The following is a 288,358-nucleotide window of genomic DNA, read 5'->3' as shown; positions in this document are numbered from 1 at the left end:
TATTTCAAGTTGCTGATCTCTGAATTAAATAGCATTTTAACAGGCTTGCATTTTCCTTCCCTCTCCCATGATTAGTGTTTCGTCATCATATTTTACATCTGTTTTGTGTGTGTATCCTTAACTACTTATTGCAAATATAGATGATTTGACTACTTTTGTCTTTTAACCTTCCCACTACCTTTGTACATCATTGATTTACCACCTTTACTATATAGATACCTTTTTTCCATTCATAATTTTCATGTTTCTAGTTTTGGCCTTTTCTATTTTGCTTAGAGAAATCCCTTTAATATTATAAAGCTGGTTTGGTGGTGATGAACTCTTTTAGCTTTTGCTTGTCTGTAAACCTTTTAATCTCTCCATCAAAACTGAATGAAAACCTTGACAGGTAGAGTGGTCTTGGTTGTAGGTTTTTCCCTTTCATCCCTTAAAATACATCATGCTACTTCCTTCTGACCTGCAGAGTTTCTGCTGAAAAGTCAGCTGGTAGACTTACGGGAGCTCCCTGTATTTAACTTGTGGGTTTTCCCTTGCTGCTTTTAATATTCTCTCTTTATCTTTAATTTTGGCCATTTTAATTGCAATGTGTCTTTTTTAGCTCCTCTTTGGGTTGATTCTGTTTGGGACTCTCTGTGATTCCTGCACCTTGATGTCTGTTTCATTTCCAAGGTTAGGGAAGTTTTCAGCTATTATGTCTTCAAATATGTTCTCAGCAGCTTTCTCTCTTTCTTCTTCTGGGACCCATATAAGCAAATGTCAGTATGCTTTATGTTGTCCCAGATGTCTCTTAAACTGCCCTCATTTCTTTTTATTCCCTTTTCTTCTGTTCAGCTTCAGTGAGTTCCACTACTATGTCTTCCAGCTTGCTGATCTGTTCCTCTGTATCATCTAATCTACAGTTGGTTCCTTCTAGTGTATTTTTTCACTTACTGTATTCTTCATCTCGTTTTAGTTCTTCTTTCTATTCTCTATCTCTTCATTAAAAACTCTAACTTATCCCTCTGTTCATCCATTCTTCCAAGTTCTTTGATCATTTCTACAATGGTTACCTTGAACTCGTCATTGGGATTACCTATCTCCACTTAGAGTAGTTTTTCTTCTGGAATTTTATCTTGTGCTTTTGTTGAGAACATGTTCCTCTGTCACCTCATTTTTCCTAATTTGCTGGTTTGATTTCTATGTATCTGGTAGGTTGTTTACATTTCCCAACCTTGGAGAAGTGACCCTTTGTACGAGACATCCTATGCAACACAACAGCACACACCTCTCTGGTCACCAAATCTAAATGCTCTAGTGGTGCCCCATATGTGGGTTGCATGGGTCCTTCTTTTGTGGCAGACCAACTGCTGTCATTGGTCTGGAAGGTGTTTATGGTCCCTGGTCCGGTTGCATGCCAGACCCTGCCTTGTGTGGAGACTGCTAGCCACTGGTTGGAGTGGCCAGGTCACAAGGTGGCTGTCTCTGGAAACCTGGGGCTTCTGGGCTATTGCTGGTTCACTGGCTTGAAGAGGTAGTTCTGCGGTAGGTGTTTCAGGCCTCAGGGTTTCCAGACCTAGTGTCATCCTGCTATGGGGCCAGTTCCTGACATGGCTGGCTGTGGTTTCTGGGATGTCCCAAAGCTGGTGCTGGTCCACTCACCATGTGAGATGTGCTTGATCCCAGCCTAGCTGGCTGAGAAGTTCAAGGTATCTTGGAGCTGGTGTTGGCCTGCTGGTGTGTTGTCTGGGTCCTGACAAGGTATGCTGTGAGTATACATTGGTCCTGGGGCTGGTGTCTGCCTGCTGTTGGGCAGGACCAGTTCCTGACACAGCTGGCTCTGGATTCTGGGGTGTCTCAAAGCTTGTATCTGCCCACGGGTGGGTGGGACTAGATCCTTAGGTGGCTGGTTGAAGGGCACAGGGTGTCTCAGAACTGGTGTTGGCATGCTGGTGTGTGAGGCAGGTACTCAGGGCTTTCTGGGGATTGTTCTGGCCTGTTGGGGGGTGGGCTGTGTCCTACCATCTCAGGCTGTGGGGCTGCACTAGTTCTGGGGCTGGTATTCCCCCACCGGTGGGAAGAATCAGTATCCAGGGGAAAACAGGTCTGGTTCCTACTAACCTGTGGATAAAGCTGGGTCCTGGGGCTAGTGCTAGCCCTCTGGTAGGTGGAGCTGGGTCCTAGGGTCTCTGGTTGCAGGGTTCTGAGTGTCCCTGGCTTGGTGTGTCAGCCCACTGCTGGGTGGGGCTGGGGCCCAGAGGGTCCTGGTACTGGTGCTTGCCCACTGGTGTGTGGGGCCAGGTCCTGGACAGGGCAATATCCTGGGGTGACTGTGAGCTCAGGGTGTCTTAAGGAAGCCTTTCTGCTGGGTGGTGGGGTTGTGTCCCCACCCCACTAGTTGCTTGACCTGAAGCATCCAAGTACTGGTCCTGACGGGCTGGCAGTTAGGCCCAGGTCCCAGTGTTAATAAGCTAAAGGGATTGCAAAATGGCCCTTGCCAGCATCAGGTCTACGTGGTAGAATAAGCTCCCCAAAGTGGCTGCCACTAATTTCTGTGTCCCAGGGTGAACTCCTGTTTCCTCTTGCCTCTCTGGGAGACTCCCCAAGTTCAGCAGGTGGGTTTACTGCAGGATGCTTTCAAATTAATGCTTCTGCCCATGGTCCCAGAGTATGTGAGATTTTGTGTGTGCCCTTCAAGAATAGAGTCTCTGTTTCCCACATCCCTCTGGGTCTCCCTAAAGTAAGCCCTGCTGGCATTCAAAGCAAATTTCTGGAAGTACTTCTTCCCAGTGCAGGATCAACAGGCTGGGGATCCTGTTGCAGGGCTCAGACCCATTGCTCCTTGGGGAAGTCTCTGCAGTTGTAATTATCCTCACATTTGTGGTTCACCAACCTGGAGGTATGGGTCTTGACTATTCCACAACTCCATTCCTCCTACCTGTCTCAACTGTGGTGCCTTCTTTACATCTTTAGTTGTAGAAGATCTTTTCAGCTAGATTAAGGTCTTTGTCATCAATAGTTGCTCTGTAAACACTTGTGATTTTAGTATGAAGGAGGTGAGCTCAGGATCTTCCTACTCCTACATCTTGACCAAGCTCCAGCTGAGAACACACTTTTTTATTAATTTAATTTTTTTTCAATTTTTTAAGGTTTGTATTATTTCTCAGAACATGGTGTATCTTGATCAATGTTCCATGTGCATCAAAAAGAAAATAGATTCTGCTATATTGGGCCTAGAGTGTTCTATGAATGCCAATTAGGTCAAGTTGGTTGATAGTTCTGTTCAAGGCATCCATATTTTTACTGAATTTCTGCCTACTTGTTCTTTCAGCTAATGCGAGAAGAGTATTGAAGTTCCAACTATTATTGTGGATTTATCAGTTTCTCTCTTCAGATCTATTAGCTTTTGCTGCACATATTTGGAAGTTTGTGTATGTGTGAAGGTTCATACACATTTAAGATTGTTATGTCTTCTTGGAGAATGGACCTCTTTTTCATTGGTAATGCTCCACTTTATCCCCGACAGTATTGTTGTTCTGAACTCTAATTTATTTGAATAAATATGATGACTTTGGCTTACTTTTGGTTACTGTTTTCATGCCGTCTCTCAAATTTATAACTTTTAACCCAAGGTTTCTCAACCTCCGTACTAATGAAATTTAGGGACAAATCATTCTTTGTTGTGGGGGATTGTCCTGTCCACTTTAGGATATTTAGCAGTGTCCCTGGCCTCTACCCACTAGATGTGAGTAGCACCTCCTCGTTTTGAAAACCAAAAATGTCTTCAAACATTGCCAACTGTAGCCTCGTGAGCAAAATTACCCCACTCTCCTGTATAACTATTGTTTTAACCTATGTCTTTTTATTTAAAGTATGTTTCTTAGAGACCTTATAGATCTTACTTCGATCTTGCTTTCTTCCCCCAAATCTATTAACAGAGATTATTTAGGCCATTCACATTTAAGTGATTATTCATATCGTTGGGTTAAAATCTGTTTCTTACTGGATGTTTTCTACTTTTTCAATTTGTCTTCTTTTTTCCCCTCTTCTCTTGCCTTTATGGATTTAATTTTGTGATTTCTCTTCACCTCCTCTATTGACTTCTTATTATTTAAACCTCTTACTTTATACTTCCCCTGTAATGTAACAATCTTATATATGTATATTCCCAATTCTTCCCTTCCACCCTTTTGCCATTGTTGTCATACATGTCACTTTTAAATATGCTATAAATTCACAATACATACAACTTTTGTTTAAGCAGTTAGCATTTAGAGTGATAAAAGTAAGGAATGAAAAGATTTCACTTATGGCTTCCCTGGTGGCTCAGTGGTTGAGATTCCGCCTGCCGATGCAGGGGATGCGGGTTTGTGCCCCGGTCCGGGAAGATCCCACGTGCTGCAGAGCGTCTGGGCCCGTGAGCCATGGCCACTGAGCCTGCGTGTCTGGAGCCTGTGCTCCACAACGGGAGAGGCCACAAGAGTGAGAGTCCCACGTACCGCAAAAAAAAAAAAAGAAAAAAGATTTCACTTTGTCTTTATTTATTCTATTTCCAACGTTTTTCATTTCTTTGTTTAGATCCAGATTTCTGACATATATTGTAGTCTTTCAGCCTGAATCACTTACTTTAAGTTTTCTTGGAGTGATGATGAATACTGTGGATGCCAATCAGTGACCAACCCTCATAGCTTCCAAGAAGGGTAGCCAGCTGGGAGGGAGGGGGAAAAGGTGAGGTGGGTGCCTGGGTCCCCTTCATATGACCCACCCCACCCAGGCAAGTTATGGAGTAGACATACCTCAGATGGCCTGCAGCCCCTCCCTCTTCCCCTCCCCAGATCCAGAAGCAAGGAAATGTTTCTGAAATCTGAGCACAGGAAGTAAATTCTTCACCCAAAGGCAGCTGCCTCCAGGAATAAGAGGAGGTGACCTGACTTGGGCCAAGTCCACATTACCAATCCTAGTGGGGACATTCCCAGAACTGTACAGACAGTAAATATGGGCACTGCCCTCCTCTCCCTGCTGGACCAGATGCCCTAGACCTGATCTCTCCCAAATGATTATTTTTCTCTTTTCATGTCACCACTGCCTACTTCCCAACACATCCTGTACTCAAGGAAGGTCGGGGTAGGAAGTTGTCTCAGTCCTCCACACTAGGGACAGACAGGTAATGGGAGGGAGGAAGCAAGGGAGGCAAAGACCATTTGCAGCCGCCCCACACTCCTGCCTGGTCCAGGTGCTGTGGTTATTAAAGCAGGACTGAACCAAGTTAACCCAAGGTTAAAGGATAAATGTAGGGGAGATAAAGAAGAGAGCAGAGTGAGCCTGGGAAAAAGGAGGGAGAAGGGCAATTTTAGAAAAGAATGGGGATGCAGGAAGGGAGAGAGAACCATCTCTACCAGGTCTGAGGGCCCAGGGCCCAGATGGATGAATGTGCCTGGAAGACCTCTGGCTTCCACTCTAACGACAGGCAGGAGTTTAAGATTCAAGGTTCCTGGGCCTGGGACTAGGCCCTGCTGGGTCTGATACTTGTGGGAATGGGGCAGGTTCTGCGGTCTGGAAAATGGAGCAGACAGTGTGCCCAGGACAACGTGCCCTGAAGGAGTGTACAAGCTCCAGAGGAAGAGGTGGGATTTGAAGAGTCTAAAACAAAACAAAACAGCAAGGGAGAATTCTGGCTTTGCTTTTAGCCCTAAGGAAGAAAATCCATCTTTCACAGGTCCCTTCAAAAACAAGAGACTCAAAGCCCCAGCTCCTGGTCCTGTGCTCCTCCCACTTCCCTTGCTTCTGTGCTTTGCCTCTGTGGTGAAAGGGGGACGCCAGTACTTCCACCCCTCTCCTCTTCAGAGTAACTGCTGGACTTGACTGTATCTACCACCTCCTCTTAAAAAAAAAGTTAAAACACTGTCCACCTGACTATGATAAAACCAAACCTCTACTCTGGCTGACCCCACAGGGATCCTGCCCTGTCAATCTGAAGCCCAAGCACCAATTTTCATCCATTACCCCAGGAAAGTTGAATGTCTCAAGTTTAAGGGTGATAAAAATTAATTCCCACAACTGTAATTAGTGGGAGTTTGTGCAGGCAGCACCAAGCATTTCTGGGCACAGATAGTGGGGATGGCTGCACCTTTAAGTCCATCCTCCCCAGCCCCCTCTGCGGCTCCTGAGCTCACCTCCAGGCCCCCATGCCATCTCTCAGTCTTGGCTCTGGCCACTTCTTTCATGTGAACAGATCCCAGATCCTGGAAGCAAGACTTGTCCCCACACCTGACCATGGTGCTGGGCCTGGGACTCTGCCAGGATCCTGCAGTCAATGCTACTGCTTTATCTCTTCTGCAAGTAAGAAAAACAGCAAGTTTGAGCTACTAAGGCTGTTATTATATTATGACTATTATTAACTTTAAACATACACCCTGCCAACTTCCAGAAGCAGCAGCCACCTCTTCAGGATACTCTTGGGGATCAATTCCTGTCTGTTGGTATTTGGTCCTTAGGGATGATGTTCAGGCACCTGCAGCATCTGGTTAGGGAAGGGAGTGTCCCTTGGGCTTACAGTGGCATCAGAGGGAAATTTGTATTTTTCACACACTGAATTCCTGTGGGGAGGAGGAATTGCTGAAGTAGCTTTTTCGTTTTCTTTTGGTTTGGTTTGGTTAAAGAGGTAAGGAGTGTTTAACAAGGGAGGAATATATATAGATCACATTAGCTACTTTCTCCTTTCCTGATTGGGCCAAGGTTGTGTCTCATCCCTCACAGACCCCCCTGGACAAGCCCAGAGACATTCTATCCTGCCATTCCCCCTCTGCCACAGGACCTCCTTCGCACTCAGACCTTTTGCTTCCAATGTGGTCCTGGGAGGGCAGAAAACCGTGTCTGGATCCCCTGCATGGCCTCCAAGGAAGAAGCAGCTGGGGAGCCTCCTTGAATTGAAGGCTTTGCAAAGGCGGGACTTCTGAGCACACCCAGAGCCCTACCCTGGACCTGGGAGAAGGCTCTGCTTCCAGGAGTGTTCTCTGGCCCGTGCACTGCTGGAGACACCTAGCTTACCCAGGAAGATGTCAGGAAGCGCACCGCAATTAGATCTTCAGAGTCCACTGTGGGAGATCAGTAAACAAACGTAATACCTCTCCTGGGTGGCCAGCATATATTCAGAGATTCTGTGTCCAGAATGGCTAGGTTTCAAGGCCAAGGGCTTCTGTGTGTTCCTGTCCTGAGCAGCGGCTGCCATGACCCTCACATTCCTCCCTTTCTAAAAAACCCTCTGTTCTCCACACAGAGGGGACAACGTCTGTAAGTGAGCTCCGAGAGGAGCTCAGCAGAGCGAGGACAAGTCCTCTGAAGTGGGGTGTGGGGGATCTCCTTTCAGACACTTCTTTTCTTCCTCTGTCAGAGGCTGGGTTCACATGTCCTCTCCTATCTTGGTATGTCTCAATGTCTGACAGGAATTTCTTGGATTTGAGGTGAATCTCCAGGGTTTGACTCCCACTTGGCACTAGGAAGGTACCCAATAAATGTTTGCATGGAATTCTATAAGGATATTAGAATTCTAGCTTTGATAACTGAGAAGTCTCACAAAAAAGGTGGAAATGTTTATAACAGCAAAGGGGGAGGTGGTAGTGGAAGTCTTGGGGACTAAGCAGTTTGCCCTACCACACTGCCGCTAGGGCAGGTAACTTGGTCAGGAGTCAATTCTATCCTCTGGAGATGGGCAAGAGGGCCTGACTTCTTTGACCGTGGGGTTCATGTCCCTGTGATGGCAGAGTTTATATGATGGACAGGAAGCTGTCTCTACCCATGCTCCCCCTCACCTCCCTCACCTGACCAGGCTTAGGCTCCAAGCCTGAGTTTCTGAGGTGCCCATGGCTTCCTTACCCTGAGTGCATACGAGGCCATCTCACTCTAGAAAATGCCAGAATTTCCCAGAGGTGTTCTAGCTGCTAGTTGAGATACCCTATACCAGCTCCTCAGGTTCTATTTGCTGGTACAGAGATGCCAGGGCTCAGATGGACCCAGAAGTCCAGCAAACAAATTGATAAGGGCACATTTTGAGCACCCTGAATTCCAAAGCCTTAGGCCATGTGGCTTCCTAGGCCTATCCAGACACTGCAGCCCCCAAAGACCCACACCCACATGCTAACACAGACACATACACACACACACCTTCAATGAGTCACCCTGTGGTGCCTACCTTATTCCATCTTGGGCTTCTTAGCTGGGTGTTAGGAGAGCTGTAAGGGACCCCCTAGGCTTTCAGATGCCTAGTATTGAGGGAGTTGAATCTGAGGGGCATGTCGTAGGGAGTGGAGGAAGGACCTCCTGGAGCAAGAACCTGGAAAACTCTGAAGCTATTTGACCAAATTCAAAAGAGACTGAGTCTCCTAGCTGCTATTGTTACTGGGACTTTGGGTTCATCTTTTGTTTCTAGCATGAAAAAGAGTGAGTATTTTAATTCCAGGAGAATTTGGAAAAACCTGGAAAATAGCGGGGGGATTGATTGGGAGGAACCCCTGCAGGGGAAAAACCACCCAGTACAGTCTTAGAGACTGACACTGGGTCCCCTACTCTGGACCCAGCAGTTTGAAGGCCCTCTCTTGTCCTCATCCAGCCGCTCCTGTTTCCACCAGGTGAGAAGTTTTCAGGGTCCAGGGTGCTTGCCACCTGGAGCTCCAGCTCCTTCCCCTGCTTAGGTCTAATACCTAGGTCCCCTGTACCGCGATTCCCTGACTTAATGGCACTTATCTCTCTTCCTGGGTCTGCAACACATTCCCAGGTTTCATCCTCCGAAAGACAGCTGAGTGAAAGAGGGAGTCATTGAGCCGAAGGGGGCGCTGTTTGCGCAGGTGGACGGTTCAGACAGCGCCTAGATGTGCAGTCTGGGAACGAGCAAACTGAAGAGGTCTCTGGTATAGGAGGGAGCAGACGTCATGCAGGCAATGGGCCGGGGTCTTCACGTGTTCCCCTGCCAATCTCGGGAGCCAGGAGCCCCCGGTCTGTATGCGTGGAGAGAAACTCTTCTCAAGACCCTTACGGCCGCGAGCTCAGAACCTAGAGAACAGGTCCTGCGACTGTGAAGGGACCAGGTGTCGTTTGCATTGGGCAGACAGCCCGAGGGCTGGAGAGGAGCCAGACCCCGGGACCAAGAAGTGTCTGAAGCACTTAGAAACGCGTTGCTCGAGCTCCCGGGAAGGTGAGGCGGGTAGAGCTAGAAGCGGCCCAGGCCTCGAGTCCCCAGGTGTCTGGGAGGGGGTTTCTCACAGGAGCTGAATGTTTTAACTCCTCCGCTTTCTTAGGCCTGGTTGTTTTCATTGCGTTGAACATGCCCCGCCTCTTCCCAGACTGGACCAGTAGGGTCTCCGGGACCTCACCTCTCAGCCTTCTAGGAGCGCACGGAAACTCCGTGGTTCAGCCCCGCAGTCTTCAGTAGCTTGTAGGAGCGCCCTAATTGTTTCCAAAGTCACTTGGAGCAGTGCGCCCCGCTATGCCACCCCAGAGGTCCTGCTCTTATGCCCTGCACACCCATTTCGGACTCCAAGTCATTTCGCTTTCTGAACTCGGATTTGGATCCTGCTGGGAATGGATCTTTCTGAAAAACCAGGGATTTAGATTTCCCAATGCAAAGAAGAATTCGTGACTTCTTTACCCTCACGTGGCTGCATTTCTTCTTTGGTTGGCGGGGATGATTGAAGGGATGTCGCTGCTTTAAAGGCAGTTCTTTTTCTTCTTAAACCCCAATTAGGGCAAAGATTCCAAACTTCTGCCAGTTTGAACTGTAAGGGTATCTCTAATCCCGAGAAGGAAGGACAGGGGAACGCGAAGAATCGAGGTACGCCTTGCCCTGCCTCTTGGGCTTTCTAAGACCCGCAGGCACGCTGAGATGCCTTGCTAACCTCACCAGCCTCAGACCCTCAGTTCAGTCCCTGGCACTACAGGCACCAGGACGCGTGCAGGCTGACAGTGAGAGGGGGCCAGTAGTGCGGAAACACCCTCTGCCTTCCTTTGCTCGTGCCCCTTCCTCCCCCATAGTGGGACCGCGGGCCGGGCAGCGGGACAGGAGGCCGAGATGGGTTAGGAAGGCTGGAGTGAAGGGCACAGAGAACTTGACCTCGTATGTGCCAGCTCACCAGCATGTGTGATGAGGCTGTGGGGGACCCCGGGTGTGTGCCGCTGCCTGCATGATCCTAAAAAGCTAATGGGACAACTGACCCTCGAATAGAGAACCAAGAATAGATTTTTAAACCTCACACGAATTTAATTTATGATATATGATAAACGTAGCAATTTGATTCAATGAATAAGGTAGTTTAATGAATAGCGCTGGTATATTTTACTTTCGATCTAGAAGAGACTCAGTCCCTTGATTCTCAGCATATACAAAAGTAGGTTCTGTATTTATTTTAGATTTTTAAAAAATCAAATCTTTAAAGAAATATTAGGGGGAAGTATTTTCTAGGCTTAAAGAAAAACAATTTTTAACTAAACAGGACATTTTCCTAAGCTACCCTTTTTGGTAAACTAATCAGGCTGTATCTCTTACAATTTTAAATGTACATAACACTTAACACAGCAGTCCAACCTTGGGACATCTAACCTACAGAAGTAAAAAGCACCTGGACCAGAGGAAACTATAGGGGGAAAATGTGATTCAATGGAAAGCCATGCACTGTTTAGGGCCCGCCTTTCCAGTTTATTTGACTTTGATTCTTTGTGCACTCTGAGGCTTTCTTGGCCTTTGAGCTAATTTATAACTCTGTAAATTGTAGATAACTGAAGGCAATGCAAAAAAATTCTTGTCTATAGATACGTAAATAAATCCCATCCCCTGAAGCGTCAATTGAAGTCCCTCCTCAACTAGGAAAGAAGGCAATTTTGCCTCCATTTACACATTCATTTCACTATTCCTCATCTATAAATATGCTTGGTCTTTGTCCTTTGAACTGGCTTTGACATCTTTATCATTGCCTTATGAGCTAAATGACTTAAATAAAATTTATATATCTATGAGAGTCATGATTTTACCTTTTTTTGAGACTTAGCCTTTAATGAAACAACTACAGTGGCATTTGTGGTGGTAAAACAAAACAAAATATCAAACTAACTCTGAATCTCGAATGATAGGAGAATGGTTAAATGGCTCATAAAATTGCCAGTTAATGGAATGAAAACAATAAAAATCTATGTGATCCAGTTGAAGGATGTTTTTATTCCTATATCCACTTAGAGTAGGATATCATTTTTATTTTTAAAAAAGGAAAAAATATTAGTGTATGTGTTACTGAGTCCAAGCTAGCTCCGCTTGCCACATAACAGGCAAATAAATCAGGAGATGAGGTGTTGAGGCAAGGAATGGCAACTTTATTTGGAAAGCAGGCAGACGAGAAGGTGACAGACTAATATCCTAGAGTAACATCTTATCAGGGTCTGGATGCAATTTTTTTTATAGAACAGAGAAGGGGAAGAGGTAAGGAAGTAAAGTAAAAGGCCATAAGTCTTGCAAAATATCTCCTGGTTTTTGGCCAACCTCAGGAAGGGCTGTGTTAATTTCTTTTCTGCAGCCATTCACGTTGTGCAGGGTCTGGGTGTTTCCTTGTGAGGTTAACAAAGGCACTTTAGATTAATATTCAGGCAGAGGGTCAGGGTTCCCCGAGGGAGGCCATTATGTATGCCTATAGCTATAGACATCAGCCTTTTAGTGATTATAGTAACAAAAAGTAATGGAGAGCAAAAGTTAAAGTAAAAGAAACAGATCCAACATGGAGTCAGATTTTGTTCTTCCCTGTTACATGTGTATGTCTGTATATTTTTCTATGAGCACAATAAATTGTGGACAGATACACACTACTAATGTTGTTTATCTCACGTTGAGGTGAATTTGCTTACCATGGGGTTTTGTGATTAAGCCAAGTTAGTATGTATAAATATATATTCATGTATAATATATATTCATCTATATAATATATATGTCTTATATGTATATAAATCTTTTGGGTTGACTGTTACAAAGACCCTATATAACTTTTGTAATTTATAAAACTCTTATTAAGATTTGTTTTATAAAAAATTACCAAGAAGTTTCCTGAAGGACATAAGAGAAGTCTGGAAAAAAAAAAAGACACACCTTGTTTTTGGATAAGAAAATTTAACATTTTAAAGATCCTTACATTTTTGGTAATTAAGACACTATGGTACTGATATCAGAATAGAGAAGCTAATTGGTGGGAAAGAATTAAGAGTCTACAACTGTCCCATATGAGACTTTAGTGTGTGGAAAAATGTTTTTACAAATCAATGTTAGACTGTTAAATAAATTATATTGGAAACACAGGCTAGCTGACTGAGGGCAAATTGGATGACTATTCTACGGCACAAAGTAAAATAAATTTAAAATGATTGAAGGCATAGTATTTTGATCCAAATAATGAGGAAAACATGGTGAAGCAGTAAAATTAAGGGGAGATTTCTCACTTGGGGTTCCTCAAGCACTAATAAGAGATGACTAGATCAATACACAAATAACTCAGAAAAGCAATGCAGAGGAGAAAAAAATGTAAATTGTCAATAAACATGAAACTATTTTTAACTTTCACTAGCAATAGATTAAATGAAAACTGAAAAAATAACCAACTAGGAGACATGACTCTCAGTCAAAAAATTGTCCAAAATGATCAATGTCGATAAGGATGTGCTGAAACTGACACTGACATTTTGGGAGGCATGCAAACCAGTGTTATCTTTCAGGAAGGCAGTCTGGCACAAGGGGATAATTACATGGAAATGGAATTGTGCATCACAGAGGTTTCAATTCCAGACTTTAAAAATATAATACATACAAAAAACTGCAAATAAAATCCCCAGAGGCTTGTTTCCTCAGAATTCTTCTATGTATGTGCCCATAAGTGAGGTAGACCTACTTATAAATAAGTAAATTATGAGTAAAATAAGTACATTATAAGCAATATGGTATATAAATGGCAAACCAACTAGGCCACAGCATGTTTCTGTTAGGAGAGCTCAGACTAAGGCACTTCACAGCAGAGTCTTTTCTGGGAATGACCTCTTATGAACCTCAAGACTCACGGTTTGCTCTTGGAAATGTTTGCCCTTAATCAAATTGTTTCTTCTCTCTCACAAACTGAAACTGAGCCCCTCTAAAATTGAGTTCCCTTTGTGAGTTTCTGATTAATCTCTCTACTCAAAACTTTATTCCCTTGTTTGCCTATTCTGACCTCAATCCTGTGCTAAATGAACACTAATCAAACAGAATCAGATGACTAAAATTGCTATTGTCTATAACATCATTAATGTACTAAAATTGCTGTTGTAGATATCATCATTAACACACAAAATCAGGTTGTTTCTCCAGAGCAGGATGAGCTCACAGATCCCCCAGGTGGCTAGAGAATTGTAAACTGGAAACATCCTGACTTCCACAACTATGATTAAGAGATGTCACAAGATGATGGTTAATCCCAACTTCTTTTTTCTTCTTCTTTAAAAACACTCCCAACTCAAAGGCCAAGTTGGAGCAGATCTGAGGCTTGTCTCCCACTCGCTTGCTTGGCACCCTGCAATAAACCCTTACTTTATTGCAAACATCAGCTGTCAGTTTGGCTTTCGGTGCTGTAGTCACAGGAGCCCTTGCTCAATAACAAAGCCACATGCAGGTGACTTAAAAGTTACGTTGAAGGTAACGCTGAAGACTGTTACAGGCTTAGCAAATCAGGTATTACTTATTTATTGTTTATAAAACACTGGAGAGCTAATATTTGATGATCAGCTTTACAAAGCCTTTTGGAAGTGGGAAAGACTGGAGCTAAGGGAACCAAGGAGGAGGATTAATTAGAAAACGTGGGGCCAGAAAAAGGAAAGTGTCTGCTGGAACAGAAAGGAGAGGAATAACTTCAAGAGCTATTTCCAGGATAGAATGAATAAAACTTAATGATGGATTTGGATGGTGGTGACGGGGAAGGGATGTATAGGTAGACTTTAAATCAAAAGCCTTATTGAAATCAGCTAGAAACAATGGGGATGAAGGTCCTCAACTGTGATCTCAATGAGTTAAGTCCCAAAAGTTCTATCCCCTTCAACCATTTCCAGCCACCAGCAGCAACCACTGCTACCCTTGATGTCACTTTTCCACCAGTCACCTCCACTGGGGCTTTTTACCTATATCTTCCAGTAGTTTCACCTCCTTAAATTCACTCAATTAATCAGCTCAGTGAGCCTTCATCATGATCTCCCATTTTAACATTCCCAGTCTCTGAGCAGTCATTCACCATATTTCTACTTCGCCCTTAGAAGGAAAGGAAACCACCCAGTTTTCTCTGTTTTGTGAGGGTCACAGGCTGGGAAATTACCTTATCAGTACTTGTTTAAATTTAGTTCCAGGACTTTGGTGGCTCAAGGCTGAGGGGAAGCATGGGTGGGGGTGGAGGGCAGGGCAGATGACCAGCAGGGGTTGGGTGCAGGGTGGGGTATCAGTCTTCAGAATGGTGGGGTTGAGCAAAGGAACCACCAGTGGAAGGCTGTGAGGGAAGGGCATGGTTGTAGGGGTGATGGAAGCAGGTCGCTGGGGGAGGTGGTGTTGGGTAGGAGTAGGGGCAAGCAGGGCACTCAGGCAAGAAACCGGAGAAGGTGGCAGGAGACAGATGGGCCAGTGGCTGGAGCAGTGACCGCTCTTGCTTCCTCTGCTTAGGTCTGTGGTTCTGGAACCAGACCTGAGGAGGAGGGAGAATAGCCACATTAGAGCCCCTCTCTCAAATAGGTGGCATTGTCATATGCGGCTACAGACTGGTACAGGGCATAAGACTCCCCCACATCCCCAGAGGAAGTAAAGCTCTTGCAGAAGGCATAGCTGAACCAGGACTAGTGACAAAGCAAGACCCACACCATTCCCCCAGTCCATATCTAAATTTGCCCTGCTACAACTTTGGGTGAGTAAGAAATGTCAACTTGTAAAAAGAAAGAGATAAGCATGACATAGTGGCATTTCACCTCCACAGAGAATGGGAAATTTCCTCTAGGGTTATCAGAGACTAAGACTATGGATGAGTTTAAGTGTTACAGACCAGGTTAGATTTAGGGTACAGTTTATTCTTAAGATTAAGTAACTCTATGGTTAGAATTGAGCAAGCATCAGGTTGAGTTTCAAGACCATGGTTAGGGACAAGGTTACATCCGTGTGTGAATAGTTAGGATTGAATTTCTGTTGGAGTTCACATCACTGTTAAGGTTGGGGTTTGACTTTGAAATTCAAGTTAGATTAGGTTAGCTCCAAGGTTAAACTCCAGTGAAATTCCTGACGTAGATGAGGTTATGCTGACTGTTGGGTAAGACTCTGTTCTGGTGAACATTTGGGTTAGGTTTATGGTGCCCTGAGAATTAATTTATGCCCCAGTATTTCCCAATCACCAAATCTGCATTTCTTCAGGGGATGGTGGGCGGGGGATCCTGGGCCATTACCTGGATTCTGGCCTCGCTGAGACCTGTGTCCTGGGCCAGGCTTTCTCCGGCCCAAAAGTCAGGGTAGCGGTTCCTCCCAAAAGCTGACTCCAGCTGTTCCAAGTGCGCTGGACTGAAGGTGGTGTGGTGGCGGCGCCGGGAATGTGGGCGACCCCTCTGTTCTCCTTGTGAGCAAAGACTTGGTCTCCCTACTCCTACACCAGAGAGGTTCCTGTAGGGCTGAGTGCTCATGTCTGAGAAGGAGGGGGGAGAGAGTGTTTGCTGCCACATGGATCCACCCATCCAACCCAGACCACATATGCTGGAACCCCCAGATTCTACTAGGACCCAGTGTATTACTCATATACTCTGCCCTGACCAGAAATTCTTCAGCTTTCAGAATTAGCTGAATCCAGCTCAGCCTTGGCCCTGATTCACTTCTGATTCCCTTAACCCATGCTGCCCTCTCCACATGAAGTCCGCCCCTCAGTCTCACTTGTCCTAGGCACTCACGCTCCCTCTGCCTCACTTCTGCACCTTGTGCCCACTCCCTATTACACTCCCCCAGATGCATCCCCATGTAAGGCATGCCCCTCCATAGCCTTTCATCTCTCTCAGCACACATACCACCTTCCTGGGTCTCACCCTGTGGATCTCCTATTCGCTCTGACAACCTAACAAACTGCCCAGGTCTCTGTCTAAGACCCCTATGACTTGCTCCCTGCTCTCATGGTTCACATGCAACTTAAACCTTTATATTGTTCCCATTGTCCTATTCCCTCCACCTGGGAAGATGAAACATTCCTCACTCTTCCGCTCAGACACACCCTCCTCACACATACATTTCATCTTCTCCCCTATCCCAGTCCTGGCCTGGCCACCAGGCTGCAGGAACCTGAGCTCGTGGGAAAGGCCTGCCTCTTCTCCCTACAGACTCACTAAGCCCCCACACTAATTAGTCTGAGAGCCAGCTGGGGAATAGAGAACAGGAGCAAAAGGAAACACCTGGGAGGCACACACTGAGAAAAGATATCTGGAGTGAGGATCCCATCCCCATGGGGACCCAGGCGGTAGTCCCTACCCCGTGCTCACTATCCACCTGAGCCCCCTGCTCTCCTCGGATCCAAAGCCCTGGCCCCTCCAACTCTCATCCTTGGAGAAAGCAGTGCAGTGAGCAAACTCGGAGGTCAGGAGTGAGGAGACAGCTTTTAGCTCAGCCTCTGCTGCCTCCTCATCCGTCAGTGTCTCAGTGTGCCACTCTGTAAAGCAAAGGAGTTGTATCGGCCCTTGTGTTCTAAGATTCCCTTGTTTTTAACATTCTAGGATTCTGGTTTTTTATTTCTCCTCTTCACTTTCCTCGTGGTGAACCATCGCCCCACGGAGCCTGAGCATGGAGCATGCACACTTGCTGTCTCCTCAGGACCACCTCAGAGATTCACTCACCCACCGTGGAGGTCAAAGTCCCAGCGGCTGCATAGCCCTCGGGCCAGAGACTGCTGCAAACTCGCCCCTTCTTTTGTTTACCCTGCTCACTCTTCCCTTCTGCATCCATGGCTCACAACAAAGACCAAAGACAGCTCAGTCTCGTGTCCCTGAGTCTCTGATTCTGGATCAGTCTTTCTCTGTTTCTGTTCCCCTCTATGCCTTGTATTTCACTGCTTTCCCCCTGTTTATACCTCTCTCTGAATCTCTCTCCCTGTGTAGATATAGATAGATAGACCTTTTTCTCTATCTCCTTTTTTCTAACTTTTCTTTCTATTTCTAATTCCCCATTCCTTTGCTTGAGTATCATCTCATTCTGCCTTGCCCTCACCCTGTTTCTCTGTTTTAGTCTCCACTTTTCTCCCCCTGCACCTTCTCTCTCTGGGATGCCGTTCTCTCCTTTTGCTCTCAGCTGCCTACTTTCCCAGCTTGCAATCCCACACTAACTCTTTCTCCCTGAGCCTTGGAGGAGTGACCTGTTCCTCACCCCTGTGAGCCCATCCAATCATTGCCTGGTCGCCAGAGCCCCCATCATCAGGGGAGGATCACAAGCCAGATGAGGGAAGGTGCTCTGTTGGAGGGTCCAGGGACTGGGGCCAAGAGCTCATATTCCCAGAGGACCAAATTCTTTTGTCCTGTTAAATCCCCTCCTGGGAGCAGGCAGGGGAAGGAAGAGAAAATGCATTCCTCCTGAGACTCCTCCTCAGAACCTCATGATGATGGGAGAGGGAGAGGGAGAGTTTGTGCAAATGGAGATGAGGAGTAGGGCCTGCCTTGTGTCTTAGTACGTGGGTGATTCCCAAAGACTTCTTTCCAGGAGACTAAAAAACTAAAAAGACAAGTACATTCTGGCCCCTCCTAAATATCCTGATTCTCAGAATACACTGGACACCCCGTCAGGACAACCTGAACCATAGGATGAGTCTCCCAGACACCATAGTTCTCAAGTACTTTCTGTTTTCTTCTCCCAAATGTCACCTCCTCATTCACTCAGAACCCCCGAGGACTCCCTGACCCTCCAAGGTCACCCAGACCATCAGAGAACACTTACCCTCAAGAGCATCTGTATTCCAGGTGCATCCTTATCTCCCTGGACCTCAGGACTCTGCAGAAGACTGAGATTCCCATGACATCCCGACATTCTGATTCTTCAAGGAAACCCTGACATACCCAGCATTGCTAGCAGTCAGGACACCCTGACACACGCAGTATTCTGATTCTTGAGATTACTTAGATCTAGGAACTACATTCTGACATCCGTAGGACATCCTGACCCTTTAAAGACAGCCCAATATCCTAGGACTCTAGAGTTCTCTAGGACACACTGAAACCTAGAGTATTCAACCTCAACTAGGAGATTATCCCTGTCCCCCGCCATGAAGTTCTGAAACGTCAGAATAGACTGAATCAATGAGGGCACCTTAATCCCCTTGGAACACACTGTACTCATAGGACTGTCTGATCCCCAATGTTATGCTAATCCTTCACACACATTCTTTAAAAGAACAACTCAAGACAGAAAAACATGGTAATCGTCCAGGATCCTGAGGCTTACAATATGATCCATGGATCAGAAGTATAAGCAGCACATGAGAGCTTGTTAGAAATGTCAGATTTGAGGCCTCACTTCAGTCCTACTGAATCAGAATTTTCACTGTAACAAGATCCCCAAGAGAACTGACTGTACACTTGTCTTCATCAGCTCTGGCTGCCATAATAAAATGCCAAAGGTAAGGTGGCTAAAACAACAGGTATCCATTTCTCACAGTTCTGGAGGCTGAGAAGTCCATGATTAACGTGCCAGCTGATTCAGTTCCTAAGAGACTTTTCCTGGGTTACAGACAGCCACCTTCTGTGTCTTCACAAGACAGAAAGAGAACTCAGTCCTGGTCTCTTTTCTCTTCTTATAAAGACACTACTCTAATCTTGTGGCCTCAACCTCACGATCTCACTTAACCCTAATCACCTCCCAAAGGCCCCACCTCCAAATATCATTGCATCACATTGGGGTTAGGACTCAACATATGAAGTGGTGAGGAGACACAAACATTCAGGTCATAACAACATAAAAGTCGAGAAACACTGATCCAAGATGCCAGCCCCTCTCCCCCTACCCCAGGGTATACTGTGACCTCCTAGAGAAACTCGAGCTGCATGACAGCTCTGCCTCCCAAGATTCATGTAGTCAACTTGGATCCACAAGCACACACTGAATTCCAATACTCTTGCTGCCTCAAAATAGCCTAACCCTATAAGGGAACTCTGACCAGCCATCCAAAGCAGCCTGATGATCCCAGGACACTCTGATATTACAAAGAAACTCTGACCTACTACCCTGCTCCCCAAGACATTGGGACACTACAGGTTTGACTTGACATCCCAGGATACCATTATTTCCTAGTAGGCTGGGGAGGAGTTTTTTTCCAGGGCATCCAAATTCCCACTCAACCTTGACCTTCAAGGGAGTCTGATACCCAGGGTTCTCTCACCCTACCAGAGGCAGGATGGTGTGGTGGGGAAGAATACAGGTTCTGGAGCCAGGCTGCCCTGGGTTCAAATACCAGCTATACCACTTACTAGCTATGTGATCCTGGGCTCATTACTTTGTATCTCCGCACCTCAGCTTTATCATCTAAGGATTATAATACAGTCAATTCTCTTTATATAGGTAGTTTTGTTCCATAAAGTCATGATAAACACTGAATTGGTGAATACTGAACCACTGTTACTAAGGGAAATAGGTTCCTGTGAGCCTCTGGCCACAATATTTTTGGTCAACCAATCAATACATAACATTGTTGTATGTGTGTCTCAGTTTAAATACACCTTACTTAATATATATTGTAAACTCATTAACATTGCACTCATGGCTAACAGCACTATAACTCATGCCTGAACAAAGATTATTTTCTCCGTTAAACACCTCATGGACCTCCTGCACTTCGGAACACTAGACAACATTGCAGCACTATGCTTGGGGGCCATTTGGAACAGTACTATTACCTTCAAAAGACAAAAATGTATAAAATGTTGGCTTAGACAAGATAGAAGTTTATTTCTATCACACACAAAATAAGTTCTGAAATAGGTATTCAAAGGCTGGTACAGTGGATCTAAGATGTCATCAGACTCCCAAGCTCAGAAATTTCTCCCCCATTATCTTACTGTAAGTTTTCCATCCTCATCTTATGGTCCAGGGTGGCAGCTGGAGGTACTGTCATCATTTCCACACCACAGGCCAGAGAAAGAAGGAAAAGTAGAAGAACGAGCATCCATGTGCCACGATGGTGGTGCACCCCAAACTCTATGGGACAGAAATTCCTGCACTCAGGACCCTTCCTGAACTTGGCCTGTCCCTATGTTCCTCTTCCTCTGGCTGGTCATTTGTGTCATTTATAGTATCCTTTAAAATGAACCAATAATAGTAAATAAACTGTTTCCTTGAGTTCTGTGAGACATTATAGCAAATTATCCAATTTGAGGATGGGGTCATGGAAACCCCGATGTGTAACGAAGTTTAACAGAGTATGAGTAACCTGGGGGCCCAATACTTCTGATTGGCATCTGAATGGGGGTATCTTTGTGGGACTGAGCCCTTAAGCTCTGGAGTCTGTCTTAGGTCAGAATAGTTAGTATCTGAATTAAATTAAATTATAGGGCACCCAATTAGATTGGAAAGGAAAAAGTAAAATTGTCTTTGTATGTGGACACAATAATCTGCCATGCAGAATTTTTGATGGAATTATAAGGAATCTATTATGGCTAATTAGTGAGTTTAGCAAAGTTTCAGGATTCAAAACCAATATAAAAAAATAATCATATAACAACAAATAATAAATAATTTGAATTATAAACTTAGTACCATTTACAGTAGCATAAAATATGAAACATTTAGTGTTAAAGTTGTCAAAAATATGAGCAATCTGTACACTGAAAACTAAAAATAATATTCATGAGTGGAATAAAAGAAAACCTTTTAAAATGAAGAAATATTCTATGCTTTTGGGTCAGGAGACTAATTATTGTTAATTCTGAAATTGATAACATTTCATGTGGTCTCAAAATTTCATCAGACTTTTTCATAGAAATTGGAAAACTGATTCTAAAATTTATATAACAATGCAAAAAACCTAGCATTGCCAAAACAGCTTTGAAAAAGATCTAAGTTGGAAGACTTACACTGTCCAAATTCAAGAATTATTATATAAAGATTGTCCTCAAGACAAATGAGTCTTGGCCATCAGTCTTGGCCATGAGTCCTGCCATCAGTATAGACTAATATATGAATGAAAAGGAAAGAATTCAGAAATAAACCCAAATAAAAAGGCAATTTAGCAGAGAACGTCTAGCTTTTTTAAACAAGTGTTGCTGGACCAGTTGGCTATATAAATCATATGGGGTGAGGGGGGATGGGACTTGGATCCATACCTCATACCATATTTTAAAATTAACCCAAAATGGACAACAGATCTGAATGTAAAATCTAAAATTATAAAACTTCCAAAACACGTAAAAAATCTTTGGAGGGCTTCCCTGGTAGTGCACTCATTGAGAGTCCACCTGCCAATGCAGGGGACAAAGGTTCATGCCCCGGTCTGGGAAGATCCCACATGCTGCAGAGTGGCTGGGCCCGTGAGCCATGGCCACTGAGCCTGCATGTCTGGAGCCTGTGCTCCACAACGGGAGAAACCACAGCATTGAGAGGCCCACGTACAGCAAAAAAAAAAAAAAAACTTTGGGAACATGGATTACATAAATATGTCTTAGTTATGACACCAAAAGACCATATATAAATGAACAAACTGGTAAATTTAACATCAAAGTAAGAACTTCTGCTCTTCAAAATACACTGATAAACGAATTAAAAGACAAGTTACATACTGGAAGAAAACATTTGCAAATCATATATGTAATAAGAATATTTATCTGTTAATTCATATATCTGATAAAGGTTAACTATGCCCAATATACAAATTCAAGAATATAAAGACAAACATTGTAATTTTTAAAAATGCAAAAAAAATGAACAGGCAATTCACCAGGAAATATATGCAATACAACAACCTTGGAAAAGAGTTTGGCATTTTCTTAAAAATGTTAATTTCTTAAAATGATCCAGCCTTTCCTCTTCTAGTTAATTAATCCAAGAGAAGAAAAAGCATAGATCCATATCAAGTCTTGTAGTTGAATGTTGCCTGTGACTTTATTTCTGAGACAACACAAGTCTTCATAGATAGGCACCTGTATGAACCGTTGTAGTATAGCCATGAAATGGAATATTACCTGCAATAAAAAGGAATAAACTACAACTACAGCATGGATGAATCTCAAAACAATTATGCTGTTAAAGAAGCCAGACAAAAGTGTACATGTTATAGGATTTCATTTCTGCAAAACCCAAGAACAAGAGTTGGCAAAGCACAGCCTATAAGCAAAATTCAGCCCTCTGCCTTTTTTTTCTTTTTTTAACAAGTTCTTTGGAACATAGCCATCATCATTTTTTTCATATTTTCTATGACTGCTCTCCTTCTACAATGGGAGAGGTGACATTGCAACATCTAGAGTACTCAGTAACTGGCCTTTTACAGTAAAAATTTGCTGACTCTTGCCTTAGTGTACATGTTGAAGTACATAGAAAACACAATGGAATCTATAGAAACATTCTTAGAATTGATAAGCTAATTTCAGAGTACAAGGTGAATACGCAAAATCAACTGTGTGTCTATATGTTAGCAATAAAAGATTAGAATTTAATCCTCCCCAATTTAATCAACAGATTCAATACAACACAATCAAAATCCTAACAGACAATTTTCAAGAAATTGACAAGCTGATTTAAAGGTTTATATTGAAAAGCAAAGGACCTAAAATAGCGGAAAACCTTGAAAATTAAGAACAAGTTCAGGTCACTTATACTATTGATTTCAATATTTAACATAAAGATTCAATAATCATGACAGTGTGAAATGAATGCAACACACAGAAACTCCAGAAATAGAATTGAATTTCAACAAAGGTGCAAGTATAATTCAATATGGAAACAGAAATCTTTTTAGCAGGTGACGTTGGAACAACTGGTTATCAGTATAGATAAAAACTAACTCTAATTTTTACCTCACATCATATTCACTCACGGAAATGAATCATAAAGTTAAATACAAAATTCTATTAAATTACTGGAAGAAAACATGGTACAAAATATTTGTTACAGTGACTTAGGCAAAGATTTCATGAATAGGACATAAAAAGCATGACTTTAAGGGGAAAGAGTGATAAGATGAACATTAAAATTATTTTTTTTCTCTTCATAAGGCATAAGAAAATTAAAAGCAAACCACAAACCGGGAGAAAATATTTGCGAAATTTACAATTGAGTCCAGAAAAAAAACCCTCAAAAAATGAGATGAAAAACAGCTCAATAAAAATAGGCAAACAACCCAATAAAAAATGGGAAAATATTTGAACATAACTTCACAAAAGGAGATATATGAATAGGCGATAAGTATAAGATGCTCAACATCACTAGTTATCAGGAAAATGCAAATTAAAACCACAATGAGATATTATTATACATCCAGTAGAATAGTTAATGTTAAAAAGACTGACAAGGGCTTCCATGGTGGCACAGTGGTTGAGACTCCGCCTGCCGATGCAGGAGACGTGGGTTTGTGCCCTGGTCTGGGAAGATCCCACGTGCTGCGTGAGCCATGGCCGCTGAGCCTGTGTGTCTGGAGCCTGTGCTCTGCAACGGGAGAGGCCACAGCAGTGAGAGGCCTGCATACCGAAAAACAAAATGACTGACAATACCCAGTGTTGATAAGGATGTGTAACAATTGGAAGTATCAAATATTGCTGATAGGAATGCAAACTGTCCAGCTAGTTTTTGCAAAAACAGTATTGCAGTATCTTATAAAGTTAAAACATTTACCATAAAACCCAGTAATCACATTCCAAGAAAAATGAAAGCATATGGCCACACACAAACTTCTACAGAAATATACATGGTAGTATTACATGCGCATTGTATACATATATAGTGATATGCATACATATTATACATAATAGTTCTAAACTGGAAACAAACCAATTTCCTCAACTGTTGAATGGTTATAAAAATTGTGGATCTCCTTACTATGGAATACTACACAGGAATGAAAAGGAACACAATGTTAATAAATGCAACAAATTTGTGATACATTGACAAAATGGATTAATCTCAAAAGCATTATGCTAAGTGAAAGAATTCAAACACAAAAGACCACATACTGTATGATTCCATTTATATTAAATTCTAGGAAACACAAAATTGTAGTGAAAGAAAGCAGATCAGTGACTACCTGGTCATGGAAGGGTGCTAACTTCAAAGGGAAACAAGAAAACTTTTTAGGGTGATATAACTGTTGTGTTTCTTGATTGTGGTGGTGGTAACATGACAACATGATTTTAAAATTCATTGAAGTGTAACGTAAATGGGTAATGTTTATTATCTATCAATTATAACTCACCCCCCCAAAATTAATTTCAAAATATGGAAAGAAAAGAGGCATAAAAATTAAACAAATGATGGCCTCCCTGGTGGTGCAGTGGTTGAGAGTCCGCCTGCCAATGCAGGGGATACGGGTTCATGCCCGGGTCCGGGAGGATCACATATGCCGCGGAGCGGCTGGGCCCGTGAGCCATGGCCGCTGAGCCTGCACGTCCGGAGCCTGTGCTCCACAACGGGAGAGGCCACAACAGTGAGAGGCCCGCATGCCGAAAAAAAAAAATTAAGCAAATGAAAAAAATAGGCAATTATTAACTTCAGGAACATTCAAAATTTGTGCCAGGATAAACAAAAGGATTAGTACACAAACAGTGTATAACAGAGTCAGAAAGTCAATAATAGATATTGACATACCTCCAAATTGTGATGTGCCTATAATAGGAGCATTTGTGGAAGAGGAAAAGGGATGGTGAAGTGGTATTAACTCATCACCTGTCAAAATGGGAAGACAACATATTGTAAGTCAATGATCAAAAATAGCATTATAAACATATTATTTAGAAATATGTAAAAGTATTTATATTGGGAAGTTGGATCATGGAGTGGAAAGACAGGTAGGGAACTACGTTTCTATTTAAACAATTGTTTAACATTTAAAGCTATGCTAATATATTTATTTGACTAAAATAATTTTAAAATAAAAATTCTTGATTAAATACTTGATTTATTCAGTTTTTATATTCCTTTATTATTAATAAGAGCATTTAAGGATATTTTCCCATAGCTTTTTATATTTTTTCTCTAATTTATGAATCATTTGGTTTAAACTTTCTTTTTGATATGGGGATTATGAAGAACACTGTTTTAAATTTTATCAAATGAACATTTCTTTTTACATTTTGATTTGTGGTTTCTAATTTTTGGCTTTGTGGTGAAGGCCATAAGAGAATATATCCTATGAAATCAATGTTTGATTTCATTGATTCAGTTTTCATTTCAAAAACTCTATTATAAAGTTTTTGTTGTAGTCAAGAAAATGCCCAACATTTGTAATTATTCCCTGGGCTTAAAATAGGAATATATATTCTCTATTTTCAAGGTGGAAATATGTGTATTTTATATGTGTATATATATATATACATATATATATTTTTTTTTTTATTTTTTTTTGCGGTACACTGGCCTCTCACTGCCGTGGCCTCTCCCGTTGCGGAGCACAGGCTCCAGACATGCAGGCTCCGCGGCCATGGCTCACGGGCCCAGCTGCTTCGCGGCATGTGGGATCATCCCGGACCAGCGCACGAACCCATGTCCCCTGCATTGGCAGGCGGACTCTCAACAACTGCGCCACCAGGGGAGCCCTATATATATATTTTTAACTGATGTATAGTTGATTTACAATGTGATAATTTCTGCTGTACAGCAAAGTGATTCAGTTATATATGCATTTTTTAAATATTCTTTTCCATTATGGTATATCACAGAATATTGAATATATTTCCCTGTGTACAAATCAAATTTCTTTGTTGTTTATACAAAATCTCTGTCATATTTTTTAATTAACTACTTGATCTTTCAAATTCTGGGAATCTTATATTAAAGTCCATCATTAAGACATGAATCAACTTCTTTAAAATTTTTTTTAAACCTTTGCCTAACCTATTCCTATTCTACATTGCTTACATTGCTATTGCAAACAGTTGCTACATTGTTTTGTTTGATTTCATAAGTGTGATTAAGTTTTATGAATTTGTCCTTTGTTATCATAAAATATTCCTCTTTTGTGATTTATGCTTTCAGTTGACTTAATTATTGCTTTATCTGTAATTAATAACACCACCAATGTTCTCTAATTTTTGCACTTGCCTAACACATCTTTGCCAAATTTCATATTTGTGTTCTTTCTTTTTTTAAAATTAGTTTTAAAACTCACCTTGCAAAAATTTTGCTATGTATATGCACACAAATAGAAACTTAAAAATACACATCCAAGTTCCAATAGCCCACAAATATTATTTAGATGACCACATATATAACCCACACCCAGTATTCCCTACCCCCGTCCACAGGCCAGCATTTCTAAGTGGTACGTCTGGTTTCCTATGTCAGGGACACAGCAACTATTACAGAGATTAACTGAGACAGAATTGAGGGTCTGTTCTTAGACCTTACTTTCTTACTATAAATTGACAAACCTTTTATTTGAAAGAAGAAAGTGTGCAGAGTCCTAAAGACTTAAGGATTATACAAAAGGGAGTCAGTGTAGAGCAAAGAATGGAGCTACCATGAATATCTGTGGGCCAAGTTCACTGGCTTCACAATTTTTCTTCAGATCCATTCTGAGCACAGAGCAAGGGACCAAGTATATTTTGTCTGTGACATGGGTGTGAGATGTACTTCAGGCAATGGGAAGCAACAAGTCTGAACACTAAACTGATTTCCTCTCAGGCTGAGATATCTGTGTCCAGAGAGGATAGGAACAAAGAACCCTTAGTATGTGTGCCTTTAATGAGGAGCTGTGGGGAATCCACCTTAGAGGCACCTGTCTGAATCTAAGTGTTCTCCTCCAGGGAGAAAATCTTTCTGACTCCCCCACTAGCTGTGACTTTCTCATGATTCAGGGTCAGGCAAGCAGCCAGTGGAGACAGGGGTCCCATGATAGCCTCTCACAGCAGCAGAGCAGCCAGGTAAGAAAATCTGGGAAAGCAGGTGAGGACACAGTTATCTCCCACAGAGACAGATTCACACAGACAAAAACACATACATGTACATTTGGAGAAACACACACTAAATGCTTCAGCATCTCACCAAGTTCAAACGGGAAACATCACCTGGTTTAACCTGTACAAGCCTTTCCTCTTTCAGGATGTACTACCCATTGCAGAATAGAGCAAGCATGTTTCCAAGGTGGAAATAGAAAATTAAGCAGTGGGAAACGAAAGAGGTAATAACTAAGGGCAGCAGTGCTAAGATCAGTGACGGCCGGCTCTTAGAAATTCTGGCCAAAAGCTCAGAGCCAAGAGCCACCCTCTTTCCTCACAAAGGAGACTCTTCTGTCAGACATTCAAGACCCTCCTATTCTGCCCTTAAGCTCCACCGTTTTATTAGTTGCTTCCTTGTGTACCTTCACTGTGGTCTATGACCACATTAGAGAAGTGTCTCAGAGGGAGGTTGCTTGGATGCCACATGGAACCCCACAGAGGGGGTCAGCTTGAGCTGCGGTCCAAGCACTAAGCATCCTCAGTTTTAAGGTCCAGGAACACAAACACTCAATGCTGCAAAACATGAGATGTCTCAGGGACAGTCACAAACTAAAGAGATTCACAAGGGACTGATGTATGAAACCAGGCCCTCTTACCATATTGACTTGGGGGTGGGGCCAACGTTGCTTGTACTCCTGGTAGGACTATCCCAGCAAACATTGACAGGAAGTGGCTAACCTTAATGCTGGCAGATCTCTCGACATAGAGTCTGGGTTATTTAGAGCCTCTACACCTGTTTTTGCCTTTGCCAGTTCCCAGACAATAGGAAAAACCCTACACCATCCTGCTATACTTCTTTCACCTTCTACTACCATTTCCATTATGGGAAATAGCTTACAATTAAGACCCTAATATCAACATCTACTCTTTGGAGCACAATGAAAACGTCTGCACAAATATTGTTTTGGTTTTTCCTTGATGCAACCCCTGTAACCCCACTTCTACATTCTACATCCTTTCCCTGAAGTACTTTCTTTCAATAGCTCTGGGTACTGCCAACTTCTGCCTTTCTACCTTTTAATTCTGTGATATAATTTATGAGAAAATGGCTTCAGATCTCAGAATTTTACATTGGTTTTACTAATTTAACTCTCAAAATGCTGGATATTTTATAGTCACCATACTATATACATCCTGCAACCACTCTCCTAAAAGTATTGCCTGTGACACCCTTTATCCCAGTCAGTCAAGACATTTAACCTGTAAATCTCCTCCCCTGAAATGCCATCTCCTCTCCTCTTTACTATTCGAATACTGTGTATTCTTACATATTCAAAATTCTCTATCTGACTCTTTCTGCCTGCATTAATTCCTTAAGGCTGGGATTATCACTTGGATATGCCCCCATAACTTGACTTTCTCTATGAATCTCCTTTTCCTCTTCAAAAATAATACCAAATACCAGTGATCCTGTTTTGGCCAGCACAGGGAGAAAAGTAGTCTCTTCACAGAATGTCGTACATAGCAAACTCACTAGCACGCTTAGCTCATCCAAGCCAACATTTGTGAGCTACTGCAATGACATTTTGATGCTATCCAGTTACAACGTTGAGGGAAAACTGCCAGGCAGATCCTTCAGTGCCTAGAATTAGTATAATCCTGAGAAAATAAGAGAGATCCAGAATGAATTTGAGTGAGTTGTATAAAGTTATTCGGGTAAAAGAACTTATGACTTTAAACAAATAGCTAAATCTCATTGCTTCATTTTGCCCTTCTGCTTAATGAAGCTTGTTATTTTTTAAATTTACATATTTTAAATCTGTAAGAAATGTATGTAAAGCAGGAAGACACTGCCTGGCACCTGGTTATAGTCTCAGTAAATGGTTGATAATTGAAACTTGGAAGTAAAACTAGGGAGGAATATAAAGAAAAGGGCATTTCAGCTGTTTCAAGACTATAAATGTTATGCTTTCTTTCAATCTAATCTGTCATCACCTAATTTCTCTGAATCCCAGGTTCTTCATCTCTGATTCTTCTTCTCAGGGTCCTCACTTATGAATGATGGATGACAGAAGTTCCTGGTGGCCTAGTGGTTAGGATTCTAGGCTTTTACTGCTGTGGCCCAGGTTCAGTACCTGGTCAGGGAACTGAGATCCCACAAGCCATGTGAGGCGGCCAAAAAAAAAAAAAATATATATATATATATATATATATATATATATGAATGATATGGATTAAAAGAAATTGTGTATGTGAAAATAACTTGTATATACCAGATATTCATTAACTGTTAGTGAAGTATGAATTAAGCTGCATGAAACCAAAGATAATTAAACACAAATTAAAATTATAGAAATTAACCAGCTATTTATTTCATTAAAACTCGCTTCATAGAATTATCTAATGTGAATTAATTCTCAATGACACAACAGTATCATAAAAAATTTGCTCAAATGATGACATTATCAATCTCATCTACTTTTATGTTTGAAGTGTTATTAATTAAGAAATACATTTTGGATCTGGTATCATTAAAAACTTGTACTCTCTAAACAATATATGGAGGCTAATTAAATAAATATTTCCTTTTACTTTTGACCACATTTTCTCCCCTGCAGACATGGGCAGAGACAACCAGACTGGAGTCACAGAATTCATTCTCCTGGGACTCTCTGGGCAGTCAGAGCAGGAGGAGGTTCTCTTTGGGCTGTTCTTGTGGATGTACCTGGTCACCCTCATTGGGAACTTTCTCATTGTCTTGGCTATCAGCTGTGACAGTCATCTCCAAACACCCATGTCCTTATTCTTGGCCAACCTCTCCTGTGTCAACATCTGCTTTTCATCAGTCACAATCCTCAAAAAGCTGGTGAATCACATACTGTGAAGCAAGTCTTTCTCTTACATGGTATGTACGACCCAGATTTACTTCATCATTTTCATCAACAGAGATGGGTTCCTCCACTGTGTGATGGCCTATGATGATTATACTGCCATCTGTTGCCCACTCCACTACACCATGATCATGAGGCCCAAACTCTGTGTCCTTCTGGTGGCTGCATCTTGGGTCAGTACAAATCTGCATGCTCTCCTACAGACTCTTCTCATGGTGCAACTCACATTTTGTTCCAACAATGCTGTGTATAACTTTTTCTGTGACCCTTATCCTATTCTAAAACTCTCTTGTTTGAATACCTTTATCAATGACCTGATGGTATTCACTGTGGGTGAACTGGTATTTATGACACCATTTGCATGTATCATCATTTTATATGATTACATCTTCTGTAATGTACTGAAGTTGCCATCTGCCCATGGAATAAGGAAAGCCCTGTCCACGTGTGGATCCCACCTCACTGTGGTCTCCCTGTTCTATGGGGCAATCCTGGGAGTCTATAAGCACCCTTCATCCTCGTACTCAGTGCAAGATGTGGTGACTATTGTCATCTTCACAGTGGTGACTCCTCTCATCAATCTCTTCATCTACAGCTTGAGAAATCATGACATGAAGGGAGCTTTAAGGAAACTAATTTCATATTCTATAATTTAAAACTTTTAGAACTGAGAGGACTCTTGGATAGCATACATTTTTTCATTTTACAAACCAAGAAACTGAGTCCCTATAGGTGTAAATTTAACCATGACTATTCCTGTAATTAATGATATGTGATCATGGTCATGCTTTTAAATATGAGGCTGATAGGTGCTCATAAGTCATAAAACCATTAGTTATGTATAAAAGGTGTGATTTTAAAACACTTATTTTACAGACAATAAAAATTCAGGAAAACACAGGATTGGGTCCAGCAACCCTATGAGACAGTGGCTACTATATGGTCTGAGAGTTTCAGAAAACTTTAGAGTTGGCTCTCCTCAGTGTCACCTGTCCTCTATGGCCTCACATTAGGAGATGTTAAATTATCCCCAATTTACTGAGTCACAGAAAAGTTACCTTTTCCAGGGCTGTACAACGAGCAATTATTGGTTACAAGTGGTGCTGTTACTTTCAGGGTCTTTGGTCATTACTGAATTAGTTAACTTTTCCTCTGTCTTAGGCTCAATTCCTACCTTCTCCTCTCACAGCTCAGAACCTAGCCCTGCACTATTCTTCTTCCCCCACAACCAATCTAACTTTTTGGTGCTTTATTGCCTGGCATGGGTGTCAGGGATGGGTATCAGAGGGTGGCGAGCCTCAGACAGTAGCTAGAATTCCTCATATAAATCTCGGTATCCCTTCAAATTTAGATGGGCTAAGAGAAGCAGAGGTTCCCTTAATGCTAAACTGTCCAGAGTTCCTATAACACCTTAGGAACATGAAAACATGAATTAATTACAGGATTTGGATTACAACCCAGAAGTTCTGACTCCAAGTCCAGAGTTTGTTCCAATCCATGGGCATAGTTTCCAGGAGTCCTTGCCTCTTTTCCTACTCTACACGTGAGGGTTCCCACCTTGTCTTCCCTGGTGTCCAGGGAGCACTCACCTAAATCTCCAGTGGTCATTCTTCAGAAGCCTTCAATTCCTCATTGGACTTCTCTCCTTTCTCAATCTTCTCTACTCTCATGAAAAATCAGTACTCATTGTCCTCACTATCACCTCCTTTCCCACTTGGTCCCAACACTGACCAGCTCTTACCATGAGCACAGCAACAGGCTTATCGTGGTTCTGACTGCCTCCTGCTTCCCCCTACACATATCTGTCCTGCACACAGGATCAGTTTAATCCTCCTAAAACATTGATGACATCCTGTCAGCCACTCCTTATAGAAATATTGAAGAGGCCAGGATAAATCCAAGTATTACCTTCAAATACAAGCCCAAGATGACTCGGCCCCGAGCCATACTTACAACTTTGTTTGTCATCAACTCACATAATTATATGTTCCATGACTTTGTCCTAATTCTCTTCCTCTTTCTTTCATTCGTCTGCTGAAAAACTCCCTTGATTTTTTTTTTTTGTGTGGTACACGGACCGCTTACAGTTGTGGCCTCTCCCATTGTGGAGCACAGGCTCTGGACGTGCAGGCTCAGCAGCCATGGCTCACGGGCCCAGCCGCTCTGCGGCATATGGGATCCTCCCGGACCCGGGCATGAAACCATATCCCCTGCATCAGCAGGTGGACTCCCAAACACTGTGCCACCAGGAAAGCCCTCCCTTGATTTTTAAAGACTCTAATAATTGTGCATTCCCCTTAACTCCTTTACTAATTACATCTCACAGACATGTACTGAGCACACAACACAGTTCTTCTTGGTTGTAGTAAATGAACTCCCAAATGTATGTTGGTGCCAGTGGGAACCTGACTACATGTGACAAAATCAATGTAGTGTTCTGAACTGTTAAGTTTTATTTTAGAAGTACTTTAGTGCAAATATTTGAGATATAATAACATGGACTAATGTTGGTGTTTAAGGTTACATGACTCATTTTTGTCTCATCATATTCTTCCTTGCATTACCCATATCTGCATACATGTCTCCTCTGGTTATTACATTACATATTCACTTTGATAAAATACCATAGATTATGCATGGGCACATCCCATACAATGCTCAGTAGAGTTTTGTTCATCCCAAATAATCATGTATTGAAAAATCACTGATGATGTGGTAGGCAAGTCTAAAGGTAACCTGGGAAGTGAACATTCCTAGACACACAAAAAATCAGAAGGGTAAAAATTTAAATCTAGGGAACTAAAGTACTGAGAAGGTTACTCCAGAACACAGAAAGATTTCACTGCATACTGGACCCAAAGAAGCAGCAGGGTTGAATGAAAAGAGCCATGTTTGGGATATAGTTTTAATGCTCATCCATCTCTCCCTAAACTGTCAGTCAAAAGTTGGCTGTGAGAAGGAGCATGAGGATAGAGAGAAATCAGTGAACTTACAATAGGGTACAAAGTCAAAGGGAAAATCACTCTCTATCTACATGGTCCCCACTCGTTCATCTGAAGGGAGAAATCATCATTCACCAGACAGAAGATCCTGTCTGAAGGGGAAAAGAAATCTCAGCAGTGTGGTGTTAGCAGAAAGAGGAAAGGCCTCTGTCTTGCTCAGACTGGCTGTGGTGTGAGGTTATATGCTGTTTAATTCTACCAGAGCCTCAACTCTTTAAACCTCCTACTTCTGAGGACCACCTTCAACTCCATCTTCACTGGCTCCTTGCATTACTTCAACCACTTAAGGGGAATGAAGGGGAAATAAGAAAAGGGGTTTACTCTAAGGTCCAGGTAGAATCAGCCTCTGTTGTGGTTTCCTGCATGTGAGAGTCACACATGACATGAAGTGGTCATAAATTAAAGCTCAGCCTCATGCAGGGCTTCGAGGGACCTCTGCCCATAGAAGCAAAGCAGTGCCAGGCTGGCACAGTCCCCCCTGGGAGCAGCCAGGAAATCAGGATTGTGTCTGGGAGTTCACCCTCCAGAGCCTGAGTTAGCAGATGCCAGGCCTCTGCCAGGAGCCTCTTCTCTGCAGCTGGGACTCCCTAAAGGCACCACCCCCACTTCCCCACAGGCAACTTCCATCTAGCACTAGTTAGCCAACAGGAACAGCTCTTTGTGAGCCAATTAAAACCATTTGGACACAAACCACCTAGAGGGGTGGGATAGGGTGGGTGGGAGGGAGGGAGATTAAGAGGGAAGAGATATGGGAACAGATGTATATGTATGACTGATTCACTTTGTTATAAAGCAGAAACTAATTTAAAAAATTAAATAAATAAATAAATAAATAAATAAATAAATAAATAAATAAAAACAACAACAAAAACAAACAAACAAAAAACATATGGAGGGAAAAGTTTGGCTTCACCTCAATGATGTTGGAAGAAAGGCTCATCCTTCTTCCTGGCACATTTCCCCAGATACTGTTCTCCCTGGAGGGAGCAAGGATTGTTCCATGTCACGGCCATTGGAGGTCTTTTCAAGTTTCATGGAATCATTTTCCTCTAACTTGTCCTTCAAGTGTCTGTTCCAAGGCCACTGTTTCCATCAGAGTCCAGCACCATCTCTCATGAGCTGAAGAAGCCCTTCCTGCTATTCCCTGGATATTGTAGCCTAGTAGATATTCTTAGTGTTCTGCCTGTAATATCTTGTCTCCTTGTGCTTGAGGGCAGAAAGCTAGGCTTTATATGAACTTTATCTATCACATTGTCGATTGGCCTTCAAGTAGATGACTTTGTTCTCGGCATTGACCTTTTGTCACTTGAATATTGAAAGCTGGCTATGTCTAACTTATGAACTATGATTCCAAATGAATCTGGTTTTCTAGATTAACTTTTCATTTGTGAGCCACACAGAGGTACCCAGTGTATTGCCAAGCCCACCGTCAAAACAGGCCAACTTTTATTCATTCTAAACTTCAGGCGTATCCTGTTGCTCATCAAAAACTACTGGTTCAGGTTCATCATGATTTCTAAATGTGAGATACAAGTGATATAAAGGCACAAACTTGCCCCTGTATTGTGGATGGATATATTTGCCAAGAAGGATGTGAGGTTATCTTTGTTGCATGAAAGTAGCTGCAGATGTCCCTTAAGAATTCAGACTTGATGATGCAGATCAAATCCCACAATACAAAGCCATGATTACAACACAAACTCCCTATAGAACCTAAAAAGACCAAAGAACTGCCTAGTGATCCAGTTGTTTCAAGAAATTTCTATCGTAAACAAATTCAGCTTATATCCTTAAAAATTGTCATAATGAAGCCAAAAGTAGTCTCAAGAAATCATATCTAATATAATATTTTGGTAAAGAAGTTATTCAAAGCCAAATAGGTAAATAAATTACTCTGACTTTACTACATGAAGTGGGGAGGAGAGGATCAGGAAGGAGGGAACAGGGACATGGTATAATACTGATGACATTTATATGGTCAGGCCACTCAGGATAGGGGTTCTCTTCCTCTCTGAACATCCCCTGCTCAACCACTGCCTGCTTCCCCTATACCCTACTCACACGACTGAACTTCCTACATGCTTGCCCCAGGCCCAGGCTACTGATTGTCCTTATCAAAGGGGTAGTATGGGTCCTGGTAACTAATGCGCCAAACTGATGTAATTCCCTCTATAACTGGCAATCTACACCCCCTACCATCCATTAAGCCACTGATGTCTCTGTTGCTGACTCCAGGCTTCTTCTTTGGTCTTAAACTGGGCAAATGTAGGCCTTATAGGCCTGCTGGGTGCAGCCCAACAGTTGGCAGAGCCAGCCAGGAGAACAAGGAAACTCCAGTGAGCACTGAGATGTTGGGAAATACAGGATGGGGAATGGAATGTTGCAGGGGTTGTCCACTAGCTTGTGGGGCCTGAAGGTTGTGGGTTTTATCCCGGGGTGGCCGGCCATTCACACGTGGGGTCCAAAAGTTGAGGGGGTAATCCTGAAAGTTGCAGGGGTAGTACTGCAGTGGATGTCTACTAGTATGTGGGACCCTGTAGTGGCTGTGCATGATGAATGGGGGCTGCCAAGAGATCTGGAGAACAATGGCCCCTCATGGCTCTGCTATTGTATCAAAGTGAGCCTTCTGTAATTGGTTAAGCTAGCTCTCTGGAAGGAATTGGTATTTCTCTTCCTGTACCTTTGAGATGTATATGATCTACCTGGGTTCTCAGGAACTTTAATCTAATCATATGTGATCTCTAAGAGTACATGAACAAAAAGGAGCAAGGTTTTTAGAAATCTTTATTGGAATAATTATGCTTTGGGAATGTCTATCTAAAATAGTCTCTCAAGATTTTTGTAACTTGAAACTAAACTAAGTTACATGAAGAGAATTCACTGACTAAGTCATTTCAAAAAAGGTAAAATAATGGAACATTAATTCCTGGGCAGGTCTAAGTTTAACTACTTTTGCCTGCTTAGGAGAATAAGACTAAAGCATTAAGCTTTCCAACCAGGAAATGCACAATTGTTTCTTGGTTTTTGCGAGAGATTAAGGTTTTTTAGGGTTAAGATTATACTCAGTCATAATTCTAGTTACTATAACCAAGATGCTTTATCGCATACATTGTGATAATATGTTTAACTGTGACTTTTTAAGTCTTTTGTCTTTTGTAGACAGTTATTGTTGTACTCTGATGCTTTTGCAAAAGTGCTTCATCTTCCAGATTCATAGGAACGACCTTTTGACAATAACAGGTCTCTGATAAATTTCAGATTACAGTTCAGAACTGGGTAAGAACTTAAATAATCCTAAAGGAAAACCTGATGGCTTCTTAAAAAGTTAATGGAAGGATTGGTTACTGAGTGAACTGGTGAATATGGTCATAATATTTATGGGTTTTGTCTGGAAAGTTTTGATCTGTGTTTTCCAGATAGAGGGAAGCCTTTCCCCTCAAGTTAGTTGTGACTTACAGCAATTGGGTAAACTACTTCTGAGGGTAGAATTGAAACATTTTTCTTTTCTCTCTGCCCAGTCCCTCCAAAAACTGGGACTCTTGGTTTCTGAGCAGCCTTATCAGGTGAATGGGAAAGACTGTCTCCTGGCATGTGCAGGAATCTTGATATTTGGGATACCTCTAGAAGACAGAAATCCACTGAGGTGGAGGCTTATGGCAGTGTTTTGTCATGGTGTTCCTGGCCTTGAGAGGCCTTTGGGGAATTCAGTCTGAGACTTCTGAGGACTTATATCTCAGCCAGTTTGAAGGAGCTGATATGATCAATTACACACAAACTAGTTTTGATTTGCTGTGTTTGGTGGAGATGAGGGTTATTTCAGAGAGAAAAAAGACTATATTTTAGGGGATGTTAAATTCTAGTTCTGTTAGGTAAGGTCTGTATTTATGACAGTTATTGTGTCTGATGTTATTGCCCTGATGTTCTGAATGGAAAGAAAATTATCTAGCGAAATTTTCACAGATTATGACTACTCATGAAATGTGACACTGCTTGCTTTAAGTCTGCTGCTAATAGCACATGTGCAATGCTTGTGTGACAATTGAGTGTAAGTGAAAAAACGTATAGCATATATAGTGTTTCCTCATTAACATATCTCTGAGCCTGTTCCTGAGATCAGCTTAGTTTTTCTCCAATGTGAATGAATAGGTGAATATAAAGGAGACCTAACAGCGAGGGACATGATCTGAACCTGAGGTAGGAGCCAGCACCCCAGCATTGAGGGATGGATATTTTGAGCATCATTGCTTTCTATCAAGATTTGCAATCAAAAGGGGAAATGATGGAAAATATGCACATATTCAGGCATGGGGGAAGTCAGAGGGCTTATGCATGTTTTAACTTAAATTTTACCAGCCATTTATGATAAAAATCCTGCAGAAAGTAGGCATAGAGGGAACTTTCCTCAACATAATAAAGGCCATATATAACAAACCCACAGCCAACATCGTCCTCAATGGTGAAAAACTGAAACCATTTCCCTAAGATTAGGAACAAGACAAGGTTGCCCACTCTCACCACTCTTATTCAACATAGTTTTGGAAGTTTTAGCCAAGCAATCAGAGAAGAAAACGAAATAAAAGGAATCCAAATCAGAAAAGAAGAAGTAAAGCTGTCACTGTTTGCAGATGATAATGTACTCTACATAGAGAATCCTAAAGATGCTACCAGAAAACTACTAGAGCTAAACAATGAATTTGGTAAAGTAGCAGGATACAAAATTAATGCACAGAAATCTCTGGCATTCCTATACACTAATGATGAAAAATCTGAAAGTGAAATTAAGAAAACACTCCCATTTACCATTGCAACAAAAAGAAAAAAATATCTAGGAATAAACTTACGTAAGGAGACAAAAGACCTGTATGCAGAAAATTATAAGACACTGATGAAAGAAATTAAAGTTGAAACAAATAGATGGAGAGATATACCCATGTTCTTGGATTGGAAGAACCAACATTGTGAAAATGACTCTTCCACCCAAAGCAATCTACAGATTCAATGCAATCCCTATCAAACTACCACTGGCATTTTTCACAGAACTAGAATAAAAAAATTCACAATTTGTATGGAAACACAAAAGACCCCGAATAGCCAAAGCAATCTTAAGAATGAAAAACGGAGCTGGAGGAATCAGGTTCCCTGACTTCAGACTATACAACAAAGCTACAGTAATCAAGACAGCATGGTACTGGAACAAAACAGAAATATAGATCAATGGAACAGGATAGAAAGACCAGAGATAAACTCACACACATATGGTCAACTTATCTTTGATAAAGGAGGCAGGAATGTACAGTGGAGAAAGGACAGCCTCTTCAATAATTGGTGCTGGGGAAACTGGATAGGTACATGTAAAAGTATGAGATTAGAACACTCCCTAACACCATACACAAAAATAAGCTCAAAATGGATTAAAGATCTAAATGTAAGGTGAGAAAATATGAAACTCTTAGAGGAAAACATAGGCAGAACACTCTATGACATAAATCACAGCAAGATCCTTTTGGACCCACCTCCTAGAGAAATGGATATAAAAACAAAAATAAACAAATGGGACCTAATGAAACTTCAAAACTTTGCACAGCAAAGGAAACCATAAATAAGGCAACTCTCAGAATGGGAGAAAATATTTGCAAATGAAGCAACTTTTTCAGTTGGATTAATCTCCAAAATTTACAAGCAGCTCATGCAGCTCAATAACCAAAAAGCAAACAACCCAATCCAAAAATGGGCAGAAGACCTGAATCGACATTTCTCCAAAGACATACAGATTGCCAACAAACACATGAAAGAATGCTCAACATCATTAATCATTAGAGATATGCAAATCAAAACTACAATGAGGTATCATCTCACTCTGGTCAGAATGGCCATCATCAAAAAGTCTAGAAACAATAAATGCTGGAGAGGGTGTGGAGAAAAGGGAACACTCTTGCACTGCTTGTGGGAATATAAATTGATACAGCCACTATGGAGAACAGTATGCAGCTTCCTTAAAAAACTACAAATAGAACTACCATATGACCCAGCAATCCCACTACTGGACATATACCCTGAGAAAACCGTAATTCAAAAAGAGTCATGTACCAAAATGTTCATTGTAGCTCTATTTACAATAGCCCGGAGATGGAAACAACCTAAGTGTCCATCATCAGATGAATAGATAAAGAAGATGTGGTACATATATACAATGGAATATTACTCAGCCATAAAAAGAAATGAAATTGACTTATTTGTAGTGAGGTGCATGGATCTAGAGTCTGTCATACAGAGTGAAGTAAGTCAGAAAGAGAAAGACAAATACCATATGCTAACACATATATATGGAATCTAAGAAAAAAATGTCATGAAGAACGTAGGGGTAAGATGGGAATAATGACACAGACCTACTAGAGAATGGACTTGAGGATATGGGGAGTGGGAAGGGTAAGCTGTGACAAAGTGAGAGAGTGGCATGGACATATATACACTACCAAATGTAAAATAGATAGTGGGAAGCAGCCTTATAGCACAAGGAAGTCAGCTCGGTGGTCTGTGACCACCTAGAGCGGTCGGATAGGGAGGGTGGGAGGGAGGGAGATGCAAGAGGGAAGAGATATGGGAACATATGTATATGTATAACTGATTCTTTTCGTTATAAAGCAGAAACTAACACACTATTGTAAAGCAATTATAATCCAATAAAGATGTAAAAAAAACAACTAAACATAGAATTATGATATGACCCAGCAATGCCACTACTGGACACATACCCTGAGAAAACCATATTCAAAAAGACACATGCACCACACCCCAGTGTTCACTGCAGCACTATTTACAATAGCCAGGTCATGGAAGCCACCTAAATGCCCATTGGCAGATGAATGGATAAAGAACATGTGGTACATATATACAATGGAATATTACTCAGCCATAAAAAGGAACGTAATTGGGTCATTTGTTGAGACATGGATGAATCTAGAGACTGTCATACAGAGTGAAGTAAGTCAGAAAGAGAAAAACAAATATCGCATATTAACACATGTATGTGGAACCTAGAAAAATGGTACAGATGGACTGGTTTGCAGGGCAGAAATTGAGACACATGTGGAGAACAGATGTATGGACACTAGGGGAGGAAAGTGGCAGTGGGCAGGGTTGAGGTGACGAATTGGGAGATTGGGATTGACATGTATACACTGATGTGTATGAAATGGATAACTAATAAGAACCTGCAGTATATAAAAAAAATAGTGAGGGAAGCTGTGTATGTGGATAAGGTAGGAGGTATATGGGAGCTCTCCGTAGCTTCTGCTCAGTTTTTCTGTGAAGCTAACACTGATCTAAAAAAGTAAAGTCTACTAAAAATGTTGGTAAAACTGGTTTGGGAGAGAAGATAAAACATCCAATTTAAAACATACTAAGTTTGAGATGCCTAAAAGAGACACTTGCTGAGAGAGTGAAAGAGATACTGTTAACTTTGTCAAATAACACTGTTTGGTGTGTTAAATACTGTCATACTATTATTTAGTAGAAAATTTCCTATAAAAATTCTATGGATACTAAAAAGTTATTTTGATCAAAAAAATCACCTAATTATTTAATAAATAAATTGGTTGTTAATGGCCCATTTTATAATATAAGTCCTGGTGACCAGGTATATACTAACCTGTCTTCTTTTCTGTATTAAAAAAGCTAACAAGCACATTATTGTACTATAGTTTTGCATGATGTTGCCACTGGGGAAATGGTAAAGTATACACAGGAGCCCTGTGTGTTATTTCTGACAACTGCATGTCAATCAGTAATGATCTCAAAATACAGTTTAATGAAAAAAAAACAATTAACCAAAGAACAAGGGGATGGGTGATAGGTAATAAGATAAGGAAATCCTTTCTCTTTCTCTGTGAAAGAATTTGACCTTGGAATAGCATTTTAGCTCTGTTCCCCTGGTAACCACCCAAGAAAGTATGTCAACTGTGTTTCTGAACAATCTTATTTATGTTTCTGACTGCCTTGGTAACATGCTCAAAAGATTCATCAGCTGCATGATGAGGCAACATTGCTTAAGATAAAAATGACTCCTGATTGGTAAAGTGTATTTACACTGGGCAAGTCCCTTGCAGGAACCTTGGAAACTCAGCTGTTCTCATAGGCTGTTACAAGATACATTAGATCTGATAGGGCCTAGGGCTTCAAAGCCATCGTGAGTCTTGCTTCCTTGTACCTGAGCTATCATTTGAAACATCTGAGGAGACAGCTGCTGAATAGTTGTATGCACCTCTGGAAAGACCACTCCCACTGAAGGGAAATATCTGACAAAGACCAGCTGGCACACTGCACTCCTTGTATCTATTCAAAACATAAATGAAACAATAAAATGGTGTGAAGCCAGCTGAAATTATGGCTGCTGGGCCAGAAGATACTTCTGGATACTTGGAGGATGTGGAGGATAATGGCCCCAAAGTTACACCTATCTAATCTTAGCTATATATTCTTGGATAGAAGGTATAAGATCTAAATTTTTCTGTATGTTAAGATGCATGGGTACGTTTATTAATCATAATTTTTTACCTTTACCTCTTGGGACAGAAAATGCTCACTTCAACTTAAAGACTATTCTCAGATTTGTCCTTCTGTGTGGGCCATTGTTACCTGGTGTCTGGAGGCCTTGAGAACACACAGAATCACATGCCTTATGAGCATAGTGCTTTAGACACAGGAGGAAATCTGTAAGGGGTATCTTGAAATCTTTACAAAATATATTCTATGCTAGCAAGAGATTAATATGCCACAATTTGCTAAGTCACATTTCTTGGGCTGATGTATTGCTGAGCCAAGAAATGAAAGAAAGTATTAATGTAATGTCATAAATAATGTGAATGAGAATAGAATAAGTGTGGATTACTTGTTAGAACTGGATCAATTTTAAATGTTTCAAAATATGTGCTCCTTAAACCTAGCCAATGATTTTAGCCCTATAGCACAAGATTAGATTTGGGTTTCAATGTTATTAATTGGTATAGGTATAATGATATGCAGTACTGATTACCATGCATGTTGTTATGTATTAGACAATTCATTAATTAAACCTCTTATAGGAAAAATTTTAAAGATGATGTAAGGATTCGAACCATGGGGATGACGTGCAGTGTGACCCATGAAGTCTACTGGTGGTAGAGCAAGCAGTGTGCTTCCAAGTGGGGTCATCTGAAGACACAAAGCTGTGCCACAGCTCTGGTACACAGCTGAGCAACGATGAAAATAGCATATAGCGAGAATGTAGAGTCTGTGCTCAGGATAAATTTTTTTTTAATTAATTTATTTTATTTTATTTATTTTTGGCTGTGCTGGGTCTTCGTTGCTGTGTTCAGGCTTTCTCTAGTTGCAGCGACTGGGGGCTACTCTTCGTGGCAGTGCGCTGGCTTCTCATTGTGGTGGTTTCTCTCGTTGTGGAGAACAGGCTCTAGGCATGCGGGCTTCAGTAGTTGTGGCTTGTGGGCTCTAGAGTGCAGGCTCAGTAGTTGTGGCGCACAGATTTAGTTGCTCCGTGGCCTGTGGGATCTTCCCGGACCAGGGCTGGAAGCCGTGTCCCTTGCATTGGCAGGCGAATTCTTAACTACTGTGTTACCAGGGAAGCCCAGGATAAAAGTTCTTAACAGCATGAAACAACTGAACTGAGTTTTATATCGTTTTTTTTTTTTTTGTGGTATGTGGGCCTCTCACTGTTGTGGCCTCTCCCATTGCGGAGCACAGGCTCCGGACGTGTAGGCTCAGCGGCCATGGCTCACGGGCCCAGTCGCTCTGCGGCATGTGGACCAGGGCACGAACCTGTGTCCCCTGCATCGGCAGGCGGACTCTCAACTACTGCGCCACCAGGGAAGCCCTTATATCAGTTTTGATATGAATTTTATCAATTTGAGTTTGATGAAATTCAGCCAGTCCTTTCAGAGGCATTCCCTACCTACAGAACCATTGTTTGACACACCTAAATTCACCAAGGAATGTTTAGGAGCAGTTACTGTGACCAAAAGGCTAAGGGATAGTTTAAAGCATCTAGAGGTTTAGTAAAATTTAATTTATGTTTGGGAGAATAAGAAAAATAGCTCTGATGGAGGACATCCCACATCACTGCAATTCCTGACTCCCTTCAGATCTGCTTGTGTCCTTTGGTACCAAGTAAATCATATTTCACAGAGACCTTGAAAACTGTGATAGTGACTTGAAAGAGACTTGAGCTGATACTTCACAAAAGAACATATACAAGTGGCCCATGAGCACCTGAAAAGGGTCTCAAAATCATTAGTCTTCAGGGAAATACGAATTGAAAGTACAATGAGATGCCGTTATGCACTCAGTAAAAGGCTAAAAGGAAAGAGATGACAGTGCCAAGTGTTGGTGAACATGTGGGAACTCTCCTGCATTGCTCCTGGGAGTGTAAAATGAGAAAACCACTTTGGAAAGCTAGTTAATAGTTTGTTATAAAGTTAAACGTCACCTACTGTTATGGACTGAATGTTTGTGTTCCTCCCAAAATGCATATGTTGAAGTCCTAATCCCCAGTAGATGGCATTTGAAAATGAGGCTTTTGGGAAGTAATCAGGGCTAGTTGAGGTCACGAGGGTGGGGCCCTCATGATGGGATTAGGGCCCTTATAAGAAGAGATACTAGGGAGCTTGCTCTCTCTCTCTTTCCTGCACTCACAAAGAGATCATGTGAGCACACAGCAAGATGGCAGCTGCCTACAAGCCAAGAGAAGAGGCCTCAGAATAAACCCTACCTTGCTGGGGCCTTAACCTTACACTTCTCAGATCAGACTTCCCAGGTCTTTTTAGCCTCAAGAACAGTGAGAAATAAATTTCTGTTGTTTAAACCACCCAGTCTGTGTATTTTCTTATGGCAGCCCAAGCAGAGTAATACACCTACCCCACAACCAGTTGTTCTAGCCTTAGGTATTTACGCAAGAGAAATAAATCGATGCCCACCAAAACACTTGTGCACCAATGTTCATGGCAGCTTTATTCATAATAACTTAGAAACAATCCAAGTGTGCATCAACAGGTGAATGCATAAATACTGTTGTACATTTGTGCAATGAAATACTACACAGTGGGACTTCCCTGGTGGTCTAGTGGTTAAGAATCCACCTTACAATGCGGGAGATGTGGGTTTGATCCCTGGATGGAGAACAAAGATTCCACATTCAGCAGGGCAACTAAGCCCGTGCAGTGCAACTACTGAGCCTGCACGCCACAACTAAGAGAGCCTGCACACAGCAACTAGAGAGGAGCCCACATACCACAATGAAGAGCCCACATGCCACAACTAAGACCCGATGAAGCAAAAAATAAAATTAATGAAATAAATATTTTTAAAAGAATGTAAATTCTATTGATTTTGGGTATTTTTTAAAAAAGAAAAAAATACTACACAGTAATGAAAAGAAGTATCGATACATAGACCATAATAAATTAATCTCATAAATAATATGTTGAGGGAGAGAAGTGAGACACAAAAAAGTACATACTATAAGTTTCCATTTATATGAAGTTTTAGAACTGGCAAAACTAATATACAGCAAAAAATATCAGAAGAGTGGTTGCTTCTGGGTGGGTAGTTTTGAGTGGGAAGTAGTTTGAGGGAACTTTCTGGGATAATGAGAATGTTCCATGTTTTATTTGGGGTCAAACAAATTTATCAAATTTGACGAAAATGTACACTTACAAATCTGCATTTAAAAAAGAGAATAAATGAAAAGACAAGAAGCTTCATTAACATGACTGTTTCAAGTTGTTGTTTTGGCCAGTTTGTGATATTGTGATTTATAATAAGAAATATATATATGATCTTCAACCAGTTTCTAGCACAGAGCTCCCAAAACCCTTGGGATTTCCTAAGTGGTAAGAGAGATAAATGTGTCTTTTGATATTCATAACAAGCTCTTGTCAACCACACCAGACCTTATGTTAATGAACTAATTTTTGGAAAACACCTAAAGATGGGGGCAGGTTGCCAGGGAACAACCCATGTTATTAGAGGGTTGAAGTAGCCCCATCCCTGCTCCCCAATATCAAGGGAGGGAAGAGGGGCTGGAGAGCTGGAGATTGAGTTCAATCATCAATGACAAATGATTTCATTAATCATGCCTATGTAATGAAGCCTCTATAGAATCTCAAAATGACTGGGGTTCAGAGCGTCCAGGTTGGTGAACTTGTGGAGGTGCTGGGAGAGAGGTGCTGAGAGAGAGCAAGAAAACTCTGCATCCTTTCCCCATACCTTGTCCTATGCCTCTCTTCCATTGGGCTGTTTCTGTATTATATCCTTTTATAGTAAACTGGTGATTTGGTAAGCAAAATGTTTTCCTGAATTCTGTGAGCAGCTGTAGAAAAGTAATCAAACTTGAGGAAGGGGGTGCATAAACCCCTGATTTATAGCCAGGTCAGAGTCACAGGTAACAACCTGAACTTGAGATTGGTGTCTGAAGTGGGGGTGGAATTTGGGGTGGTGGACAATCTTGTAGGACTGAAGCCTTAACTTGTGGCATCTGATATCATCTCCAGCTAGCCTGTGTCACAATTGAGTTAACAGCTTGGTGGTGTTAGAAAAAATACAGGTTGGACATTTAATGCGCCCTCCTGTGGATGAATATGGAGCAGAGCTGAAGACAAAGTTGACATCAGTGAGTAAGCCCAGTAAGTTTCTCTGGTTGGTATCGATTTTGAAATACTTTTCACATCATCTCTTGCAGAACGGTGCTAGCTTTAAAAAAAAAAGGTGTGTGTGTGTGTGGTGTGTGTGTGTGGCATTTTAATCATTCAATATTTTCTTTACCAGCGCCTTAATTGCATTGTTCTCACCATACACTCTTTCTTGAAAGCAGTACATTATTTGACAGTTTGTTGACTAGATGAGAAGGGACAGTGAAACTACCACGACTCTCCAATTGTAGAAGTATCTGGTCTCAGAGACTGCTAAGGGCCTATATACCCCATTTCTAACAGAAATGTGACTAACGACAGGGAAGCCCCATGTGTGGGGTCTTTCATTAATCAGAAAAGAAGTCTTCCTAGAAAAGATTTGTTTCAGTAGTCCTAGACTGTGGTACTCCAGAGAGTTTGACACCATTGGGCACTGAACCATTTTAAGAGTCCTCTGGTGAGTGGGAAGAAGGTTATTTGAAGGGAATGGAAATAGGAGAGAACCTTCCTTGCTCAAGAGAACACAAATGGAAATTGTGGCCTAGACATTCATTCCCTTACAACTATCAGTAACTATGCACTCTTGGGAAAGTCTTAATTAACCACAGGTACCTGCAAACTCTAGAAAAACTCATAAAAAGGTACATCAGCATGTACAGAGTATGTACCGCAGCATTTTTTTTCCAAGAAATTTTATTGTGGTAAAATACACATAAAATTTACCATCTTAACCATTTTCAAATGTACAGTTCAGTGGTATTAAATATATCCACAGTCTTGTGCAACCATCACCACCATCTATCTCCAGAACTCTTCATCTTGTAAATCTAAAACTCTGTACCAATTAAACAATAACTCCCCACAGCACCTCCCCCCAGCCCCAGGCAACCACCATTCTGCTTTCTGTTTCCATGATTCTGACTATTCAAATAACCTCATATAAGTAGAATAATAGAGTATTTGTCTTTCTGTGACTGGTTTATTACAGCAGCATGTTTTTTAAAGCTACTATTACTCTTACTTGAAAATGAAAAACAAACAAATAAATCTTGAGATAGTCTATCATGAGTCATTTGGTTAACGAGAGAGAAAGGATTTTGTTTAACCTTGTTTTCTGTTTCATGTTTCTTGTTCTGCTTCTCTTCTCTGGCCTTCTCGTATGTTACTTAAACATTTTTTAGACTTCCCCCTTGATTTATATAGTCTTCTTCAGTATATCATTTTGTATAATTTTTTAGTGGTTGCTCTAGGCATACACACATAACTTAGCAAAGTACAGAAAGCTTAATTCCACTGAGGTCCCTCTGTCTCCCCACTTTTTAAAATATAATTGTCTTAAGTCTTTCCTCTGTATACATTGGGCACCAATCGTGCTATCATTTTACTTCAACCATCACTTCTGTTTTAAGAAACTCATAGTTAGGAGAGTCTGTTTTAGTTATCCCTATTTTTACCCCTTCTGATGTCCTTTTTTTTCTCTCTCTACAGTTCCAAGCCTTCTTCTGTTATCATTTACTTTGTTTAGAATACTTCCTTTAGTTATTCTTTAAGGGTAGTTCTGCTAGCAATGAATACTCTTGGTTATCCTTTGTCTGAGAATGTCTTTATTTCCCTTTTACTCCTGAATTGTATTTTCACCAGATATAGAATTCATGGTTGACAGTTCCTTTTCTTTCCATTTGAGAAAAACATGCTGCTTCCTTTGGCTTCCACAGTTCAGATGAGTGGGGGGTGGTTTCCCACTGGTGTTTGGTTACAGTAAGGTGGGTATTACCAAAAAAGTTCTCTGTGTTAGGCCACCATTTTCCCCAGTTTCAACTAAGGCAAATAGGCTTTTCTTAGAGTTTTGTTTTTTTCTTGTCTGGGTCTGTTGTTGGTTCTGGCTTGTAAGCTTCTGCAACACCCTAGCTGAGACATACAGGAGGTGATAAGGAAAACAAGGGAATTTACCACATGTCCTTCCCTGGCTCTAAAGTTCTCAGTTTGCCTTCTTCCTTCCACATTTCAGTCTTCCTGTGCTTGTTTGTTGTGTTATGTCCATGGATATTTAATTGTAAAAGGGATGACATGGGAGGAATGGGGCTACTCCATTTTGGGTCAAACCCCAGGTATGGAGTTTTCCTCAACATTTTATTATGAAAATTTTCAAACACAAAGTAAAGTTGAAAGAATTTTACAGTGAACGCCCATATACCATCACCTAGATTCTACTAATAACATATTACTAAATTTGTTTTATCACGGTTCCTAAAAGATAAAACTTGGAAACAACACAAATGTCCGTTGACAGTATAATAAGTAAAGCTACCTGCAATAATGGGGATAAATCTGACAAAATGTTTGGAGAACAAAGCACACAAAAAATATGACTATATGACTCTATTTTATAAAGTTAAAAACAAGTAAAACTATTACATAAGGATGTATGAGTAGGTAGTAAAACCATAAAGAAAAGCACAAAAAGGTCTATCACAAAAGTCATGATAGTATCTGATTAGTGATTAGGAAGAAGGCACTGAGTGTTAGTAGGGGGCTACCTCTCAAGTTGGATAGATGTTTACAGGGGTGATCTCTTTATAATCATGTGTTACACTGGATTATATGTTCTAATTGGCTTTCTGTATGTATATTTCACATTTTTTAATGTATGAGAAATATGACTCTATTTTTGTTTCATACTCACAAATGTGTATATGCACATACAACAGCATATATAAATAGCATATAAACATGTAACCAATGTTTCTGATGGATTTATTTCTTTATTACATGTTTTTTCATTCCATGTACTGTGTGTAAATTTTTTTAACAATGAATGCATTATTTTCATAGACAGGATAAACAACAAAGCACTTTTCTCTTTAAAAAAATGTGCATATACAGTATTTCAAAATGATACCAAAAGTTTTAACATTTCAATAGGAAATGGGCAAAGTACATATACAGGCAATAATATATCTGCATGGTTCAATAAATATGATATTATATTTAATTTCAAATTAAATATAAAAATTTTGCTCTATTAAATAAAAAAAGAGCATTTTTTAAATCGTTAAAAAGAAAAAACCCAGAGTGGGCATGGGTGTCAGAAACTGCTTATGGAAATATAAATTGTAAAATCTTCCTGGAAGGCAACTAGGCAATGTACTTAGAATTCTACCAGTCCTTGATCCAGCAATTCAACTTCAGGGAATTTAAACTAAAAAGTAATTTTCGAGCTTCCCTGGTGGCGCAGTGGTTGAGAGTCCGCCTGCTGATGCAGGGGACACGGGTTCATGCCCCGGCCTGGGAAGATCCCACATGCCGCAGAGTGGCTAGGCCCGTGAGCCATGGCCACTGAGCCTGCGCGTCCGGAGCCTGTGCTCCGCAACGGGAGAGGCCACAATAGTGAGAGGACCGTGTACCACAAAAAAAAAAAGAAACGAATTTTCGAGCTTCCCTGGTGGAGCAGTGGTTGAGAATCTGCCTGCCAACGCAGGGGACACGGGTTCGAGCCCTGGTCTGGGAGGATCCCACATGCCACGGAGCGACGGAGACCTTGAGCCACAACTACTGAGCCTGTGCGTCTGGAGCCTGTGCTCTGCAACAAGAGAGGCCGAGATAGTGAGAGGCCCGCACACCACAATGAAGAGTGGTCCCCGCTCACCGCAAGTAGAGAAAGCCCTCGTACAGAAACAAAGAACCAACACAGCCAAAAATAAATAAATAAATAAATAAATAAATAAAAATAATTTTAAAAGATATAGCTACAAGGATATTAATGGAGCAAAAAACTAGAAAAAATATAACTAACAGTAGGGGTAAAATATTAGGTAAATACATTTAAATAAATAAGTTTAAATATGTTTAACAAAAGAATTTATTTAAATGCAATGGTTTGTACTGAAGTCACTGAAAACACTACTGACGGATAATATTTATTGGCCAGTTCAAATATTCAAGGCATATTCTTAAGTGGGGAAAAAACCCACACATAATTGTAACCAACATAGGTTACAATTGCTATCTGCAATATTCCATTTTGTTAAAAACAGATTGGTGTGACTAGCAGAGAGATTAATATGGAGTTCAAAGGGCTGCTAAAAGATGTTCACCAAAATGTTAACCATTTATTTTTGTGTGGTGGCATCAAGTGCATCTTTCTTTATTTTATTTATCAAACCTTCTAAATGGGCCATGTGTTTCTTTACCAAAATAAAAATTTGTTGGTTTCTCGGTGCCTGAAATGGCCCTCCTCTCCTGCACTGCCTCTGACTCTTCCCTCCATTCTCACTCTCTCAGTGAGGGCTGCGAGGAGCCACCCTACTCACTTTCCCAAATGAGCCCCAAATCCCCACCACACTGCTCTTCTTTCACTTTTTCCCATAACACTTATCTCCTAAAATGTTATATAATGATATTCATGGCTTATTGTCTGCTCTCTACCTCCTTCCCCCACCCCCACCTCCAAAAACTCTTCTCCAGAGCAATGATCTCTCCTTTGCCCACTGAGGTATTTCAAATCCTTTACAATGGGGCTTGGCACATAGCAGGTGATCCATACATTTTTTTTCGAATATAAATTTCTTTCTTTATTTTTGGCTGCGTTGGGTCTTCGTTGCTGCTCACAGGCTTTCTCTAGTTGTGGTGTGAGGGGGGCTACTCTTCGTTGAGGTTCGTGGGCTTCTCATTGAGGTGGCTTCTCTTTCTTGCCGAGCATGGGCTCTAGGTGCACAGGCTTCAGTAGTTGTGGCACATGGGCTCAGTAGCTCTGGCTCACCGGCTCTAAAGCACAGGCTCAGTAGTTCTGGAACACAGGTTTAGTTGCTCCAAGGCATGTGGGGTCTTCTGGGACCAGGACTCGAACCCGTGTTCCTTGCATTGGCAGGCGGATTCTCAACCACTTAGTCACCAGGGAAGTCCTCCATACACTCTTGTTGAAAGACTTACGGGGAAATAGGTTTGTTCTTGGCGGTTGTCTACTTGCCTTGCTCTCATTTACGCAGATGCAGAGCTACAAGTGACTGCCCTGTAGGAACCTCGGTTTCCTCCTGGAAGAACCGGGAACCCAGGAGCCAGCAGCCCAAGGAGCTCGACCACGAACCCAGAATGGGGTCTGGACAAGTGATAGGCTCAGCCAGGGCTCTCCTCGCAGACAAGCTCGAAGAACTCCATTTCCCAGAATCTTTTGTTCTCGCATGGACTACATTTCCCAGAGGGGCTCGCGACTGTCCCTGCCCCGACCCTCCCGGAGTTACGTGGGGCGTCGGGCGTCGGGCGTGGGCCGTTGGCTTGAGCTGATTACCCGCCAGAGGTCCGCCAGGGCGGCACCGCGTGGAGTCCCCAGCGGAAGCTTCTGTCCGGCCGTGGCAGTTCCAGAGCCTCCAGCCTGCGGCCCGCGGAACCCCCGATGCCTGGGCGAGGTGAGCGGTGGGGGGTAGGCAGGATGCGGGAGGGAGGACCGGGCTTCGGGAGGATCCGTCGCCGGGGCATGGGGCACAGGCCCAAGAGACGCGAGCCGGGTCTTTGTGGGCGCCGGCGGGCCGAGAGCCGGGCACCCCTGGCTCTGTTCGCCTGCCGCACCCAGCCATCCCACTGACGTGCCCCTGAACGAGACAGGTCGGACACATCGTCCCCATTGGCTGGACCCAGCCACCCTCCTGCTTCTTCCCAACCAGTTCCCAGCGCGCTACCTGCTCAGCGCCTGCCAGCATTTGAATTTGTTTCAGGCTGGCAGTGAACGTGAGAAAATTATTTCCTCCCCTTACCATCACCCCTGCACTCCCGAGTGACAGGCTTGTTTTACGCGAGAAGTGAGTCGCCAGCTTCTCCCAGTGGCAGAGCCAGGACTGGACCCAGGTCTTTGGTTTAATGTGCCCTTTCCTCAAGACAGCAGCCCCTCCCCGCCATAGGAGAGCTGATGTTTTCCCTTTTCAAAGCAGCTTTCTCTAGAAATCTGGCAATTGTTTCCTTGACAGGAGGGGGAGGAATTGGGTGGGAATGCTTGAGGTGGAGAAAAGTTGTCACATGCACGCAGGGAGGTTAGAGCAGGTGCTCTGGAGCCCGCGGTGCTTGGAACCCTGGTGCCACCCTCCCTGGCTGTGTGGACTGGGACAAGTTGCTCCCACTCTGCCCTCAGTTTCCTGATCTATAAAATGGGGTGCTGACAGTGCCAACTGTGCTGTGGGACTCGATGATGTATTGATAGGTAGTGCCTGGCATGCGGTGAGGCTCAGGGAGTTGCTGCTACTGCTGATAGAGTCCTAGGACTTTTCCTCTGAGCCAGGGAAAGAGCTGGGCCTGGACCAGGATGACCCAGCCCTTCTCTCTGGTCCTGTCTAGCCCTCGTTCCTTCTGACTTCCTTCTCTGGGGGCACTTGGCATCATTTTCAAGTGGTATAAAGGTTTCAGAGCTGCTGATTCTGAGGGGTGGAAAGCAGAAGGGGCTTCCTCCTGGTTCCCTTTTTCTTCTCTCAGATCTGGCTTCTGGAGACTTCTCCCATCCTAAGGTGAAACTGCCCAGAAAGAGGACATGGCTACTGAACAGAGGGAAGCAAGGTCTCAGGTGAGTTCATTGCCATCTCAGGTCTTAGAGATAGATGGTTTTTTTTTTTGTTATTTTACCCTTAAACTGAAGTTTTCTCCCCAATACAGTCTTCACCAGGATTTGGAGCCCATGTCCTTCTGCCTTGGAAGAGTTGGTCCACCCTGGTGGATGTTGGATTGCATAGGGAATGCTTGCCTCCAACCCCCCAATCCATGGCCTGTGTTTCTCTTTTTTTTTCTAATAGACATTCTTTTATTCATTAATCTCAATTCACTGTATGATTACTGAATTGATAGGTAAGATGTCACATGTCTTATACCACATGGGGTCAGAACAAACAAACATGCACACTTGGCAGAGTTCCTTTCTGGCCTGTCTCCTTTGCTCAGTCGTGTCCCCCTCCCTACCCTTGGCCAGAATGCTTTTCTTTTTCTTTCCGCCCCTGAGAAATCCTCATGATACCTTTGCCAGGCTTTTCCCAGTCCATAGTTTTTAGTTTTTCTCCATCTTAACTTTCTGGATCATGTGCCTTGCTTCTGTCACTCTCTTGAAAACTGATGTTGACCTGCCATTTTCATCTTTATGTTGTGAGAATGAGGGTGGGACCCCATCCAGGTGAGCCACTGTGTGAACAAAGGATAGCCATGCTGGTGGGGATGTAGATGGAGAGGTCTCTTGACTCCAAGAGCAGAGAGAAGACTCCTCAGGAAGCAGCAGTGAGAGTTTCATGGGATATTGGTAGTGGAGAGGCAGTGTATACAGTGATTCCTCAGTGGGGCTTTTGAGCCAGATGGCCAGGTTTGTGCCCATCTCCTCTGTTGCTGTTAATGGGTCTTGGGCAAAAAACTCCACCTCTCTGTGCCTCAGTTTCTTACCTCTCTGTGCCTCAGTTTCTTCACCTGTAAAGTGAATACAACAACTGGGCCTACCTCAGAGGGTAGATGAGAGGATCCTGGGAGTTAGTGCATGGAAAGCATTCTTATCAGGGCCGGGCACATAGTAGATGTTCAATATGTGGTGGTTGTGGTAGCTAAACGATATTATTTTAGTTCATGATGTCTATCTATCTACTGTTGGTAGATAGAAATGACTATACAGTGTCCTTCCTTTACTCATCCTCATCTAACAATAGTAGTTAACATTGCTGGGGAATATCCTGAGGGCTTCAGCTTTGTTCTCACTCTCATAGTGAAGCAGAAGTTATTACCCCCATTTTACACTTGAAACTGAGGCTCAACGAAGTCAGGTAACCTGAAATCAAACCCAGGTATGTCTGGCCTCTAAGTTCATGTTAGTTATCATCCAGCCTTTCCTCTGGTACATCTTTCAGAACACAGGGCAGGCCTGGCTCCCAAATGACCAGAGTTCTCTGCAATGTGATGTTGTGTATCTTTTGGACCCATGAAATGTGGTAGTGGTTGATCTTCTGAGACTGTGGCTAGGACCTGCCTCTGCATATTTGGGCTACTGTTTTCTAAGCCCTTCCCATTCCATTCCAACAGAGCCAGGCTGCTCTCTTACCCAGAATCTTCTCCATCCCTGCTTGTGAGTCCTATGTGACATTTCTCCCTAACCTCACCTGCTGCCGATACATCAGTACTATGTGGACTTGTGTGTAAAACTCAGTGACAGGACGTTTAAGACCAGAGAGAGAATATACCTACCAAGTGCTGGGTTAAAAGAAAACTTCAGTTATCGTCTTGTCTCTGCCATTGGTAAAGTATGTGACCTGGTGTCTTAACTGCCCTGGACCTTGTGTTTCTCATCTCTAAAATGAGGATTGAACGAGGAAATAGTATATGGTCCTGTCCAGCGACACTTTTCTTGTTCATATTGTTTCACGTGTTTTTCTTGTCTGCCAGTTGGATTGTAAATTCTTTTGAGGGCAAAGATCATTTCTTGTATTCCCTGCCATGTGCCAATAAATTATCTTATTATACATGCACTGCATGTTAATGTTAAAAATCTCAGAGAATAAAAAAGTAAAATCACTCTTACCCCAACATCTTGAGATAATCATGGTCATACCTTTGGTATGCAGCCCTCAGAATAATTGTCTGTGTACCTTTATTTATTTATTATTTATTTATGTACATGTGTACATATGTATGTATGTATTTTTTATTTTATCATGTTAGCTTTTTATTTTGATAAAATATACATAAGATGAAATTTACCACTTTATCCATTTTTGAGTATATTGGCATTAAGTGCGTTCACAGTGTTGTGCTACCATCACTACTCTTTACCTCCATTGTATGGATTATCATTTATTACTTAACCCTATGAGATAGGCGTTGAGAGGCAGTTCCTTGGATTGGAATTCTACCTCTACCACTGACCAGCTGTGATATTGTGATTTATAATATGAAATATATATTTGGTCTTTGTCCCTGTTCCTGGCACATAATTTCCAAAACCCTTGTGATTTCCTAAGTGGTTAGTAATATATGCTTTTTATCCCTGAAATTACTTCAGAGCAATGAAGGCACAATGGGTGTGTTTTGTATCCACACCAGAGTTTATGTTAATGAGGTTACTTTTGTACCCCACCGAAGGATGCGGGCTAATTGCCAGGGGAACCAACCTTGATTAAAGTGTTGGAATTTTCAGTCCTGCCCCCCAATAACCCCTCTTATCCATCTGTCACCACCCGAGGAGATGAAAGTTGCATCAGTCGCCAATGGTCAGTGATTTAATCAATCATGCCTATGTAATGAACCTCCATAGAAACCCAGAAGGGTTCAGAGTTCTTCCAGGTTGGTGAACATGTAGAGAGTCAGAGAGAATGGTGAATCCTGAGAGAGCATGGAAGCTGTGCACCCCTTCCCTGTGCCGCTCTTTCACCTGCCAGTTCCTATATCTTCTTTTATAATAAACCCGTAATCTAGTAAGTAAATGTTTTCCTGAGTTCTGTGAGCCACTCTGGCAAATTAATCAAACCTGAGGAGAGGGCTGTAGAAACCTCCAATTTATAGCCAGTCAGTCAGCAGCACAAGTAACAACCTGGACTTGTGATTGACATTGAAAGGGGGCCAGTCTTGTGGGAATCTGACACTATCTTCAGGTGTCAGAATTGAGTTTAATTGTAGGACACCCAGCTGGTGTCCCACAATTGCTTGGTGTGTGGAAAACCCCCCACATCTGGTGTCAGATGTGAAGTAGTGTTGTATTAAGAGTAGCGGAGACATGCAGGAGGAGTGAGTTTTCCCTTCATACCAGCTGTGTGACTTGGATAAATTTCTCTTTGTTTTCTCTTGTGTAAAATGGACACAATAATAGTACCTTCTTCATAGGGTTGTTGTGAAGATAAAATAAAGATATACACTAAAGGTTAATATAAAGCTCTAAGAATAGTACTTAGCCTGAAAAAAAGCATTCAATAAATTATAGCTATTTTAATTTCCATTATTACTGTCCTCAAGCTTTAGGGAGCACAGAGTGCCTTCAGTTATTTAAACTAGCTCCCTCAGTGATTATTGAGGTTGTTTCCATTTCTTTGCTGTTACTAACACCATGATAAATGTCCTTGCATGTGCATTTTTGTTCAGTGTTCATTATCAAACAAATATAATAATTGGAGAGTTAAAGAGTACGCACATTTTAAAGCTTCTATTGTATGTTATCAAATTGCCAACAGGAAGATTATTCTAATTAACACTCCCACTAATGGCCTTAATACCTCCACCCATCTCTTGTAGCAGTTAACTCGGGGCCTGGTTCATACTTCCTGCTACTCAGTATCTATTTGTCATTGGTCAGTTGTTCATTAAGCAAATGACCTGGAACCTTCAGAACCTAGAATAATATAGAAGCATTTCATGGTAGCTCGTCTACTCCCCACTGCCGCCTTTTTCACCCTGTGTGATGGGTGGTCCTGGGTGAGCTGAGATGCTTGTCTCTACAGGTGTCAGTGACGTTTGAAGATGTGGCTGTGTTCTTTACACGGGATGAGTGGAGAAAGCTGGCTCCTTCTCAGAGAAACTTGTACCAAGATGTGATGCTGGAGAACTATAGTAACCTTGTCTCATTGGGTAAGGAAATTTTCCCTGTAGATACAGAGTTCAGAAATTGGGATACCTCAGCATCTGATTTCCAGGGTAAAAGCCCTGGGTCATTAAAAACTTTAGCTGAGTTTTGCCTTAGCACTGTGCAAACTGGATCTCCATAAATAAACCTGAAAACCTTTTTCTCCCTTGTAGGTATGGAATTGCCCCATGGATGGGACAATCTACAGAGCTGCACATTAGAAATTCCCTCACTGCAGGCAACATTTTCCCACTATGACTGAACTATGATGTGTTTGCTCATCTCTTAACAGAGAGCATCCCTCAACCTTTTTCTTTGACCCAACACTGGCTTTTTTCAATTCTCTTTTACAGGGGTCAGCAAACTTTTTCTGTAAAGGGCCAGGGAGTAAATATTTTCAGCTTTGTGGGCCACATATAGTCTCTGTAACGTATTCCTTTTCTTTTTTTTTTGAACCATTCTTTGCTCAAGGGCCATGCATAAACAGACAGTGGCCTAGATTTGGCCTATGACCCATAGTTTGCTGACTGCTGCCATCTTTCAAAGGGAGTCAGATAGTGTTTTCTCATTTTAAACAAGCTACTTGGTACATAATCCTTTCCACAGATACCTGTTACAAATATTAATTTAATCTGTACATTTAACAGACATTTAACAGTATATACATATTCCCTCTTGTATAGAAAGCTATTAGCACCCTGTTAATCAAGTCTGCATGTTTATCATACTTCACTAACATACAACTAAATGTTACATTGCCCCTTGCTTTTACCCTAACACACCCCTCACATTGTGGGGGCACAACTGGAGCATCCCACAGAAGTTCTCTGTATCATCCTTTGAGTTTTCTGCTCAGATCTCAGATACCTCTTTGTGTCAAGGCAAAATCAAGTCTTTTTTTTCTTTTTCTTTTTTTCCTTCTTTTAGGTCTATGAGCAGGACTCCCATTTTCCAAACCCGAGGTGATCTCCCTGTTGCAGCAAGGAGAAGATCCCTGGAAGGTAGAGAAAGAAAGCCCTGGAGGCTCCTCTCTAGGTGAGTGGGTGGGGAATGTCTGCAGGCAGCAGTCTGGTAAATGAGTGCATGTGCAACTCGGAGATGTTGGTCAGGGAATTTTCTGCATGTTCTCAGTCCTGAAGAAGTTTTGGAGAAGGGATGCTAAGGCCCCTAGTCACAAGCTTCCTCTTCTTCTCTGATAATTACTGCACAAGTGAATCTCTCAGGATCTTTTCTCTTGTGACTTCCTGTTGTTTCAGAGGAGGGCTACATTGTCATGCATTCATTCAGCAAACTTAGTGCATTTAAGGAACTGCAGATAATTCATTCAGACTGAAGCTCAGGGTATATGGGAAAAGAAAGAGATGAGGAAGGAAATGAGATTAGAGAGCCAGGTGGGGGCCACACTATGAAGTGCTTTGGTACAGTTCTTAGGGATGGGAACTGTCCATGGATGACTGGAAATAATTCAAGAGTTTCAAGCAGAAGAGTTGTATGGTTGTTGATATTTTAGAAAAAATAGTCTGAGTCTGAGATACTTTAAACGTCCTTCAGTAAAGGCTAAAGAAGCTGAGGTGGGTCCCTACACTGGCACACAGCACCACAGTCAGAAAGCAGCAGCACTGGTGTGGGCAGAGCTCCAAGCTATGTGAAGGACTAAAGCAAGTTACGGTGCATTATTATGACATATCGCCATTTATGTGTAAAGAAAATTACGTGGGTGTTTGTCTATATGCATTATGTGCGTGTAAGTGCCAAGAGAAAGGTCGGGGGACACCTAAGCTGGTAACTAGTTACATTTTGATTGGGACTGAGAATGGGCATTGATGAAAGGGGACTTTAGTTACATGCAATGTTATTAAAATTTTCACAGAGAATATATTCATGAGTCCTTATTACACAGTTTCAATTAAATAAGAATGGTTACTTTGGAAACACTGTTGGTCCTAGATTTGAAGTGAGGAAAAACTAGAGGTGGGAACCTTCTGGAGATTATTCCATAATGTGGGCAAGACATTACCTGGAGGGAGGCATGTGCAGTGAGTTCAGGAAAGAGGAGAGGTCCCTTTATTAAGGGTATAGGACAGGTTCGGTGTGGGATGGGTTTCATTTGAAATGTTAGTGAAATATGGGTAGAGGTCACCAGTGGACAGCTGTAGAAGGTAAACAGGGTCAGAACTCAACAGGGACGTCAGGGAGCCATCAGTGCAAAGGTGGCATTTGAAGCCTTGAGCTGAGCAGATGAGGGAACGGAGGAGAGGACAGAGTCCCAGGAAACCTCAGTGTTTATGAGGTGGGTTAAGAAGGAAGAATCTGTGGCTGAGCCTGAGAAGAAGTCACCAGAGGAGAAAACTGGCAGATTCGGCTGTCATGGAAGTTGAGGACTGAGAGCTGTTGACTTGGGGAGGCCAGGGCTCTGGGGGAGCCAGGTTCTAAGCCTCGCTCACTGCTTTCCTGTCCCGTGATAAACAGCAGTGCAACCTTGGACAGAAGGATGCAGGTCCTGCCCTGGCGTAGCTCAGTGGAGGGGGAGGCTAATCGCACACAGGGCTGCGGAATGACAGCTTCCGGTGAGGACCTCGGGGGAAGAGCTGCAGGTGCTGTGAGAACGTGGAACAGGAGGGGTGCTGTGGGCAAGGCTTCCCGAGGAAGGGCCGGATCCCACATTGTGAGAAGCGTTCAGGCACAGGAAGAGCATGTCCGAGAGTCCAGACAAAGGAAGCCGGTGTGTGGAGACGGGAGCAGGGAGAGGGGGCCGGGACCTGAGAGCCAGGCACAGCCTCTGAGGAGTTGAAGTACCCTGGCCACGAGCCCAGGTTTATGTTCTGCAAGGATCAGCCTGCAACCAATGTGGAGCCACCTGGCATAGACGTAGTAGGACTTGTCTGAGGTTGCTGTCGGGTCCAGACGAGTCACTGATGACCCCTCACAATGCGGGCCCAGCAGAAGGGCTGTGGGACAGGCTGTCTCGATCCCTAAAGCACCCACACCTATAGTAGAGCTCGTTCTTCCCCGTATAATGTGAGATCTTTTGAGGTGGAAACCACACTTACCTCTCCTTATATCTTTTAACTGTCACTTGGGAGAAATATTCTAATTTTGTGGGAACTGCTAGAGACCACCACAAAGTAAACAGAGAACGCAGGCAGCAGGAAACCAGTGGAGAGTTTAGGAGGGGCATCAGGTGTGGACTGAGTATGGCGTGGAAGATCAAAGGAAGAGATGGAAGAATTGTTCCCTTTCCATTTGCCTCGGGAGCCTCTGATCCATGAGGAGTCCCCCTTCCTGAGTGAAGTGTTAGTTGGATTAAACTGAATAGAAAGTATGACTGGAGTCGAAAGCTGTCCAGAGAGACCCTGAAGACACCTAGTGGTGATGTCAAGTCCTTCTCAGGGTTGGGAAACTGTCCCTGAAGGAAAACTCTGAGTGGGTGTCTGGAGGAAGTAAGGCCATCAGAGCCAAGCAGTGTGTGCATTTCTCTTGATGGGATGAACCTCCTCTCTTTGGTCAAAGGAGACAGTCAGGTGGGGCGTCCTGGGTGTGCTGGCGTCTCCTGCACCCCTGGCAAGTCTCCCATTTGCCTGGACTAAAGTGCCCTTGGAACAGTTTCCCTTCCAAGGGGAGCTCACTTCCCTGTGAGCTTAGGTGAGGGACCTGGATGTTCTTGGAAGTACCTTGATCATTAACTCTAGACCAGAACCAAAAACCAACCCTTTGAACAGCCGGTGACAGAAAAGCTAATGCTTCCAGGGTAGGACTCCTAGAACCTCTAATTGCCTCCAAGTGTGTTTTTAAAATATAATTTTCACTTCAAAACTACTCAGAAATAGGAAAAACAAGACAAAAAGGGAAAACAAACTGTCATCCCTGGATCTGTATGTTTCATGTTGAGAGATGGGAGGAAATGGCTCAAAGGGTACACGTCTCATCTGAATCTGTTACTTAAGAAATGAGTCCAAAGTCTAATCACTATTCTGGCATATTATGTATATCAGTTATATATATATATATATATATATATATATATATATATATATAAAATAAGAATAATGTGATTCAATCAACTTGAACGTCTCATGAGTTTGATTTACACCTAACATGAAAATATTCTTTTATTAAAAAAATTTAAAATTCAGGGATGATCTAGGTAAACAGTTACCTCCAATGAAAAGGTATTTTTCTTTCTTTGTCTTTTTCTCTTCCTTTGTTATATTTATGCAAGAATTCAGGGCAGACTGAACCTGGAAGGGTGGTCAGCTAAGGGGTTGCTTGTGGACTGCATTCCACTCACCAAGACTTGCTGGGGCTTCATCTGCACAGAGAGTAGGGGTCGTTTTCTAATTAGCAGAAAGGTGCTGTAGGGGTTATAGCAGCAGCCTAATGAGATAACATGCAGTGGTTTTAAGGAGTGAATTTCTTACAAGGTGAAAGTTGAGCCCAAATGCTCTGTAGCCCTGTTTACTATGTTTGATTTAGTCTTGTTCTCATCCCCTGCGGTCCTCTCCTGCCACCAACATCTACTGTCCTTGTAACTGCCAGAATGGTCTATTTAAAAGATAGATCAGGTCATCTCACTCGCATGCACAAAACCTCTAGTGGCTTCTATCACATAGAACACAATCCAAATCCCCCAGCGTGGCCCTCAGAGGCCTTTGTGGTCTGGCCCCAGCTAACTCTTCGCCTTCACCTCCTTCCTCTCTGCCCTTCATTGGAGAACTCTAATCACCCTGGCCTCCTTGTAGTTCATCAGGAAGGCCAAGCAGGCTCCCACCTCAGGGCCTCTGCACTTGCTTTTTCCTCTCCTGGACCATTCTTCCTGATGGCCAGGAGCCCACTTGACTCACTTCCTCACACTATACAGGTTTCTGCTCAGATGGCACTTTGTCAGTTAGACACAGCTCATCCTTTGTTCTTTGTCCTCCGCAGGACACAGGTCCTTTGTCCTCCACATTCTTTATCCCCTCACCATGCTTCATTTTCTCTCAGAGTACTTATTACTGCAAAATAGTACATATTTATTTATTATCAGCTCTTCCTCTGGATTGTAAATTCCCTCATGCTGGGTTGTCTGTTTCATTTGTTCCCATGTCCCCAGTACCTAAAATAGTGTCTGGTCAGAGTCAGCTTCTAGTTAGTGAATGTATGAATGACTTGGTTAGGTAGTCGTGATGGAGACAGAAAAAAGGGAACCAGTTGCAGAGATATTTGGCAGATAAAAGCAACAGGACTTGGAGATGGTTTAGATATGGAAGATAGAGGAGATGGAGTTGTCAAGGATGCGTGCTTGGTTTGTGGTTTGTTCTGGGATGGACAGTGATATCATTCACTGAGATAGTGGTGCTAGGAGATCAGATTTGGGGGATGGTATAAATATGGTTTTGGATGACTTAAATTGTCTTTGGTTAACCTAGTTATTCAAGTGGAGATGTCAAATAGCCTGTTTGATTTGGAGTTCCACCCCTTATAATATACCCTGGGCATTAAATGTAAATTTGGGAGACCCTGTCACTAAAGATAATTGAAACAGTGGTTGAGTTTGAGTTAGTCTGTGGAGTGGATTCAGAGTACAGCAAGAGCAAGAAAGAGCCTAGGACTCAATTTTGAGGACCTCTGGCATTTCATGGCTAGGCAGAGAGAAATGAACCCATAGGGAAGACAAGGGTAAGGTGTACTATAGAAGGAAACTCGGGAGTCTAGTGTCATTGAAGTCAAGTCTCATAAAGGATGGTATCAGTAGAGGTAGGGAAAAGTAGATGAACTTGAGACATATTTAGATGGCAGAATAAACAAGTCTTGGTAATTGATTAGCGGAGGGAGAGGTGTGAAGGATGCCTTTTAAAGTTTTGATTCAGAACTGGTGCCAATTACAGAGACAAAAAGGTTGTACAGGTTGGGGGGAGGAAATAATCATAAATTCAGTTGAGCTGTCTTTGAGACACTCAAGTTGCTGTTTTGAGCTGGATTTTGTATAATTAGGTATGGAGAGTAGAGAAGTCTTGCCTAGAGTATGTTTGTAGATGAAGCTGGCCTGTGGAAAGTGCACAGAGTGAAAAGAATCAGGGTCCTAGCACTCAAACCTGTGGAACTCCAAGGATTAAAGATCAGGTAGAGGAAAATGAGCACACAAAGGAGATTGAAGCTGGTGGAACATGAGAAGAATTTGGAGGTAAGTTCAGGGTCACTGTAGCTTAGGTAGTGAGCATCTGAAGGAAAATGAGGGGTCACTATCAGATGCTGCTGAGAGGTAAGTTAGGTGGGGACTGAAGAGAGCATCTTGCCTTTGTCACATGAAGGTCATGGTTGCCTTAGGGTAATGGTAAGGACAGAAGCCAGAATGGAGCCCATGAGGGGTGAGTGAGCAGGAGGAGATGAATATGTGTGGGATACGACAAGGTGAGATGTGACAAGGAGGCAGTAGCTGGAGAGCTCTTCTATGCAAATATAAACAAATATTTCTTGTTTTTCTCTGTCCACTCAAATTATATTATACAGCACACATTATTCTGCCCCTTTCTCTTGATATATATTGAAACTCTTTCCATGTCAGTACATAAAGAGCTTCCTCATTCTAAGGAGTAGTTCTACGGCCTTCAGCTAGCTCTCTTCTTGGCTGGCAGAAGAGGTGATTTTGGTTGTATGTGGCTTTGGATAATGTTAGCCCATTGGGTCCAGTTTGGGCTAGAATTTTATAAATGCTATGGTTTCTAATTAGCAATATGGATATTGGTTTAAAGCTGTACCTTTATCGTGTACCCATATGATGTCCTGGTGTATTACAGTTAGAGTTAATCCAACTGTCCATCAAAGGAATCTGGTTGAATAAGCTGAGGGACATTCTCATGGTGGAATTCTCACTTTAAATAAGAATGAGGAAGAATTCTGTAAATTCCACTGTGGGGTGATAATATTACTAAGTAGGGGAAAGTGCAGAACAGAACAGTGAGAGTAGGACTTTTATCAAAGGAAGGAGGAGATACCAAAAAAGAAAAAGTGTATATTTGCTTATATTAAAAAAAATAGAGAAGCCAAATAAAAAAAGGATAAAAGCAGATCTATAAAAATGGTCACCTATAAGGTGAAGGAAGAAAAAGAAAAAGGATTGAGAGAACAAGGATAGAATGTAGAATTTTTTTAAGGTACCTTGTTTTTATAATGTTGACTTTGGAACCATAAAAATGTTTTATAGGGCTTCCCTGGTGGCGCAGTGGTTGAGAGTGCGCCTGCCGATGCAGGGGTTCGTGCCCCGGTCCGGGAAGATACCACATGCCACAGAGCGGCTGGGCCGTGAGCCATGGCCACTGAGCCTGCATGTCCAGAGCCTGTGCTCCACAGCGGGAGAGGCCACAACAGTGAGAGGCCCAAGTACCGCAAAAAAAAAAAAAAATTATAAATTATAAAACAAGATTAAACAAAAATGAAAAAGTGTTCCATAAATATTGAAAGCAAAATGAAACAAATGACCCTAATTGTGTTTCAGGTTGTTGGCTTAGTCACAGAGAAAAATTATCTCAAATGCTTTTAAATCACAGCAGCTTGAATAAAGATCCTTAGTGATTTATATAAATATTATGGTTTATAATAAGACATATATATTTGGTACAGAGCTCCTAAAACCCTGGGAATTCCTAGGTGATGAGAGCTACAACGGTGTCTTTGTTATGTTAATGAGGTTTCTTTTGGACCCTATCTTAGGATGGGGCCTGGTTGCCAGGACCAATCATGTGATTAGAGGTTTGAAAGTTGACCTCCAGGGAGGGGAGGGGGACTGGAGGTTGAATTAGTTGCCAGTGGCCAATGATTCAATCAATCATGCCTGTATAATGGCGCCTCCATAAAAACCCAAAAGGACAGATTCAGAAAGCTTCTGGGTTGGTGAATATGTGGAGATCTGGGGAGAGTGGTGTACTTAGAGAGGGCTTAGAAATTCCATGCCCTTTCCCCATACATTGACCTGTGCATCTCTTCCATCTGGCTGTTCCCAAGTTATATCCTCTTATAATTAACTGGTGATCTAGTAAGCAGAATGTTTCTCTGAGTTCCATGAGCCACTGTAGCAAATTAACCAAATGTAAGAAGGGGGTCGTGGGAACCTCTGATTTATAGCCAGTTGGTCAGAAGTACAGATGATAACCTGGGTTTGTGACTGGTGTCTGAGGGAGGCAGGGGGCAGTCTTGTAGGACTGAACCCTTATCCTGTGCGATATGATGCTATCTCCAGGTAGATAATGTCAGAGTTGAGCTGAATTGAGGACACCCAGTTGGCATCCAAGAATTGCTTATTATTGATGTGGAAACCACCCCCCCACACCACCACATTGGAATTGGGTGAAGAACATGTAATTAATACCTTACAGGCAAAAATAACTTCAAACAATAATGTTGATTTTGGTGGTTATAATAAAAATATGTGGTTATGTTTACAAATAGAGTTCTTATCTTTGAGAAATGTGTTCTGACGTATTATTGATGAAATGATATAATACGGAATTAGTGTACTTTAGCATATGCTAATGAAAGAGACGTAAGGGAGTTGTATTAATTTTCTCACCTGCTCCAACAAAGTGCCACAAACTGTGTGGCTTTAAACAACAGAAATTTATTGTCTCACAGTTTTGTGGGACCATGCTCCCTCTGAAACTCCAGGTAGAATCCTTCCTTGCCTCTCCCTACCTTCTGGATGTGGCCAGTGGTCCTTGTTCCTTGGCTTGCAGCTGCATCACTCCAGTCTCTGCTTCTCTTGTCACTTGGTGTTCCCCTGAGGTATCTTGACATGGTCTTTCTGTGCTTGCCTGTGTCCAAATTTCCCTTTTATAAAGACACCAGTCATATTAGAACCTACCCTAATCACCTCATCTCAACTTGATTGAATCTGCAAAGTTACTTAACCTTACCAAATAAGGTTATATTCTGAGTTATTGGAAATTAGGACTTCAACATATCTTTTTTGGGTGATGCAATTCAACCCATAATAAGGTAATAGATGAAACAGCATTAGTGATTGTTGATGCTGGCTTGGCAATTCATTGTACAATTCACTCTACTTTTGTACATGCTGAACATCTTCCATAATAAAAAGCTTTAAAAATCAGAATTACCAACAACGGAATTTCTAAAACAGCATTTCTCTTTTTCACCAACACAGGCATTCTGGAATACATTTACAGATGTGTAGTTCTGCCCCCATCGTGGTGTTGTGTGTAATTCTCAGCATATAGCTCCCTCAATTCTCTGACTCTAGAAAACCTTATGAGACTGCAAATGCATGTGACATTTTTATAGGAATAATTTTGAATCTGACCACCTGTAGGATAAGGTGGGAAGGATATAGGTCTGGAAAGTTGGCTTGGGTTCAAAGATTTTGATGCTGCCTTTAGCCCTCACACTATCCCTCCATCTAATCTATGGCTAATCCTTTAAAATCCCATTTTAGACATTTCTTCCCCCAAATTCTGGCCACCACTAGTACGCCTTCCCAGCTTGTACTTGCTACTATCTGAGGGTAGTTTGGATGTTGTTGTAAGCTCACATTTTCATCCATTTCTGTCTTGTGTTTTTGTTGTATAAATGACCACACTTCTCCTTTTTTGTCTCTAATGCCAAACTGGGAGCTCCTTAAAGAAGTTAACTGTTTCTTTTCATTACCAGATCTGGAATGTCTTGTGGATCACATGCCTAAGATAGAGCCTGACATGTTGTAGGTGCTTTTTAAGTATTTGATGAATGAAGTAAATAAGGAGCAGTCAGTGCTTTTTGAAATAATAAGAGGAGTTCTATATAGTAAGAAGGTTAAGTTCAGTGGGAAGTAATACTAGAAAGGTGAGAAACAGGTCAGAGGATCAACTTGAAGGTCAATAGCAATAGTCACTATTGAGTAAGGAGATGCTGAACTTGGATGTATTAATGATGGTTGTTAGAGACATCTTAGTGAAGAGATTCAAGGGAATTTGATGACTGACTAGACTTGGAATGCAGGGGAGAGAAGATTCTGAGATGAAACTAAGAATTCGTGGCAAAGGAGCTGAAGAAGTTATGATATAATTCAGAACTTGGAAACCCAAAAAGAGTTCGAAAGGAATGCACTGGATTCGGATTTGGACAAGCTGAATTTGAAGAAAAATACTCAAATGAAGAGTCTAGCAGGCAGCTGGAAATACCTCTGTAAAGTGTTTTGAGGCTCAGGATAGTCATTCAGATAGGAGGTGTGGGAGTGGATGAAATCATCTAGGGAGAGAAGGTTGAAGAGCGACTCACAGAGTTTCATAAGCACCAAGGGAGGAGAAACTAGACCTAATGACAGGAACTAGTCAGGGTGGTGGTCATTGGCAAAATCACCTGTTCTCTAAACTTCTGACCTAAGTCATAACCTTGTTCATGAGTTAGCTCAGGCCCAGGCTTGATTCTGGGAGAGAGCAAAAGTTGAACTGCGCTTCAGGAGACATATCTTAGACCTACAGAAAACTTTAAGCAGACCATAAAGAACAGTTAGGATGTCCATAATCCAGGACTGATGTCCCCTTCATTGGGAAACATGACTGTTTTAAGTTATTAGTCCCATTCTGGACTAAGGCATTGGCACTTGAAGTAGAGTTGAGGTGAGTTTCCCAGTATTGGTATGGACCCTTGTAGCTATAATTACTTCCATTAAAAAATAAAAACTCCCCATGTCCTGTTTCTCTATTCTCCTTTAAACAGAACTTTTCAAAAGCATTTCTATACTTGATGTCTCCATGTTCTCACCTCCCATTGTTTCTTCTGTGCACTCCACTAGGGCTTTCTTCCTTACTATTCCATGAAAAGCAGTTATTAAATCCCAAACAGTCTCCATCTTGGCACAATCAGGGTTAAGTTTTTAATTCTTAAGTTGTTTAACAAAGTTGATCATTGCCTCCTCACTGGAGTACTTTCTTCCTTTGGCCTCTGGACCACCATATTCTTCTGCTTTTCTTCCTTTTCTTGCCCTCTAGTATTACAATGCCTAAGTGACTTTTTCAGTTCTTCAGCTTTTTTTTCTTTTCTGACTGCGTTGGGTCTTCATTGCTGTGCACGGGCTTTCTCTAGTTGCAGCAAGCGTGGGTTCTTTGTTGCGGTGTGCGGACTTCTCATTGTGATGTCTTCCCTTGTTGCGGAGCACGGGCTCCAGGTGCACAGGCTCAGCAGTTGTGGATCATTACCTGGTCCATAGTAGGCAGTTAATAAATATTTGTGAATGGAAAGGATGTCTCCAGCATATGCAAAGATAACAAAATAAGAAAAAAAAATGTAGTGCTCCAGAAACTGCATGTAGTTCACCATACATGGCAAGCAACCAGGGGAGGGAGATGAGTACCAAGGCGAATGAAGGCCAGATCATGAAACACCTTGTTGACCATGTTAAGTACTCTGGACCTTACTTATATACAAATCATTGAAGATAAGTTGGAGGATCTTACAGAAGTTTGCAACATGGTAAGATGTGGATTTTAGATTACTGTGGCTACAGTGTGGAGACTGAATTGACAGCAAGATTTGAGGTGGGGAAACTTGTTAGGAGTCTATGGTGGAACAGTAAAGCATGAGAAACAGAGTACCATTTAGGTACCCGAGCCCAGTGCTCAGGGCTCTAGTAAAGTTGTTGGTTGTAAAACTGCAGTCTTTACATACAGACCTAAGGCAGGGTCTCTAACTTTGCCTTATAAACTACAATCCAAAATTTTGGAATCTTGCTATCTTCTTCCCAGCTCGTGTAGTAACCTAGAACCAATGACTGATGTTCACAGGGAAAGTACTCCATTTTTACCACTGCCTCCCACACTTGTGCCCAAATAATGTTATTGAAATTTGGATCACTTAAGCAAGACTTAGATGGACAAGGAAATTGAAAGGTGTTGAACAGAAAATAAAAAACTCCTCTTTCTGTTACAACAAATAGTAAAGATTAGAGAGCAGATAGGTTTTGTGATTGGCTAAGTGAAAAAGAGCTATTACACAAAATGCACATTATGGTCTCTTCCAGAAGATGTGGTTCCTAATTTAATGAGTGATGTATTGATACTTATCTATATATGTATTTTAAAATGAGTGTTATTCTCACTTGCTCGGCTTGGCAAATATCAGTGCCTTAAAAAATAGTAAAGATGGGTGCATATAAAATTAGAGAGGGTGTGTAGAGTGGGGGAAAAAATCCCAAACCCTAGGGAAAGCAGTTTTAAAGTGGAAATAGAAAGTTACTCATGAAGGAAACTGAGAAGTTAACAGTGGTAGAAGAAAAGAGAAAAGCAGACTATATTATGTTCACCAAGCAGAGAGAATCTGTAAACAGGCGAGAAAGTGAATGTCAGATAGGAATCTCAAAATACAGTGAGTTGCAAAGGAGCCCTTTAAATGGTTACTCTAGCCCAGGAGAAAATGCCAAAATATATGTATACCTATACCCCACCAGAATTTAATATTTAATGAATTGTGTCCTTACCCAACTTTAAAATTTATTGAATTTAATTCTGTTTTTTACCACCTTATCATGTTAGCCCTTTTTACCTTTTTATGTTTATTCCTGTCTTATTGATCTTTGACTCTTTTCTATGCTGCTTGCATAGCATCTCCTGCTTGATAAATGAGCAAGGCTGCTTTCTTATCTTGCAACTTTTGGCTTCATGCCTACCTGTTGGCACCTCTGTAGATTAATTCAGTAATTACTTCCTGTTTGAACTGGCTCTGAAACCCTCCCACTGCTTGTATAATGTACTGTCCTGGAAGGCAACTTCTCATGCAAGTCTTGAATCCTGTGTGTGTCTGTGGGTGTGTGTATGAAATTAATATATAAATAATTGAGATTATTTGACATTGTTCAAATTAGGTATATATAAGTTATTAAGGAAGGTTAACAAAACAAACATTTTGTGTATAATTCAGATGCCATTAGGAGGACCTGTAGGTGAAGAGGGCATGCTAATCTGCTTGCAGAGAACATTAGGGTAGAAAAGGTAAGTGAAAAATATTTAGCTATAGATAAATATAATTACATATATAGAATATATAGATATATATTTTTAACACTGTGGTGAGTGCCTATAATAACAGGAATGCTCTATGGAAACTCACAGTCAAGAAGGGACTCAGAGTTAACTTTTGAACTGAATCTGAAGGATACAAAGGAATTTGGCATGAGGGAAAAGGGATGAAGACTTTCCAGATTAGGAATGATTACACAAAGAAGAAAAATGTCATGAAGATAATTTAGGATTCTATCATGGGCTTTGGACTCTGATCCCAGGCTGCCTATTCAAATTCATGGCTCCCCTTTGAATCCCTCTTCTCCATTTTCCATTAGCCAATTCTTCTGATCACTCTTACACTCACCCTCTTTAAATGGGTTTCTTTAATCTTTTCTCCACCCCGTTGTTCTCAACTCCTGTTGATTGTTTCTCTGTACCGCTTAAATCTCCTAAGTTTTTCTTCTTACTGATTTTGGCCATATACCAAGACCTTATTTAAATACCATCAATATTCAGTCTATACATTTAGTCTCAGTAGCCAAATGCTGTATCACATGGAACATCTTCAGTTTTTTCTTTCCCTTCCAGGATGGAAGAACAGTTATAAAACCAAAAAGTCAACTCAAACACAAGGTTCTTCATTTCAGGAGCTGATAATGAAAAGATCCAAAAGTAGTGGACCCTGGGACTTCAAATTAGAAAACCCCTGCAAATATGAAGACAGATTAGAGAAAAAGCAGAAGAAAAAAGAAAGTGTTCAGATTGTTTCAGTCGCTCACAAAAAAAAAATCCTCACTGTAGAAAGAAAACATAAAATTACTGAATTTGGCCAAAACTTCAGCCCAAAGTCAGTCCTTGTTGGGCAACAGATGGTTCCCAGAGAAAAAACCCCACCAAAATGTGAAATACAAGGAAACAGCTTCAAACAGAATTCCAATTTATTTAATCAAAAAAAATCAACACAGCCGGGAAATGTTATAAATGTAGTATGTGTGAGAAAACCTTCATTAATATTTCATCCCTTCGAAAACATGAGAAAAATCATAGTGGAGAGAAATTATTTAAATGTAAAGACTGTTCAAAAGCCTTTAACGAAAGTTCAGCTCTTATTCGACATCAAATAACTCATACTGGATAGAAACCCTATATACGTAAAGAATGTGGGAAAGCCTTCACTCTCAGTACATCCCTTTATAAACTCATAAGAACACACACTGTGGAGAAATCCTATAGATGTAAAGAATGTGGTAAATCCTTCAGCAGAAGGTCAGGCCTTTTTATACATCAAAAAATCCATGCTGGAGAAAACCTCTATAAATATAATCCAGGTAGGAAGGCATCTAGTTTCAACACATCCCTTCCTGGATGTCAGAGAATGAATTCCAGAAAGAAGTCCTATTTATGTAATGAATGTGGCAATACCTTTAAGTCTAGTTCATCCCTTCATTATCATCAGAGGATACACACAGGAGAGAAACCTTTTAAATGTAGTGAATGTGGAAGAGCCTTCAGTCAGAGTGCATCTCTTATTCAACATGAAAGAATTCACACTGGAGAAAAGCCTTATAGATGTAAGGAATGTGGAAAAGGTTTCACTTCTATTTCACGACTTAACAGACACCGAATAATTCATACTGGTGAGAAGTTTTATAATTGTAATGAATGTGGTAAAGCCCTAAGTTCCCACTCAACACTTATAATTCATGAAAGGATTCATACTGGAGAGAAACCATGTAAATGTAAAGTGTGTGGGAAAGCCTTCAGACAAAGTTCAGCTCTCATTCAACATCAGAGAATGCATACTGGAGAAAGACCCTATAAATGTAATGAGTGTGGGAAAACATTCAGGTGTAACTCATCCCTTAGTAATCACCAGAGAATTCACACAGGAGAGAAACCATATCGATGTGAAGAATGTGGGATATCTTTTGGCCAAAGATCAGCTCTTATTCAACATCAAAGGATTCATACAGGAGAGAAACCCTTCAAATGTAATACATGTGGGAAAACTTTTAGACAAAGCTCATCATGTATTGCCCATCAGAGAATTCATACTGGAGAGAAACCCTATGAATGTAATACATGTGGGAAACTTTTCAATCACAGGTCATCTCTTACTAATCATCATAAAATTCATATTGAAGAGCACCCCTAGAAAGTAGGTTTGCATGTGTGACATTCTGAAACCAAAGCTTATCAGAATACATGAAAGTGATGTAATAAATGTAATGGATATGAAAAGCCATTCTATGATTTAGTCATCAAAGAATAGATTCCAAGGATAAACTTATGTAATAGATAATGAGAAAAGTGAAAATTGTTCAGTCCTATCAGACACTTTATAATAACCTAAAATGAAGAATTCCTGACTGGAGACATTGACTTTGGATATTTGTAAAATAATTGTTTTCTCTACAGCATCGCATGCTGCATATCATATGTCATTGTTGTAAACATCTGGGTGATGAGGGGAAGTGTGCATTGGATTTCCTGTTAAACTGTAAACTTAATACTTTTTAAAAAATAACTGACATTGTAATAATATATAAAAGATGTGGTCAAAGAAATTATACATTTTTAGAGAAAAGGACCAAATGAAAGTTAAAAATGAATTGTAAACTACCTCTGACTTTCTGGGGTTTGTCCTTTTCCTGACTTGATGTCATACTTTGTGCATGGATTTCATTTAAAAGTAGAAATAAAAGTCTGTTCTCTTCCTTTGTTCTTCTAGTAATTGCTGTGAATTGGAAATTTTCTAAACAATTTTTAATTCTGTTCTCAGAATTATTTTTTTCTCTGAAGTCATTTATTATGAAATTATACATGCTATATACTGTGAGCTGTCATCTTAAGTATATTAAATGGAAAAATAAGCAATTTTCAAGTTTAAAGCTATTAAATTATATTTAATATATATTATACATATATATTTAATAACATATTCTAAATTCACAGCAGAAGGGGCTGTCAAAAGTAGTTTAATGAATCTAGCATATGTGCCAAAATATTGGAAGGTACATCAATCACTTCATGAAATAAAGAGTATGTTTTTCCTACTTGGTGTTCTCTAGTGTCAAACAATTTTAAGAAAACAAAAGGAGTAATTTATAAGCAACTCAGTAGTTTGGTTGGTTGGTTGTTTGAGTCCCAGCTTTGGGACAGGTACTATGCTGCACACTGGGAATTTTAAGAAAAAAGTCACAGGCCTTCAAGAAGCCATGAATGGAGGAAAGGGGATGGAGGACTATCAGATGAGTAAAGCAAATTATTATGTCACTGTATGTAAGTGTGGTTGTTTTAACAGGCAGATAGATAGGTTGTGACAATATGTTGCAGTGCAAGAAAGTTGTAGAGATGTGGACATGATGAAGGAGAGATTGAATGTAATCAAGGAAACCTGGTGATATCAGAGAAAGCTTTCCAGAGGCAATGATGCCTGAGCCAGGTTTTGAAAGAATAATAAGAACTCTCCAGAGGATGAGATAAGCATTCCAAATAGGAGAGGTAGAGGTGAGTAATACCATGACACCTTTATGGAAACTCAAGTATAGAACTAATGAGCAGGAGAATGGAAGATGTTAAAGTCTGAGTAGAAGGCAGAGGCCAGAACACAAAGGGCCTATTTGCCACGAAAAGAAGTTTGGATTTTATCCTGAAATTGATGGAGTCTGTTAAAAATGTTAAGCAAGGAACATTGTTCTGGCAACGATGTATAGAGGGTGTGTTTAGTATGTATTAAAGCTGTATAGACTGATGCCTAGAAATCTGGGCTATGGTAATTCAAGTGATAGGTGAATGAGAGTCCAAACTCAAGCAGGGATAGCATATATGGAGAACAGGAGACAAGATAATGGATTAGAAACAAGTCATGGTGTTCACAAGCAAACAGATGAGGTTGGTGAATGAGAAGGCTAAGCTGACTTGAAGGTAGGGTTGCCAGGTATCCTGTGTATACTGGATATGTCTCGTATTGAATGATTTTGAACTGCATCCTGTATTGATTTTGTCAGGTCACCCTTATTGTAATAAGTTGTGCTTTTTCCCAGTAATGAAAATCGAGCAGTTGAAACTATTTTTCTGCTTCAGTAATTGGCACTTAAATGACAGGTGGCAATGCTAGCTGAAAATTGTATCTCCACAAAGACCAAAACAATCCCTTATAGTCTCTCTCGTATTTTTGGCTGAGGAAAGACCAAAGTTGGGGGGGCGGGGTGGTTGTAGGAGAAGGTAAATAAGAATTGAGAGTCTTCTTTTCCATATTAAAGAAAGGAAAAGACTTCTTTTTGTCAAAGTCTCAAGTTGTAAGCAAGTAATCACCATTAATTAGAGATTACTTTGGATCAGTACACATGCTCTGAAAATCAACAGTGGCCATGCTTCTGACAGTTAGCAAGTTAAAGAGACTGCAGCATCTGAAAGTCAGCCAATTTGTTACTATCCCATGCCTGTAGACAAGTCAGTCAGCAGATACCTCAGTCTAGTGACCATACTTCTGAAAGTTTGCCAGTCAATAACCGCCTTATTTCAGTGATCACACTAACATAATTGAAAGTCTGTCAATCAATAAACACCCCTGCTTCTGAAAATCCACCAATCCTTGAACAAAGCTTCCCAAAACCTTGTATGAGATCAGCTGTGGCTTTCTTTGGGAAGGTTCTTCCTTGCAAATACAGCTCTCACTTGCAGCCATACATGATGTCCACCTTTTCCGCATCACATATCAAAGTTCAATTTATTGTTAGTTTGTAACAACTTCTACAGTTCAACCCCAATTTACTATTATAACTTTAGCCTCGTGAGTGACAAACATAATCATGATGCCATGAGACTTATCAAATTCAATATTTCATTTCTGTGGTGTTTGCTATCATCTAGTATTTGAATCCCAAATGCAAATGTAAATTCATGATTAATTTTCAGAACATTGGTTATGTATTAAATGAGGGAAAAAATCCTTTTGAAACCTTTTCCACAGCATGAAACTGTTCATTCAATATGAAAAAGTGATAGAAAGTCATTTATAAACCAGTATCTGTTAACAGCTAAACCTAAGAGATATATGATTGTCTCAGCTATAAACAGATAAAATACATTTTCTAATTAAAACAAATTCGGATGAAAATAAAATAATCACAGCAGAAGTTGTAATGACCGTCCACCTTGTGTATCATCATTATCAATCTTTGCAGCACAAATGACTGATCAAACATACCAGGAGTATTTTCTGATTCTAAAATTGCAAAACACTTCTAAGTGCCAGGATAAAATGCTGCAACAATAAAAAAATGTAATAGCTCTATCTACTATTACAGAGATTATTAAAGATCTAAAATGCCTTGTCTTTTTACAACACAGCCCAAGTTGCAAGTAATCACAATACCGAAAAATAAATCCCTTTGCTTGTATGTTTTTCTTGTGAAAAAGGCTTGCTTAGAAGGCTGCTGCTCACTTATTGAGTTAATGAGAAGTGTACTGCTTTTCATAGAGATAATACAAATGCAAATTATGGTGGATGTGCAAAAGTGCAAACAGTTTATTCAAAGTTGAATCAAAGTGTAATGGATTCTATGCAGGGTGATGGCTATCTTGCCCATACTCAACATTTCTGCATAATTCTGCACAGACAACACCTGATATTCTTTCTGTTGACACTGGAGTACTTATTGTGAAGCTGTTGCATTACTTCAGCATTTAAACATTTGAGCAGTTAAAGAATTTTTGTGATTTTGTTTGCATTTCATAATCTTCAACTTTCTAGCATTCAAAAACTTGTTTGGAATTCCTGTTTCAGCTATGACATGTAAACAGCTTTCAAGTGATCGCTTGTATCCTTACAACAAGAAAAATATGGGCAGGCTGAAAATCAGTGACTTTTCTTTTATCTTCCTGAGAACTGAGGTTGGTGGGCAAATTGCAAAACTGAAATCTGGAGAGACAGGCCTATCCAGAAAGATACAGCCGAGATCTGCTTATCTGGAACAGAAATTACTGAAGCCATAAACTGGTAGAAAGATTTAAATGCTCATTTTGATAAACTGCTGAAGGTTGTGTGGACTGTCTTTAGAGTGAGAAACTCCTGGGGGGCACAGTCTTAAGAGTCCCCCACATTTCCATTGTCATTAGATCCAGAAACCCGTTTGGATTTGCATGGTGGCAACCTGAGAAATATTCCCTCAGGACTCTAGTGGAAGAAGAGTAACCATTGTGAAATACACCCAGAGTCTCCTCCACCGAAAATGCCTACTCTCCTGGGGAAAAGAGTCTCTAGAGTCTTATGCTAGCTCAGGTAAGGACATTCCTCCCACTTTAGCCCCCTCTAACCTTCCTGTCTCACTAAGGAGGAGAAAACAGTCAAAGAGATGTGGTTGGGGGGATTCAAGGAAAATGATTGGGAATGCTGCAACAAGAGGAGGGAGTATAGGGCAAGGAACTTGGGAAAAAGCTATACCACCCAATAAACATTTGCCCTAGACATAGGCCTACTAAGACTGAGATTTAATTGGAAGATTATAGAATCCTCCTCCCCCATCCCTACTCCCATCCTTACCCCACAGCTTGCCAACATACCAACAACACTGGATTACAGGAGAAAGAGAGATACAGACTCTCCTTGAGGAGGAGTGTTTAGGGAGTGTTTAGTGTTTTGTCAATAGTGGAGACAAAAACAAGGATACTAGAGGAATTTGAAGTCTCTGGCACCTATGGCTGCCTAACTCCTAGCCAAATTAACAAATCTAGCGGGATAAAGCACCATGACCATGTGGGTATTATCCCAGAAATTGAAGATGTGTAGAGCATAAGAAAAGCAATCAATATAATACATTGCATTAGTAGAATGAGAGCAAAACACACACACACACACACACAACCATCTTAATGCAGGAAAAACATTTCACTTAATGCAAAATCCAGTCATGTAAAATTACTGAACAATTCAGGAATAGAGGGGAATTTCCTTAACATGATAAAGTACAGTGATGAAAAATCCACAGCTAACATCATATTGAATAGTGAAACACTGACAGCTTTCCCCCTAAGATTAGGAGCAAGAGAAGGGTGCCTGATTTTGCCACTTCTATTCAACACTGTACTGGAAGTTGTAGTCAGAGCAGTTAGGCAAGGAAAAGAAATAAAAGGCATCCCAATTAGGAAGAATTTCTCAATTTGCAAATGACATGACTTTATATATAGAAAAGCTGAACAACTACCAAAATTCAATTAGAATTCATAAATGAGTTTAGCAGTGTTTCAGGATATAAGATCAACATGTAAAAATCAGTTTTATTTCTATATGCTAGTAATAGAAAATTTAAACGGAAATTAAAGCAATTTCATGTATAATAGCATCAAAAATGATAACATACTTAAGGAGAAATTTAACCAAGTAGGTCCAAGACTTGCACACTGAAAACTACAAAGCACTGTTGAAATATATTAAAGAAGACCTAGACCTAGACCTAAGTAAATGGAAAGATATTTGATATTCATGGATTGGAAGACATAGTTAAAATGACAATACTACCAAAATGATTTACAAATTCAATGCAAATCACTATCAAAATTCCAATAGCGTTTTTGCAGAAGTGGAAAAGCAGGTCCTAAAATTCATATGCAATTGCAAGGGATCCCACATAGTGGAAATAATTTAGAAGAAGAACACATTTGGAAGAAGAACACTTCGCAGTTTCAAAACTTACTACAAAGCTACAGTAATCAAAACAATGTGGTATTGGCATATAGAAAAACATACAGCTCAGTGGAATCAAATTGAGAGCCTACATATCTATGGTCAATTGATTTTTGACAAGACTAAAATGACCATTCAGTGGGGGAAAATATAGTCTCTTCAATGACTCGTGCTGAGACTACTGGATATCCACATGCAAAAGAATGAATCTGACCCATACCTCACAACACATACAAAAATTAACTCCAAATGAATCAAAACCTAAATGTAAGTGCTAAAACTATTTTTAAAACTATAAAATTCTTAGAAGGAAACATAGGTGAAACTCTGCATGACCTTGAATAGGGCAACATTTTCATAGATATGACACAAAACACAAGCAAACAAATTCAATAAATTGAACATCATCAAAATTAAAACAAAAAAAATTAAAATTTTGTGTACCAAAAGACACTATCAAGAATTAAAAGACAACTCACAGAATGGAAAAAGATATTTGCAAATATTTTCTAAAAGCCTCATGTCTGAAATATTTTTTTAAACTCGTAATTTGACACAATCCAAATAAAAAACACAATCCAATTAAAAAGGGGCAAAGTAATTGAATAGACATTTTCCTAAGGAAGATATACAAATAGCTAATAACCAAATGAAAATATGTCTGACATCATTAATCATAATGCAAGAAATGCAAATCAAAACCACAACGATATATCATATCACACCCATTAGGATGGCTATTTTTTTTAATAACATGTTGGTAAGGTTGTGGAGAAATTGAACCCTTCGGCATTAGTGGTGGGAATGTTAAATGGTGCAGCTGCTGTAGGAAACAGTTTGGTGGTGTTAAATACAGAATTACCATAGACCAAGAAATTCAACTCCTAGGTATATATCCAAGAGAATTGAAAACATTTGTTCACACAAAAACCTGTTCACTACTGTTCATAGAAGCACTATTCACAATAGCCAAAGGATGGAAATTACGCAGTATCCATCACTCGATGAATGGATAAACAAAAGGTAGTATATCCATACAATGAAATATTATTCAGCAAGAAAAAGGAATAAAATGCTGATACATGCCACAACATGGATGAATCTTGTAAACATTATGCTAAGTGAAGGAAGCCAGACACAAGACCACGTATGATTCCATTTATGTGAAATATCCAGAATAGGCAAATCCAAGAGACAGTAGATTAGTGGTTTCCAGTGCTGGGGAACAGATGAATGAGGAGTGATTGCTTCATTGGTACAGGGTTTTCTTTGGGGGATGATGAAAATGTTCTGGCGCCACATAGTGGTGAGGGTTGTGCAAAAGTGATTGTACTAATGTCACCAAATTGTGTGAAAACAAATAGACTGCCAGATATTTCTCCAGAAAAAAATAGGTTTATTCAGCAGAGAATTACAGTTCAGGGTCTGCAACCGTGGCAAGTCACATGCAAGTCCCCCAAATAGTGAAAGAAGTAGAACTCAGACATCATCTGCTTCAATTCTGGGAAATCTTTACTTTCAGGTCACCAGATGATGTGCAGGTCCAGTCAGGGTGGGAATTTCAGAGTCTTCAGTAAGACTGGGTTGTTATTTGGTCCAAACCAGAGCATTCTCTTGTTATCAAAAAAAAAATATTGAATTTCCAGTCTTATTTTTCCTTTTCTGAGGCCAATTGTTGAAATTCTTTGGTCCAGTTTTCCTCAGTTATCATTTGGGGAACTATCCCTTTGGACCATGACAGAGGTTTGGCTGGTTTGGGTCCCTTTAATAGCAGCATTCCTTGTGGAAATGTCAGTAAGATAAATTTCCCTTAGCTTCTAGAGAGTCAAGTTTAGAATGTCCTGAAATCTTAATGGCTAAAGTGGCAGGTCAAAGTGTTGCATCCAATAACACCTAAACATAGGGGCCATTTTAAATTTTATTTCAGCTGGAAGTAAGGAAACCATGTTGCTTCTACCACATTCCAAAAGCATGAGCTACACCAAAATCATGTCTACTATCAGTATAAGTATTGGCAGTTTTGCCCGTGGCTAAAGTACAGGCCTGGGTAAGAGCTCAAGCCTGTGTAGGCCTATTAGGCTGAATTACCCATAAGTAAAGATGCTGCTTCAACAACCTCAAAGGAAGTTGCAGTAGAATACCCAGCACGATATTTGCCACTGTCACCTTTTAAATAAGAACCATGGGTGAACCATGAGAAACCACTGTTACCCAAAGGAATTTCCTGCAAATCATCAAGTGAAGTCAAGAGGAGGTTCTTCAGGGCTTCCCTGGTGGTGCAGTAGTTAAGAGGCTGCCTGCCAATGCAGGCAACATGGGTTCGAGCCCTGGTCCAGGAAGATCCCACATGCCACAGAGCAGCGAAGCCTGTGTGCCAAAACTACTGAGCCTGTGCTTTAGAGCCAGCGAGCCACAACTACTGAGCCCATGTGCCACAACTACTGAAGCCCATGCTCCTAGAGCCCGTGCTTCACAAGAGAAGCCAGCACAATGATAAGCCCGTGCACCGCATCAAAGAATAGCCCCCGCTCGCCGCAACTAGAGAAAGCCCTTTCACAACAACGAAGACCCAATGCAGCCAAAAATAAATAAATAAATAAAATAAATTTCTAAAAAAAGAGAAAGAGGAGATCCTTCAGCGTTAAGCAGTTGTGAGGGACTACACTGGTGATGGACGGGAAAAGAGTAGTAGTGCTAAGGTTATTACAACATAAAAGAGTTATATGAGGAGCAGTTAACAAAAGGACTTCATAGGAGGTGAGGTAGCTAACTGAGAAATGTTGAGTGTGATGAGAATTCAGGAGGGTTTCTACTGCATGAGGTACAAGGATGGTTAAAGGGAATCCCACAATGATTTTCTTGGCGGCCTCAACCAAAAGGGCAGTGGCTGTAATGGCTCTAAGGTGTGCCACAGGGTCCCCCTGCTGGCTATAATACCCTATGGGTCAATGGTATCCCAAGGGCATTCCCTTCCTTTTCATATACAAAAAAGAAAAAGAGGATCTGATAATTGGGATTCCCAAGGGCAGGTGGGTTTCTCAAGCTCTCATTTAAGGCCTGAAAGTTTGTTTGGCTCTTCCCATAAAACTGGGTCAGAGTTGTTGTTCTTGAGTAAGACACACAGAGGTTTGGCTTTAAGAGAGAAATTTGACTACTAAGAACCTGCTGTATAAAATAAATAATTTAATTTAATTTAAAAAATAGAGAAATTTGGAATACACTTTCAGCAATAACTGACTAGTCTGAGAAAACCTTGCAGTCAATGCTTAGATTGGTGTTTTGGGAAACTCAGGACACCATGAAAGCTATCTGGAACTAGGTATAGCTTTTGTTCTGATATCAGATGCCCTAAATATCAAACCTGGGTTTGGGCAAATGGCAATATTTCCTTGGCAACCTTGTGTCCCTTTAAGGCTAAAAGCTTTAGGAAGTGGGTGCTGTCTTCCTGTGAAGCGGTCTGAGGAGAGCAAAGAAGCAAATCGTCCACATGTTGCAACAAAATAGAACTTCTGGGAACTTTACATTATCCAGATCAGCCTTGAGAATTTTTGAGAAATAAGAGCTCAGTAAAACCCTGAGTCATTACTGTCACGGTGAATTGTTTTTCTTCCAAGTGAAGGCAAAAACGATAGACAATAGTCCATCTTCATCAACTGGAATACTAAAGAATGTACTTCATAAATCAAATTACAATAAAAAAATTTACATCCAGTGGGAATGGATGTTAGTGAAATATGAGGATTAGGAGCAACAGGGTGTGGAGGGATGACCATGTTGTTTATTGCTCTGAAGTCCTGAACAAACCTCCACCCTCGGCCCTTGGGTTTCTTCATTAGTAAAATAAGGGTATTGCAGGAACTATTACAAGAAATAATGAGTCTTTGAGACTTGTAATGTCCTATTATGGGTTTTATGCCATGAAAGGCTTCTTTACTTATAGCCTGTTGATTAATTCTGGGAGAGGTTTTGAGGGATCTATTTGAATTGATGCACTGTGAATTTTGCCAATATCAGTTGGAGATTTTGCCTATAAGGGAGGTGGTTGTTGATTCAATAGGGACAAAGGATCAGTGTTTCCAGAATCAGCTCAGAGACAGAGCTGATAAAAGATGTCAGAGCCATTTAATTCATCTGGTTGGCTGCTTTGATAACTACTATCAAATTCCAAAATTATTTTCCCCTTTCAGGGGAGAGAAATTTTAGCATGATGCTTCTGTAAGAAGTCTCAGCCTAATATAAATGGATAGCGGCAGAGGAACTAAGGAGAAAAGAGTGTGTGTTTCTCAAAGGGCCTAAACGAAAGGGAATCAGTTCACAGGCAGGAACCTCTTGAGGTTCATTAAAGATGCCCACTGTTTGAACTGTATTAGTACTCCGAGGCAGGGGCTGCTTTATAGTAGTGGGGTTGAGCACCGAGAGGGTGGCTGCAGTGTCAGTTAGGATGAGAAGAGACCCATCCCAAATCTGAAGGAATGTTTCTCCAAGCTGATTAAGAGGGAGGATTGGGAAGAGCCCCTGTAGTTCCTTGGAGCCCCACAACTGGGAATTGGGAGGAAGTTGGAAAGCCTGGTTAGAGGGCTGATGGTGACTGAAGGGCTTGTATCTGTAACAATCTCTTTTCCAATGCCCTGGCTCTTTGCTCTAACAGCAGAAACTCGGAGGGTTTTTGTTTCATTTAGGGAACTTTATTTGCTGAAGTTTACGATTAAGAATTTTGGCAGTTTTCCTTTTAGGTGACTCATCTAGAGTGTGAGAGAGCTGGTTTGTAAGATTAACTAAATCTGGAGTGGACATCATTTCCTATTCCATCCTGTTCTTTTTTACTAGAAAGGAAAGACCCTGGTTCAGACCATTAATAAACAGAGTTAAATCTACCTGGGTGGGATCAACATCTGAAGGAAGACCAGACTTTTCTTTAAAATAATCTGAAGTTGATTGTAATAGCTATGAACAGATTCATCAGATTTGTGTGTGTAAGCCTGAATTTTATTCCAATCAATAGGCTTTGGAAAAGCCCTAGGAATTGCCCGATGAAGTCACCTAGAAATTGCCTTGGCCTGACCAAATAAGTTAGCAGGTTGCTCTCCTGCTTTTAATTCTAGAGACCTTTCAGGACTTTCCCAGTCAGCAATTTTCATCCAATGCTGGGCCTGGCCTTCACCAACAAGCATATGACCTAGCTGATGTAAGTCAGAGCACAAGATTGGTAAGATTGTTATATTAAATTCCTCAGCAAATCTGTGAGGATCTTTGGTTACTTTGGGAGACTCTTTAACTATGGCTCGCAGTTCAGTTTTAGCCCAAGGAATATTTAAAGTTAAGGGTTTAACCTCTGGATCCTCAGAAAGCTAAATTCTAAAGGGACAGGTTCTGATAGATTCAGAGGAAAATGGGGTGAGGAGATTTTCAGGGGGAAAGGGAAGTTCAGCAAGGGAGTTAGTGTGGAGGAACTGAGGGTACAGAGGAGGAATAGGCAGTATAAAGGGGAAGGAAAAAGATGGCCCTGAAGGCAGGGCCTGAGCACAAGGTCCCAGAGGAGGGGAACAAGATGGCGCTAAAGGCAGAGCCTGAGACAAAGAGGCTGCAGAAGAAGAACGTGAGGCTTCAGAAGCTATTTTTTCCTTCTTTAACCATGTGTTTGCCTCAATTAACCTTAAAATCTTATTTTGCAGAGAGGCAATTTTAGGCTCCTGCTAACAGTTGGAAGCCTCAAAATACCAATAAAAATAAGTGTTTTGTTCAGTTTTAGAAGTTTTATAGGTAAGGTTGTTCAGTTGGGTTTTAAGAAAGGTAAGTTTGGGGATTTCAAAGGTTTCCCGTAATTGCCTTTGGTTAGGTTAGTCTAATTTCAGAGTGCAGTGATCAGCAGCTGGAAGCAAGACCATGATTGAACCCTGATTGCAGCAGTGAGAGTGCCAGATCTTAAGCACTAGATCAGGAGGGCCAGTGGATAAATTCTGAGCCCCATTTCTTGTCTGCCTTGAAAAAAATTTTGACAAGGAGACAGAAGGTAGAGAGGAAAGTAGGCATATATTGGAAAAGCAGAGTACATGCCAACACAGGCAAGGTTGAGTTCAGAGAAAAGTCACGCCTCTGGGTAGTTTAAATCATTTGTAAGGGGGCAGTCTTCCAGGTCTTTGTTTTTCTCTGGCCAATCATCTTGCTTTGTCCTTTGACTCAGGGCCCACCCCTATGTGCACCCCTATGTGCACACGCATACTTTAGCCAAGATGGATTTTAGCACAAGAACCTTTGGGAAGTTAGTAAAACTTAGTATAGTCTGGTGTCCCCTCCCTTTTTGACCCCCGAGGATCCTATCTGCACATGTGCAGTCAAGATCTCCCTGATCCCAAGGATGAGAAATATGTGACCTCTTGATCTTTTGCCCAGGCAGTGCTTAGCCTATTCCTGTTGTTATTTCTATCTTGAAGTATAAACAGGAGGCTGGCTGTAAATGTCTAATCTGGAGCCCATCTATACCCTGCCTCAAGAAATATGTACAGGAGGCTAGTTGTAAATGTGTGGCCTGGGGCCCATCTATCTCCTGCCTCAGGTCCACATAGAAATGCACATGAGGAAGGACCACAGATTTTAAACATAAAATCAGCCAGGGGCCCTGTGGTTGAGGGGTGGGGGGGAATGCTCCTTCAAAATGTTTAGATAACTGGGATCCTATTTCCCAGAGGTCTTTCTCTAGAATAGAAGGATAAAGGACAAAAAAACCCTAACAGCTCAAACAGCCTGTAGGCCTAACACCAGCCAGTTCCAAGGGCACGGCCTAGCTCTGAAAGACTCAGGCCAACTGCTTAACAGCACAGATCCAACAGAAGAGCCCCTGTTCCAATGGGAATCAGGCTGAAGGCAAGGGAATTCCAGTTGGAGCAGCCTGATTGCAAAAGAGCCAGGTCAATGTGCCAAATAAACAAGGCTTTAATCAGAGAGGACAAAGCCTTAATATAGATCCTGAATAAAACCTGGAGATCCTCAAAGTAAAGAGGGCAGAAGCTCAGATCCAGGAGAAAGACTTACCCTCAAACCCCAGGGTCCCAGCAAGCATCAATGAGGTTAGTGTTGGTATCACACTTGTTTGCTTGCCCACCTTCCAGTTGTCGGGGGTCTTCTCTGGGTCCCTGTGTGGGCCAAAATTGTTGACCTAAAATAGACTGCAAGTTATTTCTCCAGCAAAAATGGGTTTATTCATGATCATCAAAGAACTGCAATTTGGCGTCTGCAACCATGGCAAGTCACATGCAAGTCTTTCACATAAGGAGAGAGGGGGAAAGGAAGTTGGGAGGGTTTTAGTAAACAAAGAGTTCCTTAGAGGAATGGAGAATTAAGAGTCTAGTGGCTTCTCATTTACTGAATTGTGACAATCGTTCATTGGCTGAGCTCTTGCCAGACAAGAGGAGGAAGTCTTCTTCTTTGGGGTTCCACTACGGTTGTAGAGTGTGAGAGCTTCCCCTTCTGGTCTCCTGGCTCTATTTTAGTTGAGGTTTCTGTTTATTAACTTTTTTTAAGATTTGTTTATTTTTGACTACGTTGGGCCTTAGTTGCGGCACGTGGGATCTTTGCTTGGGGCACGCGGGATCTTTTGACGTGGTGTATGGGCTCTTCGTTGTGGTGCGTGGGTTTCTCTCTAGTTGTGGGGTGCGGGTTTTCTCTCTGTACTTGGGTTCCAGGGAATGTGGGCTCTGTAGTTTGCGGCATGCTGGCTCTAGTTGAGGTGCACGAGCTCAGTAGTTGTGGCATGCGGGCTTAGTTGCCACGCAGCGTCTGGGATCCCAGTTCCTCAAGCAGGGATCAAACCTGCGTCCCCTGCATTGCAAGGGGGATTCTTTACCACTGGACCATTAGGGAATTCCCCTGTTTATTAATTTTTACAGGCATCATCATCCTTTGATTGAGCAGTACTGGGCCTCCTGTCCCTCCTGGCAAAGTTGCAGCAGTTGCTTCTTCCTTCACAGCTTCTTTGACCATCATAACATAGATATATGTTATTATCTCTTTGTCTCTTTCATTGCTTTCTGCACATGTCCTAGGAGATATTTGTCAAAAACAAAACACTTCTCCTCTGTGTCGATCCCACTTTCACAAGTCTTTCTCTTAAACAACTTTTACTGTCATTCACACACACACACACACACACACACATGCACACACACAAACATGTCACTTTATTTTCACTTTCCTAACAATAAAGAATATAAGGCAAAAAATATAAGAGAATTGTATCACTTGTCCAATATTGCTTTTCAGGGGGAGATTATGAGCTTTGTGAGAACTTCACTTGAATGTGTGGCCAACTATAGGGCTCCATTCACTAGTCCTGAAGGTGAAAAATCCTTCAAGGAGGTCGAGACTTTGGGCTTGTTTGGGAAATCCCAGGTGATTGCTGGGGCTCTGCCAGGTCCCTTGGGTGTGTACCAAGGACACGTTGATAGGCCACATAGGAAGGTGTAGTCACTGGCATACCAGGATGTGGTTGTAGCACTCCAACCTGGGCTCAGTGGCCCTTCCCCATGGGACTAACTCTTGGTGCTGAAGGGAGCCATTGTGCCCTGAGGAAGATTCCCAAGAGCTCCAGATCCCCCAAGGATGCCAAGACCTTCAGTGGCTCTCCTCCAGAGAGCAGACAGAAGAAGCAGACCCAGGCTCACCAAGGGCTCTGGGGGCTGCCACTGGGGTTTTCATCTATAGGCTGGGAGCTTCCTGGGACGGAATGACCCTAACCCTCATCCCCCTCTCCCTGTTCCACATCTGCCACAGGATGCTAGCAACAACCTCACACTGTTTGAGGGCATGGAAGTCTCCAGGAGCGTGGAATACCATGATGCCCTGTTGGCATGATGACCCAGAAGCCAAGGGCACCTCTTACCCCACAATCCCCCAGAAACCAGTCAGGGGAGTCAAGATGCCCTAGATTTTAGGATGTTTCTCAGGAGCACCTGACTTATGCTCATAATTTCCTCTATCTTGTACAAAGGCAATAGTATATTTATAACTGATATATAAGGCTCTTGTCTAATTTGGTCATCAGTGTCTTCTCTGGATATGCTTCTATTGATTAATTTATTCTTGTTATTGTGGAACTGAAGTATTTTATTTTTGAACTGAGAGAAATGCTGTCAAATTAAATTATTTTTTAAAAATTCATGTATAATAGCTCAGAGGAAGAAGGTTGTCATCATGAACCTTTATATACGGTGAGCCCTCAAAACAACCATTGAACTTGGGGAACTAATTTATTTGTCCATTTTTTAACAGAATTCAGGGAAAAAATAAGACATAACTATATATTTTTTTAATCCTCATTGCCCTTTGCCTCTAGGTTTCTTTCTATACATTGAACAGATCATCTTCATACCACTTCAGGACCTAGGCATCACTTGTCCTTGGAATGTTCTCCAACAAGAAACTTTTTTTTGTCAATTTGTATGTTTTTTTTAAATTTTTTATTGGCGTATAGTTGATGTAAAATGTTGTGTTACTTTCTGCTGTACAGCAAAGTGAATCAGTTACACATATATCTGCTCTTTTTTAGATTCTTTTCCCATATAGGTCATAACAGAGTACTGAGTAGAGTTCTCTGTGCTATATAGTAGGCCCTTATTAGTTATCTATTTTATATATAGTACTATGTATGTGTCAATCCCAATTTCCCAATTTGTCCCCTCCCCCATTTCCCCTGGTAACCATAAGTTTGTTTTCTACATCTGTGACTCTATTTCTGTTTTGTAAGTGAGTTCCTTTGTACCATTTTTTAGGTCCACATATAAGCACTATCATATGATATTTGTCTTTCTCTCTCTGACTTACTTCACTCAGTATGACAATCTTTAAGTCCATCCATGTTGCTGCAAAAGACATTATTTCATTCTTTTTTATGGCTGAGTAATATTCCATTGTGTGTATATATATATATATATATATATATATATATATATATACCCTATCTTCTTATGCACTCCTCTGTCGATGGACATTTAGATTGCTTCCATGTCTTGGCTATTGTAAATAGTGCTACAATGAATATTGGGGTGCATGTAGCATTTCAAATTATGGTTTTCTCCAGATATATGCCCAGGGGTGGGATTGCTGGATCATATGGTAGTTCTATATTTAGTTTTTTAAAGAACCTCCATACTGTTCTCCATAATGGTTGTACCACTTTACATTCCCACCAACAGTGTAGGAGGGTGCCCTTTTCTCCACAACCTTTCCAGCATTTGTTGTTTGTAGACTTTTTGATGATGGCCATTCTGACTGGTGTGAGAGGACACCTCATTGTAGCTTTCTTTTTCAATTGGGGTCTAGTTGTTTTACAATGTTGTGTTAGTTTCTACTGTACACAGTAGAAGTGTAGAGTTCCCTGTGCTTTACTGCAGGTTCTCATTAGTTCCTCATTGTAGTTTTGACTTGCATTTCTCTTAGAATTAGTGACGTTGAACATCTTTTCATGTGGTTTTTGGCCACCTGTATGTCTTCTTTGGAGAAATGTCTATTTACGTCTTCTGCCTATTTTGTGATTGGGTTGTTTGTTTTTTTGACATAGACCTGCATGAGCTGTTTGTGTATTTTGGAGATTAATCCCTTGACAGTCACTTCATTAGCAAATATTTTCCCCCATTCTGTGGGTTATCTTTTCATTTTGTTTATGGTTTCCTTTGCTGTGCTAAAGCTTTTAAGTTTAATTAGGTCCCATTTGTTTATTTTTGTTTTTATTTTCACTACTCTAGGAGGTGGATCAAGAAAGATATTGCTGCAATTTATGTCAGAGAGTGTTCTGCCTATGTTTTCCTCTAAGAGTTTTATAGCCTTATATTTAGGTCTCTAAACCATTTTGAGTTTATTTTTGTGTATGGTGTGAGAAAATGTTCTAATTCCATTCTTTTACATGTAGCTGTCCAGTTTCCCCAGCACCACTTATTGAAGAGGAGTCTTTTCTCCATTGTATATTCTTGACTCCTTTATCAAAGATAAGGTGACCATATGTGTGTGAGTTTATCTCTGGGCTTTCTATCCTGTTCCATTGATCTATATTTCTGTTTTTGTGCCAGTACCATACTGTCTTGATTACTGTAGCTTTGTAGTATAGTCTGAAGTCAGGGAGCCTGATTCCTCCAGCTCCGTTTTTCTTTCTCAAGATTGCTTTGGCTATTCAGGGTCTTTTGTGCTTCCATTAAAAATTGTAAAAGTTTTTGTTCTAATTCTGTAAAAAATGCCATTGATAATTTGATAGGTATTGCATTGAATCTGTAGATTGTGTTGGTTAGTATAGTCATTTTCACAATGTTGATTCTTCCGACCCAAAAACATGGTATATCTCTCCATCTGTTTGTGTCATCTTTGATTCCTTTCATCTTGTAGTTTTCTGAGTGCAGGTCTTTTGCCTCCTGAGGTAGGTTTATTCCTAGGTATTTTATTCTTCTGGATGCAATGGTAAATAGGATTGTTTCTTTAATTTCTCTTTGTGATCTTTCATTGTTAGTGCGTAAGAATGCAAGAGATTTCTGTATGTTAATTTTGTATCCTGCAACTTTACCGAATTTATTGATGAGCTCTAGTAGTTTTCTGCTGCCTTCTTTAGGATTTTCTATGTTTAGTATCATGTCATCTGCAAACAGTGACAGTTTTACTTCTTCCTTTCCACTTAGTATTCCTTTTATTTCTTTTTTTCTCTGATTGCTCTGGCTAGGACTTCCAAAAGTATGTTGAATAAAGTGGTGAGAGTGGACATCCTTGTCTTGTTCCTGACCTTAGAGGAAATGCTTTCAGTTTTTCACCCTTGAGTAGTATGTTATATAATACATAATTTTTAAGTATGGCCTTTATTATGTTGAATTATATTCCCTCTATACCCACTTTGTGGGGAGTATTTATAATACACAGATTTTGAATTTTGTCAAAAGCTATACCTGCATCTATTGAGATGATCATGAGTTCTTTATTCTTCAGCTTGTTAATGTGGTACATCACATTGATTTGTGGATGTTAAAAATCCTTGTATCCCTGGGATAAATCCCACTTGATTATGGTGTATGATCCATCTGATGTATTGTTGGATTTCGTTTGCTAATATTTTTTGAGTATTTTTACATCTATGTTTATCAGTGATACTGGCCTCTAATTTTCTTTTTTTGTGTGTGATACCTTTTTCTGTTTTGGTATCAGGGTGATGCTGGCTTCATAGAATAGGTTTGGAAGAATTCCTTTCTCTGCAGTTTTTTGGAATAGTTTGAGAAGGATGGGTGCTAACTCTTCTCTAAATTTTTCATAGAATTCACCTGTGAAGCCGTCTGGTCCTAGAATTTTGTTTGTTGGAAGTTTTTTTCTTAAAATAAATTTATTTATTTATTTATTTATTTTTAGTTGTGTTGGGTCTTCGTTGGTTCATGCGGGCTTTCTCTAGTTGTGAAGAGCAGGAGCTACTCTTCATTTCAGTACATGGGCTTCTCATTGCAGTGGCTTCTCTTGTTGCAGAGCATGGGCTCTAGGCACATGGGCTTCAGTAGTTGTGGTACGTGGGCTCAGTAGTTGTGGTTCCCAGGCTCTAGAGCATAAGCTCAGTAGTTGTGGCACACGGGTTTAGTTGCCCTGCGGCATGTGGCATCTTCCTGGACAAGGGCTTAAACCTGTGTCCCCTGCAATGGCAGGTGGATTCTTAACCACTGCACCACCAGGGAAGTCCCTGTCGGGAGTTTTTAAAATTTTTCTTTATTTTTTCAATTTCATTAATAGTAATTTGTCTGTTCACATTTTCTATTTCTTTCTGTTTCACATTGTACATTTTGGTAATTTGTCCATTTCTTCTAGGTTTTCCATTTTATTGGCATATAGTTTTTCATAGCAGTTAATTATGATCCTTCGTATTTCTGTGGTTTCAGTTTTAACTTCTTTTCTTTTTCTGATTTTATTAATTTGAATCCTCTCTCTTTTTTCTTGATGAGTCTGGCTAAAGGTTTATCAGTTTTGCTTATCTTTTTGAAGAACCAGCTCTCATTTCATTGATTTTTTGTTTTGTTTTGTTCTGGTTTTTTAGTCTCTATTTCATTTATTTCTGCTCTGATCTTTGTAATATCTTTGTCTCTGATTACAGTCTTTGTTCTAAACTCTATTTTTATTATATAAGTATTGCTACAACAGCTTTCTTTTCATTTCCATTTGCAAGGAATACTCTTTTCCATCCTCTCACTTTTAGTCTATGTGTGACTTTAGATCTGAAGTGAATGTCTTGTAGGAAGCATATTTATGGGTCTTGTTTTTTATCCATTCAAGCCACTCTATGTCTTTTGATTGGAGCAAAAATTCATTTACATTTAAAGTAATTATTGATAGGTATATACTTATTGCCATTTTAATTGTTTTGGGGTTGTTTTGTAGTCCTTTTTCATTTATTTCTTCTTTTCCTCACTTCCCTTGTGATTTGATGACTATCTTTGGTGTTATGTTTGGATTCCTTTCTCTTTTGTGTGTGTGTATCTATTATAGATTCTTGGTTTGTGGTTACCATGAGGTGTATATGTAACAACCCATATATATATATATATATATATATATATATATATATATATATATATATATATATATATATATGATTATTTTAAGCTTAAAATCTCTTAAATTCAAACACATTTAACAATGCTGAATTTTTACTCCCCTCGTCCATATGTACTGTTTTCTGCATCATATTTTACATCATTTTGTTTTGTGTATCCCTTAACTACTTATTATGGGTATAGATGATTTTACTACTTTTGTCTTTTAACCTTTCTAGTAGCTTTATAAGTGGTTGATCTACACCTTTACTGTATATTGCCTTTACCAATGAGGTTTTTCCTTTTATAATTTTAATATTTCTAGTTGTGATCTTTACTTTTCCACTTAGAGAAATCCCTTTAATAATTCTTATCAATCAGTTTTGTGGTGCTGAATTCTTTGAGCTTTTGCTCATCTGTAATATGCTTTATCTTTCCTTCAAATCTAAATGATAGCCTTGCCAAGTAGAGTATTCTTGGTTACAGTTTTTTTCCTTTCATCACCTTAACTATATCATGCCACTCCTTTCTGCCCTGCAAAGTTTCTGCTGAGAAGTCAGCTTGTGGTCTTACAGGAGTTCCCTTGTAGATATCTAGTTGCTTTTCTTGATTCTCTCTTCATCTTTAATTTTTGCCATGTTAAGTACAGTGTCTTGGTGTGGCTCTCTTTGGGTTCATCTTGTTTGCAACTCTGTGCTTCCTGGACCTGGATGTCTGTGGTCTTTCCAAGGTTAGGGAAGTTTTCAGCTATTTTGTCTTCAAATATGTTATCAGTCCCTTTCTCTCTCTCTTCTCCTTCTACGACCCCTATGATGTGAATGTTAGTATATGTGACATTGTTTCAGAGGTCTCTTAAACTATCCTTATTTCTTTTAATTCTTTTTTTTCTGTTCAGCTTGGGTGATTTCCACTATTCTGACTTCCAGTTCACTGCTTCATTCTTCTGTATCATCTAATCTATTGTTGCTTCCTTCTAGTGTATTTTTTATTGATTGTTGTATTATTCAGCTCCATTTGGTTCTTTATATTTTCTAACTCTTTGTTAAATTCTCACTGTGTTCTTCCATTCTTCTCCCAAGTTCGTTGAGCATCTTTATGATTATTTCCTTGAACTCTTTATTGGGTAGACGGCTTATCTCCACCTCACTTAGTTCTTCTTCTGCAGTTTAGTCTTGTTCCTTTGTTTACAACACATTCCTCTATCTCCTCATTTTGCCGAATTCTCTGTGTTTATTTCTGTGTTTTAGGCAGTTCAGTTATGTTTCCCAATCTTAAAGAAGTGACCTTAGGTAGGAGATGTCCTATGGGGTCCAGCAGCACCCTCCCCTCTGGACATCAGATGTATATGCTCTAGGGGTGCCCCCTATGTGGGCTGAATGGGCCCTTCTATTGTAATGGGGCTGACAACTGTGGGCATGCTGGTAGGCAGGGCTAGCCCCTGGGCTTACTTAGCTGTTAGGCCCTGCTTTGTGTGGAGGCTGCCAGCTTGCTGATGGGTGGCATCAGTTCACAGTGTGGCTGGCTGCATGGCCTGGGGGAACTGGAGTTGTGGTGACCCACTGGTGGAATGGGCTGGGTCCCAGCAGCTGGCTGTGAGCCTTGAGGGACAAGGCCCAGGACTGGTGCTGGCCCACTGGTGTGCAGGGCTGTGTCCCTCATGGCTGAATTCTGAGCCTGGGGAGTCCTGGGACTGGTGCCAACCAGTTGGTGGACAGGTAAGCTCCCAGCACTATTAGGCCTGAGGGAGGACTCCAAATGGGGTTTGCCTGCACCAGTGTCCTCATGGTAAAACGAATTTCCATAAATGGCTCTCACCTGTGTCTGTGTCCCCTGAGGGAGTCCCAGTTGCCTCTTGCCTCTCCAGGAGGCTCTCAAAGATCAACAAGTGGATTTAACCCAATCTCCTTTCAAATTACTGCCCCCACACTTAGTCTTGAAGCATGTGAGATTTTTTAAGCGCTGTATAAGAACAGAGTCTCTATTTCCTACAGCTCTCCAACTCTTCCATACACAAGCCCCACTGGCCTTCCATGTCAGGCATTCTAGGGGCTCATCATCCAGGTGTAGGACCCCTAGGCTAAAGAGCCTAATGTGGGGCTTGGACCCCTCACTCCTTTGAGAGACCCTCTGCAATTATGATTATCCTCCAGTTTGTTGGTTGTGGATCTTGACCATACCTTGTCTCCACCCCTTCTACCCATCTCATCGTGGTTCCTTCTTTATATATTTTGTTATGGAATATATTTTTTGGCTAGTCTTTAGGTCATTCTCATCAATAGATTCTCGGTAAATAGTTGTAATTTTGCCTTTCTGGCAAAATATCTGTCTGGCAGAACATCTTCTGTCCATCTGTCCAAATATCCAGTCATCTGAGGTTTGTCCTTCTGTCTGATCATCCATGTGTCAGAACAGCCATCTGTTAGTATGTCTGTCCACCGTTTGGAACATTCATCTGTCTCAACATAGGTCTCTGTGTTTGAATACAAGCATACTGTGGAGATATTGTAGGTTCAGTTCCAGGCCACCAAAATAAAGCAGACAATGCAGGAGAGTCACATGAAGTTTTTGGTTTTCCTGTGCATATAAAATTACATTCATATTGTACTGTAGTATATTAAATGTGTAATAGAATTATGTCTAAAAAATAATGTATATACCTTAATTTAAATGTACTTTCTTGCTAAAAATTGCTAACCGTCATCTGAGCCTTCAGCAAGTTAGTTGTAATCTTTGTGCTGGTGGAGGGTCTTGCCTCACTGTTGATGGCTGCTGACTGATCAGCATGGTGGTTGCTGAAGGTGACTGGGGTGGCTGTGGCAATTTCTTAAAATAAGATAATAATGAAGTTTGTGGCATCGATTTACTTCCTTTCACGAATGATTTCTCCGTAACATACAATGCTCTTTGGTAGCATTTTACCAAGAGTAGAACTTCTTTCAAAATTGTAGTCAATCCTCTAAACCCTGCCACTGCTTTATCAACTAAGTTTATGAAATATTCTTAATCCTTTGTTTTCATGTCAACAATCTTCATAGCATCTTTACTAGGAGTTGATTCTATCTCAAGAAACCACTTTTCTTGCTCATCCATATGAAACAACTCCTCCATTAAAGTTTTATCATGAGATTGCAGCAATTCAATCACATCTTCAGACTCCACTTGTAGTGCTAGTTTTCTTGCTATTTCCACCACATCCGCAGTTACTTCTTCCACTGAGGTCTTGAACCTCTCAAAAAGTCGTCCACGAGGGTTAGATTCAGCTTCCTCCAAATTCCCGTTAATGTTTATATTTTGACCTCTTCCCATGAATCATGAATGTCCTTAAATTTACTTTGCCAAGATCCATCAGAGGAATCACTACCGATGACATATATAGCCTTACAAAATGTGTTTCTTTCTTTCCCTTTTTTTTTTTTTGCTGCGCTGCATGGCTTGTGGGATTTTAGTTCCCCAAAAAGGGACTGAACCCAGGCCCTTGGCAATGAGAGCATGGAGTCCTAACCACTGACCACCAGGGAATTCCCAAAATGTATTTCTTAAATAAGAAGACTTGAAAGTCAAAATTACTCCGTGACCCAGAATGGATGCAGCCATGAAAACATTAATCTTGTTATACATCTCCATCAGAGCTCTTGCGTAATCAGGTGCATTGTCAGTGAGCAGTAATATTTTGAAAGGAGTCTTTTTTTGTGAGTGGAAGGTCTGAACAGTGGGCTTAGAATATTTAGTAAACCATTTGAAAACAGATGCGCTGTCATCCTGGCTTTGTTGTTTCATTTATAGAACACAGGCAGAGTAGATATAGCATAATTCCTAAGATCCCTAGGATTTTCAGAATGGTAAATGAGCATTGGCTTCAACTTCAAATCACCAGCTTCATTAACCCCTAACAAGAGAGTCAGCCTGTCATTTGAAGACTTAAAGCCAAGCATTGACTTCTTTCTAGCTGTGCAAGTCCTAGATGACATCATCTTCCAGTATGAGGCTATATTAAAAATCTGTTGTTTGATATAGCCACCTTCATTAATTATCTTAGCTAGATGTCCTAGATTATTTTCTGTATCTTCTACATCAGACCCTGTACTTTGATGTTATAGAGACAGCTACTTTCCGTAAACTCATGAATCTACCTATGCTAGCTTCAAACTTTTCTTCTGTAGCTTCCTCACTACTCAAAGCCCTCATAGAATTGAAGAGAGTTAGGACCTTGCTCTGGACTAGGCTTTGGCTTAAGGCAAAGTTGTGGCTGGCTTAATCTTCTATCCAGACCACTAACACTCTTTTCATATCAGCAATAAGTTTGTTTCACTTTCTTATCATTCATGTGTTCAATGGAGTAGCACTTTTACTTTGCTTCAAGAACTTTTCCTTTGCATTCACTACTTGGCTAATTATTTGGCATAAGAGGCCTAGATTTTGGCCTATTTGGGCTTTTGATATCCCTTCCTCCCTAAGTTTAATCATTTCTAGCTTTTGAGTTAAAGTGAGACACATGTGATTCTTCCTTTCACTCAAATATTTAGAGGTCATTGTAGGCCTCTAGATCGACCTAATTTAAATATTGTTGTGTCTTAAGGTAGAGAAAGGCCCAAGGAGAGGGAAAGAGATGGGGGAGCAGCCTGTCAGTGAATCAGTCAGAACACACACATTTATTAATTAAGTTCACCATCTTGTATGGGTGCCACTCTTGACACCCCAAAACAATTACAATAGTAATATCAAAGATCACTGATCACAGACCACTATAACAAATTGAATGATAATGAAAAAGTTTGAAATATTGCAAGAATTACCAAAATGTGATACAGAGACACTGAGTGAGCAACTGGTATTGGAAAAAATGGCACAGATAGACTCACTTCATGCAGGGTTGCCACAAAACATCTGTCAGCACACCTGTCTGCTGAAATGTCTGTCAGAAGAATTGTTTGTCTGAACTTCCCTCTCTGTGAATAACTGTTCATCTGCCTAACTGTCCGTTAGTGGGAATATCCATCCATCTGAATACTGGTCTGTCTGGACACCCATCTGTCCACATGCCCATCTGTCAGAGAGTCTGTCTGCCAGAAAGGTTCTCTGTCAGAATGTGTGTCCATGTGTTTGAATGTCCATCTGTAAAAATGTCTTTCTGAATATTAATCTGTCTAAATATGAATCTATCAGAATATCCATTTTTCAGAAAGTCCATCTCAGAACATCTGTGTGTCAGAACACCCATCTCTAAGAATGCCCATCTGTCTGAATGTGTATCAATCTGTTCCAATGTCCATCTGTTGGAATGTCTATCTTTCTTAACTTATGTCCACCTGTCTGAACACCCACCGTCCGAACATCAGTCTGTCTGTGCGAACATCCATCTGTCTGCATGCTTATCTGCAAAAATGGCTCTCTGTCTGAACATCTATCCATCTGTCCAACCAGCCATCTGTCTGAACATCTGTTCATTTTTCTGAATGTGAGTCTGTTCAAACGTCTGTCTGAACCCCTGTCCATGTGTCTGATAATCGTGTTTCTGAATGTCCATGTGTCCAAACACTTGTCTGTCTGAACATCTGTCAATCTGTTGAAATCAGTCTGAACATCTGTCTGTCTGTTATACCAAGCAGGACTCTTTAGGACCCTCTCAGGTATACAAGCCCACCACCCCGTGCTCCAGCTCTCTTAAGTAAAAGGCTTTGCTTCAGGCTCTCCTGAGTCTCAAAAGCTGGCTCAAGAGTTAATGATTAGGAAAATGTGAACATGTAGAAACAAAGAATAGCTGTCAGGCAGGGAAACTGGTAAAAATTTAAACAATAGATCAGCCATATAGCAGAGCCACCAGACCTTCCATTTCTCACTGAAGGACATAGATAATAATGTCTGATGCACATTCCTAAGTTGTTTTTACAGAAACCAGATTCCCACCAGATGGAAACTGCTGACCACAAGTGCACAGACTCTGAACTCATTGGGACCAGAGGTTGATGACTCAGATTCTTGAAACTTCACCCTTTTACCTCACCACCAACCAGTCAGAAGAGTGTCCATGAGCTGATCAGACACCCTGAAACCCACACCCCATGTGTTGCCTTTAAAAACACTTCCCTGAATGCCATTAGGGAGTTCTGGTCTTTTGAGCAAGAACTGTCCTTTGTCTTTGCTTGGTGCCTTGCAATAAGCACTTTCCTTTCCTTCACTACAACCAGTGTCAGTAGATTGTCTTTGCTACATGAAGGGCATGTAGATCCAAGATTGCCAGTAACATCTGAACATCTGTGTGTCTGAACACCCATCTGTTGGCACACCCACCTGCCAGAAAGTCTGTCAAGGGAGGCATGCCTCATTGGAAGGCCATCTTTGGAGAAGAGCCTCCACACACCATTATTAGCCATTCTGGAGGCAGAATTGTGTGGTCTGCCATTTATTTGGGGCTGTGGACAACTTTCCTATTCTCATACATCAGGCCGCTCCAGGTTTTCAGTTTTTGCCTTAGTTTGTAGTATGTGGCCTAATGGCCAAGAGATGGTACTCAAGGACCCTTTAGATTTAAGGTTTGTTTTACATTTCATGAATCATTACCATTCTGATTTAAGGTTCTGTTTTACTGGATTCCTTATGCCACTTACAGAGGCTGGCCACTGACAAACAGTTCTGGTTGACAAATCAGCTGAAATATGTCATTACCAGAATTCAAAGCCATGCCTAATGCTGGTCTCTGTGGGCTAAAGTACAGAGATTAGTGCATGGGGAAGCCAACTTTGCTCAGAACCAAGGGTCCAGTTAAAAGGCTCATGTGCTGTTCTCCTGAGATTTTTGCCAGCAGACACATAAGAGATTAGGAAAAACAGAAAAATATAGAAGACAACACAAGCAAAACATTCTCTGACATAAATCATAGCAATGTTTTCTTAGATCAGTCTCTCAAGACAATAAAAATAAAAGCAAAAATAAACAAAAGGAACCTGATCAAACTGAAAGCTTTTGCACAGCAAAGGAAACCATAAAACTGGGAGAAAATATTTGCCAGTGATGTGACCAACAAGGGCTTAATTTTCAAAATAGACAAACAGCTCATACAACTCAATAACAAAAAAAACAAACAACCCAATCAAAAAATGGGCCTAAATAGACCTAAATAGACATTTCTCCAAAGAAGACATCCAGATGGCCAACAGGCACACAAAAAGATGCTCAATGTTGCTAATTATTAGAGAAATGCAAATCAAAACTTCAGTGAGGTATAACCTCACACCAGTCAGAATGGCCATTATTAAAAAGTCTACAAATAATAAATACTGGAGAGGACTTCCCTGGTGGTGCAGTGGTTAAGAATCTGCCTGCAAATGCATGGGACACAGGTTCAAGCCCTGGTCTGGGAAGATCCCACATGCCACAGAGCAATTAAGCCCACATGCCACAACTACTGAGCCTGCACTCTAGAGCTTGCGAGAAACAACTACTGAGCCCACGTGCCACAACTACTGAATCCCGTGCACCTAGAACCCATGCTCTGCAACAAGAGAGGCCACTACAATGAGAAACCTGTGCACCAAAACAAAGAGTATCCCCCACTTGCCACAGCTAGAGAAAGCCCGCATGCAGCAACAAAGAACCAACGCAGCCAAAAAGTAAATAAATAAAACAATAAAATAAATTTTAAAAATAATTAATTCTTTAAATAAACAAATAAATAAACACTAGAGAAGGTGTAGAGAAAAGCGAACCCTCCAACACTGTTGTTGGGAATGTAGATTGGTACAGCCACTATGGTAAACAGTACGGATGTTCCTTTAAAAACTAAAAATAGAGTTACCATATGATCCAGCAATCCCACTCCTGGGCATATATCTGGAGAAAACTATAATTCAAAAAGATATATGCATCCCAATGTTCATAGCAGCACTATTTACAATAACCTAGACACAGAAGCAACCTAAATGTCCACCAACAGATGAATGGATAAAGAAGATGTGGTATATATATATATATATATATATATAATGTGGACTATTACTCAGCCATTAAAAAGAATGAAATATTGCCATTTGCAACAACATGGACCGACCTAGAGATTATCATACTAAGTGAAGTAAGTCAGTCAGAGAAGGACATATATCGTATGATATCACTTATATGTGGAATCCAAAATATGATACAAAATGTACATATTTACAAAACAGAAACAGAATCACAAACATAGAAAGCAAACTTGTGGTTACCAAAGGGGAAAGGGGTGGTGGGGGATAAATTAGGAGTCTGGGTTCAGCAGATACAAACTACTGTACATAAAATAGGTAAACAACAAGGTCCTACTGTATTGCACAGGGAATTATATTCAATATCTTATAATAAACCATAATGGAAAAGAATATATATATACACACACACACACACACATATAACTGAATCACTTTGCTCTACACCAGAAACTAACACAACATTATAAAGCAACTATACTTCAATTTTTCCAATTAAATTTTAAAAAAGAAAAGAAAAAGAGTAGACTGGAAATGTAAGGCATTTTTGACTCTAAATTAGAGGATGTTCAAGGATTTATTGTATTTCTTATTGGTGCATATTTGAAGAAAGTTTGTTTTGCTTTTCTCATAAACATTACTCCTATAATGACATAAAATTAGTATATATGTAAGGTTACCATCAAAACACTAAATGCTGCGGTACAGAGGCCCTTACAGTCAGCTCTTACTTTAATAGTATTTTTTTTTACTTTTATTTATTTTTTTAATTAGTTTCTGCTTTATAACAAAGTGAATCAGTCATACATATACATCTGTTCCCACATCCCTTCCCTCATGCATCTCCCTCCCTCCCAAGCTCCCCATCCCACCCCTCCAGGCGGTCACAAAGCACCGAGCTGATCTCCCTGTGCTCTGTGGCTGCTTCCCACTATCTATCTACCTTACGTTTGGTAGTGTATATATGTCCATGCCTCTCTTTCGCTTTGTCACAGCTTACCCTTCCCCCTCCCCATATCCTCAAGTCCATTCTCAAGTAGGTCTGTGTCTTTATTCCCGTTTTGCCCCTAGGTCCTTCATGACTTTTTTTTTTTTAAATTCCGTATATATGTGTTAGCATACGGTATTTGTCTTTCTCTTTCTGACTTACTTCACTCTGTATGACAGACTCTAGGTCTATCCACCTCATTACAAATAGCTCAGCTTCGTTTCTTTTTATGGCTGAGTAATATTCCATTGTATATATGTGCCACATCTTCTTTATCCATTCATCCGATGATGGACACTTAGGTTGCTTCCAGCTCCGGGCTATTGTGAATAGAGCTGCAATGAACATTTTGGTACATGTCTCTTTTGGAATTATGGTTTTCTCAGGGTATATGCCTAGTAGTGGGATTGCTGGGTCATATGGTAGTTCTATTTTTAGTTTTTTAAGGAACCTCCATACTGTTCTCCATACTGGCTGTACCAATTCACATTCCCACCAGCAGTGCAAGAGTGTTCCCTTTTTTCCACACCCTCTCCAGCATTTATTGTTTCTAGATTTCTTGATGATGGCCATTCTGACTGGTGTGAGATGATATCTCATTGTAGTTTTGATTTGCATTTCTCTAATGATTAATGATGTTGAGCATTCTTTCATGTGTTTGTTGGCAGTCTGTATATCTTCTTTGGAGAAATGCCTATTTAAGTCTTTTGCCCATTTTTGGATTGGGTTTTTTGTTTTTTTGTTATTGAGCTGCATGAGCTGTTTATAAATTTTGAAGATTAATCCTTTGTCAGTTGCTTCATTTGCAAATATTTTCTCACATTCTGAGGGTTGTCTTTTGGTCTTGTTTATGGTTTCCTTTGCTGTGCAAAAGCTTTGAAGTTTCATTAGGTCCCATTTGTTTATCTTTGTTTTTATTTCCATTTCTCTAGGAGGTGGGTCCAAAAGGATCTTGCTGTGATTTATGTCATAGAGTGTTCTACCTATGTTTTCCTCTAAGAGTTTGATAGTTTCTGGCCTTACATTTAAGTCTTTAATCCATTTTGAGCTTATTTTTGTGTATGGTGTTAGGGAATGATCTAATCTCAAACTTTTACATATCCCTGTCCAGTTTTCCCAGCACCACTTATTGAAGAGGCTGTCCTTTCTCCACTGTACATTCCTGCCTCCTTTATCAAAGATAAGTTGGCCATATGTGCGTGGGTTTATCTCTGGGTTTTCTATCCTGATCCACTGATCTATCTTTCTGTTTTTATGCCAGTACCACACTGTCTTGATTACTGTAGCTTTGTAGTATAGTCTGAAGTCAGGGAGCCTGATTCCTCCAGCTCCGTTTTTCGTTCTCAAGATTGCTTTGGCTATTCGGGGTCTTTTGTTTTTCCAAACAAATTTTGAAATTTTTTGTTCTAGTTCTGTGAAAAATGCCAGTGGTAGTTTGATAGGCATTGCATTGAATCTGTAGAGTGCTTTTGGTAGTAGAGTCATTTTCACAATATTGATTCTTCCAATCCAGGAGCATGGTATATCTCTCCATCTATTTGTATCATCTTTAATTTCTTTCATCAGTGTCTTATAATTTTCTGCATACAGGTCTTTTGTCTCCTTAGGTAGGTTTATTCCTAGATATTTTATTCTTTTTGTTGCAATGGTAAATGGGAGTGTTTTCTTGATTTCATTTTCAGATTTTTCATCATTAGTGTACAGGAATGCCAGAGATTTCTGTGCATTACTTTTGTATCCTGCTACTTTACGAAATTGATTGATTAGCTCTAGTAGTTTTCTGGTAGCATCTTTAGGATTCTCTATGTATAGTATCATGTCATCTGCAAAGAGTGACAGCTTTACTTCTTCTTTTCTGATTTGGATTCCTTTTATTTCCTTTTCTTCTCTGATTGCTGTGGCTAAAACTTCCAAAACTAGGTTGAATAAGAGCGGTGAGTGTGGGCAACCTCGTCTTGTTCTTGATCATAGTGGAAATGCTTTCAGTTTTTCACCATTGAGGACCATGTTGGCTGTGGATTTGTCATATATGCCCTTTATTATATTGAGGAAAGTTCCCTCTATGCCTACTTTCTGCAGGGTTTTTTATCATAAATAGGTGTTGAGTTTTGTCGAATGTTTTCTCTGCATCTATTGAGATGATCATATGGTTTTTCTCCTTCAATTTGTAAATATGGTTTATCATGTTGATTGACTTGCATATATTGAAGAATCCTTGCATTCCTGGAATAAACCCCAGTTGATCATGGTGTATGATCCTTTTAATGTGCTGTTGGATTCTGTTTGCTAGTATTTTGTTGAGGATTTTTGCATCTATGTTCATCAGTGATATTGGCCTATAGTTTTCTTTCTTTGTGACATCCTTGTCTGGTTTTGGTATCAGGGTGATTGTGGCCTCATAGAATGAGTTTGGGAGTGTTCCTCCCTCTTCTATATTTTGAAAGAGTTTGAGAAGGATCATTGTTAGCTCTTCTCTAAATGTTTGATAGAATTCGCCTGTGAAGCCATCTGGTCCTGGGGTTTTGTTTGTTGGAAGATTTTAATGACAGTTTGAATTTCTGTGCTTGTGATTCGTCTGTTCATATTTTCTATTTTTTCCTGATTCAGTCTTGGCAGGTTGTGCATTTCTAAGAACTTGTTATTTCTTCCAGGTTGTCCATTTCATTAGCATCGAGTTGCTTGTAGTAATCTCTCATGATCTTTTGTATTTCTGCACTGTCAGTCCTTCTCCTTTTCATTTCTAATTCTATTGATTTGAGTCCTCTCCCTTTTTTTCTTGATGAGTCTGGCTAATGCTTTATCAATTTTGTTTATCTTCTCAAAGAACCAGCTTTTAGTTTTATTGATCTTTGCTCTCATTTCCTTCATTTCTTTTTCATTTATTTCTGATCTGATTTTTATGATTTCTTTCCTTCTGCTAACTTTGGGGTTTTTTGTTCTTCTTTCTCTAATTGCTTTAGGTGCAAGTTTCGGTTGTTTATTTGAGATATTTCCTGTTTCTTAAGGTAGAATTGTGTTGCTATACACTTCCCTCTTAGAACTGCTTTTGCTGCATCCCATAGGTTTTGGCTCGTCGTGTCTCCATTGTCAGTTGTTTCTAGGTATTTTTTGATTTCCTCTTTGACTTCTTCAGTGATCACTTCGTTATTAAGTAGTGTATTGTTTAGCCTCCATGTGTTTGTATTTTTTTTATTTTTTTTATTTTTTGCGGTACGGGGGCCTCTCACTGTTGTGGCCTCTCCCATTGCGGAGCACAGGCTCCAGACGCAAAGGCTCAGCGACCATGGCTCACGGGCCCAGCCGCTCCGCGACATGTGGGATATTCCCAGACGGGGGAAGGAACCCGTATCCCCTTCATCGGCAGGTGGACTCTCAACCACTGCACCACCAGGGAAGCCCAGTGTGTGTTTGTATGTTTTACAGAGCTTTTCCTGTACTTGATATCTAGTCTTATAGCATTGTGGTCGGAAAAGATACTTGATACAATTTCAATTTTCTTAAATTTACCAAGGCTTGATTTGTGACCCAAGATATGATCTATCCTGGAGAATGTTCAATGAGCACTTGAGAAAAATGTATATTCTGTTGTTTTTGGATGGAATGTCCTATAAATATCAATTAAGTCCATCTTGTTTAATGTATCATTTAAAGCTTGTGTTTTTTTTTTATTTATTTTCATTTTGGATGATCTGTCCATTGGTGAAAGTGTGGTGTTAAAGTCCCCTACTATGAATGTGTTACTGTTCACTTCCTCTTTTATGGCTGTTAGTATTTGCCTTATGTATTGAGGTGCTTCTATGTTGGGTGCATAAATATTTACAATTCTTATATCTTCTTCTTGGATTGATCCCTTGATCATTATGTAGTGTCCTTCTTCGTCTCTTCTAATAGTCTTTATTTTAAAGTCTATTTTGTCTGATATGAGAATTGCTACTCCAGCTTTCATTTGGTTTCCATTTGCATGGAATATCTTTTTTCCATTCTCTCACTTTCAGTCTGTATGTGTCTCTGGGTCTGAAGTGGGTCTCTTGTAGACAGCATATATATGGGTCTTGTATTTGTATCCATTCAGCCAGTCTGTGTCTTTTGGTGGGAGCATTTAATCCATTTACATTTAAGGTAATTATCGATATGTATGTTCCTATTCCCATTTTCTTAATTGTTTTGGGTTTGTTATTATAGGTCTTTTCCTTCTCTTGCGTTTTTTACCTAGAGAAGATCCTTTAGCATTTGTTGTGAAGCTGGTTTCATGGTGCTGAACTCTCTGAGCTTTTGCTTGTCTGTAAAGGTTTAATTTCACCATCAAATCTGAATGAGATCCTTGCTGGGTAGAGTAATCTTGGATGCACTTTTTTCTCCTTCATCACTTTAAATATGTCCTGCCACTCCCTTCTGGCTTGCAGAGTTTCTGCTGAAAGATCAGCTGTTAACTTAATGGGGATTCCCTTGTGTGTTATTTGTTTTTCCCTTGCTGCTTTTAATATGTTTTCTTTGTATGTAATTTTTGACAGTTTGATTAATATATGTCTTGGCATGTTTCTCCTTGGATTTATGCTGTATGGGACTCTCTGTGCTTCCTGGACTTGATTAACTATTTCCTTCCCCATATTAGGGAAGTTTTCAAATATAATCTCTTCAAATATTTTCTCAGTCCCTTTCTTTTTCTCTTCTTCTTCTGGAACCCCTAAAATTCAGATGTTGGTGCCTTTAATGTTTTCCCAGAGGTCTCTGATACTGTCCTCAGTTCTTTTCCTTGTTTTTTTCTTTATTCTGCTCTGCAGTAGTTATTTCCACTATTTTATCTTCCAGCTCACTTATCCGTTCTTCTGCCTCAGTTATTCTGCTATTGATCCCATCTAGAGTATTTTTTATTTCATTTATTTTGTTGTTCATCATTGCTTGTTTCATCTTTAGTTCTTCTAGGTCCTTGTTAAATGCTTCTTACATTTTCTCTATTCTGTTACCAAGATTTGGGATCTTATATACTATCATTATTCTGAATTCTTTTTCAGGTAGACTGCCTATTTCCTCTTCGTTTGTTTGGTCTGGTGGGTTTTTATCTTGCTCCTTCATCTGCTGTGGTTTTTCTGTCTTCTCATTTTGCTTATCTTACTGTGTTTGGGGTCTCCTTTTTGCAGGCTGCAGGTTCGTATTTCCCGTTGGTTTTGGTTTCTGTCCCCAGTGGCTAAAGTTGGTTCAGCAGGTTGTGTAAGCTTCCTGGTGGAGGGCACTAGTGCCTGTGTTCTGGTGGATGAAGCTGGATCTTGTCTTTGTGGTGTTCAGGTCCAGTCTGGTGGTGTGTTTTGGGGTGTCTGTGGACTTATTATGATTTTAGGCAGCCTGTCTGCTAATTGGGGGTTTGTGCTCCTGTCTTTCTAGTTATTTGGCATAGGGTGTCCAGCACTGTAGTTTGCTGGTCGTTGAGTGAAGCTGGGTGCTGGTGTTGAGATGGAGATCTCTGCGAGATTTTCGCCATTTGATATTATGTGGAGCTGGGAGGTCTGTTGTGGACCAGTGTTGTAAAGTTGGCTCTACCACCTCAGAGGCACAGCACTGTCTCCTGGATGAGGACCAAGAGCCTTTATTCAACATTGCTCAGAAAAAAAGGGAGAAAAAGTAGAATGAAAGAAAGAAAGAAAGGAAGGAAGGATGGAAGAAAGGAAGAAAGAAAGAAAGAATAGAGGAAGGAAGAAAGAGAGAAAGATGATAAAATAAAATAAGGTAAAATAAAATAGAGTTATTAAAATAAAAATAATTATTAAAAAAAAGAAAATTTTTAAGTAAAAAAAAAGGACGGATAGAACCCTAGGACAAATGGTGAAAGCAAAGCTATACAGACAAAATCTCGCACAGAAGCATACACTTACACACTCACATAAAGAGGAAAATGGGAAAAATAATAAATCTTGCTCTCAAAGTCCACCTCCTCAATTTGGGATGATTCGTTGTCTATTCATGTATTCCACAGATGCAGGGTACATCAAGTTGATTGTGGAGCTTTAATCCACTTCTCCTGAGGCTGCTGGGAGAGATTTCCCTTTGTCTTCTTTGTTCTCACAGCTCCCAGGCCTCAGCTTTGGATTTGGCCCCGCCTCTGTGTGTAGGTAGCCAGAGGGCCTCTGTACTTCGATCAGACAGGATGGGGTTAAAGGAGCAGCTGCTTGCAGGGCTCTGGCTCACTCAGGCCGGGGGAGGGAGGGGTGTGGATGCGGAGCGATCCTGCAGTGGCAGAGGCCAGCGGGACATTGCACCAGCCTGAGGCACGCCGTGCGTTCTCCCGGGTAAGTTGTCCCTGGATCCCGGGACCCAGGCAGTGGCAGGCTGCCTAGGCTCCCAGGAGTGGAGGTGTGGATAGTGCCCTGTGCTCGCTCACAGGCTTCTTGGTGGCGGCAGCAGCAGCCTTAGCATCTCATGCCCATCTCTGTGGTCCACGCTGTTAGCTGTGACACACGCCCGTCTCTGGAGCTCCTTTAAGCATCACTTTTCATCCCATCTCCTCGTGCACCAGGAAACAAAGAGGGAAGAAAAAGTCTCTTGCCTCTTCGGCAGGTCCAGACTTTTCCCTGGACTCCCTCCCGGCTTGCCATGGTGCACTAATCCCCTGCAGGCTGTGTTCATGCCACCAACCTCAGTCCTCTCCCTGTGCTCTGACAAAAGCCAGAGCCTCAGCTCCCAGCCACGCCCACCCCGGCGGGTGAGCAGACAAGCCTCTTGGGCTGGTGAGTGCCGGTCGGCACCCATCTTCTGTGCGGGAATCTCTCCACTTTGCCCTCCGCACCCCTGTTGCTGTGCTCTCCTCCGCGGCCCCGAAGCTTCCCCCCTCCGCCACATGCAGTCTCCACCCATGAAGGGGATTCCTAGTGTGTGGAAACTTTTCCTCCTTCACAGCTCCCTCCCACTGGTGTGGGTCCCGTCCCTATTCTTTTGTCTCTGTTTATTCTTTTTTCTTTTGCCTACCCAGGTACGTGGGGGAGTTTCTTGCCTTTTGGGGGGTCTGAGGTCTTCTGCCAGCGTTCAGTAGGTGTTCGTTAGGAGTTGTTCCACGTGTAGATGTATTTCTGGTGTATCGTTAGCCCTGGGAGCAGCCTGGGGGCGCTGGGCGATCAAGTGGAAATGACTCTGGGTCTCAGGCCGGCCGAAGGGCGCCACACACGGATCTAGGTCCTCCTGACGCCTCGACACAGACACAATGCTGCCATTCACTTGGTCTTTCCTCATGGTCACAAGATGACTGCTGCAGCTCCAAGCACATGTCTTCACACAAGAATAGCCAAGGTAGAAGGGAAGAGGGCAGGAAAAAGCTATCTTCTCGAGAGGCTTTCTTTTTTATTTGAGTTAGGGAACTTTCCTTTATAGCCACCAGCCAGAACCAGGGCCAGTGATCACCATCATCCTGTCAAGGGTGATGGGGTTGCCACAGGAGACTTTGGCCAAGCTTGGTGAATCCTCTGAGTCTGGGCATGTTGCCAGTGGAACAAAATTGTAGCTTTGTGAGGAAGGGAGCTTAGGAATGGCTATTGGGGAGCAACCAACAGTGTCAGATAGGTGCCCTAGAATGTTACCCTAGAGGAGGACAGGGCGGGGGTGGAGGGAGGGGCAAGTCATCCAAACTGCTGCAGTTTTCATGACCATGCCCCCTTCACTGCTCCACACTTTGGGAACACTCTCCAGCTGCAAAATTTCTGTTTCTCTCAGGGTCCTGCTCTCCTGCCCTGCATCTAGCCATAGTAGTCAAAGGCAAGGTTGATGCATTTGGGTTTCTCTCTGGCTCAGTCCCATGCTTTGTAGTTTGTGGTCTTTAACCCTTAAGTGCATGCTGTTCTGATCCCAAAGTGACTGACTGGAGTGGCCTCCTCACTGGTGATGGCACTGTAGGGTCTTGCTTTCCAGCTCTTTCCACATCGTGGCATACACAAATACGAGGACACCTGCATATCACCCTTCAGTAAGTGGAAGAGGCTGCTCGGGCTGGAGGGAACTGGCCCAGCCACTCCGAGGTCCAAGCAGATAAGTGGACCTGAAAACGTGTGTGGTGCCCTGTACCCATAAGGTGTGCCTAGGCAGCTCTGCTCCCCCTCCTCACCACAATTCCAGCCATAGGCCCCATTGAATTTTTCAACAGCCATATCTCACTGTGGCCTCCAAATCCCCTTCCAGAGGTCATGGAAGAATCATGGTCCCCAGAGCAGGGTGTCTCTTTTACCTTCATTGAACATCATCTCATTAGATTCCACCTTTCTAGTTGCCTTTGGATCCTTCAATTTTCAAATAGCAATGTGACAGGACCCCAGCTCAGACTGGCTTAATTAAAAAGGGAATTTAACTGAAATGTCCAGGGAAATGTCTGCTCAGGCACAGCTAGAGGTGCCTTGATTTTGTGTTTCCTTGTGTTGGCTCCATATTTGTCAAGGATGCCCTCACTCTTCCCCATGAAGTGGCAGGGCAACTGTCAGCAGCTCCAGGTGCATATCCTCAGCATTAGAGTTTCTCTTTCCCAATAGTCCCACTGATTCACTCCAATGGTCAATATGGATTACCTGCACCAGTCACTGAGATGAGCCAGGCAGCATCTCTGATCTGTGTGTGTGGGGGGTTGTGTGCAACTGGGCACATCTGTGTGTACCCCACTGGAGCTGAAAGGACCAGGAGTGGAGGATGGTCCCCAAAGGACAATTTGGAGTGTTGTTATGAGGAGGGGAAGAAGACAGGGGGCTGGTAAAACCAAGTAGATGATCACCCAAGGAATAACAAGAGAGAGGCTTGGGCAACAAGCTGGAGCCACATTCTGGAGAAATTCTTCCTCAATGGCTTGAAATCCAGCTAAAGGATTTTTGATCTAATGGGCTAGGCAGTAGGTTGGTAGGTGTTTGTTCTGCAGGTGTTTATGTATATTGATAAATTTGAGTTTCTCTGTAGGATCAAAATCTGTATTTCTCTCTGAATATAATGCAATCACAAAATGTGAGCTTAACAAGTTATAGGATAACTTAAAATCTTAAAACTTTCCCACAACAGCATGATGAATTGTGGAAGGCAGAAGTTATTGTCATTGTTTTACAAGGGAGAAATGTCACTCAGAGGGAGGCCATGACCTGTTCCAGGCACACAGGCCAGGCCTGAGCTCCCTCATGTCAGCAGGAGGCCTTGGAAGGAGGAGTGATAAGGTTGTGTGTGTTCTCTTCACCATTTATATGAGTTTCCTATCCAGCCGAGGGCAGTCAGGGCCGCCTGCTGCTGGGGCCCACTTAGCTTGGCCCACTTTCTTTTCTTTTCTTTTTTAAGTCTTTATTGAATTGGTTACAATATTGCTTCTACTTTATGTTTTGGTTTTTTGGCTGTGGGGCATGTGGTATCTTAGTTCCCCCACCAGGGATAGAACCCATACCCCCTGCATTGGAAGGCGAAGTGTTAACCACTGGACCACCAGGGAAGTCCCCCTTCAGCCCATTTTCATCTCCTTCCCAGGGAGTGTTCTCCCCATAGGAGTGCACTCATGAGAAAGGAGGCTCCTCTCCAGACTGGTGGAGGAATCTGTTGGGGTGCCCTGAGTCCCAGTGACCAGGAGCAGTGAGGCCAGGAGGTTGCCCAGCTTTGCCTGGTGCTGTGTGTCATGGTGGCCTTGAGGGGTCTGAGTTTGAAGAGGAAGCACTCTGGACAAGGAATCAGAAGGCCACTGTCTTTAGTCTGTTCAAGCTGCTGTTACAAACTACCACAGACTGGGTGGCTTAAACAACAGATATTTATTTCTCACAGTTGTGGAGGCTAGGAAGTCCAAGACCAAGGCGCCATCAGATTTGGTGTCTGGTGTAGACATGCTTGCTGGTTCATAGGCGGTCTTCTCCCTGTGTCCTCTCATGACAGACAGAAGGGTTGAGGGAGCTCTCTGGGGTCTCTTTTATAAGAACACTAATCCCATTTATGAGGGCTCTACTCTCATGTCCTAATCACCTCTCAAAGCCCACATCACCTAATCCCATTACAGGGGGGCGGGGGGCTCAATGATTCAGTCTGTAGCAGCCACCACCACCTGCTGGCTGTGTGGCCCAGGCTGGTCCAGAGCCTCAGTTCTCTATGCATGAGGCAGGGCTGAGAGCACTGCTCAGCCTGTGGGGAGAGGCCATGGTGATTCAGGAAGAGAAGAGAGGGCAGGTCAGAGTAGCTTGTACAGCCCAGGGTGTGCTCTGAGCACTAGATCCTGCCGTTCTTCAGTGTCAGGGTCCCAAAGGCCTTTGGTGTAATCCTACACCTTCAGGGAACCCTCTCCTTCACCACAGATTTCTACACATTTCCCCCTTTTCCCTTAATTATTCTGACCCCTGCCCCCCACTAGGCATTTTTAGGTGTTGGAGGGAGACAGAGTTCTTTCAAACCCATTTCTCTTTGCTCACCAGCTGCCCAGCTCCCACTGCTCCTGGGCTGTGGCCACCTCCTTTTGGATGTTAGACCCAATGTTGGGAAATAGCACACCTGCTTGGCAACCCTTCCCCTTCCTCCCTTTTAAACATTTAAATAACCAAGATGTATGTCGATTTAACATGATTAATATTATTGATAATCCCACCACCCTAAAGCAAGGACATTTAACCTTTTGCATGATCCCTTCCAATTCTTATATGGATGGACAGATTTATGTGTACCTAAGTGCACACACTGTTTACACCTTACTTCTCTATATTCCAACCTTTTATCAAAAATATTTTTCCAGGTGCTGCACAGACTTTATGGTCATGTATCATGACCACATAGGATTCCATCCGTGGAATCTGCATCCCTCTATCAACATGGCATCTATGCCTCTCCACATCTTCGTTGGCACAGTACAGCTGATGGTTTTATGGGGAAAGTTTCTTACTTCTGTTATTTTTTATGATGTAGAGTACCTGCCTAAAGAGGATCATTTTTAGGGCTTTGTTTTTTATCTTGATTTTGGACCATCCAAGTTTGTCCATGACATACATGTTCATCCTCCTGTGGAATTCCAAAACTCTTGCACCACTGTGAAATCATGCTTCAAGTTTTATGATGGGAAAAGTGGATGCAATCTGTCTTTTGGTTGAACTTTCATTTCAGTTGGGTCTCTTGCTGTTTTTGAAAGCAAAAGCAAAAAGCAAAAACAAATGATAAAGAAGTCTTAAAATAAGATTTGGAAGAACTCTGAAAATTTCATCTCAGAATTAGGCTCATTTGTTGGTTTGGTGCAGAACCCTCCGTGAGTAGTGTTTTGCAGTACTGGGCACTGCACTTGGTCTGCTCTGCGACTTCTAATTCCTTGAGCAAATATAACTCTGTTCGGTAAACTTCTCTGTAGGCTACACACGACTTCCAGCTCCTCCCCAATCGATTTTCTCCATGTGTAGGGTCAGGATTAATCTTTAATTATTGACACAGACACTTAGAAAACATCCCTTCATCATGTCTGGAAACATATTTCAGCACTAAGCACCAACCACTGGGAGAAAACATAAGGTTGCAGATACAGTTTTTTAAAAAATATTATGTCTCCCCTACCAGATTTTACTTTATGTATTATTATTATTTTTTGCACTGCATGGCATGTGGGATCTTAATTTCCTGACCAGGAATTGAATCCGGGTGCTCGGCAGTGAAAGTGTTGAGTCCTAACCAATGGACCACGAGGGAATTCACTGCAGATATAGTTTTAAAGAAAGGCATGTCACTGTACTCCTGGAGACTACAGGGGAAACAGTTGAGGGCCTCCCAAGTGCCCGCCCTGGACAGAAGGTTCACGTATTCTTCCTTGTGGTGTTTCTTAACAGCCCCATCCCAACCCCTGAGAGATAGGCTTCACCCTCCCAGAAGTGACAGTGACCAGCCCCAGGTGGCAGCGTGTGCCCGAGCCTGGGTGACCTGACTCCTAGCTCTGAGTCCTTTCTGCAGCCTCACAGCAGCCCCCCATGGAAACAATACTTTAGCTTGGAGCAGTGGCAGCTTTTTCTGCCAGTGTGGATATCCTCCACAGGTGTCCGATGTGGAGGGTGATGGGGAAGTTTTCAGCATTATGTAGAACTGGGTTCACATCCCAGCTCTGTCGTTTCTCAGCTGTGAAGCTTCAGGTAAATGGCTGTTTTTCCAAACCTCAGTTTGCTCATCCGTTAAATGGGGATTATAGTACTTGTGTTATAAGGTTTCTGTGGGGATTAAACAAGTTGATATGTGCGAAGAGCTCAGTGGATCAAACACATCCTGAAAATCGTTCTTCTTGTTGAAATTCTTCTTTGACTGAATCCAGAAGGAATGTCTCTGTTTGCTAATTGGACAGGAGGTCCTGTGGTTACAAGGATGATCTTAAGATCTTTTTACCACTGGGGTTCTGCCATCCTGTTAAGGCCATACAGAAGCAAAAAAGGTATTAGCATATGTCCAGTCTCTGAGTCAATGATGGAGAAATGTGACTTGGTTGTTGAAGAAAGCCAAAGACTGCATTAGCTACATAGCCACGTTTTTTCAGTCTCTCATTTGAGCAGAATGAGATTTTCCACTTAGATAAAAAATTGCAGTTTTGACCAAAATAAAAATCTAATTATTCACAAAAATTATTATATGGGTTTTCAAACAGCCAATAAATTTGCTTTAATTAATGTTAGTCTGTTTTTGTGGTTATACAATATGGCACAAATACTCCCAAATGCTCATGATTAAGCTAATGAATCGGAGGCCTCACACACATCTGCTTCGATTCATATTGGTAAATGAGAAAACCTTTATTTTTCTGATGTAGCCACAAAACCTTGGGTGGGGCAAGTGCCTTCTAATGGGTAATATGAACTTTTAAAACAGAATGTCCTTCCAACTTTATGTTGTGAAACAAATCATAAAGTAGTTAGAAAGAATTCTGGTGTTTTCAGAAGACAATTTAAATAAAATCTACTTAACTTGGGCCTCCAAGGAGATCATCACACAAAAACCAAGGTCTGTCCATTTATTTAACTGTGCCTTTTTGTGTGATGTTTGGGCTGTTATCACCTACAGCATCTTGTTTTCAGACCCATCTTGTGGTTCAAACGAACAAAGGACAAGTTCACATGGCAATGGGATTGGAGTATGTGTGTGTGAGGGTGAACCAGTGTGAGGGCTGGGAGAGCCCAAGGGTGTGCATGTGTGAGGGTGTTTATGCATGTGAGAGCAAGTATGCACACATGTGAGCATGCTGCCTGTATGTGAGTGTGTATATACATGTGAGAGCACATATGTGTCTAAGTGTGTATATGAATATAAGTGTGTGCATGTGTGGGGGTGTGTATGAGCGTCTGCATGCAAATATACACACTTATGTGCACACAGGAGCTGGGAAGGAAGCGGGAAGGGTGAAACCAGCCTGACCTCTGTCCTCCCCACAGAAGTTGTCCCACCTTGAAGATGCCCTGACTGGGCCTGGCACAGCTCATTCTGTTGCTCCAGAGCTGGGAGACCTGAGTTTGAGCCTGGAGCTGCCTCTAAACTGGCCACCATGTCCTGGGATAAATCAGTTGGCTTTCCAAGCCTCAACTTCCTCCTCTGGAAAAAGGGGGATGGTGTCTGCTTCACTGCTTTTCTGTGAGGATGGAACAGTAAGGCCCCTTCCCAGGACTGCCCCGGAGAGTGAGGGGCCGGGAGTTCCCTCCTTAACCACTCCCCACTTGGCTAATCCTAGCTTCAAGGCTGCCGGGACTGCTAACATCAGTGCCAGGTCCTTCCTGGGGACAGTTCCTCCTCCTCCTTCCAGCTCCTGTGATGAAGCTCACACTTTAGGCGTGGCCTTCAATGAGTTGAGCTGGAAGAAGCACCATAGGATAACTCAGCCCAGCTGGTCCTGGTTCTGCTGATGATCTCTTCCTGGGCTTTTGTTCAGTTAGCACTGCCTCTCTGAGTCCAAGCCGTAGGCAGGTATGGCCACTGCGCATTCTTCTCACTCATCTCCCTAAATATTCTCAGCGGTGTCTCCCTCTCCTCACCCCGTCAACACTCAGAGCCTCTCATCACCTGTGGGCCGGTATGGTGAACACTTCTCTGTCTGCCTGGCATCAAGGCCCCAGGTCCATTCAGGCTTCTCTCACTTCAGTTCACTTGGGGATGGTGGGGAATCTGAAGGAGGCATGGGGCTGGGGTCGGGGTGTCTGAGGGTCCCCATCTGTGTCAGTGTGCTGGTGCTGCCCGAACAAAGTACCACAGTCAGGGTGGCTTAAACAACAGAAGTTTCTTTTCTCGTAATTCTAAAGGCTAGAAGTCCAAAATCTAGGTGTCAGCAGGTTGGTTCCTCCTGAGGCCTCTCTCCTCGGCTTGCAGATGGCCATCTTCTCCCGGTGTCCTCACATGGTCTTCCTTCTGTGTGTATCTGCGTATGAATCTCCTCTTTTTAAGAGGACACCAGGGGCTTCCCTGGTGGCGCGCTGGTTGAGAGTCTGCCTGCCGATGCAGGGGATGTGGGGTCGTGCCCCAGTCTAGAAGATCACACATGCCACGGAGCGGCTGGGCCCGTGAGCCATGGCCGCTGGGCCTGCGCGTCTGGAGCTTGTGCTCCACAACGGGAGAAGCCACAACAGTGAGAGGCCCACATACCGCAAAAAAAAAGAAAAGAAAAAAAGAGGACAGCAGTCATATTGGATTAGGACCCACCCTAGTGACCTCAGTTTAACTTAATTACCTCTTTAAAAACCCTATCCCAAATACAGCCACATTCTGAAGGATCAGGGGTTAGGACTACAACACATGAATTTTGGCAGGGGACACGATTCAGCCCATACCACCATCTAATCGGACTTGACACATCAGGGAAACTCCAGACATTCACTGTGGGCAGGATGAAGAGGGCAGGGTTCAGCAGGAACAGGTGGAGCCCAGTGTGGGGATTCAAGCAGGCCTGACAGGGCAGCTGGGCTGTGGCATGGACGAGGCTTGGAGGCCACACATGGGAGCAGCCTGAGGGCTCTCCTCAACATGTCAGAAGCCATGCTGGAGGGAATTCCCTGGCAGTCCAGTGGTTAGGCCTCTACACTCTCACTGCTGAGGGCCCAGGTTCAATCCCTGGTTGGGGAACTAGGATCCCACAAGGCGCTCTGTATGGCTTTAAAAAAAAAAGAAGAAGCCATGATGGAAACTGTTCATTCCCCTCCCATGGCTGTTGATGGGATTTCTTTCTGTCAGGCCAGTGTGATGAACCTTAGAAAGCGGGTTCTGATGGGAAGTCATGTGTGTGTCCTTCAAAAATAATGAATGGGAACATGAATTAACGATTACTGAAGACTTGCATTTTGCTTGCAGACGAAACTTTTGAAAACACACTTCTGTATTTTGCGACTGAACAGGGACCTTTAAGGAAATGTTTGCCGATGTGGTTTAGAAGAGAGTCACTCAGCATGCCAATGGGAGTCACTGATTATACCCACATTCCTAAGAGAAAAGTTTCTGAGCTCCTGCCAAATGCCTGGTTTGGGCTAGTTGGTCTCACTGGTTGTCTTCACCTGGCTCAGCTGTGACGTTTACCTGACACCGAGGTGGAAGCTGAGGCTCAGAGTCGTGAACTTATATTTCCTGAGCCCAGGATGCCTGCCCCACCAGCCGGCCAAGCCTGTGGGAGCCAGGACCTGGGTGCCCTAGTCCTTTGCCCTTTGTTGGATTATACTTGAAGTTCACTGAACTCCACATATTTGAAATGTGTAATTTGCTACATTTTGACATATGTGTACACCTGTGAAATCCCCACAGATGAACATGTCCATGACCCTCAAAACTTTCCTCTTCCCTCCTTGAATTCTCTCCCTTCCATTCTTTCCCACCTGCCATGCAAGTATTGCTGATTCCTACACAATTAATTAGCGTTCCTCTTTTTAAGATTTTTGAAGGAATGGAATCACACAGTATGTATTCTTTGTGGGGGGAGGGGAGCCTGGTTTCCTTCACTCAGTATAATTATTGAGAGTTTCTTTGATTCTTTTGCATACATTGTTAGTTCATTCTTTTTCATTACTATTATTATATGGCTATACCACAATTTGTTTATCCATTCACCTGTTAATGGATATTTTTGTTATTTCCAGTTTGAGGCTGTTACAAATAAACATCCATGAACATTCATGTACAAGTTTCTGTATGGAATATACTTTCATTTCTCTTGGGAATAATACTTTGGAATGGGATGGTTGAGTATCTGATAGATGTGTGATTAACTTTTTAAGAAACTGCCAAACCATTGTTCAAAAACATTGTACCATTTTACGTTCCCATCAGCAGGGTATGCGAGTTTCGTTTGTTCATATAATGTCTTTTTTCTTTGGCCGCTTTTAAGATTTTCTCTTTATCCCTGGTTTGAAGCAATTCAATTATGATATGGCTTGGTGTAGTTTTCTTCATGTTTATTTTGCTTAAGTTTCATTAAGAGTCTTGAATCTGTGAGTTTATAGTTTTCATCAAAATTTGAAAAACTTCTTGGCCATTTCTTCTTCAAATATTTTTTTCTGTTCTGCTCTTTTTCTCCTCTCCCTTGGGACTGCAATTACACACGTATTAGGCCACTTGAATCCCAAAGTTCACTGACATGCTTTCTTTTTAAAATAATAATTTCCCTCTGTGTTCATTTTGGAGAGTTTCTATTGCTGTTTACTAATCTTTTCCTCTGCAATGTTTAATCTTCCATTGATCCTTTCTACCTTATTTTCCATCTCAGACATGATAGCTTTCATCTCTAGAATTTCAGTTCAGGTCATTTAATATCTTTGATCTCTCTACTTAACCTTTTGAGCACACACTACGCAGTTATATTTCTTGTTTTAAGGTCCTCATGTGCTAATTCTAACACCTATGGCAGTTGTGGGTCATTTTCAATTAATTGATTTTTCTTCTCATTATGGGGTCTATTTTCCTGCTGGTAATTTCTGATTATATGCCAGACATTTATGAATTTTACCTCTTTGGGTGCTGGATATTTTTATATTTCTATCAATATTCATGAGCTTTGTTATGTCGTAGATGTTACTTGTAAGAGTTTGATCCTTTTGGATCTTGTTTTTAGATGCATTAGGTGGAATCATAGCTATATTTAATGTAGGGTTGATTATTCCCTACCACTGAGGCAGGACCCTTCTTGGTACCCTACTCAGTGTCTGAACAGATGCTCTTCCCATCCCTGTGTGAGAGCTGGGCACTGTTCCCTCTAATCCTTTCCCTGGCTTCAGGTTTTTTCTTCACACACATGCTGATCAACCCTCTGTGGAATACCCCGTGAGGACCCTTGAAGGTCTCCATGGTTGCCTGTGTGCAGCTCTCACCTACCAGGTCCTCTGCTCTGCAAACTCTAACTACCTTGGCATCCCTGCACTCACAGTTGCCAGTTTCCACCTGTATTTCCTCTCCCTGTGCCACATCCTGGAAACTCTCTCCAGGCAGGAAGCCAGAGTAGTCGTTTTCTGTGTCTCTGAGGATCAGTCTCTTTCCTTGCTTGATCCCTGTATCTTCAAAACCATTGCTTCATATATCTTATTTGTGGGCTTTCTATTTTTGTTTGGGTTTTTTATATTATTTGGGCAGGAGAGTAAATCTAGTCATTACTACTCCCTCTTGCCTGGAAGTAGGAAACCATAATGTGACCTTTAAAATTTGGGGTAATAATTTTAGATTTATAGAAACACATTGTACCTATGTGCCTATGTAAATCTAGTCATTGCTACTCCATCTTGCCTGAAAGTTGAAATCCATGATGTTGCCTTTTAAAGTTTTTGGAATAACATTAGTTGTATAGAAACATATTATGTACCTATGTACATAACCATAGTATGTTTGTCAAAAGTAAAAAGTTAACTGTGATACAATGCTCTGGCAGGTGGAATTCTAAGATCGCTCCCAAGATTACCACCCCTTGCTGTACACACCTTGCATAACTCCCTCCCCATGAGTGTAGGCAGAACCTGTGATTATGATGATATGATGGAGTTACTCAACCTATGATTGAGTTACGTTAAAAAGGTTATCCTTGGTGGGCCTGACTTAATTAGGTGAGTCCTTAAAAAAGACTGGACCCTTCCTTGAAGCATGAGAGGGTGTGTGGAGGGGACCACATGGCAAGGAACTGTGAATGGCCTCTGGCCAGCAGTTAGAAAGAGAATGGGAGCCTCAGACCACAGGAACCACATGGGTTTGAAAGAGGACCCAGAGCTCTAGAAACCCTCAGATGACACATTGACTTTAGCCTCATGAGAGTCTGAGCAGAGAACCAAGTTCATCTGTGTCTAGACTTCTGATCACAAATACTGTAAGATAGTAAATTTGTGTTGTTTTAAACTGCTGATTTGGTGGAAATCTGTTATGCAACAATGGAAAATGAATATAATTACTTTAACTAAAATGAACCAGGTCAAATTCATGAGTAACAATAACCCACTATTCATCTAGCAAGATTTCAATAAAGGTTAACGTGAACAAAGAAGACTAGTGTGAAGACGAGCATGAAGCCATGGACACTCCCGTCACCTCCAGTTTTCAAGATGATTTTCACACTCTCATATTGTGTGTCAGTTGGAGGTGGTTAGAATTCTGATCAAGAATGGATCTATTATATGAGAAAATATTTGCAAATCATATATCTGATGAGGATGTAGTATCCAGATATATAAAGAACTCTTAGAGCTCATCAACAAATAGACAATCCAATTTAACAATAGACAAGGGGCTTGAACAGACATTTCTTCAAACAAGATATACAGATGATCAACAAGTACATGAAAATGCCTTCAGCATCATTCGTCATTAGAGAAATGCAAGTCAAACCCATAATGAGATACAGCTTCACATGCAATAGGATCTGTTGGTGAGGATGGAGAGAAATTGGAACCCTCATCCACTGCTGGTGGGGATGTCAAATGGTTCAGCCACTGTGGAAAATTTTGGTGGGTCTTCAAAATGTTCAATATGGAATTATCATATGACCCAACAATTCCACTCCTAGGTATATACCCAAAAGAATTGAAAACAGGTATTAAAACAATGCATGCATGTCCACTTATGTTCATAGAAGCACTATTCACAATAGCCAGAAGGTGGAAACAGCGCACATGTTCATCAAGGAATATATGGATAAACAAATTGTGGTATGTACATACAATGTAGTACTATTAAGCCGTAAAAAAGAATGAAATACTGATACATGATACAAAGTGAATGAATCTCAAAAACATTTTGCTAAGTGAAGGAAACCAGACACAAAACGTCACATACTGTGTGATTCTACTTATATGAAATATCCAAAATAGGTTAATCCATAGAGACAGAAAACAGATTGGTGGCTGGGCGGAGGGAGGAAAGGGAAGCTATTGCTTGATGGGTACAGGATTTCCTCTTGGAGTAAAGGTAATGTGTTGGAACTAGATAGAGGGAACTACATAAAAGGGGTGGTTGCCCAACATTATGAATCCCCTAAAGGCCACTGAATTGTTCACTTTAAAATGGTTAATTTTATGCTATGTGAGTTTGACCTTAATTTTTTAAAAAAGAATAATCTGTTATACAAAAGAATAAAGTTATATCTTAATCAGTGGTAAATGACTTTGTAATTCTGCTATCCATTTTTTAATGTGAACTACAGACTTTATTTAGATCTTCTCACCAGTTTTTCTTCTAATGTCCTTTTCCTATTCCAGGATCCCACCCAGGAGACCACATTGTATTTAGTGGTCATGTCTCCTCCTCAGTCTTTCCTTGTGTTTTATGACTGACAATTTTAAGACATATTGGTCAGGTATTTTGTAGAATGTTGCTGAATTTGGGCTAGTCTGATGTTTCTCATGATTAGACTGGGTTACTAGTGTTTGGGAAGAATACCACTGAGGTGGATTGACACTATCATGACATCATGTCAGTGGTCTATGATGTCAACATGACCTATCACTGGTGACATTAACCTTGATCACTTGATTAAAGTGGTATCTGCTAGATTTATCCATTATAAAGTTACTGTTTTCCTTTCCCTCCTCTACATTTTGGAAGTAGGTCACTAAGTCCAGGCCATACTCAAGGAGAGGGGAATTTAGCTCCACCTCCTGGAGAGGGAAGTATCTACATATATTACTTGGAATTCTTCGGTAAGGAAGATTTGTCTCTTTTCCCTATTTATTTATTTATTTATCTAATCATTTATATCAGTATGCACTCATGGATATTTAATTTATTCTTTGGATTATAATTCAATACTACATCATTTATTTTGTTGCCTAAGTTGCTCCAGCTATGACCATTCTGAATTCTTTTGCTTTGGTTTTGTTCCTTTGATGTACCGCCCCCCTTTTTTAAAGCACTTCCTTATTTTCTGGCACTGCAAGATACTCTAGGCTTATCTTGTATTTTCCCTGCCCTGGGTCTAGAATCAGTCATTTCTCCAAGGAGTCATGGTTCTTTTTATTGGAGAATGATATTTAGAAACCAAGATCTAGGTGCTGAATGTGCTTGTTGCTACGAGGGTGTCACTGGCTGTAGGTCTTCTCTGCAGGCAGCTAGGGTTATTATTCACTCTCTATTCACATAACTAATGATTTCTTTTTTATTTTTATTTTTTTATTAGTTTCTGCTTTATAACAAAGTGAATCAGTCATACATATACATCTGTTCCCACATCCCTTCCCTCATGCATCTCCCTCCCTCCCACCCTCCCCATCCCACCCCTCCAGGCGCTCACAAAGCACCAAGCTGATCTCCCTGTGCTCTGCGGCTGCTTCCCACTAGCTATCTACCTTACGTTTGGTAGTGTATATATGTCCATTCCTCTCTTTCGCTTTGTCACAGCTTACCCTGCCCCCTCCCCATATCCTCAAGTCCATTCTCAAGTAGGTCTGTGTCTTTATTCCCTTTTTACCCTTAGGATCTTCATGATATTTTTTTTAATTCCATATATATGTGTTAGCATACAGTATTTGTCTTTCTCTTTCTGACTTACTTCACTCTGTATGACAGACTCTAGGTCTATCCACCTCATTACAAATAGCTCAGTTTCGTTTCTTTTTATGGCTGAGTAATATTCCATTGTATATATGTGCCACATCTTCTTTATCCATTCATCCGATGATGGACACTTAGGTTGTTTCCAGCTCCGGGCTATTGTGAATAGAGCTGCAATGAACATTTTGGTACATGTCTCTTTTTGAATTGTGGTTTTCTCAGGGTATATGCCTAGTAGTGGGATTGCTGGGTCATATGGTCGTTCTATTTTTAGTTTTTTAAGGAACCTCCATACTGTTCTCCATAGTGGCTGTACCAATTCACATTCCCACAAGCAGTGCAAGAGTATTCCCTCTTCTCCACACCCTCTCCAGCATTTATTGTTTCTAGATTTCTGGATTATGGCCATTCTGACTGGTGTAAGATGATATCTCATTGTAGTTTTGATTTGCATTTTTCTAATGATTAATGATGTTGAGCATTCTTTCATGTGTTTGTTGGCAGTCTGTATATCTTCTTTGGAGAAATGCCTATTTAAGTCTTCTGCCCATTTTTGGATTGGGTTGTTTGTTTTTTGTTATTGAGCTGCATGAGCTGTTTATAAATTTTGGAGATTAATCCTTTGTCAGTTGCTTCATTTGCAAATATTTTCTCCCATTCTGAGGGTTGTCTTTTGGTCTTGTTTATGGTTTCCTTTGCTGTGCAAAAGCTTTGAAGTTTCATTAGGTCCCATTTGTTTATCTTTGTTTTTATTTCCATTTCTCTAGGAGGTGGGTCCAAAAGGATCATGCTGTGATTTATGTCATAGAGTGTTCTGCCTATGTTTTCCTCTACGAGTTTGATAGTTTCTGGCCTTACATTTAGGTCTTTAAACCATTTTGAGCTTATTTTTGTGTATGGTGTTAGGGAATGATCTAATCTCATACTTTTACATGTCGCTGTCCAGTCTTCCCAGCACCACTTATTGAAGAGGCTGTCCTTTCTCCACTGTACATTCCTGCCTCCTTTATCAAAGATAACTTGACCATATGTGCGTGGGTTTTTCTCTGGGCTTTCTATCCTGTGCCATTGATCTATCTCTCTGTTTTTATGCCAGTACCACACTGTCTTGATTACTGTAGCTTTGTAGTATAGTCTGAAGTCAGGGAGCCTGATTCCTCCAGCACCATTTTTCGTTCTCAAGATTGCTTTGTCTATTCGGGGTCTTTTGTTTTTCCAAACAAATTTTGAAATTTTTTGTTCTAGTTCTGTGAAAAATGCCAGTGGTACTTTGATAGGGATTGCATTGAACCTGTAGGTTGCTTTGGGTAGTAGAGTCATTTTCACAATATTGATTCTTACAATCCAGGAGCATTGTATAGCTCTCCATCTATTTGTAACATCTTTCATTTCTTTCATCAGTGTCTTATAATTTTCTGCATACACATCTTTTGTCTCTTTAGGTATGTTTATTCCTAGATATTTTATTCTTTCTGTTGCAATGGTAAATGGGAGTGTTTTCTTGATTTCATTGTCAGATTTTTCATCAGTGGTGTACAGGATTGCAAGATATTTCCGTGTATTAATTTTGTATCCTGCTACTTTACCAAATTGATTGATTAGATCTAGTAGTTTTCTGGTAGCATCTTTAGGATTCTCTATGTATAGTATCATGTCATCTGCAAACAGTGACAGCTTTACTTCTTCTTTTCCAATTTAGATTCCTTTTATTTCCTTTTCTTCTCTGACTGCTGTGGCTAAAACTTCCAAAACTAAGTGGAATAAGAGTGGTGAGAGTGGGCAGCCTTGTCTTATTCCTGATCTTATTGGAAATGGTTTCAGTTTTTCACCATTGAGGTCAACGTTGGCTGTGGGTTTGTCATATATGGCCTTTATTATGTTGAGGAAAGTTCCCTCTATGCCTACTTTCTGCAGGGTTTTTATCATAAATGGGTGTTGAATTTTGTCGAAAGCTTTCTCTGCATCTATTGAGATGATCATATGGTTTTTCTCCTTCAACTTGTTAATATGGTGTATCACATTGATTGATTTGCGTATATTGAAGAATCCTTGCATTCCTGGAATAAACCCCACTTGATCATGGTGTATGATCCTTTTAATGTGCTGTTGGATTCTGTTTGCTAGTATTTTGTTGAGGATTTTTGCATCTCTGTTCATCAGTGATATTGGCCTGTAGTTTTCTTTCTTTGTGCCATCTTTGCCTGGTTTTGGTATCAAGGTGATGGTGGCCTCGTAGAATGAGTTTGGGAGTGTCCCTTCCTCTGATATTGTTTGGCGGAGTTTGAGAAGGATGGGTGTTAGCTCTTCTCTAAATGTTTGATAGAATTCGCCTGTGAAGCCGTCTGTTCCTTGGCTTTTGTTTGTTGGAAGATTTTTAATCACAGTTTCAATTTCAGTGCTTGTGTTTGGTCTATTCATATTTTCTATTTCTTCCTGATTCAGTCTTGGCAAGTTGTGCATTTCTAGGAATTTGTCCATTTTTTCCAGGTTGTCCATTTTATTGGCATAGAGTTGCTTGTAGTAATCTCTCATGATCCTTTGTATTTCTGCAGTGTCAGTTGTTACTTCTCCTTTTTCATTTCTAATTCTATTGATTTGAGTCTTCTCCCTTCTTTTCTTGATGAGTCTGGCTAATGGTGTGTCAATTTTGTTTATCTTCTCAAAGAACCAGCTTTTAGTTTGGTTGATCTTTGCTATCGTTTCCTTCATTTCTTTTTCATTTATTTCTGACCTGATCTTTATGATTTCTTTCCTTCTGCTCACTTTGGGGGTTTTTTGTTCTTCTTTCTCTAATTGCTTTAGGTGCAGCGTCAGGTTGTTTACTCGAGATGATTCCTGTTTCTTAAGGTGGGATTGTATTGCTATAAACTTCCCCCTTAGAACTGATTTTGCTGCGTCCCATAGGTTTTGGGTCGTCGTGTCTCCATTGTCATTTGTCTCTAGGTATTTTTTAATTTCCTCTTTGATTTCTTCAGTGATCACTTCGTTATTGAGTAGTGTATTGTTTAGCCTCCATGTGTTTGTATTTTTTAAAGATCTTTTCCTGTAATTGATGTCTAGTCTCATAGCATTGTGGTCGGAAAAGATACTTGATACAATTTCAATTTTCTTAAATTTACTAAGGCTTGATTTGTGACCCAAGATATGATCTATCCTGGAGAATGTTCCATGAGCACTTGAGAAAAATGTGTATTCTGTTGTTTTTGGATGGAATGTCCTATAAATATCAACTAAGTCCATCTTGTTTAATGTATCATATAAAGCTTGTGTTTCCTTATTTATTTTCATTTTGGATAATCTGTCCATTGGTGAAAGTGGGGTGTTAAAGTCCCCTACTATGATTTTGTTACTGTTGATTTCCCCTTTTACGGCTGTTAGTATTTGCCTTATGTATTGAGGTGCTCCTATGTTGGGTGCATAAATATTTACAATTGTTATATCTTCTTCTTGGATCGATCCCTTTATCGTTATGTAGTGTCCTTCTTTGTCTCTTCTAATAGTCTTTATTTTAAAGTCTATTTTTTCTGATATAAGAATTGCTACTCCAGCTTTCTTTTGATTTCTATTTGCATGTAATATCTTTTTCCATCCCCTTATTTTCAGTCTGTATGTGTCTCTAGGTCTGAAGTGGGTCTCTTGTAGACAGCATATATATGGGTCTTGTTTTTGTATCCATTCAGCCACTCTCTGTCTTTTGGTGGGAGCATTTAGTCCATTTACATTTAAGGTAATTATTGATAAGTATGTTCCTATTCCCATTTCTTTAATTGCTTTGGGTTCGTTCTTGTAGGTATATTCCTTCTGTTGTGTTTCTTGCCTAGAGAAGTTCCTTTAGCATTTGTTGTAAAGCTGGTTTGGTGGTGCTGAACTCTCTGAGCATTTGCTTGTTTGTAAACCTTTTAATTTCTCCATTAAATCTGAATGAAATCCTTGCTGGGTAGAGTAATCTTGGTTGCAGGTTTTTCTCCTTCATCACTTTAAATATGTCCTGCCACTCCCTTCTGGCTTGTAGAGTTTCTGCTGAGAGATCAGCTGTTAACCTGATGGGGAATCCCTTGTGTGTTATTTGTTGTTTTTGCCTTGCTGCTTTTAATATGATTTCTTTTTGTTTAATTTTCAACAGTTTGATTAATATGTGTCTTGGCGTATTTCTCCTTGGATTTATTCTGTATGGGACTCTCTGTGCCTCCTGGACTTGATTAACTATTTCCTTTCCCATATTAGGGAAGTTTTCAACTATAATCTCTTCAAATATTTTCTCAGTCCCTTTCTTTTTCTCTTCTTCTTCTGGAACCCCTGTAATTCGAATGTTGGTGCGTTTAATGTTGTCCCAGAGGTCTCTGAGACTGTCCTCTGTTCTTTTCATTCTTTTTTCTTTATTCTGCTCTGCAGTAGTTATTTCCACTATTTTATCTTCCACCTCACTTATCCGTTCTTCTGCCTCAGTTATTCTGCTATTGATCCCATCAAGAGTATTTTTCATTTCATTTATTGTATTTTTAATCGATGCTTGATTCATCTTTGGTTCTTCTAGGTCTTTGTTAACTGTTTCTTGCATTTTGTCTATTCTATTTCCAAGATTTTGGATCTTGTAAATAGAATCTTGGATCAGCTTTACTATCATTATTCTGAATTCTTTTTCAGGTAGACTGCCTATTACCTCTTCATTTGTTAGGTCTGGTAGGTTTTTATCTTGCTCCTTCACCTGCTGTGTGTTTTTCTGTCTTCTCATTTTGCTTATTTTACTGTGTTTGGGGTCTCCTTTTTGCAGGCTGCAGATTCGTAGTTCCCGTTGTTTTTGGTGTCTGTCCCCAGTGGCTAAGGTTGTTTCAGTAGTTTGTGTAGGCTTCCTGGTGGGGGGGACTAATGCCTGTGTTCTGGTGGTTGAGGCTCGATCTTTTCTTTCTGGTGCACAGGTCCACGTCTGGTGGTGTGTTTTGGGGTGCCTGTGGCCTTATTATGTTTTTAGGCAGCCTCTCTGCTAATGGGTGGGTTTGTGTTCCTGCCTTGCTAGTACCTTGGCATAGGGTGACCAGCACTGTAGCTTGCTGGTCGTTTACTGAAGCTGGGTGTTGGTGCTGAGATGGAGCTCTCTGGGAGATTTTCGCTGCTTGATATTATGTGGAGCTGGAACGTCTCTTGTGGACCCGTGTCCTGAAGTTGGCTCTCCCACTTCAGAGGCACAGCACTGACTCCTGGCTCCAGCACCAAGAGCCTTTCATCCACCCGGCTCAGAATAACAGGGAGAACAAGTAGAAAGAAAGAATTAGTAGAAGAAAGAAAGGAAGAAGCGAAGACAGGAAGGAAGGGAAGAAAGGAAGGAAGGAAGGAAGAAAGAAAGAAAGGAGTGAGGGAGGGAGGAAGGTTGGAAAGAGAGAAAGAAAGAGAGGAGGGAGGGAGGGAGGAATGAAAGCAAAATGAAGAGTGAATGGAAGAAGGGTGGGAGGGAGGGAGGGAGGGAGGAAAGAAAGAAAGAAAGACAGGAGGGAGGGAGGGAGGAAGGAAAGAAAAAGAAAGTGGAAAGAAGAAAGTTGTGAGGGAGGGAGGGAGGAAAGAAAAAGAAGGAAAGGAGGAGTGGAGGGAGGAAGGGAAGGTATGAAAAAAAAGAAAGAGCAGGTAAAGTAAAATAGAATAAAGTATGAAATATAGTAGCATTATTAAAATTAAAAAGTAATTATTGAAAAAAAAACGGATAGATCCCTGGGACATATGGTGGAAACAAAACTATACAGAGAGACTCTTGTACAGAAGATTACACATACACATTCACAAAAAGAGAGCAGGGGGAAAAATCAAAAATCTAGCTCTCCAAGTCCACCTCCTCAATTTGGGATAATTTGTTGTAAAAACAGGAAAAGGGCGAGAAGTCTGAAATCTTGCTCTCTAAGTCCACCTTCTTAATTTGGGATAATTCATTGTAAAAAGAGGAAAAGGGGGGAAAGTCTTAAATCTTGTCCTCAAAGTCCACTTCCTCAATTTGGGATGATTCGCTGTCCATTTATGCATTCCACAGACGCAGGGCACATCAAATGGGCCGTGGAGCTTTAATCCGCTGCCTCCGAGGCTGCACAGAGAGATTTCCCTGTCTCTGCTCTCACAGCTCCCAGGTCTCAGCCTTGGACCTGGCCCCGCCTCTGCATGTAGGTCGCCGGAGGGCGTCCGTTCTTCGCTCAGACAGGACGGGTTTAAAGGAGCCGCTGATTTGGGGGCTCTGGCTCACTCAGGCAGAGGGGAGGGAGGGGCGCGCAGTGTGGGGCGGGCCTGCGATGGCAGAGGCCGGCGTGACGTTGCAGCAGTCTGAGGCGCTCCGTGCGCTTTCCCGGGAAAGCCGTCCCCAGGTCCCGGGACCCCGGGAGTGGCGGGGTGCACAGGCCCCCCGGAAGGCAGGGCGGACAGTGACCCGCGCTGGCACACAGGCCCCGCGGTGGGGGCGGCAGCAGCAGCCCCAGCGACCCACACCCGTCTCCGTGGTCCGCGCCTTTAGCTGTGGCTCGCGCCTGTCTCCAGCGCTTCCCCAAGCAGCCCTCTTAATGCCCTCTCCTCGCGCACCAGGAAACAAAAGGGAAAAATGTCTCTTGCCACTTCGGCGGCTCCAGACCCTTTCCCCAGACTCCCTCCGGGCTACCCTTGGTGCACTAACCCCTTCAGGCTCTCTTCCTGCCGCCAGCCCCAGTCCTCTCCCTGCGCTCTGACTGAAAGCTGATACCCGAGCCTCAGCTCCCAGCCCCGCCCGCCCCAGCGGCCGAGCAGACAAGCCTCTCGGGCTGGTGTGTGCCTGAGGACACCTATCCTCTGTGCCCGAATCTCTCCGCTTTGCTCTCCACACCCCTGTTGCTGTGCTCTCCTCCGCTACTCTGAAGCTTTCCCCCTCCACCACCTGCAGTCTCCGCCCGCGAAGGGGCTTGTAGTGTGTGGAAACCTTTCCTCCTTCACAGCTCCCTCTCACTGGTGCAGGTCCTGTCCCTATCCTATTGTCTCTGTTTATTCTTTTTTTCTTTTGCCCTACCGAGGTATGTGGGGAGTTTCTTGCCTTTTGGGGGGTCTGAGGTCTTCTGTCAGCGTTCAGTAGGTGTTCTGTAGGAGTTGCTCCACGTGTAGATGAATTTCTGATGTATCTGTGGGGAGGAAGGTCATCTCCGTTTCTTACTCTTCCGCCATCTTCCTCTGGGTCCTGTAATTATTTCTGTATGCATCTGTCTGTGTACATAACATAAACATGACCTCATAGTAATGTCTCTGACTAATCCAGCTTCCCCATTTGCTTATTTATAACTTCTTTCTTGGACAGTGAGAAACCAGGCTCTCATTACCCATAGTTTATTTACTCACTTGTTCAACCACAATATATATGTATAGTAATTTCAAAATTGCTACCCTGTACCCCTGTGTGAAACAACTATACCTACCAGAGTACAGCATTTATGGACAGCTCCTTTGGTCTTCAGCCTTACAGTTCTCAGTTGAAACAGTATTTTGCAAAGTGACTTAGGTCAGTTACATGTTTTTCCCCATTACCTTCAGTGAGGTTATGTCGTGTAATCTTAATATAGTTATATTCATTTGTTTCAGCCTGCATTCCACCCTGGGATATTCCAGCATCCTGAATATTTTTTAAAATTTGTATCCATTAAAGTTTCCTCATTGTGATGTATGGTCCAATAGTTTTTGACAAATGCTTGGAGTATATCCATCACCCCAGTACCATGCAGAACAGTTCCATCCCCTCACAGCTCCTCCATGAGTCTCCTTGTGTTTCATTCCTCCTACTCCCTCAACCTTTGGCAACCACTGACCTAATTTCCGTCCCTACAGTTTTGTATGGCCTGGAGTTTTTTATAGCAACTCTTTTTATTAGACATTAAAATTGCTGGTAAGCAGAGGTTCTTTTACTTTGTGTTTGAAGTTAGTTGATACCAGGATTCAAGTCCAGTCCTGACACTTACATTGCCCTGAATCTCAATTTTCTCATCTGTAAATGAGTATAAAAAATATTCCTAGCCTCATGGGGGTTCTATGGAGGACTCAAGAAGATAACAGTTGTTTGCACAGTGCTGGGCACATAGTAAGTAATCAATAAACTTGATGATAATAATACTTTATATTTGCTATCCTCATCATCACCATGGTGGGATATGAAAAAAGAATATTAAAGAGGCCAGGAAATGCTGCCGTCTTGTGTTGCTGGTGGCCATAAGAATGTAGACATGGGCCCTTCCCTACAGCGGATGGAAAGAAGGCAGAGAGGATGTGACTGTAGCAGGGCAGGATGCATCCTCGGCAAGTCCTCCTCTGGTGTTTGTGGTGCCTGTGTGTATTATCCGGGTTGATCCTGGAGTTAGTTACGGCTTCCTGAGGAGACAGAATCATCTGCCTGTCATTCAAAAATTGCCCTAGGCAGGGAGATTTTAGGGCTTCATTTTGGCTTTTCTCCTCCCCAGGATTTTTTTTTTCACTGAGATGATATTACAACATGGAAAGAACTTTAAAGAAGTAAATCACTGTAATCCCTGCACACAAGTGGGTTGATGTTTTGGTAATTGCTGCCGTCCCACTCCTGCACATTTACACATATGTAAACATTATTTATTGTATCATAAGCATTTTTCCTTGTTGCTACATAGTCTTCATAATGATTTTTGATGAAGATATGACAGTTTCATGAAGGGGATTCACCATCCTTCACTAAAGTACTCCCACTGTTTTGCGGCACAACTTCATGAATATCATTTTTTTTGCTCCTGATGATTTATTTCTTTGGGATATACTCCCTAGAGTAGGAATTTTCTGTCAAAGGATAGGAATGTCTTTTTGGCTTTATTTGTAGCATTTTGCAGAAATAAAACGTTACATCCTTTTTTGTATATTAATGTATATTTCATCAAAATACAGCTGTTCAGGGATGTGATCAAATATCTAGTGAAGAGTTTGAGACTAATGCTTCAACCGATCATTGATAAATTTATCATCTGACCATGTAATGCTTGTTTGGAAACCATGATTTTCTCTGATTAGATTTCTCTCAGCTCTTGTCCCCCCAACTCCAAGTTCTCCTTCTTACTACTTCTGGAGGCAACACTCCCAGAGTCTCCTGTCATTTCTCAGAAACTCATTCTTTATTTACTTTTGGAGTCAGGACTTGTTTGCATATGTAAAACCAGGACCATATTGTTTGCAGATGCTAGGGGTGCTGCCAGATAATTGAATGTATAAAGTTGAGGCACTTGAATCATTTTTACAAACCAGGACAGAACAGAATACTTTCTTAGAATTAAAAAAAATAATAAAGGCATGGAAATAAAGATCACAGGACAGGGTTTCTAATACAGACATTTCACTTTGTGTTCTTAGTAGGGGCGTTCCAACTCCAGAGTTGGGGGTGGGGGTGGGAGTGGGGGGGGAGGATAGAGGACTAAGATAAAGCTTTGCAGATTCACTATCTAATCCAGAAAAAACAAATGCATAAAAGGAGTTAGAATAAATAATGAAACAAAAACTCAATCAGTTATTTATGATCCCATCTACTAGCATTAACAATACGTTTTTTCCTTTCTTGAATAGTTTTCTGTTTAGTTTTTGTTTGAAGATAAGAGTAGCTTCAAAGTCATTGTATTTCCTATCAGTAATTGATAAAGCCCCCTTCCCCTTAGGGGAGCGCCCAGATGTGATAGCAGTTGTTGAAAGCGAATTGTTTTTTAGCATTAAATGCTTTTGTTATTTAAAAAAAAAAGAAATTAGCGTAGCTTCTAGTGTTTCTAGAAATGATAAAAACAGCTGAGAGCTTCTCATACAAATTGACTGGCTTAAACTAGAAGGCTGGATTCTTTTTCCAAATGAATTTTGAAATCTGTAATTGTACCTGCAAGTATAATGGGGGAAAAGTGAGTTCCGAGGTCCTGCTCACACCTGCATTGCAGGCACCTACTGCAGCATTCCAGTACAGTGAGGATGGGCATGGTTTGGATGCTCCAGACTCCAGTGCACATGGCCTGGTGTTGGGTGGGGGTGGGGGTGGTATCTGCTACTGCTGTGTCTCACCCGCCTGGTAGGAACCTGTGGCAGCTGCGGGGCGTACCTGTGGAGGCTCAGGGCCAGCCCAGACTGCTTGCAGGGTGGCTCTGGGCCTGGTGGGCAGTTCTAGGGAAGAGTGCACGAGGCTTAAGCAGGAGTGAGAGGCAGGTGTGGGTCTGGACAGGAGCTGAGATTCCAGGGCCAAGAGGCCTAGCCAGGTTCTGATTTCTGGGACAAACCAAGGCCTTGGGGGGCTTTAAGAGGTATGGGGGTGATAGAAAAGTTCTGTTGTGGTACTGCTTTCACAAACACCTCCACCACAAGGTTCCAAATCGTACATCCTGCAGTTCTCTAAATCCTTGGCCTTAACTCCATCTCTTGTCAGTATCAGCCTCTGTGGCCCATCTGGAAATTGAGGGCAAGGCTGGCAGATTGGAGTGGAGGTGGAACTTGCAAGTACTTTGCAGGGGCCAGAACCTCCCCTGGTTACATTTTTTATTTCAGGCTCCTGGTCATGGGCTGTTCAGCCCATTCTTATTTATTTATTTATTTTCTTATTTATTTATTTATTCATTTATTTATTCATTCATGGCCATGCCGCACGGCTTCTGGGATCCTAGTTCCCTGCCCAGTGACTGAACCCAGGCCCTCGGTGTGGAGTCCGTTATAACCACTGGATCTCCAGGGAATCCCCTCTTCAGCCCCTTCTTATGTGAAAATTCCAGGCTTGGTGATCAAGGGCTCAAGACTGGGAGTGCCTTCTCACCTCCTCTAAAACAGTGATTTAAAAATTACATTTTTGTTTCTTGTGTTATTTTCCAGGTGTTTGTATTTGCATTTTTTCTATGTTTTTTATTGACAAAAATTACATTTTTAGGTTTGAACCTTAAGTAACCCTTTTAGTGGTAGTATGCATTTTTAACTCAAGTTAACACATTTGGGATTTGCTTTGCTTTGCTTTCAGGAAGTTTTTTTGTTTTTTGTTTTTGTTTTGTTTTTCCCTAGAGAAAGGTTAATAGTTTGTATATTCTTGTCAGGACTCAAGTCTTGGCTAGTTTGGGGATTATGGGCCAATTGCTTCTCTCCCCTAAAACTAGATTTGGGATTGTGGATTAATTTCTTATTTTTTCCAAGTTTGTATCCCCTGTCTGTGAGGCAGGGACAATAATTCATGCCCCAGAGGTTACCCGAGTGTCACATAAGGTGATGATTATGCCAGGGCTGTACTGTGAGTTGTCATAATAGCAGAGCTGTGACTTTTGACTACATTTCTGTGTTAGTTCTTTTCCCTTCACCCAAATCTAGCACAGGGCTGGGCATGTGTAGAGATTCTTGTTAAATTCTACTGATCTAAATTTTCTAGGCCAAGGATCCCCACTGGTAAGAAGAAAGGAAAATGTCATCAGCGTGGATTAGCCCTGGGACATTGGGTCTGAAGCCAGTGGGCTGAGTGGGGCTGCAGCCAAGGGGCCTCTGGGGCTTCCTGGGGTTGGATAGAGGTGGTCTCCGGAGCAGGGAAAGATGTTCAAGAGCGAGTTTTGATTGGCCCTACCTGGCCACTCTCTGCTCTGCCCTCCTATCTTCACGCCAGGGACTACCAGGTCCTTTTGTCATTCCTGTATTTGTATTTGAAAATGTTGTTAACAAAGCAGAGACCTGTCATCTTCCATTCAGGGACTCCCAAGTAATTGCTTAATGTTTATTTCTGTTTCTCCTCCTATTCTAAAACTGCCTGTAGAATTTAATGACCTTTTAAAAACTGTTCTTGAAAGCACCAACACCACCACTGTAGATCTTTCAAATATGTTGTTTTTTGCTGTTTTTCCACTTCTACCCCTCTCCGCTCCAAACTCATCCTTATTTTTTCCCCCTTTTTCTTCCTGGTTCAGAAGATGGAGGGACCAGTCAAGCTCCGGACAGTTCGAGAAGCACCGACGGACTGTATCTGTCCCCCAGGTAAGTGGATGTTCGATCGTTTCTGACTCCTGACTTCCATAGGCCTGGTCTCCTCTCTCCTGTCTACCCGAAACTGCCAAGGCCATGGTCAAGAGAATCACCATGGGTTTCAGGCTGTCTGTGGTACCTTGTGGACTGTCCTGGGGCCTTTCTTCCTACATCATCTTCCCTGGTAGGTGTGTTGTTAAAGATTCTGGCAAAATTAACTGACTTGGTTTGATGAGGCTGATGGTATTGGTGGAGGACCTATGAAACTCTTCGGGATGACTTACAATAAATTCTTAGATGTTAGGAAAGTAGCAGCCATCCCCTTTTAAAGATGGAGAAACAGATATGAACCATCCATACAGTGTTAACATTGTGACCCTAGCTCTGTTTCGAACGTGAGGGGTGGTGTGTAGAGGAATAATCTGACAAATATAGTTTTTCTTTTTTGGTTTTCATTTCTTTGGTGGAGGTAGAGGAAAGGAGCAGGAAACATGGTCTGATTTGTTCAAATAATCATGTGTCTTGGGTTTTGATGGTGTAGACCAGGACAGCTGTGACTAGAATTTAGGATTTGTTGGTTCCTAATCCATGTGGCTCAAATCCTGGTTCATACTGGTCTTCCAGTTTTCCTCATTGGAACTTTGCACATATTATGACTGAGAATTTAGGGGTGTAGTCTCAGCCCCAGTGTTTTCAGGGTTAGAATTATCCTCTCATATAACAGTATGTAATACCAGTGAATGAGTGGAAAATTGTAACAATTCCCAGATGACCCACCATGCCGGACGAGGTGAGAGAACATGGGAGCTGAACCCAGGGGCCCTGTTCCTTGCTGTCATGCCTTCCATTAGCCAGGTTGTCTGGCATTTCTGAAACCACTTCACCTGGTCCAGAAACCAAGCTTACTGATGGTTAACATCTCGAGATTGGGAGATGCCCTGAGATTTGTGCAAAGATGGGCCCATGGTGTGAAAATTCAGTCTCTGGGGACCCAGTGGAAGAGGATTTTACAGTCGAGCTTGAGTTAGCCTTTCATAGGAACTCTGAGGTTTTAATAGGAGGGAAAAGGACATGATAAGTAATGACATCATGAGCAGATCAGGAAGTCAGAAATTGCAATTCAATGTGGGAAAAATATTCAGTTTCACCAATGAAGTTTTGGCTGATCTGCAAAATGTATAAAACAATTCTTCTTGCTTCTCCCCTGTTCTTTCTTTCTCAGTATTGAATAGTTGTAAATTCATATGAGTTATGTAGATGAGTGTTTTTAAAACTGGGAGTCACTAGACATTCCCTGGCAGTCCAGTGGTTAGGACTCTACACTCTCACTGCCAAGGCCCTGGGTTCAATCCGTGGTTGGAGAACTAGGATCCCACAAGCCGAGCGGTGCGGCCAAAGAAACAAACAAACCGGGGAGTCACAACACCTTTATGAGACATGAAATCAGTTATGTGGGTTGCAGCCAGCATTCTGAAATTTTGAACTAGCAGAGAGTACAATAAAAAATATTGGAGTGAAGTTTTTGTGTCAGCCATTTATATTTGTAAATGGCAGTGTGAAACGGGTTCCTTGCTATGGGTTGCTGACTGAAAGTTTGAAAACCACCAATACAGATGATAGATGGAGAGGGAGGAGGTGGCAGTGAGGGGACATGGAGCTCCTGAATAAACCCAGACCAGGTCCAAATCTTGGTCAGGCACTTACTGTTTGTGTTAATAAATGATATCAATACTGGAGTGGGCTCTGTAGGCTTTTTGATGTCGTGGAGGAAATACAAAGCCCAGGACCTGGAGATAGTCTTGTGTGTGTCTTCCCTCGAGGTCTCTTGACCCACCAGGAGAGGTGTCAAGAAGGCCTCTGGGATGACCATGGAAGCCAAAAGCCTGGTCAGAACCCTCAGTTCCACTGAGAGGAGGGAAGGTGACCTGCCGTCCTCTCTGGGGGTGCCCATCAGTCAGTGCTGCGCTGTCATTGTCCGAGGGTCTTGTGGCTGTCATCAGGCTGTCCTGGCAGGTATGGTCAGTGTGGCCCAGGGGGTGTAGCAGCCTCTGCCAGGCCCCAGTGCACACCCATGTCCACATCTTCTCTTCCTCTCCTGTCACCTTGAGCTGGAGAACTCACTTGAGCACTTTAGACTAGAGCCCTTTATCAGTGCAAAACCACATAGGCTGGCACATTCTCCTCTGCCATAAAAAGCACAGAGGGCTTTTTCTCCAACACCAGAAGCCTTAACTCATTCCCTTTCTCCCTGGCTCTGATCTGCCCTGCAGACTTTTGGAGTCTGGACATGCAGACCACCCTCTTTTGAGATACCCCATCTCATCTGAGATACCCGCAGATCCCCCTAGCCCAGTTCCTTCCCACGGCCCAGAGGACAGTGTAATCTTTTGTCAGATCCTAGGATGCAGCAAGACAGATAAGCGAGGCCAAAGAAGGGGGCGGCTCTTCTGTATGTGTTACCCATTGTGAAGTGGGTGCGGGGAGCTCTGAGGCTGAAGGGAGGGGCAGGCTTCGGGCTGGAAGGTCAAGATTCTTCTCTTGCTGGAGTCAGTGGTGGGAGGACTGGCAGAGCTGTGCTCTGAACTAGCCCTGTGACCTCAGGCAAGTGAGAGGCCCTTGAACCTTGAACTCCTTGTCTATAAAACGGTATAGTGAGTTGAATTGTGTCCCCCAACCCCCAAAAGATATGTCCCAGTCCTAATCCCTGGTATTTGTAAATGTGGCCTTATGTGGAAATAGGGTCTTTGCAGACATTTTTTTTTTTTTTTTTGCGGTACGTGGGCCTCTCACTGTTGTGGCCTCTCCCATTGCGGAGCACAGGCTCCAGATGCGCAGGCTCAGTGGCCATGACTCACGGGTCCAGCCGCTCCATGCGCATGTTGGATCTTCCAGGACCAGCGCACGAACCTGCGTCCCCTGCATCGGAAGGCGGACTCTCAACCACTGCGCCACCAGGGAAGCCCTGCAGACATAATTAATTTAAGGATCTTGGGATGAGATCATCCAGGGTTTAGGGTAGGCCCTAAATCCAATGATGAGTGTCCTTCTAAGAGTCAGAGGTAAGAGATTTGAAAGACAGAAACACCAAGAGGAGAAGGCCATGGGAAGAAAGAGGCAGAGGCCAGAGTGATGCATCTATAAACCTAAGAACACCCAGGATTGCCGGCAGCCACCGAAGCTGAAGAGGGGCATGGAAGGGATTCTCCTTAAGAGCTTTCAGAAGGAACGAGCCCTGCCAACATCTTGGTTTTGGACTTCTGGCCTCCAGAATTGTGAGACAATAGGTTTCTGTCATGTTAAGTCACCTATGCTGTGGTCATTTGTTGTGGCAGCCTTAGGAAACTAAAATAAATGGGACCATTAATCACCCTAATTATAAGGTTGCTGTGATACTCAAAATTTGGGGGACATAGGAACTTCCTACACCACCAGGTCTGAATCACGTGTGTGGGGCTGCCACCTGGGAGCCCCCTCATGCTGCTCTTCCTCATACACCTGCCTCAAAGGAGACTTCTCTTCCTTCAGCGGAGAACTCAGGTCTGTAGATTCATGTGGCTTACCCTTGTCCCTGGGAATTCCAACGTCTTCTATTCTTATTACATATGTACTTATTGTTTTAAAATGTGTTTAAAGTTTTAAAATGTTTATTTTTGAATAGGAAATAATATGTGATGAAAGATTCAAGTTCTACAGAAGATTACATGTGAAAACTAATTCCCCTCCCCTCCTCTTCTCCGGTTCTCCTGCTCCTCTTTCCAGGGGCCCTTTACCCTTCTGCTGATGTCCTTCTGAGGAGTCCTTTCCAATAGAACTTTCTGTGATGATGGAAATATTCTATCTCTCTGCTAATCGAGCAGCCACTACTAGCCATGTGGGGCTACCGAGCCTCTGAAACATGGCTAGTGCAACTGACAAACTGAATTTAAAATTTTTGTTTAATTTAGAATGGATTAACAGCAAGGTCCTAATGTGTAGCACAGGGAACTATATTCAATATCCTGTGATAGACCATAATGGAAAAGAATATAAAAAAAGAGTGTATGCTGTATAACTGAGTCACTCTGCTCTACAGCAGAGATTGGCACAAATTAGTAAATCAACTACACTTCAATAAAAAAAATTTGTTTAATCTTAATTTAAATTGCCAAGTGTGGCTGGTGGCTATGGTGTAGGACAGTTTTTTGAGATTTTTGAGGTCATTTAATTACATTTCATTGAGAAGCTCCCTTCCTGGTTTTACACAAATGGTATATGTTGTTGTCCCGGTGTTGCTTTCTCGGTTTGCAGTTTCCCTCTGAGATGGTCTGAATCATTTCATGTATCAGAAAGCAGGTGTTACCTTGTTTTGGGTTAAAAGACAAAATCCTGTTGGGCTGTCCTGTGAGGTACCTGGCCAGTCCCCACCCCAGGGACGTTTGAATTGTTTCCCATCCTGTGTTCTTACAGACTGTCCTTCAGGGAACTGTTGGAGGGAAGGAGAACTGTTGTCTTGCCCCGTTCCCTGCCTTCCACATGCTCTGTACTGAAGCCCATCATGAAGCAGGCACTGCTGCAGGGCTTTGGGTCACTGGGCTGAAAGGATAGGAGCCCTCAGTCTGGGGCACCACACCAGAGCAACAATTCTGGAATGTTGCAGGGGGTGTCCCCGAAGTCTGCTCTGTTGGAGACTCGGGCATGACCCAGTCCCCACTGTGCTGTGAACATGTGAGCATCCCAAGGGATGGGTCGGGGCCAGCACCCTGGAGCCTGAGAGGTTTGGATTTGACTCTGCTGCTTAAACAGCTGCCGAGTGGGCACATCCTGCACATCCTGGAGATATGGGCCATTCTGGTGTAAAAGCTCCTTATGTTAACTAAGTCTTTTAATTATGTTAATAAAATAAACAAACGAAAAGGAAACTTATTAGCTTACACAACTGGAATAGAGAGGTCAGAGGTACAGCCAGTTTCAGGTATGTCTGGGCTCAGGGGTCTCTCTGCCTCTCAGCTCTTCCCTGAGTCATTTTCAGACACTGTCTCCTTGGGGTGGGAAAGTGGCCACCAACAGCCCCAGCAGTATATCAGACCTTCCCAGCAACCCCAGCAGATAGAGAACTCCCCTTTCTCAAAGGTGTCAGCATTAGGGAATGGGGAGTGTTATGGGCTGAATTGTATCCCCCCCCAAATTCATATGTTGAAGTCTTAACCCCCACCTAGTACCTCAGAATGTGACTATTTGAGACAGGGTCTTTAAAGAGGTAAATAAGGTAAAGTGAGGCCATTAGGGTGGGCCCTCATCCACTATGACTGGTGTCCTTATAAGAAGAGATTAGGACACAGACACACACAGAGGGAAGATGACATGAAGCCAGGGGGAGAGGCCTCAGAAGAAACCAACCCTGCTGACACCTTGATCTCTGACTTATAACCTCCAGAATTGTGAGAAAATAGATTTCTGTTGTTTAAGCCACCCAAACTATGGTACTTAGTTTTGGCAGGCCAAGCAGACGAATACAGAGAGTTATTGTTGCTGGGTACAGAGTTTCTGTTTGGAAAGATGGGAAAGTTCTGGAAAATGGATAGTGACGATGGTTATACAACATTGTGAAGGTACTAAATGCCATGAAATTCTGCACTTTTAAATGGTGAAAATGGTATTTAAATTTTGTCTGTATTTTACTGTGGTTGAAGAAAGAAGTCCCAGCATTGACCCTGATTTGCCTGTCTTGTGGCAGATGCTTCTCCCTGTACAAATTGCTGTTCCTGGAGGATGGGACACATTGATTGGCCAGGTGTGGGTCATGTGAATGGTCTTGGACACGGAGGGAGGCCATTGTGGGGTAGGGTTGACACTACCAGAATCATGTAGACTGAGAGTGGGGGAGGGTGGTTACCTCAAAAAAAGTAGGGTGCTATTCCCAGAAAAAGAGAAAAGGGATGCAGCTGGGCAGACATAAATAATAGATGACCACTTCAGTCCGGCTCCAGGGGCAGCTGTCCAGACATGTCCAGGTAATCCTAAGCGGGGACTACAGACAGACCCTGAGTTTGACCAGAGGCTTGCCTCCACTTCAAGCACCTAAGTCTCTTCCCTCTGTTGAGCTGGTCCAACAGACAGTGCAGCTCAGTGATTAAGCACTTGAATTTTGGATCCAGACTGCCTGATTCAAATTCTTTGTCCCAGATTTCCTTGGTGGCACAGTGGTTGGGAATCTGCTTGCCAATACAGGGGACACAGGTTCGATCCCTGGCCCAGGAAGATCCCACATGCCACGGAGCAACTAAGCCCGTGCACAACTCCTGAGCCTGTGCTCTAGAGCCCACGGGCCACAACTACTGAGCCCGTGTGCCACAGCTACTCAAGCCTGTGCGCATAGAGCCTATGCTCTGCAACAAGAGAAGCCACTTCAATGAGAAGCCTGCACACCTGAACGAAATGTAGCCCCTGCTCGCTGCAACTAGAGAAAGCCCACATGCAGCAATGAAAACCTAATGCAGCCAAAAATAAATAAAATAAATAAATTAAAAAACAAAAAACAAATTCTTTGTCCCTTACCAACTCCATGACCTCGAACTTATCCTCCCTGTGCCTCAGTTTCTCATCTGTGAAGCGGGAATTCTAATAGTTCCCACCTCATAGAATCGTGCGAGGATTGAATGAGCTTGTAGAGAGTTTGTAACAGGGCCTGGCACTGCTTCCTGAAAGTGAGTTAGTGGTTACCAGGAACCCAGATCCTTTGCCCCCAGGCCAGTCCAGACTCACTGTGTGCAGCCTCTTACCTTCCTGATTGTTGCCAGGGCTGCCAGAGAGGTAGGGACGAGGCGATTCAGAGTTGGCGGTTGGCTGGGAATATCCTGGAGGGAACGAGCAAAGGCCTGACAGACTTCCATGGCACGTTCTTCTGGGATGTGGGTGAGAAAATGCTGGTGACAGAGCCCAGAAGTGAGGGAACCGGAAAGGAAAAGAAAACGTGTGGCCTGTGAACTCTCGTCATCCACTAACAGCATCCGGAAGGCCTCATCATGCAAAGCCTGCGGCTCCGCCCTTTTGCACAGTTTGCACTGGTTTCTAACTGGGCTCAACCTGCCCTGGAGAGTATGAAGGACTTTTCAGAAAAACAGTAATACTTTTCATTTCCTTTCTGTGCCTTTTTGTGTTCTTGCATAATATCCCAGAGGCATGGCGTGTGGTTTCCAAATGATAGGGACTGTGCTTGCAGTGTAGGGTGACTTTCCAGAAATTAATAAACAGATTTATCAGAGTTAGAAGTTCGCTGCTCTGTGAAAATGTTTGGAAGTTTGAGCAGAGGAGTGAAACTCTGGAGTAGGAGGACATGAAGTACAATGTGGAAATGATACAGAACCTGATACATTTCAGTGACAGTTTATGGCAAATGTCGCAGAGTGGAACAGAAATGGTCAGTTACTCTATTCAGCCTGTTTACTGTATTTGTAGGTTTAGGAATTTGCTTAGGGCAGCAGGGTGGGGGTTGGGGTACTTTCTTACTACGTTGAAGCAAAAAATGGTTATCCTACTTTGAGTTATTTCTTATTTGTGGATTTTTTTAATGATATTTTTTTTTTTTTGTGGTATGCGGGCCTCTCACTGCTGTGGCCTCTCCCGTTGCGGAGCACAGGCTCCGGAAGTGCGGGCTCAGCGGCCATGGCTCACGGGCCAAGCCGCTCCGCGGCATGTGAGATCCTCCCGGACCAGGGCACGAACCCATGTCCCCTGCATCGGCAGGCGGACTCTCAACCACTGTGCCACCAGGGAAGCCCTGATACTTTTTTTAATGTGTTAAATGCTAGGTGACTTGCGTTCATGGTAAAACTAAGTAGCTTAATGGCAGTTTATCCCATTATGTCAGACTGTACAAAGTTGAAGAAGATAATTTGTGTGTCTGATTATTTTGACCAGAATTCTCTGGAGAATTCATTCATTCATTCATACATTCATCTCTCTCTACCCTATTTTGTGCTTCTCCTGTGGGTGACATTGACTAAGATTGTTAGAGGAATTGCGTACCCAGTTGTTAGAGCATGATGGCACACATACAGGAGCCATGATATATAGAGAATGGGAAGAATCCTAAAAAAAAAGTCCCACAGAAATTGAAAGGAGGGAGAGATCACCTCAGATCAAGGAGGCCTGGGTGGGGGAAGATGACAGTTGGGCAGGGTTTTGAAGACTGGTTGGCATCTTAGCCAGCTGGGATGGGGGACACATTCCACAAGAACTGGCATACTGAACAGAGGCAGAGGGGAGCTCTGGGAATGTCAGGGAGCTCTGTTTCGTTGGAAGGTGATAATGAGAGGTGAGGGTGGGTCTTGATTATGGAGGGATGTGAGCTTCATTCCATGGGACACAGTTGAAAGGTATGTGAGTAGAGTTCAGGTTTAAGAGGAGGACTCTAGAAACAGCATGGAGGATGGACTGGATCACAAGTTTGCTTCAGCAGAGAAGCCCACTGAGAGGGTGCTCTGCATGTGGACAATCTTGTCTTGTTCCCCGATGTGTCCCCTGAGCCTAGAACAGTGCTGGGCATGTGGAGAAGGGATGATAAATATTTGCTGAATGCCTGCCCTGGAGGAGAGGTCATGAGAACTTGAATGAGGGCCATGAGAATTGATGGCAGGGAACAGCTGTGAGAGGCACTGGGCCATGTGGTGGACAAAACTCACAAACAGGATGGATGGGCACGGGAGGGGACAGAGGTGCCCGAAGCTGGAAGCCCGGGGGAGGGTGATATCCTGAACAGAAACAGGAAATCCCCAAAGAGGGATTTAGAAGGGAAGATGATAAGCATAGTTTTGGACAGTGGCCTTATGAACCAATTTGTAGACCAACTGATGAATGGAAGAAAATAATTAGAAGTCTTCTCTTAAGGCATCATCTAGCCACTCTGAACCTATTCATTGTAAAATGTACTGTGTCCTGTAAATAAACGTCTTGGGGGCACTCAAGACGTTTTGGGTTTTTTGTTTGTTTGTTTGTTTCAATACAGAATATTTATTAAGAAGACATATTGACATGCTTAGATACACAAATTAAGCCACTTATACACATGCCATTCTCAGTGAACTTTAAGGAAAAAAACATGAAGAACAAAATTAGTTGCTTTCAGATAAGTTTTTGTGTTTTATAGCTATCATATGTCCATTTGCATATTAGGAAGTTATTAGCACTGATATATAAACTTTATTCCCAATCTTACATGTAAACTTTTGGCAAGGGGAAGTTCACAAAAATTTGCATTGAAGTCTGAATGTAAATTACATACTTACAAGAGGTTATGTATTGACTTTTCGGAATTGGAGACTTTCTTGTGACCACTAGAGGGAGCCCACTATATTCATTAAATTCATTAAATTCTGTAGAAATCTCATGGGATTTTTTAAAATGATAATTAATATTAAAATATTTATTAGAAAGTACACAAAAGATCAAACCAAGGGCAATGAAATACAAAGTTAGCCTTTCACTCTGTTGTTTTTTCTACTAACACAGATCACTGAGAATTTTCCAGATGACTCCAGAATAGAGTGGTGTGTTGTTTGTTTCAGAAGGTGGTGCTGATTATGCAAAGGGTAAAAGAGCAACTAGCAAACACATTCCCACTCACCCAAAATTTATTGAGCACATCTGGTTTAGACCCAGTAGAGACTCCCCAAAGCTGTGGGAAGATCCCATCTTGGCCAACTCTATGCCAGCCGTTGGATGACAGGTGCAACTCTTCACCCCGTGAGGTGTCACGTAACTTTGTACATTGGGATTATTAAATGTCTCGCCTATCAAGAGCTACTCACATGGTGGGACCGCCTCTTCCCAGGGGTAAGTTCAATGCCGTCATAATATTTTGTTTCTTAGCTCTCTTCTTATGCCAAAGTATATTCCACATAGATTGAAGATTTAAATGTGAAAAATAAAACAATGGAAGGCAAGACAAAAATACAACAGGTCACTTTTTAAAATTATAGGTAGAAATAGACTTTTTAAGCTTGGTACTGAAGTCAGAAACCATAACACAGCAGTTCTCAACCAGGGATGATTTTGCCTTGTGGGGACTTTGACAATGTGTGGAGACATTTTTGATTTGTCTCAACTTGAGGGGTGGGGTGCTACTGGCATCTGGTGGGTAGAGGCCAGGGATGCTGCTAAACATTCTACAATGTACTGGAGATCCCCCAAAATATAACTGTCAATGGTGCCTATGTTGAAAAGCTCTGCTATAGAATAAATGTTTTCTTAAATGATTTAAGCTTAAAAGCTTAAATTTTCTGCCTAGAAAGAAAATTCCACCTTAAAGTTTAAAGATTAATGGCAAACTGAAAACTTAGCCTATATAACAAGCACATGGTTAATATCCATGAGATATAAAGTGCTTTTGCAAAAGAATAAGGAAAAGTCAAATACTTTAGTGGAAGAACGGGCAAAGGAGATGAATAGGGAGTTCACAGAAACGAAATGCATGCTGAGGAAGGAAGCTGGGAAAGGACAGGATGCGGGGCAGTTCCAGGAATCTAGGCAGCAGGAACGGAGGGGCAGTCCCCCAGGGAGTTAGAGGTCTCTTGGATGTGTCTGCACCAACAGTTTTTCGGTGTGTCATTCTGCCTGAGGTTCAGGGTCTCAGGAGAGAGAGCCCTACTGGGCAGGTCTGACCCCTGTGCCCATTCCTCTGCCGGTGGCTTCCAGGGCAGGGCTGAGAGGGAAGAGCACCTCCCCCACAGGTGCCAGGATGCTGCACAGTGTAGGGGAGGGGAGTCTGGGTTTAATACAGGTGGACTTGGCAGTGAATGCCAACTGTGGCCGCCCACTGGCTCTGTGAGCTTGGGCAAGTGACCTGATTCTTTCAACTCTCCATCTCCTTGTGTGTAAAATGGGAAAACATTATGTACCTCGGGGGTTTGTTTTGAGGATACTCTGAGACAAGTGGAAGTGCTAGGCACACCATAGGCATCTTGTAATATCTGTTCATTTATCCCTAAGGAAAGTGGTCTGTGGTCCTCAGGAGGTGAGAGTCAGACACAGATCTTTATTATGGGGGCGGGGGGAGGGTACTTAGTAAGCAAGCCCAGCCCTTTCCTTTTGGTGCCTCCTCTGCAGAAAAGAGTGTCATTTCTGCTTAGTCTCTTGGTTCATTTAGTGCCAGGATCCCCCAGCGAACCTTCTGCTCAAAGATTGAGAAAGAGCAACTCCTGGCTCCTCCGGGAGCCCTTGAACTTGGGGTTCCCTCTGCTGCCTTGTAGATTGTCAGCAGGCAGCATGGTAAAGCCCTTTTCTCTTGGGTGGCCCTGGGGTTTCCTTCCTGATCCACCAAAGCCGTATTCTGCCCTGATCCACTGTTATTTTACATTTTTGTTTAGTCCTGCCTTGAGAAATAGGATGAATGCAGCCAAGCTGCCTTCCCTATGAGGTCATGATTTTCATGACATATTAGGCTGGAGGTGGCCTGTTGTCTGGTAATTTCCTTAGAAGTAGCCTGTGTGGCCCACTCACAGGCTAGCACAGGAAGAAATTCAAAGCACCAGAGGCTAAGGCTCTGAGGGGAAGGAGGGTCTAAGGAAAAGTCCAGAAAGCAGAGGATGGTGTGGAGGATGGGCCAGCTCCCCCATTAGAAGCACACATGCATTCGTGGTGCATTGTGAAGAATGTATTTTTAAAATGCAGAGATGATTCCCAGGAGAACATGCGAACATTTACAAGAGTAGCTGTGCAGTGTGGAAAGGACAGCCATTTAGAGTATTATTGGACACAGGCTCTGTGCTAAGCCTAATCCCTGGGGATGCTAAGTATAACTGTGCTCAGAATGTGAGCTCATGGAGTCACGGGAAAATGGAGTTTTGACCCAAGTTGATGTCACAATGGGTCCAGTGGGGCTTCCCTGGTCCATTTTTGTCAGTTGTTAGGTAACACGTGTAAGTGATATCATAGGATATACGTCTTTTGCTTTCCAACTTACCTCATATTCTGTGATTACCTCTAGCTTCATCTGTGGTACCTCAAAGAGCAGTGTTCTGTTGTTTCCCATGGCTGATATTCCTTTGTGTATGTGGACCACATCTTTTTATCCATTCATCTGTTGATGGGCATTTAGGTTGCTTCCATGTCTTGGCTATTGTGAATAAGGCTGCAGTGCAGCTTTGGCAGCGTCTGTCTTCTGGATTCTGGTCTTCTCAGGTGAGAGGCACAGCGGTGGGCCTGCTGCATCGAACGGTACCTCAATTTTTACTTTTAAACGCAGCTCCTTTCTGCTCTCATTATTGGCTGTTACCACTTTACATCTCACCAGCACCTAGAGGGTACACAGTTCTCAAAAACCACTTCAGCATTCTTTATTTGTAGGCTTTTTGTTGATGGTCAGTTGACCTGTGTGAGTTGAAACCTTGTTGCAGATTAGATTTGCCTGATTCTAATAATTCCTGAGGATGAGCTTTTACCCATTTTCCTGTATTGTTTTTTTAAAGTGAGTCAGTCAAACGTACCTCTTCATAGTATCTTCTTGAAAATTTGGCCAGATTTGAATTTTCTTGTCCATTCCCTACCTCAGCTCAATTGTTTAGGGCAGGTGTCCTTTATAGCCCTGAGTCCTTGGGAATGTTAAGAGACCATTAGCTGTGGGCTTAAAGCCACTCTTGCGGGAAACGGCCACAAGGAGGCAGCATTTCTACATTTCCAACTCTGCGTTTCTGGGCAGCAGAGCCTTCCTGGAAATCGTGTTAGTAGGCTGCAAATTAGAGTGGAAAGTGCCAGGGCACATCCCCAAGAGCTTCTATCTCCTTAATTCTTGTTTTTTTTTTCAATTTAAATTTTATTAATTATCAGAGCAAATTTGATGAAACTATTTTGTTTCTCCTAGGTGTACAGAATCTGGTTCATTATATCAATGTATCTGTCTATTTATCTTTGAATCCTTTACCGTGTAGCTTATTACAGAGTGTTGAGTAGACCTGTCTTGGTATTCCATAGGTATTTTGTGATTATATATTTCATATGTATTAGTACATGTCTATTAACCCCCATATCGTAATTCATACATTCCTTACACTTTTCCATTTGGTTAAACGTAATTTTTTTCTCTTAATCCATGCTTTTCCTTCTCTTGGAAATAAGTTCATGAGTATCAATTTTTACATAACACGTATAAGTGATGGCATAGGATACCTGTCTTTCACTTTCTTTCTTACTTCAAGTTGGGTGATTATCTCTAGGTCATTATATGATGGTGCAAACGGCACTGTTTCACTGTTTTCCATGGCTAGTATTCCATTGTTTACATGGACCACTTCCTCTTTGTGCATTTTTCTGTTGATGGACATTTTGGTTTCTTCCAAGTCTTGGCAATGTTAAATGTTCCTGCAGGGCTTCCCTGGTGGTGCAGTGGTTGAGAGCCCACCTGCCGGTGAAGGTGACACGGGTTCGTGCCCCGGTGCGGCAGGGATACCACATGCCGCAGAGCACCTAGACCCATGAGCGATGGCCATTGAGCCTTCACGTCCAGAACCAGTGCTCCACAACGGGAGAGACCACAAAAGTGAGAGGCCCATATACCGCAAAAAAAAAAAAAAATGTTCCTGCAGTACAGGATTGCCAGACTCTGTCTGCTCCATTCTGCTCTGCTCAGCTGATAGGCGCATCAAAGGACCTACCAGTTCACATAGTAGCTCAATTTTTACCCTTAAACGCACCTCCATTATGTTCTCACTACTGGCTGTTAGCAGTTTACATCCCCCAGCAGCTAGAGGGTACACAGTTCTCTGAAACCCCTTCAGCATTTATTCTTTGTAGACTTTTTGCTGAAGAGCATTCTGACGGCTGGGAGGTGAATGTTTCTGTAATTGGATTTGAAAGGCTTTATTAATTGCTGATGTTGCACATTTTTCTATTCCCTTTTATTTTAAAGAAAAAAAAGAAAAGACAAAATGTGCATAAGATATGCCTCTTGAAATGGTCTTCTTGAAATGTTGATGTCTTTTGAATGTTCTGGTCCACTTAAGACCCCAGGATGTTTTTTTTTTTTTTTAATGGCAGGTGTCATTTACAGGTCTGCCATTATTTTGAATATTAAGTGACCATTACCGCTGTTGTGTGAAACGACCAGAAGGCACTTCTCCTTACCAAATCTGCTTACTAGGGCAACAGAGCCATAATGGAATTTGCGTTGTAGGTTGTAAATTAGAACGGAATGTGCCAAGAAAAGCCCCTTAAGATTATGTCTCATTACTTCTTGTTTGCTTTTTAAATTTAATTTTTATTATTTATCACAGCAAATTAGAGTACAATGTTTGGTTGCTGTAGGCGTGCAAGATGTGGTTCTTTTACACATATGCTTATATCTATTCTTCTTCAGATCCTTTTCTCATGTAGGTTAGGACACGACGTTGTGCAGTCTTCCCTTGGTATGCCGTAGGTTTTTGGTGATTATATATTTCACATGTGTTTGTATATGTCTGAAAACCCCAATATCGTGATGTATCCAATCCTCACAGCTTTCCATTTGGTGAACCATAAGTTGGTTTAATGAATCTGTGATTGCCTTTCTCTCTGGAAATATCTTCATTGGTATCAAGTTTTAGGTAACACCCATAAGTGATATGATAGGATATGTGTCTTTTGCTTTCTCACTTACTACAAGTTGCAATGATTACCTCTACACTCCTCTATGGTCCTGCAAACGGCATTGTTTCATTTTTTGCCTTGGCTAATATTCCATCTGTACACGTACCAATTCTTCTGTGTCCACTCATCTCTTGATGGACGTTTCGGTTGCTTCCATGTGTTGGCTATTGTAATACTTCCACAGAGCAGATTTGCCTTCCTGTGTCTTTCCAATTCTGTCTTCTTAGGATTTAGCCCGGGAAGTGGGCCTGCTGGATCATATAGTAGCTCAAGGTTTACCTTTTAAAGGCACCTCCATTCTGTTCCCATTAGTGGCTCTTAGCAGGTTACGTCCCACTACCAATTGAGGGTATGCATTTCTCCAAAACCTCTTCAGCATTGATCACTTGTAGTTTTTTTTTTTTTTTTTTTTTTTTTTTGCTGATGGTTATTCTGAGTGGTGTAAGCTGGTACTTCTTTGTGGTTGGGTTTGCCTGTGTCTCATACTCCCTTGAAATTGAGCTTTCAGGCATGTCCTTTGAGTTTTCAAACTGTTATTACAGCTGACTTCTTCAAATTGTTTTCTTGAAGTATGTGCCACATTTTGCAATGTTTTGGCCTTTACCTGCATCAAGACATTTTTAAGGGCAGGTTTCATTTGCAGCCCTGCAGTACTTGTGCATATGAAGTGCCCATTAACACAGATTTCAAAGCTGCTGTTGCGGATATCGGCCAGAGGACGGCAACATTTCTACGTTCCCCACTCTGGCACCTAGGGAAACAGATCTTCCTGCCAGTGGTGCTCCTCAGTTATAAATTAGAGTGCAATGTGCCCTGATATACACCCAAAAGCTTACATCTCCTTACTTATGTTTGTTTTTTAAATTTAATTCATAGTTTTTAGTGGAGCAATATTCCATTCTCTATATAGACCACTTCTTCTATGTGCAGTCCTCTGTTGATGGACATTTTCGTTTCTTCTAAGTGTTGCCTATGGTAAATATTGCTGGAGTGCAGTGTTGCCAGCCCGTGACTTTTGATTCTCATTTTCTCAGGTGATAGACCCAACAGTGGGTGTGATTCATTGACTGGTAGCTCAATGTTTAGCTTCTCAAAGCACCTGCATTGTGTGTTCATTAGCGGTTCTTACCACATCCCTATTAACACCGAGTGTGTGCGTTTTCCCACAACCCCTTCAGCATTTTTTGTTTGCAGAATATTTGCTCATGGCCATTCTGACTGGTGTGAGCTATTAGGTTTTTGTAATTTGGATTTGCATGTCTTTAATAATTCCTAATATTCATCATTTCCCCAAACGTTTCCCTTTTATTTAGAGAAAAAAATAGTGTAAGTACAATATACCTGTTGAAACTGTCTTCTTGGAAGGTTGCCCTCTTTTGAATTTTGTGGTCGTTTTTCGACCCCAGGATTTTTTTGAGAGCAGGTGTCATTTACATGCCTGCAGTGATTGTGAATATTTAGTGACCATTAGAACTCGGTTTACAGCAGGTATCGTGGGAAATGGCCACAAGGCGGCAGCATTTCTCCATTCCCAAATCTGGTTACTAGGACAGCAGAGCCTTTCTGGAAGTCCTTTTACTAGGTTGTAAATTAGAATGGAATGTTCCAGGAAAAAGCCCCTGGAGTTTATGTCTCATTACTTCTTGTTCATTGTTTTAATTGTTTTAACAAGGGTAATGATTAGAATACTGTTTGTCCTAGGTGTACACAAACTGGTTCATTCGTACATCATATATATCTATACATGTACACATCTTTTTCCCGTGTAAAGGATTCCAGAGTGTTCTGCACACCTCCCTTGCTATGTGCTCAGGCTTTCTGATATATGTGCTTAATCTGCATTTGTATAGGTATGGTAAATCTAATCTTAATTTATCCATTGCCACCACCTTTCCTTTTAGATACGCATAGTTTGTTTTTGAAGTCTGTGTGTGTCTTTCTCTGTGGAAATATGTCCATTTTTGTCAGTTGTTAGGTAACACCTGTAAGTGATATCATAGGAGATACGTGTTTTGCTTTCCAACTTACCTCATATTCTGTGATTACCTCTAGGCTCATCTGTGGTACCTCAAAGAGCAGTGTTCCATTGTTTCCCATGGCGAATATTCCATTGTGTACGTGGACCACTTCTTCTTTATCCATTCATCTTTTGATGGGCATTTAGGTTGCTTCCATGTCTTGGCTATTGTGAATAAGGCTGCAGTGCAGCTTTGGCAGCGTCTGTCTTCTGGATTCTGGTCTTCTCAGGTGAGAGGCACAGCGGTGGGCCTGCTGCATCGAACGGTACCTCAACTTTTACATTTAAACGCAGCTCCTTTCTGCTCTCATTATTGGCTGTTACCACTTTACATCTCACCAACAGCTAGAGGGTACACAGTTCTCAAAAACCACTTCAGCATTCTTTATTTGTAGGCTTTTTGTTGATGGTCAGTTGACCTGTGTGAGTTGAAACCTTTTTGCAGATTAGATTTGCCTGAGTCTAATAATTCCTGAGGATGAGCTTTTACCCATTTTCCTGTTTTCTTTAAAAAAGAGAGTCAGTCAAACGTACCTCTTCATAGTATCTTCTTGAAAATTTGGCCAGTTTTGAATTTTCTTGTCCATTCCCTAACTCAGCTCAATTGTTTAGGGCAGGTGGCCTTTAAAGCCCTGAGTCCTTTGGAATGTTAAGAGACCTTTAGCTGTGAGCTTAAAGCCGCTCTTGCGGGAAACGGCCACAAGGCGGCAGCATTTCTACATTTCCAACTCTGCGTTTTTGGGCAGCAGAGCCTTCCTGGAAATCGTGTTAGTAGGCTGTAAATTAGAGTGGAAAGTGCCAGGGCACATCCCGAAGAGCTTCTATCTCCTTATTTCTTGTTTGTTTTTTCAATTTAATTTTTATTAATTATCAGAGCAAATTTGATAAAACTATTTTGTTTCTCCCAGGTGTACAGAGTCTGGTTCATTATATCAATGTATCTGCCTATTTATCTTTGGATCCTTTACCGTGTAGGTTATTAGAGAGCGTTGAGTAGACCTGTCTTGATATTCCATTGGTGTTTTGTGATTATATATTTCATATGTAGTAGTACATGTCTGTTAACCCCGATATCGTAATTCATACATTCCTTACACTTTTCCTTTTGGTTAAATGTAAATTTTTTCTCTTAATCCATGCTTTTCCTTCTCTTGGAAATAAGTTCATGAGTATCAATTTTTAGGTAACACCTATAAGTGATGGCATAGGATACCTGTCTTTCACTTTCTTTCTTACTTCAAGTTGGGTGATTATCTCTAGGTCCTTATATGGTGGTGCAAACGGCACTGTTTCACTGTATTCCATGTCTAGTATTCCATTGTTTACATGGACCACTTCCTCTTTGTGCATTTCTCTGTTGATGGACATTTCGGTTTCTTCCAAGTCTTGGCTATGTTAAATATTCCTGCAGGGCTTCCCTGGTGGTGCAGTGGTTAAGAGACCGCCTGCCGATGCAGGGGACACGGGTTCCGGCCCCGGTCCGGGAAGATCCCACATGCCGCCGAGCGGCTACATGCATGAGCCATGGCCATTGACCCTGCGCGTCCCGATACAGTGCTCCACAACGGGAGAGCCCACAACAGTGAGAGGCCCACTTACCTCAAAAAACAAAAAAAAAGTTCCCGCAGTGCAGGATTGCCAGCCCGTGTCTTCTCCTTTCTGCTCTGCTCAGCTGATAGGCACATCAAAGGACCTACCAGATCACATAGTAGCTCAAATTTACCCTTAAACACACCTCCATTATGTTCTCACTACTAGCTGTTAGCAGTTTACATCCCCCAGCAGCTAGAGGGTACACAGTTCTCTGAAATCCCTTCAGCATTTACTCTTTGTAGACTTTTTGCTGAAGATCATTTTGACGGCTGTGAGGTGAACGTTTCTGTAATTGGATTTGCACGGCTTAATTAATTGCTGATGTTGCACATTTTTCTATCCTCTTTTATTTTAAAGGAAAAATAAAAGAAAAGACAAAATGTGCATAAGATATGACTCTTGAAATGGTCTTCTTGAAATGTTGACGTCTTTTGAATTTTCTGGTCCATTTACCACCCCAGGATTTTTTATTTTTAATGGCAGGTGTCATTTACAGGCCTGCCATTATTTTGAATATTAAGTGACCATTACCGCTGTTGTGTGAAACGACCAGAAGGCGGCAGCACTTCTCCTTACCAAATCTGCTTACTAGGGAAACAGAGCCATAATGGAAGTTGTGTTGTAGGTTGTAAATTAGAACGGAATGTGCCAAGAAAAGCCCCTTAAGATTATGTCTCTTTACTTCTTGTTTTTTATTTGCTTTATAACAAATTTAATCAGTTCTACATATACATATGCTTCCATATCCCCTCCCTTTTGTGTCTCCCTCCCACCCTCCCTATCCCACCCCTCCAGGCGGTCACAAAGCACCGAGCTGATCTCCCTATGCTATGCGGCTGCTTCCCACTAGCTATCTACCTTACGTTTGGTAGTGTATATATGTCCATGCCACTCTTTCACTTTGTCACAGCTTACCCTTCCCCCTCCCCATATCCTCAAGTCCATTCTCTAGTAGGTCTGTGTCTTTATTCCTGTCTTACCCCTATGTTCTTCATGACATTTTTTTCCTTAAATTCCATATATATGTGTTAGCATACAGTATTTGTCTTTCTCTTTCTGACTTACTTCACTCTGTATGACAGACTCTAGGTCTATCCACCTCATTACAAATAGCTCAATTTCATTTCTTTATATGGCTGAGTGATATTCCATTGTATATATGTGCCACATCTTCTTTATCCATTCATCCGATGATGGACACTTAGGTTGTTTCCATCTCCGGGCTATTGTAAATAGGGCTGCTATGAACATTTTGGTACATGTCTCCTTTTGAATTATGGTTTTCTCTGGGTATATGCCTAGTAGTGGGATTGCTGGGTCATATGGTAGTTCTATTTGTAGTTTTTTAAGGAACCTCCATACCGTTCTCCATAGCGGCTGTACCAATTCACATTCCCACCAGCAGTGCAAGAGTGTTCCCTTTTTTCCACACCCTCTCCAGCATTTATTGTTTCTAGATTTTTTGATGATGGCCATTCTGACTGGTGTAAGATGATATCTCATTGTAGTTTCGATTTTCATTTGTCTAATGAGTAAAGATGTTGAGCATCCTTTCATGTGTTTGTTGGCAGTCTGTATATCTTCTGTGGAGAAATGTCTATTTAGGTCTTCTGCCCATTTTTGGATGGGGTTGTTTGTTTTTTTGTTATTGAGCTTCATGAGCTGTTTATAAATTTTGGAGATTAATCCTTTGTCAGTTGCTTCATTTGCAAATATTTTCTCCCATTCTGAGGGTTGTCTTTTGGTCTTGTTTATGGTTTCCTTTGCTGTGCAAAAGCTTTTAAGTTTCATTAGGTCCCATGTGTTTATTTTTGTCTTTATTTCCTTTTCTCTAGGAGGTGGGTATTAAAGGATCTTGCTGTGATTTATGTCATAGAGTGTTCTGCCTATATTTTCCTCTAAGAGTTTGATAGTGTCTGGCCTTACATTTAGGTCTTTAATCCATTTTGAGCTTATTTTTGTGTATGGTGTTAGGGAGTGATCTAATCTCATACTTTTACATGTCCCTATCCAGTTTTCCCAGCACCACTTATTGAAGAGACTGTCCTTTCTCCACTGTACATTCCTGCCTCCTTTATCAAAGATAAGGTGACCATATGTCCGTGTGTTTAACTCTGGGCTTCCTATCCTGTTCCATTGATCTATCTTTCTGTTTTTGTGCCAGTACCATACTTTCTTGATTACTGTAGCTTTGTAGTATAGTCTGAAGTCAGGGAGCCTGATTCCTCCAGCTCCATTTTTCGTTCTCAAGATTGCTTTGGCTATTCGGGGTCTTTTGTGTTTCCATACAAATTGTGAAATTTTTTGTTCTAGTTCTGTGAAAAATGCCAGTGGTAGTATGATAGGCATTGCATTGAATCTGTAGGTTTCTTTGGGTAGTAGAGTCATTTTCACAATGTTGATTCTTCCAATCCAAGAACATGGTACATCTCTCCATCTATTTGTGTCATCTTTAATTTCTTTCATCAGTGTCTTATAATTTTCTGCATACAGGTCTTTGGTCTCCTTAGGTAAGTTTATTCCTAGATAGTTTATTCTTTTTGTTGCAATGGTAAATGGGAGTGTTTCCTTGATTTCACTTTCAGATTCTTCATCATTTGTATATAGGAATGCCAGAGATTTCTGTGCATCAATTTTGTATCCTGCAACTTTACCAAATTGATTGATTAGCTCTAGTAGTTTTCTGGTAGCATCTTTAGGATTCTCTATGTATAGTATCATGTCATCTGCAAACAGTGACAGCCTTACTTCTTCTTTTCCTATTTGGATTCCTTTTATTTCCCTTTCTTCTCTGATTGCTGTGGCTAAAACTTCCAAAACTAGGTTGAATAAGAGTGGTGAGAGTGGGCAACCTTGTCTTGTTCCTGATCTTAGTGGAAATGGTTTCAGTTTTTCACCATTGAGGACGATGCTGGCTGTGGGTTTGTCATATATGGCCTTTATTATGTTGAGGAAAGTTCCCTCTAGGCCTACTTTCTGCAGGGTTTTTATCATAAATGGGTGTTGAATTTTGTCGAAAGCTTTCTCTGCATCTATTGAGATGATCATGTGGTTTTTCTCCTTCAATTTGTTAATATGGTGTATCATGTTGATTGATTTGTGTATATTGAAGAATCCTTGCATTCCTGGAATAAACCCCACTTGATCATGGTGTATGATCCTTTTAATGTGCTGTTGGATTCTGTTTGCTAGTGTTTTGTTGAGGATTTTTGCATCTATGTTCATCAGTGATATTGGCCTGTAGTTTTCTTTCTTTGTGACATCCTTGCCTGGTTTTGGTATCAAGGTGATGGTGGCCTCGTAGAATGAGTTTGTGAGTGTTCCTCCCTCTGCTATATTTAGGAAGAGTTTCAGAAGGATAGGTGTTAGCTCTTCTCTAAATGCTTGATAGAATTCGCCTGTGAAGCCATCTGGTCCTGGGCTTTTGTTTGTTGGAAGATTTTTTATCACAGTTTCAATTTCAGTGCTTGTGATTGGTCTGTTCATATTTTCTATTTCTTCCTGATTCAGTCTTGGCAGGTTGTGCTTTTCTAAGACTTTGACCATTTCTTCCAGGTTGTCCATTTTATTGGCATAGAGTTGCTTATAGTAATCTCTCATGATCTTTTGTATTTCTGCAGTGTCAGTTGTTACTTCTCCTTTTTCATTTCTAATTCTATTGATTTGAGTCTTCTCCCTTTTTTTTGATGAGTCTGCCTAATGGTTTATCAATTTTGTTTATCTTCTCAAAGAACCAGCTTTTAGTTTTACTGATCTTTGCTATCGTTTCCTTCATTTCTTTTTCATTTATTTCTGATCTGATTTTTATGATTTCTTTCCTTCTGCTAACTTTGGGATGTTTTTGTTCTTCTTTCTCTAATTGCTTTAGGTGCAAGGTTAGGTTGTTTATTCGAGATGTTTCCTGTTTCTTAAAGTGGGATTGTATTGCTATAAACTTCCCTCTTAGAACTGCTTTTGCTGCATCCCATAGGTTTTGGGTCGTCGTGTCTCCATTGTCATTTGTTTCTAGGTATTTTTCAATTTCCTCTTTGATTTCTTCAGTGATCACTTCGTTATTAAGTAGTGTATTGTTTAGCCTCCATATGTCTGTATTTTTTACAGCTCTTTTCCTGTAATTGATATCGGAAAAGATACTTGATACAATTTCAATTTTCTTCAATTTACGAAGGCTTGATTTGTGACCCAAGATATGATCTATCCTGGAGAATGTTCCATGAGCACTTGAGAAAAATGTGTATTCTGTTGTTTTTGGATGGAATGTCCTATAAATATCAATTAAGTCCATCTTGTTTAATGTATCATTTAAAGCTTGTGTTTTTTTTTATTTAGTTTCATTTTGGATGATCTGTCCATTGGTGAAAGTGGGGTGTTAAAGTCCCCTACTATGAGTGTGTTACTGTCGATTTCTCCTTTTATGGCTGTTAGTGTTTGCCTTATGTATTGAGGTGCTCCTATGTTGGGTGCATAAATATTTACAATTGTTATATCTTCTTCTTGGATGGATCCCTTGATCATTATGTAGTGTCCTTCTTTGTCTCTTCTAGTAGTCTTTATTTTAAAGTCTATTTTGTCTGATATGAGAATTGCTACTCCAGCTTTCTTTTGGTTTCCATTTGCATGGAATATCTTTTTCCATCCCCTTACTTTCAGTCTGTATGTGTCTCTAGGTCTGAAGTGGGTCTCTTGTAGACAGCATATATATGGGTCTTGTTTTTGTATCCATTCAGCCAATCTGTATCTTTTGGTGGGAGCATTTAGTCCATTTACATTTAAGGTAATTATCGATATGTATGTTCCTGTTCCCATTTTCTTAATTGTTTTGGGTTCGTTATTGTATGTCTTTTACTTCTGTTGTGTTTCTTGCCTAGAGAAGTTCCTTTAGCATTTGTTGTAAAGGTGGTTTGGTGGTGCTGAACTCTCTCAGCTTTTGCTTGTCTGTAAACGTTTTAATTTCTCCATCAAATCTGAATGAGATCCTTGCTGGGTAGAGTAATCTTGGTTGCAGGTTTTTCTCCTTCTTCACTTGAATTATGTCCTGCCACTCCCTTCTGGCATGTAGAGTTTCTGCTGAGAGATCAGCTGTTATCCTGATGGGGATTCCCTTGTGTGTTATTTGTTGTTTTTGCCTTGCTGCTTTTAATATGATTTCTTTGTGTTTAATTTTTGACAGTTAATCAATGAATTTGGTAAAGTTGCAGGATACAAAATTAATGCACAGATATCTCTGGCATTCCTATATACTAATGATGAAAAATCTGAAAGTGAAATCAAGGAAACACTCCCATTTACCATTGCAACAAAAAGAATAAAATATCTAGGAATAAGCCTACCTAAGGAGACAAAAGACCTGTATGCAGAAAATTATAAGACACTGATGAAAGAAATTAAAGATGATACAAATAGATGGAGAGATGTACCATGTTCTTGGATTGGAAGAATCAACATTGTGAAAATGACTCTACTACCCAAAGCAATCTACAGATTCAATGCAATGCCTATCAAACTACCACTGGCATTTTTCACAGAACTAGAACAAAAAAATTCACAATTTGTATGGAAATACAAAGACCCCGAATAGCCAAAGCAATCTTGAAAACGAAAAATGGAGCTGGAGGAATCAGGCTCCCTGACTTCAGACTATACTACAAAGCTACAGTAATCAAGACAGTGTGGTACTGGCACAAAAACAGAAAGATAGATTAATGGAACAAGATAGAAAGCCCAGAGTTAAACCCACGGACATATGGTCACCTTATCTTTGATAAAGGAGGCAGGAATGTACAGTGGAGAAAGGACAGTCTCTTCAATAAGTGGTGCTGGGAAAACTGGATAGGGACATGTAAAAGTATGAGATTAGATCACTCCCTAACACCATACACAAAAATAAGCTCAAAATGGATTAAAGACCTAAATGTAAGACCAGACACTATCAAACTCTTAGAGGAAAACATAGGCAGAACACTCTATGACATAAATCACAGCAAGATCCTTTAATACCCACCTCCTAGAGAAAAGGAAATAAAGACAAAAATAAACACATGGGACCTAATGAAACTTAAAAGCTTTTGCAGAGCAAAGGAAACCATAAACAAGACCAAAAGACAACCCTCAGAATGGGAGAAAATATTTGCAAATGAAGCAACTGACAAAGGATTAATCTCCAAAATTTATAAGCAGCTCATGCAGCTCAATAACAAAAAACAAACAACCCCATCCAAAAATGGGCAGAAGACCTAAATAGACATTTCTCCACAGAAGATATACAGACTGCCAACAAACACATGAAAGGATGCTCAACATCTTTACTCATTAGAGAAATGCAAATCAAAACTACAATGAGATATCGTCTCACACCAGTCAGAATGGCCATCATCAAAAAATCTAGAAACAATAAATGCTGGAGAGGGTGTGGAAAAAAGGGAACACTCTTGCACTGCTGGTGGGAATGTGAATTGGTACAGCCGCTATGGAGAACGGTATGGAGGTTCCTTAAAAAACTACAAATAGAACTACCATATGACCCAGCAATCCCACTACTGGGCATATACCCTGAGAAGACCATAATTCAAAAGGAGACATGTACCAAAATGTTCATAGCAGCCCTATTTACAATAGCCCGGAGATGGAAACAACCTAAGTGTCCATCATCGGATGAATGGATAAAGAAGATGTGGCACATATATACAATGGAATATTACTCAGCCATATAAAGAAATGAAATTGAGCTAATTGTAATGAGGTGGATAGACCTAGAGTCTGTCATACAGAGTGAAGTAAGTCAGAAAGAGAAAGACAAATACTGTATGCTAACACATGTATATGGAATTTAAGAAAAAAAAATGTCATGAAGAACATAGGGGTAAGACAGGAATAAAGACACAGACCTACTAGAGAATGGACTTGAGGATATGGGGAGGGGGAAGGGTAAGCTGTGACAAAGTGAAAGCGCGGCATGGACATATATACACTACCAAACATAAGGTATATAGCTAGTGGGAAGCAGCTGCATAGCACAGGGAGATCAGCTCGGTGCTTTGTGACCGCCTGGAGGCGTGGGATAGGGAGGGTGGGAGGGAGACACAAAAGGGAGGGGATATGGAAACATATGTATATGTATAACTGATTAAATTTGTTATTAAAAAAACTGATGAATTACTAGAAACAACCTTTTCAGAACTCTGGAAATTAACTAAAGGTATACAAGTTGAGAAACATTTATTCAAGAAAAACTACTGAGCCTCGGTAAGAACAATAGGTTCTGTGACATTTTAACTTGGAACTTGTTCCATCCTCACTTTCCCCGACTCAGCAACATGGTATTATAGGCCTTGCTGGTGCCAGAAGGGATTGATATGATTTGGAGTTCCAAGGAAAATCTCCATGTCCACAGCTCTGTTCAAAACAATAGTGCTTGGTAGCAAACAGTCAAAGGCCAACATGGAAGCTGCCTAAGGCTGTAATAACAATTGAGGCAAGCAAGAGACCAGCCAAACCTTTAAAATGGAGGGAATAAGACAGTTGAAATAAGGATATGAAAACTCTGACTTTTTCCTGCTGATTTGGAACGCTGTGCACATGGGTAGGCCCTACATTTACACACAGGAATCACCAGAGAGGACCCCAGTCTACTGTTCATATCTGACTGACATTTAGACCCTGTGCAAGCAAGAAGTGAAAGCCCAGGCAGACTTGTTAACTCCCTGAATTTTGAATGCATTTCCTAACCCATACATAGATCACCTTTGCACAGAATGGAAGCCTAACCAACTCAAAGTGATAGAGTAGGGTAATTAAATGGTTAATTTGAATATCCCACTGGAGGATTGAAGACAGAGAGAGAATTTTAAGGGAGTCTGCAAGACTGTTGTAAGCTAATGACCATGCAAGAAAAGAATCCAGTAACCTAGCAACAATCTACACTCCTTGAAGGAAGACCAGGCACATTCAAGCACCAGGCACATTCAAGCCACAAGTCCTGATAATTAAAAAGCAAGACAGTAGATATGGGTTCTGAATCTTGTTACATGAATTCAGGGAGTTAATGGTTCTTGAAGAGTAGCATTTCTGCATGTGGCCAAGGCAGGAATATAGGTGAAAGGGGAAAAAAAACTAGGTGAAAGGGGACATTATACTGAAACCTGATATGAAGTACCATATTTTAGTATATGTCACCACCCCTCTGCTAATATACATATGTTTAACTAGTACCATGACAGTCCCATTTAGACCATATAGGGCCAAAGGAGGAACTAATGATGTAAGCCTTGATAGCTACCACAAAATGAGGAAGAAGGTGGTCGTCTCCCCTCCCCACTTTTTCTTTGATTATAAAAACATAGCCTGCTTTGTTCTTGGGGCTGCTGTGCTCCCTTGCCTGCCCATTTGTCAAGCATCCTATGCTAATAAGCTCACTCTTTGCCAAACATTTTGCCTCACACTGAATTCTTTCTGCATTGAGAAAAAAGAACCTGAGCTTCAATAAGTCCTGACACCAGGTGAGCAGTTTCAATTAAAAGACAGTGGGTTTGAGTCCTCTCCTCATGGGTTCAAGTCCCTATCTGAGTTTTGGTTGAGTTCAAGTCACATTCAAGAAGGAGTGTGGTTTCAGCAGCATTCAATCTGACTGACTACTAAGCTATGCTGACCCAAGGTAATCCCTAGGAAGCCAGAAATGACAACAACCCCAGGAGGTGGTATCAGAACAATATATTATCTAAAATGTCCAGTTTTCAACAACAAAAATAAGACGTGCAGATAAACTGGAAAGTGTGGCTATACACAGGATAAAAAGGCAGTCAATAGAAACTGTCCCTAAGGAAGCCCAGATACTGGGTACAATTCATAGAGACATCAAATAAGTATTAGAAATATGTTTAAGTGAAACCATATTTAAAGAGTTAAATGAAAGCTTGACAAAAAATTCACACACACACACACGACCAAATAGAAATTCTGGAGTTGAGAAGTAAAATAACTGAAATGAAAATTTTACTAGAGGGGCTCAACAGCACAATTGAGGCTGCAGAAGAAAGGATCAGCTGAATTTGGTGTAGATCAATGTAGATTATTCAGTCTAAAGAACAGAAAGTTAAGGGATGAAAAAAAAATAATGAATGGAGTCTCAGAGACTTGTAGGATACCATTCAGCATATCAACCAACGTGTAATGAAAGTCCCAGAGGAGAAGCAAGAGAAAAAAGGGCAGAAAAAATATTTGAAGAAATAATGGTTGAAATTTCTCAATCTGATGAAAAACATTAATCTACACACCCAAGAGTCAATGAAATTCAAATAGGATATAATCAATGTTACAACACTTTGACACATCACTGTCAGACTGCCAAAGGACAAAGAGAGAATCTTGAAAGTGTGTGGAGTATCTTTTGATGTGCTTCTCAGTCATTTGTATATCTTCCTTGGAAAAAATGTCTATTCAGATCCTTCACCCATTTTTTAATTGGGTTATTTGCCTTTTTATTATTGAGTTGTAAGAGTTCTTTACATATTCTATATACAATGCCCTTATCAGATATATGATCTACCAATATCTTCTTCCATTCTGAGATTGCCTTTTCACTTTCTTGATGGTGTCCTTTGAAGCACAAATGCTTTTAGGTTTGATGAAGCCCAATTTATTTTCTTTTATTGCTTATTCTTTTGATATCATGTCTAAGGATATATTGCCAAATCTGAGATCCTGAAGATATACCCCCATGTTTTCTTTTAAGAGTGTTATAGATTTAGCTCTTAGCATTTAGGTCTTTGATACATTTTGTGTTAATTTTTGTATAAGTTATGAGGTAAAGGTCCAATTTTATTCTTTTACATGTGGTAATCTAGTTGTTCCAACATCACTTATTGAAAAAATTACTCTTTCTCTATTGAATGGCCTTGATGCCCTTGTCAAAAATCAGTTGAGTATGGACCTATGAGTTTCTGAATGCTCAGTTCTATTCTACTGTTTTAGATATCTACCTGTATGCCTTTACCCTTCCCCCATCTTCATTACCATTGCTTTGTAGTAAGTTTTATATGGAGAAATATGGATCCTCCAACTTTTTTTTCAGACTTGTTTTGGCTATTCAAGGTCCCTTGCAATTCTACATGAATTATAGGATCAGCCTGTCAGTTTCTACAAAGAAGCCAGCTGGGATTTTTATGCGGATTCCATTGCATCATTAGATTAATTTGGGGAGTACTGTCATCTTAACAATACTGTTCATCTTCTGATGAACATGGGATATTTTTCCATTTATTTAGACCCTCTAATTTCTTTCAATGATATTTTGTTATTTTCAGTATACAAGTCTTCCACAAAAACTGTGCAATTTGCACCTAAGAATTTGATTCCTTTCAATGTTATCATAAATTGAATTGTTTTCTTATTTTCATTGTTAGATTATTCATTTAACGTGCATAGAAATACAATTGATTTTTATTTATTGATCTTGTATCCTATGACCTTGCTGGACTCATTTATTAGTTTTAATAATGCTTTATTGGATTCCTTGAGATTTTCTGTACATAATTTCATGTCATCTGTGAATGGATATAGTTCTACTTCTTCTTATTCAATACAGATGCCTTTTATAACTTTTCCCTGTCTAAATTGCCCTGACTAGAACATTCAGTACAATGTTGAAGGAAAATGATGTGCACAGACATCCTTGTCTTGTTCCTGACATTAGGTAGAAATCATCCAGTCATTTACCATTCAGGATCATGTTAACCATGAATTTTCATAGGTGCTCTTTATCAGGCTGAGGATGTTTCCCTGTATTCGTAGTTTCCTTCTATTTATTTATTTATTTATTTATTTATTTATTTATTTATTTATTTATTTATTTATGGCTGCATTTGTTCTTCATTGCTGCTCATGGGCTTTCTCTAGTTGTGGCGAGTAGGGGCTACACTTCGCTGTGGTGTGCAGGCTTCTCATTGTGGTGTCTTCTCTTGTTGTGGAGCATGGGCTCTAGGCACATGACCTTCAGTAGTTGTGGCTCACGGGCTCTAGAACGCAGGCTCAATAGTTATGGTGCATGAGCTTAGTTGCTCCACAGCATGTGGGATCTTCCTGGACCAGGACTGGAACCCATATCTCCTGCATTGGCAGGCAGATTTTTAACCACTGCACCACAATGGAAGCTGTATTCATAGATTCTTGAGTGCTTTTATCACATTGAATTTTGTCAAATGCCTGTGTCTACTGAAATGATTAAGTGGTTTTTATCCTTTATTCTATTGATATGATGCATACCCTTTTCTCCTCAAATAATTTTAAAGACAACTGCATAAAACAATAATTATAGTGCTCACTTCAGCAGCACGTATCCTGAAACGATTATAAAACATTTTTGGGCTCATAATGTTAAAGATATACTTTACATGAAAATAGCACAAAGGGGGGAGTAGGAAGAGAAACATATTTGAACAGTTTCTGTGTAATATTGGAATTAAGTTAACATTAATCTGAAATTGTTTTTTAACTTAAAATGCATATTTTATTCCTCACTTGAAAATATCTGTTTAACACAAAAGAAGAAAGTAAAAGAGGACAGAGGCACAAAAAAAGATATGAGATATATCCAAAACAAATAACAGGAACACCCCACCCCCACCTCAGTCAAAGCCTCCGCCAGGCAGCACAGGTCCTGGTGACCTGCGTGCTGCCCCCGACAAAGCCTCCTTTGGCCATGCAGGCCCCAGTGGGCTGTGAGCCATCCCCCTCCAAAGCCTCCTTTGGCCATGAAGGTCCCAGTGGGTTGTGCCGTCCCCTGTGGCCATGCCCATGGGAGCCTGCACCCCAGATGGCTTACACTAGCACACATGCTCCAGGCCAGCTTCAGGAGCAGAAGCTGGTGAGAGGAACACACGCAGAGGTGGGTCCGACAAAGCAGGTCCAGAGACCTACCTAGAGGTCTTTCAGGGCCTCCTGGGGAGTCAGGGGTTGACTGTAGCTCTCTGTGGGGGCAAGGACAATAATAGCGGAGGCACCAGGGAAATTTTTACATTTTAATTTTTTTTTATCTTTTAATTTTATTTTTTAATTTTATTTAAAAAATATATTTATTTCTAATTTTTTGAACATAATCATATAACGCTTTTAATAAAGGCAAATAATATAAGACAACAGGAGCAAGATAATTCAAAGAAACATCTAGGAACAAGCTTCCCAATGTCCTTATTTGCCTGAAGACATGATTCATCATCTCTGAATGAAACTGCTGTTATTTGTGCTGATGTACATGTGCTTGTAGAAACTTGGTTTCAGGAGAGGTCAGGCAGAAGTTTCCTACAGAGTCTAGTCACCTAGTGAAGATAGGATATCTAACTGATTACCTCAAGTGAAAATTATCAATAAACAAATTAGGCATACGTTCCAATCAGGAATTCTTTTTTTTTTTTTTTACAAATTTATTACAACTTTATTGGAGTATAATTGCTTCACAATGGTGCATTAGATTCTGCTTTATAACAAAGTGAATCAGTTATACATATACATATGTTCCCATATCCCTTCCCTCTTGCATCTCCCTCCCTCCCAACCTCCCTATCCCACCCCTCCAGGTGGTCACAAGGCACGGAGCTGATCTCCCTGTGCTATGTGGCTGCTTCCCACTAGCTATCTACCTTACGTTTGGTAGTGTATATATGTCCATGCCACTCTCTTGCTTTGTCCCAGCTTACAATTCCCCCTCCCCATATCCTCAAGTCAGTTCTCAAGTAGGTCTGTGTCTTTATTCCTGTCTTACCCCTAGGTTCTTCATGACATTTTTTTCTTAAATTCCATATATATGTGTTAGCATACGGTATTTGTCTTTCTCTTTATGACTTACTTTACTCTGTATGACAGACTCTAGGTCTATCCACCTCATTACAAATAGCTCAATTTCATTTCTTTTTATGGCTGAGTAATATCCCATTGTATATATGTACCACATCTTCTTTATCCATTCATTGGATGATGGACCCTTAGGTTGTTTCCATCTCTGGGCTACTGTAAATAGAGCTGCAATGAACATTTTGGTGCATGACTCTTTTTGAATTATGGTTTTCTCAGGGTATATGCCCAGTAGTGGGATTGCTGGGTCATATGGTAGTTCTACTTGTAGTTTTTTAAGGAACCTCCATACTGTTCTCCATAGTGGCTTTACCAATTCACATTCCCACCAGCAGTGCAAGAGTGTTCCCTCTTCTCCACACCCTCTCCAGCATTTATTGTTTCTAGATGTTTTGATGATGGCCATTCTGACTGGTGTGAGATGATATCTCATTGTACTTTTGACTTGCATTTCTCTAATGATTAATGATGTAGAGCATTCTTTCATGTGTTTGTTGGCAGTCTGTATATCTTCTTTGGATAAATGTCTATTTAGGTCTTCTGCCCATTTTTGGATGGGGTTGTTTGTTTTTTTGTTATTGAGCTGCATGAGCTGCTTATAAATTTTGGTGATTAATCCTTTGTCAGTTGCTTCATTTGCAAATATTTTCTCCCATTCTGAGGGTTGTCTTTGGTCTTGTTTATGGTTTCCTTTGCTCTGCAAAAGCTTTGAAGTTCCATTAGGTCCCATTTGTTTATTTTTGTTTTTATTTCCATTTCTCTAGGAGCTGGTTCAAAAAGGATCTTGCTGTGATTTATGTCTTAGAGTGTTCTGCCTATGTTTTCCTCTACGAGTTTGATAGTTTCTGGCCTTACATTTAGAACTTTAATCCATTTTGAGCTTACTTTTGTGTATGGTGTTAGAGAGTTAAGTGTCAAGACACTTTTTAAGAGGGACCTCATAAAAATGGAAAAGGATTTATCATTTGACGTAGGTATTTTTTATGAAATTGCCATGACTATCTTTTGAAATGGATTTTATTACTTGAAAAACTTTATTTTTTTTTACCTAGAGTTTGATGAAGAGATGCTAAGTAATACTGAAGAATTTATAGATAGTATTATGCACTTCAACAAATCAAATTGGAAGGTCAATTCTCAGTTATCAATTTTATGCCAACACATGTTCACTATAGTGGGTCATAATGCTGATTATGAGAGTCTTTTTTCACTAAAGAATAGTAGTGGACAAAAGAATGAAATAAGGGACTTCCCTGGCCGTCCAGTGGTTAAGACTTCCCCTTGCTATTCAGGGGTTGCAAGTTCAATCCTTGGTCGGGGAGCTATGATCCTACATGCCTTGCAGCCAAAAAAAAAACAAAAACAGAAGCAGTATTGTATCAAATTCAATAAAGACTTTAAAAATAGTCCACATTAAAAAAACTTTAAAAAAATGAAAGTTTATGTACAATTTAAATGGAACACAGATTATAACTGCATTAAATGTCTAAGCAAATTCTACAAAACCAGGAACTGTTGAGATCCAAACCATCAGGGAAACATAATTAAAGAGATGTAATTTAGATATGTAGAGTTTGTTTCAGATAAACAATAAATTATTTTGTAGTAGAAGTATGTCCCATGTAATGTTTCTTTTATTTTAATATATGTAGTTGATTCTCGTTATTTGCAGGAATTAGGTTTTATAATGTTGCTGAAAACACTGAATTGGTGACTAGTTACTCATCACTCCTAGGAGAAATAAGGTTGGGTTTCTGTGAGCCTCTGGTTCACAATACTTTCATCAGCCAATCAGCCCATAATTTTTGAAATGTGGTTTTCTGTTGACAAATACCTCATCTAGGGCTTCCCTGGTGGCGTAGTGGTTGAGAGTCCGCCTGCCGATGCTGGGGACACGGGTTCATGCCCCGGTCCAGGAGGATCCCACATGCTGTGGAGCAGCTGGGCCCGTGAGCCGTGGCCGCTGTGTCTGCGCGTCCGGAGCCTGTGCTCTGCAACGGGAGCGGCCACAACAGTGAGAGGCCGGCGTACCGCAAACACAAACAAACAAACAAACAAACCTTATCTAATAAACCTTGTTGATTCATTAACATTCACCTCATGACCAAAAGCACTATTACTCATGTCTGAATGAAGCTTATCTAACATTCATATTTTCTCCATAAGGTGCATGATAACTTTCTTGCTTTTAGAAACACTACATAGCACTTCAGCACCACACTTAGGGGCCATTTTAAACAGGGAAGTCACCAATAAAAAGCACAAAAATGTACTATTAAATAGACTGTGAAAAAGGCACTTCTTTTCAGTATGAGAACTGGAAAAGAAGGCAGAGCATTGCCTTGCTTGACTTCAGCTGGGAATGTACACATTGAGAAATTTTTTGCTGCTTTGCTCATGCCCATGAATAAGCATGAAGGCACTATGAGTATTGATTTGGGGGGTTACAAATAAATTTTAATGAGTAGCTGAATCCATCAATAATGAGGATTGGTTATATATAAGTATTAATTGGCATGACCTATTTCCACAATACATTTAGAAGAAAAGTTACAACATGAAACTTAACTAAAACTTTAGAAGCATTCCCTTTACAAACAGGAATAAGGCAAGGATGTCCCTTATTGTTGCTTCTAAGAGAGAGAAGGTGGTGAAACAGAATAAAGAACATAGCCCTTTGGGTCCAGGAAAAAACCCTCACTGGTGGTGAACTGGGATGAGGTTCAGATGGAAGTGAAACATCAGCTTATGCAATAGCTGGAGGCACTTGAATAGTATGGGGACAATTGCAGTTGTAAGAGTTATTGAGTTGTCTGCCTTTGGTCAGTTGTTTTAAAAGCTCTGAAAATGGAAACTGAGAAGATCAGGTCAGCCAGCTGTCAACTTAAGGCACACTATTGACTCAGCTGTCTCCTGTAGCCACAGGGAAGACTGTGTTGAAAATTAGACCCAGGGCAACAAAGCTACAAAGTAAACTGAGTGCATAGCCTAAATGGTCTCCTAGGCTAAAGTTCAGAACTCTGAGAAGCACGTCTCTAGTGTATTTAATATATTGTCTTTCCAATCCACTCTCTAACATTTATTTAAATATATACGTATCCTCGAAAACATGTGGTGTAGTTGCAGTTTTTAAATATCTGCCTAAATGATATTGTTTTATAAATCACATTTTCTTCTTCATTCAGCATTAACTTTTTAGGTCTATTTATATTGCTATATGTCAATTTAGCATAAATTTAGCAAAATTGTTCATTGCTTTTAACTAATGTGTAGTATATATCCATTTTACTTATATCCATTCCCCTAGTTGAGTCCTAAGGAGATGAAAGCCAGTAAGAAATTATCTGTGATAAGAAATGATTGGGACCTTCAGAATTGTGAATTCTGATACAAAATTTCAGTTCTTTTTGTTTCTGTGCTGTACCCACCCTCTGGTATTCTCAAAATTTTAAGCCTATTCCTCATAAAAGGTACCTAGTCTTTGGAGAATCAAGGAGAAGACTGTGTCAATACTTGGTACAAAATGTTATGAAGCAAGGACAGCAACTGCAGATGAGATGGTATAAGGGAACTGAGGGATAGAGCCAGGAATGGGAATTTAGAGTGAGAGGTGACAGGAAGCCACCAGAGAAGTTAACACCTCTATAGAAATCATCAGAATACTCTGAAGGATACTGTACTTCCTACAATTACATGAAATAGGAGCTTGATATTTATACATTAAAATAAAAGGTAACCCCAGAAGATTTGGAGACAAATATATATTACATGTTTTCATATGCTTATGTAGGATTCTACAATATTCATAGGAAATTTAGAACTTAGGAATTTACTTAGGCAAATATATTTTCCCTTCAGTGGTTTCACTGGATGGCTGGTAGTTGAGACTATTGGTAGCAGGTGTTGAGAAACTAATTTATTAACCTAGTTCCAAAGCCCTTTCACTAGAGGTAGTGAAAATTGACAAGGAGATTGGAAAGATCAGCTTATCCTATTCCCAAAAGAACCTCTGAATTAAATCACTCCTGGCACCCCTCCATTCCCCACCTTTGATACACTGCAAAGTGCACTGTGTATCAGGGAATGTTTCTGGCACTGTTTGATGATTAGATCCTGCTTCATGGTGTGCTGTGTGACTCTCCTCACAACCAGTCTCAGGAAATATTGGAGAAACCTGGGATGTTATCCATCTTAGGCAGCATGGGATGCATGGGAGACCCTTTGTGACTTGCTGTTGAACAGTGAATAAGGCACCCTGGGACCTTTGATGACCTTGGTGTGCTGGAGATAAACTGAGTCATTGTTTCATCATGAGGAGCCCTTGATGATATATCACCTTGAAAAGTGCTTTTTTTAAGACGAACTCCTTTGATCTTGCTGAAAGATGAACTCAGCCTGGTTTCCCTAATGACTAAGTAAAGTAAGTTGCTTTGTACTTTGCTGTATGAGTTGAAGCAGCCAGTAGAACGGGTTAAACACAAGAGCTTTGGAGCAAGTAAGTCCTGAGATTGAATCTCGGTTCTGGTACTTGATAACTTGACTGCAAGCAAGTAACCAATGATCACTTTACAGTGTTGTTTAGATTATTAAATGAGATCATGTATACAAAGTAGTTAGCACATCATGAGTATTTAATTGATAGCTAAAAACACAAAAAATCTAATTAAATACAGATTGGTAATTATCAGTAATAGCAACTTAGAAATTATAAACCCATAAAGGTTTATACCTTTGTAAAGATTTCTCCATATAGCTGACAGTCTTTTGTTAAACGTAATTTACACAACAATTTAGACTTTTACTCTGGAACTCTGCTTTCAGAGATGACTGTTTCCTATATCTGAAGTTAAACTTGTAGAATGTCTGTGCTAGAATATATGATAAGAATATTCCTCTGGTTGCTCTTCAAAGCTAAGATTTTCTTTATATATGGTTTAACTTAAGGATTTCTTAGACATACTTGTTCTTGTGTTAAGACAAAGTTACCAGATTAGACAGTTTTTAGGGTGTTAGTAGTAGATTCTGAGAAATTAGACAGACTTTTTATTAAATCCTCTGATACAAGGTATTCATTTTCCAGGTAACTGACTTAATAGAAAGGGTTAAGGTGCCAGGTAAGATTATTAAGCCAACTGGCCCAGGGATTCTGGGAGTAAATTTCAACCTTTGATTTAATCCAACTTAACCCAACTGAGCAAAACAACCAAAAGCAGCTTCCATAAACAACCTACAAATATGTACTGGGTTGTACCACTGAGATACCAAAGAGAGTATAAATCAAGTCCTTGTCTCCAGTCAAAGCACATAAGCCACAGAGAGTAAATAGGAGCACCATACATGTCGACCTCCTCCTGATCATGACACACTTTCAAATATTAGACCTTAATATTTAAGTGGCAGACAAACTTGAATATTCAAAATGACACTAAAATAAGATAGCAGCAACTACAAAGCAGACTCCACTACTGGGTAACGTTGTTTTGTGATGTCTATAAATCCCTCTGTAGGGGGCCTTTCCACTTGGCTGTCTTTTAACTTTATATTGTTGTTTGAGCAAAACTGTGCACTGTCCTGACCACATTCTCTTTTAGCCTCACAAGACAAAGATCCTTCATGTGCCAGGATAAAATGGGAACTTTTCTTTGCTGCCAGCTTAATTTATGCCTCTATATGCCTCAAGCTGAGTCCCACTTTACCTCGCAAGATGGCCCAGTCTACTCAGATAAACATTCCAACTGATAGATGTCCCTGAAATAGTAGGTGTAATCAACTGTAGAACCAATACATTTCACACTATGGGCAAAATTGGTCATCATATTTTGGTGGTTCCAGGCACACCAGTGTGCCTTGGCCAACTGATTAAGGACCTCATCTCTAACCAGAGTAGTCAAGAGCAGGGAGATGGGTGGGAACTCATGTAGTCAGAGATAGCATCTTAGAGACAGACCTCAAAGGATGGGTAAGATTTACAATTGTAGATGCATAAATGGTGGCTATTCCAGGTGAGGAGAATAACGTCTGTTTCATTTACAGCATAAAGGATTTTCACTTCCAATTTTCCAATTATCTTTTCAACTTCACTTCTTCACTTCTTAACATGGGGTACAATCTCCATAACAATTCAATTTATCCAAAGTAGGTGGCACAAGTTTTCTACAATATTAGATCATGAAATGACAGGGCCCTCCTTTCACCTAACAAGGTACAAGGTACAAACCCACATGCTATTGGATTTATGCCTGCAAGAGTCCAACCGTGCCCTCCCAAATCTGATTTCTGACTTTCTCTTTTATCCATTGAATGTTTGTCAGAACACAAAATCCCCTTGACACTTTTCAGGACCAACCCTACCTGACTCCTTCCCAGCATTTGTCACTGTCAGCCTTTCCCTCATTTAAACCCTTCTCTCGCTTACTCTGACACCAAACTCTTGGTTCTCCTCTCCTTCTGATCATTCCTTCTCAGGCTCTTTTCCTCTGTCCCTTAAGTGCTCCCCAGGGCTCAGATTTTGGCCCTCTTCTCTCTTCTCACTCTACACGCTCACAAAGGGAAACTGTCTGGGGATCCTTAGAACTGTGAAATACCTTATTTGAGGTAAGCAAGCCCCTTAACGGGGCTCACTAGCTCTCAGACATTACTCTGCATTGGTTAAATAAAACTGACTCACAGGAATAAATAATGGGGAAAAGTTTGTTAGGGAAACTTCCAGCTACCGAATCTGCCCAGGAGGCAGGGACCACAACAGGAAAAATTTTGTAAGGAGTCTCAACTGAAACTTATTTTTTTGTTTTTATCAGGAACACAGGCCTTAAAAAGATAAGCACCTCTGAGCTTGTTTCCTAAGACATCTTATTTATCAGAATCCATTTTTAGACAGGACGTTCCAAGCGGGCTGGACTACACAATCGCGTTCACTGAGCTAACCCCAGCACCAGCCTGGGCCTAGCACCGAGCCGGTTAGGGGTTTGTCTATTGCACGGTGGCTCTGCCTGACAGTTCAGCCGTGCTGCGGCCCACTGGGGCGGGAGAGCAGGGAACGGAGCTAAGGTTGGCTCTGCTGAGAGGTGCTGCATTCAGAGTAACTCCTCGAGTAGCAGCAGACACCTGCCACAGGCTTAAGTCGTCTCCTCCTGACTTCACCCAGGTTCTCCTGCAACGAAAACAATCTAAGGAGTCGCCTCAGCCACAGCACATCTCGGGGCCGGGACTGCTCTGCCCACGCAGCAGCGCGGTGGAGGGCCGGGTGCGGCCCTGACGTCACGCTTGACCCCGCCCCTTAGGGGAGGGGCGTGAGCGCGGGAGCTCTGTTACATAGGCGCCTTCGTCCTATATAAGTGGCGCTAGAGGCCGACGGTGGGGTTTTGGGGAGATGGTTTTGCCGCCATTTTGTAGGGTGTTTGTTGCAGCGACAGGGAGAGAAGACGGCGGTTTGGTGACAGTTTACCAAAGGGCCTTTTGCTTTTGAGGAGGTAAGGTTTCGGATAGGGTGTTCTGGGCTGGGCGGTTTCCCAGTCTTTTAGGTCTCGAAAGCTAGGTGTCAGAAAAACGACGGGATTCGGGGCCTCGGCGACCGGGGTTTCTTCGGGGCACAGCTCTGCTCGTGGCATTTGAAACCTAAAGTTGCCCCGGTGTCATGGTAGATTTAAAATCCAAGGGCGGAAAGGCCTCGGCTCTGCCGTTGACTCGTCTCAGAGAGGCCAGGCCACTCATATCACGGCTCCTTAGGCCCGTGACCCGTCCCGCCGATCAGAGTGAGACCCTGCAAGAGCCTCCTGGGGCAAGTGTTGTCCTAGATCAAGCCTTACTCTGGGTCCCTGGCCTCGGCCGTTTGTAGCATTCTGGGATTTTCCGAGGTCAGACTTCTGCCTCTGAGTGTGCCAAAGGCCCTGGCCAGGTGCCCTGGTGGAGAGGCAGGGGGTGGGGACTGGGCGTCTGAGGAACTGCTAGTTTGCAAGTCCAGGTGGTGGAATTTAGCTCGTGCTTGTGAGAGGTCAATACGGAGAGGCTCATCCTTTGTGCAAACTGTTTTTTTCCTAAAGTGGAGCATAGTATTGTTGCATCAGATGTGCATTTCTGATACTTTTGGATCACCCTGTCCTTGATTACTTAAGTAACCATGAAATGCTTATACTATTCTTAGGAAACAGCGCTCCAAACTGACCACGTCAACCACCTGGTCTTATTTTATAGGTATCTTTGTATGATTGTGCTCCATACATACACCCACAGGCTTCTTGTTATCCATTACATACAGTACTCTTGGAGCCATCTAATCATAACTTTAACCTATATAGATATTTTTATATAGATAACGTCAAATTGTCGGGTAATATAGGGTGTTAAAGGGCAGTAGAGAATCAGGTTTCTAAGATGGATATAAACATCTGATGTTTATTGTATCTGATGTTTTTATTGAAGGACGTCCAATGATTCTAACATGTAGGATTCTTTGTTACTAAGAAATAGTGTGATAATTCTAGATAGTTTTTCTTTTTTTTGTATGCGAAGGAACCTAATCTGTATAACCTGGATCTGGGATTCTTCTCTTGGCCCCCTGAGAAAATATCTCTGAACAGTAGTGGTGGTGGGGGGGGGACAGCTTCCTAACAGCTGAATTAAATTTAAAGTAATGAACTTGGCTAGAGAAATAAAAACCTTTGGCTCTCCCAAGATGCTTATTTTAATACTTGCATATTGATAACTGTGGTTATTTAAGAATTCTGCCTTGGTGAGCTAGTTATGGCCTACTGATAGTAGAAGGAAAAAAACAAAACTGAAGCAGACACACGTGTTTTGCAAGAAATGCATTATAATAATCATAGTAATAAACCTCAGTCATCAGATGTTGTAATTTTGCTTGCTATGATTTAAGAATGCTTAACTAAACATTTTTAAAGAGTTCCTATGTGGTTAAAATATAATTTGGGTAATTGAAGGGTTAGAAGAATTCCACTAGAAATATAATTTTTTTGATGGCTTTTCTGATGGTCTTTTGGCTCAGGTTAATTTGTAATGTCATTTATTTCAGTTTCCCATATTCAAATGACTATGTAAATCAGAATGCTCACTTATCAATTTCCAGTGAGAACCCTGACTAGAGTTTTAGGATTTTTGTTGGACCTAAGAATCAACAAGAGAAGTGAGTTAAAAGATCTAAATATTTGGTGGCTTCGGTCCCTGATGGCATGATACCTACATTTTCTTAGGGAATACCTCCCAGGAGATGCCTCATTTTAAAGTCTTTTAATTCATTTGAAATCTTTTAAATTTTTTACTTGAATTTGTTTGCTTGTTACTGAGTCATTTGGGCTAACTGAAGGAGGTTAACTAAGTTGGTTTTGCTCCATTTTACCTGTTTTCAGCTCCTTGCTGAGTTGTGAACCTCACCCTCTTCAACAGTTTGGACATCACTGTTAAAAACTTAACTGCTTTGTGAAAGAATTAAGATTTGAAGAGGCAGAATGGGATGACATTGTTAGAACACAGATCCTGATCCTGAATGGAACCTGTGAGGATGTAGTTGGAGCCAAGGAATTGTCACAATTATCTGATTTCAGTGTGACCATATTCATCCTTATAGGTTCATTTCTTCAGTCACCCCAGATCTACAACAAATATGTTTAATTTTAAGAATGGTTGCAGGATGATCTGAAAATAAACAGTCATCTCCTATATTATATCCCTAAGTGTTTCTCTGACTTCAGTTATTTGTATCACAGTATTTCAACAAAGCTGCATGACACTTGCGATATTTGTTTTAAATTAGTTCACATTTAAAGTTAACATCAATAACTTAATAATTTGACTATATCAATAACTTAAGAGATTAGTAATAATTTACCATAGAAAGAAGGTAATGATAAAAATAAAACCAAAAAAGTTATTAATTTCTAGCTAGATATTGTTGTCTACTGAAGGCTGTAAGCCTGAATCCTGACTCTTTTTTTAAAAATGGCAGTTAGCAAGTGTTAGTTGAAGATATGCACCAAGCTGAGAATTTATCCAGAAGAATGAAAAGAAAATGCATTAAGGTCTCACAGTGTTATCATTTAGTACTAGGTGTGTATGCCACTTAGAATCATCTGACATACCAGTGGGATAGTGCCTCCATGCCTTGGGAACCATTACCTATGAAGATTTTAGAACCTGTATGACCCCATGTGCTGGTTTTTTTCTATTTAATTAATATTAATGTGAAATATTTTATTTACTAAATATAACCATCTGTAAATTCCACAACTCACTTTTCATTTCCATTAACAGATGAGGCATTCCAGAAGAACTCACTGCCCTGACTGGGATAACAGAGAAAGCTGGGGACATGAAAGCTACAGTGGAAGTCACAAACGGAAAAGGAGATCCCACAGTAGTACACAAGAGAACAGACATTGTAAACCACATCACCAGCTTAAAGAATCTTATTGGTAAATTACGCTTGAACTAGTACCATTTTAACACTAATAGTTGTAATGACTTGTCATTAGCTTATATAGCTTTCATCTGTCAGATTGTTTTATAAATCAGTCAACAAATACTCATTCAGAAAATATTTACTGAGTGCCTCTTATATGCTAGACACTGCTGTGAATAGAACAGAGTTCCTACTCTCACATATCTGTGTACATTTGGGAGCTGTAGGAAACAGTTGCTGGAGTCCCAGCTGCCAGTAATATAGTTGTGGGAAATGAGACACACGAAAGTTAAGTAAGTGATTAAAGGACCAGTGTGTGCCTTTAACTTGTATGTAGTAGGGAGAGCTGTACATTGGGGCACTTATTTAGGGTTCCACAAATGAGAGCTAATGAAGGGTCGGGAGGAGTTCATCCAGATGGAAAAATAGCATGTGGTGTGTGAGAATGTTAAAGTGTGTTGGGGATTAGTTGCTTATACTGTATTCTACAGGTTATATTTGTAGATAAGGCCAGTGGATATGTTTGGGATTTTTAGAAGCTTGGCTGTTGTAAGAAGGACCTCATTAAAAATTTCCAATGGCATGTGTCCTGTTCTGTTGTATTCTTACCAGTGTAAAATTTGGAGGTACTACGTTTATATAGAATTGAAGGAATTTTTCAAGTTCCTAAATGATTAAACAAAGCCTAGGTGAATAGAGTTTCTTTCATTCTGTCCTCCGTTAATTTCCCTTTCTCATTTGTTTTTGGTGGTTCTATGTTTTCTCCTTGTTTTGTGCAGATGTTCCACTGGGACTGTTTGCCAGATTGCTTTCTAAATTAGCCAACTGGCGTTATTTAAAAAACAGTATGCAATTTTTTTCCTTCTCCATGCCAAAACAGACTTGTTCTGTAGAACAGTGAGCTTGTTGTTAATCAGTGCAGACTAATCATTCTTCACACACTATCATATGGAGGGAAGAGGGAGAATCTATGCCAGGATTTCAATGACCTGAGCTAATTAATGTATTATACAAGAATATCTGTACCCTATATTATGATAACTACAAAATACTCTGTAAGCCTTAACATATAGTACTAACCATTCATGGATTTATTATGCATTGTATGTGTCGCAAGGAAGTGATATGAATGATGAACAGTTATTCATATTCACAATTAACCACATCAAGATGATACTGAGTCAGTGCAATAACCACTAGGCCAATAGTTTCTTCTTTGATATTGGCACCAGAGATGTCTGGTGGTAATTGCTCTCCGTAATCTGGAGTAATCTAATAGTCTTTTTCAAGATTCAAATCTTCATAAGAGTTTTTCTTTTGTAAAATTATTGGAAAAAAAATGAAAAATACAGAAGCATATAAAGAAGGTACTCTTGGTAGGATGCTAGTCCCTCATTTGGATGTAAAGTTATTTCTTCTGAAAAATATCTTTGTATACAAATCTTTGCCTCTGAATATTTCCTGAAAATAGGTTCTAAGAAGGGACAGTTTCAAGTGAAAGGGTGTGACCTCTTATAAGGCTCTTGCTACATATTCACATATTTTTCCACATATTTTTCTAGAAAGTTTGTACCAAGTTACACTCCCTACGACATGCTGTCACTAGTCTTGTGTATTTTGAAATGCCAAGAATAGTGTTTTCTTTTCATTTGAATGTTTAAATTTCTGCTGAATTTGTCCTCTGTCATGTGCTTATTGAACACTTGAATATTTTTTTAATTGAAGTCTAGTTGATTGTGAACATTATTTTTGTATTCTTAGCCTATTTTTTCTATTAAAGCATATTTTTCTTATGATTTATCAGCGCTTTTATTGTATATCAATTATCTTACCTTTTTTCCTATATATTTCAGAGTGTCTTTTCTTTCTGATTTGTAAGTAGCCTGTGAATTGCTCCCTTCCTACAAGCTTAATCAATTAATTCTACACAGGAAGACTGATGTGGCTGTGAACACTGTGAACACATTTTATATCCTTAAATGTCTTGTTGTAACATAGAGTATCAAGCCTTAAACCAGTGATTCTCAAACTTTAGTGTGAATAGAATCACTTTGAAGGTATGTTTAAAATGCATATTACCAGATTATTCAGTGAGTCTGACCTGGGGTCCAGGGATCTTCATTTTTAAAAATTCAGTATTTCGATATTGTTAATAAACAGACCACCCTTTGAGAAACACTGTTTTAAGCCCTTTAGCCTGGCATGCAAGATTTTGGATGATCTGTTCCCAGCTTATTTATTTGCCTATGTTCCCCTATGTGAAAATTGCTCTTGCTGAAATTGTCTACTTACTATTTCCTAAGTAACATGTAGACAAACTCATCTCTAAACCATTCTGGCTAAAAGTACTCTATAAATGTAAGATGGTCATATGCCATTTTTCTTTCCTGGCACCACTTCTACTTCCTACTTTATCCAAATCCTGATGTCCCTATAAGATGCAACTCTTCCCTTCTTTTTCACGAAATCTTCCCTGACCATTTTAAGCATTATGAGTTTTTTCTCCTAAGCACTCATATCCAGGCTTTCGGCATTTCCTGCATGGTTGAGTTTTGTTTTATTTTTGTGTGAGTAATCTCAAATTGAACAGTTATTTGTTGGCAGGGATTTTGCCTCATATATTTTTTATCTTCCACAGGACCTGTGTGGAAATAGAAACGAATGCCCATAGCCTCATTAGTCTTGGCTGTTTTAAAGAACTACAGTGAAATATTCACTGGACATTCAGTGACTATTTTTAGAAATTCAATCAGTCTGTTCATCCTATTCACTCTGTCCATATAGCCTTTATAATTCTGTAGACTTTGTTTATATAATCTCTAAGGCTCGGTTGTTGTAGGCTGAAGAGGTCCTCATCTTTTTAGTTTATCCTCATAGTATTACTTCACTCCATGTTTGTTATTCTATAGATTATTTATGGATTATCAGCAGCTCTAATTTCATGCACTAGTCCCGCTAAGGATTATTAGTGTTAGAGTTTTCCGATACATTTTAGACTTTTATGGGAAGGATGTCTTACAGAATTAAACAGATGCCCTTTAGAGTATGGTAATTTCTAGTTTGACGTATTGTAGGTCTCTCCCTTAACGGTTCCAAGCAACTGATCAGATCCCTGACTTAGACCCAGATTTAGACCCTAATATCCTGAGTTGTTTCTCCAATGGCTAGAACTTAAGGCTGACACTGGGGAAAGGGGGTTTCTGCATCTCCCCAGCCTGGATTTGATGCCAGCCCTGTTGAGTAGCAGTTTTAGAGATGCTTCTCCTTTATTTTTGCATAAACCAGCCTCCTGAGAAAAAAGAATGACCACATATTCTGGGAAAAAGAACGAGGTTAGTGAGGGCAGTCTAGTTAACATCTGTCACTCCATTGCTTGTCAGGATTATTTTAGCTGGTGTGTCTGACTGGGCAGGTGTCCCCTCTCTCCCTCAGTGCTCCACGTGCATCCCTCTTGAAGCTTCCCACTGTTGGAAAGGATACTCATCCCAGGTAGAGAGGGGGACAGGAAACTGGGTCAGTTGACTCTGTCTTTTTCTTTCCATCAAATCAAGGCTGCTTAACTGGAATCCATTGACTTCCTGAGGTCCATGATCTCTGAAATTCCTTGCCAAGTTTTGTTTACGCATTTGTGTGTTTCTTAGGGAAGAGGGTCCATACCTCTCAATTAGATTTTCAAAGGGATCTGTAGATTCAGCAGTTAAGCACTATGGGGCTTACCTGGTGGTGCAGTGGTTGACAGTCCGCCTGCTGATGCAGGGGACACAGGTTCGTGTCCCGGTCCGGGAGGATCCCACATGCCACGGAGCGGCTAGGCCCATGAGCCATGGATGCTGGGCCTGTGCATCCGGAGCCTGTGCTCCACAACGGGAGAGGCCACAACTGTGAGAGGCCTGCGTACCGCAAAAAAATTAAAAAAAATAAAAAAAGAAGGTAAGCACTATGGCACCAGATGATGCTGTTTTCCCTGAATTCTTGTTTATTTCACAAGCAGGAGTGACAGGAAATTCAAAATGCAAAGGGAAGTAGGGGGTTGGGAAATCCTAAGCAAGCAATGACAAGAACCTTTTCTCATTTGAGGGGCATATATTTTGGATATTTTTGGCACATGAAGCAGCCTTCAAAAACTGTGTTGCCTATTTCTCAGAAAGATACAGGAAGCTCGAAATAGAGGAGAGGAGATGGAATAGGTGGTGTGTATAATAATACTGGCACATACAATAGGATTTAGAATGTGCTCTACAACCATGGCAAATCGTTTTCCTTCTAGGGATCTCAGTGTAGTCATCTGTAAAATGAAAGGCCTGAAATATATTTAAGATTCCTTTTAGCTCTAATACACCTTTTGTGAAAGAACTCTGTGTGCCAGAGATACCTAACTTACATTAAGAAGGAAAGGAATCCTGTTTTGCCTGCCTCATGTTGTGTGTGGCTCTGCAAAAAGGAAGAGAGCTTAGTTACAGATGCATATATCATAAGATTGATGAATTTCAGAAGAGCAGTTTTGTGAATTTTTGGTCTTAACTTTCACCAGAAGGTAAAGGGACACTTAATCAAGTAAACACTGAATATGTTGAATGATTTGACCCAAGGTTTGTTCCTTCATAGCAGTATATATTAATAGAGATATATGTACCCATTTGCTTGTTGGTTAAAGTAAAATTATTTAAGTTTTGTGAGTTAAGTATAAATTCTAATACATCAATTTGTATTTTTTTCTTTTATTGAGTTAGCTGTTGAAACCAGGAATTCTTGAGAGAATGTTTTATTTTAACCACATTAAAATGTGGTTAAACGTTAAAGCATTCTAGAATGAAAAGAGTAATTTTAAATCCTTTAATGTGTTTGCAGTCATTATTTAGAAGCAAGGTTCTTGATTGAGAGATATTATCGGGACCTGAGATACATTGATGAATACAGAAGTGACTGCTGCAAAAGATACGTTCTTAACATTGATGAATACAGAAGTGACTGCTGCAAAGGATACGTTCCTAACATTGATGAATACAGAAGTGACTGCTGCAAAGGATACGTTCCTAACATTGATGAATACAGAAGTGACTGCTGCAAAGGATACGTTCCTAACATTGATGAATACAGAAGTGACTGCTGCAAAGGATACGTTCCTAACATTGATGAATACAGAAGTGACTGCTGCAAAGGATACGTTCCTAACATTGATGAATACAGAAGTGACTGCTGCAAAGGATACGTTCCTAACATTGATGAATACAGAAGTGACTGCTGCAAAGGATACGTTCCTAACATTGATGAATACAGAAGTGACTGCTGCAAAGGATACGTTCCTAACATTGATGAATACAGAAGTGACTGCTGCAAAGGATACGTTCCTAACATTGATGAATACAGAAGTGACTGCTGCAAAGGATACGTTCCTAACATTGATGAATACAGAAGTGACTGCTGCAAAGGATACGTTCCTAACATTGATGAATACAGAAGTGACTGCTGCAAAGGATACGTTCCTAACATTGATGAATACAGAAGTGACTGCTGCAAAGGATACGTTCCTAACATTGATGAATACAGAAGTGACTGCTGCAAAGGATACGTTCCTAACATTGATGAATACAGAAGTGACTGCTGCAAAGGATACGTTCCTAACATTGATGAATACAGAAGTGACTGCTGCAAAGGATACGTTCCTAACATTGATGAATACAGAAGTGACTGCTGCAAAGGATACGTTCCTAACATTGATGAATACAGAAGTGACTGCTGCAAAGGATACGTTCCTAACATTGATGAATACAGAAGTGACTGCTGCAAAGGATACGTTCCTAACATTGATGAATACAGAAGTGACTGCTGCAAAGGATACGTTCCTAACATTGATGAATACAGAAGTGACTGCTGCAAAGGATACGTTCCTAACATTGATGAATACAGAAGTGACTGCTGCAAAGGATACGTTCCTAACATTGATGAATACAGAAGTGACTGCTGCAAAGGATACGTTCCTAACATTGATGAATACAGAAGTGACTGCTGCAAAGGATACGTTCCTAACATTGATGAATACAGAAGTGACTGCTGCAAAGGATACGTTCCTAACATTGATGAATACAGAAGTGACTGCTGCAAAGGATACGTTCCTAACATTGATGAATACAGAAGTGACTGCTGCAAAGGATACGTTCCTAACATTGATGAATACAGAAGTGACTGCTGCAAAGGATACGTTCCTAACATTGATGAATACAGAAGTGACTGCTGCAAAGGATACGTTCCTAACATTGATGAATACAGAAGTGACTGCTGCAAAGGATACGTTCCTAACATTGATGAATACAGAAATGACTACTGCAAAGGATATGTTCCTAGACGTTATCACACAGATGTTGAAAGCAGTTATCGAATTCACTGCAGTAAATCTTCAGTCCGAAGCTGGAGAAGCAGTCCTAAAAGGAAGTGTAATAGACACTGTTCAAGTAATCAGTCACTTTCGGTATGATTGATTTTGTTTTTATTTTGGGTGGATACTTATTTGTGTGTAAAAGCTCTTACTGAGCCAATAAGTTTGAAAAAGTTTATAATACTATATGAATATAATTGTGTTTATATTACTTGAATCCTTAAAGGAAACTTCCAAATTCTTACAACTTATCTGCATTTATTAGTAAGTCCTCATTTGCCCACATTTACTCATTTTCTGCAGACCAGATCATGAGGTTCTTGATTTTAATGTTAAAAATATTTTTATCTTTTATAACATAATCATATGAAAAGATGAAGCACCCATCTTTTCTTTCATCTTAAACATTTTTTACTTTAAAAGAAACCCCTTTTCTAGTACTTGGAGACAAATGTAGAAAGTTGCACTGGTGGATACTTACCCTGTGTATAGCACAATCTGCAATTAGTTCCATTGGAGTTCTGAAAGTGGGTGCTGAAGGGGAAATTATTGTCCAGAAAGCCTGCCCTTTTTTTTTACACTCATGAATCTTCACTTGTTTGCAGTAAACTATGAATTATTATTTTCCTCCCCAAGTTTTCTTCACTAGAACTATCATTGATTAGATCAAACATTGACATTAGCCTTTATTTTCCCCTTTTATTTTAATAAGTATGTTTAAAAATATTGCTCAGTATCAATTTGTACTAATCTTGACATTTTAAAACATTTTCCTGCCAAACTAGACATTTCAACTCACAGCATAGGCTATTTTATAACGAGATTAATAGATCATGACATTGCATTCTTTAAATTTCAGACTTCAATTAAGTCAGTATTTTAGAGACAATTGTGTTGTTTTTTCTATTGCCACTTTAAGTAACTTATCTGAAAATCTTGCCATGTTTTTCTTCTGTAACATAAACTGTGTCCTGTGAATTTCTGGGGACTGAATTTGAAATTGCTCCTGCCAACTGTTCGTGGCCTGGTTCTTATCTGAATGCCTGAATATCTGCCCGCTGAATGAATTGCGTATTCTGCCCTGAATTCACTCTGCTATATTGATTGGCAGGACGATCTTGGTGCTGCCCACTTGCCGTTCCAGAAGAGCCACCAAAGGAAAAGATCCAGGAGTATAGAAGATGATGAAGAGGGTTACCTTATCTGTCAAAGTGGAGACGTTCTAAAAGCAAGATGTATAGAATATTTTTCAACACTTTTTAAACTTTGCAGACAGAATAATCTTTTTATGAATAGTTTGTCAGCGGGGGGCTAAAGAACTCTTCATTGTTTTTTTGTTTTTTTTTGTGGGTTTGTTTGTTGTTCTTTTGTATTTCTTCTTTTCTATAGAGTTTAAATATTTCTACTCTAAAGTTCCAAAATAATCAGTGGAATTTGAGATTAGAGCAAGAAAGATAGCTCTATCTAAATTATTTTTGTAGCAGCTGAAAATAAAATAATTTGAGTGCTGGAACCTTAATTATGCTTTAATAGAGAGCATTTGAAAAAATTCCACACTTAAGCATTCATTATTTGAATAACTGATAATTTGTACTCATGTACTTACACTTCTTTCTCCCCCCTCACTTTAGATGAAATCGTGAACACTTTGGGAGAAGGGACCTTTGGCAGAGTTGTAGAGTGCATTGATCATGGCATGTAAGTTTGTTGTTTTTCTTTTTTGAACATTCTGATATTTTTGGTGGAGAAGGATCCATAATTTAGATGAAATGGAATTTAAGTGGTAGCTATGTGTTTTCCTGGGAGGTATAAGTATTCAAAAGTTCTTGGACTGTGTATGATTTATTTACCATAAGTATGGATTTTGACCAAGAATGTTGAAAATTTTTATCAGATGGAGTTCATTGAAATTAATGTCTGTGTTCAAGTGAAGACTTTCCCAGAACTTAGGTCCTTAGCTTTCTATAAGAGATTTGGAGTGCTTTACCCTACTTTTGAATTGCAGAGACAATAAATTAGCATGTCTAATCTTCTTGGTTCAAAAACTTTTATTTCCAAAGGATAATATTTGCACGTTAGGGTTAGCTTCTCAAACTATAAATAAATTATATTACTTGAAGCCTACAGAATAAAGTCCAGATTCTTTAACGAGTTATACTAAACTTTTTGTTATTTGACCCTCTCTGCTTCATTTTCACGTTTTCCTCTAGGATCTCTATTCTGCAGTTGCAAATTTTTTTGTAAGTGAACGTCTTACAACAGTTTAGTGGAAACTGCACATTTCTAAATTGACATCTCAACTTTTCATCATAAAATAGTTGAGGATGTAATTTCCAGCTTATTGTAAATGGAGATTTTTTTAAAAAAAAAACATATTTCTCTTTCTAAATATGTTTGGGGGACTCTAAATACAGTAGCTTGATACCTCCTGTCATCCATGAACAAACTTTTCTTGAATACTTAGAAATGCTTTATCTTGAACTTAAATTTTACTTCTCTTTTCATAAAGAATATTATCCTAAGTGTCTTTTATTATCACCCTTTCCTCTCTATGACAAAAATGTGACCATAAAGTAAAATTTTAAGATATTTTGAAATACTTTGACTTAGGAAAGTTGCTAAGAATTCCCATATATTCTTCACCCAGATTCCACAAATGTTAACATTTTACAGTGTTTAATCATTCTCTATATTTACATGTTATATGCATTTTCAAGTTTTGCCAGCTTATCTACAACCTGGTTCACATTTCACTAGTTGTCCCATTTAGGTCTTTTAAAAATTTCTTGAAGTTCCAAGACTTGAGTATTTGAGATATTCCAATGAATAGTATTCAATTGATCAAGTAAAAATCTGTTACAAATTTTGATACTTATTAGACCTAAAATATACAATGTAATTGAAAATATATCTTTTATTGAGATGGTTGGGGCCTTTGAAAAATGAGTTCCTGTGTCCATAGATAAATCTTACTGTTTTAACATTAAGTTTCCATTTTTCTTTTTTTTAATTGACAAGTAATATGAAAGCTTATAAGTTTAAGGTGTATAATGTTGGTTTGAACATTTATATACTGCAATATGATTACTATAGTAGCATAGCTAACACCATTATCCATTTTTCATTTTTATAGCTATTAGCACTGTTCATTTTTATAGCTTATTAGCAGTTAGAAAACTTGTCCATATGATGAAATAGATGAGACTAGAAGAAGTTTTGTCACAGCAGTTTTATAGTAATTCTTTTAAGTCTTGACATATATGCTATACATCATAGGGAGATAAATCATTAAAAATTTATTTTGATGATTATATATCAGACCACAACTTCATTGGGACCTTGTCAAAAGAAATGAGTTTGGAATCGGTTTGCTATCCAGCAACTAGAAAAATTTTTGCCTCAAAGAATTTTTTCTTTCTTTTTTATAAACAGCCTGGTGCACAAACCTTGCCATATTAATTTCACGTGCATGGGGTTCTCTTTTGTAATGTGGGAAGGCCATAGTGAAAAATGCAGGGTTGACTGCTGGCTTGTATTCAAGAAGATCAGGTTTAGAAAAGAGGACCGAAGGAAGCTGAAGATTTGGAAATCCTTTTCCTCAAAATCATTTACGGCTTTTTTTTTTTGGCCGCGCCACATGGCTTGCGGGATCTCAGCTCCTCGACCAGGGATTGAACCTGGGCCCACGGCAGTGAAAGCTCATGTCTTAAGCCACTGGACCACCAGGGAATTCCCTCTGTACTTTTTAGGAAGTACTACAGATGCCCCGGTCTAAAACACGCTACCCTACATTGTTGCTATTTATACCTATTCGCATCCGTGAATGCACTAAACATTTTTTTGGCTTGATGACTTATTGCTGGTGTCTCCTTTGCCAGAATTATCTAACAAACTGATAGTTGTCTTTCTTCTCTGAAGAAGTCTGAGCTCCCCTAACTCTGATGGTTAGGCTCTTTCTTCTCTCTATTCCTTATACCAGGCACTTCTAACCTAATGATAAGTTGTTCAAGTGTCTGTCTTTTCCATTAGACTGTGAGGTACATGGAACAAGCTCTTTCTAACAGTGATTCCAATGCAACATCTGGCACATTCGGTGCAGCCTGGCGAATGAGTGAATGTTTTCAGCAGTAGTATGTTCAAGGTTTATATTTTTATCCTTTTTTTAAAAAAAACTACTTATAATATCTAGGTAAATTTTAACTTTTGGAAACAAACATTAACGTTCATAAGTATTAAGAGAAATCATCACTCTGTATAATGTATATTTTGTCAAAATGTTTTGAAAAAAATGTTTATAGATCTGCTATAATATACCCTGAAAGATTATTTTAGGAAAATAGCATAGAGTGATTGGTACTTAACAAGATGATGCTTTAGAGCAGGGGTCCCCAACCCCTGGGCCGTGGACTGGTAGGAACTGGGCCTAACAGCAGGAGGTGAGCAGTGGGCGAGTGAGTGAAACTTCATCTGCTGCTCACCATAGCTTGCATTACCACCTGAACCATCACACCCTCCCCTCAACCATGGAAAAATTGTCTTCCATTTAAACGGTCCCTGGTGCCAAAAAGGTTGGTGACAGCTGCTCTAGAGGATACATGTCTTCAACGCGCTTCTGTACATTTACCATTTTCATTTTGTTTTTAAGTGGTGGCATACATGTCGCAATGAAAATCATAAAAAATGTGGGACAATATCGTGAAGCAGCTCATTCAGAAATCGAAGTATTGGAACATTTAAATAATACTGATCCCAATAATGTCTTGTAAGTAAGAAACTTGGAACTGTGATCCATTATGTTACATGAAATAATCAGAATTCTGTGAACTGAATTATTTGTATTCTGATCTGTTTCAGCCGATGTGTCCAGATGCTAGAATGGTTTGATCATCATGGTCATATTTGTATTGTGTTCGAACTCCTGGGACTTAGTACCTATGATTTCATTAAAGAAAATAGCTTTCTGCCATTTCAAATTGACCATATCAGGCAAATGGCATATCAGATCTGTCAGTCAATAAATTGTAAGTATACTTGTTAAATTTTTAAATACCAGTAAATTAAAGGTTTTATTGGACAAGCAACATATCAAACCATTGTCACTAAAAATGCACGTTGCAAGTAAAGATGAAACCACTTTTGATCCCTACCTCTACTACTAATTCTCCTTTCCCCCGGTACAGATTAAATTTGTAAGTGAAACTAATAATGTCTTTTTGTTCTTTTGTAGTTTTGCATCATAATAAATTAACCCATACAGATCTGAAGCCTGAAAATATTTTATTTGTGGAGTCTGACTATGTAGTCAAGTATAATTCAAAAATGGTAAGTTACACTTGTTTTAATTTTGGTAGTTGTCTTTAAAATTAATTTAACTTGGTGATCCTTGGATGAGGAATTTTACCTTTGAGGCTTATTATATCCTGACGTTTAACCCAAAAAGGGTAATCCTTTGCCTTTCTCATGGGGTTATTTTGAAAATCAAAAAGAGAATTCATGTGCAAGCCTTTTGGATAGTGCTATAAAATATTTCATATCTTTATTGATCTTTGTGTTTACTTAACTGTATCTCTAGAAACGTGATGAACGCACACTGCAAAACACAGATATCAAAATTATTGACTTAGGAAGTGCAACGTACGATGATGAACATCATAGCACTTTGGTATCTACACGGCATTACAGAGCTCCAGAGGTCATTTTGGGTTAGTAGATACCAGACTTCCTGATATTTTAATTGAAAAAGAGATTTTTTGTTCTCTATAGCTTTTATTGGGGGGCAGGTAGTTGGGAGATAGCTGTAATTTTCTCAGCAGTGTACAGAAAATGTTTTCTGTTTTCATAAAAGCTGTCTGGACATTGCTATAAATATTTTTCCTGAGTGGGAAAAATGTGATATCATCTGTAAGGATATTCCAGGTGGTGGTTCTTTTTGAACAAGTCAGTCTTACAAGATCATAAGAGAACAAGCTGTATTGGCTAAGTCCATGACAGCAGTGTGATTTTGAAGCGATGTGGGCACCTCTTTTCGTCTCATCACAAAGCATGGTGCTGGGGAAAATGCTAAAGATTTGGCTGGCAGACGTCTAGATGTAGGGTGGATGGAGGTTAAGAGGAGAAGAAAGAGGGGCTAGTCTATGAGGAGAGCTTCTTTGATCATCTTTGACATGGGACAGCATGGAAAGGAAAATTAGTTAAGGTGCAGCGTTTTTCAATATTAATAAAAGGGAACTCAGTGAGGGAGAGCACATCTTATGCCTCAAAATTTAAAAGTTCGAGACCGAGTCATGTTGATAGAGCAAGGAAGTCAGGGATGGATTTGGGGGCTTGGAGACAGTGGGAAAAATTCAGATCAGGTGATATTGGGAGATAGTTAAATGGTATAAGCATATTACTTTGCCAAAAGTAAGTTTCAACCGAGGTTGATAGTAAAACATCTTTGTGGAATCAGTCTTTTCCACTTTTTACCTTTTGTCTAAGAGGACTTGGTAGTTGAGAATATGAGTGTGAGAGCAAACTAATGATGTTTACCTAGAGTAAAGAATTAGTAAAAGGGACAGGAAATTAAGAATAGTTTGTAGTGCTGGCTAGTAGAACTTTCCATGATGATAGAAATGTTGTATATCTGCACTATCCAACATGGTAGCCATTAGTAGCCACACGTAGACTACTGTGTACTTTCAGTATAGCCAGTGTGACTGAGGAACTGAATTTTAAATTAATTAAACTTTTCGATTTAAATAACCACATGTGGCTAGTGGCTACCACATAGGATAGCACAGGTTTGGAGCTCATCTTTGAGAGTGATGTTACTAGGATTTCTGCTTAGTATGGTCTGAAAGAAGCTGCTGTGTTGCAGTAGTTTAGAAAGTGTATTCATGGTTGAGGACTGAAGCCTGCAATGAAGGTAAAAGAAAAGAGTGTGGGAGGAGATTGTGGACAGATAGGTATTTTCAGAGCTTAAAAAGAGATAACTTGCTGTGTTTTATCAATTTTAAGAAGAAGATTTTTCTCCACATTTTAACATGTGAGGAAACATAAGACAAAACGGCATTTTTTCTTGGTTATTGGTTCATAAAACAGTGGTGTATCTTACAGTTAGTTAATGGCCTCCTCCTAGATTGTGTAAGATACAGTGATTCCTAGTAATAATACAGTCCCATGTGTGGCCAGGCTGGGGATAGTTGATATAAATCTGAAATTGGGGTTATTGGTGTTTAGGAAAAGAAATGAACAGATGGGAAGATTAGAAGGGTTCTTTGTGTGTTTGTGAAGTGTTACTCCTGAGGATTAAGGCAGAATTAGGTTGAAGAGGAAGATGTTGTCAGGTGCCACCACTGAGGAGGGCAGTTGGTCTCATGTCTTGGGTGTTGGTAGTAAACAGAAGTTGGTAAAAGTGAATGATGTGAAATTCCAAAGAGTATGAGAGCTGAGCCATAAGAGAATGAGGTAGTTTACAGTCACTTGGGAGAAAGCTGGACTGGGAGACAGGAGTGGCTGGAAAAGAAAACTTTCATCTTAGATCCAAGCTCTATCATTTGCAGATTTTGTATGTGTTACTGTAAGTAGAAACCATGCTCCATTATCCTTTTGTTCAAGTGATAAGTACCATGAGGGTTAACAAAAATGGCTAAATCATAGTCAAGTTCCTTGAATATATTGTTTCTTCCTTTGTCTTTAAATTCAGTAATGTTACTGAAAGTAATTGAAATGTCTTTTAAAGTAGGTTTTATTTGTACATTATTTTTTTATTAAAAACTTAATCTTTAAAAGGTTAAAACATCTGTATGGTTTAGGTTTACTCTTTTCCTTTCTAAATAGATAGAGACTTAAGGCTAGGTGTTTTTTTCTTTTCTGAATAATGTTACTATTGAGAATTCTGAAGGAGAAAATATATGATCATGTATAGACAACCTGAAAGTACATATATAGATACCTCTCTATGTGAACTTTAAATATCTGTATAATTCTGCTTATGGGTGACACTGCTTATAATATCCATTATAATTCTTACATAATTTATGTGACACTACTATTTCTTTTAATGGAAGAAATAAACTCAGATATCAAGCTGATGGTAATTGATAAGGGGTTAGTAATTACACTCTGAGGATAATTATTGACCTATGTTTGCACTAATAAAATGTAAAATTTCATAGAACAACCGTTAAGTGGGTATAACAGTGCTCCTCATTGCACAAGCAATTCAGAGACTATGGAATATTTGCTAACCCCTCTTACTTTCCATAAAATGCCTCCTCCCCCAGGTTAAAATACTGTAAGTTGATACAAGGATATGGAGGACTCTGAAAGCATACTGAATAATGTTTGGTAGAAAACTAAAAATGTAAACCCTGAATTTACTATCATATTCTCCTAAATGGGCTATATAAAGAGAGCACCCACATAGGAAAAGATATTGTGTATTGGCAATTAAAAATGGTTGCATAATAAAATGTTTGGTTTTGTTTTTAAATAGCTTTAGGTTGGTCTCAGCCATGTGATGTTTGGAGCATAGGTTGCATTCTTATTGAATATTACCTTGGTTTCACAGTCTTTCAGGTATGTATTTAGTAAATGTTACTTACTGATTCATAATGAGCTTTAATGTTAAAGGCATGTTAAAGTTTTTGTTTCCATATTGGAAAGTTGCCATAGTGTCATTATTCTTAAGATGTAAACTTCCATGTGCAAAATAGTCATCCTTCTCTAAAACCATAGTCGAATGAAATACTCTCAGTGAATGGTCATAATTCATTCTGCATGTGGAGCTTTTAAACACGTGGTTCATATTGACTTCATATGATCCATTTTATTGTGATGCTCTTTCATAACTTTACATTAGTGTTACTATGGTCAGTTTTAATTCAGCTCTGGTTATGTTGCACTTTTATTAAAAGAATTCAGAAACAGTAAGTTGTATTAAGCATGTATGACACCCTAGGCACATTTCTAAGCACTGTGTGTATAAAAATGAAAAGACAGCATCTCTCTCCTCAAGGAAGACATACACAGGATAGACATGGGAAAACGTACAGTACAATGTGATACTTGCTATAATGGAACAATGTAGAAGGGAACCCAGAAAAGGTGAACGGTTAAGTTTCCTTCGAGAAGGCATCACTGAGGAATAGGGAGTTTAATCCAAGCTATAAGGAAGAGTAAGAGTTTGTCAGAAAACTAGAGTGTGTGATGGCCATATCAGGAAGAAATGGTATTCATAAATGCAAGAGACATAAAGGAAGCTACTCTAGTTGAGGAAGGATGAATAGTGCTGCCGGAGTGTCTTGGATAAATAGGAAAATGGTGTCAGTAGGCAAGTACTGATTCATAGTGGACTTGTTTGCCATAGAAAGGTATTTGTTTTATCCTAGGAGTCAGTGGTTTCCAAATGTAGACCGGTCTAAAATGAAAATGATTTTGTAGGGTTGCCGTTCTGGCTTTCATTTAGAAATTATCTCTCCTCTTTTTTTTTGGTATTAAAATGTTCTTTCTATGAAATGATAATAGTTATTGGCTTACTTGGCAGAACAAAAAGGAGAAAATATTATTTAGGTCTCTACTTGTTTTGCTCATAATTTTGCTTATGTCGGAAAACTAAAAGTCTTGAAAGCTTCAAGTGGTGTAACCATTGGAGAACTTTAAGAGGGTTGTGATTTGATCAAGGTGTGTTGTTGGATGGGGTGAGGGTGGTAAGGAAGTTCCTGGCTAATACTGTCAAGGTTGCTTTGAGGTTATGGCAATGCAGGATGAGGAGGGAGGAAGCTGTGATGAATTATAAGTCACTTAGGTGGCTGTTGCAGAATATATGTGTTCACTGCTATGGGGCACCTCACCAAACTTCTGTCTACTCCGTAGAGATCTGTTAAAAGTACTCTGAGTTTGTAGACAAGTTTGATATCTAGAACGTAGCTGTCGGACATTTCTCGGGGGTGGTGTCTGGTTTTGTGGTAGTAAGCTATAGGGTCAAGGAAAAAGTTGAGCACAGTGCATGCTTTCTTCATTCTGACACTTATAAAGTCCTTCAGATGGTTTTATGATTGTAAATCATTCTGAGATCTTAAGCGTCGATTATTAACTTTGGTGTGAGATGTGGTTTATATTTTAATTCCACCCTCCAAAATAGTCTTCAACTAAGGAACTTTTTGAAGATAATGGAGCTTGTATTATTTATTCCTGTCATGACTTAAGAACATTTTGAAAGCAGTGTGCTAGGCACAGTAGTTAATGGATTTAAAAAGCATTGCACATAGACTCTGCTCTTCAGAGCAAGGATTGGCAAACTATATCCTATCTGATGCCTGCTTTAAAAAATGAAAAAGGGATGCGGAGATCACCTTCCTCCCCACGGATACACCAGAAATACAGCTACACGTGGAACAACTCCTACAGAACACCTACTGAACGCTGGTAGAAGACCCCAGACCTCCCAAAAGGCAAGAAACTCCCCACATACCTGGGTAGGGCAAAGCGGAGAGATTCCCGCACAGAGGATCGGTGCCGAGTGGCACTCACCCGCCCGAGAGGCTTGTCTGCTCGGCCGCCAGGGCGGGCGGTGCTGGAAGCTGAGGCTCGGGCTTCGGTCAGAGCGCAGGGAGAGGACTGCGGCTGGCGGCGAGAACTCAGCCTGAAGGGGGCTAATGTGCCACAGCTAGCCGGCAGGGAGTCCGGGAAAACTCTGGAGCTGCCGAAGAGGCAAGAGACTTTTTCTTCCCTCTTGGTTTCCTGGTGCGCGAGGAGAGGAGCGCTGCTTAAAGGGGCTCCACAGACGGGCGCGAGTCACGACTGAAAGCGCGGAGCCCAGTGACGGGCGTGGGACGCTGGGGCTGCTGCTGCCGCCGCCAAGAAGCCTGTGTGCGAGCGCAGGTCACTGTCCACAACGCCCTTCCGGTAGCCTGTGCAGCCCGCCACTGCCGGGGTCCCGGGATCCAGGGGCAGCTTCCCTGGGAGAACGCACGGCGCGCCTCGGGCTGGTGCAACGTCACGCCGAACTCTGCCGCTGCAGGCTCGCCCCGCACTCCGTGCCCCTCCCTCCCGCCCGGCCTGAGTGAGCCAGAGTCCCCGAAGAGGCTGCTCCTTTAACCCTGTCCTGTCTGAGCGAAGAACAGACGCCCTCCAGCGACCTACACGCAGAGGCGGGGCCAAATCCAAAGCTGAGACCCAGGAGCTGTGAGAACAAAGAAGAGAAAGGGAAACCTCTCCCAGCAGCCTCAGAAGCAGCGGATTAAAGCTCCACAATCAACTTGATGTACCCTGCATCTGTGGAATACATGAATAGACAACACATCATCCCAAATTGAGGAGCCAGGAGTCAGTGCTGTGCCTCTGAGGTGGGAGAGCCAACTTCAGGACACTGGTCCACAAGAGACCTCCCAGCTCCACATAATATCAAACGGCGAAAATCTTCCAGAGATCTCCATCTCAACACCAGCACCCAGCTTCACTCAACGACCAGCAAGCTACAGTTCTGGACACCCTATGCCAAACAACTAGCAAGACAGGAACACAACGCCACCCATTAGCAGAGAGGTGGCCTAAAATCATAAAAAGTCCGCAGACACCCCAAAACACACCACCAGACGTGGACCTGCCCACAAGAAAGACAAGATCCAGCCTCATTCACCAAAACACAGGCACTACTAACTTCCACCAGGAAGCCTACACAACCCACTAAACCAACCTTAGCAACTGGGGACAGACACCAAAAACAACGGGAACTACGAACCTGCAGCCTGCAAAAAGGAGACCCCAAACACAGTAACATAAGCAAAATGAGAAGACAGAAAAACACACAGCAGGAGAAGGAACAAGATAAAAACCCACCAGACCTAACAAATGAAGACGTAATAGGCAGTCTACCTGAAAAAGAATTCAGAATAATGATGGTAAAGATGATCCAAGATTCTATTTCCCAGATCCAAAATCTTGGAAATAGAATAGACAAAATGCAAGAAACAGTTAACAAGGACCTAGAAGAACTAAAGATGAATCAAGCATCGATTAAAAACACAATACATGAAATAAAAAATACTCTAGAGGGGATCACTAGCAGAATAACTGAGGCAGAAGAACGGATAAGTGAGGTGGAAGATAAAATAGTGGAAATAACTGCTGCAGAGCAAAATAAAGAAAAAAGAATGAAAAGAACAGAGGACAGTCTCAGAGACCTCTGGGACAACATTAAACGCACCAACATTCGAATTATAGGTGTTCCAGAAGAAGAAGAGAAAAAGAAAGGGACTGAGAAAATATTTGAAGAGATTATAGTTGAAAACTTCCCTAATATGGGAAAGGAAATAGTTAATCAAGTCCAGGAGGCACAGAGAGCCCCATACAGAATATATCCAAGGAGAAATACGCCAAGACACATTTTAATCAAACTGTCAAAAATGAAACACAAAGAAATCATATTAAAAGCAACAAGGCAAAAACAACAAATAACACACAAGGGAATCCCCATCAGGATAACAGCTGATCTCTCAGCAGAAACTCTACAAGCCAGAAGGGAGTGGCAGGACATAATTAAAGTGATGAAGGAGAAAAACCTGCAACCAAGATTACTCTACCCAGCAAGGATCTCATTCAGATTTGATGGAGAAATTAAAACGTTTACAGACAAGCAAAAGCTGAGAGAGTTCAGCACCACCAAACCAGCTTTACAACAAATGCTAAAGGAACTTCTCTAGGCAAGAAACACAAGAGAAGGAAAAGACCTACAATAACGAACCCAAAACAATTAAGAAAATGGGAATAGGAACATACATATCGATAATTACCTTAAATGTAAATGGACTAAATGCTCCCACCAAAAGACACAGATTGGCTGAATGGATACAAAAACAAGACCCATATATATGCTGTCTACAAGAGACCCACTTCAGACCTAGAGACACATACAGATTGAAAGTAAGGGGATGGAAAAAGATATTCCATGCAAATGGAAACCAAAAGAAAGCTGGAGTAGCAATTCTCATATCAGACAAAATAGACTTTAAAATAAAGACTACTAGAAGAGACAAAGAAGGACACTACATAATGATCAAGGGATCGATCCAAGAAGAAGATATAACAATTGTAAATATTTATGCACCAAACATAGGAGCACCTCAATACATAAGGCAAATACTAACAGCCATAAAAGGAGAAATCGACAGTAACACAATCATAGTAGGGGACTTTAACACCCCACTTTCACCAATGGACAGATCTTCCAAAATGAAAATAAATAAGGAAACACAAGCTTTAAATGATACATTAAAAAAGATGGACTTAATTGATATTTATAGGACATTCCATCCAAAAACAACAGAATACACATTTTTCTCAAGTGCTCATGGAACATTCTCCAGGATAGATCATATCTTGGGTCACAAATCAAGCCTTGGTAAATTGAAGAAAATTGAAATTGTATCAAGTGTCTTTTCTGACCACAATGCTATGAGGCTAGATATCAATTACAGGAAAAGAGCTGTAAAAAATACAAACACATGGAGGCTAAACAATACACTACTTAATAACGAAGTGATCACTGAAGAAATCAAAGAGGAAATTAAAAAATACCTAGAAACAAATGACAATGGAGACACGACGACCCAAAACCTATGGGATGCAGCAAAAGCAGTTCTAAGAGGGAAGTTTATAGCAATACAATCCCACCTTAAGAAACAGGAAACATCTCGAATAAACAACCTAACCTTGCACCTAAAGCAATTAGAGAAAGAAGAACAAAAACACCGCAAAGTTAGCAGAAGGAAAGAAATCATAAAAATCAGATCAGAAATAAATGAAAAAGAAATGAAGGAAACCATAGCAAAGATCAATAAAACTAAAAGCTGATTCTTTGAGAAGATAAACAAAATTGATAAACCATTAGCCAGACTCATCAAGAAAAGAAGGGAGAAGACTCAAATCAATAGAATTAGAAATGAAAAGGGAGAAGTAACAACTGACACTGCAGAAATACAAAAGATCATGAGAGATTACTACAAGCAACTCTATGCCCATAAAATGGACAACCTGGCAGAGATGGACAAATTCTTAGAAATGCACAACCTGCCAAGACTGACTCAGGAAGAAATAGAAAATATGTATAGACCAATCACAAGCACTGAAATTGAAACTGTGATTAAAAATCTTCCATCAAACAAAAGCCCAGGACAAGATGGCTTCACAGGCGAATTCTATCAAATATTTAGAGAAGAGCTAACACCCATCCTTCTCAAACTCTTCCAAACAATATCAGAGGAAGGAACACTCCCAAACTCATTCTACGAGGCCACCATCACGTTGATACCAAAACCAGGCAAGGATGTCACAAAGAAAGAAAACTACAGGCCAATATCACTGATGAACATAGATGCAAAAATCCTCAACAAAATACTAGCAAACAGAATCCAACAGCACATTAAAAGGATCATACACCATGATCAAGTGGGGTTTATTCCAGGAATGCAAGGATTCTTCAATATATGCGAATCAATCGATGTGATACACCATATTAACAAGTTGAAGGAGAATAACCATATGATCATCTCAATAGATGCAGAGAAAGCTTTCGACAAAATTCAACACCCGTTTATGATAAAAACCCTGCAGAAAGTAGGCATAGAGGGAACTTTCCTCAACATCATAAAGGCCATATATGACAAACCCACAGCCAACATTGTCCTCAATGGTTAAAAACTGAAACCATTTCCACTAAGATCAGGAACAAGACAAGGCTGCCCACTCTCACCACTCTTATTCAACATAGTTTTGGAAGTTTTAGCCACAGCAATCAGAGAAGAAAAGGAAATAAAAGGAATCCAAATTGGAAAAGAAGAAGTAAAGCTGTCACTGTTTGCAGATGACATGATACTATACATAGAGAATCCTAAAGATGCTACCGAAAAACTACTAGAACTAATCAATGAATTTGGTAAAGTAGCAGGATACAAAATTAATGTACAGAAATCTCTGGCATTCCTGTACACTAATGATGAAAAATCTGAAAATGAAATCAAGAAAACACTCCCATTTACCATTGCAACAAAAAGAATAAAATATCTAGGAATAAACCTACCTAAGGAGACAAAAGACCTGTATGCAGAAAATTATAAGACACTGATGAAAGAAATTAAAGATGATACAAATAGATGGAGAGATATACCATGCTCCTGGATTGGAAGAATCAATATTGTGAAAATGACTCTACTACCCAAAGCAATCTACAGATTCAATGCAATCCCTATCAAACTACCACTGGCATTTTTCACAGAACTAGAACAAAAAATTTCAAAATTTGTTTGGAAAAACAAAAGACCCCGAATAGCCAAAGCAATCTTGAGAACGAAAAACGGAGCTGGAGGAATCAGGCTCCCTGACTTCAGACTATACTACAAAGCTACAGTAATCAAGACAGTGTGGTACTGGCATAAAAACAGAAAGGTCGATCAGTGGATCAGGATAGAAAGCCCAGAGATAAACCCACGCACATATGGCCAACTTATCTTTGATAAAGGAGGCAGGAATGTACAGTGGAGAAAGGACAGCCTCTTCAATAAGTGGTGCTGGGAAAACTGGACAGGGACATGTAAAAGTTTGAGATTAGATCATTCCCTAACACCATACACAAAAATAAGCTCAAAATGGATTAAAGACTTAAATGTAAGGCCAGAAACTATCAAACTCTTAGAGGAAAACATAGGTAGAACACTCTATGACATAAATCACAGCAAGATCCTTTTGGACCCACCTCCTAGAGAAATGGAAATAAAAACAAAGATAAACAAATGGGACCTAATGAAACTTCAAAGCTTTTGCACAGCAAAGGAAACCATAAACAAGACCAAAAGACAACCCTCAGAATGGGAGAAAATATTTGCAAATGAAGCAACTGACAAAGGATTAATCTCCAAAATTTATAAACAGCTCATGCAGCTCAATAGCAAAAAAACAAACAACCCAATCCAAAAATGGGCAGAAGACTTAAATAGGCATTTCTCCAAAGAAGATATACAGACTGCCAACAAACACATGAAAGAATGCTCAACATCATTAATCATTAGAGAAATGCAAATCAAAACTACAATGAGATATCATCTCACACCAGTCAGAATGGCCATCATCAAGAAATCTATAAACAATAAATGCTGGAGAGGGTGTGGAGAAAAGGGAACACTCTTGCACTGCTGGTGGGAATGTGAATTGGTACAGGCACTATGGAGAGCAGTATGGAGGTTCCTTAAAAAACTAAAAATAGAACTACCATATGACCCAGCAATCCCACTACTAGGCATATACCCTGAGAAAACCATAATTCCAAAAGAGACATGTACCAAAATGTTCATTGCAGCTCTATTCACAATAGCCCGGAGCTGGAAACAACCTAAGTGTCCATCATCGGATGAATGGATAAAGAAGATATGGCACATATATACAATGGAATATTACTCAGCCATAAAAAGAAACGAAGCTGAGCTATTTGTAATGAGGTGGATAGACCTAGAGTCTGTCATACAGAGTGAAGTTAGTCAGAAAGAGAAAGACAAATACCGTATGCTAACACATATATACGGAATTTAAAAAAAAATGTCATGAAGAACCTAGGGGCAAAACGGGAATGAAGACGCAGACCTACTTGAGAATGGACTTGAGGATATGGGGAGGGGGAAGGGTGGGCTGTGACAAGGCGAAAGAGAGGCATGGACGTGTATACACTACCAAACATAAGGTAGATAGATAGTGGGAAGCAGCCGCAGAGCACAGGGAGATCAGCTCGGTGCTTTGTGACCACCTGGAGGGGTGGGATGGGGAGGGTGGGAGGGAGGGAGATGCATGAGGGAAGGGATGTGGGAACAGATGTATATGTATGACTGATTCACTTTGTTATAAAGCAGAAACTAATTAAAAAAAAATCTAGAAACAAAAAAAAAAAAAAAAAAAAGTTGTTCCTCAATCAGCTATACAAACCTTACCAATTCATTTCAGAAATCAGACAGTGTAGCTCATTCAGTTTTATTCCATCTTTGAAGTAGAGTGTAATATAAATTGTACAGATGTCTAATCTAGTCCTTTTATGGAAACACTATTTTCTTTTTTTTTTCTTAACATTTATTTATTTACTTTTTTGGGGGGTTTACATTGGGTCTTCATTCCAGCACGTGGGCTTCTCTCTTGTTGCGGTACATTGGTTTTCTCTCTCCACTTGTTGTGTGTGGGTTCCAGAGTGTGTGGGCTCTGTAGTTTGTGGCTCGTGGGCTCTCTTGTGGTGGGCAGGCTTAGTTGCCCCGCAGCGTGTGGGATCTTAGTTCCCCGACCAGGGAGCGAACCCACGTCCCCCGCATTGGAAGGTGTATTCTCTACCACTGGACCACCAGGGAAGTCCCGGACACACTGTTTTCTTGTGTTATCCTTTTATGTGCATGTAGGGAAATGGAAAGTGCTAAGTTTCTTTTTCCTATTTTTTTAGACTAATGATGATAAAGAACACCTGGTAATGATGGAACGTATATTAGGACCCATACCAACACACATGATTCAGAAAACAAGGTATGCTTTTTAAGATTAAAGTCCTTATTGTGTACATGCAGTGGCCTATATTCAAACTATAGAAAACCCATCTTTGTTGTTATTGCTTATTCCAAAGACTGTAGATTTTGAATTATTTTTCATGAAGTCAAGTTTTTGAAAAGTAATGCAATATTTACTTTGTGATCCAGTAAATAAAGTGGTGTTTTTATACTCAGGTTAACCTTTGCATAAATGTTTTCCTAGGTTGATTTAAAAATAATACATAGATGGGCTTCCCTGGTGGCGCAGTGGTTGAGAGTCCGCCTGCCGATGCAGGGGACACGGGTTCGTGCCCCGGTCTGGGAAGATCCCACATGCCGCAGAGCGGCTAGGCCCGTGAGCCATGGCTGCTGAGCCTGCGCGTCCGGAGCCTGTGCTCTGCAAGGGGAGAGGCCACAACAGTGAGAGGCCCGCCTACCGCAAAAAAAAAAAAAAAAAAAAAATAATACATAGAGTAGTAAAACGAGCTTGATTTTGGAGTCCTATCTAAATTTGAATTCCAGACTGTTGCAAACCACATGTACGTCTTTGGACAAGAATACTATAAGTGGTTTCAAAACATAGCTTCACCGCAGAAGTCATCCAGGGAATTGTTAACGATTTCTAGCCCCATTCCAGATCTAGTGAAATCAGAATTTACAGGAATGGATCTAGGAACCTCTGTTTTTGAAGCTGGCATTGTTTCACATATGGTACAACTTAGGTGGGATACTAAAACTTCAGAGGGTACAAGATTAGGAAAAATACCATATAAGGTATCCAATATAATTATTGCTGAGATTTTTAGAAATTGTATGTTTATGTATATATAGAGAGATGTCTATGGTTCCATATTTTCCCCCAATCCCCTGTTTGGGGCAGGGTAAGAATGTGGGTTTGGGGTTTCTTTTTTTCTTAAAATTTAATCCAGACTTCTCTTTCCTATAGGAAACAGAAGTATTTTCATCATAATCAGCTAGATTGGGAGGAACATAGTTCTGCTGGTAGATATGTTACGAGACACTGCAAACCATTAAAGGTAAAACAAAAAAACCCCAAAAAAACCTGTTTTAACTATTTTTTATTGTCTTTCTTAAACAAAGTCATTTCTCCCCTCAGGAATTTATGCTCTGTCATGATGAAGAACATGAGAAACTGTTTGACCTGATTCAAAGAATGTTAGAATATGATCCAGTGAAAAGAATTACCTTGGATGAAGCATTGCAGCATCCTTTCTTTGACTTATTAAAAAAGAAATAAAATGGAAATCAGTGGTTTTACTATACTTCTCTAGAAGAGATTATTTAAGACTGTGTCAGTCAACTCTAAACATTCTAATATTTTTATAAACCTTAAATTATTTTGTACAGTTAAGTGTAAATGCTGTATGTTTTGTATCAATTGCATAATTATCTTGTTAAGCAAATATGGTCTTGATAATGAATGAAATATAAAAGCTAAAATTAATTTTCCTTTTTTGAGATTAATTACCATTTTTAAAGACCTTTGGAATATCCTTTGTGTCTAGTGATTGATCTTGCTTTTTTGTACATGGAGGTTGACTCTTGGAAGTGATTTTTGTGTTTTGTTTTTTGTTTTTTTTGAGTAAAAGGAAATCTTGACTACTTCATTCTTAAATGAATATTCTTTATTTACCTCAAACTTTCCTTAACTTTAAAAGATTTTTCTGTAATTGTTGAACAGGTAATAAGTATTATTAACTTTAGGTAGGCAGGTATTAGAAACCAAAACCCATAGGAACTGTTTGCTGTTGGAATTTCATTAAATTGTAAGTATTGTGTTCTGTTTCATTGGTTGATGTCAGTGGTGGTAAGTAGCATTCATGGAAAGACATCCAACTTGTGCATCGTAATAGATTAATAAAACCACATACACACTTCGTTTAAGATTAAAGTCTAACTGGAAAGTTAGCTTGGAAAGTCCTGTTTTCCAATGGTTATTTATGTAGTTAGTCACAAACGTAGAAATAGGAATTCTGATGACTGAGGTTTTTGTTTTTAATGCCAAATCTTCAGGAGTCTAGAAATTGTCCAATATCTGTCTCCTTACCATATGAAGTATAAATACTTAAACCTCAGCCTTTGAGACTTTATGGTTATTATTAAACAATTTGTATTTATGTTACTGTTTTCTGGAAAACAAAAAAAAAGATGATTTGATCGGAGAACACTTGGGAAGAAAACTGCAGAAGTTTCCAGGCCCTGATTGGTTAACATAATGAACTTTTTGTTTGTCTGTAGGTATTTTTTTCTGCTTACCTATTTACACATGAAAAACTAAGTGGTAGGGGCTTCCCTAGTGGCACAGTGGTTGAGAGTCCGCCTGCCGATGCAGGGGACACGGGTTCGTGCGCCGGTCCAGGAAGATCCCATATGCCGCGGAGCGGCTAGTCCTGTGAGCCATGACCTCTGAGCCTGCGCGTCTGAAGCCTGTGCTCCGCAACGGGAGAGGCCACAACAGTGAGAGGCCCGTGTACCACAAAAAACAAAAAACAAACAAACAAACAAAACTACATGGTAAATGTTAATTTAGTAAAAAAAAAAAACCCCAAAACTATTGATCAGTCTGCCAGGTAAAAATATTTTTTGTTGTAGAATTCATGATTGCTTATCCAGATAAAGTTTTTTGTTAAAAGTATTCCCATTTCTGAAGTGCATTACCAAAAATTTGAGTTTCATCTGCATTCTGAACATAAGATGCATGTAATTTTTTGGTATGACAAATGGTGATACCAAGTGGGTTTCTCTACATGATCCGCTGGTAGCATTTGCACATATAGTAAAGCTATGTTCCTGACGTTGACTAGGAATTTAAGAAAGCTGAAATAAGTTTTGCCATAGAATCACTGCCTAAATTATTCTTAGGCCTCTGATGCAGTCCACATATAGTTCAACTATGTTATATGTTATAAGGTTTTTTTTTAAAGGAGCATTTGATGTAAAGGAAAGGTTTTTCCTTAACACAGCAATCTCGTTATAGAGATTAAGAAGTCAGCCATCCTTTATTTTCCTCTCCATTTCCATACTGCTAGTGCCACTGTACTACCGAAGCCTCCTGACCTTTCCCTACAAGTGCTCCAGGTTCCCAAATTAATGTTTACTTTCTCCCCCATCAGAAACTCATTCCTTTGGAGTAGCTGATCTCAGGATATAGGAGGAAAGAAAACTATCCACACTCTTTCTTACTAAGAAGTTAATGATTGCTAACCCCTTTCCCTGCTGAAAAGTATTTACATTCTTCACTAAGGGCATTTGCTAGTTCCCAGGCCCAATTCATGGAAGTTTAGGAATTAAAGTGAAACTTCAGTGAATTAGGTAGGATAGAAGAAAAGTTTAGTGGTGAGGATGGTACCTCTGGTATCATATGAGTGTCTCCTGCTAACCTTCCTTCCCATCTTCTGTGAACTCTCAGGTTCCTACTCTTATTTGCCTTTTTCCTTGTACTTCTGGACTCAATTTCTGAAAGCACCAGGTTTTTATTTGACAGTGTTGGGAGCTACAGCACTAACAGGAAAGGTTTAGAATGGCCAGTGTATAAATATGGATCATTTGTAACTGGGTATTTTCCCTCATGATTTGATGTCTCATAGTTTACTATTTCTAGAAATTCCATTGACGTCAAACCTAGTTTTAAAAGTGCAGCTAAATAGGTTATTTCCAGTGTTTTCTGCTACTGCTTATTTGCTCAGGTGTTCTCATCCATGCATTCATCAAAATTTTTGGAGTAGACGAATAAAATTCACTTATGCAGTTGACAGTAGAAAAATACGCAGTGGAGTTTTGTAGTTCGTACAGCTGAAAACTATTCCTCTGAATAATCTTGAAGGGCTTGATGCTAGAGAAATTAGAAATGACTCAGCCACGACTCCTAATAATTGCGGCTGAATTGTGACTTAAACTCAGGTATCCTAGATTCTAGCATTGTGCCTTCTTGTGATAATACACCTTACTGAGTTAAAAACTTCAGTTTGATTCTTGTTCATGGTTCTGTGAAATGGGATGAAATGAATGTAATGGCTAATAGTTTAATTACTTGGATTCCATTTTTCTCACGTTTTTCTTTAGTAGTTGATACATAGCTTCAACCATCAAAATGGTTAAAATGGTATGATAATTTGAAAATATACGCTATTTTAAGTAGATAGGCAGATAACCTATATTTAAACTTACCTTGACATCCTGGAATGAAGAAACACTTTGTCAGTTAGTGGCCTGGCTTTTTAACTCATTTCCAGTTTGAAATTTCTGATTCCCACAAAATTTGGTGCAAGTAAGGTATTTTAAATTTAAACATCCAGGGACTTCCAGGGTGGTGCAGTGGTTAAGAATCCACCTGCCAATGCAGATGACGCAGGTTTGAGCCCCATTCCGCGAAGATCCCACATGGCGGAAGCACCTAAGTTAGTGTGCCACAACTGCTGAGCCTGAGCTCTAGAGCCCGAGAGCCACAACTACTGAGCCTATGTGCTGCAAGTACTGAAGACCGCATGCCCATGTGCTTCAAGTCCTGAAGACCGCATGCCTAGAGCCTGTGCTCCTCAAGAGAAGCCACCGCAATGAGAATCCTGCGCACTGCAACGAAGAGTAGCCCCCATTCACCGCAACTAGAGAAAGCCCACACGCAGCAATGAAGACCCAACACAGCCAAAAATAAATAAGTTTTAAAAAATTTGTAAATGTGAACATCTAGTACTTTGTTTAACAAGCTGCATTTTCAGGGAATTCCCTAGTGGTCCAGTGATTATGACTCTGCTTCCACTGCAGGGGGCACTTGTTCAATCACTGGTCAGGGAACTAAGATCCCACATGCCAAGCAGCCAACAACAAAAAAAGGCAACCTTTCCAAATAGAACAGAAGAATTCATGAGTCATTAACAGTATTAATAGCATCAGTAATTGTTGGCTTAGTAGATTGCACGTTTGCAAATAAATAGGTAGAAACAATTTTAATTTTTAAAAGAGTTGATCCAATTAGTTGGTTAATTGGTTTTATTTTTTCCATATTTTCATAGAGGGAAGGTAAAGTTTTAAGTCGGGTTGGCTTTACAACTCCTTGGCCAGTCTAGCCTTTGTGGCCAGTTTTATGTTAGTGATTTTTAAAAATAAAATGCAAAAGTTGAATAATGAACCTCTAAATATATATAGCCCAGCTTAAAAAATCAAAAGCATTTTGCAAATTTTGTTTCATCAGTTCCCCAACTTATTTTCCTGTTGCATTTAAGTACAAATGTCATTTACCATTTCATCCATATTTCTGTACTGTATATCTTTTACCATGAGTTTCTAATGCGAGTATCACACCTAACAAAATAATTCCTTATCTGGTAGGGTGTATAAAGTTTCATGATTGTCTAAAGAGTTATTTTAAGTTAGTTTGAATCAGTACCGAGTCAGGGTCCACACATAGCTAATTTGTCTCAGATCTCTTAATCACTATGTGCCTTTTTCTCCTCTTTTTATTTCTTTGCTAATTGAAACTTGGTCATTTGTCTTTAGAGAATTTCCCATATTCAATATTTCATTGCAGTGGTGTCCTTTCCTCTAGTCCCCACTTATCCTGTAAACTGATAGTGAAGTTTTTTTATAGTATTCCTTCTGATAAATACAGAAGGGATGTTAGAAATACACTGTGTTGCTACTCTTTATGAAATACTATATTTGGGCACCAATCATCAGTGGATGCTAAAACCATGAGGGGAAAACTGATGGAGAACTTTAAAATGAAGGGATCAGGCTGAACCTCAGGTTGGCAACCAGATAGATGTGTTGATATGCGTCTGAGGTGGTGCAATAGGAAATACACAGCACCTGTGGGGTATCACTGCCTTTAAAACAAAAAAAAAATGAACTTGGATCTAGTCAAGCCTGTAGATTGAAATTGAAATACAAAGAAGCATCCCGATTCTTTTTGTTCATTTCTTACCTGTCTGTAAATTCTTTGCGGTAGCAGGTCAATGAATTAAAAGAGCTCAGACTTCTTACTAGCATGGTTTCAACTTTAGTCCTAGGTCTTCTCTGTGTTTGGAGGAGTAAGTTACTTTAAAGTAACTGTACTTCCTTACTTGGAATTACTGAGGGATAATATCTGTTATCTAATAGCCAATGCAGGGGACACAGTTTCAATCCCTGGTCTGGGAAAATCCCACATGCCACGGAGCAACTAAGCCCGTACGCCACAACAACTGAGCCCACGCACTGCAACTACTGAAGCCCATGCACCTAGAGGCCGTGCTCTGCAACAAGAGAAGCCACAACAGTGAGAAGCCGGTGCACCACAACTAGAGAAAGCACGCACTCAGCAACAAAGACCCAACACAGCCAAAAATTTAAATTTTTCTTAATCTAGCAGATTACCTGGCTTTTAGTTGACCCACTAGTAAATAGCAGTTATGTACTTTGTTTTCTATAAATGCTTTAACCCCTAGTAAATAGCAGTTACTTTGCTTTCTATAAATGCTTTAACCCAGGTGACTTCATGTTGTTTTAATTTTCCCAGTAATGTTGGTTGTTCCTCTTTAGGGCACCAGGAATTACAAAACTATCAAGAATTCTACTTTTTTTTTCTCTTTTTTTTTTGTGGTACGCGGGCCTCTCACTGTTGTGGCCTCTCCCGTTGCAGAGCACAGGCTCCGGACACACAGGCTCAGTGGCCATGGCTCACGGGCCTAGCCGCTCCACGGCATGTGGGATCTTCCTGGACTGGGGCACAAACCCACGTCCCCTGCATCGACAGGTGGACTCTCAACCACTGCACCGCCAGGGAAGCCCAAGAATTCTACTTTTGACTCTCTATCATAGCAGTTTTTATTGTGACATTTCACTGAAACTGGAAGGGGGAATAGAATTTTCAAAGAATTTTCAAAGAATTTTTCTTTTTTTAACCAATCAAGAATGGTCAACTATTCAGATATATTTTCTTATATTCACTCCTTTCCTGGTTTTAGTTTGTTTTTAAATGTTGCAAGTCTGGGGAGAAGTTATATATAATTAAAAGACTTTAGCATAGATTTAATTGTAAAGGGACACTTTGTTGTCCCTTTGGGATATTTAATCCTAAATCCTAAATATCCCAAAGGAGCAGACACCTCATAGGTCCAGTTCTTTAGATACTATCAACAGCAGTTACATGTAATGAGATTAAAGATTAATTGTAGATTTGGAGGAGTTCCCATGCACCCCTTCCTCCCAGTGGCTTAAAATGTTTCCCATTACAAATATAAATGAAAATTAAGGTTTTTTAACTTAAAAAAAACAGTGCTCCTTTTTTTATCATGAGGTTTGAATTTTATTTTTATTGAAGTATTAGTTTCAAGTATACAGCAAAGTGATTCAGTAATATATATACATATATATGTGTATATATATATATATATATATATATGTGTATATATATATATATATATATATTCCTTTTCAGATTCTTTTCCATTATAGGTTACTACAAGATATTGAATATAGTTCGCAGTGCTATACAGTAGGTCTTTGTCATTTATTTTATATATAGTAGTGTGTATCTGTGAATCCCAAACTCCTAATTTATCCCTACCCCACTTACCCTTTGGTAACCATTTATTTTCTATGTCTGTAAGTCTATTTCTGTTTTGTACATAAGTTCATTTGTATCATCTTTTTAGATTCCACATATAAGTGATATCAAGATATTTTTCTTTGACTTATTCACTGAGTATGATAACCTCTAGGTCCATCCATGTTGCTGCAAATGCCATTTTTCATTCCTTTTTCATGGCTGAGTAATATTCTAGTGTGTGTGTGTGTGTGTGTGTGTGTGTGTGTGTCTGTGTGTATCCACTCATCTGTCGATGGACACTTTGGTTGCTTCCATGTCTTGGCTATTGTAAATAGTGATGCTATGAACATTGGGGTGCATGTATCCTTTCAAAGTAGAATTCATTTTCATCTTTTCTGGGTATATGCCCAGGAGTGGGATTGCTGGATCATATGGTAGTTCTAGTTTAGTTTTTTGAGAAACCTCCATGCTGATTTCCATAGTGGTTGCACCAAATTATGTTCCCACCAACAGTGTAGGAGGGTTCCCTTTTCTCCACACCCTCTCCAGCATTTATTTTTTGTAAACTTTTTGATGATGGCAATTCTGACTGGTGGAGGTGATACCTCAGTAGTTTTGATTTGCGTTTCTCTAATAATTAGCAATGCTGAGCATCTTTGTGTGTGTCTGTTGGCCATCTGGATGTCTTCTTTGGAGAAATGTCTATGTAGGTCCATTTTTTGATTGGGTAGTTGGGTTTTTTGTTATTGAGTTGTACGAGCTGTTTGTATATTTTGAAAATTAAGCCCTTGTTGGTCACATCATTTGCAAATATTTTCTCCTAGTCCATAGGTTGTAGTTTTGTTTTGTTTATGGTTTCCTTTGCTGTGCAAAAGCTTATAAGTTTGATTAGGTCCCATTTGTTTATTTTTGCTTTTATTTCTTTTGCCTTGGGAGGCTGTCCTAAGAAAACATTGCTATGATTTATGTCAGAGAATGTTTTGCCTATGTTCTCTTGTAGGAGTTTTATGGTGTCATGTCTTATATTTAAGTCTTTAAGCTATTTTGAGTTTATTTTTTTGTATAGTGTGAGGGAGTGTTCTAACTTCATTGATTTACATGCAGCTGACTGTCCAGCTTTCCCAACACCACTTGCTGAAGAGACTGCCTTTTCTCCATTGTATATTCTTGCCTCCTTTGTCGAAGATTAATTGACCATAAGTGGGTGGGTTTATTTCTGGGCTCTGTATTCTGTTCCATCGTTCCATGTCGTTTTTTGTGCCCATACCACACTGTTTGGATTGCTGTAGCTTTTGTAGTATTGTCTGAATTCTGGGAGGGTTATGCCTCCAGCTTTGTTCTTTTCCTTCAGGATTGCTTTGGCAAATCTGGGTCTTTTGTGGTTCTGTATAAATTGTAGGATTATTTATTCTAATTCTGTGAAAACTGTCATGGGTAATTTGATAGGGCTCACATTAAATCTGTAGATTGGTTTGGGTAGTATGGACATTTGAACAATGTTAATTCTTCCACTTTGAGAACATGGGATATCTTTCCATTTCTTTGAGTCATCTTCAGTTTCTTTTATCAATGTTTCACAGTTCTCAGCAAATACGTTTTTCACCTCCTTGGTCAGGTTTATTCCTAGGTTTTTTGTTTTTTGTTTTTGATGTGATTATAAAATGAATTGTTTTTTTACTTACTCTTTCTGATATGTCATTATTACTGTAAAGAAGTGCAACAGGTTTCTGTATGTTAATCTTATATCCTGCTACCTTGCTGAATTCATTTATCAGTTCTAATAGCATTTGTGTGGAGTCTTTATGGTTTTCTATATAGAGTATCATTGTCATCTGCATATAATGACAGTTTTCCCTCTTCCCTTCCAATTTAGATACCTTATAAAAAAAAACCCAGTGCTTTTCAACACTGCTGGATTTACTCTTAACTAAAAGCAACATGAGTAGGTACAGTTTTGAGAATGATTGATAATAACAGGCCTAAATGATTAGAGTATGTCATTAATAGAGGAGTTTAATTTTTAAAGATCTTGCTATTAATTTTTAATATTTTTTCAAATTATTTTCAGGAACATTTAAGTTATGTTGTGTGTCCTCACAATAATTGCACACGTGAGAACAATATGACTTGTGTGACAATGCTTACCTGCAGAGTCAGATTGAATTTAGACCCTGGGATTCCCTGTATAGGTAGACAAATTAGGTATTCTCTGTAGTCTCATCTATGAGTTGAAATACTAATACCTAACTTCCCGAGTGGTTGTGAGGATTAAATAAGGTAATTTATATAAAGTAGCTGTTATTTTCACCATTTCTTGATTTATACCCTATATTCTTGATTTATACAGTATTCTATAGTCTATAAATGATTTTCTTATCCTTTTGGTTTTAGTCCTATTGGAGCTATATGAAATGACCACAAATAGATACTATTTCCATTTTTATGTTACCATGGTACATCTTTTTTCCATCCATTTATTTATTTATTTATCTATGAAGTGTTTTATGTAGGAAGTATATATTTGGGTCTTGCATTTTTATCTAATCTGACAATCTTTTTTTTAAAAAACATCTTTATTGGAGTATAATTGCTTTACAATGGTGTGTTAGTTTCTGCTGTATAACAAAGTGAATCAGTTATACATATACATACATCCCCATACCTCTTCCCTCTTGCGTCTCCCTCCCTCCCAACCTCCCTATCCCACCCCTCTAGGTGGTCACAAAGCACTGATCTGATCTCCCTGTGCTATGTGGCTGTTTCCCACTAGCTATCTATTTTACATTTGGTAGTGTATATATGTCCATGCCACTCTCTCACTCTGTCCCAGCTTACCCTTCCCCCTCCCCATATCCTCAAGTCCATTCTCAAGTAGGTCTGCATCTTTATTCCCATCTTGCCAATAGGTTCTTCATGATCATTTTTTATGTTTTTTTAGATTCCATATATATGTGTTAGCATATGGTATTTGTTTTATCCTTCTGACTTACTTCACTCTGTATGACAGACTCTAGGTCCATCCACCTCACTACAAATAACTCAATTTCGTTTCTTTTTATGGCTAAGTAATATTCCATTGTATATATGTGCCACAATCTTTGCCTGTTAGTTGTGTTTAGACCATTTATATTTAATGGGATTTTTGATATTTTGGGGTTTAGATTACCATCTTCCTATTTTTTTATTTTTCCCATTTCTTCCCATTTTCCTTTTTCTGCTTTATTTTGAACTGAGTATTTTTCATAATTCTACTTTATTAGCTGGTTTATTAGCTAAACCGTGTGTATGTGTTTGTGTGTGTGCGTGTGTGTGTGTGTTTAGCATGTGCTTTAGAGTTTGTAGTATACATCCTTATCACAGTATGCTTGTAATTGACATCATACTATGTCACATACAGTAAAAGAATCTTGTAACAGTAAACTACCATTTTCCCCTCCTGGGCTTTATACCATTTTGCCATACATTTTACTTAGCCATATGTTAAAACCCTGCAATACATTGTTATTTTTGCCTTAAGCCATCTAATATCTTTTAAAGAGATAATACATGTTCTTTTTTTTTCTTTTTTTTCAAGCTTTTTCCTTCTGTTACATTTTAGATAGTTTCTACTGCTATATTTTCCTTTTTTAAAAAATATATTTATTTATTTATTTGGCTGTGTTGGATCTCCATTGCTGTGCATGGGCTTTCTCTATTTGCCATGAGCGGGGGTTACTCTTCGTTGCAGTGTGCGGGCTTCTCATTGCGGTGGCTTCTCTTGTTGCAGAGCATGGGCTCTAGGTGCACGGGCTTCAGTAGTTGTGGCTCATGGGCTCTAGAGCGCAGGCTCAGGAGTTGTGATGCACGGGTTTAGTTGCTCCATGGCATGTGGGATCTTCCCGGACTAGGGCTTGAACCTGTGTCCCCTGCATTGGCAGGTGGATTCTTAGTCACTGAGCCACCAGGGAAGTCCCATCTACTGCAACTTTGTTAACCTCCTGCCGTGTCTAACCTACCTTTAATCCCATAGAGTTTAATTTTCATCTCAACATTGTCATTTTAGCCTCTAGATTAGACTTTTAACAAAAATCTTGTGTCTCTACTTAACATGTTCAGTCTCTCCTCTTAGTTCCTTGAACATATAGAATACAGGTATAACCTTTAATATCCTTATCTGCTAATGCTATCATCTCTTTCATTTCTGAGGTGGTTTTGATTGATTGCTGTCTCTCCTATCATGGGTCATATTTTCTTGCTGTTTTGTGTGCCTGGTAATTTTGGCTTTTTGTTTTACCTTGTTGGTTATTGGGTATTTTTATATTCACTTGAGCTTTATTATGGAACATGATTAAATTACTTGAATCATTTTGATCTTTTCAGGTTTGGGGTTTAAGCTTTATTAGGCAGGACGAGAGCAGCATTTAGTCTAGGGCTAGTTTATGCCCACTATTGATGCAAAATCTTTTGAGTACTCTACCCAATGCCCTCTGAATTATAAGGTTTTCCATGCTGGCTGGTGGGAAGAAGAGCTCTCCCTGTCCTGTGGGCTGTGGGGATTGCTTCCTCTCTAATTAGAGTCTCATCCTTTTGAGTGGTTCTCTCCTGGCCCCAGTAGTTTCCTCACAAATGTGATGACCTCAGGCGGAGAGTTCTCTTTCTGTGTGCAGCTCTGCTCTCCAGTCCTCTACCCTGCAAATTCTAACTGCCTCATCTTCTTTGGACTTGCAGCTCCTTCACCTTAGGGTGGCTCTGCCTGGGTCCCCCTTCCTGCACTGTGGCCTGAAAACATCTCTCCATAGAGTAAGGTGGGACAATCCTTGGACTCACTTCATTTTTCCCCCATCTCCCAAGGGTCACTGTCCCTCATTGCCTGATGTCCAGTATCTTGAAAACTGCCGTTTCATATAGTTTGTTTAGTTTTCTAGTTTCAGATTGAGTAAGTCTAGTCCCTGTTGGTATATCCATTTTGCAAACTAGAAAACTGGGGGTCTGAAATAGTAAGTAGCTGTGAGCTATTAGTGGAACCAGAACTGGAATTTACGAATTATACATCAATACCTGATGCTTTTTCCACAATATCATACTGCCTTTTCTAAGTAACAATTTCCTCATGTATTTGAAACTTATCCTTTTAAGACTTAAATCTTAATTTCAACCATTTTGTTGGAAATTTAAAAAAAAATGTTTAAGTACCCCTGCTTTCTTAAACAGAGCATTTTGTATATATCTGAACCTCTTCATTATCAACATTATTTATAATCTTATACAGTGCTTATCAACCCTATCTGACCCAAGTAATCCCTTTTGAATAAAATATTTTATAATGCCCTTTTATTCTGAAGAGTCTGAGCCCTTGACAATCATCAGGCTGGGTTTCTGCACTTGCTATTTACAGTTAGGAAGGGCAAAGGAGTGCCAGAAGGTGCCTGGCATATTCCTCCCTGTCCCCACTGTGTAAAACTTGGCTCCTCTCCCTACTGTTGGGGGTCAGTTACTCCTGCCAAAATGGTGACTCTTAGACTTCAGGTCCCTGGACACAGAGTTCAAAGTGCCCTGGGGGGCAGCCATAGCTTGTAGTTGAAAGGATCCTTGTTGTGTGCCCATGCAAGTGTAACACTCTTGAGAAGTAGGACCTCCAATCCTGCAGGGCCCAACTTTGTGAGGACAGCAAGCACAAAATCCCCCAGTGAGTCACGGGACGTGATGGTGAGTGAAGCTACACTTGCTTCTACCCGTTGGTTCCTGGACCCATGCATTATTGGAAAAAAAGGGTCATGTAGAGGTCCCTCTTTTTTTTTTTGTGGTTCGCGGGCCTCTCACTGCTTTGGCCTCTCCCACTGTGGAGCACAGGCTCCGGACGCGCAGGCTCAGTGGCCATGGCTCAGGGGCCCAGCCGCTCTGCGGCATGTGAGATCTTTCCAGAGCGGGGCACGAACCTGTGTCCCCTGGATCGGCAGGCAGTCTCTCAACCACTGCCACACGAGGGAAGCCCGGGGTCCCTCATTTAATGCGTATTCCACATCCTGAAAGATGGCACTGCAGTCTTTTAGCATATTGTCTCTGAATACTCTGAGTTGGTGCTTCACTTGTGCCTTCAAAAGGCAGTTCCAGTGTTCTGTGAGGCTGGCTGCTTCTGGCTGGTGCAGGATGTAATACAACCAGTGGATTCCATGGTCATGGGCTCACTGCCCCTCTTCCTCTGCTGTAAAGTGGGTTCCCTGGTCAGATGCTCTGTTATATAGGACTCCACACCTGTGGAATGGGGAATCTGTATGGATAGTGGTGCTGCCTGAGGCTCTGCAAACAGGGAAGACAATCTCATACCTAGTATAGCTATCCACCCCTGTGAGGGACAAATTGCTGGCCCTTCTGGGATGAAGGGAGTCCAAAGTAGTTGATTTGCCACCAAGTAGCCAGTTGGTCTCCCTGAGGACTAGTGCCTATCGCTGACAGGTTAGCCATTTCAGAGGCAGCAGTAGCTAGATTGACCTTGGTAATCTATATGCATCTTAGGGATGGCAGTGGACTCCTGCCGACCCCCCAGATCTGCTCTCCACCACTCTGACTCAGCTCTCTGCCCTTAGGAGGCTGACCTCTTTGCATTGCATCATCTGGGCTCCCTTGCCCTGTAGGTTTGGTCAGTGGGAGGCCCAGCAGATCAGAGAGTAAGAGGAGAGAGAGATTATCCCCCAGCTCCTTACCTTCCAAGCCATGGTTTTGCAGAGGTGGTATCCCTTGACCAAAGGCCACAGCTCCTGTTGAGCTGACCTTTGTTGAGCTCCGAGCATTCACAGGGTTCCCACACACTTCCTTCTTCTCCCCCCTGTAGCTAGAGATGGTAATGGCCTCCCACTGTTTATACTCCAGAGTGCTTCTTCAACATCCCCTGTTGGCTTCCCTTTATCTGCCCCACCATGTAGACAGTCTCTACAATCAGACTGTCTTCAGTCTGAGGATGCCATCTGTTCCTTCCAGGACCCCAGCTTACAAAATAGAGTATTTTCTGCCTTGTCTTTTAAATTAAGCTGTAGACAGTAAACATATTTTCGCCTTTCCTTAATTCACTTGACAAATATTTGCCAGATCCTGTACTGCTCTTTGAGAAAACAGGGGTGAACAAGACAAATGGATAACTTTGTCTTGTTAATAAAAAGGTAACTTCAAACAGTCTTAAATGATCTTCCTGAGTAATCCTTCTGAGGACTGCGAGTGAAGCCTCCTTAGATTGGACAGTCTGGGTAGGTCTTTTGGAGATAGTGAGGTTTAAGGACCTGAGGACCTTGACCTAAAGGAGGAACTTGCTCAAAGATCGAGAGCAGGATATTCCAGATAGTGAGGCTGTAGGCAAGGGCAGAGGTCAAAGGGACCAGTGAGCTTGGCTTGTTTAATACACAGAAGCTTCTGGAATATGGTGAACAATACATGCAGGTGATGGGCAATTTGCCTATGTGTTTGTAGCAAGAATGATGTGCCCACTTGTAACATGGTGTTGGCCTCTTTTCAAAGAAGACAATCCAGTTTGCTGAGCAAGTACTTTTCAGACAATTTATTGGGCATACGCTAGATCTTAGCAAGATCTATCTCTGTATAACTACTTAACTGTGACCCCAAGTTACCTAAGGTCACAGCTACAAAGTTGCAGAGGTGAGATGCCAGCCATTTGTTTTATTCCAATCTTGGAGGTAACTTTCCCCTCCAAATTCAGGAGTTAACTAGGAATATGTCAGCTGAATGTCCTCAACAGCGTTAAGTGATAAGTAATCTATCCAAAGACGCTAATAAATCCAAAGATACCCAGAGAGTGGGAAGATATAACAGGTCTTGTTTTCAAAAACGGCTGTGGATTTGCCCAAATTACAAAGGTCCAAGCAAGTCTGTTGTTTTTATTTGATTATTACTGGAGTTAGTGGGAGAGTTATGTGGGACCCATTTTAGGATACAATATGGCTGGTAGGAATCTGAGCCAGCAGAGAATGTGCTTGACTTCCAGCCTTGCCCCCCTTTCTTGAAAAAGACAGTTCCGGCCATTTGATTCTCATTCAGGCTTTCCTACTTTACCCCTGGGGTGTGCATTTGCATCAGAATCGCAGTATAGGTTAAATGTGGTGCATACTAGATGATTATTTTTGGCCAAGTGGTGTTTCCACTACAGAATTAAGCCATCAGCTCATCAAAAGTTGGAGTTCTTTTCCCCTATCTTTTGCATTTGTTAAAGCCTAAATTTTCTCAAATGAAAGACTTCTCTAGGTCAGGAACAAGGTCTTACAATTTGTTTCCAGCACCGCATGTCTGGCACATAAAAAATGGTGAGAGTATTAAATATTCTAAGAGGCATCCTTCCACTGGGCTCAATCCCGACCCTGACTGTGTCTGTAAATATGAATGCACAAGAGGTCGCTTTACACCACCAAGCGGCGCTAGGGCACCATCTAGAAAGGATTCACTAAGTTTTCCACAGGGTTTGAAGTTTCGTACTTCAAAACTTCTGACACTTCAAAGTGTCAGGTTAATTCACAAGTCGAGGGGAATTTTCCCAACAAATGAATGATGTCGCAGCCAGGGGTAGGCTGCAGAAGGCGCTCTGAGTCTCTGGGTGCACCACAGACCTTTGGGATCACAGCTGGAACTCGGGCTGTGGAGTCGCAGAGGTGCATGTGCGGGAGTGGGTGCAGCCCGACGTCCAGGTGAGGGCGGAGGTGCGTGCTGCGCGCGGGGTCAGCCAGGTACGCGCTGTGGGTCTCCGAGGAGCCAGCTCCGTTTCCAACCCCGCCCCCTCGCCGCACAGTGCCGGCCTGGCCGCTCCTCCCCTGGGTGGGTCCCGGCTCCTCTTCTGGCAGGGTCTATTTGCATAGAGGAAACTGCCCAAAGAGGCCGCTGTGGAGGAGCTGGCGGCAGGGAAGGGGGCGTGCGCCGAAGTCCGCTGCTGCCCAGAGGCCAAGCCCCGTGCCGGGCCGACCTCATGCCTCAGGCTCTCCAGCACGCTCAGACAGCGTCCCGGGCTCTGTGCACCGTCCTCTGAGAGTCCACCCGCGATGAGCACACCGTGAGTCCAGGCCAGGGCGCCGGCGGCAACGCGCAGAAGGGCTGCCAGATGGGCAGCGGCGGTGCGCGGCTCCCCGCGACAGCAGCCGGGACCTGGGCGGTGAGCGCGGTTTGCCTGCTGCTCTCCACCGGCTCGGCGGTCGCCTGCCTGCTGCTGGGTGTCCAGGCTGCCGCGCTGCAGGGCCGGGTGGCGGCACTCGAGGAAGAGCGGGAGCTGCTGTGGCGCGCGGGGTCGCCGGACACACAGGTCGCCTGGGCCGAGCCACAACTGGAGCACCTGCTGCGCAAGGTAAGTCGCCGAGCCCGGGGATGGGAGTGTCCGTGGGCTGGGAGCTGTCGCGGTGAGGAGCGGTCGCCCGCCAGCCGTGAGCGCCCAAGTCCGTCCGAACAGCCTGCGCGGGGTTGGGGGTGGGGTGGGGTGGGGAGGGAGGCTGGGATGCTAGTGGCCGAGGGGTCCTGCTGTTCCCGCTCCAGCCTCAGGGTCGGCCTGCGTGAAAAACGACCTAGAAGGGCTGTTTCGTGGACGAGCAGAGGGAGGAAGAGGAAAGACTGCGGGCTTTGAAATAACTGATTTGGGGGCGAGTCTCCACGGGTGTGTGAGCTCGGACCGGTGGCTTCCCGCCTGCATTAAGGGCCTGCCTTCCTACCTGTGCCGGGATAATGAAGAAGCTCTTGAGGGAAGTGTGTGGTGACTTCTGTCACTGGTAGCAGCTACTGTTCCCAACGCTTATATACCTGCAGAGGTGTGGGGCCCCCAGCAGACCGGAGGTTTCCTGGTGGCAGGAAACCTCAGTCAGAACCTGGACGGGGCCCTTGGAGGGACATGGTCAATCCAACCTGCCCTGTCCACCCTACGGCCCCTCAGGAAAGTGTTTCAGAACAGCTCCATCTTGGAGATGCTGTGCTGTGCCTGGGGTTGCTTGGGCTCAGTGCTCACCCAGGGCAACCCAGACCTGAGGGGGTGCCAACATCAGCTTGGCAGGGTGAAGGGAATAAAAAACAGTCCGGGCCAAAAAATACAGACTCTGGATTCGGTCGAAGCCACCTAGGCGATGCCACCTGGGCATTGTGGACCCAGCAGATGCTGAGTTTCCTTGCTGGAAGCATCATATGAGACTCTCTGACACTTCTGTTAAGGTTGCTGCTATGTGTCTTCAAAGCAGGAGCCACATTTGGGACTTCAAATCTCTCACCCATCATGCTGATCAAAACCTGCAGCAGGGCACCTCCCCATAGAACAGTGGTGGTAGACTGGCCAGAGTGCCCCTGTTTGTGCTGGCCTCCCTTGCCTGAGCCATCCTCTTCTTCCTAGGAAAGGCAGCTACCCCAAGGTCGCAAGCATACTCCCCAAAGGTGTATCCTCAACTGTAGTATGAATAGCACCACAGTGTTTCAAGGTAGAGGAGAGGATGGGCAGGGCTGTTACTACCATTTCCCCTGAACTGTGCCCAGCTGTGATCTTTATTAATGTAGCTGTGTATCCATTTTTGAGTTAATTTGGATTCTTTAAGGTGAACGGGAGAAGACTGTACCATGCCTTTGTGTTCACCATACCTATTTCTTAGTCACTTTAATTTAAGCCAGTATTACATCTCTTCTAACTTGGTTTTGGGCAAAATTGCTGCTTCATGAAATGATTTCCTATGTTCCTCTTGAAAGTGCCTGCAGACTTTAGAAATCTCTCTGCAGCCCTGCTGGCAACTCCTGGTGATGTTTTCATAATTGCAGCCCATTACCTTTTTGCAGATCCTTAGAGACAAGGATGTTGAATTGATTTATGGAGGGCCAGTAAAATTTCTCCCTGTTAGTGCTATAACTGTGGCTGTTCTTTCGAATGGGGGTCCCCCTTTTACTTAATAAAAAATAAACTGCAAGCTTTGATTGAGTAAATCAGAAATCGCAGTAAAACCTTTTAGAAGGAACTTGCAAATTGTGTCCATTCTAATAGGGAGGGCAGTCCTGGGAAAGCAGCCACTGATGAGATTTTCAAGTCCTGAACTATGCAGATCATAGGAGGCTTCATCCTGCTTTCAAGGAGTTACTGGGCAGAGTATTCCCCCTCTCTCTCCCTCTCTGTTTCTCTCTCACCCTCTCTGTTTCTCTCTCTCTCTCTCTCTCTCGCTCCATACCACCCTCCCCCCCCACTTTCCTCTTCATTAGTGAGGGGAAGGGAAAATTTGAAATACTGGGATTTCCACTTGAAATTTGCTATAGCATTCTGCAGGCTATACCATTAGCATAGGACACATCTTAACACTTCGTGCTACTAGCTAACCAAATTTGGTGTTGAGGAGTCTCTACTTGGAGCATCTGAGATGCCACACTATGAATGCAGTTGGGGTTCAGCTTCTGGCTGTTTGAGTGTCCCTCTGAAAAGGCATCTCTTTCCCAGGGCACCAGTCTGTTCCTGCTCCTAGCCATTCTTCTTACAAATGTCACTGGATGCGAAATGTACATGGCCTGGCCAGGGACCCTGAGAGTCCCTGGCTGAGATGAGGGGACACATGGCAGGTGCATAGTGGGAGTCGGTAATTGGGTTTAAATAGATGTGAAGATAATTTAGAAAAACTCCTCGATATGAAGGACAAATAAATAATGAACTGAAAATCTCTTAAAGAAAGAACCTTTGTACTTGAACATGTTTTTCAGTTCTAATTTGTTCTCAGTGAAGCATCCTTTCAGCCTGTGCTGAAGTAGTTGTGTATGTGAGGATGCCTGCAGCTTGTCCTTTACCAACAAGCTTGTTTTCAGAGAATAGAAATCCTTACCAACCATACACAACTTTAATGTCAGAAAAAAATAAGGAAACAATAAGCCAACAGAAGCCACTGTTAATATGGGACCCACTGTCTTTGTTCCCTTGGGAACAGAACTGTGAAATAACTTCTTTGGGACTGGCTGATGTGCCTGATAATGTAGATATAGAAGCTACAAAAAAGGGATATTCATGATAACTCATCATTATTAAAGACCCTTCCCATGGTACAAAATAAAGAAATGGTTTTCAGAAAATAAAGCAAGATTATTGAGCAAGAGTCATTAACAATAGTATCTTCAGTATGACCCCAAAATATAAATGCAAAACAAGCATATGATATTATGCTTTTAAAGTGCTTTAAAGAGCTTGCCTCGGTAATCAACCCCCCCATTAGTTATACCTATAGTTACAGTATTATAAAGCTTAAATTTTAGAGTATATAAAATAGCTGCTATACTACAGCAAAAATTTTAATGCAAGAATTAAAGAAATATTTAGTTGTATTCAGAGGAAACTATTTTCAGCTTACGAGTGATTTATTGTTGGCTGTTGGTCTTCCATTCTCCAGACCAATCAGTTTGAAAACAAGAAAAACCCAGAGACTCAGGGTAAAATTCAAGCCCTTTCCTTCCCTACCATCAACTATATATATTGGTTAAGTTACCATAAAACCCAGAATCAAATGTAGCTTTTTTTGGCCTCTGTGGCAGCTTTTCACTTATCAGGACTGCTCTAAGGTGTATGCTTTAATAAAAATGCCAATTTTTGAATCCCATGGCACAATTGGAGATGGAGTATAAATCATAGCTACATTTGTTTCCTTGACATTTCCTAGCTGCCAAACCAAAGAAGTTTATAGTTACTTCCTGGCATGCTCACTTTATCTCTCCACTCTTTTTTTTTCTTGTTTTTTTTGCAGAAGTTTAGGAGAACTTTATAATAATAGCAGCACATTTAGAATGAGCCAACTGTTGGGACATTCCTTTCACAGATATATTTTGGAATTGTTGAATTGGACTTTTACACATTAGCTTTGAAGATTTGCAACATCGCTCCTGAAGTTCGGGGATCTGAAAGCTGAATGAATTTACACCAGCAGGCAGAGAGGGGTAGATGATAAATGGGGTTTCAGTCCCACTATTTACTAGTCCTGGCATCTAACCTCTTCAACTTCCTGAGCTCCTGCTTCCTCTTCCCTAATACGATGGTCGCAACTACCTGTGTACTGATGAGCAAATAAGATAATGTAGAGGAAAGTGGTGGTCAGTAAGTCTTTGATGGTCAGTACCAAAATCCCCAAGTGTGATTCCTTAAACAGTACAGTCATTGAATTATCTTGCATAACCTGAGAATCCTGGAAGTCAGGCTGCAGATCCTGGGTTAGTTCAATAACTTGGCCATGACTGGGTGCCAGGTGATTCTCTGCCATTCTCTCTCTTTTTTTTTTTTTTTGGTTTGGTTTTGTTTACCCTGTCACTTTATTTTTATTTCTTTTTGGTTTTTTTTCCTCTCAACTTTACATATAATTTCTTTTTTCTTAACATCTTTATTGGAGTATAATTGCTTTACAATGGTGTGCTAGTTTCTGCTTTATAACAAAGTGAATCAGTTATACATATACATATGTTCCGATATCTTCTCCCTCTTGCATCTCCCTCCCAATCCCACCCATCCAGGTGGTCACAAAGCACCGAGCTGATCTCTCTGTGCCATGCGGCTGCTTCCCAGTAGCTATCTATTTTACATTTGGTAGTGCATATATGTCCATGCCACTCTCTCATTTTCTTACAGCTTACCCTTCCCCCTCCCCATATCCTCAAGTCCATTCTCTAGTAGGTCTGTGTCTTTATTCCCATCTTACCCCTAGGTATTTCATGACATGTTTTTTTCTTATATTCCATTATATATGTGTTAGCATATGGTATTTTTCTTTCTCTTTCTGACTTACTTCACTCTGTATGACAGACTCTAGGTCCATCCACCTCACAACAAATAACTCAATTTCACTTCTTTTTATGGCTGAGTAATATTCCATTGTAAATATGTGCCACATCTTCTTTATCCATTCCTCCGATGATGAACACTTAGGTTGCTTCCATCTCTGGGCTATTGTAAATAGAAATTCAGTGAACATTTTGGTACATGACTCTCTTTGAATTATGGTTTTCTCAGGTTATATGCCCAGTAGTGGGATTGCTGGGTCATATGGTAGTTCTATTTGTAGTTTTTAAAGGAACCTCCATACTGTTCTCCATAGTGGCTGTACCAAATTACATTCCCACCAGCTGTGCAAGAGTGTTCCCTTTTCTGCACACCCTCTCCAGCATTTATTGTTTGTAGATGTTTTGATGATGGCCATTCTGAGTGGTGTGAGATGATATCTCATTGTAGTTTTGATTTGCATTTCTCTAATGATTAATGATGTTGAGCATTCTTTCATGTGTTTGTTGGCAGTCTGTGTATCTTCCTTGGAGAAATGTCTGTTTAGGTCTTTTGCCCATTTTTGGATTGTGTTGCATGAGCTGCTGGTAAATTTTGGAGACTAATCCTTTGTCAGTTGCTTCATTTGCAAATATTTTCTCCCATTCTGAGGGTTGTCTTTTGGTCTTGTTTATGGTTTCCTTTGCTGTGCAAAAGCTTTGAAGTTTCATTAGGTCACATTTGTTTATTTTTGTTTTTTTATCCATTTCTCTATGAGGTGGGTCCAAAAGGATCTTGCTGTGATTTATGTCATAGAGTGTTCTACCTATGTTTTCCTCTAAGAGTTTGATAGTTTCTGGCCTTACATTTAGGTCTTTAATCCATTTTGAGCTTATTTTACTGTATGGTGTTAGGGAGTGATCTAATCTCATACTTATACATGTACCTGTCCAGTTTTCCCAGCACCAATTATTGAAGAGGCTGTCCTTTCTCCACTGTACATTCCTGCCTCCTTTACCAAAGATAAGGTGACCATATGTGCGTGTGTTTATCTCTGGGCTTTCTATCCTTTTCCATTGATCTCTCTTTCTGTTTTTGTGCCAGTACCATACTGTCTTGATTACTGTAGCTTTGTCGTATAGTCTGAAGTCAGGGAGCCTGGTTCCTCCAGTTCCTTTTTCTTTCTCAAGATTGCTTTGGCTATTCGGGGTCTTTTGTGTTTCCATACAAATTGTGAAATTTTTTGTTCTAGTTCTGTGAAAAATGCCAGTGGTAGTTTGAAAGGGATTGCATTGAATCTGTAGATTGCTTTGGGTAGAAGAGTCATTTTCACAATGTTGATTCTCCCAATCCAAGAACATGGTATATCTCTCCATCTATTTGTATCATCTTTAATTTCTTTCATCAGTCTTATAATTTTCTGCTTACAGGTCTTTTGTCTCCTTAGGTAGGTTTATTCCTACCTATTTTATTCTTTTTCTTGCAGCGGTAGTTGGGAGTGTTTTGTTGATTTCACTTTCAGCTTTTTCATCATTAGTGTACAGGAATGCCAGATATTTCTGTGCATTAATTTTGTATCCTGCTACTTTACCAAATTCATTGATTAGCTCTAGTAGTTTTCTGGTAGCGTCTTTAGGATTCTCTATGTATAGTATCATGTCATCTGCAAACAGTGACAGCTTTACTTCTTCTTTTCCAATTTGGATTCCTTATATTTCCTTTTCTTCTCTGATTGCTGTGGCTAAAACTTCCAAAACTATGTTGAATAAGAGCGGTGAGTGTGGGCAACCTAGTTTTGTTCCTGATCTTAGTGGAAATGCTTTCAGTTATTCACCATTGAGGATGATGTTGGCTGTGGATTTGTCATATATGCCCTTTATTATATTGAGGAAAGTTCCCTCTATGCCTACTTTCTGCAGGGTTATTATCATAAATAGGTGTTGCGTTTTGTCGAAAGCTTTCTCTGCATCTATTGAGATGATCATATGGTTTTTCTCCTTCAATTGGTAAATATGGTTTATCATGTTGATTGTTTTGCATATATTGAAGAATCCTTGCATTCCTGGAATGAACCCCACTTGATCATGGTGTATGATCCTTTTAATGTGCTGTTGGATTCTGTTTGCTAGTATTTTGTTGAGGATTTTGGCATCTATATTCATCGGTGATATTGGCCTGTAACTCTTTCTTTGTGACATCCTTGTCTGGTCTTGGTATCAGGGTGATTGTGGCCTCGTAGAATGAGTTTGGGAGTTTTCCTCCCTCTGCTATATTTTGAAAGAGTTTGAGAAGCATCACTGTTACCTCTTCTCTAAATGTTAGATAGAATTCCCCTGTGAAGCCATCTGGTCCTGGGCTTTTGATTGTTGGAAGATTTTAATCACATTTTTAATTTCTGTGCTTGTGATTGGTCTGTTCATATTTTCTATTTCTTCCTGATTCAGTCTCGGAAGGTTGTGCATTTCTAAGAATTTGTACATTTCTTCCAGGTTGTCCATTTTATTGACGTAGAGTTGCTTGTAGTAATCTCTCATGATCTTTTGTATTTCTGCAGTGTCAGTTGTTACTTCTCCTTTTTCATTTCTAATTCTATTGATTTGAGTCTTCTCCCTTTTTTTCTTGATGAGTCTGGCTAATGGTTTTTCAATTTTGTTTATCTTCTCAAAGAACCAGCTTTTAGTTTTATTGATCTTTGCTATGGTTTCCTTCATTTCTTTTTCATTTATTTCTGATCTGATCTTTATGATTTATTTCCTTCCGCTAACTTTGGGGGTTTTTGTTCTTCTTGCTCTAATTGCTTTAGGTGCAAGTTTCGGTTGTTTATTTGAGATGTTTCCTGTTTCTTAAGGTAGGATTGTGTTGCTATAAACTTCCCTCTTAGAACTGCTTTTGCTGCATCCCATAGGTTTTGGGTCGCCCTGTCTCCATTGTCATTTGTTTCTAGGTATTTTTTGATTTCCTCTTTGACTTCTTCAGTGATCACTTCGTTATTAAATAGTGTATTGTTTAGCCTCCATGTGTTTGTATTTTTTACAGAGCTTTTCCTGTAATTGATATCTAGTCTTATAGCATTGTGGTCAGAAAAGATACTTGATACAATTTCAATTTTCTTCAATTTACCAAGGCTTGATTTGTGACCCAAGATATGATCTATCCTGGAGAATGTTCCATGAGCACTTGAGGAAAATGTGTATTCTGTTGTTTTTGCATGGAATGTCCTATAAATATCCATTAAGTCCATCTTGTTTAATGTATCATTTCAAGCTTGTGTTTCCTTATTTATTTTCATTTTGGATTATCTGTCCATTGGTGAAAGTGTGGTGTTAAAGTCCCCTACTATGAATGTGTTACTGTTGACTTCCCCTTTTATGGCTGTTAGTATTTGCCTTATGTATTGAGGTGCTTCTATGTTGGGTGCATAAATATTTTCAATTGTTAGATCTTCTTCTTGGATCGATCCCTTGATCATTATGTAGTGTCCTTCTTTGTCTCTTCTAATAGTCTTTATTTTAAAGTCTATTTTGTCTGATATGAGAATTGCTACTCCAGCTTTCTTTTGATTTCCATTTGCATGGGATATCATTTTTCCATTCTCTCACTTTCAGTCTGTATGTGTCTCTGGATCTGAAGTGGGTCTCTTGTAGACAGCATATATATGGGTCTTGTTTTTGTATCCATTCAGCCAGTCTGTGTCTTTTGGTGGGAGCATTTAATCCATTTACATTTAAGGTAATTATCGATATGTATGTTCCTATTCCCATTTTCTTAATTTTTTTGTGTTTGTTATTATAGGTATATTCCTTCTCTTGTGTTTCTTGCCTAGAGAAGATCCTTTAGCATGTGTTGTGAAGCTGGTTTTGTGGTGCTGAGCTCTCTCAGCTTTTGCTTGCCTGTAAAGATTTTAATTTCTCCATCAAATCTGAATGAGATCCTTGCTGGGTAGAGTAATCTTGGTTGCACTTTTTTCTCCTTCATCACTTTAAATATGTCCTGCCAGTCCCTTCTGGCTTGCAGAGTTTCTGCTGAAAGATCAGCTGTTAACCTGATGGGGATTCCCTTGTGTGTTATTTGTTGTTTTTCCCTTGCTGCTTTTAATATGTTTTCTTTGCATGTAATTTTTGACAGTTTGATTAATATATGTCTTGGCAGGGTTTCTCCTTGGATTTATCCTGTATGGGACTCTGTGCTTCCTGGACTTGATTAACTATTTCCTTCCCCATATTAGGGAAGTTTTCAACTATAAGCTCTTCAAATATTTTCTCAGTCCCTTTCTTTTTCTCTTCTTCTTCTGGAACCCCTAAAATTCGGATGTTGGTGCCTTTAATGTTGTCCTAGAGGTTTTTTTCTTTATTCTGCTCTGAAGTAGTTATTTCCACTATTTTATCTTCCAGCTCACTTATCCGTTCTTCTGCCTCAGTTATTCTGCTGTTGATCCCATCTAGAGTATTTTTAATTTCATTTATTTTGTTTTTCATCATTGCTTGTTTCATCTTTAGTTCTTCTAGGTCCTTGTTAAATGCTTCTTGCATTTTCTCTATTCTGTTTCCAAGATTTGGGACCTTATATACTATCATTATTCTGAATTCTTTTCCAGGTAGACTGCCTATTTCCTCTTCATTTGTTAGGTCTGGTGGGTTTTTATCTTGCTCCTTCATCTGCTGTGTGATTTTCTGTCTTCTCATTTTGCTTATCTTACTGTGTTTGGGGTCTCCTTTTCTCAGGCTGCAGGTTCATACTTCCCTTTGGTTTTGGTGTCTGTCCCCAGTGGCTAAAGTTTGTTCAGCGGGTTGTGTAAGCTTCCTGGTGGAGGGGACTAGTGCCTGTGTTCTGGTGGATGAAGCTGGATCTTGTCTTTGTGGTGGGCAGGTCCACGTCTGGTGGTTTGTTTTGGGGTGTCTGTGGACTTACTATGATTTTAGGCAGCCTCTCTGCTAATGGGTGGGGTTGTGTTCCTGTCTTTCTAGTTGTTTGGCATAGGGTGTCCAGCACTGTAGCTTGCTGGTCGTTGAGTGAAGCTGGGTGCTGGTGTTGAGATGGAGAACTCTGTGAGATTTTCGCCATTTGATATTATGTGGAGCTGGGAGGTCTCTTGTGGACCCGTGTCCTGAGGTTGGCTCTACCACCTCAGAGGCACAGCACTGACTCCTGGCTGCAGCACCAAGAGCCTTTCATCCACACGGCTCAGAATAAAAGGGAGAAAAAGTAGAATGAAATAAATAAATAATTAATTAAAGAAACAAAGAAAGAAAAGAGGAAGGACGAAAGAAAGAAAGAAAGAAAGATGATAAAATAAAACAAAATAATATAAAATAAAATAGAGTTATTAAAATAAAAATAATTACTAAGAAAAAGAATTTTTTTAAGTAAAAAAAAAAGGACGGATAGAACCCTAGGACAAATGGTGAAAGCAAAGCTATACAGACAAAATCTCACACAGAAGCATACACATACACACTCTCAAAAAGAGGAAAGGTGGAAAAAATAATAAATCTTGCACTCAAAGTCCACCTCCTCAATTTGGGATGATTTGTTGTCTATTCATGTGTTCCACAGATGCAGGGTACATCAAGTTGATTGTGGAGTTTTAATCCACTTCTCCTGAGGCTGCTGGGAGAGATTTCCCTTTGTCTTCTTTGTTCTAACAGCTCCCAGGGCTCCCCTTTGTATTTGGCCCCGCCTCTGTGTGTAGGTCGCCAGAGGGCGTCTGTTCTTCGCTCAGACAGGATGTGGTTAAAGGAGCAGCTGCCTGGGGGGCTCTGCCTCACTCAGCCCTGGGGAGGGAGGGGTGCGGATGCAGAGTGAGCCTGCGGTGGCAGAGGCCAGCGGGACGTTGCAGCAGCCTGAGGCGCAACGTGCGTTCTCCCAGGTAAGTTGTCCTTGGATCCCGGGACCCTGGCAGTGGCAGGCTGCCTAAGCTCCCAGGAGGGGAGGTGTGGATAGTGCCCTGTGCTCACTCACAGGCTTCTTGTTGGTGGCAGCAGTAGCCTTAGCATCTCATGCCCATCTCTGTGGTCCACGCTGTTAGCCGTGACTCACGCCCGTCTCTGGAGCTCCTTTAAGCAGCACTTTTAATCTCGTCTCCTCACACACCAAAGAGGCCAGAAAAAGTCTCATGCCTCTTCGGCAGGTCCAGAATTTTCCCCGGACTCCCTCCCAGGTAGCAGTGGTGCACTAAGCCCTGCAGGCTGTGTTCACGCCGCCAACCCCAGTCCTCTCCCTGAGCTCCAACCAAAGCCAGAGCCTCGGCTCCCAGCCCCGCCCACCCCGGCGGGTGAGCAGACAAGCCTCTCGGGCTGGTGAGTGCTGGTCGGCACCGATCCTCTGTGCGGGAATCTCTGCGCTTTGCCCTCTGCACCCCTGGTGCTGTGCTCTCCTCCTCAGCTCCGAAGCTTCCCCCCTCTGCCACCCGCAGTCTCCGCCCACGAAGGGGCTTCCTGGTGTGTGGAAACTTTTCCTCCTTCACAGCTCCCTCCCACTGGTTTAAGTCCCATCCCTATTTTTTTGTCTCTGTTTATTATTTTTTCTTTTGCCTACCCAGGTACGTTTGGAGTTTCTTGCCTTTTGGGAGGTCTGAGGTCTTCTGCCAGTGTTCAGTAGGTGTTCTGTAGGAGTTGTTCCACGTGTAGATGTATTTCTGGTGTATCGTGAGCCCCAGGAGTGGCTTAGGGGGTGCTGGGCGATCAAGGGGAACTGACTCTGTGTCTCAGGCTGGCCCAAGGGTGCCGCACATGGATCTAGGTCCTCCTGACGCCTCGACACAGACAAAATGCTGCCACTCACTTGGTCTTTCCTCATGGTCACAAGATGGCTGCTGCAGCTCCAAGCACATGTCTTCACACAAAAATAGCCAAGGTAGAAGGGAAGAGGGCAGGAAAAAGCTATCTTCTCGAGAGGCTTTCTTTTTTATTTGAGTTAGGGAACTTTCCTTTATAGCCACCAGCCAGAACCAGGGCCAGTGATCACCATCATCCTGTCAAGGGTGATGGGGTTGCCACAGGAGACTTTGGCCAAGCTTGGTGAATCCTCTGAGTCTGGGCATGTTGCCAGAGGAACAAAATTGTAGTTTTGTGAGAAAGGGAGCCTAGGAATGGCTATTGTGGAGCAACCAACAGTGTCAGATAGGTGCCCTAGAACATTACCCTAGAGGAGGACAGGGCGGGGGTGGAGGGAGGGGGAAGTCATCCAAACTGCTGCAGTTTTCATGACCATGCCCCCTTCACTGCTCTGCACTTTGGGAACACTCTCCAGCTGCAAAATTTCTGTTTCTCTCAGGGTCCTGCTCTCCAGCCCTGCATCTAGCCATAGTAGTCAAAGGCAAGGTTGATGCATTTGGGGTTCTCTCTGGCTCAGTCCCATGCTTTGTAGTTTGTGGTCTTTAACCCTTAAGTGCATGCTGTTCTGATCCCAAAGTGACTGACTGGAGGGGCCTCCTCACTGGTGATGGCACTGTAGGGTCTTGCTTTCCAGCTCTTTCCAAATCGTGGCATACACAAAAAATGAGGACACCTGCATATCACCCTTCAGTAAGTGGAAGAGGCTGCTCGGGCTGGAGGGAACTGGCTCAGCCACTCCGAGGACCAAGGAGATCAGTGTACCTGAAAACGTGTGTGGTGCCCTATACACATCAGGTGTGCCTAGGCAGCTCTGCTTCCCCTCCTCACCCCAATCCCAGCCATAGGTCCCCTTGGCTTTTTCAACAGCCATATCTCACTGTGGCCTCCAAATCCCCTTCCAGAGATCATGGAAGAATTATGGTCCCCAGAGCAGGGTGTCTCTTTTACCTTCATTGAGCATCATCTCCTTAGATTCCACCTTTCTAGTTGTCTTTGGATCCTTATACTTTCAAATAACAACGTGACAGGACCCCAGCTCAGACTGACTTAATTAAAAAGGGAATTTAACTGTAATGTCCAGGGAAATGTCTGCTCAGGCACAGCTAGAGGTGCCTTGATTTTGTGTTTCCTTGTGTTGGCTCCATATTTGTCAAGGATGCCCTCACTCTTTCCCATGAAGTGGGAAGGCAACTGTCAGCAGCTCCAGGTCCATATACTCAGCATTAGAGTTTCTCTTTCCCAATAGTCCCACTGATTCACACCAAATGTCAATATGGATAACCTGCACCAGTCACTGAGATGAGCCAGGCAGCATCTCTGATCTGTGTGTGTGTGGCGGGGGTTGTGTGCAACTGTGCACATCTGTGCGTACCCCACTGGAGATGAAAGGACCAGGAGTGGAGGATGGTCCCCAAAGGACAATTTGGAGTGTTGTTATTAGGACGGGAAGAAGACAGGGGCCTGGTAAAATCAAGTAGATGACCATCCAAGGAATAACAAGAGAGAGGCTTGGGCAACAAGCTGGAGCCACATTCTGGAGAAATTCTTCCTCAATGGCTTGAAATCCAGCTAAAGGATTTTTGATCTAATGGGCTAGGCAGTAGGTTGGTAGGTGTTTGTTCTGCAGGTGTTTATGTATATTGATAAATTTTAATTTATCTGTAGGATCAAAATCTGTATTTCTCTCTGACTATAATGCAATCACAAAATGTGAGCTTAACAAGTTATAGGATAACTTAAAATCTTAAAACTTTCCCACAACAGCATGATGAATTGTGGAAGACAGAGGTTATTGTCATTGTTTTACAAGGGAGAAATGTCATTAAGAGGGAGGCCATGACCTGTTCCAGGCACAGAGGCCAGGCCTGAGCTCCCTCAGGTCAGCAGGAGGCCTTGGAAAGAGGAGTGATAAGGACGGGTGTGTTCTCTCCACCCTTTAAATGAGTTTCATGTCCAGCCGAGGGCAGTCAGGGCCGCCTGCTGCTGGGGTCCACCTTCCTTGGCCCACTTTCTTTTCTTTTCTTTTTTAAGTCTTTATTGAATTTGTTACAATATTGCTTCTACTTTATGTTTTGGTTTTTTGGCTGTGGGGCATGTGGTATCTTAGCTCCCCCAGCAGGGATAGAACCCATACCCCCTGCATTGGAAGGTGAAGTGTTAACCACTGGACCACCAGGGAAATCCCCCTTCAGCCCATTTTCATCTCCTTCCCAGGGAGTGTTCTCCCCATAGGAGTATACTCATGAGAAAGGAGGCTCCTCTCCGGACTGGTGGAGGAATCTGTTGGGGTGCCCTGAGTCCCAGTGACCAGGAACAGTGAGGCCAGGAGGTTGCCCAGCTTTGCCTGGTGCTGTGTGTCATGGTGGCCTTGAGGGGCCTGAGTTTGAAGAGGAAGCGCTCTGGACAAGGAATCAGAAGGCCACTGTCTTTAGTCTGTTCATGCTGCTGTTACAAAATATCACAGACTGGGTGGCTTAAACAACAGATATTTATTTCTCACAGTTGTGGAGGCTAGGAAGTCCAAGACCAAGGCGCCATCAGACTTGGTGTCTGGTGTAGACCCACTTCCTGGTACATAGGCGGTCTTCTCTCTGTGTCCTCTCATGGCAGACAGAAGGCTTGAGGGAGCTTTCTGGGTTCTCTTTTATAAGAACACTAATCCCATTTATGAGGGCTCTACTCTCATGTCCTAATCACCTCTCAAAGACCCCATCACCTAATCCCATTACAGGGGGGCGTGGGGCTGAATGATTCAGTCTGTAGCAGCCACCACCACCTGCTGGCTGTGTGGCCCAGGTTGGTCCAGAGCTTCAGTTCTCTATGCATGAGGCAGGGCTGAGAGCACTGCTCAGCCTGTGGGGAGGGGCCATGGTGATTCAGGAAGAGAAGAGAGGGCTGGACAGAGTAGCTTTTACAGCCCAGGGTGAGCTCTGAGCACTAGATCCTGCTGTTCTTCAGTGTCAGGGTCCCAAAGGCCTTTGGTGTAATCCTACACCTTCAGGGAACCCTCTCCTTCACCACAGATTTCTATACATTTCCCCCTTTTCCCTTAATTATTCTGGCCCCTGCCCCCCACTAAGCATTGTTAGGTGTTGGTGGGAGACAGAGTTCTTTCAAACCCATTTCTCTTTCCTCAGCAGCTCCCCAGCTCCCACTGCTCCTGGGCTGTGGCCACCTCCTTTTGGATGTTAGACCCAGTGTTGGGAAATAGCACACCTGCTTGGCAGCCCTTCCCCTTCCTCCCTTTTAAACATTTAAATAACCAAGATGTATGTCGATTTAACATGATTAATATTATTGATAATCCCACCACCCTAAAACAAGAACATTTAACCTTTTGCATGATCCCTTCCAATTCTTATATGGATGGACAGATTTATGTGTACCTAAGTGCACACACCATTTACACCTTGCGTCTGTGTATTCCAACCTTTTATCAAAAACATTTTTCCAGGTGCTGCACAGTCTTTATGGTCATGTTGCATGACCACATAAGATTCCATCAGTGGAATCTGCATCATTCTATCAACACGGCATCTAGGCCTCTCCACATCTTCGTTGGCACAGTACAGCTGATGGTTTTATGGGGAAAGTTTCTTACTTCTGTTATTTTTTATGATGTAGAGTACCTGCCTAAAGAGGATCATTTTTAGGGCTTTGTGTTTTATCTTGATTTTGGACCATCCAAGTTTGTCCATGACATACATGTTCATCCTCCTGTGGAATTCCAAAACTGTTACACCACTGTGAAATCATGCTTCAAGTTTTATGATGGGAAAAGTGGATGCAATCTGTCTTTAGGTTGAACTTTCATTTCAGTTGGGTCTCTTGCTGTTTTTGAAAGCAAAAGCAAAAAGCAAAAACAAATGATAAAGAAGTCTTAAAATAAGATTTGGAAGAACTCTGAAATTTTCATCTCGGAATTAGGCTCGTTTGTTGGTTTGGTGCAGAACCCTCCGTGAGTAGTGTTTTGCAGTACCAGGCATTGCACTTGGTCTGCTCTGCGACTTCTAATTTTTTGAGCAAATGTAACTCTGTTCAGTAAACTTCTATGTAGGCTACACATGACCTCCAGCTCCTCCCCAATCGATTTTCTTCATGTGTAGGATCAGGATTAATCTTTAATTATTGACACAGACACTTAGAAAACATCCCTTCATCATGTCTGGAAACATATTTCAGTACTAATCACCAACCACTGGGAGAAAACATAAGGTTGCAGATACAGTTTTTTAAAAAAATATTATGTCTCCCCTACCAGATTTTATTTTACGTATTATTATTATTTTTTGCACTGCATGGCATGTGGGACCTTAATTTCCTGACCAGGAATTGAATCCGGGTGCTCGGCAGTGAAAGTGTGGAGTCCTAACCACCGGACCACCAGGGAATTCCCTGCAGATATAGTTTTAAAGAAAGGCATGTCACTGTTCTCCTGGAGACTACAGGGGAAACAGTTGAGGGCCTCCCAAGTGCCCGCCCTGGACAGAAGGTTCACGTATTCTTCCTTGTGGTGTTTCTTAACAGCCCCATCCCAACCCCTGAGAGATAGGCTTCACCCTCCCAGAAGTGACAGTGACCAGCCCCAGGTGGCAGCGTGCGCCCGAGCCTGGGTGACCTCACTCCTAGCTCTGAGCCCTTTCTGCAGCCTCACAGCAGCCCCCCATGGAAACAATACTTTAGCTTGGAGCAGTGGCAGCTTTTTCTGCCAGTGTGGACATCCTCCACAGGTGTCCGATATGGAGGGTGATGGGGAAGACTTTAGCTTTAAGCAGAACTGGGTTCACATCCCAGCTCTGTCATTTCTCAGCTGTGTAGCTTCAGGTAAATGGCTGTTTTTTCCAAACCTCAGTTTGCTCATCCGTTAAATGGGGATTATAGTACTTGCGTTATAAGGTTTCTGTGGGGATTAAACAAGTTGATATGTGCGAAGAGCTCAGTGGATCAAACACATCCTGAAAATCGTTCTTCTTGTTGGAATTCTTCTTTGACTGAATCCAGAAGGAATGTCTCTGTTTGCTAATTGGACAGGAGGTCCTGTGGTTACAAGGATGATCTTAAGATCTTTTTACCACTGGGGTTCTGCCATCCTGTTAAGGCCATACAGAAGCAAAAAAGGTATTAGCATATGTCCAGTCTCTGAGTCAATGATGGAGAAATGTGACTTGGTTGTTGAAGAAAGCCAAAGACTGCATTAGCTACATAGCCACGTTTTTTCAGTCTCTCATTTGAGCAGAATGAGATTTTCCACTTAGATAAAAAATTGCAGCTTTGACCAAAATAAAAATCTAATTTTTCACAAAAATTATTATATGGGTTTTCAAACAGCCAATAAATTTGCTTTAATTAATGTTAGTCTGTTTTTGTGGTTATACAATATGGCACAAATACTCCCAAATGCTCATGATTAAGCTAATGAATCAGAGGCCTCACACACATCTGCTTCGATTCATATTGGTAAATGAGAAAACCTTTATTTTTCTGATGTAGCCACAAAACCTTGGGTGGGGAAAGTGCCTTCCAATGGGTAATATGAACTTATAAAACAGAATGTCCTTCCAACTTTATGTTGTGAAACAAATCATAAAGTAGTTAGAAAGAATTCTGGTGTTTTCAGAAGACAACTTAAATAAAATCTACTTAACTTGGGCCTCCAAGGAGATCATCACACAAAAACCAAGGTCTGTCCATTTATTTAACTGTGCCTTTTTGTGTGATGTATGGGCTGTTATCACCTACAGCATCTTGTTTTCAGACCCATCTTGTGGTTCAGACGAACAAAGGACAAGTTCACATGGCAATGGGATTGGAGTATGTGTGTGTGAGGGTGAACCAGTGTGAGGGCTGGGAGAGCACAAGGGTGTGCATGTGTGTGGGTGTTTATGCGTGTGAGAGCAAGTATGCACACATGTGAGCATGCTGCCTGTATGTGAGTGAGTATATACATGTGAGAGCACATATGTGTCTAAGTGTGTATATGAATATAAGTGTGTGCTGTGTGGGGGTGTGTATGAGCGTCTGCATGCACACATACACACTTATGTGCACACAGGAGCTGGGAAGGAAGCGGGAAGGGTGAAACCAGCCTGACCTCTTTCCTCCCCACAGAAGTTGTCCCACATTGAAGACGCCCTGACTGGGCCTGGCACAGCTCTTGCTGTTGCTCCAGAGCTGGGAGACCTGGGTTTGAGCCTGGAGCTGCCTCTAAACTGGCCACCATGTCCTGGGATAAATCAGTTGGCTTTCCAAGCCTCAACTTCCTCCTCTGGAAAAAGGGGGATGGTGTCTGCTTCACTGCTTTTCTGTGAGGATGGAACAGTAAGGCCCCTTCCCAGGACTGCCCCGGAGAGTGAGGGGCTGGGAGTTCCCTCCTTAACCACTCCCCACTTGGCTAATCCTAGCTTCAAGGCTGCCGGGACTGCTAACATCAGTGCCAGGTCCTTCCTGGGGACAGTTCCTCCTCCTCCTTCCAGCTCCTGTGATGAAGCTCACACCTTAGGCGTCGCCTTGAATGAGTTGAGCTGGAAGAAGCACCATTGGATAACTCAGCCCAGCTGGTCCTGGTTCTGCTGATGATCTCTTCCTGGGCTGTTGTTCAGTTAGCGCTGCCTCTCTGAGTCCAAGCCATAGGCAGGTATGGCCACTATGCATTTTTCTCACTCATCTCGCTAAATATTCTCAGCGGTGTCTCCCTCTCCTCACCCCATCAACCCTCAGAGCCTCTTATCACCTGTGGGAGGGTAAGTTGAAAACTTCTCTGTCTGCCTGGCATCAAGGCCCCAGGTCCATTCAGCCTTCTCTCACTTCAGTTCACTTGGGGGTGGTGGGGAATCTGAAGGAGGCATGGGGCTGGGGTCGGGGTGTCTGAGGGACCCCATCTGTGTCAGTGTGCTGGTGCTGCCCGAACAAAGTACCACAGTCAGGGTGGCTTAAACAACAGATGTTTCTTTTCTCGTAATTCTAAATGCTAGAAGTCCAAAATCTAGGTGTCAGCAGGTTGGTTCCTCCTGAGGCCTCTCTCCTCGGCTTGCAGATGGCCATCTTCTCCCGGTGTCCTCACATGGTTTTCCTTCTGTGTGTATCTGCGTCTGAATCTCCTCTTTTTAAGAGGACACCATGGGCTTCCCTGGTGGCGCGCTGTTTGAGAGTCTGCCTGCCGATGCGGGGGATATGGGTTCGTGCCCCGGTCTAGAAGATCCCACATGCTGCGGAGCGGCTGGGCCCGTGAGCCATGGCCGCTGGGCCTGTGTGTCTGGAGCTTGTGCTCCACAACGGGAGAAGCCACAACAGTGAAAGGCCCACATAACACAAAAAAAAAAGAAAAGAAAATAAAGAGGACAGCAGTCATATTGGATTAGGACCCACCCTAGTGACCTCAGTTTAACTTAATTACCTCTTTAAAAACCCTATCCCAAATACAGCCACATTCTGAAGGATCAGGGGTTAGGACTACAACACATGAATTTTGGCGGGGGACACGATTCAGCCCATACCACCATCTAATCGGACTTGACACATCAGGGAAACTCCAGACATTCACTGTGGGCAGGATGAAGAGGGCAGGGGTCAGCAGGAACAGGTGGAGCCCAGTGTGGGGATTCAAGCTGGCCTGACACGGCTGCTGGGCTGTTGCATGGACGAGGCTTGGAGGCCACACATGGGAGCAGCCTGAGGGCTCTCCTCAACGTGTCAGAAGCCATGCTGGAGGGAATTCCCTGGCAGTCCAGTGGTTAGGCCTCTACACTCTCACTGCTGAGGGCCCAGGTTCAATCCCTGGTTGGGGAACTAGGATCCCACAAGGCGCTCTGTATGGCTTTAAAAAAAAAAGAAGAAGCCATGATGGAAACTGTTCATTCCCCTCCCATGGCTGTTGATGGGATTTCTTTCTGTCAGGCCAGTGTGATGAACCTTAGAAAGCGGGTTCTGATGGGAAGTCATGTGTGTGTCCTTCAAAAATAATGAATGGGAACATGAATTAACGATTACGGAAGACTTGCATTTTGCTTGCAGACCAAACGTTTGAAAACACACTTCTGTATTTTGCGACTGAACAGGGACCTTTAAGGAAATGTTTGCCGATGTGGTTTAGAAGAGAGTCACTCAGCATGCCAATGGGAGTCACTGATTATACCCACATTCCTAAGAGAAAAGTTTCTGAGCTCCTGCCAAATGCCTGGTTTGGGCTAGCTGGTCTCACTGGTTGTCTTCACCTGGCTCAGCTGTGACGTTTACCTGACACCGAGGTGGAAGCTGAGGCTCAGAGTCGTGAACTGATGTTTCCTGAGCCCAGGATGCCTGCCCCACCAGCTGGCCAAGCCTGTGGGACCCAGGACCTGGGTGCCCTTGTCCTTTGGCTTTTGTTGGATTATACTTGAAGTTCACTGAACTCCACGTATTTGAAATGTGTAATTTACTACATTTTGACATGTGTACACCTGTGAAATCCCCACAGATGAACATGTCCATGACCCTCAAAACTTTCCTCTTCCCTCCTTGAATTCTCTCCCTTCCATTCTTTCCCACCTGCCATGCAAGTGTTGCTGATTCCTACACAATTAATTAGCGTTCCTCTTTTTAAGATTTTTGAAGGAATGGAATCACACAGTATGTATTCTTTGTGGGGGGAGGGGAGCCTGGTTTCATTCACTCAGTATAATTATTGAGAGTTTCTTTGATTCTTTTGCATACATTGTTAGTTCATTCTTTTTCATTACTATTATTATATGGCTATACCACAATTTGTTTATCCATTCACCTGTTAATGGATATTTTTGTTATTTCCAGTTTGAGGCTGTTACAAATAAACATCCATGAACATTCATGTACAAGTTTTTGTATGGAATATACTTTCATTTCTCTTGGGTATAATACTTTGGAATGGGATGGTTGAGTAACTGATAGATGTGTGATTAACTTTTTAAGAAACTGCCAAACCATTGTTCAAAAACATTGTACCATTTTACGTTCCCATCAGCAGTGTATGCGAGTTTCATTTGTTCATATAATGTCTTTTTTCTTTGGCCGCTTTTAACATTTTCTCTTTATCCCTGGTTTTAAGCAATTCAATTATGATATGGCTTGGTGTAGTTTTCTTCATGTTTATTTTGCTTAAGTTTCATTAAGAGTCTTGAATCTGTGAGTTTATAGTTTTCATCAAAATTTGAAAAACTTCTTGGCCATTTCTTCTTCAAATATTTTTTTTCTGTTCTGCTCTTTTTCTCCTCTCCCTTGGGACTGCAATTACACATGTATTAGGCCACTTGAATCCCAAAGTTCACTGACATGCTTTCTTTTTAAAATAATAATTTCCCTCTGTGTTCATTTTGGAGAGTTTCTATTGCTGTTTACTAATCTTTTCCTCTGCAATGTTTAATCTTCCATTGATCCTTTCTACCTTATTTTCCATCTCAGACATGATAGCTTTCATCTCTAGAATTTCAGTTCAGGTCATTTAATATCTTTGATCTCTCTACTTAACCTTTTGAGCATACACTATGCAGTTATATTTCTTTCTTTTTTTTTTTTTCTGTACGAGGGCCTCTCACTGTTGGGGCCCCTCCCGCTGTGGAGCACAGGCTCCGGATGCGCAAGCTCAGCGTCCACGGCTCACGGGCCCAGCCGCTCCACGGCACGTGGGATCCTCCCGGAACGGGGCACGAACCCGCATCCCCTGCATTGGCAGGCGGACTCTCAACCACTGCGCCACCAGGGAAGCCCCATATATTTCTTGTTTTAAGGTCCTCATGTGCTAATTCTAACACCTATGGCAGTTGTGGGTCATTTTCAGTTAATTGATTTTTCTGCTCATTATGGGGTCTATTTTCCTGCTGGTAATTTCTGATTATATGCCAGACATTTATGAATTTTACCTCTTTGGGTGCTGGATATTTTTATATTTCTATCAATATTCATGAGCTTTGTTATGTCGTAGATGTTACTTGTAAGAGTTTGATCCTTTTGGATCTTGTTTTTAGATGCATTAGGTGGAATCAGAGCTATATTTAATGTAGGGTTGCTTATTCCCTACCACTGAGGCAGGACCCTTCTTGGTACCCTACTCAGTGTCTGAACAGATGCTCTTCCCATCCCTGTGTGAGAGCTGGGCACTGTTCCCTCTAATCCTTTCCCTGGCTTCAGGTTGTTTCTTCACACACGTGCTGATCAACCCTCTGTGGAATAGCCCGTGAGGACCCTTGAAGGTCTCCATGGTTGTCTGTGTGCAGCTCTCACCTACCAGGTCCTCTGCTCTGCAAACTCTAACTACCTTGGCATCCCTGCACTCACAGTTGCCAGTTTCCACCTGTATTTCCTCTCCCTGTGCCACATCCTGGAAACTCTCTCCAGGCAGGAAGCCAGAGTAGTCGTTTTCTGTGTCTCTGAGGATCAGTCTCTTTCCTTGCTTGATCCCTGTATCTTCAAAACCATTGCTTCATATATCTTATTTGTGGGCTTTCTATTTTTGTTTGGGTTTTTGATATTATTTGAGCAGGAGAGTAAATCTAGTTATTACTACTCCCACTTGCCTGGAAGTAGAAAACCATAATGTGACCTTTAAAATTTGGGGTAATAATTTTAGATTTATAGAAACACATTGTACCTATGTACCTATGTAAATCTAGTCATTGCTACTCCATCTTGCCTGAAAGTTGAAATCCATGATGTTGCCTTTTAAAGTTTTTGGAATAACTTTAGTTGTATAGAAACATATTATGTACCTATGTACATAACCATAGTATGTTTGTCAAAAGTAAAAAATTAACTGTGATACAATGCTCTGGCAGGTGGAATTCTAAGATCGTTCCCAAGATTACCACCCCTTGCTGTACACACCTTGCATAACTCCCTCCCCATGAGTGTAGGCAGAACCTGTGATTATGATGATATGATGGAGTTACTCAACCTATGATTGAGTTATGTTAAAAAGGTTATCCTTGGTGGGCCTGACTTAATTAGGTGAGTCCTTAAAAAAGACTGGACCCTTCCTTGAAGCATGAGAGGGTGTGTGGAGGGGACCACATGGCAAGGAACTGTGAATGGCCTCTGGCCAGCAGTTAGAAAGAGAATGGGAGCCTCAGACCACAGGAACCACATGGGTTTGAAAGAGGACCCAGAGCTCTAGAAACCCTCAGATGACACATTGACTTTAGCCTCATGAGAGTCTGAGCAGAGAACCAAGTTCATCTGTGTCTAGACTTCTGATCACAAATACTGTAAGATAGTAAATTTGTGTTGTTTTAAACTGCTTATTTGGTGGAGATCTGTTATGCAACAATGGAAAATGAATATAATTACTATTAACTAAAAAGAACCAGGTCAAGTTCATGAGTAACAATAACCCACTATTCATCTAGCAAGATTTCAATAAAGGTTAACGTGAACAAAATAAGACTAGTGTGAAGACGAGCATGCAGCCATGGACACTCCCGTCACCTCCAGTTTTCAAGTTGATTTTCACACTCTCATATTGTGTGTCAGTTGGAGGTGGTTAGAATTCTGATCAAGAATGTATCTATTATATGAGAAAATATTTGCAAATCATATATCTGATGAGGATGTAATATCCAGATATATAAAGAACTCTTAGAGCTCATCAACAGATAGACAAACAATCCAATTTAACAATAGACAAGGGGCTTGAACAGACATTTCTTCAAACAAGATATACAGATGGTCAACAAGTACATGAAAATGTGCTCAGCATCATTCGACATTAGAGAAATGCAAGTCAAACCCATAATGAGATACAGCTTCACATCCAATAGGATCTGTTGGTGAGGATGGAGAGAAATTGGAACCCTCATCCACTGCTGGTGGGGATGTCAAATGGTTCAGCCACTGTGGAAAATTTTGGTGGGTCTTCAAAATGTTCAATATGGAATTATCATATGACCCAACAATTCCACTCCTAGGTATATACACAAAAGAATTGAAAACAGGTATTAAAACAATGCATGCACGTCCACTTATGTTCATAGAAGCACTATTCACAATAGCCAGAAGGTGGAAACAGCCCACATGTTCGTCAAGGAATATATGGATAAACAAATTGTGGTATGTACATACAATGTAGTACTATTAAGCCGTAAAAAAGAATGAAATACTGATACATGATACAAAGTGAATGGATCTCAAAAACATTTTGCTAAGTGAAGGAAACCAGACACAAAAGGTCACATACTGTGTGATTCTACTTATATGAAATATCCAAAATAGGTTAATCCATAGAGACAGAAAGCAGATTGGTGGCTGGGAGGAGGGGGGAAAGGGAAGCTATTGCTTGATGGGTACAGGATTTCCTCTTGGAGTAAAGGTAATGTGTTGGAACTAGATAGAGGGAACTACATAAAAGGGGTGGTTGCCCAACATTATGAATCCCTAAAGGCCACTGAATTGTTCACTTTAAAATGGTTAATTTTATGCTATGTGAGTTTGACCTTAATTTTTTAAAAAAGAATAATCTGTTATACAAAAGAATAAAGTTATATCTTAATCAGTGGTAAATGACTTTGTAATTCTGCTATCCATTTTTTAATGTGAACTACAGACTTTATTTAGATCTTCTCACCAGTTTTTCTTCTAATGTCCTTTTCCTATTCCAGGATCCCACCCAGGAGACCACATTGTATTTAGTGGTCATGTCTCCTCCTCAGTCTTTCCTTGTGTTTTATGACTGACAATTTTAAGACATATTGGTCAGGTATTTTGTAGAATGTTGCTGAATTTGGGCTAGTCTGATGTTTCTCATGATTAGACTGGGTTACTAGTGTTTGGGAAGAATACCACTGAGGTGGATTGACACTATCATGACATCATGTCAGTGGTCTATGATTTCAACATGACCTATCACTGGTGACATTAACCTTGATCACTTGATTAAAGTGGTATCTGCTAGATTTCTCCATTATAAAGTTACTGTTTTCCCTTCCCTCCTCTACATTTTGGAAGTAGGTCACTAAGTCCAGGCCATACTCAAGGAGACGGGAATTTAGCTCCACCTCCTGGAGAGGGAAGTATCTACATATATTACTTGGAATTCTTCTGTAAGGAAGATTTGTCTCTTTTCCCTATTTATTTATTTATTTATCTAATCATTTATATCAGTATGCACTCATGGATATTTAATTTATTCTTTGGATTATAATTCAATACTACATCATTTATTTCGTTGCCTAAGTTGCTCCAGCTTTGACCATTCTGAAATCTTTTGCTTTGGTTTTGTTCCTTTGATGTACTGCCCACCCCTTTTAAAGCACTTCCTTATTTTCTGGCACTGCAAGATACTCTAGGCTTATCTTGTATTTTTCCTGCCCTGGGTCTAGAATCAGTCATTTCTCAAAGGAGTCATGGTTCTTTTTATTGGAGAATGATATTTAGAAACCAAGATCTAGGTGCTGAACGTGCTTGTTGCTACGAGGGTGTCACTGGCTGTAGGTCTTCTCTGAAGGCAGCTAGGGTTATTATTCACTCTCTATTTACATAACTGTAATTATTCCTTTTTTATATTTTATTAGTTTCTGCTTTATAACAAAGTGAATCAGTCATACATATACATCTGTTCCCACATCCCTTCCCTCATGCATCTCCCTCCCTCTCACCCTCCCCTTCCCACCACTCCAGGCGGTCACAAAGCACCGAGCTGATCTCCCTGTGCTCTGTGGCTGCTTCCCACTAGCTATCTAACTTACGTTTGGTAGTGTATATATGTCCATTCCTCTCTTTCACTTTGACACAGCTTACCCTTCCCCCTCCCCATATCCTCAAGTCCATTCTCAAGTAGGTCTGTGTCTTTATTCCCGTTTTACCCCTAGGTTCTTCATGACATTTTTTTAAAATTCCATATATATGTGTTAGCATACGGTATTTGTCTTTCTCTTTCTGACTTACTTCACTCTGTATGACAGACTCTAGGTTTTTCCACCTCATTACAAATAGCTCAGTTTCGTTTCTTTTTATGGCTGAGTAATATTCCATTGTATATATGTGCCACATCTTCTTTATCCATTCATCCGATGATGGACACTTAGGTTGTTTCCAGCTCTGGGCTATTGTGAAGAGAGCTGCAATGAACATTTTGGTACATGTCTCTTTTTGAATTGTGGTTTTCTCAGGGTATATGCCTAGTAGTGGGATTGCTGGGTCATATGGTAGTTCTATTTTTAGTTTTTTAAGGAACTTCCATACTGTTCTCCATAGTGGCTGTACCAATTTACATTCCCACCAGCAGTGCAAGAGTGTTCCCTCTTCTCCACACCCTCTCCAGCATTTATTGTTTCTAGATTTCTTGATGATGGGCATTCTGACTGGTGTAAGATGATATCTCATTGTAGTTTTGATTTGCATTTCTCTAATGATTAATGATGTTGAGCATTCTTTCATGTGTTTGTTGGCAGTCTGTATATCTTCTTTGGAAAATGCCTATTGAAGTCTTCTGCCCATTTTTGGATTGGGTTGTTTGTTTTTTTGCTATTGAGCGGCATGAGCTGTTTATGAATTTTGGAGATTAATCCTTTGTCAGTTGCTTCATTTGCAAATATTTTCTCCCATTCTGAGGGTTGTCTTTTGGTCTTGTTTATGGTTTCCTTTGCTGTGCAAAAGCTTTGAAGTTTCATTAGGTCCCATTTGTTTATCTTTGTTTTTATTTCCATTTCTCTAGGAGGTGGGTCCAAAAGGTTTTTGTTGTGATTTATGTCATAGAGTGTTCTGCCTATGTTTTCCTCTACGAGTTTGATAGTTTCTGGCCTTACATTTAGGTCCTTAATCCATTTTGAGCTTATTTTTGTGTATGGTGTTAGGGAATGATCTAATCTCAAACTTTTACATGTCCCTGTCCAGTCTTCCCAGCACCACTTATTGAAGAGGCTGTCCTTTCTCCACTGTACATTCCTGCCTCCTTTATCAAAGATAAGATGACCATATGTGCGTGGGTTTATCTCTGGGCTTCCTATCCTGTTCCATTGATCTATCTTTCTGTTTTTATGCCAGTACAACACTGTCTTGATTACTGTAGCTTTGTAGTATAGTCTGAAGTCAGGGTGCCTGATTCCTCCAGCTCCGTTTTTCGTTCTCAAGATTGCTTTGTCTATTCTGGGTCTTTTGTTTTTCCAAACAAATTTTGAAATTTTTTGTTCTAGTTCTGTGAAAAATGCCAGTGGTACTTTGATAGGGATTGCATTGAACATGTAGATTGCTTTGGGTAGTAGAGTCATTTTCACAATATTGATTCTTCTAATCCAGGAGCATGGTATATCTCTCCATCTGTTTGTATCATCTTTCTTTTCTTTCATCAGTGTCTTATAATATTCTGCATACAGGTCTTTTGTCTCCTTAGGTAGGTTTATTCCTAGTTATTTTATTCTTTTTGTTGCAATGGTAAATGGGAGTGTTTTCTTGATTTCATTGTCAGATTTTTCATCAATGGTGTACAGGAATGCAAGAGATTTCTGTGCATTAATTTTGTATCCTGCTACTTTACCAAATTCATTGAGTAGCTCTAGTAGATTTCTGCTAGCATCTTTAGGATTCTCTATGTATAGTATCATGTCATCTGCAAACAGTGACAGCTTTACTTCTTCTTTTCCAATTTGGATTCCTTTTATTTCCTTTTCTTCTCTGATTGCTGTGGCTAAAACTTCCAAAACTAGGTTGAATAAGAGTGGTGAGAGTGGGCAGCCTTGTCTTGTTCCTGATCTTAGTGGAAATGGTTTCAGTTTTTCACCATTGAGGACAACGTTGGTTGTGGGTTTGTCATATATGGCCTTTATTATGTTGAGGAAAGTTCCCTCTATGCCTACTTTCTGCAGGGTTTTTATCATAAATGGGTGTTGAATTTTGTCGAAAGCTTTCTCTGCATCTATTGAGATGATCATATGGTTTTTCTCCTTCAATTTGTTAATATGCTGTATCACGTTGATTGATTTGCGTATATTGAAGAATCCTTGCATTCCTGGAATAAACCCCACTTGATCATGGTGTATGATCCTTTTAATGTGCTGTTGGATTCTGTTTGCTTGTATTTTGTTGAGGATTTTTGCATCTCTGTTCATCAGTGATATTGGCCTGTAGTTTTCTTTCTTTGTGACATCTTTGACTGGTTTTGGTATCAAGGTGATGGTGGTCTCATAGAATGAGTTTGGGAGTGTTCCTTCCTCTGATATTGTTTGGAAGAGTTTGAGAAGGATGTGTGTTAGCTCTTCTCTAAATGTTTGATAGAATTCGCCTGTGAAGCCATCTGGTCCTGGGCTTTTGTTTGTTGGAAGATTTTTCATCACAGTTTCAATTTCAGTGCTTGTGTTTGGTCTATTCATATTTTCTATTTCCTCCTGATTCAGTCTTGGTAGGTTGTGGATTTCTAAGAATTTGTCCATTTCTTCCAGGTTGTCCATTTTATTGGCATAGAGTTGCTTGTAGTAATCTCTCATGATCCTTTGTATTTCTGTAGTGTCAGTTGTTACTTCTCCTTTTTCGTTTCTAATTCTATTGATTTGAGGCTTCTCCCTTCTTTTCTTGATGAGTCTGGCTAATGGTTTGTCAATTTTGTTTATCTTCTCAAAGAACCAGCTTTTAGTTTGGTTGATCTTTGCTATCGTTTCCTTCATTTCTTTTTCATTTATTTCTGATCTGATCTTTTTGATTACTTTCCTTCTGCTAACTTTGAGGGGGTTTTGTTCTTCTTTATCTAATTGCTTTAGGTGCAGGGTCAGGTTGTTTACTCGAGATGTTTCCTGTTTCTTAAGGTGGGATTGTATTGCTATAAACTTCCCCCTTAGTACTGCTTTTGCTGCGTCCCATAGGTTTTGGCTCATCGTGTCTCCATTGTCATTTGTTTCTTGGTATTTTTTAATTTCCTCTTTGATTTCTTCAGTGATCACTTCGTTATTGAGTAGTGTATTGTTTGGCCTCCATGTGTTTGTATTTTTTAAAGTTCTTTTCCTGTAATTGATGTCTAGTCTCATAGCACTGTGGTCGGAAAAGATACTTGATACAATTTCAATTTTCTTCAATTTACCAAGGCTTGATTTGTGACCCAAGATATGATCTATCCTGGAGAATGTTCCATGAGCACTTGAGGAAAATGTGTATTCTGTTGTTTTTGGATGGAATGTCCTATAAATATCAACTAAGTCCATGTTGTTTAATGTATCATTTAAAGCTTGTGTTTCCTTATTTATATTCAGTTTGGATAATCTGTCCATTGGTGAAAGTGGGGTGTTAAAGTCCCCTACTATGATTGTGTTACTGTCGATTTCCCCTTTTATGGCTGTTAGTATTTGCCTTATGTATTGAGGTGCTCCTATGTTGGGTGCATAAATATTTACAATTGTTATATCTTCTTCTTGGTTTGATGCCTTTATCGTTATGTAGTGTCCTTCTTTGTCTCTTCTAATAGTCTTTATTTTAAAGTCTATTTTGTCTGATATAAGAATTGCTACTCCAGCTTTCTTTTGATTTCTATTTGCATGGAATATCTTTTTCCATCCCCTTACTTTCAGTCTGTATGTGTCTCTAGGTCTGAAGTGGGTCTCTTGTATACAGCATATATATGGGTCTTGTTCTTGTATCCATTCAGCCAATCTGTGTCTTTTGGTGGGAGCATTTAGTCCATTTACCTTTAAGGTAATTATTGATATGTATGTTCCTATTCTCATTTCCTTAATTGTTTTTGGTTCGTTATTGTAGGTATTTTCCTTCTCTTGTGTTACTTGCCTAGAGAATTTCCTTTACCATTTGTTGTAAAGCTGGTTTGGTGGTGCTGAACTCTCTCAGCTTTTGCTTGTCTGTAAAGGATTTAATTTCTCCATCAAATCTGAATGAGATCCTTGCTGGGTAGAGTAATCTTGGTTGCACTTTTTTCTCTTTCATCACTTTAATATGTCCTGCCACTCCCTTCTGGCTTGTAGAGTTTCTGCTGAGAGATCAGCTGTTAACCTGATGGGGATTCCCTTGTGTGTTATTTGTTGTTTTTCCCTTGCTGCTTTTAATATGATTTCTTTTTGTTTAATTTTCAACAGTTTGATTAATATGTGTCTTGGCGTATTTCTCCTTGGATTTATTCTGTATGGGACTCTCTGTGCCTCCTGGACTTGATTAACTATTTCCTTTCCCATATTAGGGAAGTTTTCAACTATAATCTCTTCAAATATTTTCTCAGTCCCTTTCTTTTTCTCTTCTCCTTCTGGAACCCCTATAATTCGAATGTTGGTGTGTTTAATCTTGTCCCAGAGGTCTCTGAGACTGTCCTCTGTTCTTTTCATTCTTTTTTCTTTATTCTGCTCTGAAGTAGTTATTTACACTATTTTATCTTCCACCTCACTTATCCGTTCTTCTGCCTCAGTTATTCTGCTATTGATCCCATCTAGAGTATTTTTCATTTCATTTATTGTATTTTTAATCGATGCTTGATTCATCTTTAGTTCTTCTAGGTCCTTGTTAACTGTTTCTTGCATTTTGTCTATTCTATTTCCAAGATTTTGGATCTTGGAAATAGAATCTTGGATCAGCTTTACTATCCTTATTCTGAATTCTTTTTCAGGTAGACTGACTATTACCTCTTCATTTGTTAGGTCTGGTAGGTTTTTATCTTGCTCCTTCACCTGCTGTGTGTTTTTCTGTCTTCTCATTTTGCTTATGTTACTGTGTTTGGGGTCTCCTTTTTGCAGGCTGCAGATTCGTAGTTCCTGTTGTTTTTGGTGTCTGTCCCCAGTGGCTAAGGTTGTTTCAGTACGTTGTGTAGGCTTCGCGGTGGGGGGGACTAATGCCTGTGTTCTGGTGGTTGAGACTCGATCTTGTCTTTCTGGTGGACAGGTCCACGTCTGGTGATGTGTTATGGGGTGCCTGTGGCCTTATTATGTTTTTAGGCAGCCTCTCTGCTAATGGGTGTGGTTGTGTTCCTGCCTTGCTAGTTGCTTGGCATAGGGTAACCAGCACTGTAGCTTGCTGGTCGTTGACTGAAGCTGGGTGCTGGTGCTGAGATGTAGATCTCTGGGAAATTTTCGCTGCTTGATATTATGTGGAGCTGGAAGGTCTCTTGTGGACCCGTGTCCTGAAGTTGGCTCTCCCACTTCAGAGGCACAGCACTGACTCCGGGCTGCAGCACCAAGAGCCTTTCTTCTACACGGCTCAGAATATAAGGGAGAAAAAGTAGAAAGAAAGAATTAGTAGAAGAAAGAAAGAGAGAGGGAAAGAAAGGAAGAAGAGAAGAAAGGAAGGAAGGAAGGAAGAAAGAAAGAAAGGAGGGAGGGAGGGAGGAAGGTTGGAAACAAAGAAAGAAAGAGAGGAGGGAGGGAGAGAGGAATGAAAGCAAAAGGAAGAGTGAATGGAAGAATGGAAGGGAGGGAGGGAGGAAAGAAAGAAAGAAAGACAGGAGGGAGGGAGGGAGGAAGGAAAGAAAAAGAAAGTGGAAAGAAGAAAGTTGGGAGGGAGGGAGGGAGGAAAGAAAAAGAAGGAAAGGAGGAGTGGAAGGTGGGAGGGAGGAAGGGAAGGTATGAAAAAAAAAGAAAGAGCAGGTAAACAAAATAGAATAAAGTATGAAATATAGTGGCGTTATTAAAATTAAAAAGTAATTATTGAAAAAAAAAAAACGGACAGATAGAACCCTGCGACATATGGTGGAAAGAAAGCTATACAGAGAGACTCTTGCACAGAAGATTACACATACACATTCACAAAAAGCGAGCAGGGGGAAAAATAAAAAATCTTGCTCTCCAAGTCCACCTCCTCAATTTGGGATAATTTGTTGTAAAAAGCGGAAAAGGGCGAGAAGTCTGAAATCTTTCTCTCTAAGTCCACCTCCTTAATTTGGGATAATTCGTTGTAAAAAGAGGAAAAGGGGGGAAAGTCTTAAATCTTGTCCTCAAAGTCCACTTCCTCAATTTGGGATGATTTGCTGTCCATTTATGCACTCCACAGACGCAGGGCACATCAAATGGGCCGTGGAGCTTTAATCCGCTGCCTCCGAGGCTGCACAGAGAGATTTCCCTGTCTCTGCTCTCACAGCTCCCAGGTCTCAGCCTTGGACCTGGCCCCGCCTCTGCACGTAGGTCGCCGGAGGGGGTCCGTTCTTCGCTCAGACAGGATGGGTTTAAAGGAGCCGCTGATTAGGGGCCTCTGGCTCACTCAGGCAGAGGGGAGGGAGGGGCGCGCAGTGTGGGGCGGGCCTGCGGCGGCAGAGGCCGACATGAGGTTGCAGCAGTCCGAGGCGCTCCGTGCGCTTTCCCGGGAAAGCCGTCCCCAGGTCCTGGGACCCCGGCAGTGGCGGGGTGCACAGGCCCCCCAGAAGGCAGGGCGGACAGTGACCCACGCTCACACACAGGCCCCGCGGCGGGGGCGGCAGCAGCAGGCCCAGCGTCCCACGCCCATCTCCGAGGTCTGCGCTTTTAGCCGTGGCTCGCGCCTCTCTCCGGCACTTACCCAAGCAGCCCTCTTAATGCCCTCTCCTCGCACACCAGGAAACAAAAGGGAAAAATGTCTCTTGCCACTTCGGCAGCTCCAGAACCTTTCCCCAGACTCCCTCCGGGCTAGCCGTGGTGCACTAACCCCTTCAGGCTCTCTTCCTGCCGCCAACCCCAGTCCTCTCCCTGCGCTCCAACTGAAAGCCCATACCCGAGCCTCAGCTCCCAGCCCCGCCCACCCCGGCGGCCAAGCAGACAAGCCTCTCAGGCTGGTGTGTGCCTGAGCGCACCTATCCTCTGTGCCAGAATCTCTCTGCTTTGCCCTCCACACCCCTGTTGCTGTGCTCTCCTCCGCTACTCCGAAGCTTTCCACCTCCGCCACCTGCAGTCTCCGCCCGCGAAGGGGCTTGTAGTGTGTGGAAATCTTTCCTCCTTCACGGTTCCCTCCCACTGGTGCAGGTCCCGTCCCTATCCTATTGTCTCTGTTTATTCTTTTTTTCTTTTGCCCTACCCAGGTATGTGGGGAGTTTCTTGCCTTTGGGGGGGTCTGAGGTCTTCTGTCAGCGTTCAGTAGGTGTTCTGTAGGAGTTGCTCCACGTGTAGATGAATTTCTGATGTATCTGTGGGGAGGAAGGTGATCTCCATGTCTTACTCTTCCGCCATCTTCCTCCATGTCCTGTAATTATTTCTGTATGCATCTGTCTGTGTACATAACATAAACATGACCTCATAGTAATGTCTCTGACTAATCCAGCTTCCCCCTTTGCTTATTTATAACTTCTTTCTTGGACACTGAGAAACCAGGCTCTCATTACCCATAGTTTATTTACTCACTTATTCAACCCCAATATATATGTATAGTAATTTCAAAATTGCTACCCTGTACCCCTGTGTGAAACAAGTATACCTACCAGAGTACAGCATTTATGGACAGTTCCTTTGGTCTTCAGCCTTACAGTTCTCAGTTGAAACAGTATTTTGCAAAGTGACTTAGGTCAGTTACATGTTTTTCCCCACTACCTTCAGTGAGGTTATGTCATGTAATCTTAATATAGTTATATTCATTTGTTTCAGCCTGCATTCCACCCTGGGATTTTCCAGCATCCTGGATATTTTTTAAAATTTGTATCCATTAAAGTTTCCTCATTGTGATGTATGGTCCAATAGTTTTTGACAAATGCTTGGAGTATATCCATCACCCCAGTACCATGCAGAAGAGTTCCATCACCTCACAGCTCCTCCATGAGTCTCCTTGTGTTTCATTCCTCCTACTCCCTCAACCTTTGGCAACCACTGACCTAATTTCCGTCCCTACAGTTTTGTATGGCCTGGATTTTTTTATAGCAACATTTTTTATTAGACATTAAAATTGCTGGTAAGCAGAGGTTCTTTTACTTTGTGTTTGAAGTTAGTTGATACCAGGTTTCAAGTCCAGCCCTGACACTTACATTGCCCTGATTCTCAATTTTCTCATCTGTAAATGAGTATAAAAAAATAGTCCTAGCCTCATGGGGGTTCTATGGAGGACTCAAGAAGATAACAGTTGTTGGCACAGTGCCGGGCACATAGTAAGTAATCAATAAACTTGATGATAATAATACTTTATATTCGCTATCCTCATCATCACCATGGTGGGATATGAAAAAAGAATATTAAAGAGGCCAGGAAATGCTGCCGTCTTGTGTTGCTGGTGGCCATAAGAATGTACACATGGGCCCTTCCCTACAGCGGATGGAAAGAAGGCAGAGAGGATGTGACTGTAGCAGGGCAGGATGGATCCTCCGCAAGTCCTCCTCTGGTGTTTGTGGTGCCTGTGTGTATTATCCGGGTTGATCCTGGAGTTAGTTACGGCTTCCTGAGGAGACAGAATCATCTGTCTGTTATTCAAAAATTGCCCTAGGCAGGGAGATTTTAGGGCTTCATTTTGGCTTTTCTCCTCCCCAGGAATCGTTTTTTCACTGAGGTGATATTACAACATGGAAAGAACTTTAAAGAAGTAAATCACTGTAATCCCTGCACACAAGTGGGTTGATGTTTTGGTAGTTGCTGCCATACCACGCCTGCATTTTTACACATATGTAAACATTATTTATTGTATCATAAACATTTTTCCTTGTTGCTACATAGTCTTCATAATGATTTTTGATGAAGATATGACAGTTTCATGAAGGGGATTCACCATCCTTCACTAAAGTACTCCCACTGTTTTGCGGCACAACTTCATGAATATCATTTTGTTGCTCCTGATGATTTATTTCCTTGGGATATACTCCCTAGAGTAGGAATTTTCTGTCAAAGGATAGGAATGTCTTTGTGGCTTTATCTGTAGCACTTTGCAGAAATAAAACTTTACATCCTTTTTTATATATTAATCTATATTTCATCAAAATACAGCTGTTCAGGGATGTGATCAAATATCTGGTGAAGAGTTGGAGACTAATGCTTCAAAGATCATTGATAAATTTATCATCTGACCATGTAATGCTTTTTTGAAACCATGATTTTCTCTGATTAGATTTCTCTCAACTCTTGTCCCCCCAACTCCAAGTTCTCCTTCTTACTACTTCTGGAGGGAACACACCCAGAGTCTCCTGTCATTTCTCAGAAACTCATTCTTTATTTACTTTTGGAGTCAGGACTTGTTTGCATATGTAAAACCAGGACCATATTGTTTGCAGACGCTAGGGTTGCTGCCAGATAATTGAATGTATAAAGTTGAGGCTTTTGAATCATTTTTACAAACCAGGACACAAAAGAATATTTTCTTAGAATTAAAAAAAATAATAGAGGCATGGAAATAAAGATCATGGGACTGGGTTTCTAATACAGACATTTCACTTTGTGTTCCTAGTAGGGGCGTTCCAACTCCAGAGTTGGTGGTGGGGGTGGGGGGTGGGGGAGAGGATAGAGGACTAAGATAAAGTTTTGCAGATTCACTATCTAATCCAGAAAAAACAAATGCATAAAAGGAGTTAGAATAAATAACGAAACAAAAACTCAATCAGTTATTTATGATCCCATCTACTAGCATCAACAATACGTTTTTTCGTTTCTTGAATAGTTTTCAGTTTAGTTTTTGTTTGAAGATAAGGGTAGCTTCAAAGTAATTGTATTTCCTATCAGTAATTGATAAAGCCCCTTCCCCTTAGGGGAGCGCCCATATGTGATAGCAGTTGTTGAAAGCGAATTGTTTTTTAGCATTAAATGCTTTTGTTATTTAAAAAAAAAGAAATTAGCGTAGCTTCTAGTGTTTCTAGAAATGATAAAAACAGCTGAGAGCTTCTCACACAAATTGACTGGCTGAAATTAGAAGGCTGGAGTCTTTTTCCAAGTGAATTTTGAAATCTGTAATTGTACCTGCCAGTATAATGGGGGAAAAGTGAGTTCCGAGGTCCTGCTCACACCTGCATTGCAGGCACCTACTGCAGCATTCCAGTGCAGTGAGGATGGGCATGGCTTGGATGCTCCAGACTCCAGTGCACATGGCCTGGGGTTGGGTGGGGGTGGGGGTGGTATCTGCTACTGCTGTGTCTCACCCGCCTGTTAGGAACCTGTGGCAGCTGCGGGGTGTACCTATGGAGGCCCAGGGCCAGCACAGACTGCTTGCAGGGTGGCTCTGGTCCCGGTGGGCAGTTCTAGGGAAGAGTGCCCCAGGCTTAAGCAGGAGTGAGTGGCAGGTGTGGGTCTGGACAGGAACTGAGATTCCAGGGCCAAGAGGCCTAGCCAGGTGCTGATTTCTGGGACAAACCAAGGCCTTGGGGGGTTTAAGAGGTATGGGGGGGATAGAAAAGTTCTGTTGTGGTACTGCTTTCACAAACACCTCCACCACAAGGTTCCAAATCGTACATCCTCCAGTTCTCTAAATCCTTGGCCTTAACTCCATCTCTTGTCAGTATCAGCCTCTGTGGCCCATCTGGAAATTGAGGGCAAGGCTGGCAGATTGGAGTGGCGGTGGAACTTGGAAGTACTTTGCAGGGGCCAGAGCCTCCCCTGGTTACATTTTTTATTTCAGGCTCCTGGTCCTGGGCTGTTCAGCCCATTCTTATTTATTTATTTATTTTCTTATTTATTTATTTATTCATTTATTTATTCATTCATGGCCATGCCGCACGGCTTCTGTGATCCTAGTTCCCTGCCCAGTGACTGAACCCAGGCCCTCGGCATTTAGTCCGTTATAACCACTGGATCTCCAGGGAATTCCCTGTTCAGCCTTTCTTATGTGAAGATCCCAGGCTTGGTGATCAAGGGCTCAAGACTGGGAGTGCCTTCTCACCTCCTCTAAAACAGTGATTCGAAAATTACATTTTTTTGTTTGTTGTGCTATTTTCCAGGTGTTTGTATTTGCATTTTTACTATGTTTTTTATTGAGAAAAATTACATTTTTAGGTTTGAACCTTAAGTAACCCTTTTAGTGGTAGTATGCATTTTTAACTCAAGTTAACACATTTGGGATTTGCTTTGTTTTGCATTTAGGAAGATTTTTTGTTTTTTGTTTTTGTTTTGTTTTTCCCTTGGGAAAGGTTAATACTTTGTATATTCTTGTCAGGACTCAAGTCTTGGCTAGTTTGGGGATTATGGGCCAATTGCTTCACTCCCTTAAACCTAGATTTGGGATTGCGGATTAATTTCTTATTTTTTCCAACTTTGTATCACCTGTCTGTGAGGCAGGGACAATAATTCATGCCCCAGAGGTTACCCGAGTGTCACATAAGGTGATGATTATGCCAGGGCTGTACTGTGAGTTGTCATAATAGCAGAGCTGTGACTTTTGACTGCATTTCTGTGTTAGTTCTTTTCCCTTCACCAAAATCTAGCACAGGGCTGGGCATGTGTAGAGATTCTTGTTAAATTCTACTGATCTAAATTTTCTAGGCCAAGGATCCCCACTGGTAAGAAGAAAGGAAAATGTCATCACGGTGGATTAGCCCTGGACCATTGGGTCTGAAGCCAGTGGGCTGGGAGGGGCTGCAGCCAAGGGGCCTCTGGGGCTTCCTGGGGTTGGATAGGGGTGGTCTCCGGAGCAGGGAAAGATGTTCAAGAGCGAGTTTTGATTGGCCCTACCTGGCCTCTCTCTGCTCTGCCCTTCTATCTTCACGCCAGGGACTACCGGATCCCTTTGTCATTCCTGGATTTGTATTTAAAAATGTTGTTAACAAAGCTGAAACCTGTCATCTTCTATTCAGGGACTCCCAAGTAATTGCTTAATGTTTATTTCTGTTTCTCCTCCCATTCTAAAACTGCCTGTAGAATTTAATGACCTTTACAAAACTGTTCTTGAAAGCACCAACACCACCACTGTAGATCTTTCAAATATGGTGTTTTTGCTGTTTTTCCACTTCTACCCCTCTCCTCTCCAAAACTCATCCGTATTTTCCCCCCTTTCTTCCTGATTCAGAAGATGGAGGGACCAGTCAAGCTCCGGACAGTTCGAGAAGCACCGATGGACTGTGTCTGTCCCCCAGGTAAGTGGATGTTCGATCGTTGCTGGCTCCTGACTTCCATAGGCCTGGTCTTCTCTCTCCTGGCTACCCGAAACTGCCAAGGCCATGGTCAAGAGAATCACCATGGGTTTCAGGCTGTCTGTGGTACCTTGTGGACTGTCCTGGAGCCTTTCTTCCTACATCATCTTCCCTGGTAGGTGTGTTGTTAAAGATTCTGGCAAAATTAACTGACTTGGTTTTATGAGGCTGATGGTATTGGTGGAGGACCTAAGAAATTCTTCGGGATGACTTACAATAAATTCTTAGATGCTAGGAAAGTAGCAGCCATCCCCTTCTAAAGATGGAGAAACAGACATGAACCAACCAAACAGTGTTAACATTGTGACCCTAGCTCTGTTTCGAATGTGAGGGGTGGTGGGTAGAGGAATAATCTGGCAAATATAGTTTTTTTTTTGGTTTTCATTTCTTTGGTGGAGGTAGAGGAAAGGAGCAGGAAACATGGTCTGATTTGTTCAAATAATCATGTGTCTTGGGTTTTGATGGTGTAGACCAGGACAGCTGCGACTAGAATTGAGGATTTGTTGGTTTCTAACCCATGTGGCTCAAATCCTTGTTCATATTGGTCTTCCAGTTGTCCTCATTGGAACTTTGCACATATTATGACTGAGAATTTAGGGGTGTAGTCTCAGCGCCACTGTTTTCAGGGTTAGAATTATCCTCTCATAGAACAGTATGTAATACCAGTGAATGAGTGGAAAATTGTAACAATTCCCAGATGACCCACCATGCCGGCCGAGGTGAGAGAACATGGGAGCTGGACCCAGGGGCCCTGTTCCTTGCTGTCATGCCTTCCATTAGCCAAGTTGTCTGGCATTTCTGAAACCACTTCACCTGGTCCAGAAACCAAGCTTACTGATGGTTAACATCTCGAGATTGAGAGATGCCCTGAGATTTGTGCAAAGATGGACCCATGGTGTGAAAATTCAGTCTCTGGGGACCCAGTGGAAGAGGATTTTACAGTCGAGCTTGAGTTAGCCTTTCATAGGAACTCTGAGGTTTTAATAGGAGGGAAAAGGACATGATAAGTAATGACATCATGAGCAGATCAGGAAGTCAGAAATTGCGATTCAATGGAGGAAAAATATTTAGTTCCACCAATGAAGTTTTGGCTGATCTGCAAAATGTATAAAACAATTCTTCCTTTTCTCCCCTGTTCTTTCTTTCTCAGTATTGAATGGTTGTAAATTCATATGAGTTATGTAGATGAGTGTTTTTAAAACTGGGAGTCACTGGACATTCCCTGGCAGTCCAGTGGTTAGGACTCTACACTCTCACTGCCAAGGCCCTGGGTTCAATCCCTGGTTGGGGAACTAAGATCCCAGAAGCCGAGCGGTGGGCCAAAGAAACAAACAAACCGGGGAGTCACAACACCTTTATGAGACATGAAATCAGTTATGTGGGTTGCAGCCAGCATTCTGAAATTTTGAACTAGCAGAGAGTACAATAAAAAATATTGGAGTGAAGTTTTTGTGTCAGCCATTTATATTTGTAAATGGCAGTGTGAAACGGGTTCCTTGCTATGGGTTGCTGACTGAAAGTTTGAAAACCACCAATACAGATGATAGATGGAGAGGGAGGAGGTGGCAGTGAGGGGACATGGAGCTCCTGAATAAACCCAGACCAGGTCCAAATCTTGGTCAGGCACTTACTGTTTGTGTTAATAAATGATATCAATACTGGAGTGGGCTCTGTAGGCTTTTTGATGTCGTGGAGGAAATACAAAGCCCAGGACCTGGAGATAGTCTTGTGTGTGTCTTCCCTCGAGGTCTCTTGACCCACCAGGAGAGGTGTCAAGAAGGCCTCTGGGATGACCATGGAAGCCAAAATCCTGGTCAGAACCCTCAGTTCCACTGAGAGGAGGGAAGGTGACCTGCCGTCCTCTCTGGGGGTGCCCATCAGTCAGTGCTGTGCTGTCGTTGTCCGAGGGTCTTGTGGCTGTCATCAGGCTGTCCTGGCAGGTATGGTCAGTGTGGCCCAGGGGGTGTAGCAGCCTCTGCCAGGCCCCAGTGCACACCCATGTCCACATCTTCTCTTCCTCTCCTGTCACCTTGAGCTGGAGAACTCACTTGAGCACTTTAGACTAGAGCCCTTTATCAGTGCAAAACCACATAGGCTGGCACATTCTCCTCTGCCATAAAAAGCACAGAGGGCTTTTTCTCCAACACCAGAAGCCTTAACTCATTCCCTTTCTCCCTGGCTCTGATCTGCCCTGCAGACTTTTGGAGTCTGGACATGCAGACCACCCTCTTTTGAGATACCCCATCTCATCTGAGATACCCGCAGATCCCCCTAGCCTAGTTCCTTCCCACGGCCCAGAGGACAGTGTAATCTTTTGTCAGATCCTAGGATGCAGCAAGACAGATAAGCGAGGCCAAAGAAGGGGGCGGCTCTTCTGTATGTGTTACCCATTGTGAAGTGGGTGCGGGGAGCTCTGAGGCTGAAGGGAGGGGCAGGCTTCGGGCTGGAAGGTCAAGATTCTTCTCTTGCTGGAGTCAGTGGTGGGAGGACTGGCAGAGCTGTGCTCTGAACTAGCCCTGTGACCTCAGGCAAGTGAGAGGCCCTTGAACCTTGAACTCCTTGTCTATAAAACGGTATAGTGAGTTGAATTGTGTCCCCCACCCCCCAAAAGATATGTCCCAGTCCTAACCCCTGGTATTTGTAAATGCGGCCTTATGTGGAAATAGGGTCTTTGCAGACATTTTTTTTTTTTTTTGCGGTACGTGGGCCTCTCACTGTTGTGGCCTCTCCCATTGCGGAGCACAGGCTCCAGACGCGCAGGCTCAGTGGCCATGACTCACGGGTCCAGCCGCTCCATGCGCATGTTGGATCTTCCAGGACCAGCGCACGAACCTGCGTCCCCTGCATCGGAAGGCGGACTCTCAACCACTGCGCCACCAGGGAAGCCCTGCAGACATAATTAATTTAAGGATCTTGGGATGAGATCATCCAGGGTTTAGGGTAGGCCCTAAATCCAATGATGAGTGTCCTTCTAAGAGTCAGAGGTAAGAGATTTGAAAGACAGAAACACCAAGAGGAGAAGGCCATGGGAAGAAAGAGGCAGAGGCCAGAGTGATGCATCTATAAACCTAAGAACACCCAGGATTGCCGGCAGCCACCGAAGCTGAAGAGGGGCATGGAAGGGATTCTCCTTAAGAGCTTTCAGAAGGAACGAGCCCTGCCAACATCTTGGTTTTGGACTTCTGGCCTCCAGAATTGTGAGACAATAGGTTTCTGTCATGTTAAGTCACCTAGTTTGTGGTCATTTGTTGTGGCAGCCTTAGGAAACTAAAATAAATGGGACCATTAATCACCCTAATTATAAGGTTGCTGTGATACTCAAAATTTGGGGGACATAGGAACTTCCTACACCACCAGGTCTGAATCACGTGTGAGGGGCTGCCACCTGGGAGCCCCCTCATGCTGCTCTTCCTCATACACCTGCCTCAAAGGAGACTTCTCTTCCTTCAGCGGAGAGCTCAGATCTGTAGATTCATGTGGCTTACCCATGTCCCTGGGGATTCCAACGTCTTCTTTTCTTATTACTTATGTACTTATTGTTTTAAAATATGTTTAAAGTTTTAAAATCTTTATTTTTGAATAGGAAATAATATGTGATGAAAGATTCAAGTTCTACAGAAGATTACATGTGAAAACTAATTCCCCTCCCCTCCTCTTCTCCGGTTCTCCTGCTCCTCTTTCCAGGGGCCCTTTACCCTTCTGCTGATGTCCTTCTGAGGAGTCCTTTCCAATAGAACTTTCTGTGATGATGGAAATATTCTATCTCTCTGCTAATCGAGCAGCCACTACTAGCCATGTGGGGCTACCGAGCCTCTGAAACATGGCTAGTGCAACTGACAAACTGAATTTAAAATTTTTGTTTAATTTAGAATGGATTAACAGCAAGGTCCTAATGTGTAGCACAGGGAACTATATTCAATATCCTGTGATAGACCATAATGGAAAAGAATATAAAAAAAGAGTGTATGCTGTATAACTGAGTCACTCTGCTCTACAGCAGAGATTGGCACAAATTAGTAAATCAACTACACTTCAATAAAAAAAATTTGTTTAATCTTAATTTAAATTGCCAAGTGTGGCTGGTGGCTATGGTGTAGGACAGTTTTTTGAGATTTTTGAGGTCATTTAATTACATTTCATTGAGAAGCTCCCTTCCTGGTTTTACACAAATGGTATATGTTGTTGTCCCGGTGTTGCTTTCTCAGTTTGCAGTTTCCCTCTGAGATGGTCTGAATCATTTCATGTATCAGAAAGCAGGTGTTACCTTGTTTTGGGTTAAAAGACAAAATCCTGTTGGGCTGTCCTGTGAGGTACCTGGCCAGTCCCCACCCCAGGGACGTTTGAATTGTTTCCCATCCTGTGTTCTTACAGACTGTCCTTCAGGGAACTGTTGGAGGCAAGGAGAACTGTTGTCTTGTCCAGTTCCCTGCCTTCCACATGCTCTGTACTGAAGCCCATCATGAAGCAGGCACTGCTGCAGGGCTTTGGGTCACTGGGCTGAAAGGATAGGAGCCCTCAGTCTGGGGCACCACACCAGAGCAACAATTCTGGAATGTTGCAGGGGGTGTCCCCGAAGTCTGCTCTGTTGGAGACTCGGGCATGACCCAGTCCCCACTGTGCTGTGAACATGTGAGCATCCCAAGGGATGGGTCGGGGCCAGCACCCTGGAGCCTGAGAGGTTTGGATTTGACTCTGCTGCTTAAACAGCTGCTGAGTGGGCACATCCTGCACATCCTGGAGATATGGGCCATTCTGGTGTAAAAGCTCCTTATGTTAACTAAGTCTTTTAATTATGTTAATAAAATAAACAAACGAAAAGGAAACTTATTAGCTTACACAACTGGAATAGAGAGGTCAGAGGTACAGCCAGTTTCAGGTATGTCTGGGCTCAGGGGTCTCTCTGCCTCTCAGCTCTTCCCTGAGTCATTTTCAGACACTGTCTCCTTGGGGTGGGAAAGTGGCCACCAACAGCCCCAGCAGTATATCAGACCTTCCCAGCAACCCCAGCAGATAGAGAACTCCCCTTTCTCAAAGGTGTCAGCATTAGGGAATGGGGAGTGTTATGGGCTGAATTGTATCCCCCTCCAAGTTCATATGTTGAAGTCTTAACCCCCACCTAGTACCTCAGAATGTGACTGTATTTGAGACAGGGTCTTTAAAGAGGTAAATAAGGTAAAGTGAGGCCATTAGGGTGGGCCCTCATCCACTATGACTGGTGTCCTTATAAGAAGAGATTAGGACACAGACACACACAGAGGGAAGATGACATGAAGCCAGGGGGAGAGGCCTCAGAAGAAACCAACCCTGCTGACACCTTGATCTCTGACTTATAACCTCCAGAATTGTGAGAAAATAGATTTCTGTTGTTTAAGCCACCCAAACTATGGTACTTAGTTTTGGCAGGCCAAGCAGACGAATACAGAGAGTTATTGTTGCTGGGTACAGAGTTTCTGTTTGGAAAGATGGGAAAGTTCTGGAAAATGGATAGTGACGATGGTTATACAACATTGTGAAGGTACTAAATGCCATGAAATTCTGCACTTTTAAATGGTGAAAATGGTATTTAAATTTTGTCTGTATTTTACTGTGGTTGAAGAAAGAAGTCCCAGCATTGACCCTGATTTGCCTGTCTTGGGGCAGATGCCTCTCCCTGTACAAATTGCTGTTCCTGGAGGAAGGGACACATTGATTGGCCAGGTGTGGGTCATGTGAATGGTCTTGGACATGGAGGGAGGCCGTTGTGGGGGAGGGTTGACACTACCAGAATCATGTAGACTGAGAGTGGGGGAGGGTGTTTACCTCAAAAAAAGTAGGGTGCTATTCCCAGAAAAAGAGAAAAGGGATGCAGCTGGGCAGACATAAATAATAGATGACCACTTCAGTCCGGCTCCAGGGGCAGCTGTCCAGACATGTCCTGGTGATCCTAAGCGGGGACTACAGACAGACCCTGAGTTTGACCAGAGGCTTGCCTCCACTTCAAGCACATAAGTCTCTTCCCTCTGTTGAGCTGGTCCAACAGACAGTGCAGCTCAGTGATTAAGCACTTGAATTTTGGATCCAGACTGCCTGATTCAAATTCTTTGTCCCAGATTTCCTTGGTGGCACAGTGGTTGGGAATCTGCTTGCCAATACAGGGGACACAGGTTCGATCCCTGGCCCAGGAAGATCCCACATGCCACGGAGCAACTAAGCCCGTGCACCACAACTCCTGAGCCTGTGCTCTAGAGCCCACAGGCCACAACTACTGAGCCCGTGTGCCACAGCTACTCAAGCCTGTGCGCCTAGAGCCTATGCTCTGCAACGAGAGAAGCCACTTCAATGAGAACCCTGCACACCTGAACGAAAAGTAGCCCCCGCTCGCTGCAACTAGAGAAAGCCCACATGCAGCAATGAAGACCTAATGCAGCCAAAAATAAATAAAATAAATAAATTAAAAAACAAAAAACAAATTCTTTGTCCCTTACCAACTCCATGACCTCGAACTTATCCTCCCTGTGCCTCAGTTTCTCATCTGTGAAGCGGGATTTCTAATAGTTCCCACCTCATAGAATCGTGCGAGGATTGAATGAGCTTGTAGAGAGTTTGTAACAGGGCCTGGCACTGCTTCCTGAAAGTGAGTTAGTGGTTACCAGGAACCCAGATCCTTTGCCCCCAGGCCAGTCCAGACTCACTGTGTGCAGCCTCTTACCTTCCTGATTGTTGCCAGGGCTGCCAGAGAGGTAGGGACGAGGCGATTCAGAGTTGGCGGTTGGCTGGGAATATCCTGGAGGGAACGAGCAAAGGCCTGACAGACTTCCATGGCACGTTCATCTGGGATGTGGGTGAGAAAATGCTGGTGACAGAGCCCAGAAGTGAGGGAACCGGAAAGGAAAAGAAAACGTGTGGCCTGTGAACTCTCGTCATCTACTAACAGCATCCGGAAGGCCTCATCATGCAAAGCCTGCGGCTCCGCCCTTTTGCACAGTTTGCACTGGTTTCTAACTGGGCTCAACCTGCCCTGGAGAGTATGAAGAACTTTTCAGAAAAACAGTAATACTTTTCATTTCCTTTCTGTGCCTTTTTGTGTTCTTGCATAATATCCCAGAGGCATGGCGTGTGGTTTCCAAATGATAGGGACTGTGCTTGCAGTGTAGGGTGACTTTCCAGAAATTAATAAACAGATTTATCAGAGTTAGAAGTTCGCTGCTCTGTGAAAATGTTTGGAAGTTTGAGCAGAAGAGTGAAACTCTGCAGTAGGAGGACATGAAGTACAATGTGGAAATGATACAGAACCTGATACATTTCAGTGACAGTTTATGGCAAATGTCGCAGAGAGGAACAGAAATGGTCAGTTACTCTATTCAGCCTGTTTACTGTATTTGTAGGTTTAGGAATTTGCTTAGGGCAGCAGGGTGGGGGTTGGGGTACTTTCTTACTACGTTGAAGCAAAAAATGGTTATCCTACTTTGAGTTATTTCTTATTTGTGGATTTTTTTAATGATACGTTTTTTTTTTTTTTTTTTTTTTGCGGTATGCGGGCCTCTCACTGCTGTGGCCTCTCCCGTTGCGGAGCACAGGCTCCGGACGTGCGGGCTCAGCGGCCATGGCTCACGGGCCAAGCCGCTCCGCGGCATGTGAGATCCTCCCGGACCAGGGCATGAACCCATGTCCCCTGCATCGGCAGGCGGACTCTCAACCACTGTGCCACCAGGGAAGCCCTGATACTTTTTTTAATGTGTTAAATGCTAGGTGACTTGCGTTCATGGTAAAACTAAGTAGCTTAATGGCAGTTTATCCCATTATGTCAGACTGTACAAAGTTGAAGAAGATAATTTGTGTGTCTGATTTTTTTGACCAGAATTCTCTGGAGAATTCATTCATTCATTCATACATTCATCTCTCTCTACCCTATTTTGTGCTTCTCCTGTGGGTGACATTGACTAAGATTGTTAGAGGAATTGCATACCCAGTTGTTAGAGCATGATGGCACACATACAGGAGCCATGATATATAGAGAATGGGAAGAATCCTAAAAAAAAAAGTCCCACAGAAATTGAAAGGAGGGAGAGATCACCTCAGATCAAGGAGGCCTGGGTGGGGGAAGATGACAGTTGGGCAGGGTTTTGAAGACTGGTTGGCATCTTAGCCAGCTGGGATGGGGGACACATTCCACAAGAACTGGCATACTGAACAGAGGCAGAGGGGAGCTCTGGGAATGTCAGGGAGCTCTGTTTCGTTGGAAGGTGATAATGAGAGGTGAGGGTGGGTCTTGATTATGGAGGGATGTGAGCTTCATTCCATGGGACACAGTTGAAAGGTATGTGAGTAGAGTTCAGGTTTAAGAGGAGGACTCTAGAAACAGCATGGAGGATGGACAGGATCACAAGTTTGCTTCAGCAGAGAAGCCCACTGAGAGGGTGCTCTGCATGCGGACAATCTTGTCTTGTTCCCCGATGCGTCCCCTGAGCCTAGAACAGTGCTGGGCATGTGGAGAAGGGATGATAAATATTTGCTGAATGCCTGCCCTGGAGGAGAGGTCATGAGAACTTGAATGAGGGCCATGAGAATTGATGGCAGGGAACAGCTGTGAGAGGCACTGGGCCATGTGGTGGACAAAACTCACAAACAGGATGGATGGGCACGGGAGGGGACAGAGGTGCCCGAAGCTGGAAGCCCGGGGGAGGGTGATATCCTGAACAGAAACAGGAAATCCCCAAAGAGGGATTTAGAAGGGAAGATGATAAGCATAGTTTTGGACAGTGGCCTTATGAACCAATTTGTAGACCAACTGATGAATGGAAGAAAATAATTAGAAGTCTTCTCTTAAGGCATCATCTAGCCACTCTGAACCTATTCATTGTAAAATGTACTGTGTCCTGTAAATAAACGTCTTGGGGGCACTCAAGACGTTTTGGGTTTTTTGTTTGTTTGTTTGTTTCAATACAGAATATTTATTAAGAAGACATATTGACATGCTTAGATACACAAATTAAGCCACTTATACACATGCCATTCTCAGTGAACTTTAAGGAAAAAAACATGAAGAACAAAATTAGTTGCTTTCAGATAAGTTTTTGTGTTTTATAGCTATCATATGTCCATTTGCATATTAGGAAGTTATTAGCACTGATATATAAACTTTATTCCCAATCTTACATGTAAACTTTTGGCAAGGGGAAGTTCACAAAAATTTGCATTGAAGTCTGAATGTAAATTACATACTTACAAGAGGTTATGTATTGACTTTTCGGAATTGGAGACTTTCTTGTGACCACTAGAGGGAGCCCACTATATTCATTAAATTCATTAAATTCTGTAGAAATCTCATGGGATTTTTAAAAATGATAATTAATATTAAAATATTTATTAGAAAGTACACAAAAGATCAAACCAAGGGCAATGAAATACAAAGTTAGCCTTTCACTCTGTTGTTTTTTCTACTAAAACAGATCACTGAGAATTTTCCAGATGACTCCAGAATAGAGTGGTGTGTTGTTTGTTTCAGAAGGTGGTGTTGATTATGCAAAGGGTAAAAGAGCAACTAGCAAACACATTCCCACTCACCCAAAATTTATTGAGCACATCTGGTTTAGACCCAGTAGAGACTCCCCAAAGCTGTGGGAAGATCCCATCTTGGCCAACTCTATGCCAGCCGTTGGATGACAGGTGCAACTCTTCACCCCGTGAGGTGTCACGTAACTTTGTACATTGGGATTATTAAATGTCTCGCCTATCAAGAGCTACTCACATGGTGGGACCGCCTCTTCCCAGGGGTAAGTTCAATGCCGTCATAATATTTTGTTTCTTAGCTCTCTTCTTATGCCAAAGTATATTCCACATAGATTGAAGATTTAAATGTGAAAAATAAAACCATGGAAGGCAAGACAAAAATACAACAGGTCACTTTTTAAAATTATAGGTAGAAATAGACTTTTTAAGCTTGGTACTGAAGTCAGAAACCATAACACAGCAGTTCTCAACCAGGGATGATTTTGCCTTGTGGGGACTTTGACAATGTTTGGAGACATTTTTGATTTGTCTCAACTTGAGGGGTGGGTGCTATTGGCATCTAGTGGGTAGAGGCCAGGGATGCTGCTAAACATTCTACAATGTACTGGAGAGCCCCCAACATAAAGAATTATCCCACCCAACTGTCAATGGTGCCTATGTTGAAAAACTCTGCTATAGAATAAATGTTTTCTTAAATGATTTAAGCTTAAAAGCTTAAATTTTCTGTCTAGAAAGAAAATTCCACCTTAAAATTTAAAGATAAATGGCAAACTGAAAACATAGCCTATATAACAAGCACATGGTTAATATTCATGAGATATAAAGTGCTTTTGCAAAAGAATAAGGAAAAGTCAAATACTTTAGTGGAAGAACGGGCAAAGGAGATGAATAGGAAGTTCACAGAAACGAAATGCATGCTGAGGAAGGAGGCTGGGAAAGGACAGGATGCGGGGCAGTTCCAGGAATCTAGGCAGCAGGAACGGAGGGGCAGTCCCCCGGGGAGTTAGAGGTCTCTTGGATGTGTCTGCACCAACTGTTTTTCGGTGTGTCATTCTGCCCGAGGTTCAGGGTCTCAGGAGAGAGAGCCCTACTGGGCAGGTCTGACCCCTGTGCCCATTCCTCTGCCAGTGGCTACCAGGGCAGGGCTGAGAGGGAAGAGCACCTCCCCCACAGGTGCCAGGATGCTGCACAGTGTAGGGGAGGGGAGTCTGGGTTTAATACACGTGGATTTGGCAGTGAATGCCAACTGTGGCCGCCCACTGGCTCTGTGAGCTTGGGCAAGTGACCTGATTCTTTCAACTCTCCATCTCCTTGTGTGTAAAATGGGAAAACATTATGTACCTCGAGGGTTTGTTTTGAGGATACTCTGAGACAAGTGGAAGTGCTTGGCACACCCTAGGCATCTTGTAATGTCTGTTCATTTATCCCTAAGGAAAGTGGTCTGTGGTCCTCAGGAGGTGAGAGTCAGACACAGATCTTTATTATGGGGGCGGGGGGAGGGTACTTAGTAAGCAAGCCCAGCCCTTTCCTTTTGGTGCCTCCTCTGCAGAAAAGAGTGTCATTTCTGCTTAGTCTCTTGGTTCATTTAGTGCCAGGATCCCCCAGCGAACCTTCTGCTCAAAGATTGAGAAAGAGCAACTCCTGGCTCCTCTGGGAGCCCTTGAACTTGGGCTTCCCTCTGCTGCCTTGTAGATTGTCAGCAGGCAGCATGGTAAAGCCCTTTTCTCTTGGGTGGCCCTGGGGTTTCCTTCCTGATCCACCAAAGCCTTATTCTGCCCTGATCCACTGTTATTTTACATTTTTGTTTAGTCCTGCCTTGAGAAATAGGATGAATGCAGCCAAGCTGCCTTCCCTATGAGGTCATGATTTTCATGACATATTAGGCTGGAGGTGGCCTGTTGTCTGGTAATTTCCTTAGAAGTAGCCTGTGTGGCCCACTCACAGGCTAGCACAGGAAGAAATTCAAAGCACCAGAGGCTAAGGCTCTGAGGGGAAGGAAGGTCTAAGAAAAAGTCCAGAAAGCAGAGGATGGTGTGGAGGATGGGCCAGCTCCCCCATTAGAAGCACACATGCATTCGTGGTGCATTGTGAAGAATGTATTTTTTAAATGCAGAGATGATTCCCAGGAGAACATGTGAACATCTACAAGAGTAGCTGTGCAGTGTGGAAAGGACAGCCATTTAAAGTATTATTGGACACTGGCTCTGTGCTAAGCCTAATCCCTGGGGATGCTAAGTATAACTGTGCTCAGAATGTGAGCTCATGGAGTCAGGGGAAAATGGAGTTTTGACCCAAGTTGATGTCACAATGGGTCCAGTGGGGCTTCCCTGGTCCATTTTTGTCAGTTGTTAGGTAACACGTGTAAGTGATATAATAGGATATATGTCTTTTGCTTTCCAACTTACCTCATATTCTGTGATTACCTCTAGGCTCATCTGTGGTACCTAAAAGAGCAGTGTTCTGTTGTTTCCCATGGCTGATATTCCTTTGTGTATGTGGACCACATCTTTTTATCCATTCATCTGTTGATGGACATTTAGGTTGCTTCCATGTCTTGGCTATTGTGAATAAGGCTGCAGTGCAGCTTTGGCAGCGTCTGTCTTCTGGATTCTGGTCTTCTCAGGTGAGAGGCACAGCGGTGGGCCTGCTGCATCGAACGGTACCTCAATTTTTACTTTTAAACGCAGCTCCTTTCTGCTCTCATTATTGGCTGTTACCACTTTACATCTCACCAGCAGCTAGAGGGTATACAGTTCTCAAAAACCACTTCAGCATTCTTTATTTGTAGGCTTTTTGTTGATGGTCAGTTGACCTGTGTGAGTTGAAACCTTTTTGCAGATTAGATTTGCCTGATTCTAATAATTCCTGAGGATGAGCTTTTACCCATTTTCCTGTATTGTTTTTTTAAAGAGAGTCAGTCAAACGTACCTCTTCATAGTATCTTCTTGAAAATTTGGCCAGATTTGAATTTTCTTGTCCATTCCCTTCCTCAGCTCAATTCTTTAGGGCAGGTGTCCTTTACAGCCCTGAGTCCTTGGGAATGTTAAGAGACCATTAGCTGTGGGCTTAAAGCCACTCTTGCGGGAAACTGCCACAAGGCGGCAGCATTTCTACATTTCCAACTCTGCGTTTTTGGGCAGCAGAGCCTTCCTGGAAATCGTGTTAGTAGGCTGCAAATTAGAGTGGAAAGTGCCAGGGCACATCCCCAAGAGCTTATATCTCCTTAATTCTTGTTTGTTTTTTAAATTTAATTTTTATTAATTATCAGAGCAAATTTGATGAAACTATTTTGTTTCTCCTAGGTGTACAGAATCTGGTTCATTATATCAATATATCTGTCTATTTATCTTTGGATCCTTTACCGTGTAGCTTATTACAGAGTGTTGAGTAGACCTGTCTTGGTATTCCATAGGTATTTTGTGATTATATATTTCATATGTATTAGTACATGTCTGTTAACCCCCATATCGTAATTCATACATTCCTTACACTTTTCCATTTGGTTAAACGTAATTTTTTTTCTCTTAATCCATGCTTTTCCTTCTCTTGGAAATAAGTTCATGAGTATCCATTTTTACATAACACGTATAAGTGATGGCATAGGATACCTGTCTTTCACTTTCTTTCTTACTTCAAGTTGGGTGATTATCTCTAGTTTATTATATGATGGTGCAAACGGCACTGTTTCACTGTTTTCCATGGCTAGTATTCCATTGTTTACATGGACCACTTCCTCTTTGTGCATTTTTCTGTTGATGGACATTTTGGTTTCTTCCAAGTCTTGGCAATGTTAACTGTTCCTGCAGGGCTTCCCTAGTAGTTCAGTGGTTGAGAGCCCACCTGCCGGTGAAGGTAACACGGGTTCGTGCCCCGGTGCGGCAAGGATCCCACATGCCGCCGAGCACCTAGACCCATGAGCGATGGCCGTTGAGCCTTCGCATCCAGAACCAGTGCTCCACAACGGGAGAGACCAAAACAGTGAGAGGCCCATGTACCGCAAAAAAAAAAAAAAAAAAAAAAAAAATTCCTGCAGTACAGGATTGCCAGACTCTGTCTGCTCCATTCTGCTCTGCTCAGCTGATAGGCGCAACAAAGGACCTACCAGTTCACATGGTAGCTCAATTTTTACCCTTAAATGCACCTCCATTATGTTCTCACTACTGGCTGTTACCAGTTTACATCCCCCAGCAGCTAGAGGGTGCACATTTCTCTGAAACCCCTTCAGCATTTATTCTTTGTAGACTTTTTGCTGAAGAGCATTCTGACGGCTGGGAGGTGAATGTTTCTGTAATTGGATTTGAAAGGCTTTATTAATTGCTGATGTTGCACATTTTTCTATTCCCTTTTATTTTAAAGAAAAAAAAAGAAAAGACAAAATGTGCATAAGATATGCCTCTTGAAATGGTCTTCTTGAAATGTTGACGTCTTTTGAGTGTTCTGGTCCATTTAAGACCCCAGGATGTTTTTTTTTTTTTTTTGATGGCAGGTGTCATTTACAGGTCTGCCATTATTTTGAATATTAAGTGACCATTACCGCTGTTCTGTGAAACGACCAGAAGGCGGCAGCACTTCTCCTTACCAAATCTGCTTACTAGGGCAACAGAGCCATAATGGAATTTGCGTTGTAGGTTGTAAATTAGAACAGAATGTGCCAAGAAAAGCCCCTTAAGATTATGTCTCATTACTTCTTGTTTGCTTTTTAAATTTAATTTTTATTATTTATCACGGCAAATTAGAGTACAATGTTTTGGTTGTTGTAGGCGTGCAAGATGTGGTTCTTTTACACATATACTTATATCTATTCTTCATCAGATCCTTTTCCCATGTAGGTTAGGACACGACGTTGTGCAGTCTTCCCTTGGTATGCCGTAGGTTTTTGGTGATTATATATTTCACATGTGTTTGTATATCTCTGAAAACCCCAATATCGTGATGTATCCAATCCTCAGAGTTTTCCATTTGGGGAACCATAAGTTGGTTTAATGAATCTGTGATTGCCTTTCTCTCTGGAAATATCTTCATTGGTATCAAGTTTGAGGTAACACGCATAAGTGATATGATAGGATATGTGTCTTTTGCTTTCTCACTTACTACATATTGCAATGATTACCTCTAGACTCCTCTATGGTCCTGCAAATGGCATTGTTTCATTTTTTGCCTTGGCTAATATTCCATCTGTACACGTACCAATTCTTCTGTGTCGACTTATCTCTTGATGGACGTTTCGGTTGCTTCCATGTGTTGGCTATTGTAATACATCTACAGTGCAGATTTGCCTTCCTGTGTCTTTCCAATTCTGTCTTCTTAGGATTTAGCCCGGGAAGTGGGCCTGCTGGATCATATAGTAGCTCAAGGTTTACCTTTTAAAGGCACCTCCATTCTGTTCCCATTAGTGGCTCTTAGCAGGTTATGTCCCACTTCCAATTGAGGGTATGCATTTCTCCAAAACCTCTTGAGCATTAATCACTTGTAGTGTTTTTTTGTTTTGTTTTGTTTTGTTTTTGCTGATCGTTATTCTGAGTGGTGTAAGCTGGTACTTCTTTGTGGTTGGGTTTGCCTGTGTCTCATACTCCCTTGAAATTGAGCTTTCAGGCATGTCCTATGAGTTTTCAAACTGTTATTACAGCTGACTTCTTCAAATTGTTTTCTTGAAGTATGTGCCACATTTTGCAATGTTTTGGCCTTTACCTGCATGAAGACATTTTTAAGGGCAGGTTTAATTTGCAGCCCTGCAGTACTTGAGCATATGAAGTGCCCATTAACACAGATTTCAAAGCTGCTGTTGCGGATATCGGCCAGAGGATGGCAGCATTTCTACGTTCCCCACTCTGGCACCTAGGGAAACAGATCTTCCTGCCAGTGGTGCTCCTCAGTTATAAATTAGAGTGCAATGTGCCCTGATATACACCCAAAAGCTTACATCTCCTTACTTATGTTTGTTTTTTAAATTTAATTCATAGCTTTTAGTGGAGCAATATTCCATTCTCTATATGGACCACTTCTTCTATGTGCAGTCCTCTGTTGATGGACATTTTCGTTTCTTCTAAGTGTTGCCTATGGTAAATATTGCTGGAGTGCAGTGTTGCCAGCCTGTGACTTTTGATTCTCATTTTCTCAGGTGATAGACCCAACAGTGGGTGTGATTCATTGACTGGTAACTCAATGTTTACCTTTTCTAAGCACCTGCATTGTGTGTTCATTAGCGGCTCTTACCACATCCCTATTAACACCGAGTGTGTGCGTTTTCCCACAACCCCTTCAGCATTTTTTGTTTGCAGAATGTTTGCTCATGGCCATTCTGACTGGTGTGAGCTATTAGGTTTTTGTAATTTGGATTTGCATGTCTTTAATAATTCCTAATATTCATCATTTCCCCAAACGTTTCTCTTTTATTTAGAGAAAAAATAGTGTAAGTACAATATACCTGTTGAAACTGTCTTCTTGGAAGGTTGCCCTCTTTTGAATTTTGTGGTCGTTTTTCGACCCCAGGATTCTTTTTGAGAGCAGGTGTCATTTACATGCCTGCAGTGATTATGAATATTTAGTGACCATTAGAACTGGGTTTAAAGCAGGTATCGTGGGAAACGGCCACAAGGCGGCAGCATTTCTCCATTCCCAAATCTGGTTACTAGGACAGCAGAGCCTTTCTGGAAGTCCTGTTACTAGGTTGTAAATTAGAATGGAATGTGCCAGGAAAAAGCCCCTGAAGTTTATGTCTCATTACTTCTTGTTCGTTGTTTTAATTGTTTTAACAAGGGTAATGATTAGAAAACAGTTTGTCCTAGGTGTACACAAACTGGTTCATTCGTACATCATATATATCTATACATGTACACATCCTTTTCCCGTGTAAAGGATTCCAGTGTGTTCTGCACACCTCCCTTGCTATGTGCTCAGGCTTTCTGATATATGTGCTTAATCTGCATTTGTATAGGTATGGTAAATCTAATCTTAATTTATCCATTGCCACCACCTTTCTTTTTAGATACACATAGTTTGTTTTTGAAGTCTGTGTGTGTCTTTCTCTGTGGAAATATGTCCATTTTTGTCAGTTGTTAGGTAACACCTGTAAGTGATATCATAGGATATACGTGTTTTGCTTTCCAACTTACCTCATATTCTGTGATTACCTCTAGGCTCATCTGTGGTACCTCAAAGAGCAGTGTTCCGTTGTTTCCCATGGCTAATATTCCATTGTGTACGTGGACCACTTCTTCTTTATCCATTCATCTTTTGATGGGCATTTAGGTTGCTTCCATGTCTTGGCTATTGTGAGTAAGGCTGCAGTGCAGCTTTGGCATCGTCTGTCTTCTGGATTCTGGTCTTCTCAGGTGAGAGGCACAGCGGTGGGCCTGCTGCATTGAACAGTACCTCAACTTTTACATTTAAACGCAGCTCCTTTCTGCTCTGATTATTGGCTGTTACCACTTTACATCTCACCAACAGCTAGAGGGTACACAGTTCTCAAAAACCACTTCAGCATTCTTTATTTGTAGGCTTTTTGTTGATGGTCAGTTGACCTGTGTGAGTTGAAACCTTTTTGCAGATTAGATTTGCCTGAGTCTAATAATTCCTGAGGATGAGCTTTTACCCATTTTGCTGTTTTCTTTAAAAAAGAGAGTCAGTCAAACTTACCTCTTCATAGTATCTTCTTGAAAATTTGGCCAGTTTTGAATTTTCTTGTCCATTCCCTACCTCAGCTCAATTGTTTAGGGCAGGTGTCCTTTAAAGCCCTGAGTCCTTGGGAATGTTAAGAGACCATTAGCTGTGGGCTTAAAGCCACTCTTGCGGGAAACTGCCACAAGGCGGCAGCATTTCTACATTTCCAACTCTGCGTTTTTGGGCAGCAGAACCTTCCTGGAAATCGTGTTAGTAGGCTGCAAATTAGAGTGGAAAGTGCCAGGGCACATACCCAAGAGCTTATATCTCCTTAATTCTTGTTTGTTTTTTCAATTTAATTTTTATTAATTATCAGAGCAATTTTGATAAAACTATTTTGTTTCTCCCAGGTGTACAGAATCTGGTTCATTATATCAATGTATCTGTCTATTTATCTTTGGATCCTTTACCTTGTAGGTTATTAAAGAGCGTTCAGTAGACCTGTCTTGGTATTCCATTGGTGTTTTGTGATTGTATATTTCATATGTAGTAGTACATGTCTGTTAACCCCCATATCGTAATTCATACATTCCTTACCCTTTTCCATTTGGTTAAATGTAAATTTTTTCTCTTAATCCATGCTTTTCCTTCTCTTGGAAATAAGTTCATGAGTATCAATTTTTAGGTAACACCTATAAGTGATGGCATAGGATACCTGTCTTTCACTTTCTTTCTTACTTCAAGTTGGGTGATTATCTCTAGGTCCTTATATGGTGGTTCAAACGGCACTGTTTCACTGTTTTCCATGGCTAGTATTCCATTGTTTACATGGACCACTTCCTCTTTGTGCATTTTTCTGTTGAAGAACATTTCGGTTTCTTACAAGTCTTGGCTATGTTAAATGTTCCTGCAGGGCTTCCCTGGTGGTGCAGTGGTTAAGAGACCGCCTGCCGATGCAGGGGACACGGATTTCGGCCCCGGTCCGGGAAGATCCCACATGCCGCCGAGCGGCTACATGCATGAGCCATGGCCATTGAGCCTGCACGTCCCGAGACAGTGCTCCCCAACGGGAGAGCCCACAACAGTGAGAGGCCCACTTACCTCAAAAAACAAAAAAAAAGTTCCCGCAGTGCAGGATTGCCAGCCCGTGTCTTCTCCTTTCTGCTCTGCTCAGCTGATAGGCGCATCAAAGGACCTACCAGATCACATAGTAGCTCAAATTTACCCTTAAACACACCTCCATTATGTTCTCACTACTGGCTGTTACCAGTTTACATCCCCCAGCAGCTAGAGGGTACACAGTTCTCTGAAACCCCTTCAGCATTTACTCTTTGTAGACTTTTTGCTGAAGATCATTCTGACGGCTGTGAGGTGAACGTTTCTGTAATTTGATTTGCATGGCTTAATTAATTGCTGATGTTGCACATTTTCTATTCCCTTTTATTTTAAAGGAAAAATAAAAGAAAAGACAAAATGTGCATAATATATGACTCTTGAAATGGTCTTCTTGAAATGTTGACGTCTTTTGAATTTTCTGGTCCATTTACCACCCCAGGATTTTTTATTTTTAATGGCAGGTGTCATTTACAGGCCTGCCATTATTTTGAATATTAAGTGACCATTACCGCTGTTGTGTGAAACGACCAGAAGGCGGCAGCACTTCTCCTTACCAAATCAGCTTACTAGGGAAACAGAGCCATAATGGAAGTTGTGTTATAGGTTGTAAATTAGAACTGAATGTGCCAAGAAAAGCCCCTTAAGATTATGTCTCTTTACTTCTTTTTTTTTTTTGCTTTATAACAAATGTAATCAGTTATACATATACATATGTTTCCATATCCCCTCCCTTTTGCGTCTCCCTCCCACCCTCCCTATCCCACCCCTCCAGGCGGTCACAAAGCACCGAGCTGATCTCCCTATGCTATGCGGCTGCTTCCCACTAGCTATCTACCTTACGTTTGGTAGTGTATATATGTCCATGCCGCGCTTTCACTTTGTCACAGCTTACCCTTCCCCCTCGCCATATCCTCAAGTCCATTCTCTAGTAGGTCTGTGTCTTTATTCCTGTCTTACCCCTATGTTCTTCATGACATTTTTTTTTCTTAAATTCCATATATATGTGTTAGCATACAGTAGTTGTCTTTCTCTTTCTGACTTACTTCACTCTGTATGACAGACTCTAGGTCTATCCACCTCATTACAAATAGCTCAATTTCATTTCTTTATATGGCTGAGTAATATTCCATTGTATATATGTGCCACATCTTCTTTATCCATTCATCCGATGATGGACACTTAGGTTGTTTCCATCTCTGGGCTATTGTAAATAGGGCTGCTATGAACATTTTGGTACATGTCTCCTTTTGAATTATGGTTTTCTCAGGGTATATGCCTAGTAGTGGGATTGCTGGGTCATATGGTAGTTCTATTTGTAGTTTTTTAAGGAACCTCCATACCGTTCTCCATAGCGGCTGTACCAATTCACATTCCCACCAGCAGTGCAAGAGTGTTCCCTTTTTTCCACACCCTCTCCAGCATTTATTGTTTCTAGATTTTTTGATGATGGCCATTCTGACTGGTGTAAGATGATATCTCATTGTAGTTTCGATTTGCATTTGTCTAATGAGTAAAGATGTTGAGCATCCTTTCATGTGTTTGTTGGCAGTCTGTATATCTTCTGTGGAGAAATGTCTATTTAGGTCTTCTGCCCATTTTTGGATGGGGTTGTTTGTTTTTTTGTTATTGAGCTGCATGAGCTGCTTATAAATTTTGGAGATTAATCCTTTGTCAGTTGCTTCATTTGCAAATATTTTCTCCCATTCTGAGGGTTGTCTTTTGGTCTTGTTTATGGTTTCCTTTGCTGTGCAAAAGCTTTTAAGTTTCATTAGGTCCCATGTGTTTATTTTTGTCTTTATTTCCTTTTCTCTAGGAGGTGGGTATTAAAGGATCTTGCTGTGATTTATGTCATAGAGTGTTCTGCCTATGTTTTCCTCTAAGAGTTTGATAGTGTCTGGTCTTACATTTAGGTCTTTAATCCATTTTGAGCTTATTTTTGTGTATGGTGTTAGGGAGTGATCTAATCTCATACTTTTACATGTCCCTATCCAGTTTTCCCAGCACCACTTATTGAAGAGACTGTCCTTTCTCCACTGTACATTCCTGCCTCCTTTATCAAAGATAAGGTGACCATATGTCCGTGTGTTTAACTCTGGGCTTTCTATCCTGTTCCATTGATCTATCTTTCTGTTTTTGTGCCTGTACCATACTGTCTTGATTACTGTAGCTTTGTAGTATAGTCTGAAGTCAGGGAGCCTGATTCCTCCAGCTCCATTTTTCGTTCTCAAGATTGCTTTGGCTATTCGGGGTCTTTTGCGTTTCCATACAAACTGTGAAATTTTTTGCTCTAGTTCTGTGAAAAATGCCAGTGGTAGTATGATAGGCATTGCATTGAATCTGTAAATTGCTTTGGGTAGTAGAGTCATTTTCACAATGTTGATTCTTCCAATCCAAGAACATGGTACATCTCTCCATCTATTTGTATCATCTTTAATTTCTTTCATCAGTGTCTTATAATTTTCTGCATACAGGTCTTTTGTCTCCTTAGGTAGGTTTATTCCTAGCTATTTTATTCTTTTTGTTGCAATGGTAAATGGGAGTGTTTCCTTGATTTCACTTTCAGATTTTTCATCATTAGTATATAGGAATGCCAGAGATTACTGTGCATCAATTTTGTATCCTGCAAATTTACCAAATTCATTGAATAGCTCTAGTAGTTTTCTGGTAGCATCTTTAGGATTCTCTATGTATAGTATCATGTCATCTGCAAACAGTGACAGCTTTACTTCTTCTTTTCCAATTTGGATTCCTTTATTTCCTTTTCTTCTCTGATTGCTGTGACTAAAACTTCCAAAACTAGGTTGAATAAGAATGGTGAGAGTGGGCAACCTTGTCTTGTTCCTGCTCTTAGTGGAAATGGTTTCACTTTTTCACCATTGAGGACGATGCTGGCTGTGGGTTTGTCATATATGGCCTTTATTATGTTGAGGAAAGTTCCCTCTATGCCTACTTTCTGCAGGGTTTTTATCATAAATGGGTGTTGAATTTTGTCGAAAGCTTTCTCTGCATCTATTGAGATGATCATATGGTTTTTCTCCTTCAATTTGTTAATATGGTGTATCACGTTGATTGATTTGCGTATATTGAAGAATCCTTGCATTCCTGGAATAAACCCCACTTGATCATGGTGTATGATCCTTTTAATGTTCTGTTGGATTCTGTGTGCTAGTATTTTGTTGAGGATTTTTGCATCTCTGTTCATCAGTGATATTGGCCTGTAGTTTTCTTTCTTTGTGACATCCTTGTCTGGTTTTGGTATCAAGGTGATGGTGACCTCGTAGAATGAGTTTGGGAGTGTTCCTCCCTCTGCTATATTTTGGAAGAGTTTCAGAAGGATAGGTGTTAGCTCTTCTCTAAATGCTTGATAGAATTCGCCTGTGAAGCCATCTGGTCCTGGGCTTTTGTTTGTTGGAATATTTTTTATCACAGTTTCAATTTCAGTGCTTGTGATTGGTCTGTTCATATTTTCTATTTCTTCCTGGTTCAGTCTCGGCAGGTTGTGCATTTCTAAGAATTTGTCCATTTCTTCCAGGTTGTCCATTTTATTGGCATAGAGTTGCTTAGAGTAATCTCTCATGATCTTTTGTATTTCTGCAGTGTCAGTTGTTACTTCTCCTTTTTCATTTCTAATTCTATTGATTTGAGTCTTCTCCCTTTTTTTCTTGATGAGTCTGGCTAATGGTTTATCAATTTTGTTTATCTTCTCAAAGAACCAGCTTTTAGTTTTATTGATCTTTGCTATCGTTTCCTTCATTTCTTTTTCATTTATTTCTGGTCTGATTTTTATGATTTCTTTCCTTCTGCTAACTTTGCGGTGTTTTTGTTCTTCTTTCTCTAATTGCTTTAGGTGCAAGGTTAGGTTGTTTATTCGAGATGTTTCCTGTATCTTAAGGTGGGATTGTATTGCTATAAACTTCCCTCTTAGAACTGCTTTTGCTGCAACCCATAGGTTTTGGGTCGTCGTGTCTCCATTGTCATTTGTTTCTACGTATTTTTTTTTATTTCCTCTTTGATTTCTTCAGTGATCACTTCGTTATTAAGTAGTGTATTGTTTAGCCTCCATGTGTTTGTATTTTTTACAGCTCTTTTCCTGTAATTGATATCTAGTCTCATAGCATTGTGGTCGGAAAAGATACTTGATACAATTTCAATTTTCTTCAATTTACCAAGGCTTGATTTGTGACCCAAGATATGATCTATCCTGGAGAATGTTCCATGAGCACTTGAGAAAAATGTGTATTCTGTTGTTTTTGGATGGAATGTCCTATAAATATCAATTAAGTCCATCTTGTTTAATGTATCATTTCAAGCTTGTGTTTCCTTATTTATTTTCATTTTGGATGATCTGTCCATTGGTGAAAGTGGGGTGTTAAAGTCCCCTACTATGAGTGTGTTACTGTCGATTTCTCCTTTTATGGCTGTTAGTATTTGCCTTATGTATTGAGGTGCTCCTATGTTGGGTGCATAAATATTTACAATTGTTATATCTTCTTCTTGGATCGATCCCTTGATCATTAGGTAGTGTCCTTCTTTGTCTCTTCTAATAGTCTTTATTTTAAAGTCTATTTTGTCTGATATAAGAACTGCTACTCCAGCTTTCTTTTGATTTCCATTTGCATGGAATATCTTTTTCCATCCCCTTACTTTCAGTCGGTATGTGTCTCTAGGTCTGACGTGGGTCTCTTGTAGACAGCATATATATGGGTCTTGTTTTTGTATCCATTCAGCCAATCTGTATCTTTTGGTGGGAGCATTTAGTCCATTTACATTTAAGGTAATTATCGATATGTATGTTCCTATTCCCATTTTCTTAATTTTTTTGTGTTTGTTATTATAGGTATATTCCTTCTCTTGTGTTTCTTGCCTAGAGAAGATCCTTTAGCATGTGTTGTGAAGCTGGTTTTGTGGTGCTGAGCTCTCTCAGCTTTTGCTTGCCTGTAAAGATTTTAATTTCTCCATCAAATCTGAATGAGATCCTTGCTGGGTAGAGTAATCTTGGTTGCAGGTTTTTCTCCTTCTTCACTTGAATTATGTCCTGCCACTCCCTTCTGGCATGTAGAGTTTCTGCTGAGAGATCAGCTGTTAACCTGATGGGGATTCCCTTGTGTGTTATTTGTTGTTTTGGCCTTGCTGCTTTTAATATGATTTCTTTGTGTTTAATTTTTGACAGTTTGATTAATATGTGTCTTGGCGTATTTCTCCTTGGATTTATTCTGTATGGGGCTCTCTGTGCCTCCTGGACTTGATTAACTATTTCCTTTCCCATATTAGGGAAGTTTTCAACTATAATCTCTTCAAATATTTTCTCAGTCCCTTTCTTTTTCTCTTCTTCTTCTGGAACCCCTATAATTCGAATGTTGGTGCATTTAATGTTGTCCCAGAGGTCTCTGAGACTGTCCTCTGTTCTTTTCATTCTTTTTTCTATATTTTGCTCTGCAGCAGTTATTTCCACTATTTTATCTTCCACCTCACTTATCCGTTCTTCTGCCTCAGTTATTCTGCTATTGATCCCGTCTAGAGTATTTTTTATTTCATGTATTGTGTTTTTAATCGATGCTTGATTCATCTTTAGTTCTTCTAGGTCCTTGTTAACTGTTTCTTGCATTTTGTCTATTCTAGTTCCAAGATTTTGGATCTGGGAAATAGAATCTTGGATCATCTTTACCATCATTATTCTGAATTCTTTTTCAGGTAGACTGCCTATTACCTCTTCATTTGTTAGATCTGGTGGGTTTTTATCTGGCTCCTTCTCCTGCTGTGTGTTTTTCTGTCTTCTCATTTTGCTTATGTTACTGTGTTTGGGGTCTCCTTTCTGAAGGCTGCCGGTTCGTAGTTCCCGTTGTTGGTGTCTGTCCCCAGTGGCTAAGGTTGGTATAGTGGGTTGTGTAGGCTTCCTGGTGGAGGCGACTAGTGCCTGTGTTCTGGTGGATGAGGCTGGATCTTGTCTTTCTGGTGGGCAGGTCCACGTCTGGTGGTGTGTTTTGGGGTGTCTGCAGACTTTTTATGATTTTAGGCCACCTCTCTGCTAATGGGTGGCGTTGTGTTCCTGTCTTGTTAGTTGTTTGGCATAGGGTGTCCAGCACTGTAGCTTGCTGGTCGTTGAGTGAAGCTGGGTGCTAGTGTTGAGATGGAGATCTCTGGAAGATTTTTGCCATTTGATATTATGTGTAGCTGGGAGGTCTCTTGTGGACCAGTGTCCTGAAGTTGGCTCTCCCACCTCAGAGGCACAGCACTGACTCCGGGCTCCTCAATTTGGGATGATGTTTTGTCTATTTATGTGTTCCACAGATGCAGGGTACATCAAGTTGATTGTGGAGCTTTAATCCGCTGCTTCTGAGGCTGCTGGGAGAGGTTTCCCTTTCTCTTCTTTGTTCTCACAGCTCCTGGGTCTCAGCTTTGGATTTGGCCCCGCCTCTGCATGTAGGTCGCCGGAGGGCGTCTGTTCTTTGCTCAGACAGGACAGGGTGAAAGGAGTAGCCGCTTCGGGGACTCTTGCTCACTCAGGCCGGGCGGGAGGGAGGGGCACGTAGTGCGGGGCAAGCCTGCAGCGGCAGAGGTCGGCGTGACGTTGCATCAGCCCGAGGCGCGCCGTGCATTCTCCCAGGGAAGCCGCCCCTGGATCCCGGGACCCCGGCAGTGGCAGGCTGCACAGGCTCCCGGAAGGGCGGTGTGGGCAGTGACCTGCGCTCGCACACAGGCTTCCTGCCGGCAGCACCAGCAGCCCCAGCATCCCACGCCCATCACTGGGCTCCACGCTTTCAGTCGCGACTCGCGCCCATCTGTGGAGCCCCTTCAAGCAGCGCTCTTAATCCCCTCTCCTCGTGCACCAGGAAACCAAGAGGGAAGAAAAAGTCTCTTGCCTCTTCGGCAGCTCCAGAGTTTTCCCAGACTCCCTGCTGGCTAGCTGTGGCACATTAGCCCCCTTCAGGCTGAGTTCTCGCCGCCGGCCACAGTCCTCTCCCTGCGCTCTGACCGAAGCCCGAGCCTAAGCATCCAGCGCTGCGCGCCCCGGTGGCCGAACACACAAGCCTCTCGGGCTGGTGAGTGCCGCTCAGCACCGATCCTCTGTGTGGGGATCTTTCCGCTTTGCCCTACCCAGGTATGTGGGGAGTTTCTTGCCTCTTGGGAGGTCTGGGGTCTTCTGCCAGCGTTCAGTACGTGTTCTGTAGGAATTGTTCCACGTGTAGCTGTATTTCTGGTGTATCCGTGGGGAGAAAGGTGATCTCCGTGTCTTACTCTTCCGCCATCTTACCCGGAAGTCTTCGTCTTGTTTGTTTTTTAAATATAATTTTTATTCTTTATCACAGCAAATTAGAGTACAATGTTTTGTTTGTTGTAGGCGTGCAAGATGTGGTTCTTTTATACATATACATCTATCTATTCTAATTCAGATCGTTTTCCCATGTAGGTTAGGACACGACGTTGTGTAGTCTTCCCTTGGTATGCCGTAGGTTTTTGGTGATTATATATTTCACATGTGTTTGTATATCTCTGAAAACCCCAATATCGTGATGTATCCAATCCTCACAGCTTTCCATTTTGTGAACCATAAGTTGGTTTAATGAATCTGTGATTGTCTTTCTCTCTGGAAATATCTTCATTGGTATCAAGTTTGAGGTAACACCCATAAGTCATATGATAGGATATGTGTCTTTTGCTTTCTCACTTACTACATGTTGCAATGATTACCTGTAGACTCCTCTATGGTCCTGAAAATGGCATTGTTTCATTTTTTGCCTTGGCTAGTATTCCATCTGTACACGTACCAGTTCTTCTGTGTCCACTCATCTCTTGATGGACGTTTTGGTTGCTTCCATGTGTTGGCTATTGTAATACTTCTACAGTGCAGATTTGCCTTCCTGTGTCTTTCCAATTCTGTCTTCTTAGGATTTAGCCCGGGAAGTGGGCCTGCTGGATCATATAGTAGCTCAAGGTTTACCTTTTAAAGGCACCTCCATTCTGTTCCCATTAGTGGCTCTTAGCAGGTTATGTCCCACTTCCAATTGAGGGTATGCATTTCTCCAAAACCTCTTCAGCATTGATCACTTGTTATTTTTTTTTTGCTGATGGTTATTCTGAGTGGTGTAAGCTGGTACTTCTTTGTGGTTGGGTTTGCCTGTGTCTCATACTCCCTTGAAATTGAGCTTTCAGGCATGTCCTATGAGTTTTCAAACTGTTATTACAGCTGACTTCTTCAAATTGTTTTCTTGAAGTATGTGCCACATTTTGCAATGTTTTGGCCTTTACCTGCATCAAGACATTTTTAAGGGCAGGTTTCATTTGCACCCCTGCAGTACTTGTGCATATGAAGTGCCCATTAACACAGATTTCAAAGCTGCTATTGCAGGTATCGGCCAGAGGACGGCAGCATTTCTACGTTCCCCACTCTGGCACCTAGGGAAACAGATCTTCCTGCCAGTGGTGCTCCTCAGTTATAAATTAGAGTGCAGTGTGCCCTGTTATACACCCAAAAGCTTACGTCTCCTTACATATGTTTGTTTTTTCAATTTAATTCATAGTTTTTAGTGGAGCAATATTCCATTCTGTACATGGACCACTTCTTCTCTGTGCATTCCTCTGTTGATGGACATTTTCGTTGCTTTTAAGTGTTGCCTATGGTAAATATTGCTGGAGTGCAGTGTTGCCAGCTGTGACTTTTGATTCTCATTTTCTCATGTTATAGGCCCAACAGTGGGTATGATTCATTGACTGGTAGCTCAATGTTTACCTTTTCAAAGCACCTGCATTGTGTGTTCATTAGCGGCTCTTACCACGTCCCAATTAACACCGAGGGTGTTCATTTTCCCACAACCCCTTCAGCATTTATTGTTTGCAGAATGTTTGCTCATGGCCATTCTGACTGGTGTGAGCTGATAGGTTTTTGTAATTTGGATTTTCTTGTCTTTAATTATTCCTAATATTCATCATTTCCCCACACGTTTCTCTTTTATTTAGAGAAAAAATAGTGTATGTACAATATACCTCTTGAAACTGTCTTCTTGGAAGGTTGCCCTCTTTTGAATTTTGTGGTCGTTTTTCGACCCCAGGATTTTTTTTGAGAGCAGGTGTCATTTACATGCCTGCAGTGATTGTGAATATTTAGTGACCATTAGAACTGGGTTTAAAGCAGGCATTGTGGGAAACGGCCACAAGGCGGCAGCATTTCTCCATTCCCAAATCTGGTTACTAGGACAGCAGAGCCTTTCTGGAAGTCCTGTTACTAGGTTGTAATTTAGAATGGAATGTGCCAGGAAAAAGCCCCTGAAGTTTATGTCTCATTACTTCTTGTTCGTTGTTTTAATTGTTTTAACCAGGGTAATGATTAGAAAACAGTTTGTCCTAGGTGTACACAAACTGGTTCATTCGTACATCATATATATCTATTCATGTACAGATCCTTTTCCCGTGTAAAGGATTCCAGAGTGTTCTGCACACCTCCCTTGCTATGTGCTCGTGCTTTACGATATATGTGCTTAATCTGCATTTGTAAGGGGATGGTAAACCTAATCTTAATTTATCCATTGCCACCACCTTTCCTTTTAGATACGCATTGTTTGTTTTGAAGTCTGTGTGTGTCTTTCTCTGTGGAAATATGTCCATTTTTGTCAGTTGTTAGGTAACAACTGTAAGCGATATCATAGGATATACATCTTTTGCTTTCCAACTTACCTCATGTTCTGTGATTACCTCTAGGCTCATCTGTGGTACCTCAAGGAGCAGTGTTCCATTGTTTCCCATGGCTTATATTCCATTGTGTACGTGGACCACTTCTTCTTTATCCATTCATCTGTTGATGGGCATTTAGGTTGCTTCCATGTCTTGGCTATTGTGAATAAGGCTGCAGTGCAGCTTTGGCAGCGTCTGTCTTCTGGATTCTGGTCTTCTCCGGTGAGAGGCACAGCAGTGGGCCTGTTTCATCGAACGGTACCTCAATTTTTACTTTTAAACGCAGCTCCTTTCTGCTCTCATTATTGGCTGTTACCACTTTACATCTCACCAGCAGCTAGAGGGTACACAGTTCTCAAAAACCACTTCAGCATTTTTTATTTGTAGGCTTTTCATTGATGGTCAGTCGACCTGTGTGAGTTGAAAGCTTTTTGCAAATTAGATTTGCCTGAGTCTAATAATTCCTGAGGATGAGCTTTTACCCATTTTGCTGTTTTCTTTAAAAAAGAGAGTCAGTCAAACTTACCTCTTCATAGTATCTTCTTGAAAATTTGGCCAGTTTTGAATTTTCTTGTCCATTCCCTACCTCAGCTCAATTATTTAGGGCAGGTGTCCTTTATAGCCCTGAGTCCTTGGGCATGTTAAGAGACCATTAGCTGTGGCCTTAAACCGCTCTTGTTGGAAATGACCCCAAGGCGGCATCATTTCTACATTTCCAACTCTGCGTTTTTGGGCAGCAGAGCCTTCCTGGAAATCGTGTTAGTAGGCTGCAAATTAGAGTGGAACATGACAGGGCACATCCCCAAGAGCTTATATGCCCTGTCTGAAGGGGAAAAGAAATCTCAGCTGTCTGGTGTTAGCAGAAAGAGGGAAGGTCTCTGTCTTGCTCAGACTGGCTGTGGCGTGAAGTTATATGCTGTTTAATTCTACCAGAGCCTCAAGTATTTAATCCTCCTACCTCTTTGGTCCACCTTCATCTCCATCTTCACTGGCTCCCTGCATTACTTCAACCACTTAAGGGGAATGAAGGGGATATCAGAAAAGGGGTTTACTCTAGTGTCCAGGTAGAATCAGCCTCTGTTGTGTTTTCCTGCATGTGAGAGTCACACATGACATGTAGTTGTTATAAATGAAAGCTCAGCCTCACGCAGGGCTTCAAGTGCCCTCTCCCCATAGAAGCGAAGCAGTGCCAGGCTGGCAGAGTCCCCCCTGGGAGCAGCCAGGAAATCAGGATTGTGGCTGGGAATTCACCCTCCAGGGCCTGATTTAACAGATGCCAGGCCTGTGCCAGAAACCTCTTCTCTGCAGCTGGGACTCCCTAAAGACACCACCCCCACTTCACCACAGGCAACTTCCATCTAGCACTAGTTAGCCAACAGGAACAGCTCTTTGTGAGCCCATTAAAACCATTTGGATACAAACCATCTAGAGGGTTTGGATAGGGAGGGTGTGAGGGAGGGAGATGCAAGACGGAAGAAATACGGGAACATATGCATATGTATAACTGATTCACTTTGTTATAAAGCAGAAAATAACACATCATTGTAAAGCAATTATACTCCAATAAAGATGTTTAAAAAATAAAAAAATAAAATAAAATTGCATCTTCCCTTTTAATATACTTTGTAACTGCTTGGGCTGTGTCTATATGAACTGTGTACTATATGCTTCTGTTATAGTCCTTACAATGTTTTATTGCCTTATTTTCTGTAACAATTTTCCATGGATTCTTTGGGCTTAAGGTATATTAGAAGGGAGACTGCCATTCTGGGACTTCCCTGGTAATGCAGTGGTTTAGAATTCACCTACGAGTGGAGGGGACACGGGTTCAATACCCAGTATGGGAAGATCCCACTTGCCACGGAGCAACTAAGCCAGTAGGCCACAACTACTGAACCTGTACACCACAACTACTGAAGCCCATGCACCTTGAGCCCATGCGCCATTTATTTTTTGCAGAATAAAACCACCTCTGAGTGATCAAAATTTAGACCAGCTAGTCAAAATGCTTTATCACCTGTTCTTCTAAAACCCTGATCAATGGAACAAGTTTTACTAGGGATAACAGTGTAATTGTATTCTGGAGTTCATATCAGCAATATGGTTTATGATCTTGATGCTGGATCATGAGATTTCAATGGTATAACTGTTATTAACTGTCTGTTCAACGATTAAAGTCTCACGTGGTCTGAGTTCAGACTGGAGTCATCCTGGTTGCTTTCTGTCTATTGCAGATTTCTTCCAGTATGAAATGACAAGGGCAATACGGCTTACTTTACAAAATGTCTTCAAACTAAATGATGATATAATCTACATTCATTTAATTTATACATACCCTAATGTAGAACAGGGTTTGTTACGGTGGCAGAGCCCAGTAATTATGTAAAACTGAAACCTTAATCTGCACTGGTTCAAGTCCTGTTCCTAATAATATGTTTATAATCAACATTCTTTCACAAATGACCCAATTTAATTCACCATAGCATTCCTCATATTAACTAAATGGAAAATCCTAGGCTCTATACAAATCCAGAAAGGGCCAAAAATCATCAGCCCCCATGGATGATTACAACCCATTTCTGAGTCATTCAAATTACTTATTAAAGAAGCACTATGTCCATCAACAGCATCAATTTATATATTATTGCCCCAATGCTAGCCTTAACCCTGGCTCTCACAACATGAATTCCTCTTCCCATATCTTATCCACTAATTAATATAAATGTAGGCCTATTATTTATATTAGCCATATCACACCTAGCCATTTATTCCGTCCTCAGATCTGGATGAGCTTCAGATTCAAAATACTCACTCACTGGAGCTCTAGGGACAGTAGCACACACAATCTCATATGAAGTAATGTAGCAGTTATTCTGTTCTCAGTCCTACTGATAAATGGATCATTTACACTTTCAACAGTAATTATTACACGAAAACACCTATGACTAATTGTCTCCTGACCCCTACGAAGAATTTGATTATCTCCACAGTAGCAGAAATCCAATGAAGCCCCTCTTGATTTAACAGAAGTAGAATCAAAACCTGTATATGTCTCCAATGTAGAAAATGTAGCAGTCCCATTCACCCCATCCTTCCTAGAGAATATGTCAATTTCCTTATAATAAACGTTTCCACAACAATCTATTTTTAGGAGCATTCGACAATCCCTAGGTGCCAGAATTATAGATTCTTTCATCTTGTGAATATAGTTTTTTTAAAAAAAATAATTTCTATAGTTTTACTACCTTTAAACAAAATGTACTCCATTGCTGTGGAATATTCCTTCATAGGAGCGTGCATGGTTCATTTCTGCATCCACTTGTGATGGCCTTCAGGTTCTTTTTTCAAGTTTGGCTCCTATGGCTGCAGAGTCCATGTCCGTGTGTCCTGGTTCAGGGCTGGGGGGGTTGTGTTCAGCTGGGAGGAAAACTGTTGGTCTGTGTGCACGGACTTTGCTCTCTGAAGCCCGATTGTTTCAGAAGTGGTTGCACCCCCTGCTGCACACCAGGCTTTCCATTGCTCCACATCCTGCTGATACTTGATACTGTGTCTTCATGTCTGCCATTCTGATAGGTGTGTGCACAATACTTTTCTTATGGTTTTAATCCCTCGGTTGTTAGTGAAGTTGTGCATCTTGTGGTATTCATGGACTACTTCCTGTTGTTTTTTTAAAAGTTTTAAAAATTGTGGTCAAATACACAAAACATAAACTTTACTATCTTAACTGTTTTTAAGTGCACATTTCAGGGTCAAGAAGTAATTCGCACTGTTGTGCAAACCTGACTGCCATTGTCCTCCAGAAGTTTTTCATCTTGCAAAATTGAAACAGTCCCCATTAAACACTCAGTCCGCATTGTCCCTCCCTCAGCCCCTGGCACTCAACATCCTACATTCTGTCTCTATGTTTCCGACTGCTCTAGGGGCCTTGTATGAGTGGATCAAACACTGTTTGTTTTTTGTGTCTAGCTTACATCACTGAGCATAATGCCCACAAGGTTCATTCCTGCTGCAGCCTGTGTCAGAATTACCTCCCCTTTTAGGCTGAATAACATTCCCTTGTACTGATGGACCATGTTTCTCTTCTCCATTCATCCATTAGTGGACACATGTAATATCTACATTAATTTCTCCTGTCATAATATTTGTGGAATAACATCAGAAAATCCTATGAATCCAAAGTCATTTGCCATTAACTTTTTTCTTAAACTTTTTATTGTGAAAAACATCAAAGCTAAGAAAAGGGAAAAATACATGTCAGCTTCACTCCTGTTCAGGACTTAATGCTTTACGGATTCACTTTATGGATTCACTTTATTCCCTGTGTGTGTGCTATGTACATGCATGTGCATGTGCCTGTTTGCATACATATGCTGTGCATGTGCATAGGTATGTGCACTTGCTCACATTAGTGTGTGCATGGGCATATGCGTGCATGTGTGTTCATATGCTAGTGTGTGAATATATTTGAATATATTTGTGCTGTGCACCTGCATATGTTTCTGTGTGTGCTGTGTCCTCCTGTGCACACAACTGTGTGTTTTCTGGATCCACTTGCAGATATATCCACACGCGGCTGCTCTAACAATCCTGTGTAGCCACGTAAAGGTCACAGATCTCAGGGATTTAAATGGATGGAGCAGGATGTCCTGACACAGTCTGTCTTCTAATGACTGTCACGGTCTCAGTAACATCCTTCACACCTTCTTTAAGCCCGATTCAGGGTCCAGTTTAGACACCCATTACATTCAGTCACCTGCCCCAGGTCCCCTAAAGCTACAGTGTCACAGTTGGAGAGCCCAGCCAAGGCTGGGGTGCCCCTCCTGTTGGCCTGGCCTCCAGGCTCTGCACTTGGCTCCTGTGTTCCCATCTTTCAGCCAGACCCCGACTTGGATGGGGTCGCCACCTCTTTCTTCACAGGGTCCAATCGCCCAGTCAAAGGGGTTCATTCTCCCAAAGTCAGCTACAAGAGTGGGGGCGTGACAGTCCCCACTGGGTCTCCTTCATGTGAGACCCTGTGCTGTTGAAAGAGCAGGCGCCCTGCCCTCAGGGATCGGGGCTGGGGGGTGACATGCAGGCCACGATGGGCAGGTGGGTCACCAGGTGGGGCGAGCAAGTGGGCAAGGTGTTCCACGGTGGGTTCTCCTCTCCAACGGCTTCTGTGCCCCTACCTCTCCCTGTGCCTCCCCTCGAAGACAGCACAGTGCCCGGGACCGGAGCCATAGGAGCCGTCAGCCACTGCCCCCTCTACACACAAGCACACACACATGCACACGCTACAGGGAAGCAGGACCTGAGTGCAAGGCTCTCAGCGGCCCTGAGCGCCCTGCCCAGAATCGGCCAGCGGAATGGACAGACCGGATCTCCTGGCCCGGACCATGCAGGACTGTCCTGCCTGGGCTTCCAGTGCGGCCGCTTCCTTCTGGAAGCCTGGGAGGCTGGAATCAGGCCACTTCTTGTCTGTCCTGGCAACAGACTGGGCTGCACTCTCAGAAGTTCGTGGCTCACCTGTGGATCCTGACCATCAGGTGGCCAGAGATATTGGTAACATTTCTGTTTTGCCTGTTGAAATGTTTAATGACAAAGTTTGTTCACTTTCCTGATGTGGGTGTCCAAAGATGAGAGACCCATGTGTGTGACCTGTACCTCCTATGAGATCAGCCCTAAGCTAGTTTAAACATGATCAAGTGCTGTCTACATGGTAGATTTAGACCTCTGCATGTCCTGTCTACTGATTATGTTTAGAACTGACCATGTGTTTTCTACAATAAGAAGATTTAGACCTGACCATGTTCTGTGTACCCTTGGACTATGGGAACCTGGGTAGAAACCCGGCCTGGCCTCAGGACTGGGAAGCTCTGTGCCTGCATCTGAAGGTCAGTGCTTAGCTGTCTGGGGTCTGGAGCTGAGGTGGGCTTGTCTAAGTAACAGCCTCTCTTCTGAGTGTGGTTACCTGGTCCTCCCAAGGGTCAGTGCTCTGCTCGGGTCCTTAGGCTTAATCCCTGCAAGGTTCTTCTTCCTTGGGGATCATGGAGAATCCGCAGGAGGGCTACCTGGCAATAATTCCAATTCACCAGCACGTGCATGGTGCATAGGGAGGCAGGTTTAGCTGGTGAATTGATTGCAGGGCACGCAGACCGGGCAAAAGCCGATGGGTAACAGCTGAGGCTGCTGCTGAGCTCTCCTTCCAGTCTACCGTCCCTACTCAGAAGCCTCCAGAATTGCCCCTCGGCTTTCAGCCCTGCTGTCCTGTGAGTTATCTCAAGAAGCATGTGAGACAAGAAAGGACTGAGCCTGCCAGAACCAAGTAGAGTGTTCAACTCTAGCATGAAAGCTTTAAAAACAGGCAAAATCAACAGAATCAAACTGAAAAGAGGCGGACTTCTCTGGTACAAGTGTGGGGAGAGGAGACCCACCTGCCACTTTTTCCCATCCCAGGAGGCCCCAGGAAAACAATTTGTTTCCACATTAGGGAAGCCACCAGCAGAGCCATGGTGTCCTGACCAAGGGGACATGTCACCCCAGTTGAAGGGTCTGGGGAGGTGAGGTCACCCTGGAGACTGTGCACGTGTGACCCCAGTTGGGGGAGTCTGGGGAGGGTGGTTCACCCTGGGACTGTGGACATGTGACTCAGGTGGAGGGGTCTGGGTAGGAGGGGCCACCTGTTGAGAGAGAACATGTGACTTTAGGTGCAGGGTCTGGAGAGGTGGGTTCACCGTGGTGAGTGTGGACGTGTGGCCCCAGGTAAAGTGTGTGGGGACTGTGTGGGTCTCACCACATCTGCATGGGTCCGGATCACATGTACCGGGAGACCCCACATGTGCTCTTTGCCTGCAGTGTGTCTTTTCCCCTTTGAGATTTCCAACCTCTGCATTAAGGGTGTTGCCCTGATTAACCTGTGCTACCTTTTCTTCTCTTAATCTTCTCACATTCACGTGAGGTCAGGCATGTTTGAGTGGGTTGCTGCTCTGTGTTCTGGTGAGTGACAATGCTTGGTGGGATCATATTAATATCAAATCATATCATATGTCTTATCTATGGGGGTCACCACTGCCTGGGTCCCCCTGGACAGAGGTCAGGTGAGCACAGACTAGGCCCCCCTAAGAATGGTCTCCCATGTGCCATGTGAGGGTACCATGATGGGCCCTAAGGTAGGGGACTGTGTCTGGGCCTCCGACATTTGTGATGAAGGGGAGTCGAAATGGAATCTCAATTAACAAGACATTATTTTAAGAATTTATTTTAAGTGAAATAAAACACACGTCACATACCCTTTACCATCATCACGATTTTAAGTGCACGTTTCTGAGGCATCAGATATATTCACCTTCTTGTGGAGCCATCACCACCATCCCTAGAACTTTTCAACTTGCAAAACCAAGATTCCACAACCATGAAAGTCTCACTCCCCATTCCCTCCCACTGCCCCTGGCACCGATATCCACTGCAGTCCCTGGGTTGTCGACTCCAGGGTGCCCACTGGAATGGAATCCTGCAGTGTTTGTTGACAGGTCACTTTGGAAGAGGTGACTTTCAGTCTGAAGCTCTGCCTGTTTGCCTCTGAAGAATCTGCATTTAAGGAGAGGGTGTATGAGGAAGGGGGTGTATGAGAGACAAAGGTGTCCAGGGTGCAGATGGGCCAGGACCTGACCAGCTGCCTTTTGGGTCCTCTGGTTCCATCTCTTGGTCTGTGCCTCATCTGCATCATCACTGACCCCGCTGGCACCCCTGGGGTGTTGTTGTCTGAGTGAGATTCCCCTGGTGCCCCTGCTCTCCTTCCCTCCTCCTGCTGGTTGGGGAGGAAACTGCTTGCTGAGGGTTCTCTACTCCTGAGGCATGAAGGACCCTGCAGCATGGACCTGCAGAGTGTGGGTGTGGTCCCAAGAGCATGGGGCCCACATAGGACACAACATTGGGGCGTGACAAGTGCTAGGGCTGCCTCATCACTGACAGGGAATGTTGCCAAGATCCTGCTCGGGAGGGCGTGGTGGGTGGCTTGGGACCCCAGAAGCCCCATTCCAATCCTGGAGCTTGGAGAGTGCATCCCCATGGGCTCCAGATTCACCCCATATCTCAGACATATCCCTCTGTCCTGTCTTTGAACTCAGGAAAATGGCCTCTACTGATCATTGTCCACAACATAGGCCTGGCCCTGTCCGTATTAAGGTTCTTTAATTTAGGCGTCCTGGGAGAGCAGGTCTTTTCAGGCCTGAGAAGGAACAGCTTAGGAGTGTACAACAATTTCAGATGAAACTAATATTCAATGACTATCTCTATACTGCTAGGTTGTTGACTTCTATTAATCATTATTCTCCTGGTTTTAGCTCTGATGTGGGGAATACAGAGCAGTCAACATTTAAATCTTCATAATCTGTTTATTTGTAGCATCAGTATCATGACTGACCCATAGTTTTTATTGTTTGGGAAGAGATATTGATTTCATGTATCATGTAAAGGATTCACAATGATGATAGAGCAGCTAAGCTTGCAAAAATGGTTGGTAAAATGTTCAAATTTTCTCTACCTGTGCATCTATTGTACATATATGAGTTAGTTTAGTTGACAATATTAGTGAAATAATATAGAGGACTAGAGAACTTCTTTTAAAAATCACTATTAATGTGTGTGATGAAAATGTAAAAATTCTTCCATAATTGGTGATGTTGTATCTTGAGAGGCTAGATGAAATTGATATGCCTTCGTGATATACCCTCTTTTAGCCTATAATTTAACTTTGAGAAGTTTACATTTTTTATCTCATTTATTGAGAAAGACATATTTGTTATGCTGTTGGCTACAAACTGCTTGAAAAGGACTTGAGTCCTCCCTTATGTTACATTTACATAGGTAGGATCCTCAGATATAGGATATGGTGGAGGGCATCCGTGCAACCATTCTAGGTTAGGAGGAGCAGTTTCCACTGCTGAGACTTCTCGTTTGGAC

At 41.4% G+C, this 288,358-nt stretch overlaps 1 protein-coding gene and 2 pseudogenes across 3 annotated transcripts; 2 read left to right on the top strand and 1 right to left on the bottom strand.

Annotated features, from left to right (window-relative positions):
- Window positions 1–14,450: 14,450 nt before the first annotated feature.
- Window positions 14,451–16,966, bottom strand: LOC308611066 (homeobox protein prophet of Pit-1-like; the record flags this gene model as incomplete). The annotated part of the gene is made up of 3 exons (XM_081259997.1): window positions 14,451–14,690; window positions 15,436–15,668; window positions 16,858–16,966. 3 exons carry the CDS (start codon window positions 16,964–16,966, stop codon window positions 14,451–14,453), a joined length of 582 nt encoding a protein of 193 aa, XP_081116123.1.
- Window positions 16,967–29,701: 12,735 nt separating this feature from the next.
- LOC308611067 (olfactory receptor 1f45-like) lies at window positions 29,702–30,628 on the top strand (annotated as a pseudogene). Its single transcript has one exon. The product of its transcript is annotated as an olfactory receptor 1f45-like (transcript).
- Window positions 30,629–51,255: 20,627 nt separating this feature from the next.
- LOC308611065 (dual specificity protein kinase CLK4-like) lies at window positions 51,256–198,832 on the top strand (annotated as a pseudogene). Its single transcript has 17 exons — window positions 51,256–52,195; window positions 56,085–56,211; window positions 57,146–57,241; window positions 173,516–173,676; window positions 174,443–174,508; window positions 178,512–178,582; window positions 179,976–180,129; window positions 181,181–181,271; window positions 181,668–181,734; window positions 184,682–184,798; window positions 184,891–185,057; window positions 185,264–185,358; window positions 185,609–185,738; window positions 188,513–188,595; window positions 197,483–197,562; window positions 198,511–198,601; window positions 198,682–198,832. The product of its transcript is annotated as a dual specificity protein kinase CLK4-like (transcript).
- The last annotated feature ends 89,526 nt before the right edge of the window (window positions 198,833–288,358 follow it).

The sequence above is a fragment of the Mesoplodon bidens genome, assembly GCF_964165515.1.
Source record: "Mesoplodon bidens genome assembly, contig: HAP1_SCAFFOLD_448, whole genome shotgun sequence".
NCBI classification, from domain to species: domain Eukaryota; kingdom Metazoa; phylum Chordata; class Mammalia; order Artiodactyla; family Ziphiidae; genus Mesoplodon; species Mesoplodon bidens.
This window is presented reverse-complemented; position numbering and strand designations above follow the sequence as displayed.